Source organism: Microtus pennsylvanicus, chromosome 4 (genome assembly GCF_037038515.1).
Source record: "Microtus pennsylvanicus isolate mMicPen1 chromosome 4, mMicPen1.hap1, whole genome shotgun sequence".
Classification (NCBI taxonomy): domain Eukaryota; kingdom Metazoa; phylum Chordata; class Mammalia; order Rodentia; family Cricetidae; genus Microtus; species Microtus pennsylvanicus.
The window spans coordinates 36,251,609-36,539,966 of record NC_134582.1 but is presented as its reverse complement, the minus strand read 5'-3'; the positions used below and the strand labels follow the sequence as shown (position 1 = coordinate 36,539,966).

Below are 288,358 nucleotides of genomic sequence, written 5' to 3'. Positions count from 1 at the left end.
GTTTGACACTATTTATAGGCAATGCCTCCTACTGGGAAGACCTGCGTTAGTGGGGACTGTGACCTCACGGGGACTTCAAGTTCAGAGTTCACGGAAGGTGGGCCAACAGTACATTTCTCTCCTTTTGTGTCTCTTTCTCCCCTTAGCCATAAAGTGGATAATCCAGCCTTCCTCTGACATGTGAGTTTTAAAAAGCTCGGTGTCTGCATAGGTCTTAAAGTAGGGCATGGCTCTCTGGGCAGATTCTAAAGAGATTCTGTCTACGGCTGCTTGTGTTGTTATATTAAGTCTGCGGGGAAACCTTAAAGGTTTTGGAGCAAAGAGCTCTGGCAAATGCTTCTTGTCTTTTGCAGCACTGCTCTTGGCTCTTTATTGAACTTTGGGAGATTTTGAACATGGGGACATGAGGTGAGCATATGACCCAAACCGCCCACTATGGGTACTTTCTGTCCGTATTTGCGTAGGGGAGCAAGCCAAGAAGCATTAAGAGATAGGAACCTGTAACACCCAGTAGGCCTTATGGAACATTCTCTGTAACTAGCTAGCTACCTACAAGAGTGGAAAATTAAAATTCTCCTTTCAACTAAAGATGATTTTGCATGGTCTATTGGCAGCTACACATGCCGAAGGTAGTGGTCAGTATGGTGGGAATAGCTTGCAAGTACATGGAACTTTGGCTCCTATATAATTCTGTCTGTCTGGTTTCATTTCTGTTACTTTGATAAGTTACCTCGACACAAAGTAACTTGGGGGAGGAGTGGTAATTTTAGCTTTCAGTTCTAGGTTAGAGTCCATCATTGCAGAGGAATCACACAACCGGAGCTTAAGGCAGCTGCTAGTCGTACCATATCCTCAGTCAGGGGCAAAATGAAATGAATGTATGCAAGCTTAGCGTTCAGCCAGCTTTTCCTATTCTTATCCAGTTCAGGGCTGCCAAACCAGGGAGTGCAGCATCCAGCTGGGTCTTCTCATGTAACTCAGGGCAATCAAGACGACCCTCCCCAACACACACACACACACACACACACACACGTGTGTGTGTGTGTGTGTGACGTCAACCTGATCTAGACAATCTTTCATGGAAATTCTCTCCCAGATTATTCTAGGCTTTATAAAGTTGACAATTAAAGCTAATGATCATATGTCCTCTTGTTAGAAATGGAAAACGGCCTCCAGCCAGGACCACAGTCCTCACTGATTCCAGTGGGAATTTGACTTTTGTACAGAGGTGGAAAACCATTAGAATTCTTATCATTTATATGCATGAAGTGTAATCACACAACCACTATCTATCCATATACACAGCCTGAGGGACTCCTAGTAAGGAATTATAGGCTCTACCTGTCACAGCTTTAGCAGTAAAAATATGCTTTTGTAGCGTTGAGGTGAAGCTACTGAATTTTTTTCCAAAAGTAAGTTCAACAAATACTTACTAAACTATCTTTTAGACTTGGCCAGCTTCTATGCTAGGTACTGTAGCTAAGACAACATTAAAACATGGAATCTATCTCAAGACTTGGGGAAATGTGTCTCTCCCATAGTCTTAGAACTAAAATGAAGATAATATTCTCTAGGATCCCACGCTAGGTCTGTGTTGCAAAGTAGCGTGCTGGAAAGTTCAGAAAGCTAGGTTGTCAGAAAACAATGTAGGGTTCGATAAATAACAGGTGAATTAACACATGTCTAAACAAGAGCCCCAAATCTCTCCCCAGATGGCATCAGTTAAAACCAAGAACTTGTCGCAACTGACTCAGGGTAATGGCCCAGCCCCTGTAATCATCCTGGCATCCAACTTGGGCATGGTTTCAAGCCCTTTCTAGTATCAAGAGCTGGAATATGGAGGGTTGTACTCCTTAAACGTTGGATCAAATTGTGTGCTGCCAATTTCAGCCATATTCTCTAAGTTTTGGTTGCTATGTGCTTCCAGTTTCTCCCAAGCCATTCACAGTTGATTTAGCAACCGTAGGCCTGTGCTACATCCATTCATACAGTAGGACTTCTCTGGGCCTGTGTCTTTTAGGGTTCTACTTTTGCACGAAGCCCTGATCCTTTTTCTGTTTCTTCCAGCCAATAAGGTAGGGGGCTTTTCTATGGCGCTTTGGTGGTATGGCACTGTTACCAGTGCCTCATGCTGACCTAAGGATAGAGGAACATAAAAATGGGAAATGGGACATGCACTCTGCCACTCTCTTTTCAAATTTCAACTTCTCCCTATAATCAACCTGCATTTTTCTATCACTAGAACAACTAATTTTTTCTTTTGCTTTGTATTTTTCCTGAATATATATATTTTGATTTTTGGGACAGGGTTTCTCTGTGTAGCCCTGACTGTCGTGGAACTCACTTGTAGATTAGGCTGGCCTCATACTCAGAGATCTGCCTGCCTCTGCCATTTGAGCACTGGGATTAAAGGCATTCACCATCACCACCACTTCTTTTTAAGATTTATTTTATTTTAATTTTTTGAGATAATTTAATTACATAATTTCTCCTTTTCCCCTTCTCTCTCCAAACCCTTCCATGTATCCACCCATTGTTCTCTTTCAAATTCATGGCCTCTTTTTTATTAATTGCTGCTGCATATATATGTATGTGTGTGTGTGTTTCATATATGTATGCACACACAAATACAACCTGCTCACTCTGAATGATGTTACCTGTATGTATATTTTCAGGGCTGACCATTTGGACAACCAATTGGTATGCTCTTCCTTGGGGAAGAGTATTTCTCTTGCTCTTAACATTCCTTAGTTCCCTATAGTTCTTAGGGTTGGGTTGAGGCCTCATGAGCTTTTCCTGGACATGTTAGTGTGTCTGTTGGCATTGCCCTTGTTCAGGTCATGGTTTGGCACTCATGTTAACAAAACTTCATGGGTATAGTTTCTCTAATATTTCTAGAAGCTTCCTGTTCCTCTGGAACTTACAGTCTTTCTGCCTTCCCTTCCAGTCTAACCCCCAAGGCTTAGGTGCAGGAGTTGTGTGGTAGATGTTTCCGTTGGCACAGGGCTGTGCAGTTCTGCCTTTTGATGGGTTGTGCTTTTTTGTAATGGTCTCAATCTGTGGCACAGAGAAGTTTCCTTGATGAGAGGAGAGAACTACATTTACCTACAAACTTCATACACTTAACTTTTATTTATGTGCACATATACGTTACATGTATCATGTACATGCAGGTACCCACAAAAGCCAGAAAAAGTTTCAGATTCACCAGAGCTTGATTTACAGGCCATTGTGAACCACTCAACGTGGGTGCTGGGGAATGAACTCGGGTCCTCTAGAAGAGCAGAAAGTGCCCTTAGCCATAAGCATCTCCAACAATGCGTCATTTATCTATTTGCTTATTATTTTCTTTACCTTGTTTTCACACTAACATTGCCTGCTTTGAAGTCCTTATTTGCAAACTTCAGTGTCTGGCTCATTTCTCAGTCTGCTTCTATTCATGGCTTTATCTCTTGATTATCAGCCACTTGCTGGCTTCCTAGCTCAATTTTTGTTATACCATATGCCACACATTGTGAATTTGAAATTAGTATCTTTACCACTGCAGGTGCTTTGCCCTTGTCTTAACTAGGCATACGGTGAGGGGAGTGACCATTTCATCTGGTCAGGGCTGAGGAAAGAAAATGCTAAGTTTCACTATTTACCAGTCTCTTGACCTCCAGTCAATGCTCACTCCTCTGGTGGGTGTCACTTCTAAGTCTTTCCACTGGGAGCCCTGTGTGGTCTTTCCATAGCCACTTTGGTAAGAGCCCTGTGTGGTCTTTCCATAGCCACTTTGGTAAATACTTAATGGTACCAATTGTTTCCTCAACACTGTGAGACTGCCTTTATTTCTATTCTATTTTTCAAAGACTCGATCACTAACCTTTTTGGGCCCCCAATCAACGCAGCCTCAGAATTTAGAAAATGTTGTAAGAAAACCTGGAGGTATGCTGGACCCCACAAGACTCCAACCTTGTGAGACCAAAGATGTTTGCTGCTTCTGCCTCAGCTCAATCTGAGTCTTGGCCTTTTAGATTTGTGTCCTATTAAGACACTTCCAGAAGAAAAGCAGCAGAGGGTAAGAGGTTCTCCTCGAAGTAACTGTGAGAAATGCCCAACAGAAGCAATTTTAAGGATGAACTACTCATTTTGGCTCATAGTGTCAGTCCGTCGCAGCAGGAAAGAGATGGAGGAGGTCATAGCAGGGATATTATATGGTGGAACATCCACACATCTCAGCAGATCAGGAAGCAGAATATGGTGTGGAAGGGGTTGGGAATAATCAGGACCACTCTCACCGACCCACTTCCTCCAGATAGCTCTCACCCGGGTTAAGAGTTCCACAACATCCCCAAGTTCTTAACCACTTGAGTCTGTGGAGGAAGCTCTTCTATTCAAACCTCAGCCGAGGGCTCTGCTCACTACTCTCATTCCTTCTCCAGGTCTTGACCCCTGTTATCATGGTAGGTGTCTTTATACCAATGATTTCTTTCTTTCTTTCTTTCTTTCTTTCTTTCTTTCTTTCTTTCTTTCTTTCTTTCTTTCTTTCTCTCTCTCTCTCTCTCTTTTTTTTTAAAGAGTAATTCAGAGCCGGTAAGATGGCTCAGCTGGTAAAGGCATCTGCTACTAAGTCTGATGACCTGAGTTTGATCTCAGGGTTCATGTGTAGAAGGAGAGGACCAACCCCCTCAACTTATCTTCTGACTTCTACACATGTATCATCACACACACACACACACACACACACACACACACACACACACACACGTCATTAAAGGAGGTGAAGGTGGCCAGCGACAGGGCTTAGTGGGTTAAGGAACCTGACAGCAAGGCTTCTGATCTGAGTTCAACCCTGCATGTCCACAAGGTGGAAGGGGAGAAGCCAGCTCCCATCACTTGTCCTCTGACGTCCATCCATGTGCTATAGCATGACTGTTCCTTGCACATGTATGTATAAACAAATGAAAAGTGGATGGCTTTTGCTACAGAATCATCTTGGATCAGTGTTGCCATTGACAGTCTTAGCTTGCCATAAGTCCGTCTATGAGAAAAGGTAAGATACATAAATAAAACATAGAAAACCCTCAATCGAGCAATCATGAAAATTTACCATGAAATGAACAAGCATGGTTCACTCTCATGTCTGTATTTACTCTGGACAGGCAAACCAGGGAAGGAAAAAGTAGAGGGAGAAATAGAGATAAAGTGGAGAGGGTGAAAGGTAAGAAATTAATTGCTCACAAACACGCCTGATCAAATGCAACAATAACGCCTCATGTTCTGGTTATGAAGGTAGTTGATAGGGACGGATAATGTCTCTGGAAAGAAGCAGACTGAGCATCCTTTGGTCCATTCTTCCCAACCTCTGCCTCTGCAGGAAAGGGAGAAGCACACCCTTCTCAGAGGGTCTCCCCAGGCTGTGACTACGGATGATGGATGCGTCGAGCACCTGCTGGACAGCACTGTGGTCCAGGCACTGGAGATACTAGAATAAAATGAAGTAAATTTTTGTCCCAGCATTTCATCCCAGCCTTTTTTCTTTTTTTGGAAACTGGGGGCGGTGAGAAGGTAGGGTCTTGCTCTACAGCATAGGCTGACCTTGAACTAAGAATCCTCCCATTCCAGCCTCCGAGTGTCTGAAGGGACAGACATGCCCCACAATGACTGGCTTCTCTGCGTTTTTGAGGGTCCGTCAGTTGGAGAGGGAAGAGTCTTGACAAAACATTCAGTGATGTGTTTTCAAAAATTCTCCCTGCCTGTGCCTTCTGCCAACTCCATATTTCCTCAGGTAGTGCTGACCTAGTGGAAAGTCACAAGCAATAGAATGAGAAAGTTTGGTACTTCTCGTAGTTGGAAAAATGACCTCCCTGGCCGCTGTCCTCTGCTAAGTATATTAATATCATTCTCAGGGCTTTGCCACTGTGATGGAAGTCAGAAAAATATTTTATGGGGATTATTGTATCAACTGGGTCCAATCGGGCCTGGGTTCTTTTTTTATTTTTTTGATAAGATAAATGGGGAGGTGACTGTGTGACAGCTTCCCAACGTTAATAAACCATGTATCTGAATAAAATGTTACCATTGCTGGCATGTAGAGATTATAGCCATGTAAATTTTATCTCTAGAAACAGTCCCAATAGTGTAGCTTATAAAACACTGAGTTCTACTTGCAATTATTGCCGAAGACTTGAAAATTCAGTTTCTTTCCCTGGAGTAGTTTAACTATCAGAATGGTTGCTTCCTTTATCTGCCCATCCCAAATTACACAGTTGCTTTAATCCTTTCAAAATTAGTGGATTTCCACCACGGGATTTAGCCAGAGGATATTTGCCAGTTCTGCTGATACCAACACTTAAAGTGATTATGTATAATCTATTTTCATTCCACTATTTCATCTTAGAAAATGCCGTTTTCCCAATTTCACTCTCTTCAGTAGGAAAAAAGATCAGGACTGGGTGATCTATCAGCAGTTGGCTCCATGCCATTGAATGGGGGTAAAGAACTTTCAGAGTTGTTGCTAAGGTCTTTTCTATTTTTTTCCTTCCAAAATCCTACTACACCCTTGCCAGAGTTTGTCGCAAGTCGGAGAAGGGCAGGGGTTAGGCCGTTATGAGACTCAGGATATTTGGAGCTGCAGTCAGGGGTGTTCGCACTAATCCAGCTCCTCTGAACGTATCTGTTCCTTGTGATAGGCAAGGGAAGAAGTGGGCAGTGACATTTTGTTCTCCCTAAATCGTTTTCAGTGGCTTCAGGTGGTGGAAGCTGGCTCAGTTAGATTGTACAGGTTAAAGGCTAAGCACTATGTGCAAAAGGAGAGATTCTTCCGTGGAATCCACTTAGCCTTAGGAAAGCTGGACCATTTAGTGTGCACAGGTTCCACCTTCCTTCGCCTCGGATTTCTGGCTTTATGTAAAGCAAGGAGCTAGAGAACACATATTTTGGTGGGTATAAAGTAATTTAGATATGATTCTGAATGCTTTTTCCCCTAAGAATAAGTTGTATTTCTGTTATGACAGAATTTCTGAGACTGGGTAATTTATAGTAAGCAAACATTTATTGACTCAAAGTTCTGGAGACAGTGGAGTTCAAAACGAAGGTAGCTGCCTTTGGCAAGAGCCTCTCTGTCTCTCTTTCTCTCTCTCTGTCTCTGTTTTTCTCTGTCTCTATCTGTCTATCTCGCTCTGTGGATGTGTGGATGCTTGTGGGGGGCATCTCTGATGCATGTGCACCTATATGAGGTAGGGGGAGGTGTGTTTTTCTCTGTCTCTATCTGTCTATCTCGCTCTGTGGATGTGTGGATGCTTGTGGGGGGCATCTCTGATGTATGTGCACCTATATGAGGTAGGGGGAGGTGTGTTTTTCTCTGTCTCTATCTGTCTATCTCGCTCTGTGGATGTGTGGATGCTTGTGGGGGGCATCTCTGATGCATGTGCACCTATATGAGGTAGGGGGAGGTGTGTTTTTCTCTGTCTCTATCTGTCTATCTCGCTCTGTGGATGTGTGGATGCTTGTGGGGGGCATCTCTGATGCATGTGCACCTATATGAGGTAGGGGGAGGTGTGTTTTTCTCTATCCCTATCTGTCTCTCTTGCTCTGTGGATGTGTGGATGCTTGTGGGGGGCATCTCTGATGCATGTGCACCTATATGAGGTAGGGGGAGGTGTGCGTTACACAGCTGGAAGCCAGAAGTGGATGTTAACCCTGTCACGCTCAGTCTTTAGTCCCTCGAGCCAGGGCTTCACCTTGAGCTTGGGGTTCATGCTTTGGCCAGACATGTCACCAGCAGAACCCAGCCATCTTCTTGTCTTTGTCCCCACAATGCTAGGGATATACCAATGTGCAACGGTAGCTGGATTTTATATGGCATTGGCGATCAAGTCTAGGTCCTCACCTTCTTGCTGAATCACCCATGGCAGAAGACAGAGGAGCAAGAATACAAGAGAGCAAAATTCTCCTAGGATTATTTTATAATGGATTGAGTTTATCCAAGACATTGGAGCCCTTGTGACATGTATATCCAGGACATTTCACATCCCTGGGGATTACACTTTAACATGAGTTTGGGAGGTGACAAAAGCAGGCAAGCCATAACAGAATGCTCAGTATGCACACATTTTAGGGACTATTTGTCAAAAATAACCTTTAGTCTTTGTGATGTGATGAGTTGAGCCCCACAGGCAGAGCCATGTTCTCCCTGTAAAGGACCGTCTGCTAGGGCAGCATGTGAAAGAGCCCTTGGTTCTTGTTGATCACCGATGCTCACATTCTCTGCTTGTTGAGAAATGAAGGGGAACATAGACACACTGAAAAGAGAAGCAAAATAGTTCCACTCAGTTTGTCAGGAGCAACTTGTAAGGTAAAATAATTGTAGGAACACCCTAAGATAGACGATTCCCTTAGCTTACATAGGCAGGGATTGTTTGCCTACTGTCCATGCCCACAATGAAGAGACGTTAAGATCTGAGAAAGGCAAAGCCTTGGAAATGGGGCAAGGTTGATACATTCTTCTTCTCATTAACATTTGTGTTCTCCTTTTGGGGAGAGGCGTATACGATAATTTTATTGATGTTCAGACATTGCAAACTTAACACCACTGAGTGATTGGTTTGTTGTTTTCCTTTAAGTAGTGTTAGGTCTTTTCTGGCAAGTACTAAAGCTTTCTCTCACTAATTTGATCCTTTTGACAATCATGGTTTTTGATTCTTGCTAAAGGTCTGTTTTAAAAGGTCATCTAGAGATGAGAAAGATGATGGAATTATCAGAAAAGGATGCTAACCAGCTACTACAAACCTTTTGTGTTTGTTGAGGTAAATACAATTATTGCCGTAATGAAGAAGGAAATGAAAGAACGACTGGGTAGGAGGACGAGCCTACCGTAGCTGAGACGAAAGCTGCAGGGAAGCGTGAGAGGGGATGATATACTGAGAGTGGAGGGGCCAGCGAGCTTGAAGTCACAGGCCCACAGACAACCTAGCATGATAGAGAAAACACTGAAGAAATGAGCAGCGCACCCATACGCTGTGGGACAACATCACATAGCCAAGCATATGTGTAACTGGGAGCCCAGGACAGTGAGTTGGAGCAAAAAGTTTATTATGGGAAAGATATGCCAAAAATTTGTCTAATTTGACAAAAGCCTTAATCTGAGAGGCTCGATGAATTCCAAACATAGAGGCATTTAAAACAGTCAAAGCATGTCATAATCTCAGGCTGAGGAGTAGCCATGGCACAGGAAAGTCTCTGACAACGTCGTCCCTCTCTTTTGGGTTCAGGGAGCCTATAGTTTGGTGGCTGTCACTGCCGTCTAACAGCAAACAGAAAGGAAAGACTAAAAGAACCAGAGGTCCAGGGCATCTTATACAAGATAGTGTCTCCTATATATAACTGGGAAACTGCACCCAGAAAGTCTCAACAATACGATTACCTAAACAGAAGCTGAAATGAGGCAATACCAATGGAAAAGCCAGCATGGATGGGAGAAATCTCACAAGGTCTCACTCTCAGATAGAGCTGTACTGACTTCCTAGAGAGAGAGGCTCAGTCTGCTCCAGGGATGAGCTTCTGATAGGCTGTCTAATCCCAAGGGGTCAGTTCTAAAGGCATACACACGAGTGACATCAAATGGACTCAGCAGGCCACACACGCACGCACGCATGCACACACACACACACACACACACACACACACACACACACACACAGAATGAATTTGAAAAGGATGGAGGGGGAATTACATAAATACAGTATTCACATATGAAATTCTAAAAACAAACAAACAAAAAACTCCAACTATTTAAAGAAAAAAAGATGGAAAAGCCAAAACTAAAGTGAAAAAAAATGAAAAACAATGGTCCTTAGATCTGGGGCAGATGTAAGCTCAAAGAGAAAACAAACTAGAGACAAGCAGATGCAGATAGTTGCCATTCCCAGGGCAGAAACCAACCAGCAGACATCTCTGCAGGACCCAGTTCCAGGGAGAGAAGCTGAGGAAGGAAGATCAGGGTCGACGAACCTGAGAGTAGAATGACTTCCGGGACCATCAGTCATAAAACCAACCACTCCCAATGAGTGAGTCATAGATTTAAGTCTGTGAGTTTTATCCTTGGGAAATTTACCTGGTTTTCAGAGTGAACAGTCCAGAAAAATCCCTATGTGCTTCCAGCAAAGAAGACGAATCAGCCAAAGCATTCTGTTCTTACTAAAAATGTCTGCCCTTGGGAAGCAGCGTTTCAGGGGAGCCTAACCAATTGTGCTTTTTTCAGAGACTAAGTCACCAAGGGCAAAGGAAACACAAATCCTGGCCTGTGTTAGCCATGGTCTCCCACCTGAGAGAAAAACACCTCAGGAGACCCTGTGAGAGGTAAACCCAAAGCACGGAGCACTGAGAAGCCAGGAAGAACAGGCCTCTTTCTCTCTCCTCACAGCTTGTCAATGTGACGCAGGCACGCTTGCCTGAGCTTCTTTTGCCTGGCACAGCATATCTGGCTTGCAATAACAACATACAAAGCATAGTGAAAGTGAAAATAAAAGGGCAGTTTGAAGAGAGAGAGGGAGAACCAAAAGTTAGAGGTACAAGGATGCTGGGATTATCATAATAGAGGATCTAAAACAATTGTGCGCTAGGAGTTCCGATGGGAGAAATCGGCAACATGGAAGAACATATGGTTGGCGTAAAGCAGGAAAATGGAAATTCTAAGAAAGAATTAAAAATGCTAGAAATAAAAACGCTGCAACAGAAATGGAAGAATGCACTTGGTGGGCTCATTAGTATTCTGAAAGGGTGTCTGGGCGTTAGCAAATAGCACCAGAAACTTACAGAACATAAGAATCCTAAAAACTTGGGACAGGATAGCCAAGAATCGTGGTGCCGTGCCAAGAACAGTAGCATGTGCATAACAGGAATGAGAGAGGAAGAAAGAGCAAAGGCATGGTTGAGGGAATCATGAAAGCAGTTGTGACTGAGAACGCCCTCAAGGTAATGTCAGATACCAAACTGCAGAAACCTATGAGATGCCAAGCAGAATAAATGCAGATAAATAAAAAAAGAGGGAAAATAAATAGATCATGCTTAGGTATGCCATATGCAAACTACAGACAACAAAAGACGAATCTCTAGAAAGAAACAAGAGGGCAAAAATATCTTACCGATAAAAAGAGCAAAGATCAGAACCACATCTGACTTCCCAGGAAGCAGGCAAGCAAGAACAGAGCAGAGTATTTGGAATAGTAAAGTTTTTGAGAGAAAGAAAACATACAAAATAATCATGAGACTTTTGTTCTCTTGAAATAATCCCAACACTCAGGAGGCGGAGGCAGGCAGATCTCTGTGAGTTCGAGGCCAGCCTGGTCTACAGAGAGAGTTCCAAAACAGGTTCCAAAGCTACAGAGAAAGAATGTCTCAAAAAACAAAACAAAATAAACAAACAAAAAAAAACCAGAAATATCCTTCTAAACTACCCTAGTCAGTTTGATCACTATAACAAATTGCCAGAGATCGGTTAACGCAAACAAGATGGATCTGTTTTTCACGATTCTTGATACAGAAAGAGTACTGTCCCAGTGTTCTTCATTACTGACTTCTAGGGAAGGCTTTTTCCAGCTTGCTACTGACCAGAGCCTTGCATCATAGAAATGAGGCCATTCAGCTCTCTGGACTCTTCCTATAAAGGCAGAAATTCAATGTACGAGGTACCTAATGACCTGCTGATGTCACCTCTTCCAAATGCCATCACATAGGGGTCAGGAGCGCAATACAACTTGGGAGAGGGAAGGACAAGCATTCAGACCAGGACCAACGTGAAGTGAAAATAGAGACTACTTAAGACAAATAAAAGTTGTGTTTGGGGGGGGAGGGGATTTTCCAGAAGACATCCCTTGTAAGAAGCATTAAAAAAAAGAGAGAGAGGAAGGCAAGACAGCTGGAGCTTGGATCTATGTGAAGTAAAGAAGAGCATTCACAAATGAATATACGAAGATTAAGCATGCAGAATGGAAATGCATGTGAAGATGACCATGGGGATAGATTTCCTGAGGACACAGCTAAATGACCTCTCTAGAGTGAGTGTGTGTGTGTGTGTGTGTGTGTGTGCGCAGAAAGCAGAGTGGGAGAGCTGTCTCTGTGATGCTCGGAGCATGATACAAATGTCATTAACATGTGATGACAGAATGGTTGGAATGACCAAGGAAACAGGCGTCAGTGTTGCTGGCTTTGCCCTGGTGGACAGAGCTGAAGTCCTTCACCCCAAGGGAAACGGCCTCTGATGACATCCGAAACCACTTACTGACAAACACGCACATAGACAATAATAAAGTGAGCTGGAAATGGTAACCGTGTGATCACAATAAAATCAATGCTCTTTCAGAGCTTTTGCTTTAAAATATAATTGACTTTAAAACAAAAACAGTAGCAAGTTTGTGCATGATTACTATATAGATAGTTATGAAATATTTAAGACTATTAGCACAAAGGAGGGAAGTAAAATTTACTGTATGCTTTATTGCTTTTGGATTTATAAGGGGGCTGTGTTCATGAGTGCAGTTACACATGGAAGCCAGAAGAGGACATCAGATCTCACTGGAGCTGGAGTTACAAGCAGTTGATAGCTGCTCTGTGTGGATGCTGGAAACCAAACTAGGGTCTTGTGACACAGCAGTAGGGACTCTTAACCACTGGGCCATTTCTGTCCTCTTTGCTTCTTTAATCACGTATGAATGTCTATGATAATAAACCAGAGTAAATTGTGATGAATTGTAGTAATATTTGTAAAGCTTCGAGGCAACACTACAGACAAATTTTAAGAAGAAATCTTATGAATGAATCAGTGATAGAAATAAAATGGAATAGTAAAAATAACCAACCGAATCCCAAAGGCAGGGAAGATGATGAAGAGAGAAAGAAGAGAGGTGACTGTGGATAGAAACCCAACCAACCAGTGTCTGGTTTCAACAATTAAATGATTATAAGATATAAAATAGTAACAGACTGTGTAACAAGAAATACTCTTTCAATGTAAAGATAGATGTAGACTTAAAAGCAAAAGAAAAATGTATACTGTATAAACATTAAGACCAATAAAAAGCATACCAGGTGAACACTAACTACTAGAGTGGCTGTATTAATATAAGACATCCAGGACTGAAAATAAGGACTATTTCTTTGGCTACCTAAGGATCATCATCATCATCATCATCAATCTATCCCCTGGCAATGCTTAAGCATGCATGGGCAGCCCATTTATGGCAGTTCTCAGGTTTCTATCCTGGGCAGTCCTAGAAGCTTGTGTTGTTGTCATACCCAAGGTTCCACAATCTTCCTTTATTTATGCTGTTTATCCAGCATGTTGGGGGCCCTTCTTTTCACCTTATCCCGTGTACTCTTCCAAGCAGTGCTATCTTCAGGTATCCGCCGCCATTCATTCTCATACCATGGTCAAAGTATCTCAAGCACCATTGTCATGTCCTGTAGCTTACTTCCTTCTGTAGATGGAGATGTTTTTTAATGTCATTGTTGCTCAGCCTATCTCTTCATGTGACGCCTAGAATCCTCCTGAGACATGCCATCTCAAACACACTCAGCTGCTGTTCTGGGGAGCATCTATCTCATTGTCCAGGTTTTGAGTTATATAGAAGGCAGCTCAACACAAGTGTCTCTTGTACTTGTAATTTTGTTGTCATTGTTGTTATGTCTCTTGCTGACCAAACCTTTCCTAGTGCCTGGAATGCAGCCCTTGCTATCCCTATCTGCCCGTCTGAAAGTTTCCTTCTTTGAACTGAGATTTCCTTCCAGGTAAACAAAGTTGACTGTTTGCTTGAGGTTCTGTTTCTTTATTACAATGTTAAAATCCTTGTGCATTCTTCCCATGTGTTGTGTCTTAGTCTTTTCTATGTTTACTTTCATACAAAAGTTTTCACTGACTTCCACCACTCTCTTTACCATGGCCTGCAGCTCATTTGAACTTTCAGCAAGTAGTGCTGTAGCATCAGCAAAATACAAGTGATTGATTTGCACACCACCTATCTGCACACTTATCTCCTCATCCTCCAGGGCTGTTGCTATTATTAATTCTAGGAATATATTTAAGAATAGGGGTGAGAGAATGCATCCCTGCAACACTCCTATGATGGTCTTAAACTGATCACTTAGTTCTCCACAGACTTTGGCTGGTGCAAAGGTATCTCTATAGGCATTTTCTAGTATCCTTATGATTTTCTCTGGGTACCTGTAGAACCTCGTTGTTTCCCAAAGCCCTTTTCTCCAAATGCTATCAGATGCCTTCCTGAAGTCGATATAACAGACATATAAGTCTTTTCCAGATCTTCGTATTTTTCTGTCAGTTGCCTCAAAGTGAAGATCTCATCTATTGTGCTCCTGTTAGCTCGGAATGTACACTGGGCCTCTGCTAGGATTTCCTCTGTTCTGCCCTTGATCCTTTACAGGATAATGGAGGAGAAGATCTTGTTGCTATGGCATGACAAACTAATGCCCTGTAATCTGAGCAGTGCAGCTTGTCCTTCTTGTGTATGGGAATTATGACTGAGTGCTTCCGTTCCACGGGGATCACTTCATGTTCCCATCTCTCTGCAGAGTCTGAGAAGCACCCTGGTCCTTGAGCCTATTGTAACCACCTCCAGCTCCTCCACCGTGATGTCATCCACTCCTGGGACCTTCCAGTGTTTCATTCTCTTCATAACTTCCTCTCTCTTGCTCCTGTCAATATTTAACACTTCCTCATCGTCTCTGGTGTTTGAGTGGCGGCCGAAGTGTTCCTAGTTATAGTCTATGTTGACAGCATTAGGATCATTGTATAGGGTATCAAAGTATTGTTTCCATCTTTGCTGTACTTCCCTGGTTCTGTTAGTAAACGACCTTTTTTGCTCATCTTTTTTAAAAAATATTTATTTATTATGTATACAGTGTTCTGCCTGCAAGTCAGAAGAGGATACCAGATCTCATTATAGATGGTTGTGAGCCACCATGTTGTTGCTGGGAATTGAACTCAGGACCTCTGGAAGAGCAGTCAGTGCTCTTAACCTCTGGGCGATCTAGCAGCTCCCCCCCCCCCCCCGCGCCTTTTTTTCTTTTAAATATTTAGACCTTGTCCATCTTCAATCACCTGAATCTGAGGAACATATCCAGCAGTTATCCATCTGATAGCTTCGTAAACAAGACGTGTTTTATTATGGAGTCTAGCCTCTTCGACCTTTTTGCATATCCTTCTTCGCGCCTCTTTTGACCTCCCTGCAGATAGTTGTGGTGTTTTGCTACCTCCAAATTTCCTCTCTGCTTTCTCTTTAGCTTCCTTCTTTCTTCCGCTAGGCTAATCACCTCTGCAGTAAGTCCTTCTACCGGTGCTGCCCTTTCTGCACACCTAAGCAGCTCCTTTGAAGGCTCCTGTGTAGCTCTTTTGATTTTCTCCCAGTCGCTCTCTATATTTGTAAAGGGCTGTTTAATGATTTCCTCATCTTTTTTTTCCAGCGGTTCTCCTGTACTCTCTCTGTACAGCTGAGTTCACCAGTTGTTTACAATCGATCTTCCAGTTTGTCTTGCCTGGCATACGTACCTCTCTCAAGTTTCAGTTGAATGTTGACCATAGCAAGTTGGTGATCTGACCCTAAGTCAGCACTAGTGGATGCTAGTGAGAGTTTCCTGTTGACAATTTGGCTGTATGTGCGTTTGTCAGGGGATTCCCACGTTTAGCATCTTGATGGTTTGGTCTGCTTGAATTTGTGTTGGATGTGTACAAATCATTTGCATAGCAGAGGTCAAGCAGCTGTTCCCCTCTATCATTCCTTTGTCTGAATCCATATGTTCTTATGACACTATGGCCCATTCTTTCTCTGGATCCCATTCCCGCATTGAAGTCACCCGTAACAATTAGTATGTCATTCTTATGTGCCCTGCTGACCTCGTTCTGTAGATCTGTGTAGAAACTGTTGATGACATCCTCTTCCGCTTCCACTGTTGGCCTGTATACCTGTATAGTTACTAGATGTGTCATTGTCTGAAACCTGCTGTTCGGTCATTTGCAGGTCTGTACCCGAGCATGCATTTTTGAGCCAATCGGGATAACACTGGAGCTACACCAGCTGCATGTTTTCCTTCCCCACCTGGATTTATAATCTTGTATCCATTTACTACAAGTTATGATGTTCCTGTCCAATGTGCTTCTGCCAATCCAATGACATCCCACCTGAAGTGACTGAGTTCATAATGAGCAAGCCAGTTCCCCTGACCGTGTTTAGTGTTCTCACGTTCCAGGTCCCTATTGTGGTGACTCTTTTTGGTGTGAGGAAGTACCTTCCCTGTCCATCTTTATCAACTCCCCTCCTTACTTTCAGCTTTAAGAGAGAAGCATCATCTATCCTACACTTAGGACATGGAGGTACTGGGGCACTGTCAGATTCTGGGACTTTAACCCAGATGTTCCTGCTGAACTTGTTCATATTGGGTTTCATGGTCGGAGTTGATGAGGACTATGGACCAGGTCTCTTCCTCATCATGTGGTAGCCTTAGCCTATGAGCTGGGCCTCTTTCCACCCACGTACTAAATCTCCCAGGTTTCCAGAGGACCTAGATGATTGTTTCCAGTCTCACCATTGAGGAGGCAGCTACCAGGAGACCTACCTAAAGATAAATGGTTTGAAATATGAAAAAAGATCTCATCTGGGCATGTGCTTGATTACAGACTCAAAAACAAAAGAAGCAAGTAACAACAACAACAAAACAAAAAATCCCAACAGCCCTACTCTGATTAGCATTCAAATAGACTGAAATCCATCGATTTCAATGTACAAAACCAGTAAACAAAAAGTTCCATGAGTAACCAGTAGACTTGAGAACCACTGGCCACATGGCCACCTTTGTCTCTTTGACTGCTTACTTTCCCCCCAGATCCAGCAGAGGAAGCTAGTTATAAACATTTTGTGGGGTAAAAGGTAAAACCATAAGAGCCCAAGAGGAAATCCTGTGAGCAGAAATCATCCTACCGTAGAGAAGACCCAACTACATCACACACAACTGAAAGGTTGTAATGAAGAGAGTAAGTATCTTCATGTGGCGGCTAAACCCATCGTAAGCTAAGTCAAAATACAAATAAACCAAAATATACATTTACTATCTTACTTGTATAAGAATGTGGTGATTGGAGCACCGGACAGAAATCTCAAGGTCCAAATCAGGAGCAGAAGGAGACGAAGCACGAGCAAGGAACTCAGGACAGCGAGGGGTGCGCCCACACACTGAGACAATGGGGATGTTCTATCGGGAACTCACCAAGGCCAGCTGGCCTGGGTCTGAAAAAGCATGGAATAAATTTGGACTAGCTGAACATAGCGGACAATGAGGAAGAATGGGAACTCAAGAACAATCGCAGTGGGTTTTTGATCCTACTGCACGTACTGGCTTTGGGGGAGCCTAGGCAGTTTGGATGCTCACCTTACGAGACCTGGATAGAGGTGGGTGGTCCTTGGGCTTCCCACAGGTCAGGGAACCCTGATTGCTCTTCGAGCAGATGAATGAGGGTGACTTGATTGGGGGAGGGGGAGGGAAATGGGAGGCGGTGGCGGGGAGGAAGCAGAAATCCTTAATAAATAAATAAAGTAAAAAAAAAGAATGTGGTGATCTCACTTGAAAGTGATTGAATAATAAATGAATAAACCCCTAACAAAAGAGGAAATAGCACTTAAGGAGTAGAAATAGCATCTGGAAATGGGCATGTTCTTGTGTGTATGAAGGGATGCTTAGTCTCATATCCAGTATTCATTTCTGCCTCTCAGGCTTTTGAAGATTCCGGAGTGCTGACACAGTCTGTGGGTGGAGACAGTGTTGGCTATGGTTGTCTTTCCCAATTCTGCACACAGCACCTTTAGATGGCTAACTGAGAGAGCCGTGGCAAAAGATTTAAACTCGGAAGGCAGCAAGGGCTAAAAATACAGTCCCTTTTCATCTCCCTAGAAAACCAGTGATACACCAATACACCATCAGGTGAGAGTGGAGGGACCTTATCCCCCATGAGACTGTTTTGAATATGAAGTAGTGAAATCTCCACATAGTATTGTGTCAATATCTAGCAAAGTTATTGATTGCATACACCTCTTGTACCCACATTTTTAATCTCAGCACTCAGAAGGCAGAGGCAGATGGATTTGAATTCAAGACCAGTGTGGTCTACAGAGTGAGTTCCAGGACAACCAGGGCTACACAGAAAAGCCTTGTCTCAAAACAAAACATAAAAGAAGAGAGAGAGAGATAGAGAGAGAGAAAGAGAGAGAGAGAGAGACAGACAGACAGACAGAGACAGAGAGAGAGAGAGAGAGAGAGAGAGAGAGAGAGAGAGGTAAGGAGGGAGGAAGGAAGGAAAGCAGCGATCCTCCATACATCTTTTTGCAATAATAACTCTACTTTAGGGAATATGGCGTTGATATTTTTGCTTATATGAACTGACAAGCACATGTTTGTGGGCTGGCAAACGGTTTGTAAACTGTGGGACTGCTGTGACTGCCAAACTGGGTTCTAGAGACCTGATTGGAAGCAAGGGGAGATTAAGAAAGACCAGCGCAAGTAAGGAAAAGCTAGGATTGGGTGGGCTGTGCACTTGAATGAAAACACACCAGCAGCCTGTGTCGAGGGAGTACTTAGAGTGTCTATTATATAACCTAGGAGGTAGGCTAGCTAATCTTGGTAAGGGGTCTCGGTAGAATAGTCATCTTAGGATCGAATGTGGTCTCTTAGTCACCCAGTGTGAAGTCTGTACTTTTTGTACATGCTGCTTTCAGCTAAAGGTCAACCAGATGTCAACATTTTTATTTGGACCTTACCATCCCATAAGTCTGAGTCTTTAGCATCCTTGACATGGCCTTGCTCATGTCACGAATGCTCAATAATATAGTGGTGCACTCACTCCCCACAGTGGGGCATTTTACACCGTAGCATGACAGATAGCTGTATAATGTACGAGCATGCTCTTTGTGTGCTGATCTTGGATAAGACCCAGTAATATTGTTAACTGAAATACGCAAGAGTTGGAGGGGGTGACGGGGCTGTGTTTGCATAGGTCTGCTAACACATGTACAAAAAATTTTGAAAGTATTCTCAAGAAGTGCGAGTTACCTCTACATCAGGATATGCTTAGACCAGAGCAATAGGAAGGAAGTTGGGCTTCGCTTTATTATTAAAACATGAACTATGTTTTCTAATTTTCTGAGAAATCACCACACTGACATCCAACTGACATCTTGACAACCTTCCCCAAGACTCGTAATGCCACTTTTGGGTATATAACCAAAGGATGCTCAATTGTGACACAAGAACATGTTGATAGCAGCTTTGTTTGTCATAGCCAGAACCTGGAAACAATCTAAATGCCCCTCGACCAAAGAATGGATAAGGAAAATGTGGTACATTTACATAATGGAGAAAAAAATTTACACAGCAGAAAAAAATAATGACATCTTTAAATTTGCAGGAAAATGGATGGAACTAGAAAACATTATTTTGAGTGAGGTAACCCAGACACAGAAAGACAATTATCACATGTACTCATTCATAGGTGGTTTTTAAACATAAAGCAAAGAAAGCCAGCCTACAAACCACAATCACAGAGAACTTAGACAACAATGAGGACACTAAGAGAAACTTACATAGATCTAATCTACATGGGAAGTAGAAAGTAGAAAAAGACAAGGTTTCCTGAGTAAATTGGGAGCATGAGGACCTTGGAGGAGGGTTGAAGTGGGGAGGGAAGGGGCAGGGAGGGGAGCAGAGAAAAATGTAGAGCTCAATAAATATAAAAAAATTAAATTATGTTGAAATAGGAGCGGTGGGGCTGCGTCCCCAGCACCCGGCCACCCACATGGCTAGCTTAGCTTATGCCCTGAAATAATTACACGGAAACGGTATTCTTTTAAACACTGCTTGGCCCATTATATCTAGCCTTTTCTTGGCTAACTCTCGCACCTGGACTAGCCCATTTCTAATAATCTATGTAGCCCAAGAGCTGGCTTACCAGGAATGATCTTAATCTGTGTCTGCCTGGAGTGGGAGAATCATGGCGACTCACTGACTCAGCTTCTTTCTCCCAGCCTTCTGTTCTGTTTACTCCTCCCACCTATGTTTTAACCTATGAGGGCCAAGCAGTTTCTTTATTGCTTAACCAATGAACTCAACAGATAGAAAGATGACCCTCCTCCATCAAAATTAAAACAAAACAAACAAACATACAAAGAAAAAAATAAAACATGAACTATGCACAGAGTAAAACTCACTTGCTTAACAACCACATTTGAGTTACGGGTCAAAGGAGCCTCCGTAGGGTGTTCCGCCTGGCTGCCCTAGTGGCGTGAATGAGAATGTTTCCCACAGGCTCATATATTTGAAGGCATGGTGCCCAGTTAGTGCAAGTGTATGGGAAGGATTAGGAGGCACGGCTTTGTTGGAGGAAGTTTCAAAAGCCCACACCATTCCCGGTTAGCTCCTTCTCTTTGCCAGCAACTTGCTGATTCTATGGAAGCCCTAAACTGCCCCAGCACCACGTCTGCCGGCCATCATGCCTCCTGCCATGCTGATTATACACCAATCCTCCCCTCTGAAGCTGTAAGCAAGCCCCCAATGAAGTGCTTTTTAGTATAAGTCTCCTTGGTCATGGTGTCTCCTCGTAGCAACCGGACAGTAACTAGGGGCTGTCTTAAGCACTATTGATGATTCTTTGAATGGGGATGATTTTTCTCAAAGGCAAGCCAGCAACAAGTGAGAAGAATCTTAATGGAGCTTTCATTCTTCAATTAAGTTATTGTACACGCGTATTCATTCTGAAAAAAAGAAAAGATGCTAATAAATGTAGATATAAAAGATGTTCATCATGGTGCTGTCACAGAAAATTTGCAGATAGTCCAGATGCTTAAAAAGAAATATTTAAGTAAATTCATTTAAGTCGATTCATATTTTTCTTTATATAGTTTTGGAAAATGTTTAACCCCATGCTGAAAATGCTTTGAATGCAAAAGTAAGGTGCCCAGTTTCCCACAATTTGCTTTTTTTTTCCCCTAAAAAACTGCATCTAAAGGAGTATCTGGTGTGATAAGGTTCCGCACATCCTAACCCCTAGTATGGTCTCTTGGCATGTGAGCATATAAGCAGAAAGGAGGCTTATTCACACTCCTCACTCTCTCCCGAGGCAGGACACTAAATAACCCTCTGACTTTCTCTTAAAGTTACGCAACCATAGTAAAGCTTTTATCCCAAAGTTGTGCTCCCTTCACTCAGAGGAAAACCACACAATTTTCCCCAAGCAGCAGTGACACCAGGAAGGTTCTGAAGTGCAACCCCACCAGCCCCCCCCCCCCCACATTGTCACCATGAGGCTGCACACTCCTTTTCATTTAACAGCACATCTGCTTTCTGGCTCTCTGATCACCAAATCTAAGCACACTCGTACACAGTTTTCCCTCTTTCTTTGGGTCTTTATTTCTGAATGTTCCTGTGTCATGTCAAATTTAAATAAATCTGTATGCTTCTTTTTTCTTGCTAATCTGCCTTTTATTACGGGGATCCCAGCTATGAACACAGGCCCGCAGTTAGTGAGGACAGAGTCTCTCCTGTCTTACATTAGCATGCACATGCAAACACAGGGCAAAAATACACAGAATAATAAGAGGATCCCTGGTGCATGCTAATTTAATATCATTAAAGTCCAATATTATCTTGATAGGATTTTCAATGTTGTCTTGCATCTTGGTACATTAAATGATTTGAACAAACATTATTAAGTCATTTTAAAGGACATTTAAAAGACATTGAACTTTTGATGCTCTCGGACATTTTAAATATAAACACTTCGTATTATACTCTCCAGGCCCTTCCCGATCACTCTGTACATCATTACCAAATAAAATATCCGCAGCTACAAAGCATCTCAACTATAAATAAGGGCAAAAATACAAATATATCTGTGCTTACCAAATTATATTGTATTATGTAAAATATCTAAAATTGAAGTGTTCTGAGGTCAAGAAATGCAAAGAAAGTTTAAACTACATTCATCCTAGAATTGAGTAAACCATACTTCATCCTAGATTTACGTAATTAATATTGTCATATAAAAGTTTCTGAGCGATCCTGCAACCAGGAAAACCATGTAACTTCCTAGAGATTCCCTTCCTCCTCCACTGCCCTCACTAAAGATCTCCCATGGTGGCAAGAACATGGGATACCATGTGATGGGCTGGGGAAACTGTAAACTATTGTCTCGTCTTCCACACTTTCTGGTCCTGGTTCATGGTTCACTTTATAGCAGCCTTCGCCCAAGGGTTACACTGCTGACCTTGCTTCATCCCCAAGGCAAGAACTCTCCGGGTTACTCCACCACCCCTGATTCTTCTCACCTCTCCAGGAAGAAACATCCGCTCATCAGTTTGTCAGAAGCGCTTCTTGACAAACTCTTATAAGAGTGGTTGCGGTGCTGCCATTAACTACAGGACACGGCGCCATTTTGTCCCAATCGCCAGTCAGGGTGTTCTCACTCCTCTGCTTTCCAAGGAAACTCCTGCTGTTCACAGTGCAGATGTGAAGAAAAAAAGAGTTTGTGACAGGCGAGGGGTAAGGGGGGAATTTGACAGAGAAATAACAATGGGGGAGATGAGAGAAAGAGAGAGACGGTGGGATTCGAAGAGTTAGGGTTCTCATGGTATTGAAGAAATGGTGAAGACGGCAGAGCCGGCTCAGAGGTTAAGAGCACTGATCTTGCAGAGCACCTGGGCTCAGGTCCCAGCACTCACCTGGTGGCTCACACGTCTGGAGGCACACACACGATGCACATACATAAATTCAGGCAAAACACCCATACTCATAAAATAAAATAAATATAATTTTAACATTTTTAAAGGAAATAATAATGAATGAAGGGAAGGAAGGAACAGAGAAGGGGTTATATCTTGAAGTTCCTTTACCATTTTACAATTTCTCTGTGGACTGTGACTCATCTGTGTTATGGTTTTGGTCCCTTTAAGAGACAAGCAACATCCATTCCCCTCCCCATCCGCTGAGGCAGGCTGATCTTCAGCTTCCGGCCTGAGCTCTCTCTCTTTTCCATCTTCCTCTCAGAGAGGCAGCTTCGCTTCTGCCTCTCTCCCCACTTCTCTGCTTCCCCCTTTCTCTGTCTCTTTCTCCTCTTCTCTTTCTCTCTCTCCCTCTCTCTCTGTCCCCCCTTCACCCTTCCTCCTCCATAACCCCCTGAATAAACATTCAACCTCACCCTGCATGTCGTGTCTATCCATGTTTCTGTCTTCTCTGCCTGCCCGCCATGTGTCTCCCTGCCTGGAACCAGCCATTGCTCAGGGACCAGCAGCCGTCTCTGCCTGGGGCCCACTGCCTGCTGCCACATGGCCTGCCACCACTGCTCTGGGACCAGCAGCCGTCTCTGCCTGGGACTGGCTGCTCCCAGGGCCCGCTGTCTGCCGCCACATGGCCTGCCGCCACCGCTCAGGCCGCAGCTCTGGGACCGGCAGCCATTTCTGCCTGGAACTGGCTGCTCCCAGAGCCTGCTGCCTGCCACCACAGGGCCCGCCACCACCATTTGGGACCTACAGCATTTCTGCTGCCTACTGCCACCAGGGATCTTGCAGCATTTTTTTTTAAAAAGAATAGCAATCTGGAACTGTGTAACAGGTTTAAAATCTCTCACCCTCTAAGTCCACTCTATAGGCTTAGAAGAGAAAATATCCCAGAATGCTGCCTGCCATGAAACTATTTTGATGGGAGACTTGCTGATCAGAAAGATGAGAGGGAGTGAGCAGATTCAGGTAAGCACACAGGACCCTGGAAAGCTGGCTTAGGAGAGAGACTGCCACTGAGTTCCAAAGTCTGTTTTGCTCTGTGAATGGAAACACAATGTTATTCTTTTTTAAAAAATGCTCCAAGATCCCTGGTGGCAGTAGGCAGCAGAAATGCTGTAGGTCCCAAATGGTGGTGGCGGGCCATGTGGTAGCAGACAGCAGGCCCTGGGAGCAGCCAGTCCCAGGCAGAAATGGCTGCCGGTCCCAGAGCGGCGGCCTGAGCGGTGGCGGCAGGCCATGTGGCGGCAGACAGCGGGCCCTGGGAGCAGCCAGTCCCAGGCAGAGACGGCTGCTGGTCCCAGAGCAGTGGTGGCGGGCCATGTGGCAGCAGGCAGTGGGCCCCAGGCAGAGACGGCTGCTGGTCCCTGAGCAATGGCTGGTCCCAGGCAGGGAGATACATGGTGGGCGGGAAGAAGACAGAAACATGGATAGACACGACATGCAGGGTGAGGTTGAATGTTTATTCAGGGGGTTATGGAGGAGGAAGGGTGAAGGGGGGGACAGAGAGAGAAGAGGAGAAAGAGACAGAGAAAGGGGGAAGCAGAGAAGTGGGGAGAGAGGCAGAAGCGAAGCTGCCTCTCTGAGAGGAAGATGGAAAAGAGAGAGAGCTCAGGCTGGAAGCTGAATATCAGCCTGCCTCAGCGGATGGAGAGGGGAATGGGTGTTGCTTGTCTCTTAAAGGGACCAAAACCATAACACACAACCCCATATCTGACTTAACCTGGAGAAAAACTGACGAGGAAGAAAAAGTGGAGTAGGCTCTGGGGCTGTACACAGGAAACACGGCCAACAGAAATTCAGATAGCTCACTCGACAGTAACAGCGCCATTGGCACAGTCTGAATAGAAATAGAAACAGGGAGAGGATTTTCCAATGTGCAGAGTCACCAGAGAAGAAAATATCAACAAGACTCAATGCTAAAAGGATGTCAAGTCAAGTTGGCATTCTGAATTAGTAAACCTACAGGGGACGTTGACAATATGTACCCAATGTTTCAACTTAAATGTATACATGAATACACATGCATATATACATACAGGTGCCTTCGACAAGGCAGTTTTCCTCACTGGAATATTCTCTAAGGAGATAAATAAGTTCATAAAGATGTACAGCAAGGAATTTTTAAGGTTATTTTTATATAATAGCAAAACTACCCTGTGGATAATGTAATTACGCACCAGTAGGAGGTCTTGGTTTAATAAATTAAATGCATCATACTGTGGCATGCCAAGCTTTGTATGGTTTTTATAAGCACCTGGCCTTGTAGTCAAATCCTCTCAGTTTAAGTCTGAACCCATGACTTACTGCTTTCATGATTCTGGGTCATTCTGAAATGTCTCTTTGTTTCTATTTCTGAGCCTACAAGATATTCACAATTCATAACACCTCTTAGGAAGCGTCAGGATCTATAATGTACATTCTACAGAGTCGTCACGAACACTAAATGGCTGAAAGGTCCATGAACATAGTAAGTACTCAACAGTATCACCTTAGCGTTATCCTGCAAACATTATAAATTAATTTCTCCATTAACATGAAAAGCAGTTGTTTAGTAAAACTTACAGATTAGCCAGTAATAAGCTTCCATTGATACAGATTGACTTATATGTGGCTGTATGCATAGAGATTTCTATAAACACGTCTACTACAATATTATTACTAAATATCCCTACTGGTAATGTTTTGGACACTTTTTTCTTTCTTATCTTCTGGCTTGATGTTTTCTTAACATAAATCCTAAGCTAGAAATTTCATACCAACGTCTCCTGAAGACTACCAAAATTCATATAAACAGAGCCATGAAACATAAGGAGCCAACTAAAATCAGTGTTCTTGTTCTCTGAGGCAGCTGGCTTGACAGTAGTGGAGCAGCCCTTTGAAGACTCAGTGAGAGCAGCAGCGGGTGGCAGCGCTTTGGAACATGGGGGCAGGATTCTTTAGAAGGCTCCATGTGCTCCAAGTCGGTATTCAATATATGGTACTGTTTCTCCCACAGTCAGGAGAGGGGCCCTGGAGCTGGGGGAGTGGGGACTGAAATGGCACCGTTCATCATTTTAGACCCCGTGTTCTACTGACTGACATTTCCCCCTTTCCTGTCTGTTCTCATGACAGTATGGTCTAGCAGGAGACACACCAATGAGACCACGGAACTGGGAGCTAAGGTTTCTGCCCAGCTACCTAAGGTTCTTCATGTCTCTGAAACAACAGGCAAAGAAAGGAATTGCAGCGCTGGCTGGAGCAACTGACCCTATGTACCAAGGACAAAGTAGGCCATGGCTCTACCGCAAAGGCAAGGAAGAACTTGTCTGCAATGCAGGGGATGTCTTAGGACATCTTGGCATTTCCAAGCCCTATGAATAGTGTCACAATTGAAAGCTACAACTCCATCGAAGCGGGACTTCCAATTGCACAGACTGTCTAAGACTAAATGTCTGGTTCATTCCAGTGGGCAAAGGACCAGTTAAGATGCTTGCTGGAGGCGATACAGAGTTAGCAGCCAAAGACAAATGCCAATTATACACACGTGCCCAGTTACAGAGAGGATGACTACAGCCATTATGAGTCCTTCTTATAATTTGTACATGTGTTTTTGTTTTTATTCACTTGTCATATGATATAAGATATAGTGATTTTATATTCTGAAGGATGGATGATTGATATTAATTGTCATCTTAATAAGATGTCAAATGACCAAGAAAGAAAGCCTCTGGGTCCATCTGTGAGGGATTTTCTAGAGTATGTTTATTGGGGAAAGACCCACCCTATCTGTGGGCAGCTTCATGCTATGGGTTTGGATCCTAGACCAGATAAAAGAGAGAAGGCCTATTGAATATCGGCATTAATTACTATTCTGTTCCCTAACTGTGGACACAATGTCACCAGCTAGCTCCCGCTCTTGCTGCTGTGCCATTCCCACCAGAATAGACTATACCCTTGAACTGTGGGCCAAAATAACTATCCTTTTAATACTGGTTTTATTAGTCATCTGTTGTAGCACCAAGAAAAATAGCCGATATAGAAAACTGGTCCTGAGTGTTAGAAATATTTCTTCTTCTTCTTTTTTTTTTGTTTTTTGTTTTTTGTTTTTCGAGACAGGGTTTCTCTGTGGCTTTGGTGCCAGTCCCAGCACTAGCTCTTGTAGTCCAGGCTGGCCTCGAACTCCTAGAGATCTGCCTGCCTCTGCCTCCTGAGTGCTGGATTAAAGGCGTGCGCCACCACTGCTCGGCAGGAATATCTCTTAATATTAGCTCCCTGCTGATGGAAAAATTCCCAATCAAGCCAAATCAAAACAAGCCAAATTAAGAAATATCCAGGTTTAATGGGAGATCTGCGCTCTCTGGTGGCCCCGAGGGGGAACCCGGAAGCTGAAGGAACGCGACCCCTGGGAGGAAGAAAGGGAGACCACGTGTTCCTCTTTTGGGGGATCACTTAAATACCCTGGGGAATGGTTCCAGGGAGGGGTCAGGATCTGGCCTGCTGAGATTTGAAGTCCAGACCAGGCCTGGGGGCTGGGATAGATGTGAGGGACTGGGGCTATGCTCCCAACTTGACACTGAGTAGTGGGGCTGTTGCTGTGATGAACTGAGCAGAAGGCTCCTAGGCCGTTGGAACTCTGTTGCGGGAAGAATGGGTAGGAGTTTCAGTTTTGAGCTGCAAGAGACCTTAGAGCGCTGCAAGAAGAGTTTAATGGGCCCTTCTGATGAGAAGCTCGAACAAAAGAAGGCCAAGAGAAACACCACCAAGCCTAGTTCATGAGCTTGCGTAGGAGAACAAGGCCCCTGAACAGGATGAGTAAGACCCATTTATAGGATGTTTTTGCAAAGAACCTGGCTGAGTTCTTCCCATGTCCTGAGGACGTGAGTGAGGCTGAATGTAAAGGTAACAGACTGATTTGTCTGATGGAGGGCATTTCCAGACAGGATAGCCTTCAGGCTGTGACACCACTGCCTTCCACCGTTTTCATCCCGTTTCCAGTGAAGGGAGGAGAAAGAGTAAAGCACACCGCCGAAGGAAATCGCTCCGTAGCGGAGCCCTCGATCAACACGAGTGAGGTCCTGGATTCAATCCCTGGTATCAGGAAGGGCATAGAGAAGTAGAAAGAGATAGAAAATGTACAGTTTTGTGAGGAAGACTACAGGTGAGTTTAATCTTCGAGGGGAGGTAGGTTTGAAAGCAGCTGCAATTCTTAGAGAGATTAGCACCAAGAAGGGGAAACTTGACACTTTGCGGTGGCTGGAACAGCAGGAAAAGTGTTCTGGGGACAAGACCAAACATCAAAGGCTTCATCTTGTGCAAATGCAAATTTGTTTGGAGAGAGCCTATACCAGTCGTTCTCAACAAGTGGGCCAGGTCCCCTTTGAGGGTCATAGATCAGATACTAGCATTATGATTCATAACAGTAGCAAAATTACATTTATGAAGTAGCAACAAAATAATTTTATGGTTGGGGGTCACCACAGCACAAAAAACTGTATCAAAGGGTAACAACATTAAGAAGGTTGAGATCAACTGGCCTATACTGAGAATGCCACTGCAGGGATTCCCTGCTTCTGAAAGTAGACTGCCAAGGGAAATTTTTCCCCAGGGTCAGTACATAGAAGCTGATGCAACTGTCACTAAAGTGCCAAGCTCCATCCTGAGCTGGCAGCAGAATTTGGCTGCATCATCCACACGGTACTGGTTTTGCAGGCAGGGACGATGTAAGATTGAGGAGCTCATGGAAGCTTGCCCACTGGTTTCAGAGACCTGCAGGAAAAATACAACAGGGCTGGGATCTCTGCAAGGGAGCTCTGAGAAGCCAGTACATGAAGCTGTGCAGGTGAAACTTAAAATGTCGTGGAGATGTCAGGATGCCAGGAACACTGGTCATCCACCGAGGAAAGCTGAGCACAGATCAAAGCCAGCCTAGGAGGGAGGCAGTATGTGTCAGAGGTGGTAGGGATGCGGGGAGAGCAGGCCCACCAAAGTACTTTGAAGCCCACATTGTCCAATGCCAAATCCTGGATGCCAGACACTGAGTGGTAGACATTCAAGTTTTCCATGCTGGGCTTCAGTCTTACTTGGGTCCAGTAATTTCTTGCTGTGCCCACATGCTCCCTTTATAGACTGGAGATGTTTATTCTGTGTCACTGTGTATTGGAAATGTGCACCTTGTTTTTTATTTTATAGGAGCGTCCCTTTGCGTCGTCTCAAGTCTTTTGACTTTTTTTTTTAATTTATTTATTAAAGATTTCTGCCTCCTCCCTGCCACCGCCTCCCATTTCCCTCCCCCTCCCCCAATCAAGTTCCCCTCCCTTGTCAGCCCAAAGAACAATCAGGGTTTCCTGCCCTGTGGGAAGTCCAAGGACCACCCACCTCCATCCAGGTCTAGTAAGGTGAGCATCCAAACTGCCTAGGCTCCCACAAAGCCAGTATGTGCAGTAGGATCAAAAACCCGTTGCCATTGTTCTTGAGTTCTCAGTAGTCCTCATTGTCCGCTATGTTCAGAGAGTCCGGTTTTATCCCATGCTTTTTTAGACCCATTTAAACAATGTTGGAACTGTTAAGGTCTCTAGAGGCATTTGAAGTTAGTCTGAACGTATTTTGCCTTATTAGCTGACTTTGAACCTGTGGCGAGGAAAGGTAAAAGACTGAAGAAAAGAGGGGGAGGCTGGAGAGACAGCTTAGTGGTTAAGAGTACCAGCTGTTCTTCCAGAGGACCTGGGTTCAATTCCAGCACTCACACGGCTGCTGACAGCTATCTATAACTCCAGTTCCAGGGGCTCTGACACCTCACACTGACATACAGGCAGACCCAACACCAATGCACACAAAACACTATTTTTAAGTCTGAAAAGTGGTATTCGGGTGTCAGGTTAGCAGGGTGTATATATGCAATGATATGCTGATTGTGAGTCTGACAGGATTTGGAATCCCTAGGAGATGAACCTTTGAGCCTGTCTGTGACGGATTTCTAGATTAGGTTGATTGAAGACCCTGCTCGCTTTGGTCCGAGCATTGACATTTATCAACTTTGGGTGCAATGTGACCAACTTCCTCAACCCCTGTCCTGATGGACTCAATGCTTGTAATTGGAAGCCAAAATTAACCCTTCCTTTCTTGAGTTGCTTTTGTAAGATATTTTGTCATAGCAATGAGACAGGTAATGAATACATATAATGCATAAATACATATAATATATAAATATTGTTAATTTTATATCATAATGTTTATACAATACCAAGGAGAAGAGTAAATTCCATGCAAGGACTTACCTTTCCTGGTAGGAAGAATTAATACTTTTTAAATTACATGCAGCATCGTTGTATCATATTAAGTGGAATTTTAACCTTGCAATTAGGAAATAAGTATGTTTTGGGGGGCTATATTTTTGGGTGTCATATTATCAAGGGATAGCCTCACGGTGATTAATTTGATTCCTGTGGATATCGAGGAGCTGGCACTCTTTCTACATGGGTATTATATTACTAGAAGAGACTAACATTTGGCTTGGTAGATTGAGTAAAGCGGATGGCCTCCTGCAGTGTGGGTGAGCACCATCTAATCCACTGAAGGCTTGAAGAAGGACAAGCACAGTGAGTGCCTGGCCGGTTTATATTCTCTCATCCTCTCCCTCATTCATATTGCTCTCTCACTTTCTCTCCCCGCTTCTCCTCTTCTCCGCGTATAACATAGAAAGTAATTATACAACTGAAATCTAGTAGAGATAAACTATTCTCCTAAGTCAGCCTGTATCCTTGGGCATTTCTGGAGACAGAACTATAGTTTTGGTCACTTTTGGTAGGAAGCAGCCAAGTCAAGGTCAAGGGCCGTGGCCCAGGTGAGAATCTGACATTCACTCTTCCACATACCTATTAAGCTTATTCAGTTTGGTCTGAAGAAAACAGAAAATTGTGAAAGTCAATGGTGCAGATACTTTTTAATAATCAGCTAGGATGAACAGAGTCAAAGCCTTGTTAACTAGAGCATCAAACCCAGCTGATGAGAGAACGAGTAAACCGGAAAATAGAACAAAGAAAGTGCATAAACACAGCCGGCAAGACTAAAAACTAAAGAACTTAAAGAGGATGATCAACACAGATGACAAAATCAGAAGAGCTGCAATAAGTTTAAGTGACTCTTTTTCCCCCCACAGGAAATATATTTTTATTTATTTATTTATTAAAGATTTCTGTCTCTTCCCCGCCACCGCCTCCCATTTCCCTCCCCCTCCCCCAATCAAGTCCCCCTCCCTCGTCAGCCCAAAGAGCAATCAGGGTTCCCTGACCTGTGGGAAGTCCAAGGACCGCCCACCTCCATCCAGGTCTAGTAAGGTGAGCATCCAAACTGCCTAGGCTCCCACAAAGCCAGTACGTGAAGTAGGATCAAAAACCCACTGCCATTGTTCTTGAGTTCTCGGTAGTCCTCATTGTCCGCTATGTTCAGCGAGTCCGGTTTTATCCCAGGCTTTTTCAGACCCAGGCCAGCTGGCCTTGGTGAGTTCCCGATAGAACATCCCCATTGTCTCAGTGTGTGGGTGCACCCCTCGCGGTCCTGAGTTCCTTGCTCGTGCTCTCTCTCCTTCTGCTCCTGATTTGGACCTTGAGATTTCTGTCCGGTGCTCCAATGTGGATCTCTGTCTCTGTCTCCTTTCATCGCCTGATGAAGGTTAATATTCAGGAGGATGTCTATATGTTTTTCTTTGGGTTCTCCTTCTTATTTAGCTTCTGTAGGATCACTAATTATAGGCTCAATGTCCTTTATTTATGGCTAGAAACCAAATATGAGTGAGTACATCCCAAGTTCCTCTTTTTGGGTCTGGCTTACCTCACTCAGGATAGTGTTTTCTATTTCCATCCATTTGCATGCAAAATTCAAGAAGTCCTTGTTTTTTACTGCTGAGTAGTCCTCTAATAAGAGGGCGGAGAATGGAGTACATGTGAATTTAAGGAGACAATTGATACTTTTCTAGATAAAATTATTCCCACAACTTCAGGTAGCTCTTCAAATGTCAAGTGACAAAAATTCAAATAAGTTCACCCAATCATGATGCCATTTTACTATAAATGAAACGTAAGAGAAAATCATGAAAAACCTGAATGTATGAGTCTATGATGTCTAAACTAAGTTTAGACGCTTAAAACTAACGTGCACACACAGTTTAGCAGTCAGCGAAACCGAAGCAGAGGACTTACGTGATCCCAGGTTGATCAAAGTAATTGAGCGACCGTGAGAGCTGGCTGAAGGCCCGTTTCTGGGTTTTGTTTGCTCGCCACCTGCATTGCACAGGAGTAGGGGAAAAACACTAAGGGAGTATTTGGCTGCTGCCCAGAACTCTTGATGTTGAAGGAACAGGCTATGTAGGGGTAGCTATGGAGAACCAAACTCCCTGAAGTTGAAAACATAAGGCTTTCTGAGATCACGTATGGGAAAACACAAACAAGCTAAGGGTGGTTATAGTAGGAAGGCTCTTGTGGTGCAGAATGACTAGTCTTTGGTGGTCTTAAAATCAGCATTGGTTGGAGCTGTGATGGTTATAAAGGGGTAGGTGTGCTTAGAGACTGTTGGGGTAAAGACTGTTGGAGGAGGCAGAAGAAAAGAATGCAATGACTCTCCCTTAGGTTCCACTCTTCCTCCATTGGCGGCCATGTACTCTACAGGCACTGTGCTCACTCGCACTGGGGATTTGAGGGGTAATAACAGAGTTTTAAATGTCTTAGCTACTTCTGTGCTGCTGTGATAGAATGGCCCGATAAAGGCGCCTTAGGAGAAAGGGGGTTTGTTTTGGCTTATGTGTCTCCAGAGATACAGCCCATCGTGGCAGGGAAGACATGGTAGAAGGAAGGGAGGGCATGGTGGCAGACGCAGGAGGCTGGCTGGTCACATTGAATCTGCACACAGGCACCAGGGAGTGACTAATTAGGAAGTGATCGATCCAAGGCTGTCAAGCCTCAAGGTCTGCCCCAGTAACCCGATCCCTTTGACAAGACTCTATAATCTTCCCAAATAGTATGAGCAGCTGGGAAACACTGGTTCAACCTTGTGAACCCACAGGGGACATTTCACATTGAGATCACAACACCAAGACACTGCTTTGCTGATCTGGCTTTCTCGTCTGAGCTGTTCCCTGCCTCCACTGCCAGGTTAGGGAGCTGTTATTTAGTGACTTTCTAGGACAAAGACATTCCTCCTGCTGCAGTTTCAACGCGAAGCTCTTCTCCTGATACAGGCAATCTTTGTCTTGGTGCATACAGATCAGGAAGAGAGGTAGGAGCTGCAGCCATTTGGAGCTCAGCAGGGAGTTCAAGCCTAGCTCAGAAGACAAAGTGGGGCGCTGACTAAGAAACTGTGTTCCCCGGTATCTTGAAGGGAAGTGCCCATTTCATGTCTCAGGGTTCAGCTTTTTTTGTGGTGCAAGAACTTGGGAAGGAACTGGGATGCTGGGTGGCACCCTTGGGAACTCTGAACTCTGAAGTGTTAGGTTGTACCCTCTCTGCCAGTGTCTGACCTGGAAGGGTTGGAATCAGCTACTTGAGAAGTGATTGGAGAGACAAGTCTCAAGTGGGTGTCACCCATTCTACCCTCTTTCTCTTTCCTTCTTTTTCCCCTTCTCCTTTCCTCTTTTTCTCTTAGCTGGAAAGAACCCTAAGTCCATTGTCTGAAGCCCAACTCCTTTTGTTCCTATGAATTCCCTACACAGGGCTTTCAAGCCGTTCTTCTCATCGAATCCACGGAACACTAATAGTTGACATTTCTCTATCACTTGTTTTCTGTTGACAGCCTCCACCCCATGTCTACATACTTTCTTGCACACACCTTGGTCATCTTGACATGGAAGATCCATAAAACCTCCACCCATTATGTGTCTGGCCTAAGAACTATCTGAATCACAGTAATCCAAGAACAGAACAAAGGTCAAGTCTGGAAACATTTACTGAGCACCTGTTAGATGCCAGGCACCGGGACAGGTGCTGGAGACAATCGCAGACAAGACAGGATCCGTCATGAAGGCCAGAAGAGGCTCTCTCCACCCTACCTCCTGAGCAAGACAGGCCTCCTAGACCCGGACCAGTGCAGAAAGAGAGGGCTCTGCCAGGAACTGGATCCTTTCCCCTGGATTGACAGCTCAGACTTGGTTTTCAAGTTTAAAGGACACAAACTGGAAGTATCCATTCATTGTCAATTACGAAGTCAAACCTCCAAATACAAGCTCATGAACCGGTAGCACTTGATCTTTCCCCCCAGGCTTCAGCCATGTGTCCCCCTTCAGCTCTCCCTGGGGGTGTTGAAGTTTACAGTTCTGGGGAAGGATGCACAACAGATGAGCACTGCCTTCATGGACATGGGGATGCCAGACATATGGGCAGAGTTGGTGACCCGTCACCACCCTTCTGGGATCTCAAGACTAGTTCCGCTATGACTCAAGACTACTAACCGCTTCTGGGAGAAGCCCAGCAGCCCTTTCCAGCTGGAATCCACTTGCTGATCATCACAAGGAATCCTGCTGGGGCCAAAGGTGGGTGGGTGGGAAGGAGGAAGGGCAGACCCTTGTGAGGAGTGCGGGGAGGCAGCCTAGATACTGTGTAGCACTTTGAGCTTGGGGTGGGGCAGCGAGGGTGAGGCTTTTGCCGTGTAGATGAGGAACATTCGATGTCACTTTGTGCTGGTTTGTTTTTTAAAATAGAACATTTCCCCTGCTAATAAGCTAGCAGAGCCTGTTTCTCTTTTTATAAGAGGGTGAGGATGACGTCAGTTTGTTGACACTTTGCTGTTTTTTTCAAGTGTAGCTCTTTTATCTTCTCACACCTTTCTGCTAGAGATTTGTTTTTCATATTCACCCCTCCCCCACCCCGCCTCCCCATTTCTATAAGTGGTTAGGTCCTTTCAATGAGCTCATTTATTAAGGCCTAACTATGTGCAGATGTGTTCAGCATCGCCCATGCACAGCCCACTGGGGTGCTAGCTTCTTAGGTGTGTTTTGCGCACTTCACAGGAAAAACAATCCCAGGAAAGTTTCTAAGTTGCAAGAACTGGAGTTTGAGGTTACAGCTTTTCTGGTCCCCAAAGCAGTGCTTCCTTGCTGCTCCTGGCCCTCCGCTGCTCTGGGAGGGGAGAGACTCCTGTGACAGTCTCCTGTGCCTGCAGCGCCATGGAGGCTTGACAAGCTCGCCACAGCAGCTGCTGCTGGAGAGAGCATCAGGACCACACCCCTCAAGCTTTGAATGTTTGCTTGAGTACCTCTTTGGTGGCTCCAAGAAGCCTTGGGGAGAGCCCCCTGGCCGGGGCTGCAGTTGCTATTTTCAGCCCAGAATCTGAGCAAGCCTCTGAAAGAAAATTATTGTAAACCTGGCCCTTCACACCACCTCCTTTTGGTGACTGCAACTCCCAGCTCACTCCGGCTGGAGGTCTAGATTGCAAGATAAGGAGGGAGCTGGGCCAATTTTCTGGTTGCTTTTTGGCACTGACTTCTTGTGTTTTTACAGCAGCCACGGGCCCTACATCCTTCCTGGAGACTCTAGGGTAAAACACAAATAAATCCCCCTCTTTCTACTTCTCCAGCCCCTGGCACAGCGTCTGTCTCGATTTGCCATGCTCTTGGAGGCGCCCTTTTCTGGGTGGGAGTTTCCATCTGTCCCCCATTATAAGGCTATGGTTTTTGAGGGGCTCCTGGAAATGTGTTGCAGGTGGGCTCCTGGACACTTGGCTCGCTTACTGCTCCTTCCGCTCTGTTTGCTTTGCCTAATTGTGTTTTCTCTGCTGATTTGAGGGGAGCAGCTCTTCCCCCATTTTGTCAGAATTCTACATGGTGCATCTGGTACCTATTTGGCTGGGGAGGGGCAGGAGCAGGGTGGTTAATTGAAGGCTTGGCACAGGGCGGCAAGAAGTGAAGGGAGACGAGGAACAAGCTTGAGAGAACTCAGTTGGTTGAAGCCTTGCACGGCAACAAGACTCCACAACTCTGCTCCTCCGCTTGGTTCCTGTCCAGAAACAGAGCCTTGAAGAGGACCCAAGGGCAAGGCTTTGATGTGTCTGCGCATCTGTTTGCTCTGAGTCCCACGATGGCCCACTTTCCCCCAGGGTCTTTTTGCAGGTGCCCAGGGTGTGGACAGTAGAGAAGAGAGGCCAGAGAAGACCACCTACAGCTAGTCTGCCGTCCACCTAATTTGGTTCTGCAACAAGAACTTTGGCTCCAGACACTGGTCTGAGTCCAAGATACCAAACAGAAGTAAAAGTGAAGTAGAACCTACTTGGAATCCATTTCTGGCAGAGACTCAGGACGGCTCAGCCTGCCCCGGAACTCTCTCTGCCTGTCTACCTACTTCTCTGACTGTCTGTCTGGGCCTCTGACATTGAGAGACCCCCAAGAGCATGTTCTCCCTCCCTCAATCAGGAAGTTTGGATTTCAGATCTTAGCTCCTGAAAAGTGTTGTGTCAATCAGGTAGAGGCCTGTTCACTTTGGAACCTCAGTTTCCCCATCTGTAAAGTGTGTTGATTCACACACAATTCTAAGGAATGAATGATTGAGGGCATGTCGGCCCTGTGCCTCTGCATGCCTGCATACACAGTCATGGAAACATGGGAGGAAGGCGGTACCGAGGCAGCATCTCCATCCCCAGCCTTTTGAGCAAAGGTACAGAGGTCAGTGGTCCATGATCTGCCAGCCAGTACTGGTGGAAGATTCCAGGCAGAGACTTTGACCTGAAGCCTATGCCAGGTGCCCATGCTTTCCTTTTAAGTAAAGTAGGCTTTGGTGACGCTCAGAGTAACCAGAAAAGGCCAACCATAAACCAAGCCTTTCCAGGGACTTAGGGTTGCCAGGTAGATCAGTGCATTGCTCTGGCTGCGGTGTGGAAGGACAATGACACCAGGAGCCAGCAGACAGATGTATACTCTAATAAAGAGGCTGACACCCTGGGTGGAAGCACTTTCAGGAGCACAGCAGGGGAGTGGAAGTCAGGTCTCTGGATACCCTGGACGCCCTTGCTGGCACGGCTTCCTTGCTGTGGCGCTAGGGAGATCCATCCTATTTCGCGGTAACTTGCCCTTGCTGTGGCTGCTGTCTTCTTTAAATAGGTCCAGATTTAGGGCCTCCCCTCTGGATCCCTCTTCGCAGCCCAGGGCTTTCAAGTGGGCCCAGCACACTACGGCACTTGGCTGCTGTCCCTGCCTCCCCTTGATGAGAGCCAGCGTCTCTAATTTGGGTCCTGCCCGCACCCTGCCCACCGTCTTTACTGCGGTGGTCGCGGCTGGGGAGGCAGCAGCCTCTATCGCTGGCCCGGAGCCCAACCCAGGACACTTCTGTAACTCTGCCACCTCGTGGACTTGGTCCAACCCCTGCGGAAAGGTGACCTATTTGGGTGTTGTGTTGCTGACTACTTACATCCGTGGACAAGGAACTCCCAGGAAGACAGGGCAACTTGAAGAAGGCGAGAGTGTTTGCAGGTGAATTTGAAGGAATCTCATGGTATTGGTTTACCCAAGGCAAACCAAGAACCACGTGGAAAGAAGCAGAGAGGCGAGGAAGGAAGAAGGGAGAAAGCGGCTCACAAAGTTGTAGGAAGGCCACTAATTCTGACAGCTGCTCCATGCTGATGAATCCCGTTGAACTGTCTGGGGCCTTACGGGAGCATTCTCCCATGTCACTGTCAACCTGGATGATGGCAGTTGGCAAGGGCACAGAAGAAGACCTCAGGTCTCAGTATTCCTACACAGGCACTTTCCTGCTCTGATGTTGTGTCCCCCTTTAAAAACTCTTCCATAGACTGGAGGCACATAGTAGCTCCTGGAAAAAGCCACCCCCACCCCCTGCCCCAAGTGAATAAAAGGGAATTTGACCCTCTTGCTCCATTCCTATGTAAATCTTTGACCCCTGACCCAGATATGCATCATGCCTCACTATATCATCACTCCAAGGAGTTTGTTGCTAGATACCCAATGAAGGCAGGATAGTCATGTGTCTGTCCAAGGGGATTTAAGGGAGTGGCATTCACTACCTGCTTGACCAACATCTCAGTAGTTATGGCCTGAGAAAGTGTCTGTGTTGTTGCCTAAAGATGGCTTAGCCCAGCTAAGCGCGGCTGGGCCTGGAGGAAGATGGTGAGTTGGTGGTAAAGACAGTGACTATAATATGGTCTTAGATCAGCTTGGCAGGGGACTTGGAGCTTGGGACACTTCTGCTCTTGTTCTAAGTCCCCGCGGAGATTAAAATCTCTTTTGCTTGTTTTGATTTTTGAGAGAGATTATCATTGCGTGGAGCCAGGGTGGCCTTGAACTCCCAATCCTCCTGCCCCTGCTTCCCAACTGCTGGGATTATATGTTTGTAACAGCATTCCTATCATCCAGAAGTTGCAGTCTTGAAAGACTCAAATTGGCATTAGTGGGTTCATAAAAGTCGTGATAGGTATGAGGGACATCTCTTTGCTCCATCTCAAACCCTCTCTGAGCCACTGTCTCCTTCGTGGCTTATCACACTGAATCCTTCCACAAGGGTTCAAAATAGTTTAACGAGTTGAGTGAATCCCAATTTTTAAGAAGCTGAGGGCCAGCCTGGTATATATACATAAAACAACTCTGTCTCAAAATAAATAGATTATAATAAATAAATAATGACAGCTCTGCTGGCTAGCACGGTGACGGTGACTGTTTTAGGGCTTCTGTTGACTGGAATGGCCCTGGGGTTTACCTGGAGGTGAAAGTGAGTTAGTGTAAAGGGTCATCCTTTCCTAACGAAGTGAGTCGAGACACGTGAGCTATCTTTAAGTAAGTCTGTGTCTCAAGTATGGCTTTCAGGGGAACCCAGACTAAACCAGCCATGTATAAAGTGAGGAAGAAAGGGTGATATTTTCATGGAGTAGAAAAGTAGGCACCTAAAGACACATCATAAAACTACCAGGCAGGGCTGGCCATCATGGTAGACACCTTTAATTTCAGCACCCAGGAGGCAGACACACATAGATTTCTGTGAGTTTGAGGTTAGTTTGGGCTATATAGTGAATTTCAGGCCAGTCAGGGGTACATAATGAGGCCATGTTTCAGAATAAAAAACAAAATCAGACCGAACGAAAAATCTGTCTGCTGTAGTGGCTACCCGAAGTGATGTACTAAAGTGAGCCCACTTGCACCTTTGGGGTCTCTTCCACAATTTCAAGCATCCTGACAGAAGGCACCAAAATAGGTATCTGTTTATCTTTGAGTGAGCTGCTTCCAGATGAATCTGATGAAAAGGGAAGAGTGTGGAAAATCAGAGAATGCACAAAACAGTAATTATAATGATAAACCATGAAATTAACAGAAGAAGAAAGGAAGAGAAGCTTTCTTTTTATGCGCGGGGAAGACCACACACATGGCTTTTGTCTATATATGGTATGGTTCTGAGTGTCTTTATACAAACATAAAGGTTATGGGGCCAAAAGTTCAGTGTCAGAGAGCGAGGAAGACTGCAATAAGGGTTTGTGGAGTGGTGTGTGCTAATCGGTGATGATGAGGGGTGGGAACATGCAGTACGGGTGTAGGACCGAAGTGAGGACACCGCCGTGGAACTCAGAGGGCAGGTACAGAGTGACTCGCTGTTCTCCCAGGCTGTGGAGTGACCAGAACGCTGAGAGGAGTAGGGGTGGATCACCAGATGCTAAGGTCTTGAGTGAATGGAAAGGAGCAGGTTGAGATGTAGCAGCAGCAAGCACAGCTGGCGAATGATGAAATTTGATGGCATGGACTTTAAATTTGGGGGGAGTTTCAAAGGCAGAGGGAAGAGAATAAGTTTCACAGTGCAAAGAGACATATCGCCTTATCCTCACCCCCACCTCCAACGTAAGGTGAAAGACTTCTGCTTGAGAAGCCATGAAACATGCCCAACTTCCATTTAGGTAAACTAAGAAGTGACCTTACCAAAAAGGAGGATAAGAAAGACTAGGGAACTGCCTGACCACAGACTTTGGGACTTGAGGAAACTTAGTTTGTGAAGGCTGGGAACACGAACAGAGAGTAAACAGAGAGATGCTTGCTTTACCGGATTTATGGAAAGTGGGATAACTTTATGGAAGGTCGTGGCAGTGGTGACGATGATGATGGTGGTGGTGGAATAGAGATCACCTGAGGAATGGAAGTTTAGGGGACACAGAGGCAATATCAGAGGAAGTAGTAGTCTAGGACCCAAAACATCCTCATCTTCTTCCACTAACTAGCTGTGTAGCCTTAAACCAGTCACCTTCTTCCTCTGGGCCATGGTTTTTCCATTGATGAAACAAAAAGGTCAGATAAGATCAGTGGTTTTGCAGGTATGTGTGCGTACCATACATATATGATGTTTTCCTGAAATACTTTTTCAAAATGTATCTATGAGCCTCCCCAAGGAGTCAAATCTCATTCTCTGGGAGTAAGGACCCAGAAGGTACACTTTGAAATGTTTCCACAGACAATGTAAGAAGCACTTCCTCCTATTCCTCAGCCCTGTTTTCTTTCTTCAGGGGATTGCTTTGCTAAGAACCCAGTCTGCCCTTTCCAAATGGCATTATTCAGAAAGGGATCGTGAGCCAGATGTGGCTTGTCAGTGAGAGCTGGGTCACAACAGTTATCAGAGGAGACCAGACACGGTGAGCTCTGCTCTCGGCGGGCCAATGGCCAGAAAGTAGGCAGCTTTATTTTTACAGCTTTGGTCTTTGGGCATTTTTCCCACATCGTTGCATAAGATGAGAACTGAGTCAGCATAGCTAACTTTTTTGTTTTGGTTTTTTTCTGGACTCAGTGTAGGATCACTATGTTTGCTATTGCCCAGCTTAGGTACTGGGTATCCTTGAGGAATGTGGCCATTGACCAGTAAAGGATGAAAGCACAGGCCAGGGACACAATAAACTCTTGTGTTTCAGACATCCTTCAGTCCCCAGTGTTCAGAAACGTACTGGGTCCTGGTTGAAATTCAAAAGCAGAAGTATGTCAACAAACAAGCAAACAAACAAAAACAACAAAACAGCAATTTAGGGGAATCACTGGTTTTCATATGCAGGAAAAAGAAAAATCCCAGGAAAGGACAGCTGCAAATGAAGCAGCCTGGGATGCTATTTCAAACTCACATAAAACTGGAGGGCAAAATAAAGCCGCCATCATGCAAAGATGGGGAAGATTACCACCCACACACCCTCTCCAGGCAGGAGACTCTAACAAGAAAGAAAATGAACCTAAAATATGGCCAGCAAGAGAGCAGGGAAGCAGCGTTCACTCACCCTGCTTCTGCAAATTCGCGAGCAGTGTAAAAAGGAATAAACAGATTCCCAGAGGATCCTACCATAATGGCTCTGGGATAGGAGAGAATACTCGGCAAGTGAGAAACAAGTGAGCTAATTTGGAGCTGTATCAAATCAATAGATGATTTGTTCAGCGGTATAGTAATGCTAATCAATTCTAGATACTCATTGAAAAGCATATGCTTAGCTAGGCACTCAAAGTTAAGTACAGTCAGGTGCGCTGGTTTGTTTTCTGTTAACTTGACACAGGCTAGAGTCATCAGAGAGAGGAGGGAACTTCAATTAAGTGAACGCCTGCGAAAGATAAGGCTGTAGTCAAACCTGTAGGGCATTTTCTTAATTAGCATTTGTAGGTGGGGCCCCACCTGGGCTGGTGGTCCTGGGTTCTATAAGTAGGCTAAGTAAGCCATGAGCAGCAAGTCAGTAAGCAGCACCTTGCCATGGCTTCTGTGTCAGTTCCTGCCTCCAGGTTCCTGCCCTGCTTGAGTTCCTGTCCTGTCTCCTCTCAGTGGTAGACTATTGTCTGAAAGTATAAGTAGAATAAACCCTTCACTCCCCAAATGCTTTTGGCCATGCTCTTGCATCCCAGTCATAGTAAACCTAACTATGGCAGGTATAAATAATCAGTAAACGGTGAGAAAAAGAACTACAGGATGCATGGGAAATACAAAATTATGGTTGTAGAAGTACTTCCAACCACATTAGTAATCCCAATATCCGTGTGTGCATGCGTGTGTGTGTGTGTGTGTGTGTGTGTGTGTGTGTGTGTGTGGTTTATCTGGCTAAAAGTTTCTTTCATAGAATGAGAATTCTCTGGGCTATCATATCATGTCATATATTCTCTGTAATCATTATATATTTATAAATAAGTACACATATACACATAATATATATACATTTGTTTAAAATATTTACATATATACATATACAAATATATGAGAGACAGAAAGAGGGGGGGAAAGGTGCAGAGAAAGGGGAATGCTCCACTATATTTTTAATTTGTATTTCATATTAATTATCTCCTCCAAGTGAGAGCATAATAACCAAGGCAATTACTGCCAAGTTTAGTTACTATTCGAATATCTTGTAAAATGCCAATTTAAATTTGGGTTTGTTTTTATAATAGCTTGTATTTCTACTTTTTTTATTTTTTTTTATTTTTGAGTCAGGGTTTCTCAGTAGTTCTGGATCCTGTCCCAGAACTCACTTGGTAGCCATGTTGGCCTCAAACTCACAGAGATCCTCCTGCCTCTCGAGTGTTGATATTAAAAGCCTGTGACACCACCACTCGGCTTCTTCTGTTTGTAGATTATTTTTTGCATGTTCTAGATATGGCTACTAGGAAATTTTAATATGGATGATTAATAATTTGGGAGCAAAAGGAGAAAGTCCTTCTGAAATTACAAGAAATATTGGGAATGAATGAAAATATCATCACAGAACTAAGAAAATGGGATGCGTGAAATGTTACTCAGAGGATATTTCATGGCTTCAAACATCCTAATGAGAAAGAGGTTTTTCTTTTTTTAATTAATTATTTATTTATTTTTATTTTTTATTGTTTTTATTGAGCTATATGTTTTTCTCTGTTGCCCTCCCTTCCTCTCCCCTCCCTTCTACCTTCTCCCATGGTCCCCATGCGCTCAATTTACTCAGATCATGTCTTTTTCTATGTCCCATGTAGTTTAGATCCATGTATGTCTCTCTTAGGATCCTCATTGTTGTCTAGGTTCTCTGGGGTTGTGGATTATAGGCTGGTTTTTCTTTGCTTTATGCCTAAAAGCCACTTATGAGTGTACATATTATATTTGTCTTTCTGAGTCTGGGCTACCCCACTCAATACAATGTTTCCTAGATCCATCCATTTGCCTATAGATTTCAAGATGTCATTATTTTTTTCTACTGTGTAGTACTCCATTGTGTAAATGTACCACATTTTCCTTATCCATCCTATGGTTGAGAGGCATTTAGGTTATTTTCAGGTTCTGGCTATAACAAATAATGCTGCTATGAACATAGTTGAACACATGTCCTTATGGTACAATTGAGCATCCTTTGGGTAAAAATCCAAAAGTTGTATTGCTGGCTCTTGAGGTAGGTTGTCTCCTAATTTCCTGAGAAATCATCATACTGATATCCAAAGGAGTTGTACCAGTTTTCACTTCCACCAGCAATGGAGGAGTGCTCCCTTTACCCCACATCCTCTCCAGCATAAGCTGTCATCAGTGTTTTTGATCTTGGCCATTATTACAGGTGTAAGATGGAATATCAGAGTTGTTTTGATTTGCATTTCTCTGATGACTAAGGATGTTGATCCTTAAGTGTCTTTCAACCATTTTAGATTTCTTTGTGGAGAGTTGTCTGTTTAGGTCTGTACTCCATTTTCTTTTTGTAGGATTATTTGTTCTTTTGATGACCCATTTCTTGAGTTCTTTGTATATTTTGGAGATCAGGCCTCTGTCCTATGTGGGGTTGATGAAGATCTTTTCCCATTCTGTAGGCTGCTGTTTTGTCTTGTTGACCATGTGTTTTGCTTTACAGAAGCTTTTCAGTTTAAGGAGGTCCCATTTATTAACTGTTTAACTCAGTGTCTCTGCTACTAGGGTTATATTTAGGAAGTGATCTCCTGGGCTAATGTGTTGAAGTGTGCTTCCCACTTTCTCTTCTATGAGGTTCAGTATGGTTGGATTTATGTTGAGATCTTTGATCCATTTAGACTTGAGTTTTGTGCATGGTGATAGATATGGATCTATTTTCATTCTTCTACATGTTCGTATTCGGTTATGCCAGCACCATTTGTTGAATATGTTTTCTTTTTCCATTTGATATTTTTTTGCTTTTGTGTCAAAAATTAGGTGTTTGTAGGTGTGTGGATTGAGGTCTGGGCCTTTGATTCAGTTTCATTGGTTCTCCTGTCTGTTTTTATATCAATACCAGGCTGTTTTCAGTACTGTAGTTCTGTAGTAGAGGTTGAAGTCAGGGATTGTGATGCATTCAAAAGTTCCTTTAGTGTACAGGATTGTTTTGGCTATTCTGGGTTTTTTACTTTTCCATGTGAAATTAAGTATTGTTCTTTCAAGATCTGTGAAGAATTTTTCTAGGATTTTGATGGGTATTGCGTTGAATCTGTAGATTGCTTTTGTAAGATTGCCATTTTTACTATGTTAATTCTACCTACCTAAGAACATGGGAGATCTTTCCACTTTCTGGTGCCTTCTTCAATTTCTTTCTTTAAACATTTAAAGTTCTTGTCATACAAGTCTTTCACTTGTTTGGTTAGAGTTACTCTGACATATTTTATGCTATTAGTGACTCTCGTGAAGGGTGATGTTTCTCTGATTTCTTTCTCAGCCCATTTATCATCTGTGTAAAGAAGGGCTACTGTTTTGTTTAAAAGTTAATCTTGTATCCTGCTACATTACTGAAAGTATTTATGAGTTGTAGAAGTTCCTTGATAGAATTTTTGAGGTCACTTATGTAAACTATCGTATCATCAGCAAATAGTGAGAGTTTTACTTCTTCTTTTCTGATTTGTATCCCTTTGACCTTTTTCTGTTGTCTTTATTGCTCTAGCTATAACCTCAAGAACTATATTGAATAGAGATGGCGAGAGTGGGCAACCTTGTATTGTTACTGACTTCAGTGGTATCGCTTTGAATTTCTCTCCATTTAGTTTGATGTTGGCTTGTCACGTCCACCCTCGACCAGCAAGGAAAAACGCAACACCTGGAGCTCTTCTTGCAGCAGTTTTCAGGACTTTATTCACAGCAATCTATCTCCTTCTCCTTCTCTTTCTCTTTCTCTCTTTCTCCTCTCTCTCTTCTCTCCTTCCCCCTCTCTCTCTTTTCCTCTCTCTCTGGGCAAAACTCTCCCAGCCCTTAAGTAGGCATGGGCTGCCAATCCCAGCCTGCCAGGTGGGCACTGCCCATAGGTTCACGCATATGCAAGCAGCTGATAATCATTGCGTGACCATAGCATAAGTCAGGCCTTAGCCATCTCAGGAGTTGATTATACATCTCCATCAGGTGTGATTCCATGCAACTCGCTACAGTTCCCCCTTTTGTTTTGTAAAGCCACAGGTAAGAGTAGAGGTCTGATCTCTGTTAAAAATGAAACATGTACTAGTGTTTGTCCAGGTGTCATCCACTCAGAGAACACTAGACCTGTCCGGTGCCTTTTTACAGAGGTGGGAGTTAGACACCAACCCACATGCAATCAGACTTGCTTTTCTTGAGGCTGCTGTATGCTTACCTCAAATGCAGTGCACAAGCCTCACATCCTGTGCTCAAATATAGACAACCAAGCTTGAGGGGACTGTCCTGCTTCAATAGCCGTGAAGGCCTGAATGATCATAACTGCATTGCGATGCTGTGAAACCCTTATGTGACAAATGCACCACAGGCATACCAGGGAGGCAAGCACCATTAAGCCTTGTTAGGGCTCCTACTCCTGCCCACTCCCTCAGATGATCCATGGAGTGATCCAGGAAGATAGTTCTTCTGCCAGGCTGGTATCCATGCATGTGGAATTTGCAGTCACAAGCATCACTCGCAGCTTTTCGAACAACTCACCAGACCAATTACCTAAAAGATATCTAGACAATTCTTTAGACAAATTAGTTGCATGAGTCATATTGAACGCTGGTCACACACAGCCCCAGATGGATAGAAATGTCTGACAGACTAGGGTATAGACTTAACATACCCCAGCTGCCATACCCCCGTGGCACATTCATTCTTGTCAGCTGAGTGCATGGAAGACACCTTCTCCCTCGTGTACCTCTTTGGCTTCCCTAGCAACACAGCTGATCCTGTTTCTGCTCTGAAAGGGCCCCGCTTAAACCAAGTTTTAGGGAATTTGGGCATTGTCAATCTGTCTGGCTACTTCCTGCTGAGCAGGGAGGTTGCATTCTTACTGCCATTTTCTAGCCGAGCTGGGACTCCGGTGGCAGTGACAGGGGAGAGGTGGACTTCCCCACGGGACTGTAAGGTGGAGGCGTGGTGGGGTTGAGTGGCCCAGGTCAAGGCCGGTTGCCCTGGGCTAGGAGAGAGGTTCAGGCCAACCTCGGTAGGTCTTACCTACCGAGTGCTGTGTTTCTATGCCCAGAGGCAGGTCCCGGTGTTTGCAGCTTTGCAGACCCTCAGTGCTGCTTGGCCTTGGAGCAGCCTAGAGCTCCTTGGTCTTGGAGCAGCAGCTGCTCACTCTACTGCAAACTCCGGAGATCTCGGTAATTCAAACCACATGAATATACCTCCCTTCCTTAGCATACCTTGTTCAGTGGCAAAATTCAGATCTCTACCAGGCTTATCCCAGGATGACACATTAAGATTGCCAGAGATGGCAAACCAAGGTGCAATTGTGTCACATTCAGTCAAAAACCTCTCCAATGTGCTCCGTAACAGCTCATTAAAAGCCAGAAAAATCAGGTGTGATGTTGAAGCGTCCATTCTAAAATCCTATTCTTAAACCATCCACTTTGGTTGTGGCCCTCACTTTCAACCATCCACTTTGATTGTGGCTCTGACTTTAAACCGTCTACTTTGGTTGCGGCCCTATTACCCCCATTCTCCTTTATTCTACCGGTGAGAGCGGAAAACTCACTTTTTGTCACGGATCCCCAATCTTTACCTTGAGGATTATTTGGTGCACCCCCTGACTGCAGCAAGTTCTGGGCTCCACGGAGAGAGGTTTGGAGGTTCCCCGTACGAGGCCACCAACTGTCATGGCCACCCTCGTCCCACAAGGATGACGTGTCCACCAGAGCTCTTCTCACTGCAGTTTTATTCCAGGGCCTTTATTCACTCTCTCTCTCTCACTCTCTCTCTCTCTCTCTCTCTCTCTCTCTCTCTCTCTCTCTCTCTCTCTGGGCAAAACTCTCCCAGCCCTTAAGTAGGCATGGGCTGCCAATCCTGGACTGCCAGGTGGGCACTGCCCATAGGTTCACGCATATGCAAGCAGCTGACAATCATTGCGTGATCATAGCATAGGTCAGGCCTTAGCCATCTCAGGAGTTGATTATACATCTCCATCAGGTGTGATTCCATGCAGCTCGCTACATTGGCTGTTGGTTTGCCGTGTATTTCCTTTATTATGTTTAGATATGTTCCTTGTATCCCTGCTCTCTCCAAGACCTTCATCTTGAAGGGATATTATATTTTGTCAAGGGCTTTTTCAGCATCTAATGAGACGATCATGTGGTCTTTTTCCCAGTTATTTATATGGTGGATTATACTGACAGATTTCCATAGGTTGAACCATCTCTGTATCTCTGGGATGAAGCCTACTTGATCATAATAGTTGAATTTTCTGATGGACTCAGTTTGCCAGTATTTTATTGAGTATTTTTGCATTAATGTTCATGAGTGAAACTGGTCTTTACTTCTTTTTCTTAGTAATGTCTTTATGTGGTTTGGGAATCTGGGTAATTGTAGCCTCCTAAAAGAATTTGGCAGTATTCCTTCTGTTTCTATTGTGTGGAACAATTTGAGGAGAATTGGTATTAGTTCTTCTTTGAAAATCTTATAGAATTCTGAGCTGAAATCTGGTCCTGGGCTTTTATTGGTTAGGAGACTTTTGATGACTGTTTCTATTTCTTTAACAGTTATAGGTCTGTTTAATTTGCTTATCTGGTCTTGGTTTAATTTGATATGTTATATTTATCCAGAAAGTTGTCCATTTCCTTTAAGTTTTCCAATTTTGTGGAGTACATGTTTTCAAAGGATGACCTGATGGTTTTCTAGATTTTGTCCGTGTCTGCTGTTATGCCCCCATTTTCATTTCTGATTTTGTTAATTTAGATATTCTCTCACTACTTTTTGGTTAGTTTGGATAAAGGTTTGTCTATTTTGTTGATTTTCTTAAAGAACTAGCTTTTGTCTCACTGATTCTTTGTACTGTTTTGTTTCTATTTTGTTGATTTTAGCTCTCAATTTGATTGTTTCCTGCCATCTAGTCCTCCTGGGTGAGTTTGCTTCTTTTTGTTCTACATTTCTCAAATGTTAACTCACTAGTGTGGGATTTTTTTCAGCTTCTTTATGTAGGCATTTAATGCTATGAAATTTCCTCCTAACTCTGCTTTCATTGTTTCTCATAAGTATGGTCATTTTCATTGAATTTGAGAAGATCTTTAATTTCTCCCTTTATTTCTTCCTTGACCCATTGATGCTACAGGTGAGCATTGTTTAATTTCCATGTGTTTGTGGACTTTCTGAATTAGTGTTGCTGTTGAATTCTAATTTTAAGCTATTGTGATCCGATATTCCAATTTTTTTTTTTTATCTATTGAGGTTTGCTTTGTTACCTAGTATGTGGTCAGTTTTTGAGAAGGTTCCATGAGGTGCTGAAAAGAAGGTATATTCTTTTATGTTTGGATGGCATGTTCTATAAATGTTTGTTAAATCCATTTGAGTTATAACATTTGTTAGGTCCCTCATTTCTCTGTTAATTTTCTGTCTAGCAGACCTGCCCAGTGGTGAGAAGGGAGTGTTGAAGTCTCCCACTATTAGTGTGTAGGATTTAAGGTGTGATTTAAGCTTTAGAAGTATTTCTTTTACGTGATGGTGCCCTTGTATTCGGGGCATAGATGTTTAGTACTGAGATTTCCTCTTGATGGATTTTTCCTGTGACTAATATGAAATCTCCTTCTTTGTCTCTTTTGGTTGATTTTAGTTTGAAGTCTATTTTGTTAGGTATTAGGATAGTCATACCAGCTTGTTTCTTAGGTCCATTTGATTGGAATTTTTCCCCCCAACTCTACTCTGAGATGATGTCTCTCTTTGAGGTTGAGGTGTATTTCTTGTATGCAGCAGAAGGATGAATTCTGTTTTCGTATCCAATCTGTTAGCCTGTGCTGTTTTATAGGTGAGTTGAGTCCATTTATATTAAGGTATATTAATGACTAATGATTGCTAGCTCCTGTTATTTTAGTTTTCATTGTTGGTTAGGTATTGTGCGTGTTTTTTCCTTCTTTGGGATTTGCCACTATGAGATGATCTACTGCCTGTGTTTTTGTGGATGTAGTCAGCTTCCTTGTGTTAGAGGGTTTTTTTCCCTAGTACTTTGTGTAGGGCTGGGTTTGTGGCTAAATATTGTTTAAATCTGGTTCTGTCATGAAATATCATGTTTTGCTCATCTGTGGTGATTGAAAGTTTTGCTGGGTTTAGTAGTCTGGGCTGTCATCTGTGGCTCTTAATGTCTGCATAATGCTTGACCAGGACCTTCTGAATTTCATTGTGTCCATTGAGAAGTCAGTTGTAATTCTTTTTTTTTTTTAATATTTATTTATTTATTATGTACGCAACACTCTGTCTGTGTGTATGCCTGCAGGGCAGCAGAGGGCACCAGACCCCATCACAGATGGCTGTGAGCCACCATGTGGCCGCTGGGAACTGAACCCCGGACCCCCGGAAGAGCAGGTAGTGCTCCCAACCTCTGAGCCATCTCTCCAGCCCCCAGTTGTAATTCTGATAGGTCTGCCTTTATATGTTGCTTAGCCTTTTTCCTTTGCAGCTCTTAATATTTCTTTATTCTATATACTTAGTGTTTTGATTATTATGTGGTAAAGGGGCTATTTTTTTGATTCAGTCTATTTTGTGTTCTGTAAGCTTCTTGTATCTTCATATATAGGTTGGGAAAGTTTTCTTCTATGATTTTGTTGAATATATTTTTGTGTCTTTGAGCTGGAGTTCTTCTTCTATACCTATTATTCTTAGGTTTGGTCTTTTCATGGTGTCCCATATCTCCTGGATATTTTGCATTAAGTTTTTGTTAGATTTAATGTTTTCTTTGACCGATGAGTCTATTTCCTCTATTGTATCTTCAGCACTCAAGATTCTCTCTTCCATTTCTTGTATTCTGCTGTTTATGCTTGCATTTGTGGTTCTTGATTGTTTTCTCATAATTTCTGTTTCTATAATTCCCTTGGTTTGTGTTTTCTTTATTGTCTCTATTTCAGTTTTCAAGTCTTTAATCATTTCTTTCACCTGTTTGATTGCTTTTTCTTGGTTTTCTTTAAAGGATTTGTTGATTTCTTCCAATTTTTTTGCTTTTCTTTTCCTCTGTTTCTTTGAGGGAATTTTTTCATTTCCTCTTTAAGGGCCTCAAACATTCTCCTAAAGTTATCTTTTAGGTCATTTTCTTGTGCTTCATCTATATTTTGTTGTTCAAGTCTTGCTGTTGTAGGGCCACTAGTTTTTATTGGTGTCGTGTTGCTCTTTGTGATATTGAGTGTGTTCTTACCTTGTCTACCCATCTTTTCCTCTGATTGGTATAGTTGGGGCTGTCTGTGTCACTGGTAATCAATCTTCCATGTGCCAGTGGATCCAAGGCTTAGATGATTGTTCCTCTTGGTGCAGTCAGGGCCATGGTTCCAGTCACTCTTGAGGTCACTTGGTGTTCCTGGAGGTTGCTCAGTGCTCTCTGGGGTCTCTGCAATACTGGGGGTCATTCAAGCCCATGGAGGTTGCTTGTTTGGGGCTGCTTCCAGTCAAGAAAGATGTTTTCCAAGTAGACTGTTTATGAATCAAGAAGCTATAGCACCAAAATAAAGACCCCCCCAAGTGGAATAAATGATTAGCATATTTTAATACATTTTAATAAAGTCGACCAGAACACCACCTATGAAAAAGGAAGAAAATCACGAAACAGCATTAGTAATGAAGATATATATACATGGAAAAACATCCTGTCAGGAGGCTCAAAATATAAAAACATACCATGTTCAATTTCATTACCATACATTTGCTGATTGAGATTTTAAAATGGATGATTTTTGTACATAAACACAAATTCTAGCATTGACTGAAAAGAGATAATTATAGAAACGCTTAAAAGTTAGTCACTGTTAGTCATAAACTTGGATCACAGGGAAGAGATAATTTTGGAGTCGGCTGCTTCTCCACTCATCCGCGAGGACTGCATGAGACATGCCACAAGGAGTGCAAACCACTGATCCATCATAGTGAGGGCTACAGTTCTAAAGCCCTAAGTGAGACCTGAGCAAAGCTGATCCATTTGTATATGAGAAGAGTCATGCATCTAACGTGATAGGGTTTATCTTTGAAATGGCAGTACATTTCAACATTAGGAAACTTATCACCACAATTTGTTTGATCAAGAACTAGGGGGGAAACTCAATTCTGATAGATTTAGAAAAAAAAATGACAGCTGTTCAACGAAGACCCATCGATGACTGAAAAGAAACTTAATAAGAAAGAACTCTACAGAAACCCAAGTCCTTGTGAAGAAAGGGGAAAAAAACCCCACAAACTCCAAATTCACTGGCTAAAATCAGAAGAAAAGAAAGACATTGACTACTCAGCATTCCCACAAGGAGATGAAACAAGGAAAAGAGAGAAAGCACAATTCTCAAAAAGAGAAGGTAAGAATTGCTTTCTTTTTAGAAGGAAAGAGATTACAGCTTTCTTTTTAGAAAACCCATGCAAATCAACTGTAAAATTATTTGGACTCTTGAGAATTCAGCAAACTGGACAGATACTATTCTTTATTAGTAAGTAATTGTGAAGATGCCATAAAGGTAAAAGAGAGAGCATTTACCCAACTCTAAGCTACACAGGACTAAACTTAATAAAATCCCCATGCACAGTTGATTCTGTTGTTAATATAGAAGGCCTAACTAGGTGACAGGAGCCCCAATTGCCCTATTTCCTCAATAACTCTACTTCAAGAGCACGAGTCAAAAGTATATGTCTGTCAAATTTTAAAATAATAGTTCCACTCACCTGTCAAAATTAAATTTTTGTTGTTTTAGTCTCTTACCTTGATTGATGTCAAGTTGTTGTATTTTCTGTTTGGTAGATTGGTTGTTTTTTTATTTAATTTGGTGGTTTTATAGAACTGTCATTGTCCCTGAAAGTGACCTCTGGTCATGTATTCAGTGGTGAGTTCAGCATGTCGTAGAGTTAGTTGTCTAGTGTTCAGAAAGAAATCAAGTGGGTTAGAGGTACGATGAGAGTCCATGACTAATCTCTAGGCAACCAGGAAAAGCTGGGCTGACTGCAATATAAATTGGTGGTACCACTGTGGTCCAGAATGGTGGAGTTAGCATTCACAAAGAATAAAGGCATCTGGGAAGAGACCTTGACTGTAGAGAGACCTTGTCTTAACCTCCGGTGGACTGAGTACATTTGTCATTCTCTTTATTACGAACCTAGGATGCTCTTGAGAAGGATGGCTGTCAGGGTTTATCCACCTAGGCTCCATACATTTGAAATGCAACTTACAGGTTAACCTAGGCCTAATCTTCATATCTGAACTAAGAACTCCAAGACATCAGTACAGGAGAACTTGGGGGTCAGTTTTCATAAGGCCTTTGCCATCTTGGAGGAGAAATGGTCAGAGGCTTTGACATTTATGATGCTGGAACACTGCAGAGAATAAGAAAATGACACACAGTTCCCACTTTGAAGAAAATGTTTCATTTAGAGAAGGCTCCCTAGAATATGGTAGCTCGTCTTTGGAGATGCGAGGAAAGGAGGTGAAGCTACTTGCTATTTAGCCTCTCCAAGGAACAGAATTTCACCTCAACCTTTGAATCTTGAGTTCTTTAGAAGGACAGAGATTTAGGTAAGTTCCCTTTGCAGTAGCTTTGAAATAGTTGGTGCCTGAGGAAAGAGAATTCCCTGAACTGCTGGTAGGGCAGATTGGCAGTTTTTGATAGGACAGCCCTGGATTAGAAGGCAGCAACAATGTAAAAAAAGGACAATAATTAGCTCACCAACAGATGGTAGAACCACATGGAAAGAGGGGTCACACCTACAGTGATATTTTATTTATGTTTTAATAAAGCTTGCCTGAATATTAGAAGGGCAAAGCTAAGCCACTAGAGGTCAGGCAGTGGTGGCACACACCTTTAATCCCAGGATTTGGGAGACAGAGGCAGATGGATCTCTGTGAGATCAAAAACACCCTGGGCTACACAAGATTGGTGAAGAAACAGTGGTGGCTCATCCCTTTAATTCCAGTACTAGGGAGTCACATGCCTTTAATCCCAGTACTAGAGGAAATATCAAATGGGAGGAGCAAGAGGTTTAACTTGCTTAGTCTGCAGTCACCCAGCCTTGGTAGAGGTAAGACTTGCCTAGTGGCTTGGCTGCTTTGCTTTTCTGGTTTTCAAGTTGAACCCCCCTCCCCCCCGCTCTCTTTCTCTCTCTCTCTCTCTCTCTCTAGGTTTTTATTATTTGTGCTACATCTTACCACAGGAGAAAGTCACAAAGACATGTACCTTTCCAGGAAGAGGGTGACTTGAAAATATTAGGGTGATGTGAAGCAGACCATCAAGTTACTGCTGATCACCACATATGTGTGTTACGGGAGGTCCTCCCACTCCTCCAGCCTATTGCCGCTGAGATACCAGCCCCTTGGGGCGTGGTCTCTCTCCCTTTAAAAAAGCGGCCACTTCCCTCTCCTCTCTCTCTTCACTTCCTGCTCCGCCGGTGACTTGACTTCCTTCCTGGTTACGCAGAGGGCTGACAGTGATCTGTAAGTTTTTTCCCCTTTAAATAAATACCACCCTATTAATCATAATTCCAAACCGGTGTGGCATTGTTTGTGACTTACGCCTTCATTTGGCGCCCAACGTTTGGTTTTAGAACCTCTCCCGGCTCGCAGCCGCGAGTTCGGCTTGGCGGCCGCAAGTTCGGCTTGGCGGGCGCTTGTTCAGCTTGGCGGGAGCCCTTGCTTCCTCAGCCGCTGCCTGTGGATTTAAACTCCACAGGCCCACGTAGTCTCTGCCCGCCTGGTTTGCTCTTTTCTGAGTCGTTTTTAAATCCCCCTTGCAAGCACAGCTCTTAAGTGGCGCGAACCAGAGCACGCGGTTGCTGAAAGCTGCAACCCCTCAGGGTGACTCTGTCACGTGGAGGCATAAGCGGCTTCCAGGTTGCTCTTCTCTACCCCTGGATTCTGGTTTCTGGTTCCATCTCTGGAATTGATTTAATTACATTTACTTTGTTGAGCAACTTACATTTTCCAGTTTTTAACAAATACTAGGCGGACTCTGAAACAGGACCGTGTTTTCGTCGAGACTTGGCAACAGCGCCACCTGCTGGATAATAGGTAATATGGCAGTTCCCGTTTCCAACGCGAATTTTACTGTTCTGGTTACCAATACAATGGGTTATATCATGCAAGGTTTATATGACTATGGGGATAACTTAATTTACTGGTTACTAGGTTTTAGTATTCTTTTGCATATTCTATCATTTAGGAAGATCATGGCACTCCTAAGAACCATACAATCTTTACTAGAAACTCATGCAGGTCAGGAGATTAAGGATTCAAAAGAGACAATAATAAAAAGACTTGAAATGATTGAAGAAATGATTGGAGCTGGTGAACAGAGTAATAAGGCACAAGGACAGGATACAATGCCAACACCAGCTATTAGAACTGGCTTACCAAAGGTTTTAGCAGCATACCCTATACTTAATTCTGACAAAGCGTCAACTTCTAAAGGCTCAAAGGGAGTCAGAGAAGCTAGATGGACGCCAATAGCAATGAATGATCTAAAAGAAATTAAGCAAGCTATTGTTAATTTTGGCTTGCACTCTGCATACGTAAAGGAAATGATAAGGACTTGGGCTTCTAATGCTAGAGCTACCCCCCATGATTTCCATCAGTTAGTGTCTGCAGTTTTAGATAATGGACCTTCCTTGATGTTTGGAATTTATTTTAGAGAAGAATCCAAACATATGGAACAGCAAGGAAGAGCAAAAGGTATTGAGGTTTCCCAAGACCAAATTCTTGGTGCAGGAGAATATGCTGATCCACAGGTCCAAGCTCTTTATGATGATGAAGTACTGTGTCTATGTCACCAAGCAGCTTTAAATGCTTGGAATAGGATACAAGATCCAGCAAAAAGGGTTGAATCATATACCAGAATTAGGCAGGGACAGAGAGAACCCTTTATTGACTTTTTGCAAAGATTAATTAAGGCTCTGGACATAGGGGTAACAGACCCAGAAGCTAGACGAATACTTCTTGAATCTCTAGCTTTTGAGAATGCAAACATAGAATGCAAAAAGATAATTGGGCCTTTAAAGTCTAGATCAGCACCTATGGATGAATGGATTCAGCATACGATGAATGTTGAGACGTTTAGCTATAACGATGAATCTTGGGTAGGAGAAGCGATTTCCACAGCAATGAGGAGACATCAAACTGCCAGGTGTTTTAATTGTGGTAAATTAGGACATCTGAAAAGGGATTGCAGGCACAGAATTTCTAGGAATATTATCTCCTCTGGGAATGACAAAGATAGGAGACCTAGGCCTTCAGGTATATGTAGGAGATGCGGTAAAGGCCGACATTGGTCCAATGAATGCAGGTCAACAACAGACAAACAAGGCAACCCGATACCGTCGGGAAACTCCTTGAGGGGCCTCTCGCAGGCCCCCAAGCCAACAGTGGCCCAGTCATTCCCAGTCACAGTGGAGAACGTGCCTCACCAAGAAAATTAAAAGCTCCAATTTCTGCTGTAAAAAGTAATACTGGTCTAAATGATGAAATCCATGTGGAGGATGAGTCAAAAAACCCAGTTGGACAGAGTAAACGTATATTTTGGCAGACTTCTATTAATGATCAAAGACCAAAGCTAAGAGTCTGTATAAATGGCACTTTTATTGAAGGCTTATTAGACACAGGTGCGGATGTAAGTATCATTACCCCAGAATCTTGGCATCCGAATTGGCCTCTTCAAGAGGTTGATGTTCAGTTCCTGGGAATTGGAACCCTATCTCGTGTAAAACAAAGCACAAGATGGGTTGAATGCATAGGGCCCGAAGGGCAAATAGGAAGACTAAGGCCATATATAGCCAATATTGCCATAAATTTATGGGGCCGTGACCTGCTACAGCAATGGAATACCCAGATTAACATTCCTGTAGTTCCAGGAACTCATAATTCTGGGAAGTATATGATGAGGTATTATGGAAAAAGGTCACTAGCCATTCAGGCTGTACAAGAACATACAGCAAATACCAAACCTTTAGAGGTACCAACAGCCCTACCTTTAAAATGGCTAACTGAGAAGCCAATATGGATCAAACAGTGGCCTCTAGCTGAAGATAAACTACAGGCATTGGAACAGCTGGTGCAGGAGCAACTAGATGCTCACCACATTGAAGAATCAACCAGCCCTTGGAATTCTCCTGTGTTTGTTGTAAAAAAGAAATCTGGTAAATGGAGAATGGTGACAGATCTAAGAGCTGTCAACAAAGTAATTCAACCTATGGGCTCACTACAATCTGGAATTCCTTTGCCTTCTCTGTTACCAAAAGGATGGCCTCTTATAGTTATTGATTTGAAAGATTGTTTTTTCACTATACCGTTACAAGAAAAGGATAGAGAAAAATTTGCCTTCACAGTGCCTACTTATAATAATTCTCAGCCCAATAGGAGATATCAATGGACTGTCCTCCCACAGGGTATGCTCAATAGTCCTACACTGTGCCAATATTTTGTAAGTAAGCCATTGGAAATAATTCGTAAACAATTCCCCAAGTCCATTATTTATCATTACATGGATGACATCTTGTTATCTGATTCAAATAAAGATACTTTAGAAAGGATGTTTGAAGAAGTAAAGAAAGTCTTGCCTAGGTGGGGATTACAAATTGCCCCTGAAAAGATTCAAAGAGGAAATTCTATTAATTACCTAGGTTACAGAATAGGGTTAGAGAAAATTAAAACGCAAAAGGCACAAATTAGGAGAGACCGCTTAAAGACTCTTAATGACTTCCAAAGATTGTTAGGAGACATTTCCAGTCTACGACCAGCTGTTGGGATAACACCTGATCTAATAGTTCATTTAAACAAAACCTTAGATGGTGATAAAGATTTGAATAGTCCAAGAGAACTGACAGCTGAAGCAGAAAAGGAACTGACAATGATTGAGGAAAAATTACAGGAGGCACATGTGGATAGGGTGAACCCAAATCTTAGCTGCATCCTAGTCGTATTGCCTTCCAGAATTTCTCCTACAGGGATTCTAATGCAGAGGGAAGATATTATTTTGGAGTGGATATTTATACCTAATAAACCAAGTAAAAAATTAAAAACTTATGTGGAAAAAGTCTCTGAATTAATTATAAAAGGTAAGCTGAGACTTCGTCAACTAGCAGGTATAGACCCAGCAGAAATTATAGTGCCTTTTACTACTGAAGAAATAAAAAAGTTATGGGAAGACAATGAACCGTGGCAAAGAGCTTGTGCTAATTTTTTGGGAGAAATTAATAGCAACTATCCCAAAAGTGGTAGACTTAACCTCATAAAAAGAACTTCTTGGATTCTTCCTAGAATTGTACGTGATGCTCCAATAACTGGAGCCCGTACGTTCTATACTGATGCAAATAAATCAGGGAAAGCAGGTTACAAGTCAGATGAATTGAGTAAGGTGGAACAAAGCCCTTATAATTCTGTCCAGAAGGCAGAATTATATGCCATTCTTATGGTGCTAAGGGATTTTAAAGAACCTCTTAATATAGTTACAGATTCACAATATGCAGAAAGAGTTATCTTGCATATTGAAACCGCTGAATTTATACCAGATGACACAGAGTTGACTTCATTGTTTATCCAGGTACAAGACATAATCAGGAACAGGCTTTGTCCGATGTACATAACACACATCCGGTCCCATACAGGTCTGCCTGGTCCTCTAGCCCAAGGCAACGCTGAGATTGATCAATTATTGATTGGAAGTGTGTTGCAGGCCTCAGAATTTCATAAGAAGCATCATGTCAATAGTAAAGGCCTAAAGAAAGAATTTTCCATTACTTGGCAACAAGCTAAGGACATTATAAAGAGATGTCCTACTTGTTCTTTCTATAATCAAACACCGTTGCCTGCAGGGAGTAACCCAAAGGGCACTAAGAGAAATGAAATCTGGCAGATGGATGTGTTCCACTTTATAGAATTTGGTAAATTAAAATATGTACACCACACCATAGACACGTATTCAGGTTTTCAATGGGCTACTGCCCTGAGCTCAGAAAAGGCTGATTCAGTAATCACACATTTATTGGAAGTTATGGCCATCATGGGTATACCTGCGCAAATAAAGACAGATAATGGTCCAGCATATGTATCTAAGAAAATGAAACGCTTTTTTGATTATTATAATATAAAACACATTACAGGTATACCAAATAATCCTACAGGTCAGGCAGTTATAGAAAGATCAAATCGTACTATAAAGGATATGCTGAACAAACAGAAAGGGACCGAAAATACCCCCAGAAATAGATTACATAATGCTTTATTAACCTTGAATTTTCTTAACGCTAATGAGAAAGGAACGACAGCAGCAGAGAGACATTGGATAATGGAAAAGTCTGCTGAACTAAATCAACCGATTTATTTCAAAGATGTGCTGACCTCTCAGTGGAAGCCAGGAGATGTGCTACGTTGGGGAAGGGGTTTTGCTCTTGTTTCCACAGGAGAAGAAAAATTGTGGATACCATCAAAATTAATAAAGTTTCGATTTGAAGAAGAGAAACCTCTTGGAAAGGAGAAATGACAACTCATCCACAATGATTATATTCATACAGGTGGTAAGAAAAACATATAGAATGGGGGCAGGGTTCTGTTCTTATCTCCACAGGAAAACACTCATCTTTGAGAAATTCAAGGGACCCTGGATGTTTGGATACTGACAGATGGAAAAATACCTGCCCGATAGGAAATATCAAGAAAACTGAATGGGCTGTGTAAGTAATATTAAACCATATTTCTAAATTTATAAAGCTGGTTTTGAAGTTGGACTCTGGCTCAGTCCCTCTCCAATTCCAAGCCTGTTAGTAAGAGAAAAACCCAGAGTTTCTGGAGTTTCTGTCTCATGTCAAGAGCCATGATGTGGGACAGAAAGAAATATGAGTTTAGAAAACATCTTTGCTTTTCTTCATACCTATCATACTTTTCATTGAATATATCTATCATGTCTTTCATTGAATATATATATATGTCTATATGATTAATGCTTAAGTTTTTCATAATGAACAATGAGTTTTTCCTGAAGTGACATTTGAAGTTTCCAGGAAGAAGATGGGGCCCCATAACAACAACTCCACCTGGTTGATATGACGTCATGATACTGATAGCGCTACAACAAGACCTGCTTTGGGTACCAGCTGCACAAGACAGTTCCAACTTGGTTAGCTGAAATGGTGCACATCTTATACAACATTTTGGCCAGACCTGCACAAAATACTCAGAGACTATTGGCAATATTAAAAGACTTGATCTTGAAATTTAACCATCATTTTACTTTCACAGGATCCCCCAGAAAGAACGTCGCCCCCATGACAGCTGGAAGTAATTCTAGAGGACGACGTCCCCTCTCCCAGTAAAGTTTGCCCTTGGGTTTAGGGACATCATTTAGGGGTTGATTATAATTAGTATACGATTGAGGGTTGGGGGAGGAATTTTATAAGCTCAGGGATCATTTTGAAAAAAAAAAAAGAGGGATGATGGGATAATAGATTTGTAATTGTGAGTTACTGTTTTTAGACAAATATATTGGTATAGATTCTTGTATATTGATACAAAGTTAAATTATATTGACTATTGGATGCATGCATGTTTCTACCTTGTTTAAAACATTTTTATGTATTGACATATATTGTATTGTATATATTTACCATATTGCTGTGTACATTTCTACCTCTGATTAAGATACTTATATAATGTTTGTGTATTGATATATATTTACCTACTGCAATGTATATTTGTACATTGTTTATATTTGGAGGTCATTGTCCTCATTTGTTTCACAGTTGTTTATTGTCTTAATCTTTAAGTTAGATAGATATTGAGAATTATATAGACTAATAGTCATCTAAGTTTGTCATTTATAATTAGACTAATCAGGTTCTTTAGATATATAGAGATTATACTCAGTATAGATAGATAATCTTCAACTTCTTCAAAGAGCTGTAGAAAATGGCCTTTAATCTAACTCAGAGTTTTGTGGTAGTGAGACACAATTGCTCCTGGCAACACCACTCTATTCCCGAGAGAATGTTGAGCACCAAAGACACTCCACCTGGAGCCTTTCCTTTTGGCAGAACTGGCCTTGGGGCAAAGAAATGCCCATACCTCAACCACTGACAAAGATACAGAGCGTGCATCAATGGATAAAACAGGGCTGTCTTATCCTGCCAAGACAGGGTAAGATAGTTTTGAAAAGTTGCTTGCCTTTGAAAATGGTGTGTCAGTTATGTTAGGCCTTAGCCAAAGTTGGTTGCTTCAACGCTGCTAATGTGACTTTGGGTGATTGCCTAGGTAGCTAGTTGTCTCTGTGATTTGTTGCATGTTTTGGAAGTTGTTTTATTGAACTTCCTAATTAACCAAGTAACATTATTTCCCTTCTCAGATCTTTGATGGGGTTGAAGACTATATAGATGTAGTTACCTTTCTCTCATGACTTGGCCAAGTTATTTATTATACAAGACCTAAGCTAGTTAGAATAGGATATTTGTACTTATTGTATATAATTTCATAGTAGGTTTAGAACTCTCTTATTTAAACAAAAGGGGGAGGTGTTACGGGAGGTCCTCCCACTCCTCCAGCCTATTGCCGCTGAGATACCAGCCCCTTGGGGCGTGGTCTCTCTCCCTTTAAAAAAGCGGCCACTTCCCTCTCCTCTCTCTCTTCACTTCCTGCTCCGCCGGTGACTTGACTTCCTTCCTGGTTACGCAGAGGGCTGACAGTGATCTGTAAGTTTTTTCCCCTTTAAATAAATACCACCCTATTAATCATAATTCCAAACCGGTGTGGCATTGTTTGTGACTTACGCCTTCATATGTGGTCCCCAGATTGCTTCTTTGTTGGCTTCTCCTAGACATATTGATGGCATGTGTACTACAGTCCAGGTTCCTAAAGCACACTCTAGATGATTGGTTCTCAACCTTCCCGATGCCGCACCCCTTTAATACAGTTCCCCATCAATCATAAAGTTATTTTTGTTACGACTTCGTAACTGTAATTCTGCTACTGTTATGAGTTGTAATGTAAATACCTGAAATGCGGGATATTTGATATGCGATCCCCCTGGGTCACTCAACCCCAAAGGGTTCATGCCCCACGGGTTGGAAAACATTGGTCTGTGCTGATGAACTAGAAGAACGCCCCACCAGAAACAACCTCTGCTGCTTTGGTGGTCACCAAATTTTGCTAGACACCCTTCTCTACATGGGTAGAGAGGCTGTAGATACAGTGACTCCCAGCTAGGGACAGGAGTGTGGGACAACACTCTTACTTATTTCCTTTCTCCTACCACACCCAAAGTGAACCTGAGAAAACCTGCCTGATTTAGCCTTGTTTCGACTGGGGGCACGGGATGCAACACTAACTCTAGTCAGGAGTTTTACTGCAGAAAGCAAAACAACAATGAATATCCTATTTGATTACACTTCAGTCAGGCTCCCGACAAGGTAGACTATTGCCTTTCCTCTTATACATCCACTGGATGAGCTTTTGAGCTCTTTCCTGCAGATCCGATATCTCCTGCTTGGCTAGGTAGCGCTGCCAGCTCTATATGACTGCCCAGACAAGGTTTCTCTGGGACACTAGCAAGCCAGGCGCTATTGCTGTTCCGCTTCACATTTTCTGTCTGATCTCAAGTTCGCTGCTTAGCTCTCTTTCAATCAAGTTAGGATAATAACAGGCATTGTCTTTGCTGGAAGGTAAGCTGCATCCTGTCAGGAAAGAGACTGGACAAGTTAGTTTCAAGTTAGCCTGAGCAAGAAAAGGACGGACCCAGTATTCAACTGTTCCTATTTCTTCCTCGTTAAAGCAAAAGCCCTCTTCTCTGAAATGATAACATCTGATTACTTAGACTTTCAAAGCCACAATTTAAAATTCTAATCATATTTTTTTATAAAAAACAGGAAGTTTGGAAGTAATGAGATTTTTTTTCCACCCCAAATCATCATTTTGCATACAGCCCTTCATATTCCCACGTCACCTTCTCTTTGGAATCGGAACATAAATAAAAATGGTCAAACTGTTTATGGGTTTTGACCAAGTTCATTGGTCTCTTAGCCACCTTTGAAAGGGGAAATTAGTTTTGTTTTGTTTCTTTGAGGAAGTTTGACGTGTTCTCTGGAGCATTTAGAAAAGATTATTTGAGTAGAATTCAGTATATTTATAAGACTTTTAAAAAATAAAGACCATGGGAATGAAAAGAAAGGCCACAACAAGCAAGCACTCTTTGCATTAAAATGACGCTCCCAGCGCTGCCAAATTTTGTTCCAGAGGTTAATAACCTTCTGTCTCAAAACAGGAAAAAGGCTGAATCATAGGGAGTAACCTACACATGGGCTTTGCTCGGTAATTGTCCAACTGACAGAACAGGGGGCTCAATAAACCCTCCTCCCCAGACTCTGAACACTGAATTCATTCTGTTTTAAACATTGAAAAAAAAAGTTCACACTCGGATTTTCAGATTTTTTTTTTAATATGTGGTTTACCTGTTTAAGTACTTGGCAAAAAGGTTGTTTAAAAAAATATCTTAACAGTTACATCTTATGCTTTAATTATTCTCATTTTTGATCTAGGTCTAGATCTAGAATTAAAGAGTCTTCTTTTGATGTGGCTATGTGCTTTTAAAAAAACGCTTTTCAACTCATAGACATAAAAATCTATTTGTTCACGAACAGCTTGAGTGAAGAAAGAAAAGAAAGTGTGTACTGGCTCACAGGCTCTGAGAGGCAGCTTGGTAACTGTTTGAGAATGTCTGGAGTATCTCCTGTCTTCCCGGTGAGAAAGGGCCGACAAAGGCTCAAAGTTGCCCCTGGGAATGGACACCCATATGACCACGGCCCAGACACCAGTCTCCATATCCTTCCCCAGAACATCACGTGAGGATGGACTTGGTTGTCCAGAGGCTTCATGGGAGGTGAGGTCTAGGGGATAGAGGCTCAGGGATGGCAGAGGGATCTGTGTGGTTCTTTGGAATATTGTTTCCATAACTTTTACCCAAGTGGTAAATAAGAGTTTAACAGGGAGGTCTCCTATGGGTCTCCCATATTTGAGGAGAGTGAGGGACACAGCGGAATTGTCCCTCCCTTTTTCTCTCTAAATGGCGCTAACCATGGTGGTAGCGGTGGAGAGATATACTTTGGTACTGTGGTTTTATGTATTGGGTGACCGGGTGGATATTCTGAAATGTGAGTAAACAGATAGTTCCAGAGAAGGAGGAAGTGTCCCCAGCACGGGAAGGACAGAACTACTCCGGGCTCACAATAAACAGGCAGAGGGGAATGAGGAGGAGGGAGAGAGGAAGAGAGAGAGAATCTAATAGTTTCTGTTTTCTCCTGAGATGAAACATCTGAAAACCCGGCAAGTCATAAGAAGTCACGGAGGCTAAGGCAGCAATAATATCACAGCAACAGTCACCTGGGGGCTTGCTGCATTCCAGACACTGTTCTGAATGCCTTGTGTACATACGCTCATTTAATCTTCGCAATGACCCTATAAAGACGGAGCAATTCCGACTCCCACTTTATAGACGTGGGGACTCAGATCCAGAGGGTAATGAGCCCCATGGGTCATAAGTAGTGGAAGAGCATCGATGCCGAAACACCCTAAGGCGAGGATCTACGCTCAGAGACTGAACGCTTAATAGTAAGGAAAAATGAAGTGAGCCCTAGGTGGAAATTAAAATGCTGTGCCTCAGGTTTGAATGGCTCAGGGTACAGTGTGGGAGAGGAAGCACACGTGAGAAGAGTTGGAGGAGCCAACAGGCAATGGAAGAGACTTTTGTCTGTTTGATTTTAGAGCCAGAACCACTGACGAGTCATGACTGCCACCAGATTCCTGATGAGTTTGGACCCTCTGGGGACAAGAGATGGACAGTAGGAATTTTGTAAAGGAGTTGCTGCTGAATTGACTCTGGGTCATCCCCAGGACAGCTCCATTGAATGACTGGGAAATGTGCACTCAGCTGTCCGTAGGAGTCTCCCAGAGACCGGAGGCGGGACCCAGAAGATAAGCAGGTGGCCAACACCGGTGAGGGGTACCAGAGGGTAGGAAGACTTGCCAGCCTGATCCCTGATCCGAGAAATTCAAGTGACATCATGGCAAGAAAAGCTGCAGTCCAGAACAGTCTCCATCATGACTTCCAGAAGGAGTTATCTAATTGTTAATATTGGTTATCACCTTGACAGGATTTAGAATTTCCTAGAAAAACAAAACAAAACAAAACAACCCCCTCTTGTCCTGTCAGCTATGACATTGCTGGAAGGACTCAACTGAGAAAGAAAAGTCTGTTCTGAGCACAGCTGGCGCCATCCATGGGCTGGGATCCTGAACTGAATGAGGAGGAAGAAACCAAACTCTGTCATTCATCGCCCACGGATGTGCCTTCCCTGCCGAGACAGACCTTACCTCTTTGAACTGCAAGCCAGGGCAAGTTAGAGCAAGCCAGAGCAAGTCAGTCTTTTCTCCATAAGCTGCTCTGGGTCACATATTAGAAACTAGGAAATAATACAGGCTATCATCTGCATTAACGAGTACAAATTATTACTGGGGTTTTCACCTCTTCCTACTAAACTGGGAAACGGGGCTTGCAGAGGCTCATCAACCGGTTCCCAGCTCTGCAGCTGGCAAGTGATAGCGCCAGGATGAATGATGCATGCCGGTGCCTCCAGTCCCACTGGTTCACCCACAGCTGCCACACCAAGTCCCTGGCTGCTCGCTTTTAGGTCAAATTTTACAACAACTTTTGCAATTATGCTTGGGAGAATTTCACTGTCCACACTTCGGTTAAAAATTATTTTGGGTTTCACTAATGAATCTGGGTGTGATTAAAATTGTAAGGACTTTTAGGAGGGTGGCAAAAGTGACTCATTTCTCACTGTGTACAAGGGTAGAAGTGATACTTTGGGATTTTTGAGTGAAGTCATAGGTGTAAAAACCAGAGTGTCTGGCTAACAGCCAATGAACCTCATCATGCCCACCCTGGACCAGAAAGTCCACAGCCAATGAACCTCATCATGCCCACCCCGGACCAGAAAGTCCACAGCCAATGAACCTCATCATGCCCACCCCGGACCAGAAAGTCCACACAGCCGATGAACCTCATCATGCCCACCCTGGACCAGAAAGTCCACAGCCCACCCCCTACTCCCAGAGGAGACATGGGGGCCTAGGAAACTTAGTTTCACTACAATGACAGTTCTTTTCACATTCTATAGGCTTTTCTTTCTATTTTGTCCTAACAGCCACATGAAATAAGTTGGAAACAATATTTAATATCATAGTTGAAGGGTAAAGAGTATTAGGATCTTTAGGACACAGCGAAAGCAACAGCTACATGCCACTAAATGCTTTCTTCATGCCTAGTACTTGGCACGAGCTGCCCATTGAGCTGGTGTGCCAACCTTCTGAACTTTGTCTAATCCATTCAAAAGACAAGAAGGCTAGTGCTTTGGGATGAGTTCACTCATCCAGTATAAAAGGATGATCACTTAGAAATACTTTTTTTTAAAACTTTGATGACATTGCATTACACACATCTGTCACAATGGGTTGAGTTGGGATCAGACCTGCTGCCGTCTGTGATCTGCCCCGTTTCTCCAGCCTTTGAACCTTGATCTCTGGGGCCGTGGGAGTGGTGGTGACAAGGTGGCTCATGCAACCTCAGTAGGAAGGAAGCGCCCCATCATTTCCCCAAGTTGAGCTTCCCACTTCCTCACCTCCAAACGAAGTCGGAAGAACTCCTGGGTTTGGATTAATACTAAGGGTCCTGGGGTCTGAACTCTAGAGGAGACTTTATGGGCTCTATGATTTGAAAGCTAGTCAGTGGGTTCCCATTGGGAATGAAATACATTTTTAAATCCTGTGATCCAGGTAATTGGGTGGAACTGTCAGGATCTCTCTGCATTGGGAAAAAGCCTTTGTATGCTGGAACTAGACAAGCAGGAACATTAAGCCAGATGGAATTATCCTCCTGGAGCAAAACTGTGGAACAGAAGATGGGATTCATTCAAAAACACGTGCCTCTGCAACTTGCCTAGAGACGGGCAGGCAGTCTCCTCTCCAAATGGTAGGGGAGCGAGTGCTGTAGGAGAGCTGCTCCTCAGAGACAAATCATTTAATACACTGTAATTTTCATGGTATTCATTTCCCAGCTGAGGTCAATGAGACTTGGGACCTGCCCAAAGTCTGTTCTTGAAAGACAACGTGGGATGTGACTCCAAGTTTGTGCACGCCTTCCTCCCAACCTCTAGATGCTTACGCCCAACAGTTCAAGCGTGACTTTGAGTGCTTGAGAATCTCGTCTAGTTCAGGAACAGCTGGGCCAACCTCTCCTGTAATCTTCCTTCTTAGAAGACCTTGCCAGACTGCCACATGGTCCGAAGTCTCTTGGGTGACCTGCTTCCATAAGAACAAAACAAACCTCTCTCATTAGATATTTTTTGAAAAATATCTGTGCCTTGGAGAGCAGAGTTTGATGAGTATGACCAAGATTTTTCACATCACCATTAGGAGACCTCTGCGGGTAGCTTGTGAGACATAACCTACTTTGATGCGAAAACAAATTGTCATTTGAACTCTTCTGCTAACGAAAGTTAAGTGGAAAAACTGGTTAACTGGGGGGTTTGAATTGTTGAGTTCTGGATAGCTGACAGTTCTTTTCACATTCTATAGGCTTTTCTTTCTATTTTGTCCTAACAGCCACATGAAATAAGTTGGAAACAATATTTAATATCATAGAAACTTCTTAATATTTATAAAAACCATTGTGCACTTTCCGGGGCTTAGAGCATGTCCATTGTAAACCAAACAGGAAAAAAGATAAGCAAACAAACCTCTAAAGGATTGATAGTCTCTTGGCCTACAACATGAATTTATCCAGTCCTTTCAGCTCCATCAGGCTCCGAGAGGCAGAACATAGGCCTGACCTCCACCTGAGGTCTATTGCTGTACCCACAGGGTGAGGTGGTTGGTACTTGGCACTCTTTCAGATTCTCAAGTTATCAAATGGCCAGCTGTTGTGGTGGGAAGAATCGGACACCTGTCTTCCCCTCTGAGGCAATTGGGTTACTCAATCAGCGCAAACGGTACTGGCTTGGCTGCCTGGATCATCATTTTCTGATTCCAGTGATTGCTTCATAAGTCAGGGCTTTTGTCTTCCTTCCTTTAATCAAGTAGAAGAGCAACAGTTGCGTGTGTTCCTAATCTAAACACTTTTCTTGTGGGGCCTCGGGAAACAGGGTCGCCTTTTCCAGGCTTGTTTTTAAGGGAGAAACCAAGACCTCTTCCAGCTAAGCTCCATCAAGGGGAAATGATGAGGTGTATGATGGCGCAATGAGGAAGGTCAAAAAGTTCCTGGGAGTCCCAGGACTGACAGCACCACACAGTCAGGTGACTGTCAACTGGAACAGAAGGACAGAAGGGGGTGGCGTTGAGTGGGAACTGTTAGCTACCATTTGTCAGAGATGTTGGACGGCCTGAGGCACACGCACCAGCACTGAGACAAAATGTCTACCTTGTCTGTCACTGTCTCTTTCACTACCAAAGTCAGCAATTTCTCATGCTGGCCAGCTACCCCAGTTAGCTCATAAGTTCGAAGTTTATTTCATGGCCATTCATAAATAATTTTACCTGCCAATAGGAAATTCTTTTATTCACGATTAGGGAGAGAGCTGAACCAATTAAATATTCTCTGTTTTCTCTTTTTCTCCACTGGCAAGATGTTTTAGTGGCTAAAAATGATTGACACCAAGCCTAATGCCAACCTGAGTAGGACCCCTGCCTCCCTCCTACATTGTGGGAGGAGAGAACCAATTGCCCATAAGTTGTTCTTTGATATCCATGTGAATGCATGAACACACACGTACATGTACACACACACCCAAATGCAAAATATCTGTGTGTGTATGTGTGTGTGTGTGTGTGAGAAAGAGAGAGAGAGAGAGAGAGAGAGAGAGAGAGAGAGAGAGAGAGAATGAGAAGTTATCAGTTGGGTTAGGCTTGTAATCGTCAGTCCAATCAACTGTGTGGAAGAAATGTAAAAAAGGTTCAAGTTAGACTATCGACCTCAAGGGCTTTCCTAGGGCAGCTTCCTTTTGAAGGCAGTATGGTCTGTCAGGGCAACAACCAGGTTTGTGCAGGGCAACAACTAACTAGCAACACAGTTAGCACATATGGATACTTATGAGTCTTCTCAGGGGGCTCTTAAACTGCCAGTTCCTCAAAAGACCTGCTTCTCTATGAGACTGGGAAGTTATGGGAGACAATAACAATGTACCTTTCATTCTAACAGTGTGTGTTGATTGCCCCCCTTGCTGCTGTGACCAAGATCCTGACAGGAAGCAACTTTAGAGAGGAAGGTTTCGCCTGGCTCTTGGTTTGAAGGGACACAGTCCACCATGATGAGGAAGGCATGGCAGTGGGCAGCTCCCAACAGCAGGAGAGATGAGCTGTATCTCAGCAGACCCAAAGACAGAGACAGCAAGGAGCAGGCCAGGTGTTAAACCTCAGGACTCCAGCCATGCACTTCCTCTAACTAGACTTGGCCTCCCAAAGGTTCTACAGTCTCTCACACCAATGCCACCAGGTGAGGACCAAGTGCTCTAACGTGAGAACCTATGGGACCCCATTCACACGTATAACAACACAGTCAGGTGTTTAGCTTTCAATTCAAACACAAAACCATGAGTAATGTGGCTACTTCAGAATTAAATAAAAGAGGGAAAACTCACTTCCTCTCTGTCCTGCTCTATAGCAAACCACGCTCTAGGGAACAAAACAATGTACCTCATCACCTGCTGGGTTCCCGCGCATGCACACATGGAGGAGCCCAGAGAAGATGTGGAACTGCCCTGGGCAGGCACTTTTCTGACATTTCTTTTTTATACACTTAAAACCGAGGACCAGGCTCTGCAGTTCGTGCTTCTTCAACAGAAATGCCAACAAAGGCACTATTGTTCCCCTTAGGTAACAAACGCCACAGGCCCTGGCCAGTCACGCTCTCCTGAAACACCGCTGTTTCTGCCGCACCAATGAGAGGGCTGCTTTATTTTAATTGTTACCTTTTGGTTTTGGGGTGTTTTTTGAAGGATGCTCCTTGATGCTGCATTTTTGGGGTGACCCTTTCCAGAACCGTATGCACATGTGCCTGCAGACAGTCATGGGGTCGCTCCGGAGAGGCTATCTGGTCTACACTGCCTTCTTCACAAAAGGAAAAGGAGCAGGCAAGGATCTCAGGGGTGTAGTACAGCTAGGAGCAAGGGCTTCAAATCACATCCTGGCCTGTACCCCACAGGTGCCCTCTTCCATTTGCTTTGATCTCCCCATGTTACCATGGCCCAGAATGACCCCGCTGACTGAAGTGCCACCCTGGCACCTCCCCCATTGTCCACTTCCTCATATGGGGCCCCTTTGGAGCAGAAGCAGCAGCTAGCGCTCTGAGAAAAGCCACGCTGGAGCTCCACTCTTATGAGTAATAGCCAAGGCTATGCTAATGCGGCTATAAGCATCTACTGAAGGGGCAGTGAGGCAACGATTTAACCTCTCAAACAACACCTGTTATTTTCTTAAAGGAAGCAGTGTGGAAACTAGGTCAGAGTTAATGTATCCTTCCTCACCAGGGAGCAGTCTGTTGTCCCTTTATCCCCAGTCTCACCTGGGGAATTCCAGAAGTGGATTTTAAAGGGGCAGTCCCCAGATTCAGGTTACTAAGAGAAAAGCCGCGACTGTGACTGACATGAGGCATCGATTTCTTGCCCCCTCTGGTCACTCCCAGCAAAGTCAGACTGTTTGTTTTCCTTCCTCGAGAAGCACTTGGGGTGTAGCTGTCGAGGTCACTCACGTGGGTGAATGGGGTGCGCAGGAAGCCACAGCATTCCACTGCCGAGGGCTATGTGAGGTGTGAGGGATGGCAGGAGAGGTGTGAAATCGTATTGAGTCATGTCAGCTGTTGACTTGGGATTCACAACAAACAGCTGTATCAACAAGCCACTGAGGGGACTTTGGGGAAGCAGGTGGTAGTGACGTGGGGGATAGCCTGTCCCAACCTGCCTCCATTATCTGTAATTATGTTTACGGCTTCTGCTCCGGGCAGCTGAAGATCCATCAAGGCCCACCACGACTACTAGGGACCCTCAGTTTTAGATGGCGGCCAGTCAGCTGTAAAAATGGGCCACAGTTGGTAGCAACAGAAGGAGCCTGAAGCCTGAAGCAATTTTTCTTTGAAATCAGCTTCTGAATTGCAGGGAGCCCAGGGAAATTGACACATTTACTAGCTTGAACTCCTTTCTTGTTCCTGCTTCACTGCCTCAGCCAGGTCTCACTGAGTGAAAAATCCTCAGTGGGGGAGTGGGAGGGGAGGGGTGGGCTCCCCCTTCTAGGGAGGAGGAACCTCTGCCCTATCTGCCAGCCTACCTAGGCACTCAGGTGACCATTTCTGCCTGCCTTCCCATTTCCACTTCCAACACTTATGAGAGCATTTGAACCACACAGTTGAAATACTTTCCACGAAAGGAAACCAACCCACAAGGGAAACAAACCCCTGTTTAAAAAGTAAAAATTAAGAAACAAAGTAGCACTAAGCACATAGCATAAGATCAATCCGGCAGGCTCTCTTTGCCATCCACACTTCGGGTAGGGAAAGCCATGTTCTTAGCTAGCAGGACTCTCTTATAATTTAGCTGGTTAAAGTCTAAGGGGTTTTCTTCACTAATCAGAAGTTAAGTAACTAGAAGCTGTCATGAGTTTAAGATCTGATTAGCTGCATAGGTTGTACAGCGATGTCTTCCTTGGTCTGGGCCTGGCTAGGCAGTTTTAAACGATTGGGAGGAATGGAAATCGATGAGTTTGGGGATGGAGCTGCAGAAGCATGGATGGAGCTACAGGTACAGCTACGGACTCAGGCAGGTAGAAATGTCAAATCCAGCCCAGCCACTTTGGACAAGGAAACTTGCAGAATATTTTAAGATACATTACATTTGTTTTTGCTGTGGAACATTGGTTTAATGATGCAAAGATGATGCATTCTTTTATGTTGCATTTGTTTAACTCTGTGAAGCTGTGTTACTTTGCCTGGCTTCAAACACCTGATTGGTCTAATGAAGAGCTGAACGGCCAATAGCAAGGCAGGAGAGGGATAGGCAGGGCTGGCAGGCAGAGAGAAATCTGGGGAGAGAGAAAGGAGGAGGAGGAACAAGGAAAGGAGGAGGACTCAGGGGACCAGCCACCTAATCACACAGCAAGCCATAGAAAAAGGAGTAAAGAAAGGTGCATAGGATAAAGATTAAAGCCTAGAGCCAAAAGGAAGGCAGGATAATTTAAGTTAAGAAAAGCCGTCTAGAAATAATCCAAACTAAGGCTGGGCGTTCACAGGTAAGAATAAGACTCCATATGCTTATTTGGGACGTGGATGGTGGGCCCCCAAAGAGCCAAAAGAATAAAACAACCAGCTATAGAAACTCGTCTTTCATGCTTTAGTTTCTTTATTCATAATGGGAATCATAACCATCTAACAGTCAGGCTGAGATGACAGATATAACGGCACTTTGCTGGGAGCATTTAGGTAGGAGCATCAGAGATGCAAGCACTAACATCAGGCTGCGGTCGGTCATCTGCGCTGCCTCAGCCAGTCGGCTTCCAGAAGGCCTGTGGAGCTCTGACTTCAGCTCTTGTGCGGTTGTCTTCCTCCCGCATCCTCACCACCTCTCTTCATCCGCTGTCCTGTCCGCAGTCTCTACCTCTGGGAAGCTTTTAGTGAGGTCCCTCAGAGAAGTCCCCTCTTCTCTGGAATGCCCAGAAGTGCTAGCGTTGTGCACATGGCTGCAACTGGAGAAACAACCTCTTTGAGACGAAACTGCTGTGTCGCATGCTGAAGACACAAAAGCTGCTTCCCGTTGCCATCACCAGGGGAGAAAGAGATGGGAAACAGGCTCCTTTCAGCTCAGTGAGTGAAATTGCCTGGCCATGGAAACCCCTGGATGGGCGGAAGGGAATACCAGGAATTCTGTGTCCCAAACTAGGAAAGGTGTTTACTCGGAAGCGTCAGCAGTGTCCCTGGTCTTTGAAGGAGAAGGTCCAGCCTGAACTCAGAGGCTTCTGTTGTTGGTTTCTTGTCAGGATAAACCAGAGAGATTAGCACAGAGGTTAGCATGAGGACAAGAACGCACAGCCATCACTAAGCAACCAGTCTTGTGTGGATCTGAGGGAAAACATACAGAACTGAAGTAAAATATGTGACAATGTACATATTCATGTGAGGAAAACATGGGGCTATGGGGATAGAACGTTAGAAACAGCGAACCTCCCTAGGCAAGCTTTCACGGAGTGATAAAACACAACTTCAATGTCTGTCACCATTCAAAGTGCCGTCATTTTTATCACCCTTCCAACGCAATACGAAGCTATTCTGAGTTCTGCTGTTTCTTAGCTCTCTCACCTCGGGATGCCCAAGATGTCTGACAAATGAACGTGTAAGAGAAATGCTTTTCTTTTCCCCAGCATGCATGGAGAATTTATTATGGGATGTGCAACTTGGCGCATGCTGCTGTTTTCCTGTCGTCACGCTCTGTGCCGCAATACGTTTTGGCAGAGAGCAGAAGCCCAATTAATTTGCCTGATATGGTCTTGTGCCCAAGAACTGAAGTCTTGTTGCTCTTTGCTGGTTTGATTCCTTTCCTTAGCCACCAATCCAAGCAGAACAGAGAAGATTGCCGGCTGCCCTTCCACAAGGACAGCTCCCTCCCCTCATGCTTACACAGGCTTATACACGGTGCCAGAGATTTCTACGAGTCTCTTTGTCTCGTTTCCTTTGTTAGAGCACAAAAACAAAACAGAACCCTTTGAACTCCCTTGAGGACAAGGAAGGGGAAGCCAGAGGAAGAGGAACCACATGGTCCTACCTTACTACTATCTGTTCCCATTGGAGAGTTCATCAAATGAAGAACTGGAAAGTTGTGTGATCCAGGGCCCAGTCTTGCGTGGCTTGGTCACGGAAAATTGCCTGGTGCAGGTGAGGGAATAAAGAAAGGACAGACACAGAGATATGCGTACAGAAAAGCCAGGATCATGTGGGCCGTGCGTGTTCTGATGGAGATATGACAACTATGAAAACAGCCCATAACCTCAGCAAGTTTACTATGAACAGCACCGTGGGAGGGGTTTGCCAGTCTGGGTGGAAGGTCTTTGTACATCCCGCAGGTTCAGGTGGTAAGCCTTAGGGAGGAGGAAGCTGCAGTTGCTGGTTTTTTGCACACACTAGTCAATCGTTAAAAACCTGTGCTTGCACACACTGTCAAGGTTCTCGCTTGGACCAAGGGAAGCCTTTACCAGTTCTGAGCCTGGTCTGTATGGGGAGGGCTTTGCCAACCCAACACATGTCTGAGGCATTGGGTCCTTGGCATGGCTGTGCCCATGTCAACAACACCCATTCATTCAGGACTTCATCTCCTCTTGACACGTGGACTCAAGGCTGCCTCGGCTCCCACACACCAGGAGGCTGATGGTCATCCCATACATTAGATTATACGCCTTTCCTCATGTTCTTTCTGACCAGGCCTTTCCAGTTTAGCAGCCTCTGAGATCTTCAGCGCTATGTGCATCTTCCGACAGGGCTAGAGCTGCAGGCGAGGCCTAGGCAGACCAATTGTTGCCTTCGGCTTCTGTTGGCATCGTCCAGTCTTGCAAATTACTAGCTCTCCTTTGTGTAAATCATTCTGCTTGAAAACCTGACGCTGGGACAGCCCGAAATAGTCCATTTGGAGGCCACATTCTTTTATAGTTGGTCCTTTTAGAAAGGGGACACGCTGTTAAACTTTAGGAAGTGTCTAGCCATCTCTAGCAGGGCATGACTTCACAGAAACTAGAGGAAGAGGACATAGTCACTGACTGGTCAATGATCAGCTTGAGGAGCTGTCTAAGCCAGGTTATTTCTGTTGGGAACTTGATGACACTTCACCTTAAAAATTGAACTGAAATTCCAGCACTCTAGAGGCTGAAGCAGGAGGATTGCCACAAGTTTAAGAACTGCGTAGTTTCATAGCCAGTAGCTAGACAGCCAGGGCTACATGCAAGTCCTCATCTCAAGAAACAAAGGCAACCAAAAATGGAACAGAGCCAGCTTAGGGCATGAGCTTATTAAAAATTATGTTGTAGGAGAGTTTTGAAAGCCGCGGCAGAGGAGTGACTCCCTCCTTTAACACCCATTGCTAAGTGTTCCCAGCCCTGTCACTTTTCCTAGCACCCCAGCATACGCTCTGACATTCTGCCAATTACACACTCCTGTGTGACTGCAAAGTACCTTAGAATGCTTGGAATATAAAACACACAGTCTCCTCTTTTACAGCACAAGACTCTCCCTGAAGTATCTTGCTGGACAGTTTACTCTTCCTCTACAAGCCCCCTGCTGCTTGTCGCTGCTGGGACTACAGTTGCCACCTGGAAAGATCATCCGACAGTCCCAGCCTTTCAAACCCAACAGTTATTAAGGTTGTTCACAAGTGGCACCTTTTTCATGAGCCATGGTTAAGACTCCAATCCCTCTGCCTCCTGGGTAATCTCCATCTCCTCTCTATTCCCATGGTTACTTATTTGAGATGATTTTAAAGACCCCATTCGTCATTTCTGCAACACACACTGGTTGTTTAACTCCCCAGTATAGTAGTTAAGTATGTAGGTGCTGAAGTCAGGTTTTCTGGGTACAAATGCTGGCTTAGGCACTTGCCTTTAGGTAAGTTACTTAGTCTCTTTCTATATCCGTCCTTTCAACTTTGAGATGAGCACAACAGAAACTACCACACTGGAAGTATTATACAAAGCAAGTGGGCCAGTCCCATGTCGAACTGACTGGCAGTGTTCAACATGGTTATTAATTATCATTGCTACTGATGTACCTTTCCATCTTGCAGATATTTCCACTATAGCATACAGAACCTTACATATTGATATATGTTTGTATAAGAAAGAAGTAGAATAAATAAGACTTCTTTGTGAATTGACCCAATTACATCCCATTAATATGTTTTTTTTGGGGGGGTTGCAGGATGTTTTACAAGGCTGATGGAGAGTTCATGTACACTATTAATGGACTTTCTTCAATATGGTACATAAGGCAATGAGTCTTTCTGTGAATCAGGTTCATTGTGCACTGCCTCCCAACCAAGTCTACTGAGACAGAACACACACACACACACACACACACACACACACACACACTTTCAAGAAGTTTATTTCTGAGAGATAGGCAACAAGAAACAGCAGGCGCCCCGGACTCGGTATGAGTTAAGCCCCCAAGGCTCAGGGACCACCTGCACTGTAGCCTGCACTGCACGCAATTTTGACTTTCCATAAACCACTTGTATTGCAGCAGAGGGACTCGGGAGAGCACTCTGCCCTGGGTTTAATGCCCTGCGGCAGCATGACATGCTAGGATAATACGCTACTATTCATCTGGGCTGCTCCACCTAGCACACACTCATCTCAGGATGCTGTCCTCACAGTACCTTAGGCAGTTGTTTTCTGGAATTACGAGTAAGAAGAAGGAAGAACTGGTCCAGGGGAACCGGGAGAGCTAGCACACACTTTCCTTCTCGGAGAGCTGTCCCATGCTGTCATTGACCAGGGGCAATACTGAGATGTCTGTGTGGCATTGTCTAGAGATGGTATAAAGCCAGCCTCAGACTTCTAAGAGTCTGTAACCCAGAGAAGATCCTTCAGCAACAATAATAACAATAAGTAATAAATGAACCACTGCCACACCTAGGCTCTCTGGTAGGGCTTCACATCTGGCAATATTGTTTGGTCCATTAGATAGAGCTTGCCAGCTAGGCCGGGGGTGGGATATAGAGGTAGAAGTTCAAGATTTAGAATTCCCTAAATGTAGAAAAGACTAAGGGAAGGAAGACAATTGTCAAAGACACATTCTAATCCCAAACATTTGGGAGGAGATCTTCACAGACGTCCCCACACTGTCCCTTGTGTGTGTATAGGTTCCTGGGGTTGGAATCTAGGGCCCGTGTGCTGAGTGAGCACTCCCTCAACGAGACATGGTCCACCTTGATGTTTTAAGATTCTTTTTTGAGATTATAATATAACTGAATCATTTCCCTCTTCCCTTTCTTCCCTCCAAATCCTCCCATAAACTCTGTCATTTTCTTTCAAATTCAAATTCATGGTCTCTTTTTTCTTTGTTGATATATATATATATAAATTTTATATATATATATATTCCTAAGCACATAAAAGACAAATCCAACCCACTCAGACTGTATAGTGCCGCCTTATACTGTAACTGTTTGTATAGTTTTCAGGGATAACCATTGGTGTTAGATAACCAGTCGTGTGCTGTTGCCTGGGAAACACTGTTGTCCTCATTTCAGCATCCCTTCCTTGCCTCAGTTCTTTCCTAGGGTTGAGGCCTCACGGACTCTCCCCCTTCCACTTTAGCCTGTCTTTTGCTGTCAATCATGTTCTGCTCATATTTAGGCATCCATGTGGGTGGGACTTGATGGGTATAGCTTCTGGCCTTTATTTCTAGGAGACACAGTTTCATAGGTCTCCTATGTTACAAGGGCTGGTGTCTAACTTGCAATCCTTCTGCCTCAGCCTCTCAAGATATGTTATAGGTATGTCCCACATCACCTGGACCCCACACAGCTCTTTTTTTTTTTAGAACCTTATCATTTCTTCTAATACTTGGGGCAGGCCTACTGGTTTGTGTCATACCTGTCTTTGAAACTGAAGAACAGATGACAGAAAATGTGTTGATTGGAAACAGCCAGGGCGGGGAAGAATGGGCGAGAGAGTGGGAGACAGAGAACAAGAGTCAGGATGTGAGGACTAAAGAGAAAACAAGCATGAGAGAGATCTGTCGTTGGAGGGTTGAAGAGCAACCACGGGTGGGTGGAGGCGCGGCGGGAAGGGGGAGGGCGCCAAGGAGAGGAAGGAAACACTGAATCTTGACATCTGTTTCCACTGTTTGTACCATGAATGAAATAACAGTGGGCTGTGGGTGCAGAGGAGGTGCCGCGAGCCAGGTCCGCGTGGGTAGGAGAAGTGTTGTGGCAGTTGACATACCAAATCACTCAAGGCTCTTCCTCTATTTCTGTATGAAAACCCTGCCGTTTTAAACACTGTTGGCAGAGCACACGGAACTGTGAGGCACAGCGGAGTCCGACACTTCAAGCACCTTTCTTGAGGGCGCGCAACCATATTTTGCCGCGTGCCCTCAAGAAAGAAGCTGCAGAAGGGAAGGAGAAGGAGCCAGGCCCACTTCATCTCTGGAATCATGTCTATGGCAGATGTTTGCTTATTTATTTAAATTCCTTCGTTCAACCAAAAGCTATTTTGTGAGCTGGGCTGGGTGGGAGTGCGGGGTTGCTTCCAGAATGAAGCCGGGAGCACTGTTCTCTCAGGGAGCTGCCTGGGAAATGAAGGAAAGGAAGTCTTGAATAAATTACAAAGTCAAAATCCTGCCCAGCAATAGCTCATATGTGACCGTAATGCTGCATAAAATCTCTGTGCTTTGTGATTTATTTGACCTTGGTTAACAAGCTCCACGGAGAGGCAGGGGGACTACCCCTCCTAATATGGTGGAGGCCCCCACCAGGGGATACTAGCCGAGCCCCAAGTGGCGGTGAGCCACCTAGAGGCTTTATTAGGCTGCTTTCAAACTCAGGAATACAGCAGATTTCTGTTGAAAGCAAATATGATTACATTGGCTTAAATAATTTAAGGATCAAATAAAATCTTCATCGGGTTGGTTGTGGTGTTAGGCATAAATGTGTCAGGAGCTAGCAATTAACTGCAGACCAGATCACAGGGGGCGCTGGACCACATGGAGAGCAGTGCACCTGCTGTGGTCCTGCCTGTCCCTGCCGTGGGAAGAGGGGGCAGCGCTGTCCCACAGTGTTCAGGGAAAGGTGACTTACCCTTCCTGTGCGGCTGCAGCATGAGATGATGGGGAAGGACTGATTATGTGGCAGCCTGGGTATTCCGTGCAACATGGCCTCACTACTCAAGGCCCTTTGTTCCCAGGCATTAGAAAGTCATGGCTAGTTTGTAATCAGCTTGGCTTGTAAAACTACGCTGGTTCGTTCCGCGCACTACTCACTACGTGCTACGAGAACTAGACTGAAAAATTTAAAACACGCAAACACAGACAGAGACAGACAGACAGATGGGGCCACGGGGACATCCTTGCAACAAGAATGTCAAGAATGCCAGCTTTAATGCACTCAGGGGCAGCTTATATAGTGCTCTGGCTACGCCCCAGCTCATGGGATCTTTCGGTTGCAGGACCCACCAGAAACCACTCCCCTGCCATCAGGGTCTCATGCTCAGAGCAGCTACAGCTGCTCAGAACACAGGAAAACAAGCTGTTTACAAGAAATTCAGGGTCTGGTGGTCCACAGCCCCCGGCATTGCCTGGGAACTTCCAGCTTACAAGTTGGAGGCTCTAGACTGTGGAGAAAGCATGTCAAGTTCTGCAGGATGCCAAGATGCAGAGTCTCCTGCTCCTGCCCGCCTGCCACATGCACACTGGTAAGAGTCACAGACAGTCCTCTCTCTGTTAAGTCGATGGCCCTGTTACCTTCTTCAACACTGCGTAAAGTATAGACCTAGCATATCCCAGAGAAGACCTCAAGAGTTAGAGTCCTTCCTACCTCTGGTTCAGCACCCAGTACACAGACACCTCTGAAGTTATCAGAGATAGGCAATGTGTTTCTTATTGCATGATCTATGGCTGAAGGGTTCGAGTGCAGGTAACAGAAATGTGGCCACGTGTGATCATATTTTAAATAGTTTGCTCTTAGACATACAACCCTGCTGCCCATGCATGTGTTCAGTGTATGTAAAAGGCTTATCCCCTATGACGCTGTAATAGCCAAAGATTAGAATAAACCCCAGTAGCCACCAATAGGGAGAGGGTTAAATAAATGATGGTTCACCTGCACGGTGGAATTTAGGGCACTATAAAAATGATGAGGTAAATTCCTATGAATTGGTATGGAAAGGTCCCTAGGCTGTATCATAAACTGAGAAAGAAAGTGCGGGAGAGGGTGTGCTGTGCGCGGCTTGCTGTAGCGATGATGCTCACCTTCCCACGTTACTACCCTCCTAAGACTCTTAAGATATTTTCCCCCCAATCCCTACCTTGCCATGAAAATTTAATACCACGAACATCTGTTTACATCCTGTATGCATAATGTATAGCTGTGATTTATATACAAAAGACTAAGAATCTTTCACTTTCAGAGACTAGCATTCACCCATCTTGGGAGTGATAGCAAACCCGATGAGAATGCCTGCTCAAGCAGCAAAGGAGAAAGCTTATTCCATAATCAAGCAGAAGCATACAAAAGAAATTAATAAGAACCACTGTCTGTATGGAAGGGAAGAAGTGGGGAAGTAGGGGTACAGATGTGAGATGTCTTTCCATATTCATTTTAATGTCATTTTTGCCTTTAAAATACATTTTAAACATTTCATTATTTTTTGTTATGCACCTGTATTCACGCCTATGTGTTCATGCATGGCCATGTGGGTGCCCACGGAAAACAGAAGAAAGTGTTGAGTTCCTTGTAGCTAGAGCTACAAGAATTGTGAGCTGCCCAACATGAGTGAACTCCAGTTTTCTGCAAGGGCAGCAGGTGACCTTGACAACTTAGCCGTCTCCCCAGCCTCGCCATTTTGCCTCTTGAACTAGAACTATTAGCCAGGGATATATTTCAGTGGCAGAGCACTTGCCTAGAATGTGCAAGGCCCTGGGTTCCGTCGCCAGAACAACAATTTGTTCTAAAAGGTCTAAGTATTTAAGTGAACTTTTTCAAAAATTAAAAAGAAAACCAAGGCAAATAATGTACATCGGAGGAACCGCAAAACAGAACAAATAAGCAAGCAAACCCTCCGGTCCATCAAAGCCCTTCCAGCCGCAGGGCGTGGCCAGTTCCTGGCTCAGAGACAGCGCTGCTGGGAGGTAGCCCTGTCCGTGCTACACAGGAGGCCTCTGCTCCGGGACAACCTTTTGTACTCTGCTCTTGTTTTTCGGCACCAAGGGTGACTGAAGAAGGGCTGCTTCTGGAAGACTTTGGTTTTGAAGCGCAAAGCCTCTGTTTAAAAATCGTTAGGATGTTTCAAAGCACGAGGAAGGGGCTGCAAAGGAGCCTAGAGGAAGCCTGAACAGACCTTTTTGAGCGAATTAAACCAGGGAGGAAATTGCTCATGCCTTGTCTTCCTCCTAAAGCTGCAGGCCCTCCTCAGGAAGGACCAGCGTGGGACAACAGAGCCCGGTCTTAAGAGGTGAAGGGGCAGTCAGAGAAGCTGGGCCCACTCAGATTCTTTGACCTAGAGCCCCCAGTTAGCTTCCTCTAGCAGAGTTTTCTCCTTCCTGAGTGAACACTGCAGGAGAGGAAAAGCCAAGCGTGAGGTTGATTAGTAGACCAGAAACTCCATTGTGGAGCTAACAAAAACAAAACCAAGAATGGGGCTCACTATTCCACGTATCAGGAACCTTAATTTGATTGTGTAATGAGGCAAGATAAGAAATAACATATGCATGATTGCCCTCTTCCCTTTGCTTAGATATCAGGCATTGTAATGCATATTTGGAATAAGTGGTTGCCCTTGAAATGAGTTTTGTTTTTGAAATATTTCAAGGAGTTTTCTGGAAAGGAATCAGTGTTTCTAGGTCAAGTTCAGATTATGCCCCTAAACTTGGAGTTCCCAGGTGGTACCGTGGATAGAATGTTAGCCCACAGAACTATGCGATGACATTGTTGTAAAAGTGAGTTGATTAATTGGTATAAGGAACATTTTAGAACATTGTTATTGCTGATAGTGTTATTTCTAAAACATGGTGGGAAAATTGCTGCATAGGATTCAATAGACAGCAGCCAGCAAATGTTTTGAATGAAATTCTTGTGCTAAAGAATTGTTTTCATTGAGGGAGATTCTAGAATGAACATCTCTCTTCAGTAAGGTGGCTTTTTCCTTCTCCATAAGTCTCAGGGGCAATTGGTTATCCCTGGGTACATATAGATATTAATAAATACCTGGATAACCATAGGATTGGCTTACATAGCCACTGTGTTGAGTGAGTTGTAGTTTGGCTCTTGGATGTTCTGCAGTGCCCCATGTGTTGGTGACTTGACCTTAGTCCATGCTACTACTGAAAGGCAGAAGAATTTGCAGGATATAGGGTTTGCAGGAAGAAAGTTCGGCTGTTAGGTGTGCTTTTGATGGGAGTATTGAAACTGGACTCTTCCTATCTCCCGGTTACCATGAAGTAAAATCCTCTGCATTTTACCTTCTACATGTTGTAGTTAGTATATTGCTACAAGTTCAAAAACAAGTAACTGTAGTGAGCATGGACTGGAACTATCCATGGCAGTGAAAAATGTAGATTGGTCCATTGTGCTGGGTCAGGAAGCAGATGGAAATTACAGGTAGATTTCGCCTTCAAGGCTCACACCCACGACCCAAGGAGGTTCCGTATTCCAAAGTTTTCAGTCTACTAAAGTCGGCCCATCAACTGTGAACCAAGTTTTCAAGCAGGAGGCTGTGGGGGACATTTCACATTAAGTCGTATCAGGATACCAGTATCTTAGCTGGTCCCGAATGCTGAAACTGACTATAATAACCTTTCATATGTGTGTATATGCGTTCAGATGTGTGAAACTTGTAGGGACATAAATATTCAGTTTACATCTGTTGCTAAGCCCATCATTTTGTTTTTGCTTCTTATTGTTATCCTTTTGGCTCCTTTGTGTTTTGTCCCCAGTCCAACTACTACCACCAGAACAGTTCTGCTTAATTAGTGGTTAAGACTATGTGCTTGTCTTGCAGAAGACCCAAGTTTGATTCCCAGCATGCACAGTGGACAGCTTGCAACTATCTGTAACTCCAGCTTCAGGCAATTTGGTGCCCTCTTCTGGACACCACAGGCACCTGTACTCATGTGCATATACTCACATAAATACACAAATTTACATATAGTTTAAAATGAAACAAAATCATTTTAATAGATGATGAATTTAATAGCATCCCAATCTCCCCACTGAATTATCTAAATTTTTTTTCTGTTCCCTTTGGTTTTCTATCTCAGTTTTAGGATTGTTTCTACTACTGAAGATCCAATATGTTGTACCTATTACCCAAATTCTCAATCCAGTATCACCTCCCACAAGAAGTTCTCCTGATTTTTCCTGCCCTCATTTTTCTCCTTTTGCCTTTTCTTAAGCTCAAGAGAAGTTACTATCTCCATCACATAGTTTAACAATGTATGTATTTTTTCTGTCTATATATACACAGACACATAAACATTTTTTGTTGATTGGTAAGGGACCCAGTTAATTTTTTCATTTCATTTTTTTAATTAACAGGTATTGTACATACTTATTGCAGGTAGCATGATACTTAGAAATATAGACTGAGCATATCTTTGAGGAATACCACAATCAAGCTAATGTACATTAATTCACATGCTGGCCATGTTTTTTTTGCTGTGGGAACAAGCCTACTTTTTTACTGGTTTTTAAATATACAATATATAGTTGTTAGTTTTCTGTATTTGTTTGATTTTTTGATATAGTGGGGTTTTTTGTTTTTTTCTTGTTCTTTGGTTTTTTGTTTGTTCTTTGATTTTTGTAGCCTTGGCTAGATTGGGCCTCACTATGTAGACCAGGCTGGCCTCCAGCTAGTGGTAATTCTTTTATCTCTGTTTTCAAGCTCTGTGATTACAAGAGTGAGCTACCATACTCCGCTAAGGGTATCTTTAACATTTCCTTAAAAATGCCTTTTAGAGGAACAGTTATTAGTTGGCTGGCTAATCAAAGAGTTGAGAAAATAAAGTCGCGAAGGGTATTTCTATGCTCAAAAGCAAAGCTGAACTGTGTCATGATATAGATGGTAATTGTTGACCATGAGTCATCCTCCATTTTTTTCTGACAATTTAGAAATATCGTTTTTTAAAAAGAAAATTATTTAGACATTTATTTAGCTATTAGTTTGTTTCAGGGTCTCATATAGCACAGGCTGCCCCCAAACTCACAATATACCTAAGAATGGCTTTGAAATTCTAATCCTCCTTCATCCACTTCCGAGGTTCTGGAATTAGAGTAAGGTCTAGCTTACTCAGTCCAAATTGCACATTCCTCATAGGACCATACAGAGGAGGGGGAATGCTTTGTGTATCTACTTGGATAAATGTAGATACAGGCAAAAAGAAAATCACCAATTGCAAATATCATTGGCCCGAAAGTCAGTGTTGGCCAGGGTATACTGATGAAGGAGGAGTTGGGCTCAGTTAATTCACAACAAATCAACTCGGTAGCAAAACAACCTTTCTGATATTTACATATTGTCAGGGAAAAATTGTAGTGGGTTGTTATGATAATGAGACCTTTAAATATTTTCTCTAGCTTCCCATGAAAGGTATAAATGGAGGAAGAGAAGTGGGAGGGGTCAGGAGTTCTATCTTGCCGTACATTTAAAAGGGTGTAGAATTTGTGGAACCCAGGAGAACTCATGTAGAGATATAGACGAGGCCACTATCTCCAAATCCTGTCTAAGGGTGGGTGTCTAAGTGATCCTCTCTCTTCTTTCTCCTCCTTTTTCTTTTCTTATTTTTTGAGATGGGGCCTCACTATTAGCTCAGACTGCCTTTGACCTCATCCTTCCTGAGCTTTCTGGGTTGACAGGGATGTCAGGCTTCCCTGAGATGACAGGCTCATGCTATCCTGTGAGGCTCTGAGCAGTCTCCACATTTTCATTCCTTAACCGCATCTCAGCTGAGGCAATGAAGTAGGGGAAATAGCGGGTGTTTCTAGAACTTCATAGACATATGACAAGACTATCATGCCATAGACGTCTCAAGGATTCACAACACCAGCACCTATTATTTTAGTAATGCTGTAACTGAGCTACCAGAGGATACTTAAACGCCTAAGGGTTATTACTAGTCCAACATGCCCATATGAGGCCAAGACAGGGGCTATTTCTCCAACAGCAGAAAGGGTATTCATGGAAAGATTCAAGCCATTGCTCAGATCAGGGCGTTTGTGGCTTTGTGGATTTGATGTTATATAAAGAAGGAAATAACTTCTTCAGCTTCAGGACTCCCTAGCACCAGCTGTCCTGGATGACAGCACCGCACCGGCTGTGCCCTGTGTGACTTCATTGCTTTAGCAGTGGGCTTGGAGGCAGGGGCTGGGGATGTGGAGTAGTCAGTTCACCACGGGAGCTTCCTCCTCAGAGGAAGGGGAGCAGACACTAGCCCCGGGCCAAGTTTGTCCTACATAGCTACTCTTTTATAAACAGAACATTTCACCTATAAACACAGATTTCCTGCTCTCTTGAAAGCTCAGCCTTGTGATATTGGCTGCACCTTCTCTGGTACTGGGGGAGGGGGGGGAGGTTGGGCTGCATCACTGGCTTGCTCCAGGCACTGCCAACACCTGTAGGGACTTGCAGATGGAAGGGATGATAGAAGTGAGTGCCAAGGTTCCCACAGAGAGCGCAAGAGACAGCGGCAAACACAGGGCACTGCTAAAGAAAAGTTTCTTTTGCAGTAGGTGAAGATCGTTAGATGAATGCACCTCTGGTCAAAATGCAGTGAACAACTGTCTGGGATGCCCAAGGCTAATCGATACATCTATTGTACAATCCTTATGTCTAAGGCATAGTAAACATCATGGAAGAGGAGGAGAACGGTTATCAAAGGCAGAGGACCAGGGCATCTGCTGCGAGACAGTGTCTTCTATGTATGTCAGGGAAACTATACCTGTGAAATCTCAACAATATGGCTGCCTAAACAAGACCAGCACAATGGCAGTATCAGTTGATATGCCAGTGGAGATGGGGGAAACTCACAAGGTCCAGTCCCTGGGAAATAATAAAATTAATAACTGCTAGAAGATGAAGATTTAGTCCCTTCTAGGGATGGGACTGATGGGTTATCCAATCTCAAGATTAAGCAGGGTATGTGTGTGTGATGACCATAAAAATTAAAGAAAAGGTCTTGATTTTGAGATGGGGAAGGGCATGGGAATAGTTTAGTTGGAGGAGAGATGGAGGGCATGATGTAAATATAGTTCTCATATAAAATTCTCCAAAAAAGAAAGATAAATTGCATTTTAAAGGGGGCTGAGGGGAGGTAGGGAAGGGTGTTTTCTGCATCCTTGCCTTGCTCAGAAGAAGTGAGGACAGCGGTGAAGGTGTCTGCATTCTGAGAAGAGAGGACCCTGGGCCACACAAATTTGTGTGGCCCTGAAGTTTTCTGATTGGCATTGGTTTCTGGTTCTCATCCCAAGTGGAACAGCTGCACAGCCGGGATGCTTGGCCTGGCATCTGAGCTTTCAGCAGAGCGCAGCCTTCAACCCTCATTGCTTCTGCACTGAAGCCTTACCAGCGGCATCCAAGGCCCCTCAGGGCATCTCTTCAGGAGAGGCAAGAGGAGAGGCTCCCTGAGGACTCCTTGGCACTTCCACAGCCTCAGTCCCCAGGTTCTGAAGCTATTTTCTCTCCTTGACTCTGCGTGCACGTGTGCCTGAGTGCGTGTGTGTGTGTGTGTGTGTGTGTGTGTGTGTGTGTGCTGTTGCTAACTAACTTGTGTTATGTTAATGATTCTGCTGTTGTCACACTTTCCCTGGCTTAGAGGCCATTGCAGTTGGAGATGGAGGTCTCACAGATAGCCGGGTTTACCTCTAGGGATCTTCTTTTTGTTAAGACAGGATTATACAGCTCACTCAGCACTGTGGAAATGTTACCTTCTTTTCCTGGGGTGAGGACGCTCCTTCAGTTTAGAAGGACTCTGAATGCTAGGAGGCCCCTGAGTTTCCTTGAGCTCTGTGTCTGAGGAGGCCTTGCGGCAGTCTCATTGGGACCGAGACTAAACTAAGGGGAGTTTCTGTTTCTACCCTTGAAACCGTGAAAGAAGGACCAGAAAGGGTGTGGTGACATGGCCTCGTAAGAGTCAGGGAGGAAGAACTGCCCATTTCTGAAAGGCTGAATACCAGCTTCAGACAGAATTGTGTCATAGTTCTCAGGCTAATGTTTGAGGCAGGGGACAACAGATCATGACAGTGTGGGAGCAAAGGGTTATCTTCTGTGGGGCACAAACTCACAAGTAGTTTCTGGTTGAGGTTCTCTTAAGGTACAAGATAACTATGAATTCTTATAGGGTACCCACGGAGACCCCTAGCAGGAATGCGATGCTCACGATGTTCATGATGCTTGTGGCACCTAAAATGCTCACGATGCTCACTGGGACTTAGACATCGCATGGGCAATTTGCATAGCAATGCACATGGTTTCAGGAGGTCCATACACCCACTGCTACCTGGCCAAGAAGTCCTTCTACTTGTCTGGAGACCCAGAAGAAACTTTGGTGGTGCCTTCAGAGACGGTGGTCCTAAACTTTGACTTCTTACTGTCTCAAAAGTCAAGCCGAATGCAGAGACCCTTATCTGGATAACTTCCAATTCTCTTCTCTTTATTTATTTATGCTGGCAATTCAAATAAAATGTTTGTTGTTTTCTTAGTAAGTCCACTTCTCTGGTGCCCAAGACTCTTGGCTCGGGTTCGAGAGGCCAAGAAAAAAAAACAGTGCCTTAATCTTGGACTTAGTGTGTGGTTCTTATTACAGGGGAGTCAGCAAAGCTGAGTAGACCTGTTCTAGATAACCAGGGCTTGTCAACAAGAAGATAAATCCTGTAACACTGACAGTGTTTGGTCTATGATATAGCGGACCCTTATAGACTTGAAGTTGGTGTCTCTGAACTGACTTACCACGCAGACTGTGAGCAGCCATAGACTCCCATTACTAACAAAGAAGGAAAGTCTTCTTTGCCCCATCTTTAGTACACTTCTTCCTTAGTGGCAGAACGAGCTTTATGGATGCCAACCAAAGCCCTTGGGAGAGTGGCTGGTGGTAGCTTAGCCGAAGGGTTGTCAGCATCAGTTGGCCACTGTGTGACACCACAGGGTAGTTCCAGGCCTAGCCTTCACCTCTGAATTGTCTGTCAGAGACAGCCACAGAAGGAGCATGATTTAGGTCATAATTAGGATCAGAGTTAGAATTGTTAGGCAAAACCAAGAGCCCAGGGTGTCCATCCTTTCCTCTTCTTGCTTCTTCCACTGCCACATCCTTTGACCACGTCTTAAATACCAATGTCCAGCCAGTTGCTCCAAGTCTGGTTCTAGAAGACTCTGTGCTTTGCACAGCTCCTGGATTGCCACCAATCCTTAACCAACACATACAGGTACTCTTGCCCCATGGAATATGCCAACGTTGTGCTGGCCTCTCTCTCCCAGCAAATGCTAGAGTTTTAAAGGTAAAGGAGGGGGCTCAGGGTCAAAAGGATCTGGACTAAAATTGAGGTTCTGCTTCAGTCGTAATTTTGCTTCTTTTATGCCTTATTGACTACTCTGAGTCTAAGTTTAGTAAAGAACATTAGCAGTATAGCACATGGTGTTGATGTGAAAATAAGTGATGTCACATGGTATGTATTTAATTTTAAAGGTGATTATAATTATATTGCTTATCCAAAGAATGGCTGGGCATGGTAGTCAACACCTTTAATCCCAGCACTCGGGAGGCAGGGGTAGGCAGATCTCAAAGGTTAAGGCTAGCCTGGTCTATAGAGTGAGCTCCAGAACCACCAGGACTACACAGAGAAAGCCTGTCTCAGAACAACAACAAAATGTGTTCATAGCCTGTGTACTATGTTGTTTTATTTTTTTATATGTTCATGTACTACTCACACACAACTCCTCTTTGGAGTCAGTCACCACACTGGTGAGGGTGAAGTGATATTGCTAGGACATGTCTCAACATTCTTACAGTGAGATAGCACAACCTCATTCATTTTTTTATGTGCTAAAAAAGAAAAACAGAAAAAAATAATACTAGCCTGAACTCAAAGGATGCTTTCTACTCTCATTTACCCGAAGAAACGCTGTGCATTTACGGCCAGGATTTCCTTGGTGACTCTCAGGTGTGGGTTGATGAAATATATTAATATCAGGGTAGGCCAAGCCGAGCTGATGATGTCCCATTTTCAAAACACATTTTTTTTTTTGCTTTTTGCTTTTTACACCAATAACTTGCATGAAGATCTCTCAATCCCATCTTAATTCTTGGGTTGACAGTTATAACTTTGCTCATACTCATGGTCACAGCCTCCTTTTAACACTTGCAAAAATCATATCCCAAACTTGAGCTTGACTGGGGCTATGCAAACATCATTCTTACTTAAGTGGGCAAACACAATCCACGGAACCTTCATGGGATGCTCTTCCCTCTGGCTCTTCACTCCCTCGGCAGGTCATGCACACAGCAACATTTTCCCTGTTCCCCTCTTTCTGAAGTTATTCCTCAGTCCCCCCTCTGGAGGCAGCACTCTCCCTTGGTAATCCTTGGCATTGTCTCTTTCAAAGCCTACTTACCATTTTCTATTTTGAAGAATATTCATTGACTCTTGTTCCTAGCCTAGTGCCTCTGCTTATAGGAATAGCCTTAAAGGCAAATTTTCCTACCTGATTCATCTTTGTACATCCATGACACTAAGCACGATACCTTTCATATATTTTGAAATGAATTAGTGAATTAAATGGATAGATTAAGATCTTTAAAGTACAGAATAAAATGGTGGGAGTAGCTTGAATTATTGAAAAGCTTGGATGAATGTATTTGAAGCAATTTTGCTCTCAAATATCCATTGCCAACTGGGCTGATCTAGACTCTCCTCAGTCATATCTTTAGGGAACCTATTTCAATGAATAATTAATCTATTATTAATATCATATCAATTATTTAGATGTATTTGGTGTTTCTGAAATAAGTCCCAGGTCTTTGGAAACAGTTCGTTTTTCTCTGAAGTATTTTAATATTTCTTTTAAAAATAGAAACCCAGTTTACACTATGAACTTCCTGCTCATAGACAGTTTATACTGGTCCAGCCCCACTTGTCTCTCATCAGCATGTAGGCATTCTGGGAAGCAACAGTTTTGCATGATGCTCCACGACAAAGAGCACATTTTGAGACCAAATTATTTTAGCAAACACTGTATCCTAGTCTGTCCTCTTAGAGATCCCCATAGAACTTTCCATAGGACTGCTGTGTTATCTTACTCTACAATCAGGAGAGTTTAGTTTTTAATTGGCCTTTCTCTGATCTAATGAGGCTTCCACTTTAATTCAGAGATTATTTATTGGGGCCTCATACACGGAGACCTAAGATTTTGCCCTTGCCCTCAGGATGCATCTGAAAACAAATCTTGACGAGAGTGTCAAGAGGCCCTCTGACATGGAAGCAGCTCACAGGAGTGGTCCCCTGTGTCCCATGCATTGATTACCTGGAGGGAGAGGATTTTGAAGGCCACTCCCCACTCCACTCCAGGGCTTGGGAAAGACAGAGCTCTCCTGCCTCTTGGTTTCACTTACTCTCACCACAGGTGACTTCAGAGATCCTGACACCTTCATTTATAGGCATAATTTATAACCATATGATCCTGCCACCCATCAACCATTTTTACCCGTAAGTGACTATTGTTACCGGGTGCGAGAACAGACCACAAGATATACAACAAAACCTACTTTAATAAAGAGTGAGGAAAGGTAAAAGGGAGTACACAGGCTTGTCTGGAAGAAACGTGGAGAGAGAGAGAGAGAGAGAGAGAGAGAGAGAGAGAGAGAGAGAGAGAGAGAGAGAGAGAGAGAGAGAGAATTATCACCATTGGTAACGAGATTGAGATTGCCATGTGGGTGAATATCTACAGCGAGGGATTTAGTATGTGGGGCTTCTGGGGATAAAGGGAGACAGAGCTGCTCCCCCTGTGAGGGGATGGGTTCTCTAGGAGAGAAATTCCACTGAGCACATCAGGGAATATTTGGGACTTCCAGGACCCGAGGGCTAGAATCTTCCCATAGACATGGGGTCATATTTTACACAAGGAATGCTTTTCTTAAGACTGCATAATTCAAGACAAATTTTCCCATCTCAAGAACTACAAAGTCAGATGTGTTCTGGGGAGCATAAATCTATAATTACTGTGTTTTCTTTTTTTTCTGTAAAGTAGCTTTTTGTTTTCTTAGCATTATCTTTAATATTTTGCAGAATCTCTCCCTCCATTAATAGGGACATGGGGGAGAGTGGGCGGGCTTTGTTTGGCACTGTACCACTTGGACTTCCCTTGCAGAGAAATGCAATTTGGAGTCGATTTTCATTGGCCTTTTTGTGAGCATTTGGGATCTTTTAGAAAGATGATGCCCTAACAGACATTTAAGGCTTAATCAATTGTATTTGCTAGAACTTAACTATTAGTAAAGTAGTCGCCAAGATACTATTTAACACTTTGATATATGCAAACCATAGATGCATTGACCACAGACCCTGAAAAAGAATGGCAGGCATTCATGTGGCCTGGCATGTGAGGAGCATGGGAACTGTTTCCAAGGACCTCTGCCAGTCTTGGAATTATGCGTCTCCGGATGGATTCTTCTCCCCAGAGTTCATATTAATTTTTGTTTTGTGAACAATGTGATACTCCACCGCTATGATTTCCGAACACATGGCTTCAGATTTGCACAGTTGTCATCGTTATGAAAGCAGTGTGCTGAAACAGATCAGCGGAATCCTGTGCACTGGACGGTTATGTGTGCAAGAGGAGAAGAAGACACTGAGGAAGGAGAAGAGGGGGGTTCTGGGGAGGGGTGGTGGGGCTGAGAAGTGACTACCTTGCTGGGTGCTCTGAGAACAAGATATCAAAAACAAATAAACTGTCTCTTATGCTCCTGCTAAACCCTGGGCAGGATTCGCCAGGAGGGTGAATTCGTTAAAGAGGTCCTGGACGGTCGTCCTCACGGTGTGCTCCCTAATCAAGGATATCAGCAGTAGGTGGAGGTCCTGGTGCTCTGTCATCCCGATTCAGGGCTGTTGCAGGGTAGAGCCTAGGATGCCCCAGGCTCTGAGTGCATGCCTGAATCAGCACAGGCAGTGCCTTAAGGAGCACCTGCCTACCTCTAAACCTCTTTGCTTGCCTGCAAGCACTTAAGTCCATCCTTGTGGCTCAGTTAGAGAAGCGATCTGCAGTGTAAGCGGCGGCATCAGAGGTGAGCCTTCTATGGGATGAAATGATTGCTGGACTACAAAGAACTCTCCCTTTGATGACGAAGAGGTATGAGGACACAGGAGGTCCCTGACTTTGACCTGGGGAAGAGGACAGAAATGGAAGGCTGAAGGAGCCAGAATCACCTTTGGAGACAATGCTTCAGTGCCAGGCCAGAGGAACAAGAAGAAACTACTCATAGCTTGCCCAGCGGCTCAGGTTTCAGGCTGCTCTTGCTATTTAACACGGCCACCATCACATAAAGGCTCTTTGTTTAAAGAGGTGTGCTAACGGAGACATCAAGGTGCATGATAGAGACTTTGCCCTCCAGGGATGCACGGGGGCTTTCTAACTGCTTCCAGGGTGAGGCTTAAGCCACCCAGCTGCTCAGCGAGCACTGTTTCTGAGTACATTTTATGCTCTAGAGATGAAGTGGAATGTCATGAAGGGGCTGCTTTCTTCTCCAAAAACCACAGGTCCATCACATGTCAAAGCGTACTGAAGCTCTGAGATGACATCTAATATTACTTGGCATATTTCATCCGGGCATGCACACAGAGACCCAGAGGCATCAGAAGGACAGCGTGGCTGCACATGGGATTGGGGGGATTGAATTTCTTCTTTAAACGTTTCTTTAACTGTGTTTTTAGGGATGCTTCTACAATAAAAAACATTCATTTCAAAGGCCAAGTAGTCTCTCAGCTGTTTCTATTGTGCATTGTATCGGTAGGGTTAGAATCAGCTCATTATCCCTTGGTGTCAGGAGAGCGGAAAGTGATTAAATCTTTTGATAAAAAAAGATAAATGATAGGAAATTCGTTTGAAAGCCCTCACTCAGAGTTTCCACACTGAGCTAGCACAAAGCCTTCCTTCTGTGCAGAGCATCCCCATCCTTCCAGCTGTTGTCCCATGCTGGCTGTGACACCCTTTGAGACTCACACCTGGGGTGGTAGCATTTCCTGAAAGCCCGATCCCAGAGTTGAGATGGGTCCCTTTACTAGGCTCCTCTGTAATGGTCATCCCTCCGAGAGTGACTTCATTCTCTTCTTCTATGGGAGATGAGAGCAACTGGGACAGAGTTGTTGGACAGATGGATAGATGATGGATTGGCGGATGTGTAGAAGTTTATTAACTTTCAAAGAGGCCTTCATTCAATGTTTGGTCCTGGGCCAGAAGTCTATAAGGGCTGGTAAGAGATAAAATTGGATCCAGTCTAGTTCGGTTATTAGACTAGTAACCTTGGGGAAGCCACATACTATCCAAGGCCTCTCATAGGTAAAGTTAGAGGAACCCATCTTTCTTAGGAAGTTTGTGTGATTACAAAGATTTAACTGAAAAAAAAATCTCTTTAAGATTACATCAACGAAACCCTGTGTTCTCAGTGACACAAAGCACCTTCTACTGTGTCTAATCCAGGCCCCCAAAGGCCCAGTGGTTTTACTGCAATTTAGGGAACACAGAGCATGCGCACCAGTTCTGGGAAGTCCCACAAAGCCAATGTTGAGAGTTCTGGGAGCCCCTTTTCTGTAGCAGAGCTCTTGTGCCTCTTACTGATGCATCCGGTGATGGGACCTGTGAGGGTCCACTTCTAGAATGAGCCAACTCTTACACCATAGAAGCTTCAAACTTATGAGCAGCAGGGATCCAGAGTTTTAAAAATGTAGCTATCCTGTCTTTGGGGGAGAAAAAGGTTTCTTTTTTTTTCTTGTACAAGTAAACAAGCAAAAGAAAAACTCCAAACTTCGCATTAATCATTCTGTTTATGCTTTTGATCTCTTGTCAGACAAATTAACAACCGTGTCAATTCCACAAATCATATTAGGCTCTTTGTACTCTTGGAATTAATTTTTGAGAGGTTGACAGGACTCCAGAAAGCACTGAAGGAAACATTTGCATCTATTGGCAGCTTACTCTACATATTGTCTCACTGGGCAGGAAGGGAGCGAGCGACACTTTGTAATCTTGAATCAGGAGTTTATCAAAATAGAGCTTTCTCTAGTGTCAGAACAAATTAGGCCACAAACGATTTTCTTGGCCAATCCTAATGAAACAAAGCTGATAGTTTCATTTGCTGTCAGGTACAGAAAATGATATTGTTTACATGTGTTTATTTTTAGCAAATAATTTACCTAGGAGGGCAGGGCAAATTCATGCTTGAACCCTAAATTCACCATATTAATACTGATTAATGTAATGTTAGAAAGGGGAGCACATCAATGGAATTGTATTGGGTCTATACAAACCTTTGGTGTAGAAATCAAAAAAATGTAAATTGTCTTAGCTTTTCTACTTCCCTGGCTGGATGCCCAGAGTGGACATTTGCTCTTTGCGTCTATCAGCTGCCAAAGTTCCTATCTTTAAGTGACAGCTACTCTTTCCCACTTACACTCTATGTTTTCCCTGGAGTTGACCTCTCTCCTCAGCCCTAGGGACATTGAGAATTAAGGTCATTAGGTCCATACTGGACATTAAGTCCATACTGGACATTGTGGTGGAAATAAGATCAATGATACCCAACCCATGGCTTTTACTGGAATGACAAAGAAGAAGATTTTCAGTTTTGCTAAGGTTGGCCAACTAATAAGTCATAAGGCTAGGCCGTCTTGTGGTCATTCTTGTCACCTTACAAAAAGAAAAATTCATCACCAAGGTACGGAGAAACATATTGAGAATAACATTAATTGAACATGTAGCTGCAGTTATATACACAAAAACCAACGCCTGGTATCTTCAGATGCTCTCCAATCCCTCTGCATCTCTGGCTTCTGACTCAAGGTAAGCTCAGGAGCATCTTCTCGATCCAGCTACCCTGGGCTGGACCCACACGAGGGCTTGAATTCTGAGGTTCTGAGATATTGTGTTCCTCAAACAGTTTGTTTGAACCAATCCAGATGTGTACCTACCTCCTGCGGTGGACACAAAGGAAACCTTTAAGGTAGTGCCAACCAGTTTAAATGTAATGAAAACCACAAAAGTAATTTTTAATTTTATAGTAGCCACATTAAAAGTATAAAAGAAATTAGGGAGATTAACTTTGGTTATTTTTTATTTTTCCAACTTCTGAATACTATTATTTCAATGTGTAATCAGTCTCAATTGCTTAATAAGATATTTATTATTTATTTTGCATTCTGGCTGAAGTTTCTTTTTCTTGCTCTCTTCCTAGTTCCTCCCTCCCTTTTGTCCCCCCTCCCCCCATCCACTCCTTCTCTGTTTCTGTCCTGGAAAGAGCAAGTCTCCCAAGGTTATCAATAAAACCGGGCATATCAAGTTGCAGTAAGGTTAAGCACTTCCCCTGTGTATTAAGGCTGGGTGAGGTGACCCAGTCTGAGGAGTAGGGTCCCAGGGGCCAGTAAAAGAGTCAGAAACAGCTCCTTTTCCCACTGTTAGGAGTCCCATAAGAAGATCAAGTTACACAACATTAACATATACTCAGAGTGCAGGCTCCCTGATTATCGGTTCTGTCTCTTTGATCCTTTATGAGCCCAGGTTAGTTGATTCTTTGGCTTTGTTGTGGTGTCCTTGACACCTCTGGCTCCTGAACATCTATGCCCCAAATGTAAGGGCACCCACATTTGTAAAAGAAACATTACTAAAGCTAAATTCCACACTGAACCCCACACAATAATAGTGACACCAATACGTACTCTCACCAATGGACAGGTTATCCAGACAGAAATTAAACAGAGAAATAACAGAACTAACAGATTTTATGGTTCAAATGAACCTAACATATATCTACAGAGTATTTCATCCAAACACAGAAGAAGATACTGTCTTCTCAGCACCTCTTGGAACCTTCTCCAGAATTGACCATATACATGGCCACAAAAGCAAGTCTCAACACATAAAAAAAACAAACCTGATAAAACTCTTAGTATCTTATCGGATTAAAGCTGTATTTCAACAACAACAGAAACAACAGAAAGTCCCAAACTCATGGAAACAACAGCTGTCTGTGTAGTACCACTGGGTCAAGGAAGAAATAAAGAAATTAAAGAGATCTCTAAAAGGTTTCAATATCTGAGATACATCCCTTAGAGACAGGATTGTTTACATTCAGTTTTGAGCTAAATAGCCTAAAGGCTACTATATTGGATATGCACCTTAAGAGTCCATTCCAGTGAGTGCCTCCAGTCCCACCAAGCACACAGCTAACACAACTGTAGCTCATTTACATCCTAAGAACATGTTTCTTTACTGTATAAGTTTATTGTTTGCATTTTTGTAGAATACTAACATCTTATTATCTTGAAACATAAGGATATATTTACCTGTTAGAGTAACCTTCATAATTTAGGTTGGGAAATAGTAGAAGAACAGAATGATATCCCACCCTGGGGAAAGTACCAAGTGTTCAGCATCAGATGAATTTACCCAGCTAGTACCATGGAGGAAGCACAACCATGAAAGCTCATAATAGTGTGTTGCAATTTATAATAAAATAGTCCTACGCTACCCCGGAATGGATTATAATGAAGGTTTATTTATTTAGGGGTAGACTCACAAAAAAAAGCAATGATCAGCAATCCTCTGCGTGAATGGGGAACTGGAACCGAATCCAGTAGCCAAGAAGCCCATGTATGCTTTTTGTCTGTATTTATAGTACTGCATGAAATCATGCCCAAAGTGGGCCAGTATCTTTAAGGCTATTGGCTGAAGGAGTTCCTACAGCACCTCCTCCTTTTGTCTAAATAAGAGAGTTATAAGCCTAATACAAAACTATATACAATAAGAACAAATATCAAGTATTGTTTAGGGAAGAGACAAAAAACATATATAAAAATTAGAATTACAACCAGCATGAACAATATCAACCAAGAAAACATACGCTAAATGTTAAAATAGTTATCCTATCCTAGGAGTCTAAGTTTTATATTAAAAATGGCTTGGCTAAGTCATGAAAGAAAAGTAACTATGACTATCTAGTCTTTAACACCATCAAAGCCCCGAGAAGGGAAATAATATTGTTTGAGTAAACAGGAAGCACAATCACACAACTTCTAAAAGATGCAAGAAATGACAGAGACAACTGGCTACGTGGGCAGTCATCCAAAGTCTCATTTGAAAGGTTGGGGCCACCAACTTTGGCTAAGGCCTAGAGTAACTGACAAACCATTTTCAGAGACAGGAAAAAAATTTTTAAAACCATCTTACCCTGTCTTGGCAAGGTTTGGCCCAGTCCTATGCCAGGCAAAGTCACATGTGTTACCGAGTCTACTTATTAGGACAGCTGCTGCAGATTAGACATTGGTATCTACCTACTGCTGGGCTTGAGGCCATAAGGTGATACTATTTGTTGGAGGCATTCACTCAGTGGCTGATATGGTTAAGATTTAAATGAGATTGGATTCTATGCCATTCCAAGTTCAATGCTTTGTACGGCATTCCAAGGTTCACAGGACAGGGGTTTAAACATGACTGATCTTAGAAAATAAAGAGGTATCATGGGAAATCATTGTTGCTATCTATCTATCTATCTATCTATCTATCTATCTATCTATCTATCTATCATCTATCTATCATCTATCTATCTATCTATCTATCTATCTATCTATCTATCTATCTATCTATCTATCTATCTATTTGCAGATTTTCAGGTTCAGCCTCAAGTGAGGGGCATGGGGAAGCTCTCTGCTGAGCAAATGTGACCCCATCCCTGGGAGAAGCTTGGTTCCTTTGTCTTTCTGGTCTTTCTTTGTCTTTTTCAAAAGCTAGAGTGTAGGAAAAAGTCAGTTCAGAGTTTGCTGCCAGAAGAGCCAAACAGGAAACCTGACAGTGCTGTAAGATGAACGAGATGATCTCAAGCATGTAGAACGTCTTAGAAGGCTAGGGCCCTGTCAAGCTCTATTTATAAATGCAAGTCTGCCCTGAGTTTACCCTGCTGCCTGCAGGATGATCATGTGCTCCCTCCAGACTCAGGGAATGCCCCCCCCAGACTGAGCCCAGCCTTCTGATCCCTAGGATGTGCTGAGCAGTCCTCACCTGTGTGGGTCGGAGTTTAATTACACTCATCAAGTGAGGGATTTGGGGAGCTTTAATTTAAAGCTGGTGTCAAAGGCTTTTAAACTATTTTAAATTTTCCGAGGCAACCAGGCGCAACACACACTTTTTATAAATTACAGAGGAAATGCTATAGAGGTTGGGCGTGCAGAAGGCCCGAGGATCAGAACGGATCCCCAAAGATAGGATAGATTCCAGGTACCGAGAAAGAGCTCAGAGCACACCTATCATTATTGTTAATGGGGCTGGGGTGTTCGGAGGCGCACAGCACAATGCAAATTCAGCTCTTGGAATTCAGTTCCTCCTTGCTCCCTGCCCACTCAGGAGCTCTGAGCCCTGGTGAAAATACGTGTCAAGTTCTTCAAAAACAATTATTGCTGCTGGAGGAAAATGATCAGTGAAATATTCCAAATTTAACACCTCCTTAGAGCTGGAAATGAATTCTAGAAATGTTTTTATTCTGCCTAATATGAATGCGCAGACATCTCAGCTGCCGTGTGAGAAACGGAAGAAAGATTTTAACAGATGATAATGAGTTTAGAAGGAAGCTTGCAAGGTCTACAGGCCAGTGACACTCTGAGCTCCATGTTGGGAGCCCCAGTTGGACTCTGACTTCAAAGATGTTTGTGCCAGCAGTTTGTGTTACAATTTAACTAATAATACAAGTTACCTGTAAAAGTGATTAGACATCCTAACAGGTGCCTTTAAGGTTTTCTTCTGCAGGAACTTCTGCAGAAAGGCAAGAGATTTCAACTCCAGGACCACCGTGGACTGACTATGTTGCTTCCTAGACAGAGAGAGGAGCTAGAGAAAGACCCCCAGATGGGACTGAAAAGATCCCACAAAGAACTTTCCACTGACCATGAGAGACAGAACCAGAAAATTCGGAGAGGCATAGGATAAAATGTCAACAGGGAATCTGTTCGAGTTTATCTGTTGCTGTGATAAACACATGAGCAATAGCAACTAGTGGAGGACAGGGTTTATTTCATGTTCTAGATTACTATCCTTCATTGAAAGAAGCCGAAGCAGGAGCTTGAAACAGAACCCAATGGGAAATATTTACTCCCATTCTCAAGTTCAGCGACCTTATACAGCCCAGACCCACCTGCCTAGGGACGGTACCTCTCACAGTGGGCTGGGTCCTTCTCCATCAATCAGCAATCAAGAAAATTGCCCTTGCAGACATGTCCATAGGTCAGCATGATGGGGACAATTTTTCAAGAGGGGCTCCCTCTTGCCGGGTTGATAAATAGATTGGCCACCCCCAGGGTCCATTATATCTTAGTTTCAGCTGAGGCCTCAGACACTGAGAGGTATCAGAATTAGAAGTCTCCAAGGTCCTGAGTTAAAAACATAAAATTTAGTAGCCGACTTCCCTCTTTCCAATCGTTCAAAGGAAGAAGAGCTTTTTTTTTTTTTTTTTTTTTTTTTTTTTTGGTTTTTCGAAACAGGGTTTCTCTGTAGCTTTGGTGCCTGTCCTGGAACTAGCTCTTGTAGACCAGGCTGGCCTCAAACTCCCAGAGATCCGCCTGCCTCTGCCTCCCGAGTGCTGGGATTAAAGGCGTGCGCCACCACTGCCCGGCCGGAAGAAGAGCTTTGAATGAATTATTTGAAGTCATTGACCTTTGTTGCTTAGAATATGTAGGTTATGTCCCACCTGAAAAAGTCCATCTACTGCATCAGCCTGGGGAGAGTGGAGACAACATCATGAGAGCTGATGACAAAGGTGGCCGTCGAGGGTGGGCAGAGGCGGAACTAAATAATGAACTGTTAGAACCACCTTGTGGTGGCTAAACTTGGGGTCAGCTTGCCACGCCAGGGAAGAAAGACCTTCCGTGAAAGAACCGCCTCCATCATATTGACCTGCGAGCATGTCCGTGAGGGAATTTTCTTGATTGCTAACTGGTGGAGGAGGGTCTAGCCCACTATGGGTGGCACCACCCCTAGGCTAGTAGACCCGGGTTGTATGAGAACGCAGGGTGAGTAACCCACAGAGCGCAAGCCAGGAAAGAGAGCTCCTCCATGGCTTCTACTTTGGTTCCTTCCTTCAGTTCCTGGCCTGACGGCCCTCTGTGATAGATTTTGATCTTGAAAGTATAAGATGAAACAAACCCTGGCCTCAACAAGCTGCTTTTGTCATGGTGTCCATCAAAGCAAAAGAAAGCAAACTTGGACACACCCATATGGATCACTGGAGAGGAGATGAGATCCAGCAGAGCCGAAGGAGTACTAAAGGCAGGGAACAGAGGAGAGGAGAAGATGCCCGTTTCAGCTCAGTTGTTCCAGGGAAATAAAGTACTACAGAGAAACGAATTGAGCTTCTGGAATCCTGTCCATCCTGGTGGGCTATGCCACACAGATATACTGTTACCCCCACTTCTCCCTTCACCATCTCCAGGCCCTGCAGGGTCTCACAGCAGCTGATGATCAACATGAATAGGTAGAGGACAAGTAGCGGGGCGGGGAGGGGACAACAGCCTTCTTCTCTTCTGTAGAATTCACACCCAGGTGGAGAGGAGAAAGAGCAATTTATTTTTAATTGAATTTCAAGTTGGAATTCTTGCAGCAGACTAGACACTTTACTTACTTAAAAATATACTTTTTCTATCTTGCTATCTCCATGGGGTTTGCTTGGGCTTTTTTCCAGCAGGTGGGGAAAACGGTCCACTGTGAGAAAGAACAATATTGTAGGGCACTCCACTGTCTCAGGCCTATGCCAGCCACAGACACTTCCTGGCTGCAGTGTCCTAGCAATGATGACGTTGCTACCTTCTAGTATAGGTGTGATGCGGCCCCTTCCCCAGCCCAGCCACGTCACTGAAGTGCCTGTCCCTGGTTGTAAAGGCGAGAAATTTCTGGAGCTGTGTTGTTTCTCTCTCATCTTTGAAACTTTAGCTGTTCATTGAAGCCAGGCATGATCTTCAATGAAAGGAACTTGTTTCGCTTCACTTCTCAGGTAAGAAGCCTAGAGAAGTTGAGACATTTAGCAATAAAATTGTTCTTTTATTGCAAATGAGAAAAACAAAGGCAGAGCTGTTGAGATGGCTCGGCCAGTAAGGGTACCTGCAGCCAAACCAACTTAAAAACCCGAGTTTCATCCCTAGAACCTACATGATAAGAAGAGAGAGCTGACTCTCCCAAAGTTATCCTATGAGTCCCCCCACACCATTAAGTAAATAAATAAACGTGATTTTAAAAAGTTAAAGGCAGAAACAAAAGAAAGGGAAAGAGAGAGAAGGGGGAAGAAAATGCAGAGGAGAGAGAAGATTTATTAATCACACCACACACACACACACAGAAGTGGGGGAGGGAGGGAGGGAGGGAGAGAGAGAGAGAGAGAGAGAGAGAGAGAGAGAGAGAGAGAGAGAGAGAATAAACTTATGAGATATCTGGTAAATTAAACTTAAGAAGTGAGACCCTTTTCTAGACTGATACTAAAGATGATCATGGGATACAAAAACAGCCAACTCTCTCCATGAGCAAGTAGCTGGACTGGACCTTCTCTCTGTCTTCTTTTCCATCTAACTGCTGTTGATATTCTGCATGATACACAGACAGATGCCCAGGTGAGACATTCATGGGATGAGCTGGTGTCATGTGCTGTGTAGAGAGTCCTCGGAGCCTAACCCACGCATGGAGGATCACGTGTAACATGCCCGTGGCGAAGAGTCCTAATCCCAGATTCTGTAATGACATTTAGAGACTTTTAAAAAAGTACCTCCTTTAAACTGAGTTCGTGAGGCTAGGTCTCAATCTAATGTGCCTTGTGTCCTTATAGAAGAGATCAAGACGAAGGTACACACATAGGAAAAGCCGTATGAGGACGCAGGGAGAAGATGGCAATTTACAAGTCAGGACAAGAAGCCTTGGGAGAACCCAACCCGGAGCATACTTTGATCCTGCTCTTCCAGCCTTCAGAATTGCCAGAGAATATATTTATATTTTTAATCCACCTAGACTGTGGTCCTTCATAAGGCAGGATTTATGGATGAGTATAGCGCCCGCGAGCACACACACACACACACACACACACACATTGAAATTGCCAGATTTTTTTTTTTTGCCTGTTCAGCTGCCTTGCTACAAACACATGAGTGGCGTGGGCCATCAGTGAGCTCATGATAGGAACCAGGTGAGCAGAACTCCCAGGTGTTCAGTCCCGCCTGGAGCTATGGCTGGAGGCCCAGGTTGTGGCAGAGAACTTGCCCTTCACCCTTGCTGCTGTGGTTCCTCAGCCAGCAGCTCCTTTCTGCTCTACTAACTCTTGGAGGGCAGGCTCCAGTTCCCACACCTGCTGTTTACTCTGTCTTTCCCTTCCGAGTTGGCAATGAAAGGCAAGGACTTTCCCAGACTCCCCGAAAATGAGAGGCAACAACTTTTGCTTTGAAAGCCTGAGAGTTGTCAGGACTGACACATTCTTGGTGGAACGGGCTTCAGGACAGCGGATGGCAAGGTTGCCAAGTGCCAAAGAAGCTCCGTTGTCTTCTGAGGCCTTTTGCAGTGACTCAGGGAAGTTGTGTACACAAGACTCAATCAATTATGCACCATAAACAAGTCATTTAAACGCACACTTCACTAATTGGCTAGTGCTTTAGTTCATAATGATACCATGCCGCAATAACAAACTCCACCCCCGTCCCCTTTCAAGGTGCGCAGGTGAGCAGAATGGACTGCCCTTGTGAGGCCTTGCAACTGGGACAGATGCCCAAAGCAGACAGGCGGGAAAGGAGGCCGCCTGTGTTCTCTACTGTGTCTGTGCCTATCTTTGGCCTATGGATACAGAAATGGCAAGCTGCCATTTCCCCTTTCTGCTAAGTTTTGAGTTTAAGGACGAGCCACTTGTTTTGGCTACAGTTTGTGACTTCCCTGACCCCCTGGGCTATGATTGATGTGCCACTTCAAAGATGGTCTTCTCTCCTGTGATGACCTGGGGCACATTCAGAACCCATAGAAACCACTAGCTAGGGGTCTTGTATTGGAAGGCAGCTGTGTAATAAGAAATGTAACAGATGGTCTGGGAGATGGCTCCATGGCACTTGTCAGTCTTTCAGAAGATCCAGGTTCGTTCCCAGCATTCACACTGTGGCTGACAATCACCTATAACCCTGTCCCACAGTTCCATAGGATCTGCCTCTTCTTGCCTGCACAGGAACCAGGTGCACACAGGATACATGTACATACATGCAGGCAAAACATACACATTAAGAATCGATCAAAAATTTTTAAAAAAGAAAGAAGGCAGATGCATTCAGATTTTGGCAAGGAAGAGTTGTGGCTCACAGGTAAGTCTTACCTGTCATGATGCTCCCAGGAAGACGAGCTTTCTGGAAATGGTTCATCATTCTCCCTCTTTCTTGGCACCGTAATAAGTTCATTCTATAATAAGTGATTTATAAAAAACCCATAAATGTTGCCTGTCTTCCCTCAAATCTACTTCTCTGGACTGTGACTGTGTTTACTGTTTAACCTGCACAGGTCCAGAATGACCTCCAAGCGTGTGACCTGATGCCTAACCAGTCACCTGCAAGCTGCGCTGCGTGAGAGACAGGCCTGTGAGCTGGAGAATACACCCATGGGAAGGAAGTTGAAAGTGTATCCCGTAGCAAGAAAGAGGTCTCTGGGGAAAGCCTGGCAGAGAAGGCTGTACAAGACGTTTTCTTTTGGGGCCACCAACCAGCTCCCAAATCATGACACAGAGACGTCTTTTTAGTTATGAATGTTCAGCCTAGTTTAGGCTCATTTCTGGCTCACGCTTTTAACTTGAATTAGCCTGTTTCTCTTTATCTATCTTTAGCCTTGGGGCTTTTTACTACTCTTTCCTTCTGCATATTTTACTTCCACTGCTTCTCATGTCTGGCTGGCTGGCAGCTGCTTGGCTTCTTGCCCCAGACCTGTCCTTCTCTTATTCCTCATTCTCTTTTCTTTTTCTTCTTCTCTTATTCCTTGATTTCTGCTCCTATGTTTCTCTCTTTCCTTCGACCCCACCTATCCCTTTCCTGCCTGGCTACTGGCCATTCAGCTTTATTAGACCAATCAGGTGCCTTAGGCAGCCAAGGTGAAACAGCAACACATTTTTTTATAATTAAAAAAATGCAACATAAACAAATGTAACTCGCATAAACAAATGTTACACGTTTACATCGTTAACTGTTTCACAATAGATGGCTGGCAATCCAAGCCTTGACCACCTGTGGAAGTCCAATTTTCCCTGCCCTCGCCTTACCTATGGCACTCTATGCACTCAGAGGGTGAGCTAGCTTCCCTGAGAGTGTAGCCAAGGGCTCCTGCCTTGTACCATACTGCCTCTCTACTACACGACAGTTTGCGAGTTGACAAGGGGCTGGAGATTGAAACACACACACACACACACACACACACACACACACACACAGAGAGAGAGAGAGAGAGAGAGAGAGAGAGAGAGAGAGAGAGAGAGAGATCATCCTTGAAACAAGAATGCCCCTTTTATTGTGGTCCAGGGCAGCTTATATAGGGCTCTCCATGACTAATGGCTACGCCCTAGCTCTCAAGACTTTTCAGCTGTAAACCCACCAGAAACCACTCTCCTGCCATCAGGAACTCATGAGGGTCTTGTGATCAGAGCAGCTGCAAACATAGGAAAACAAGCTGTTTCCCCTGGCAGGCAATGGGATCACAGAAAATTCAGGGTCTGAGGATCTGTAGTCCCCAACACCACCTGTATGATCTGGAGGGGCTGGTGGAAAGACTGTAGCCCAAGATGTTTGCCCAGCAACCCCTGCTTAGCCTCCAGCAGCCTTTCTCCTCTCATTCTTTGCACATTCAAAGCAGGGAAGAAGAGAGAAGAGGAAAATGACCAGTCAGTGTGTGTCTATTGTGTGTGTCTGCTAAGAACTACTGGTGTGTTGAGTACTGCTAACACCAGAAATTAGGCTGAAGATAGGAAGGGACAGTTCACCTAAAGCCCTGTAGCCAAGGAATGAGAGTTTCTGACTTTAAACTGTGGCCCCCTGACTTTCCTCGGGATACAGCTGCCTTTGTTGTTATAACTCATTCTGAGACTCCAAGCTTGTGGTTTTGATGACACTGACTTGTATGGCTGAGAGACTTTTTGCCTGGTTCTGAGATAGTGTTGATAAAGACAGGACGTGGAATGTACTGCTCTACAAGGCATCTAAAATGTTTCTAGACAGAACTGTGGATTAGGGGGGCATGGAAGTTTGGTGTTTCAGACCAATAGGTGGAACACCCTAAACATGAAAAGAATGTTACGTTACCTTTCTGCCACGGGACCCCCATCCTTTTCCTATCCCATGGTGGTACTTATGTATGCTATCCCTTTAACAGAAATCCTTTTAACAGGAAATTGTGGTCAAAAAGTTAATAAAGCTACAAACATGCTAACCTCATATCCTATGCCCTACCATGAAGCCTACATATACAACATGTATTAGAACCACACAAGACATATCACCAATGTGGTTCTTATAATAGTGACAAATTGATCTTTGAACGTAGTTAGGGAAGATATTATAAGCCCACCTGTGTGAACGCTATTTTTTACAAAACCAGACTGTAGTGTTTCTGTATTTAGCCAATGACCTGTGGGGTGGGGGAGGAAGGCAAAGCTGTGGAACTGGACATGCTGAAGAAATGCGGTCCAGGGAAGCAGGCATTTCTTCACAATGCCCTTAAGTCAGGACATGACAGTAGAAACGCAAAATATTTAGGCAGCACTTTGAAGCCACAGGGAGCAGCACACTCGGTTGATCATTGTTCACGGGAATCGAGAGCTGTTCCTACTCTTCAACACTCTCAGGACTCAGGGACTCTAACACTGCATGGTCCCCCTCCTTGGCACTGGATGAGGACAGTGCACAGGTTGTCCTCTTGGAAATAGGCAGTTTTCTCTCTGGGATGGGTGCTGTGCTCCCTGAGACAACAAGCAAGCTTGGTTATGAGTAGCAGCTGTATTTTCAAAACTCTATATCAGGATATATGGCTGATCATAGTTTATGTAAAATAAAGCAGTCCCCACTAGTACCATCTGTAATGGCTGATCACAGCTTAACTATATAAACTAAGACCACACTAGCACCAACTGTAGTTGTTTTTCACAAACTGATGTTGACGACTGTCTCTCCCAATGCCCTTCCTTGGGCCCTGTCTTCGGAGACCAAGTAGCTTCCTCTGAGAGCCAACTTTGCCACTTGCTACTTGCTGAGCTTTAAGGAACCAATAGCTACTCACTTGCATTCTTTATTGACCTTGACCTTCTGAGATCTTTCCTAAGTTTGTGTCCCTGTCTTCATGATTGGAGGGATGAGGAATGAGTACAAAAAGCATTAGCAGAGAGTATGTTTGGTCAGGACTAGTCCATTTAGTGACCTTCTCTGTCCCAAAGAAGTCTGATGGCTAGGTGCTGGGAAACAAGAGAGCTTCTGCTGTGGTGAGGCTCTTCCTGGCATTTGGGAAGGCAGTGGGACTATTTAGCATGTCCTTTCCTTGCTTTGGTCATCTCAGGGCATTTTCTTCCTACACATTGGCCACTTAACAGCTTGGGTTGCATGCAATAGCTTCAATCCCAGAATACCCGATGGTGTGCAGGCTGCTCTCAGAAGGGTAGGATTGCATCCAGGCATGGCTGGATGGGCGGACTAACCCAGTGTCCCCAGAATACAGTACACCTCCTTTCTATTCTAATGAGTTGACTAGTGTTTTGATGTTATGTGCTACTAATACGGTGGCCACGGCACCAACGGCATCATTGTCTTGGTTTCTACCATATATTCAGCCCTGCCCATCTCTCCTTGGCTTCTTAGTGGCTTCTGGGTAGTAGAAGAGGAAAGAGCAGTTCCCTGTCATTACAGAACTGGTACCGTGTGACAAAAGAGAAAGTGTCTGCCTCTGAGCTTGGCTCAGAAATATTGCTTTGCTGGTATCTGCACCTGGACGAGCCAAGTAATTTATGGATCTCTACCACCCAATTGAAACTGGGAAAATCATGTGCCTACTGTTTATAAAATAGGAAAAGCACTTCTTAAAAATGGCCCCTTGCAAGGATGGCAACACCCTGGGCTATGTGTACTGCGGCTAAGGATGAATGGCATACACAGTAGCTTGGTCCCTTTTTCTACCCCCACCTCTGGTGCCTGCCTGTCCCTCTGGCTCCCTCTTTGCCTGGATTCTCTTTCCTAGCCAACTCCACTAAATTGCTTTCCCTTTAGACATTCTAATTTGTCCCCTAATTTATCTGCCAACATAACCCAAAAATATAGGCCAAAGAGGAAACCAGAGGGACTTGGTTTATAATTTCCTGACAGAGAATGCAGAATAATTCACGCTCACTGCTAAACACTGACATTTGTTATGTGTTTCCTCGTAGAACTTTAAAATAAAAATCAATATTCTTCATGTATATGTCTGGAGGAAGGGTCTCAGACAGTCTCCCAGGGTCACCTTTAGCCCCGAGTCTTGATAAACTGCAGCCTTCTGTTGGCCCCTTCTCCGGGCTCCCTTCCTCCACCTGTCTCCTCCGGTCTGTGTCTGTCGCAGCTACCTCCTCTCCTCTGAACATGGGCCAGCTGCTGACTTGGCACGAGGGACTTTGCTGCTTGTGCTCCTCGGAATAATACAAAGTGAAGCTGATTTGACTCCTCCTGGGTTGCTGAGACTGTTCACTGTCCATGACTACTCCCATCTGATTGCCTGGGTACTGTGACTACAACATCACGGCTTCCCCTCACAGATACCCACTCTAATTACCTCGTGGGTTTGCAATATGGGAAGTGTGCCATGGGGAAGGCTCATCTCTGAAGCAATTAGTTTGGGGGCTGGAGAAAGAACTTCCAATATGGCTCCCTTGTCTGGCTATCTGTTTGGTACTGACTGTCTCATTGGAACCTCTCCAGCGGCTACTTGGGTTACATCACAGCATAGTATCAGAGTCCCAAGAGTGAACATCCCAAGAGGCAGGTACAAAACTGTTTTGGATTTTTAAATTTAGCATCTGTTCCGTGGTTACAAGCCACGCTGACATGAAGCCCAGATTCAAAGGGGAAGGCCAATGATGCTTCCCAATGGGCAGACTCAGAAAATACTGGAACTGTGTTCTAGAGCTGGCAAAGTGAGTGGTGTGAGCTGAAATGGCAAGAAATCCAGTGACATTCCCGAGGTCATTTCAGTGGACACTTCATGATGTGCTTTCCCTGTTTGCTACCAGTTACCGGTTGCTATTTTCCCTTGGAGTTGCCCCTGGAGCCTTGCTCACACTCTGGAGCTGAGCACCGTGCAGCTTCCACATTCTCTGAGTGTGTCACCTGCAGTTTTGTAATACTGTCTCCCTGACAGCACCGAGGGATTTGGAATTCGGGTGCTAACACACAATGGGAACTGGCGAGGGTACATTTCTCCAACGCCGTCTTGGGGACAGGAGACTGGAGGGTCCAGAGCAGGGAGCATTGCGTGCCCAAAGGATGCCTTCCTCCCCTGTAAGATGCTAATAGCGTGCATTCTTGTAATTCAACACAGGTTAGGAATGCATGAATTCAGAAAGCCTTTTTGACATCTTGTCTCCTGGTGTTTTGATTCTTGCCACGACATGACCAGAGAACTGGGGAATCAGCTAAGGAGTATACGTTTTGTGAATGAACCATTAACATGAAGCCACAGGCTCTGTGCTTCAGAATTGCAATGCTGGGGCTGATCTCCCAAGGACTGATGCCCAGGAAGCTCTAACAGGGCCTCTCTTACCTCACAGAGTTGTTTTGTACTCAGAGGGGGATCATGCTGGGAAGGAACACACAAAGCAAGAGACCCTCATGACATTGTATTTGGTATCATGAATTCCAGAAGGCGTAAAGGGCCTGGTGGAGTCAACCTCAGAGGCGATGCTTTTCTCTGAGTGGAGGAGTGTTTGTGGTTTTAGAGAACCCTAACAGCATCCTCCAAGGTTCAAGCCTTTGTGCACCTGGTGCATACAACTGCTCAACCCAGGTAGAAAATCCTACTTGATGAATTCATTCTTCTGACAAATATTTACTCAGCACCATGGATCCGCAATCAGATCCACACACTTGTGCTCTGTTTTGTTTTTCAGAAGAACTTTCTTGTTAATCTGAAATTTGATGCTCAGGGTTCACACCTTGTCTCCAGTATCGCCTTATACCGTATTTGCCTTCTGTGTGAGCACATGCTAAGAAATACGAGAAAGCACTTCAAACATATAGAACCCAAGCCCTTTCTTTATATTGCTCTTGAAAGTGGCTCCTGGCTTTATTATAGCATGGTCTCGAGCTTGGCATAGTATGAATTACAGAGCCTACTGCTAGTTTAAATGCCTAAGAGAACTTGGGAGATACACAGATATCAAAACTACAGCCTAATAATGAAGATCACTGACCACTGGATTGCAATTATCACCTCAAGCGTAATGTCCCTACTGGTGGCCCTTCGAAGAAGCCTGAACTTGAAGAGATTACAGGGCAGTCACCCCCTTTCCTTCCTCAGTAGCCACAGGTGACTAGGAAAGACAGGGCATGGCACCAGCTGTTGCTGTCTCAGGCCCTAGATCAGGTGGCACCATTTTGGAGTTCATTAAAGCCAGGGACAAATCCTGCATCGGTGGCAGGCCAGCTTCCCCACGTGGATATCAGCTTTCCATCTACAAGATATGAGAATAAGTCCGAAGAAAATGAGGAAGTGTGTGATATAAAACAAGTACCTCAAAACACTACTTCCTATGCCACTATCTCCTTGCCCTCTCCTTCTCCCTGGGGCTGAGGGCAGCTGATTTTCAGACCTTCAATCCTCTCTGGGAAGAGTCTACCAGGGAACTTTCAACTTGCTCCCACTAGAAGCAGAATATATTTTTCTACCCCAACGGTATTGGGTTTGGCAACTTGATTCACTTTGAGCTTGGCTAGCTTCGGGGCCTACTCAAGCCTATGAAGTGTTAACAGCGTTGTGAGTGGGGTCTTAAACTGTGTTTTATGGCTGAGCCTTTTTCTCTTTCTTTCTTACTCCTTCTCGTGGGGAGGACAAGACTCAAGAAGCTTCTGGTGCCAGAGGATGAGAGACAAGTGGAGGGGATCAGGACCCAGCCTGCTGCCCAGACTCTGATCCAGCAGAGCCCAGCTGATGTCCAGCCGATGTCCAGCTGATCTGCAGATACACGAGTGAGAAAGGAATGCTTTAGTTGTAGCCTCTGAGTTAATAGAGCATGGTTGTAGAAATCGCTGGTAGCTAGCTTCTAGCTTTCACACGCCATAATAAATCTCAAATGGATTAAACAGCAGAGGAAGTAGCAGCCCAGAGCTCCTCTCTGACCACTCAGTTACCTTTTATCTTTTTCTTTTTTTCATTCCCCCTTTCCTCCAGTAGCTCTCAGAGTTACCAGAAGGAACTAGAACTTTGTTCTTTGGCTAAGCCCTGAAAACATTCTGTGGTGTCATACACTGAAGTCTCTCCATCTTTATTTGGACAATAAAGGATTTCATACCAGAGGGAAGCTGCTTGGAGTCAGCACAGCTTCCCATTTCCTTGAGAGACTAGCGTCAGAATCATTGTTTCTCTGAGTCCAGTCAAACTATTGTCAACAGAAAAAACAAGCACTCTGTGCAGACTCAGATTGTCTTCACTTCAAAAGAAAGTGGGTTGTTACTGGATGTGTGTGCTTGCTCTTGAGAAGTCATAAGGTGGCTTGAAATATCGTCAGAAGTGGAGACACTGAGGTGGACCCTAGCCAAGCATGAGACCAGACCCACGCTCTCTGCTTCACAGCCAGTGAAGGAAAGCAGAGGACAGGGTTACCATCTTGTAGCACCCCAGACTTCTCTCCACTGGGCCCGTGGGCTAGGCCTCCTTGGGAAGGTACATGTCCAGAGAGATAGGAATATGAAACTGGAAGAGGGAGCAGGGACTGTGTCTGCTCTTGGGATGCTTTTCTTCCTACTGAATTGCCTTGTCCAGCCTTAATACGAGGAGAGGTGCCTAGTCTCATCGCAACTTGATACGCCATGTTTGGTTGATGGCCCTGGGAGGCCTGCCCTTTTCTGAAGGAAAATGGAGGAAAAGTGGGTGGGGATGAGATTAAGGAGGAACTGGGAGATGAGGAGGGAGGGAAAACTGTGGTCAGGATGTAATATATGAGACAATAAAATAATAACAAAGAAAGGAAAGAAAGGAAGGAAGGAAGGAAGGAAGGAAGGAAGGAAGAAAAAAAGGAAGAAAGAAAGAAAGAAAGGAAAGAAAGGAAAGAAGAAAGAAAGGAAAGGAAAGGAAGGAAGGAAGGAAGGAAGGAAGGAAGGAAGGAAGGAAGGAAGGAAGGGAAACTAGAAGATAGGGCTGGAGAGTTGAGAGAGCCCGGAGGGCCCAGGGCAGGTTGGCGGGTTCAGCAGTCACCACACTGTGCTAAGGGAAGGGCTGAGGTGCTCTGTGCGAACTATCCTGCCCCAGCTCTGCTCTCAAGCCGAGGAGTCAGGTACAAAGCAGTGTCCACTTACAGCAAGGTTTCTTCACCTGACAATACCTTTTCACCCCCAAGAAATTTATATTTATATTAGCCCTGGTGTTTAGGTGGGGTATTTTCCTATTTTGGTCTACAAATTAAACATTTACAGATAAGAAATCAGAAAGAAATTTATTTTAAAACAATTTTTTGTTACACATAATTTACTAAAGAGAAAATCGAATTTGCATACAGATGAGGCAGGCGTGCTTGTTTATTGTCACATAAAGAACTAAACCTGACTGACTAGTTGATGCTGCAGAATACACAGGGTCATCAATGTGGTTTTTTTAGGGTTGATGGGTAGTTTGATTTTATAATTTTCAATGCTGAGAACTTGCTTTATATAAATATGGTTTCCAAAACGAAAGAAGGATGTTTAGGGCTATTTCAAAAATGCTTCCAATTCTATCCTGATCCTAAGACAAAACTCATTGAAGATTCTTAAATAAAACCCGTGTCAGCACCCCAAGGAGCTTTTTGAAAACAGACGTTCTGCAGGGTGGTGGCGCACGCCTTTCATCCCAGCACTCAGGAGGCAGAGGCAGGTGGATCTCTGTGAGTTTGAGATCAGCCTGGTCTACTGAGTGAGTTTCAGGACAGCCAGAGAGAAACTCTGTCTCAAAAAACAAACAAAAACCCCCAGACATTATAACACAGTACAATCAAAGGTAGCCTAATTCGATACTTGGGTGATACAGGACAAGGGTAGGAAAAAAATGAAAAGCTTTAGTTTTACCTGACTGAATGATTGTGTTGATAAGAACAGAAAACTTCATATGTACATGAAGAACCCGCAAGGTATAACGCCCAGACTGAAACGTGAGCTTAATGATTACAGGGGCTGTTTGGTTGCACCGTGTGACTGTCAGCACACAGTGCGGAGTGCCTACTTCATGATTTCAGAACCAACACTGCAGTGGGTTCACCCCATGCGACATGGGCAAGCTCTCCCAGAAACCTTCCAACCTTGCTGGGTTTGGTTTTGAATTCTTTTGAGTTTTTGTTGTTATTGTTGCTGTCACTACATCTAAATACTTCGGATTGTTGCTAAAATTCTTGTAAGCCCCCAATTCAGTGATGTCTTCCCACCTGATATCATAACTAATCAGTTTAGAGAGCTTTCTGTATTCTTTTATTTCCTCTGGTCACAGCACGAAGTAGAGCCTGCTCTGGTCAAGAACAAAGCACTGCATATGTTGGATGAGCCCTGAGGGCCTCAGCTCCAAGACTTTGTTCTCCTACCTCAACCCTTGCATGGGGCAAGGAGTGATGTTAGTTAAATAAATCCCTTGCATCCGGCTTGTCTACTGTGTCAGCCTTTGGATGCCTTCTTGTCTGTCCAGCGGAGCATCCTGCTGAGTTCAGAGTGGCTCCTTGTGGGGAAGATCTGGAAGAGGGCCTTCCAGAGAGGAAGCACCTGCTTCCTGATCCATTGGCGGCAGCGCCCAGCCCTTCCCACTGGGCTGTTGCGAGCAATCTACAGCACTTTCCCAAGCCCGAGGGGTACTGAGGCAATGTAGGCATATTCTTGCTTTGTGTCGGGCCCCCATTAGGTAGTAAGACATCCTCCTGTGGGATTTAAAAAAAAAAAAAGGTCCAGAAGCAATGTCTGGATTGCAAACCTCCTCTTCTGCAAATGTCGAAATCATGCTTTTCATTTTGTTCAGAGAATTCACGTCTTCGCATTCCCTTGTTTTACGTTTCTTTCCTCTGTTTGTAATGCACTTGGGGAGAGAGCCAAGTTTTGTGGGGGCCTTTGCTGAAGCAGTTTGGAAGGCCTGCTTTATGACAAACATCTAAAATAACAACATGGAACTTTGTGTAGATACAAATGCTCATAGAAAGACAGGAAACCTAGGGTATCAAAATGGGGTTTTACTGAGTTCTGGTGCTTCCACGTGTCACATTTAGTTTGGTCCTTCCTTTCTGTACAGGAGATGAACACCCAAGAGTCAGAGCCATCTGATAGGGAAAAGGGGAGACACTTTCCCTCCAGGGCCCTCCAATGTTTTCTCCACTGTACACGGACAGGACAGAGAGACTTGGCAACACTGTGGTCAGCTCTGCTGTGTGGTGACTGAGTAGGGGTGAGGGCAGAGAGCACTGTGTGGTGTCTGAGTAGGGGTGAGGGCAGAGAGAGTAGTGGTGAGGGCAGAGAGAGCACAATGTGGTGTCATAGTAGGGGTGAGGTCAGAGCACTGTGTGGTGTCTGAGTAGGGGTGGCGTCAGAGAGAGCACAGTGTGATGTCATAGTAGGGGTGAGGGCAGAGAGAGTAGGGATGAGGACAGAGAGAGCACTGTGTGGTGTCATCGTAGGGGTGAGGTCAGAGAAAGCACAATGAGGTGTCATAGTAGGGGTGAGGGCAGAGAGAGTAGGGGTGAGGTCAGAGAGAGCACAGTGTGAAGTCAAAGTGAGTGGGCTGCTCATGCAGAGACCTTCTTACCTGTCATGTCTCCTCTTTATTCCCTCACCCACTCCCTCCTTGTCTCTTTCTCCCTTTCTCAACCTTTTTTCTTTCTGAGACAGCAACCCACAACACAGCTGACTTTGAATTCACAATCCTCCTGCCTCAGTTTCCAAAGGGCTAGGTTACAGGTATGTAGCACACCTACTAGATCTGGATTTTTTGAGTTGAGTTTAAAATTCCGAGAGCACATCTTTTAAGGATTCTGGGAAATCTGAGGAGTGAGTGACCATAGGAAACCCTGGCCTGAGAGCCATCTGTAGGGGAGAAAACTGTGGAAGACTGTGAAAGATTAGTTCACAGAGGAAGAACAAATCATTCTGGCCTTGAAAAGACCAACAAGCATGGCCACAGAGCCCTATGAGTGGCTTCCTATATCAAACAGCAGGTCACAACCGATGATCAGCACCTGCATTTTGAGGCCACAGTCATTTAAAAACAGATTTATTTATTTATTATTTAGGCTGGATTGTAGCCCGAACTTTCCTCAGGCTTTCTGATTTAATAAATTATGCCTGTGATCTATGTTCAAGCTTATAAAAGTATTTCCTTTTCTACTGGATTTACTCAGCTTTGGACATTGAGCAAGCTTTTATGGAAGAAGACCAGTGAGGGATGTCAGATCCATGGACCAGTGAGGGATGTCAGATCCATGGACCTGTGAAGGATGTCAGATCCATGGACTAGAGAGGGATGTCAGATCCATGGACCAGTGAGGGATGTCAGATCCATGGACTAGAGAGGGATGTCAGATCCATGGACCAGTGAGGCATGTCAGATCCCATGGACCAGTGAAGGATGTCAGATCCATGGACTAGAGAGGGATGTCAGATCCATGGACCAGTGAGGGATGTTGAATCCTGTGAACTAATGAGAGATGTAGGATCCTTGGAGAGCCTGCAGAGGCTGATACTGGAAAAGAAGAGTGATTGTCAAAGAATAACCAGAACAGAACTGCAGCTTTGACCCTTCTCTGTCACCCCAGGCATTTAGAATAGGTATATTTCTTATGCACACCTTTTCCCTAAACTCTTGGGCTTTGCCTGAACTCACTGCCATTGGTCCCCATCCTATTCTGAGCTGCTGCCCCTCATTCAGCTGTGTTGCCCTGGGCTTTGAGCTCTACTGAACCCTGCATTCATCACTGCATTAATAGGGGCAGGGTACATTTTATTCTCTGACTACACAGAGGCAGAAAATACCTGTACGTCCCTTTACCACCGAATGTATTTTTAGATGACTCACAGATGTGGTTTTTATTTCTTCTTTTTCCTTCTTCAAACTCCCAGATTTATTCTTGGAAGCAGCCCCCCTGCTGCTGACTTTACTTCTCTTCGTGGCTGTGTTTAAGGAGAGCTGCTGTGCTGAGTCTCTCATTCTCTGCTTAAGGATGAGGAAGGACATGCAGTTCGACTGGGAAAGAACATGGAGTTCACATGGAAAGCCCTTGGTGCAGCCTGAGTTTGTTCCCAGTGGGTTTTTTTTTGTTCTTGATGAATTTGAGCCCCCACCTCGGCCTTCTGGGTGTGGATTTAAGGATTTTTTTTTCCCCGTGGTTTGTTGTGTTGTTTGAGACTCGGTCTCATGTATCCCAGGCTGGCCTTGAACTATGAACTGCAAGTCCAGGATGACCTCCTGCCTCCATCTCCTGAATGCCGGGATTACATGCATAGGACACCATGTCTGTTTTATGTGGTGATGGAGATTGATGCCAGCCAGAGCTTTGTGCATGCTAGTCGATCACTGTACCAACTGAGCCCCTCGATTTAGGATATTAAGATCCCCATCCAAGATCTGAGTTCATTATTCCCTGCATAAAAAATCTTGTGGTTCCTGTATCAAAGACCAAGTAGCTAATTCTGAATAATAAGGTCTTCATTCACTATTCAACTGTAACCAGGTGCCAGGCCTCGGTGGACATATCCTCCACGCTCCACATACCGCCTGCTCTACCTCCCCCTGAAACTGGCCACACAGATCCGTGTTTTCTTTGAATGATTGGGATCCTCTTGCTCCATTTCAGCCACTTGTGCATCAGCATCGCCCAGCTAGAGCTCCTTGACAGCCTTCTGCACGCCAGTCTTCTGTAGGGAGGGAGTGAAGTCCAAGCCCTTGAATCCCGTGGGGGTGGAAAGCATTCCCTAGGTGAGGCTCCGAGGGATGGCAAAGCCTTCTTTTGGTTGGAGCATGAATGTTGACAGTGTAGAAAATATCCACGGCTGCTCTAGTCCCGTAGGATATTTATAACCTGGAGACTGGTCCCTCATAGAGACTGCTCCTAACAGGGCTAGATAAACCTGCCTTCTTGTTCAGCTGTGTACCATAAACCCATCCTCTCCATTCAGATGGATGTAATAACCCCACCACCCTCTTCAACTAGATACAGCAAACACATTGAGCCTCTGGGTACTGTGATTTCTCTAGAGAGCCTAGATCACTTGACTTCTCACTTCTACGGGTCAGTGTGTTTGTAACTTCTTCAGGGGCTGTCATTTCTTCATTTCTTCATCATCATCCCTAGTCAGGGTTTCTGGTTCTAAGCCATGCACTGACACCTCCTTCCACCTTCTTCTAGAACATCATCAAAATTAATTTTAATTATTTGCTCATTTTTGCATTCTCCAATTGCCTTTGAGTTTAATGAAAGATGGTGCTGGGCTCTTCTTCTTCTCCTTCTCCTCCTCCTCCTCCTCTTCCTCCTCCTCTTCTTCCTCCTCCTCCTCCTTCTTCTTCGAGATAGTGTTTCTTTGTGTAGCCCTGGCTGTCCTGGAACTCATCCTATAGGCTAGACTGGCTGGAACTCACAGAGATCCACCTGCTCCTGTGTCCCAAGTGCTAGGTTTAAAGATGTGTGCCACCACCACCCAGCCCTAGTGTTGGGTTCTTATTCTCACTGGTAAACTCTCAGCACCAAGTGTGGCAAGCAGATAGCTGATAGATAAAATGAACAGTTCTGGAAGGATACGTTTCCTTGGACATCAGAAAATGGGTAGTTTAAAAACAAACAAACAGCAAAAAACAAACAGACCTCAAAAAGCTCAAACAAAAGCAAACCCAGCTCTCTCCTGGCTGAAGGAGTCAGTTCCTGGGAGGCTGTTCATGCTGTCCCTGATGGCCTGCAAGCTAAAGACAGCTGAATACCAGGGTGCTCTCTGTCTCTCTGTCTCTGTATCTGTCTTTATCTGCTTCTGTCTTTCCATCTCTCTGTCTCTGTGTCTGTCTCTCTGTGTCTCTCTTTCTGCGTGTATATGTGTGTGAAAAAGAAAGATGGAAATTTTACAGATAAACTGGAAACCCTCCTTCCCCGCATCACCTCATCTCCTTCTTGCCTCCTGCCTTCTGACAGGAATTTTAGAGCTGCTTGGGTCTTTCATATCCGTGCTTTCCCCTGGAAGCTGTGTGACATCCTTTTGGAAGCAGGTGGGGAATAAATAATCCATGAGATGAACATGTGATGTAGCCCGCTAATGATGCCTCCCTGCCTGCTCCAGCAGGCAGCTTCTCCCTGCCGCTGCTGTGTGCTCCCGCTCCCCACACTCGCCCACCTCTGCAGATGTACACCCTGAATTCTGGGTCACATTTAGGAGTTGACAAGGTCTGTTTCTCTTTGATCAGTCCAGATGAGACCCAGGAAGAGAATCTTCGCTTATGCCCTGCTTCCGGATCTCTTGCAAATGTCAGGATGTGGTACTGTACACACATTACTTTTACCTATGCTGTGGACAATAATGCCCCAATGCCTGCCAGGTACTTTAAGACTCTCAGAGAGGATGCTGAAAAAGCAGGATAAATTGAAAAAAAAAATGTTAAAGATTCAGAATGACCACCAACATACCATCTCTGGCCACACAGTTTCAAGTGCATCCTGAACTTGGGTTTAAAAACTTACTCTTTATTGACTGGCTTAAGGGAGATGCTGTTATGCAATTAAGCAAATCTGTGGTAAATCTAAGATGATCAAAAGAAAGAGCAGGGAAGCGTGCTTTTACTTGCTTAGAAACTACTACAGTTTTAAAAAGCATAGTATTGACATAAATGCACCTATTGATCAGTCGATAGAATAAGAAGGGGGGAAAGAATCTAAGAAAATCTTTTTTTAAAAAAACATATAATATACCTGATGATCCCCCGGGGAACCACAGAAGCAAAACCCATGCTCAGTAAGATGGAGCAGTTTCCAATGGGGTGGTTTTCTCCGCAGGGGTCATTTGGATGTTTGTCCTGTTTCTGTAGTCACAACTAGGATGCAGGTGGAACTAACATCATGGCAGAGACAGCAGGATGATGCTAACATCTTGTGATGCACAGGGCAGCCCCCCCCACCACCAAGAGTCCACTAATGCCCATAGCAGTGAGGTCAGAAAACCACAGTATAAAGGATTAAGCGTGGGACTTAGGCCTTGCTCAGCAGGGAGATCTTAAGGAAACCAAGCGAGGGTTTGTTTGACAGTAGAGGTCAGTCTGGCCCACAGTCAGTAATGCGGACCTGGAGCCGGCAGAAAGAGGACAGTGGGAGAAGCAAGGGAACCAAATCTGTTCTCTCTCCCTCCACCCTTGAGGCTGTGGGGGAACTCTGTGGATGCTGTGTGACACAGAGGCCGGCATGCAACAGGCCTGCTCCTCAGACGGAAGCCACGGGAGTTGGCACAGCACCTCGCACCCCACAGCAACCTTCAAAGCTCAGCTGTGTCGTTGACCAACTTCCAGACCTTTCCTGAACCGTGTCTTCCCAGAATCACACAGGGAAGAGGATGTCACAAAAGGGGGGTTGTAGCTCAGCTGAGGTGACAGAGGTCAAAGTCACCACACTGGTGTGGTGGGCCAGCGGGAAATAGACTCAGATAATACAGAGGGTTACAACAACTTGGGTGTGCATCGAAGACAGGACAAGGACAACCTCATCTTGTATAAAATTGAGATTAAAAAAAAATGGAGAAAGCCAATGAAGAAACAAGAGGAAAAATTCCTCTTCTGTTCTCCTAAGCAAATGTAAACTTGCTTTTCTCGATTAATACTAAAAAAGGTGAAAATTAAAATGATAAGCCTTTTTACCCACAAGACTGGCCAAACTTAAAGAGATGGAGGTCCTGCATGGGATATCAGGACACAACAAGAGAAATTTTACCTGTTATTGATTTTATTGTAAATTATAGGAACATATGCAAGAAATAACTATTACTGCTGAAATACACACGCCCTTTGGCATTTTAACCCAAATTTTAGAAACCAAAGAAATAAGTATAATGTCATTTAAAGTATACATTACAGTTTATATAGTATAGCCTGGTTGACTAAATATATGATGCTCTATATTCATGATATTACAGCATTATGAAGTATAATATTATTATTATCTTGGGTAATGAATAATACAAATAATATATTTTACAATATATGGTTGGAATGGTGATAGAGCTTATACTTAAATCACATGAAAGTCAAAGAAGATAAGAGTGACTTACATCACACTATCAGCAGTGATTTCTCTCTCTCTCTCTCTCTCTCTCTCTCTCTCTCTCTCTCTCTCTCTCTGTGTGTGTGTGTGTGTGTGTGTGTTTTCCTGTACAAGAGGAAAACCATTACGTATACACAGAGACTGGATAATGTGAGCTGACTCTGGGGACCTTAGCATCTAAAGAAACATGTCTACCTTAGAACTATTCTCACAGGAGACACATTCATGGAGCCTGGACTTTCCCTCACACGGATTTGCTCTTTCTAGTGGGACACCTCTAAGTCACCTACGGAGGCTAATCTTGGCTGCCAGCTTGATACATCTGGGAAAGGGGAACCTCAGTTGAGGAACTGCCTCTGTTATGTGGGTCCATATGGTATTTTCTTGATTGCTAACTGATATAGAAGGGTCCATCCCACTGTGGGAGGTTTCCCCCTTAGGCATACCCGTGAAGAACTACTTAGGTCAGCTGAGGTGGGCAGACTCGCCCTATGGTTAGACTATGCTATTTGCCGACTTAATTACTTTTCTTTTGCTGTGACAAAACCCTGAACAAGGCACTTTCTAAAAGAAATCATTTCATTTCGGGCTCATGGTTCTATAGGGTTAGAGTCCATGGTCATCACAGTGAGGAGTGGCAGGCAGGCAGGCATGGTGCTAGAGCAGCAGCTGAGCGCTCACCTCTGATCCACAAGTGTAAGGCAGAGAGGGAAGGGGAGGCGAAGAGCTCTGACTGGGAATGGGATGGGATTTCGAAACCTCCAAGCCCACCCTGGTGACACACCTCCCCCAACATGCTTAGCCCTCCTGAGCAGGAGCGTCTGCCAGTCTCTTTGTGACTATAGCGACAATGTGATCAGGTCCTCACTGCGATGCACTACTGCCACTTGAACAGGGAACCCAAGCAAAGCTTTTGTCCCTTGAGCTGCATTTATCAAGATATTTTGTTACAACCACAGAAAAATTCAGTATGATATCCACCAACCAGATACTATTTCCACAGCTAATCATTACTCATCTTTTAAGTTGGGAACACCTCTACGTTACCTTGCATGCGTGTGGTGTATACACATGTCTTTATGTGTGCACATGTGTGATGGTGTCTGTCCATGGAGGCCAGAGGTTGATGCTAGGTAGCGAGGTATTTTCATCAAGGACTCTCCACCTCAGTTTTTAATTAGTTTCATTTACTGTTGTCATGGAGGGCTGTGTATGAGGCAGGTATGTGTGTGTGTGTGTGTGTGTGTGTGTGTGTGTGTGTGTGTGTGACTGCAGGCACGCGTGTGCCATGGTGTGGGTGTGGTCGTGAGAGGATAACTTTGGGGAGTTAATTCTCTCCTTCCACTGTAAATTCTGGGGGTGGAACTCAGGCCATTAGTCTGTATAACCAGCACTTCATTTTCAGTTTTTGAGACAGGGTCTCTATATGAGCCTGGAGTTCTCTAATTTGATCAGACTGGTTGGCCAGCAAGTCCTGAGGTCCTACCAACTCTGTCTCCTCCTGGATGGGATTGCATGTGCATGCTACCATGCCTGACTTAGAGCCAGGGATTGAAACCCAGATACTCATGATTGTTTGGCAATAATGTTGCTGACTAAGGGATCTTCCCAACCCTGAAGATGTTTTCTCAAGCTCCTCAAGTCCTGCAGTCTGTGCTGGAAAACCCTCCTCTCTCTCCGATGTGAGCCACGCATGAATGTGAGGCCTACTGTGGCAGGCTCATCTTTGGACTTGCTCATTTTCTCTATCCCCTTGAAGAGCACATGAAGCATGATCTGCAGAGTGTTTGCTGACTGAATGAATCAATTTTGAATTTTTCTAGCCGACATTTTCAGGAAAGCACACTTGTTTGTTTTGACCGCTAGAATTCTGCTAACAATCCTTGTGATCCTAACATCAAAACAGTGAGAGAGAGGATTAGCCAAGGGGAACTCTGTGTTATTAAAACTCCGTTTCCTACCCGCTGCACCCAGGCATCCCGCATTCCCTCATCTACGAATACAATTTGTGTGTTGAGAGTTTTTTCCTCCCCACTTGACAGCTGGTACTCTGATATTCTGGGAAAATATATTTAAATTTTACCATTAAAGCATAAAAATACACGGAACACCTATGGAGTCACATTAGCCACGTAGAATGTCGCGTTTGTTTAAACACATTCAGGTCCTAGAGACCGCTTACCGCACTGTCAGTCAGGCTAATGGTCTTCTACACGCAGTCCAGATGTTAGAGCAAGCTCAGGGAGTTTGTACACATAGCCAGAACCTTCAGGAGAACTGATGAACACCTAGTGCTCCCTGAAGGTGCAGGATGGGATCCCTGGGTCCTGTGACTACTTCAGGGGCTTAGCCTCTGATCACTCGACAAGGCAAGGTAGAGGAATGGCCGACTGAGGTGAAGAAATAGAAACAGAAAATTTTAGTGACTTTACTCAGCTGCTCAGGTGAAGTGAACGCCGGCATCCAGCTATACTCCCTCTTGTGCCCTTGGATGGCACCTGGGAGCAGGAAGAGCCTCTCCACGTGCAGGCTGCATGTAAGCTGTGATCTGTTCAGCCTCGAAGGCTGCTATATCTCCAGGGCACAGCAGCTACAGACCCGGGGCTCCAGTCCTCAGTAACACGTCTGAAAGGCATTCCTGGGCTGTGCTTTGAACCCATATCTTGCCTCTGTGAGGTGGTCACTTTAGACCTGCATGGAGACTTATTTGACAGCAATCTGTCAGGATAATCTAGCTGAATAAGGTTCACTGTAGCCCTGCCTTTTTAGGCAGAGGGTTCATGCAGAAACCGCCACTGCCAGCTTTATCACCTTGCATACCAGCATGCACTTTTCTCCTCCAACCACACTTAACCCCAGTCCTTCCCTAGAATATAGGAATCATACCATCTCCAGATGCACAGCAGCCTCCGGCTGCACGCCTTGGACCTGGGCTTCCAAGGACTCATATGTTGGACATGATGTATTCTGCCTAAGTGAATATATCCAGGATCCTGAAAATGCTGGGCAAGTGTTCTACCTCTGAGCTCTACCCCTTGTTTAGACCCTGGCGATCAGGAAGGACACCCTCATTGATTCTCCATTTTTTCCATAGGCTGTTTCTGAAATGGAATCCTCCATCTGTAGATGAAATCTCCTATGTCCATTTAAATCTAATACATCTCACAGTAAAACCATGTGGGATGGGAACTGGGGTCTCTCCATGTCCTGCTATGTCCTACAGCAGAAGCCTGGGTTTCATGAACTCTTAGGGCCCATTGCTTATGGGCTTCGGTTGCTTTGGCATTTTCTTAATTCCTATCTTGGTGAAAGGCTTCTTTCTTGTCCTGCACAATTCCTCATACAGTGTCTCATTCATAAAGGTGGTTGTTAAATGTGTCTTGATGACTATAATGACTGTCATACCAACTCTCTCCCACGGAGGTCCTGAATGCAAAGAAACTGGTATTGTGTTCAACTGGAAGAGGTTTCTTCCCGGTATTTCACTTGTGTAGACTCCCTGCACAGACAGGAAGAAAGAAGGAGGAGCTAGGAAGATGTCTCAGTGGATAAAGGGCTTGCACAGATTCCCAGGGTCAACGAAAGAGCCAAGTGTGGCATTGCACCTGTAACCCCAGTGTCAGAGTAGAAACGGGAATTCCCAGAGCCGGAGGGCCAACCATGGCAGCCAGTCTGTGGGCAAAGTGACTGATACCGTCTAAAAAAAAAAAAAAAGAGGAGGGTGACAGGATAGGCTTCTGCCCTCCACTTTACACATGCACACACACTCACACACACACACTCACACACATACACACATTCACACACAACGTACTCACATACATTCACATGCAACACACACATACACACACTCACATACACACGCAACACACACTCACATTCAACACACACATGCACACACACTCAAATACACATGCAACACACATACACACACTCATTCACACCAACATACACACATACACACACATACACACACTGGCAGACACCCACACTGACACACACACATACAGAGGTGGGCACTCACTATTCCTATCCAGCCCCTTCATCTGGTGTCTTCTCTGAGTCTCAGGCTGGAGGAAGTGGGTGCACACAGAACAAGGGGTGCTGTGAGGCCCCATCCTTCACTCACTGCTCCCAAAGTTCCAAAACTTCTTGAAAACACCATTTTGCTTTTCGTCCCAAATTTTTGAGTAAGTGAAGCTTGAAGATTGGATTCCCTATTTATTTTAAAATGTAATTTAACTCCTTCCCACACAGCCCAGATGTTCCCCCAGGCTTCTTACGTGATATCCTTTCAACACCAGTTAGAATGGAGGAAATCGCGGCCACCAGAGACACCATCTTTAACATCTTGCTCCTTAAAAAGTTCTTAGGGGACAGCTTCTCCCACTCCTCATCCCGAACTTCTCTGCTCCCTCTCCTCACTGGAGGCCTTGCACACGAACGGGGAAAATTCTAAGCCTGCTAATTCAGCGCCTCTCTGTCAGTCTGCATATGTCGGCACATCACAGGGGTGGAAGAAGAGCCGAAGCAAAAATAAAATTAAAATAAATGGCATTTAGAGACTTGGAGGCAGACTAATTTAGATGCGATTTTTTAAAAGAGTGGGTTGACTTTTTCCCCCGTTAATTTCTTAGTTGAGGTTTGGGAATTTTTTTTTTAATGGTAAAGCAAAATGGTATAAATTTTTCTTAATTTCTTACTTCCAATTGCTTCAGAGAGTAATGGTAGCTCATGTTTATTTCCTTTGTGTAGAACAGACAAATCAATTAATGAAAGGACACTGGGGCTGCTGGTTGATTTTACTCAGTCCATCTACCTTCCCACTGCTGAGAGAGGAAAAGGCAGATGTTAAACACCGCTGGGAAAAAAAAAATTAAGAGGTGTCCTGGTCCTTGAACCACCTCTAGGAGATAGGGCATTACATTTCTCTGGGTTTCCTAGGAAACCAGTTTGGTGTAAAATGTATTCTTTGTCTTCTGCTCTTTGCAAAATTGTTTGAGCCATCATATCTCATAAAAGGTTGCTTCACAGGCAATTTGAACAGCATTAAGAAAAGCTTAATCTGCAGTTTGCTACAGTGAAGGCGATATACCTTTACAGCGGTTGGATGTTACAGATTGTATTTGCTGGAAATGGATAAGATTATACTATTATTGCTGAAGCGGCTGTGAAATCAAATCTTGTTGTCTTTTCCCCTTCTAAATTACGAGTCTACTCCCCCCCCATTCCCCATCCCCCCCACCCCCAACCCAACCCCCGCCGTCAATACATCCAGGTTGCTTTTAAAATAATCTCCTAAAGTAGCTTTAGGAGATTCTTAGCATTGCTCCGCAGAGCATTAACAAGCTCTCCATCTCGGGCCTCACTCCTCTCTGTTCCTGGCTAAGATCTGTAAGCGCGTATTTAGTCCCCACAAACGATGTGTCTGAGTGGCTCTGCCGCTGCTCTGGTCGGAATGCCCCAGACACCGGCTATGCGGTCGTGTGTCAACTCTGAATCATTCCCCATTCCCCATGCACATCCTCTTGTCATTGGGAGGGACTTTGGACCCAAATGGGCCCTGGAGAGGGGATGTGGTGAGGGTCATGTGTGAGGGCTCTTATTATTTTGTTTGAAGCCCTTGGAATTTCAACTACTAACTTTGTCTCCGACGCTAAAGCCCTTTGAAAAACAGGATGCACGTCTCAGCGGGACTGGCGTGGGCGTGCACATATGGACGAGCTGCAGGATCGGCTGCGGGTTGCCACCATGTATTGTTGGAAGAGAGCTGCTGAGGGATTCGTCTGACTCCCATTCGTCGCTAATCACTGGTTCCTACAGTGCAGGCGGCCGCTTGGTTTCTGCTAGTCACCCTTGATCATGTTTAAAAGGGTCCTCATCCCACCTAAGGAGACATGGTGACTGAAAGCCTTGGCTACGGGTCACCTAAGTGCACACTCCAGATCTACTAATTACTGGCTTGGTGTGTATGAGGAAATCCTTTAAGTTTCCATACTAGACCTGCTTTATGTTTTAAATAGAAATAGCAAAGACTGCCTACCTGATACGATTCTTGGAAGGATCAAATGGCCTGCTACAAGAAAACACCTAGGCCAGTGCAATGAGTGTGCAATTTATGCTTCAATGATCACTGTGTCTACAGCAGCCACTAGCAGTCACTTTGCCTCTATGGAGCATGGAGACTCAGCTCCTATGTCTGCTAATGAGTTCTCCGTTTAGCACATGGTTACTCTACACCTACAGTTTGCTAGGCTCGGTGTAGACTGTGGGCTTGTAAAACTGAGAAATATAAAATTATCACTCTTAATACGCTTGTAGCACAAGGGTGAACAACGCTTTGTGATAGGCCTTAGAAGGTTCTAGACTCTCAGGTGGTGCTCTGAGAGTCAGGAGTACAGCCACAGCCAGGGAATTCAGGGGAGGCTTACTGGGGAGAGGGGCCTGCCTGTGCAGTCTCTGTCCTTGTTGGCTACTGTATCTTCACAGTTCACAATAAGAATGATATGATCTTATATATACAAAAGGTGACAGGTGACTTCTAACAGTACCCATTCTCCCTCTTTTAATTCAAAATGTTCTTTAAAATATTTAATTGATTGATATTGAACTTAAATCCAGTGTATGATTATTTGATACATGACTACTTGATATATCTGCATATGTGTAGTAGTGATTACCATGATCAAATTAATTATATCTGTCATGCTTGGGGTGTCCATTAGATCCCCACAACTTGTTCATTTTAGAACTAAAAGTTTATACCCTTTGACCAACATCTGTCCTAACAACTATCATTCTGAGCCCCACTTCTGTGAGTTCAGCTTTGTGTATATTCCTCACACTAGTAAGATATGTAGTCACTCTTTGCTGATTTACTTAGCACAATGTACTTTGAATTTATCCATGTTGTTACAAAATAGTAGTCCTCGGTAAGGATATACACTGCACTTTCTTTTCTTTCTTTCTTTTAAAAGATTTATTTATGTATTATGTACACAGTATTCTGCCTACATATATACCTGCAGGCCAGAAAGAGGGTTCTGGATCTCATTATGGATGGTTGTGAGCCACCATGTGGTTGCTGGGAATTGAACGCAGGACCTGTCTGCACTTTCTTTTATCTTTTCATTCTTTGATAAATGATGAAGCTATTTGCATAGATTGGCCTTTGTGAAAAACAGAATGATAAACAAGGTGTGATGTGACTTCTCACTGTGGTTTTGAGTTTCACTTCTTGGTGCTATGGAAGCTTTTGTACATCTACTGGACACTTGTATGTCTTGTATGTCTTCTTTGGGAGGTCTAGTCAAGTCCTTTGCCTGTTCTTAACCAGCTTGTTTGCTTTTCTCCACTAAGCTTTGTGGGTTCCTTGTGTATTTTGTATTTTAATGCCCCCACTAGCTATATGATTTGCAAATACAATTTTATCCTCTAGCCATAAGTAGACTTTGCCTTGTGTTGTTTGGTTCCCTTGCTGTATAGAATCTTCTTAGTTTGATGCTGTTTCATTCATATATTTGCTTTTGTTGCCCAGCTTTCATGAAAAAGAAATCCTTGCTAACACTAATGTCAAAGAGTTGCTTTCCTTGTTTTCTTCTAGCTTTGCAGTTTCTGAACCTAGATCAAAATGTTTCATTGCCAATGTTTAAAAAAAATGACATAGCCCATTGGATTTAGCACATCTGTGCTATTTAGTTTTACCTGTCAACTTGATATAAACTAGACTCATTGGAAGGAGAGTCTTCAAGAGGAATTATCTATCCAAAGCCACTTGACTTTTGTGTGTGCGTCTATGAGGGATTGTCTAGATTACTAATTGAGGTGGGAAAACCCACCCCCATAAATGGCTGGCACCATTTCGTACATAGCAAGAAAGGCTGTGTACATTATCGCTTTGCACTTGACTATGGAGTTGATGTCCCTAGCTGTTTGAATCACTGAAATCATGGATGTTAAACTGGAATGGTAAGCTAAATAAGCCCCTTTCTCTCTTAAGATGCTTTTTGTCTTTTATCACAGTAATAGAAGTGAGATGAGAGCAACCTGACATCCACAGTTCTGTGTCTCCTTGATGCTCAGTGTAGCCCTGGGATACACCCTGTAATGGTTTGAATAAGGATGCCACCCTTCCTCATACACTCATATATTTGAATATTTAGTTACCAGGGAGTGGCACTACTTAGAACTGGGAGGTGCGGCCTTGTTGGGTAAGTTTGGTCTTGTTTGAGGATGAAGGTCACTGGGCTTTGAGGTTTCAAGAGTGTAAGCCAGGCCTAGTGGCTCTCTTCCTGCTGCCTGCAGAGATGGATGCAGAACTCTCAGGCTACTTCTCCACCACCACGTCTGCTTACATGACTCCACGCTCTTCGACATGATGAAAATGAACTAAATCTTTGAAACAGCAAACGAGCCACAATGATAAGCTTTCTTTTTATAAGGGTGTCTCGTCATGGTGTCTCTTCATTGTGATAGGACACTGACTAAGACAAACGTTGGTACCAGTAGTTGCAGCAGGCCTGACCATGTTGCTTGTTGACAGAATGTAGGTTTGAGACTTTGGATTAGGAAAGCAGTTGAGGGCTTTGCTCAACTTCATAGGGCTTAACAGGCCATAGCAGTAGGTGAATGGAAGACCGGGGTGATGAGAGCAATGCCGACTGGGGCAGGCTGTTCAAGGGGGTTCAGAGGAGAAGAACATCAGTAAGTGGCCTAGAGACCATTCTTAGGGTATTTTGGCAAAGAATGTGGCTGCTTTCTACCCTGGTCCAAAATATCTGTCTGTGGCTAAATTGAAGAGGTCTGCCTTTAGCAGAGGAGATTTTAAGACTCTGTCATATGGTTATTAGTGGCTACTTTCACACTGATCTGTTTGAAAAGGAGCAAGCCGAGCAAGGAAAATTACACAACATACAGTTTGAGGAGAAAAGGAGCACCAGGAAGTGAAAGACAGCTAAGTGTTCAAGGAGAAGAAAAGTCAGGGGGTCAGGGGGTGGGATGTAGTGGATTGAATAAGAATGGCCCCATAGATTCATGTGTTTGAGTGCTTAGTCACCATGGAGTGGCGCTACTTATGAGAATTAGGGGGTGTGGCCTTGTTGGAGAAAGTGTGTCACTGGGGGTGGGCTTTGAGGTTTCAAAAACCCAAGGTAGACCTTAGCTGATACACACCCCTTGTGTGGGATGTGAACAAAAGCTCTCCAGGCCATCCATGCGATCAGTCTTTGCAATGGCTGAGAGGTGACTAGTTGGATCTTTTCCCATTCACACTGGCTGAGAATTTGTCCAAACTTTATTGAAATTGTCAGCCATTTTATGAAATTGTCAGAACATAGAAGAACTTAAGTCTGGATATGGGGGCCACACGTTGACTGAGAGGCTGTCCCACTGACCTTGGACCATATGCTGTAGAGCTATTATAGGAGAGTGAAATACATTTCTATCTAGTTTTTCCCCTAACCTCTGTGTTCTGGAATTACTTTCATCAGAAGTTGGCATTCTTTAGTATAACATGTTCTCATTCAATGGGATCATAATTTGGGTCACCTGCCTCTCCCCACATCCACTACAAAGAAACAGGGCATAATTGAGCAAACACTCCTGTCTGCATTTATTCTTCTCTAAAGTGCAAGGATTGAATTAGGCCTTTCAATATTATGACATAATAATGACTAGCGGTTTGGTTTAATGCTTTAAAGTTTTTCTCATGCAAGTCATGAACTCTTGGGCTATGAGAGAGAGGCAGATTTGGGATGCAATGGGTAGTTCTTCTTCCAGGCCATTTTGCAGTAGAAAATGAAGCTCTTTAGGCCTGAGGCAGAGCAACATTGAAGATGCCTTTTGGATACACAGCTGTGAACAAAGTCAGTTTAAAGTGCTAGCCACCAAAAAATGGATCAGCCCGCCAAGGTTACCAGGCATCCTGACCTGGGGCACAGAGTGTAAGAGTCCTGGCCCAAAGGCAGTGAGTTAATTTACAGATGGTTTCCTGGAGGGACTTCAGGCCCCATTCTCAAGACCTGAGCATCCCACTCAGAGGCTGCAGTTTATCTAACCCAGGACAGTAGAGCTCTGGGCAGCAGAGGAGGCAGGTGTGTTTAGACTTCCCGTTTGGGAATGGACTAGGGGAGCTGCATGACATGATTTCCTGCCCCCAGACCACCGTGTAGACATCGCATGGCCAGACTGCCACAACAGTGAAGTAGAAACAGACCTTTTGAGCTGTCTAGGCAGGGTAGCATGGCTTGATTAGCCAGGCAGCACTAGTTACTTTTGTTTTTAGATAAGAAATAGCAGGAATGAGGAGACAGAGAGAGATTTTCTTTATCAGCAAGATGAGAACTCAAAGTCATTTAATTTGATGTTGTAGAGGTGTTGAGGGCTGGGATTCTCCTTTTGTCAGCCACACAGGGGAAGGGAGATAGAGTAGGGTTTTGAGTTTCAAGTACTCTTTCAGCCCTTGCCTGCTTTTACTTCCACACTCCTAGAGGGTGGACAGGGATGCATCACCAAATCCATTTTTCAGGGTCGGAAAAGAACAGGCCAGAATGTTGAACTACGGTTCCCAAAGGTGACCCGCAGAGAACAGGGCCAGCTCTCCTCTTGGCCGTCTTGCCCTGTGAAAGGAAAGTGCCAAGCTACTAAATTAAGAATGATTGCTCTTAAGAGCTTCTGAGGGTGGGGCTCTGAGCATTTCTTTCCCACAGTATCCCCTACCCTTTCCCCCACAGCACACGCGTGAGCACACACACACACACACACACACACACACACACACACACACACGCTGAGCTGTGTCCCTGGGCCTAAATCTATCTGTTGCCTTGGCCAAGTAACGAGAGAGGGAATTGTTTTGGGGTAACACTTTCCCGAGGACAAAATGATCCCTTTGGCATCTTGATTAGAAAGCCCAACAGATTGAGTGACAAGAAAAAGTTTTTGATCTTGCTATTATAGTCACTTAATTAAAATGAGATGCAGATGCTCCAGCACCTAGTAATTTTCACCTCACTTACTTTGGCTGCAATTACAGCCCTTCCCTACTGACTTACACTGTTTAAATTACACAGTCAGAGGAAATATGACTATATACCTGTTTCTATTCATACATATACGTCTAACACATTATCTTTTTTTCCCGAAGCAAGAAATGTGATCACAGGCTTTCTCTTCACCCTGGATACAGAGGAGAATAAATCTTTGGTTCTTAAGTAAAATTAAACACCAATAAGAATTCAAATCAGCTGACACCTACACCAACCTCCAATAGACCATTTTGTCACACACACAGACACACACACACACACACACACACACACACACACACACGGCAATCCACACGCTGAAATATATAGCCTCCTTTTCAATGTTAACTGGCTATTGACTCTGACCCTTTGGATCCGGGAAAGTTAATTGCTTCCAGAGTTGTTACCCTTAATGAGAGCATAATTAAGTAAGCAGCGCTGCTGTGCAGGTGGGATTCCCAACATGGTTTACGCCCAAGTTACCGTAGTTGATCACAATCATGGCTCCTTATTTACCGCAAAGCACTTTCTGTGTATAGGGAAAAGCCTACGAAGACTGGAAACAGGCCTTTAATTGTCCAACAAGCAAGCAAACAAAAGACTGAGCAATCAGAATAAAGGAGACAGCGGGATCCGAGAATGTTCACTTTTGTCCCCTGTCAGTAGGATCTTAGGTCATCTGCCCACGGCTGGAGGAGTTGAGCTGCTTTAGAGTGCTGTGGCGGTCCAGCCTGGTGACTGTGCAGCCACACCGCCTGGCGACAATGGCGAGGAAGGTCCATTCTGTCCCATGCAGCATGTCACTTCAGCCTCTTTCCTGGAGAAGGTCTAGTCTGTGGCTGTTACAGAACAGGACCTTGGGCATAGATGATGATGATGGGAATGTCAGGCAGAGGACAGGTGCTGTCTTCTGGGTCTTGAAATGTTGTTCTAGGCATGTAAGCAAATTAACCGTTCCCATCAGCCTGTGGGGCCAGAGAGTCAACAGCAGACATTCCTTCCACACTTTCCTCTTCCTAACCACCTCTGTCCTTTGTAGGAAGAAATCTGCACAAACTCTCTAAGCTGCCAGGTGGTAGGATGGTTCTTTTTTGTTTGTTTGTTTTTGTTTCCTCCTCATGAAGCCTGGGCTTTTGTAAGTTGCTGAACCTTCTTTTGTGACCTGTTTGGCAGGGATAGGAGGGAGCAGCTACCAAGGTGAATCTTTTATTATTTTTTTTTTTGTTTGTTTGGAGGCAGGCCGTCACCATGTGCTAGGGACCACCCTTAAAAGGACAGCCACCAGGCTTGGCGCTGGCTCCTTCTTTCCCTCCTTTGTTGAGAGTTCTTAGTAACACGACTGGCCCCAAGACTCTGCAGACGCGGGAAGGAAGAGTTGTGCTTTTTAATTATGGAAAAAAATATTAGAGCACAATGGCCCTAAAATAGAACATATGCGCTGAGCCCTTATTTGGGGGACTTGATTGTTGCGATCATCCCTCTTGGGAAACGCCGCAGGAGTCTCTTCCCTTTCAGTGAAGCTGGGTAATTGTGTAACCCGAGGTGTCCCCAAGAGAGCTGCAGGGATAATGTCAACACACAGGTTTGTGAAGCACAACAAGACTTCCATGCGAAGTGCTGCCCTAAGAGGTCCCTTCTTGAATTCCGACTTCTCTATATGGGGATGACCATGGGCCTTCTCTCCATCACACTAGGCTAGGATGAAGATCAAGGGATACAGCGGACACGATGATGCTTGCAAATTGTGATATTCAAAAAATGCATAATATTATACTTTTTGGTAATTGGAAAGGAAGACCTTCTCCAGGTGATTGGGACTATTCCACATTTTATCTTTTTTAAAAAAAGGTAGTTCTATTATTAAAATTCTTACTTTTCCCCTGACACGACACTAGCTATGCAAACATCCAGGGTCCACCTCACAGAGTAGGCACATTTTGTTGAGAGCAGCCCACTTTCTCGCCTTTCTTACACGTGCTCGGGAGGTCGTCACCCAAGAAGTGATCCGCTGCTGGCTGAGAGTCATCATTGTCCTTGTGAGAAGAAACCTAGGTGCTCTGGCCCAGTGCCCTTGCAGTTGCTTTCCTGGCATCTCATCTTGTGCTCAAGGTCACCGTCATCTGTTTTTATTGTTGTTGTCGGAAACCACCAATGAAAACTGCTTCTGAGTTCATGGTTACCTACTTTTCCCTTTCATTGTCTCCCCGTACTTGGACCATTATTACATCGTGGGCTGGGCTAGCAGGATGGAGGACTGGCCTTGGGGACGACGCTAATGAATCTCTGGAGAGTCCTTCTGAAGGTCATTAGGAAGAAGGAAGACGCTGTTAGCCACCCCAGCCAGTGTCACTGGCTGTGAGAGCATACAGCTCCCCGGCAACCTCCTCGGTTAACATTTCTGACTTTGTCATTCATCCCAGCTCTGCCCAAAAGTGCTTAGTTGACCCCAGGTTTACCAAAAAAAGAGGAGACAGTACCCTGAAAGGATTGCTTTCTGAAGACATCGGTTCCGCAGTTCAGACCTCTGTGACTGTGTGGGTTCACGAAAAAAGTCACAGCACAGAATGTGTGTGTGTGTGTGTGTGCGCACACGCGCACAAGCATGAATGTTTTCTGAGGGGTTGGGAAACCCCGTGCAAATCAGCTGCCTCCCTTGATTTGCTCAAATTTCATTTCCATTACTACCAGGACATCTGCACACTTTTCTGCCCAGCCACATTTAATGCACATCAATTCAGCCCTAACCCTCCACTGAGGTCAAGCTCCCCCATCTCAGGGGATACGCAATACTCTAAATGGAATATTGAAGATCCCCATCTGTCTGGTAGTCCCGATCGATACACGTGAGCCCTTCCATCCCACTTTGGTGGGAGCGCCACGTCACCACCTGGTTTTAAGACAAGCGTGAGATGAGGTTTCTCAGGGTTACTGGTCCAAATGCCCAGCTGTCACAGGGCTGAGCCAGGGAGAGGATTATGCTCTTAATCACATTACCTCATTTCTATGGGCTTCTTTTAAAGTCCTCCTGTCCCCTTCCCTCCAGCCAAATGGACTAGTGTCTGAAACCAGAGCTGCCTCTCTGACACTTTCGCTTGCGGAATGTCTTTGCTTTGAAAGAACCTTTGTTCAGACAGCAAAACCCAGGCTCGGAGGTCCTGGGGCATCATGGTTGGCTTCTGCAAAATTGCAAGGCTGAGTTCACCTGACACAGAACTTAAGAAGTAAGGTCCAAGGTGTCCGCTTTGGACCTATGAAACACACAGCCTGGCATCTATATGAGGACAGTCGTTCCTTAGGCACAACCGTTTAAAGACACCCTGCAGAAACCTCCAGGCTCGTTAACAAGCACCCAAGCAAGCAAACACAGTAATTAAAAATCTGAGTTGTCTGAGATATTCCTTTCCCATCTAAGTGGGGGCATCCCTGGGGCTCCAGCTAAAATACTTGCTACACCTGTTCAGCCTCTGTTCCTCCTCACAAGACCAGTGAGGCTGACTGCGGCAGACGGCACCAGATAAATATAAGGTTGCCCTGGTAGGATGGCTTGCCTCTCACCCAGAGCTCCTGCCCACCCCTTGCCTTGGCAGAGATTTTCCCAGTAGGCTTAGCTGGGGGAAGTGTGGAGCCTGTGAAGATGGACTGAGGTTGCCATACCACGGAGGGAGGGCATCAGGCCTTTCCATCAAATGTTGCCCCAAGGATCTGGGTGAGCGGCGGGAAGAGGCCATGGACATGTGTTCTGCTCAGCTGTTTTCCGTCAGCTTTGGGATCACAAGCAAATCCTCCCTTCAGTTCCATCTTCCCCTATCATTATTTTCTAAATGGACCAGCTGTGGGCCATCCTTTCAGTCCCATGAGAGGACACTTGGGGATAACTGGGCAGGACAAACTTGCCAATCATGTAAGAAGGAAGCTTCTGTCTGGCCTTGGAGAAACATTCTGAGAGTGGCTCTCTGCTTCGGAGACATGGACCTGGAAGTGGGCTTTCCCCTCAAGTTGCCCCTATCAATGGGGCCTATCACTTGGCACGGTTCCAGCTGCCCGTGCCCGTGCCCTGAGACCAGTATTTTCCGTATTACTGCCAGGTGGCTTCTTAAGAGCATGGCTACACATGGTGCTGCACGGTCTCCGAGCAGGGGAGGGCTCTGGTGCTCAGCAGTTAAAATCCTAGCACATAAGGAGTCAGGTCTTCCAGTCCATCCTCAGCCTTGTCCTCACAGGTTCTTACAGGCCCTGTTCAAGGCAAACCAAACTTTTCCTTTTCCCACACAACTCAAGCTGCCCTTGTATAAGCTAGCCCCTTTCTGGGCTAGATGGCCAGAGAAGGCGTCTCTTAAGGACCAGTTCAAAGTTGGCCATGTGACCTAGGTTCTGGGGACCTTGCTCAGTACTTGGTCCTTACCTTTGAAGGGTGATTAAAGGAGCTATGTTAATCTCTCTGTGCAAATGTGTAGATAAAAGCAGTCAACTCTGCCCAGCATGCTGGCAGTATGGATGGACGTCAAGAAACAGCGCTCGTGAATATGGCCATGATATGCTTACTCTGATACTCATTCACTAGACACAATGACTATAAACCAGCACAAATGTGCATTGTAAAAACCAGTTAGAAGTGATTTACGGAAAGAAGACTGGGCCAGACAAAGGCATCACTCTAGATGTGAACTGAGGTTTACAGCAGCTTCTCACACTCCAACTGGCTTAGGACATATTTTTACTACTGAAGGTCTCAAGTAAAATATCATAGCCAAGGACTTATTTAAGTAATCGTTTTTAAAAAGTCCCCAGAGGAGAAAACCTGACATAGGCATTTCATAACACCATGCTGAGGGGTGGGGGAGCAAGTCACCTCCCAATGTGACTTCCGCCATCTTCCCAGTTACAAGAAAGAAATGCTAACAGGGAGCGAACTCCAGCACCCTCCACCTTATCCATATCTAAGCAGGCTGAATCACATCTGTGCAAGGATCTATTTTTAGTGGACCCTCCATGCTAAAAATCCTAGCCTTGATCTCTAACTAGGAAGTCTACCGTAAATGTTTGATGATGAACCAACCCATAAAAAGAAAGAACACGAAATGAGCAGAGGGAGTCAGTGCGTGTTTTGCCTTTTAATTACAGAGGCTTCTGCTAACATCCTGCTCCAGGCTGGGTGCAGGCAGAGGAAACACATCAATAAGTTGGGTGGAGGGAGCAGGGGGAGGATACTGCAAAACAAATATGTTTAACTACTTTTGCACTGCAGACACCAGGTAGAGCTGGAAGAAAGAGAATCGTATCTTAAAAGGGCTTAAAAAAAAAAAAAGAAAATTGAAGACATAAACAGAAGCATTCAGGACACAAAAGATAACGTAGAACAGTCTGGTTTTATTACTCATGAGTGATAAAGAGCCCCTTCCTTGCTTTTTCTTTCTTCTCCCCTTTCTTTTTCATTTTCTTCTTTTTTTCCACAGCATACATTAAACTGTCAGATGTTAGGGTGTGTAGAGACGGAAGGGAAAGTGGTGACATCACAATAATTTGTACAACTGTACAACCGATGTAAGTCTGAGTTCGTTGCGTCTACGGTGTCTAGCAGGGCGGAAAGCAAAGGCACGCTAAGGTTTGTGGATAAACCCCCAGCAGAGGGTGAGGGCAGAAAAGGAGAGGGACACTTAAATGCTAAAGACCAGCTCGATACATGTGGTACTGTGGGATGAACACCGAAAAGAATGGGTTGTGGGATGCAGGGATGTGGGTTTTGACGCAGGTCTCCTTAACACAGTTGAGGCAATGATGCCCATTACGGGGGGGGGGGGAGGGGAGAGCAATACTCTTGGGAATCAAACGTGACTGGGCACCCATCACCTTTCTGATGTTTGTATTTGCAGAGAAAAGGCAAGGGAGAGGACAGAATCTGTTTCTAGAAAGTCTTCGTGCTCTCAGGGCACAATAGTTATAGGTCAGGAACAATGACTCCACTAAAGGACAAAAATAAAGCCCAATGACGTCTTCTGTACCCCGAACAACAGCCTCACTGATCTGCCAAGGGACTCTTGGGACAAAGGGCTGTGCACCTGTCCTCAGCTGTAAGCTCCGGGCTCCGGGCGACTGCTCTGATTGTAGACACAACACAGTAACTAACCAATTCAAATTGGTCTTTGTCAATCTTTTTTTTTTCTGAAAGTTTATTATTTTATTTTTAAGACACACTAAGTCCAGACCAAATTGGAAAAAGAAAGAGACGAAGAGACCACCGAATGAACTGTTTATATGAAAACAATGCTCATGGATTACAGTGTGCGGACAATTCTTTTGTTTGTAATGGAGTAAACAAAGGTTCCTTCTGTGTGCTTTAGCAAAAGAAAAACAAGGGGGGGAAATAAACAAACCACACACACACACTACCCACTCCCAACCCTCTACAAACAACAAACAGGTAAAGGAATTCAAAACAAAACAGAACGAAACAAAAGAACCTTTGCCCCAGAGAAGGATGCTGCAGCATCCATTGTGGTTTGCCTTGTATTTGGGGGTACCCATTAATCGCAGCAGGGACCAGCCTGCCCCGTCTATTTCCTTGTTTTCTCTGTGCATTGCACGGGTGTGCTGAAGGCACAGCTTGGAGACTCCTCCCATTTGCCTCCCTAACCACCGCAGCACGTTCTTCTTCCGTCAGTGGACACGGCAGAAATGATGGCCGGGAGGGACTTCAGTCCCTTCTCTGCTGGCTCAGGAGGATGTCACCATTTTGAAATGATCTGGGAATATAAGGGGAGCAGAGCGCTCTGGGAAAGGGGTTTGCCACCCACAACACTGGGGGTCCATGCTTGCAGCACAGCCAAGGGGGGTTGGAGTTGGCACAACTGAAGGCATCGTGAACTGGAAGGTGTCACCCAGCCTTTGGCCTTACGGCCGTCACTACTGCATTCTTTTTCCATCCGCTTGATCCAGTCTTCCAGAGGGCTGAGTGAAGGGTGGGGCTTAAATAAATATCTGCATTTATTTCAAGTAGGAAGAAAAAAAAAAGGTTGATCATAACGACAGTTTACAAGTGTGTACAACCCAGGGTGTAAGGCACAAATTTACATGTGGAAAACAGGCTATTCACAGATGTAACCCACGAAACACCCGTGTGACCAAATCATTAATTTATGCAAGGTAGCAGCCAGCATATTAATTAGTTCACACAGTTTGTGGAGTTTTGTTTGCTGTCTCATATGCAAGGTGAAATGAGATGGGGCGGGGGCTTCACAAGCTGGTGCCATCCTGACAGTGGGAGCCTCAGACAAAGCCATGTTTTCTGCAATGGGGCATAGGTGCCATTCGAAACATTTCTGTCCCAGTAAGTAGTTAGGATCTGGAAGGATTTTTAAACTTTTTTTTTTCTTGGCCAGAGATCCAACTGACAAATTAACTAGGAAATTTAAATAAATATTCCCTCTTAACACTGCCCTTTAGCTACTGACCCGATCGTCTAAACACAAAGCTCAGAATTCCAGCTCCAACTTATTTACTGAGTGAATTTATTGTAAAAATAAAGAAACTCAATTATTCCAGTTAATGGATTTCACGTTAAATAGTTTAACTTTCCACGGGTTTCTGCAGAGCTGTTCATACGGTGGCATTGGGAAGAGTCTTTTCCTTAAGGAAAAAGAAACGGGCGAACAATAAATAAGAGTTACTTGCGTTAACGGTCACGTTATTCATTAAAAGCGAAGAGGAGCAGAAATCTATGACATCGTTGCCCAACATGGCATTTATCAGCTATCACAAAGTTGTAACACTGGTGGGCATTTCACAGTATCTGCGCATAGTAAACTTCTGCCATTGTTAAAGTCTGAGTTAGAATTATCAATGAATTCTTTAATTTTTTTTGTTTTTGTTTTTTTTTTAAGTTTTCTTGGTTTTTTTTTTATTTTTTATTTTTTGAAAAACTGTGTTTGTGTTTTAAAGTTTCGAATGCTTAACCCAGTTTGGTAACGTCCCGTGAGGTCAGGGACAAAAATGTTGTTCACCCCTGCGTGTGTGTGGATGTGTGTTTCTGTGTGTGTGGTGCGCGCATGTGAGTGTGGGGTGTGCATGTGTGTTCATGTGGCGATGGGGTGCGGATGTGCTTTTGGCTCATGTTCTTGACGATACTGAAGTCTCTTGTGAGTCCGACCTGCTGTACGATGTGGGCGAGTGTGAAGAGATAATGGAGGTGGCTGTTGCTAACCCTTCACCAAACCACATGGCCTGATTTTCAAGAGGGTCCCTGCGTCCCAGGGAGGAGGACCCAGCGTCCTCAACTCCTCCAGGGCCATCTTGGTCGGGTGGATACTCGAGGCAGTGGAGACCTTGCTGAGCTGGATGGCTGCCTCCGCCTCGTCTGATGCTTCGACGCCTGGCCCCCAACCCCAGGGATTATGTACACGCATCATTGGGCTTCATGGATGTGGAAAGGGGAGCAAAGGAGGGTTTGGGGGGTACGTCTGGCTTTAGCGAGGGGGTGCGCTTCAGCCCCGACCTCGTCAGTGAGTTGTAGGCATTGAGGCTGGGCTGCCTCGAAACAGTCATGGCCTGGCCAGGGGGCTGGGAGCTGTGCACCTGGATGGAGTCTACCCGCTGCGGGGCAGGAGGCGGGTTGTCTCCCCGGCCAAAGCTCTGGTTCCTGGAGAGGTGGGAGGAATTGGAGGAGTTAGTATTGTTTCTTTTGAGAGTGGTGGACTGGTGGCTTCTTGTGAGCGAGTTCGTGGGGTAGCTCCTCTTATACTCAAGCCCATAGGAGGAGGAGTGATGCATTTCCAGCCGCTTGCTGAGGCCTGTCTGCGACAGTGAGGCTCCCGGGGGGCCCAAGGAGGCCTCGCGCTGTGGAACTTTGGGGGGCAGGTTGTCCAGGTTCTCCACAAGGTTCACCCCGTGGTTGGGACTCTTGCTGCTCAGATGCTCTTTGATGGTCTTATACTCCAGAGTGGCAGCCTGGTCCTCCAGAGCCATCTGAGCCACCACCTCGCTCATTTTGGGCTGATCCACATACTCATGCTGGTAGCCCTGTTGCGTGATGGGCAGGACCACCACGCTGGGGATGTGGCTTGGGGAGGCCCGAAGGGGCAGGTCCGTGGGAATCACAGGGGAGCCCATAGGGGGCATGTCCTTGGTGCAGGCATTGATGAGGTTCTGGTTCCTCTCCCACTCGCGGCTGCCGCGGTTGGGCTTCCGCTTCTGCTGCAGCGTCGGGGTGGATTCTGGGGTGGGCAGGGCGGTGAGGTCTAGGTGGTGCTGATCAGCCTTGATCAGCATCTTGGCCGTGTTGCTAGGCGTGGCCAGCTTGCCGTTGTGCATGAGTGGCGTGAGGATGGCCTCGGGCTTTGGGTCTTTGGACTGGGTGTCCCCAAAGAGGCCACTGAGCTTGGTGACACTGCTCATCGATCCCCGACGCGAGTGGGTGAGCTCTTTCTCCTTGCGCTGCGCTACTGCCACATCTTTGCGCCGGTGATCACACACACAATACACGATGATGCCCGAGAAGACGGCCCCCATGACAAAAGCCAGAATGACTGCAATGGCCAAGAGGGTGACAGGAACGAGCTGGTCGTTGCTTTTGAGGTAACTTTCCCGAATCACTCCTGTAATAGACACCGCACACGGCATTAAGAAACAAACAAACGAACAAAATCGTACTGTGAGGCGTACTGGTGTTCGGCAATCACACTGTTAATTCATAACAAAAATAAGTGTCAGCAGCACCTCTGCATAGCTTGTCTTCAGGGTACAGCTTGCCAAACATTAACTAATTAATCCTCCCTGCCCCCATACCACCCTAGCCAGCCCTGGGCCGTATGTAAATTAATTTTATTTGCTGTCCTCTTGGTGGCTTTCGTTCTCTCTGGCACGCGATTTTTCAACTTCTTTCTAAGGAGGATGGCAGGTTCAAAATTTATTTATCTGTCTTTTCCTTTTGATCTTTTGCACCTTCTATAGAATTAGAATAAATGAGCTACTCTGAGTCAGGAAGAAGCGGTGACGATTTTATGCATGTTAAATGAACAAATCACATAACAATTCCCGCTTCCCATTCAGGCTTTTCTGAGGACTGCCTGTGACAACAGGGGCTGTCTGGAGGAAGGCATGCTTGCTTCTGAAGCAACAAGAGGAGAGAGGGTTTATGTCACCACAGTGAAAAATAGCTCAGGCTCGCAGGTTACAATATTTACATTTATTTTGCATCAAAAAGGAAAACCCCCGCACTCAATTTCAGGTAAATATGCAGCAGAACGGAAAGAATATTTAAATCAGGGGCCCGCTGCCGGCTTGTAGAGTGTCAGGTCCCATTATTACTCTTAGGGTTTTGCTGTCACCACGAGATTCTTCAGCAGAGCTGATCTTGTCGATTTCATAAAAATTCAGTGGCTACCCCCGTCTATTATCTTCTACTACATTAACCAAGAAGCCTCATTTCTGGGGGGGGGGGCGACTTGCTTTTTCTATCCTGCTTAATCAGCCACCAAGCTGAGCGGCTCTAATCAAATGCAAAAACACTGAAGCTTTTATTTTTTAATACCAAGTGTGAACAGACACCACAACCCTCAGATCCTAAGTGCTTGATGCCGGTAGCTAAAATAAAAAATAAAATCCCCAAGACTTCCGTCCCTGCCTCTGGAGAGCGAAAGAACACGAATACATTAGAGGTACCGCGTGAGGAAATGTAAACACTGTTCCTATTATGGAAAGATGGCAAGACAGAAAAGGTACCTTGTCTGGTCTCTGGAGACACATTTTTCACCTGCTAAACCAACTCTTTCTGGAATATGTTTAATGTATTTTGCTGGCAAGTGTAAGTGGCATTGAATTAAAGTGAAATGAAATAAAAATCTATCCATCCCCAAACTCATACCACTCATCCCTTAAACTTCTGCTGATTGTCGCTGTTAATGTTTGAAATGTCACAGCCCAGACCTAGAAGAGACACAGCTCTGTCAGGAGGGGGTTTCTACTGAAATATTTTGATTCCTAAAGTGATGATTTAGAAACCCAGAGGATCTAGCTGAAAGATCACGCTTCTCTCCCTAGCATCCTCTTCAATTCTGACATCACTGGGGCTTGCTGGGGGGTGGGACGAGGCTGACTGTGCTGTGACAAAGGATTGGGACTTCCAGTGGGAGTAAACAGAAGTAGCAAACACCTTTTAAGAGGCAAAATTTTATGATTAAACATATACCCATGGTGATGAGGGGTTGAGGTACCCCATGGAAAACAAGTGGAAGATGGAAAGCTATTGAATAATTTCCTAAGGTGGCACTTTTCAAATATTTCCAGACTTATCTTCAGAAGCTTTTTTTAAGGGGTAAGAGCCAAAAAAGGGAAGGAGGGGAAACACACACACACACACACACACACCAAAAAAAAAAAACCAGCAAGGAAATGTGGTTCTAACTCACACATTATATGTGTGGTGTTCCCCAGACAATGGGGTGTCTTGAATTCAAATGTTTTAATACCTACACCTGAAAGAAAATGTGAACATTTCTTTCTAAAATTTGCATTTTCTTGTTGTTGTGTTAAACAACTGATTTTCCCTCAATTTTGGCTGTATATGGAATTCCATTGCACACATTCTTGACTCCCTACCCATAAATGCACAAACGAATGTGCACATCTGTGAAGAAAATGGCTTCCTTCTTTCTCATTGATGTGGTGAGCTCCACAGTTCTAGCCATGGCGAGACTCCCATCTATACAAGGTGGACGTTCTCACCACAGCGGGCGTTTCCCAGAATCCCTTTAGGTGCTCACGTTTAGTGGGGATTATCTTCCCAAGAAATGTCTAATTATTAGAGGAAGCTGCCTACAATGGAATTCGGTGTTCTAGAACTTAAATAAATGGCTATTTGTCTAGATTCTTAACCTTCCTCCCGCTGCGACCCTTTAATACAGTTCTTCACTTCATGTCGTGGTGACCCCCAACCATTGTTATTTCAGAACTGTAATTTTGCTACTGTTATGGGTTGTAATGTAAATACGCCCAAGAATGGTCTTGAGGGACCCTTGTCATGAGCTCAAAGGGGTCATAACCCACAGGTTGAGAACCTCTGGTTTAGAAGGTACAAGAACTAAAGCTGAGTGTTGAGACCAGATATCAAAAGAACTCCCCATTTAACATCTTCTCCCAAATGACACAATCACCAAGTGCAGTGTGTTTTCTTCCATGACAGCAAGCTTGGTGAGGAGTGCGAGGCACACAAGGAAGCTGCTCCCTTCACCACGTAAGTCTAGATAGGCAAACTAGTGAGTTAGAAGGCTAGTCCCAGGAAATAATGATCTTTGTTCTGAAGACTTGCGAACCAGAAAGCCATCTTCTAACCAGAGCATCCTAACTAGCCGTGGGCCATTAGTCACACACCTCTGCAACCACACATCCCGTATACAAAGTACCACCGCACCCGCCCCTCCGTCTGCAGGTGGCCCTTTTATAAGAGGGTGGACTCTCATCTCAAAATGAGTTCAACCCCTACCAGCCAGCCCCTTGCCTGTTGACATGATCTCCCCACCATGCAGGGAGTGTGACTTCAGTACAATAAGGCTAGAATAACTCATTTACTTCATTGGGAGTTCTGTGCAATTACCACATTTATCCATTGCTTCTTATCCATAATTTCAGCTCCTAATACTCTTCTGGGTCGAAAGGTCTTCAGTTGTCTGACACTCATAGAAACCACTCTTTCACCAGCAAAGACATTTTTAGCTGATGACATTTGAGTTCAGATTTCTGGTTGTTAACAAGTCAGGTAGGATATGACGTCTCCGGAAAATGGTGTGACGATTTTCTCATTTTGCTGTGTAAACAGTACCCAAACCAAAACCAAACAAAAACATTTCTGTATCTCTTCATCTTTTAGGTGACTAAAGCCAGGAGTTGGAGTGGGACTCTTTGCTCATCTGTTTAGACAAATTCAAAAACCCTAAGCTCCATGTTCAAAACAGATCAGATATTAAATGGAACGGGAAGCTGGGAAAGGGGATTTTATTTTTGGAAATAGCTTCCAAACTTAAAGATTTCGGTGTGCATCATGAAAATCAATAAAGGAGTATTCACGGCAATGATCAAATTAACTTTGCAATCTAGCCATGTTGAAGGACCGGTCTGGGGGTGGGGCTGATTCAAGCAGCACTATATAAGACCTCAAAGTGTCTGGATCATGGGTCCTCACCCATAACATGACTGATGACATTTTGGAGAGTGGCTTAATATCTTAGTTTTCCATCTCTAATGTGGAGTCAACACTAAATGTCAGAAGAATCCACAAAAGGTAAGTAAGCGGTGGGTTGGTGGCTCTCTGAGGACGGAAAGTCACATCAACTGAGCCTGCCAGTTATCCCTCTCCCCAGGGAGGTAGGCAGATACATCCTTCCTCCTCTGTATGCTGTCCAAATGTGGCCAAAGAGATGTGAGGAGACTCAAGGCAATACAAGAGAATGTTTTTATTTCGGGATAGCTTGTAGAACCCTGACTTTGAAATAATTAAAACAGAGCTGAAAAATGTTGTGCAAACCCCAGCAAGGACAGTGAGGTGCCCTGTGGACAAACAATTCCATTCTCAGCTCCCTGAAGCAGGACTGTGCTATTTGCACTTGTCACCCTGGCCTTCCCTAGGACTCAGAGTTATGTAGTTTAATAAGTGACCATGGAACATACAGGTTTTCAGTACATTAGAGACATTTTAAAACACATTTCTAAACCTTGAGATCCATCTTCGGAGTGACTATCTAACCTTGATTTGGAAGACTGAGAAAGAAACGATCTTCAATTTTGAGCATTTTGATAATAACAACCATCAGACAAATAGAGAGAAAGAGATCTATCTATAAAGGTACCCAGGCATTTTCTCAAAACAAGAAGAAGAGAAACTATAATAAATGGAAAAAAATTGGCTCTGGGATAATTCCAAAGGAGCCTATGAGGGTGACAGGGTGATTTGTGTCAACTGATGCTCCAGGGAGATTGTTTAATTTGAAACAAATGAATCTCTGCAAAGGGTGAAGGACCACAGGCTGGAGCTGGAATGAGCATCCATTGCTTCGGCTACTGCATGGAAACCTGGAGGTATGACAGTCTCACCTGCCCAAGTGCCCCCACATGCCAGGAGGAAAAGAATAGACTTCTCCACTCTGGGCCAGTGACATGCTTTCTATCCATCCCTGGGACCTCTGTTCTCATCAGTTGAAAGTAGGGCATTAGGAATGAAAACAGCATGAAAAATGCTTTGCATTGATTCCTTAACCACCAGCTATTTCTCACCAGTCACAAGGTGCTAAGTGGGTCTTCATTTCCACCTTCCTACTGCAGGAAGCAAGGAGCACAAAGGCATACGGAGCTCTCTGAAACCACGCCTTAAATTGGCAGAACTAAGGAAGGTAGATTCTCTGTCCTTTTTTCTTTTTTGAAGGGAGAGTTTTCGGGTTGCCTGGAGGCCTTGGTAAGGGAATTGGAGGCCAAAGCAATGAAGGAAAGATTATGCATGATACCGCCCCGAGGCTCTGTAACACACGATTCAAAATCAGAGCAATTATAGATTGTAAAATCAAAAGGAGCCCGATACAGTTCTGAATTGTCCCATAATGACCTTGCACATGAATTCTGAAATGTCAGCAGCCCAGTCCTCTGCTTAGGAGAGTGCCTTTGGTAAGTAGCTCCGCTTATGTGCCTGCCTCTCCTGTGCACCGGGCTCTGGGACAACACAGTCCAGACAGGGTGCTCTCTCCTAACTCGGGTTAGGCTGAGATTCTCTTGAGGTCTTTCTTTCCATCCTCCTGATATTAGCATTTTTTTTGGCTGTCTTTATCAGACATTTCCTGCACAGTGCTGAGAGGCGTGACTGAGGCACAAGCCAGGAAGAAGACAGATCTTGCACTTGACTCCACCCGAAGTATAGAAATAAAACAGCCTACTCCAAGGCTGACCAAAAGCTTTAACAAGGAGATGAAATTGAGCTGAGCCTTAAAGACATGTAGGGCTGTAGAAATGCAGGGAAAAAATGGGGCAAGTGAAAGGTGACAGCTGTATTCAGCAATAGGGAAGATGCTAACTCCCTTCTGGTCTCTTGCACTTCAGTGTGGCCCATCCTGCCGCACTGTCCTTTGGTACTGGAGTTTCATAAACCTTTTCCCCCTGTCTGGGAACTTCTCCCACCTTCTCACACATATGGCTCCATTATTAAGAGTCTGAGCTCGGATGGAGAAGTCCTCACACTGGGCACGTCCGACCCAGTAATCTGGGGCTATGCTCCTCTCTCCTGTAATCATCACCGACAAGATGCACCCTTGATGCTCATCTTCTTAAGAAGGCTGGCCTAAGAGAAATGAATTCATCCCTCAGTCCCAGGAAGAACAACGTCCAGCAGGGATCTGTTGAACCGACTGTAAACAAATGCTTGGGTGAAGGAATACACAGCTGGAGGAGAACAAGGCAAACAGAAGCAACAAGCGTTTGGGAGAAGGATTTGAACAGCCTTGAATGACTACAGAAAGGTGTTTAGAAAATCTGGCAGTCTTAGAAGGAAACTTCTTTCCTCTTGTCAAGGAAAGCTGACTCTAAGCTTGCTTTGTTTTATATTGAATTCATTACTGAAAAACTACTGGCTTACGAAGAAAACAGAGCCAAAAGCATCAAAAGCACAGCTATCATATTATCATCATCATCATTCCTTTTAAAAAATGAAAACGCTCTGTCTTCAAGTCTACCTATTACCTGCCCCTTACGCAGAGACCTGGGAGATACTACAGGACCGATCAGAACAGACAGAGAGATAAACGCGGTTCTGCTTATTAAGCTAAAAACCTGAGCCCGCTCCAACCCCTCCAGTGACCTCTCTCCCGATCTAAGATGCAGGCAGCCGGGAAACTCGAAATGGTTAAGTGAGTACTTTAGCCTCTCACCCTGGTTCAGTGGGCTGCCTGTTTGGGAGCTGCGGTGGGATGATGGATGTGTCTGTCTCCATAGCGAAGTGATTAATAGGCATCTGTGTCGAGCGGACCCGGGGACCACAAAGACAACAAAGCTTTTCTCTGTCCTTTAGAGAAATATGCAAAGGCGAAAAAGAGGATGGACATTTCCTCCATCGTTGAGCCAGAGGGGGTTTGTGTTGGGTATAAGAACTAAGAACGATGGCAACCCCCCAAAAAAAGCCCCAGAGTCGAATCCCCTAAAAATAGACTCTCGGCTCTGCTTTATAGTAAGACAAGCCTGCAATTTCCTTGAAATCCTCATAACAACTTGAGTGAATAGAATCTAACAACCCAATTTTTCTTGTTTGAAAATCTTATTGCAACAAACTGCCAGGCTCAGAGCCCTCTAAGGCAATCTGAATGAATGGACCAAGTGAGAGCCAGCAGCACCAGGGCTAACCACACAGAGCCCACTGTAATCCCCGCGAAGAGGGAGAAACAAGCAGCAGGAAAGCCTCAACTGCAGACAATCTCTCCTCGGGGCCACACCCCACCCCGTAGGGATGACCACACTGAAAACGAAATGAGAGCTTTCTGTGGTTATCTTGGCAGGAAACCCTGTTCTTCTTGTCCTGGGGCCTAACGTTAACCAGATGGTTTGGGATAGACTGAAAATGCCAGCAGCCCTGGAATTGGGCTCAGAATTTATAACTCAAACTTTCCTTTTATTTCATCCTCTCCCCCCCTCCCGCCCAACATGATACAGATTAGGCATCGGGAGGAGCCACAGTCTTGGCCTGAGTATGGGCAGCCTGCTGTCCTGACTAGATAGTAGTTAGGACTCACACATTGAAACGGTGCTTGCTGTGGTTGACTGCGGATGAACCCGCTGCCAGTTCTACCACGTCTGAAATGGATACAATTTTGGCTGGGATGCCTTCATGGGAAGAGAAAGGAGAGCAAGCGTAAAACTCATTCAGCTTCATTTTCCCCGAGAATGCCGCCCTCATTTTCCCCTGTGCTTGGTTCACGCATCCTCTGAGGCTCTGCTGTTTTAGATGTGACCTTGCCAGTGGGACTGCACATTTAGACAGTAGACTAGTGTCTTTGTCAAATAGACAGTCACAGTAGAATAATTTTTAAAGCCACACCTTGGAATGTTGGTTTGTGCGTTCATGCCTTAGAAGTTATTGTCCCTATAAGTTTAGTGATTATTTTAGATTTAAAAAGTTTTTTTGCACAAAATTGATTTTATTATTCTTAATCGTGTGTGTGTGTGTGTGTGTGTGTGTGTGTGTGTGTGTGTGTGTAGGGGTATGTATGTACACATTCATCCTGGGGTCAGTGGAAGGTAAAGGCATTAGATTCCCACTTCGGGCTAAAGTTTTGAGCAGTGTGAAGCTGCCTGGTGTGGGTGTTGGGAACTGAACTCTGGTCCTCTGAAGAGCTATATCTACTCTTAACAGCTGAGCCATCTCTTCAGCTCCATTTGCACAATTTTCAAGGTTTATTTTCCTGCTCTATGGTTTTCTTTCTAAGGGAGATTGTGATCTTTAACATGTACACGATCCCTGAAATCAGACCAACCGTCTCATCTTGTCTTCTTCCTCTGCCTTATAATGAAGCATCAGAATGTGAAAGGGGGGGGCTGGGTCTCCTTATAACACTGGGAAATTCAGGCAATTCTTCGTTTGGATTACGTGTAGGGCTTTGAGTTTTCTCAACAAAGTAAACATAAATCAGAGGGGAGAAGTCTGCCATAATATATTCCAGCCTCCGAGAGGAAACCGAGAGGAGGCACCTAAGAACATTAACTATGAGACCTTAAAGACCTGGGTTCGAGATGCGGTTCTATGAGTTACTGCTCTGTGGCCTGTGGACATATCTCTCCACACCCAGCAACATGGGCTGGAAGATGAGGGTTAGTGAAAGGATGAAACTGGCTAAGCAGATGAACACATGGAGAGCACTGGACTGTTGAGGAAACACACACAGCAGTATTTCTAGAATTCCGGATGAGTTGCCTGCTTTGAGTAGGGTCCGAGATGGAGTACCGTAGAGCACACTTTGATGCAACCCAACTGTATTAGTCAAGGGTGGAGAGATACAAGATGAAAATATATGGCCCCGAGTCTTGGCAAATGAGTGTTCAAGAGACCCCCTCAGCACCTTGAACAGTGTCATGAGTGAGTAACACCCAGCATCAGCATCACCTTGAACTTGTTAAAGACACAACTTTTCAGGTCTAGCCTAGACCTCCTCTGAATCAGATCTCAGCTGGGTCTGACACTGGTCATTCTTGAATTCACTAACATTTCTGAACCCCGCCTTCGATGTCATCCGCAATGTTTTAGAAAACACATCTTCATGATGTAGCTCTGAAGCCCTACCGCAGACACATCCAAGGCAATGGATTTCCAAACATGGTTTACGAAAAATGTAAGTAAAGGAACCAAGTATGCCTTGGTGTTCAAAGTGCCAATCTTTAGGTAACATGTGCCATTTATTTACTCTGATTAACACTAATGTTCTGACCAAGAATAAAAAAGTGGTGCTATTTCATTGGAAAATAACCAAATCTATCATATCTTTTCCATGCACAAATTTCTCTCATCTTTTCAACGGCTTACTTTTATTATTTTTATTCATGTGTGTGTGTGTCTGGGGGGGCACAAGCATGTAAACACCTGACAAAAATATTACATGTGCCTTAAATTATGCCATTACAGTCATAACACCACATAAAACCACCCAATTGTTAGTCCCATCGCTCCTGGGAAGATGCCCGTGGCCTCTAGTGGCCCTAACATGAAGACATGATGTGCCCATCTCTATAGTAGGGGCCGTTGGTTATTGATCAGAATTACATAACTCAAATGTGTCCCAGATTGGATCAGCCCAGTTCTCAGGGGCAGAAGAGAATGCTTCTGAGTGCCCAGATTCGAGTAAAGTCACCTCCTTTAATGGACCACATCTAGCAGCACCCCAAATTAGCTCCTTAAACTCTACCCATGACCACGGAAAATTGCTTGGGTCATATAAAAAGTCTTTCCCTCTACCTCTACATGACTAGACACAAGAAAAAGAATCCAGGAAGGCTCTCTGTCTTTATATTTTTTCAATTGAAAAGAAGGAGCTTGAGTTCATGTTTCATTCCAATGCTAAGGTACAGCTTTATGATACCAAAAATGCCCAGCATGGCAGTGCGCTCAATGGCCCTTGGCATCTCGGGTCTGTTAAGAAGAACCGAATCTGAAAACCCATAGAAACGTATGACATTTTAAGTTACATTAAACTTCTGCTGTGTGCTTTTAAATCACAGAGTGCGAGGCCAATCAGCACTTGGGGTGTATTTATTACCCTAACAAATGTCAGATGATTGTGTCCAGCGTTATCCATTATTTATGGATAACAAGAGGCTAAAGGAGACTGCAAATGACATACTCTAATATGTCTAAAAGGTTAGGCATAATACAGTTTACAGCTCTATAAATTTCTTGACACCATTTTCCCCTCTGAATAAAGCACTGTCGGTGGCTGTCCACGTGGAACTCCTATTATTTCCATACCATTCATAATAATCGCCTCTGACTCCAGTGAGGCAATGGTAGGCGCATGCTTGATAAGGAACACATCCTTGTAAAAAATGTGAACTTTAAAAATTCCAATTACTCCCTTAAAAACAAACCGCTTCACGCAGATAGCTCCCAAGCTATAGACGTATCAACCTTCACATTGTCTGTAATGGGCTGTCTGGCACTGATGAAGATCCCATCTAACGTGTGCCCAGCGTGTGTGAGTTGACCAACCTAGGTTTCAGAAATTGCTTCAGGGCCTTGCCGAGGTTTAAAGAGCTAAAGACATTTATGTCTGATGAAGTTCGCGGGGCTGCTGGCCGTGCTCTTTGCAGATCTTTGCTATGACTCTGAACAGCCTGGATCTCCCCGGCTTTCGTGTCCTTTCTCTCTGGGACAGTGGTGTGTGCTATACATTTGGGGACGAGCCCTACAGAGCTTGAGGTCATTCTCATGTGTACCTAGGCAAAGAGAAGCCCTCCTTAGGAAATCACCCATTTGACTCGGCCCTCTGCAGACCAGTCTGCCTTCAGAACAATGAGGGCTGCAAAGCGAGCTGTCTTAAAAGCCTTAAAACTAACAAAGTACACAAAACTAGGCTCTGAGTAGGTGCTGAAAGCCAGCGAGCATTGTTTTTCCATCCTTATAGGGGACCCAAACTCTTAAATTGACTCTTCACAATTTCATTAGGAAGACACAACGGAATCTAAGGGAACAGAGTGCCGTTGAATCAATTAAAGAGCAAGTGCGTAGCTGCTCCAGATGTTCTGTTAATAAGATCATGCCTAGCCTGGTCCCTGGAGTCCTTGAAAGTTCCATTAAGCTGTCAGAAAACTTTGTCATTGTGTGTGTGTGTTTGCACAAAAGATGGGAAGAGAGTGGGGGAAAAAAACAAAAGGAGAGCGTGCGGGGAAGGGTGGGGTAAAGTGTCGTGTCGGGAACCGTAGGGCCTGAGAACACAGATACAGAGGAAAGGCAAGAAGAACAATTGGACGGTGAATTTTGTTTCTTTAAAATATCGCGGCTCAAGCTGCTGTTTTGAGTAAAAGCTTAAGCTTCCCTAATCATAATTTAAGGCCTTCATTTTGGAAGAAAAATGAATGGTAAGTGGAAAGGGGGGTTTAGTGGGTGTCTCTAGAAAATTCCAATATTGGCGTACTGATTCAAGCAGGCAGGGAGATGAAATAGCTTTTGCATGGCTGACATTTAACTTTTTTCCCCCTCTCTACCCTTTCTACAATAATCTCATCAAGACCTTAGATGAATTCAGCTGGTTGTCAAGAGGATAGAGAATTAATTAGATCAGATCTACATCCTTGCCTGCACAGTCGAAGGAACAATTGCACGGTCTGCATAGGATTCTCAGCCCGAGCGTCCTCCCTGACAAATGTGCCCAGGAAACCCCACATCTCCCATCCCAAGGCCCAGGCGTTAATTGTCCACAGCACCACTTTCCTAGGTCCTTTGACACCCCAAGTAGATTCTCTTTCTGGTAGTAGTAGAATAGTATTTATTACTATTCCAAAGCTAAAGGATAGCACATTGGATTACATTTTCACTTTTTTCTTAGCCTTTTATGACTTTAAGTTCTGTCATGGGTGAAACGTTACACACCACATATTCCGGTGCCTCACTAAAGGGACAGAGAACCTAGTTTGGAGTTCCGCTTGCCAGGGCTTTACCTGGAGTCAAGCGCTTACCGTGGCAAGGAGCATCTACCAGGAAAATGTCAGGAATAAGCAGTAACAGACACGTTAGGACCAAACTTGATACAGAAATCCCTCCCACAAATTCATAGAATAATTGTAATCCAGAATTGCACGTGATCAAACAAGCAGGCTGGTATAGGTATCATTGGCTAATCTACCTTTGTCTTCCTTTGCTTTCCTCCGGTCTCCACCTCCTGCCATCCTTCATCCTGCCCCCGCTGCCTGCCAGAAAAGCTGAGACAACTTAGCATGGCACTTAGGGCACCGTGCTCTTATTTGATCCCAGCTCACATTCCAGGCCTTTATATTCTTGCTCACTTTCGTCACCCCACGTGACATGCCTCTCAGTGACTCACTCAGTGCGTGAACAACTTTGTGACTTGACCCTTCAATTTGTTCTCCTGGCAAAAAAATTCTTTCCCTTCTTCTGTTACTGACATCCAACAATTCCTTCAATGCTTTTCAAGGCCTTTCCCTAGTCTACCCTACTGGGAGGCAGCCATGGCCTGTCTTTACCCGACCAGGGCTCTGTCTTCCCTTTCATCCTTAACTTCTCTTGCACGACTTCCCCTCTGTCCCACCAGAAGCTAGCTGTGACTCTCACCACTAATTGTGAACTGCTTCCGTGCAGATTCCTGTCAAAGTCTGTATCTTCAATGGACAGTGGGGGCGCACGCCTTTAATCCCAGCACTCAGGAGGAAGAGGCAGGTGGATCTCTGAGTTCGAGGACAGCCTGGTCTACAAGAGCTAGTTCCAAGACAGCAGGGGCAACACAAAGAAATCCTATCCTGAAAAAAAAAACAAAAACAAAACAAAATCTGTATCTTTAATATCCAGTACAAGACTTGCATCCACACATGGATATTTGTTGAATGAATAAAGAGGAACGCTCCTATGTTTTTTCCTTCGTTTGTTTGTTTTTTTGGGGGTGTGTGTGTGTGTGTGTGTGTGCATATGTGCTTGGGAAGGCCAGAGGACAGCCTTAGGTGTCATTCCTCAGGATGCCAGGGATCTATCGTGTGTGTACAAACACGTGTCCAGTGCTAGGGTGCAGGTACAAGCCACTATGTCTAGCTGTCTACGTGGTTTCTAAGGACTGGAATTCATGTTCTCAGGCTTTTCCGCCCACGACTGAGCCTTCTCCACAGCCCTAAGAAAGTTGTCCTTTGGTCTTTCTTTGTGACTAAGGCTCTTGTCACCACTACAGAACCATGATTTTCTAGCGCTTTCTCAGTCTCAGTCCCCCACAAACAAATACAAAAGTGAGACCAAACACCTGTGTGGATCATATGACAGCTGACGAAAACTTTCATGCTAGATAAACTTCAAAACAAGGTTATTAACTGTCCTGCTTGGCAGCAATTCTATTTAAGAACCTTCCTCAGATAACAGTGCTAATTGGAGCGACTTTCAGTGGGTGTCTATTACCAATATCATGTTTCTGATGGATATGAAAATTTTAGTGATTATTTTCTGAAATCAAATGTGATAAAACTATCAGAAGAATTTTTTCTTTACCTTTTCCTTTTTTTTTTTATTGGTGTGTGTTTCTCTGTGTAGCCCTGGCTGTCCTGGAACTTGCTTTATAGACCAGGCTAGCCTCAAACTCTGAGATCTGCCTGATTCTGCCTCCAGAGTACTGGAATCAAAGGCTTGGGCTACCATGCCTGGCTACAGAAGGAACTTTTAAACTGAGTTTCTCTTATATAGTTTATTCTAAATTTCCAAGTGTGGTCCAGAGACCAGTTCTGAGACCAGCTCTCAGATCTCGTTGAATAAGTCACCAGCAGTGCTTCCTGAAGGGAAACATGGTATATTTATACTTCTTAGCTTTTTTTGACAACTTGACATAAGTTAGAGTCACCTGGGAAGAGAGAAGCTCAATTGAAGAACCACTCCCATTCGATTGGTCAGTGAGTAGGGCCACCCTTGGGCAGGTGGTCCTGGCTTATATAGAAACGGCAGCCATGAGGAGAAAGCCAGTAAGCACCATTCCTCATGGTTCCTGCCTCTGCTCCTGCTGTGTTCCTGCCTTGACTTCCCTCAACATGGACTGTTATTGGGATGTGTAAGCCAAGCGAGGGCTTCTCTCCCCAGGCTGCCTGTGGTCATGGGGGCTATCACAGCAGCAGAAAGCAAACCAGGACTCTGCAGCTGTTACCTTCAGACACAGAGTGATGCTTTGGAGAAAGTACATTGCATGAGTTGTCCAGGATAAGCCAATCGGGTTCAGGTAGAAAAAGTAGACAAGATACTTGGCTAAATATAAACCTAGATAAACAGTAGTGTTTTGAGAGAAAAGTATGTCTCTTGCGATATTTGTTCTATGCTTACACTAGAAGCATCGATTTTATCTATTTGAAAGATAGTATTGAAGTATATCTGAAATTCAAATTTATCTGAGCATGTTGTATTTTACCAAGCGACCCTCCTTTTCTACTTTCTAACAATGTATTTCCAAGGCTCTAAGACTTGAATTTCTAAAATGGTTGTTGTTGTTGTGTGTGTGTGTGTACACATGCTGGTGCCACAGCATGCACACACAGGTCAGGGGACAATTTGTGATTGCCAGTTCTCTCTTTCCATCCTGTGGGGTCCCCGAGATCATACTCGGGTCCTCAGGGATTGACCAACTGAGCTATTTCACGATCCCACAAACACTCCTGATACAGACTTGAAAGGTTTGGAGGTTAGAACAGCTTGACGGAGTTATATAAAATGGTATTAAATCTTTATGGGGCAGACACAGCACAACTTACACTCAGAAATGCTAGTCTTTTAAGAGTTTCCTTTTCCTCACCACCAGCAGCGGCTAGTGTAGCATTTTCCCATGAACAGGGCAGGATGCCTTCCTTCTAACGCCCCAGAGAGGAAGAAATGAACGCTGCTCAAAGGCCAGCCTGCCTTCTCAATCGCCTTGCTCTGAGCATCATGTTTTTCTTATTTTGAACTTCAGATTGCCAAGCGGAGGGAAGGGCCTCTTGGCCTCCCACCACCGGACCCACAAGACAGCAGCCTTTTCTCAGAAGTTTCCTGGAGACCAGTCATGCTCCACAATGACATCTGAAGATGACTGTGATGCTATAGGAAAACTGTAAAGCTTGGTTTTAAACATTTCAGAGGACGCTCCCGCTAGTCAAGAAGTCAGTGTTTACAACATTTTAGATAGAAATCCTGTAGCTGACGTTCCCATTTCCTCCTCCCCTGCTTTGGTGATCTGTTACTGCTACGATATTGGCATGGAAGGAAAACGGGCTGGGCCACAGCATCCCTGGGAGCGCCACGCCCTTGCTGTTTGCAGTCAGGGCCCGTAGCTGTTGCCAGAGTTGACTGCGTATGTCTTGATCTGGCTCCTAGAGGCCATGCTGACCACGTAGGCCTTCCGTCACTTTGTTCCTACTTGCGCTTCGTATGTCTGGCAGCTGGGTCTGCCTTCGACAGCAAGTGAGTGTGTCTGCTTCGCTCAGCCCAGAGGACACCTCGATGGCACCCAAAACTACACTACAGAATCAGTGATTAATTTTTCCGAAGGCACCCCAGAAAACATTTTTTTTTCCTTTTGGTTTTTCCAGACAGGGTTTCTCTGTGGCTTTGGAGCCTGTACTAGAACTCACTCTGTAGACCAGGCTGGCCTTGAACTGACAGAGATCCGTCTGCCTCTGCTCCCGAGTGCTGGGGTTAAAGGCGTGCGCCACCACTGCCCCAGAAAACATTTTTGTTAAGGGTGTTACTGAAGAAAGAGCACAAAACATCTGGCTTTACAAGAAGAGGTCTCTGTTTTCTCACATATTACTATCACAAGGAACAAATGTATATAATTTGATAACAGCCAAGAAATTATTTTTTCTTCTTGGGAAAACAGGCATGCTTCAGAATACCAAATCGGGTAAGTTTTAAGCACTGACGAGTAATACAATTATAACTGTCCCTGTGCTCAGTGGTTCAGTGTACGACTCCAGGTACATGGATTCCTCAGTCTGTTGGTACCGCGGGGCCTGGTTCTAAAGGTCTGGGACTCACAGCGTGAGTGGAAGGAAAGGGAAGAAGGGTCAGTGTATGTATTTTCAGGACGGGGATACATGTGACAGCCCTGAAGAAGCAGAAGTGGCTGGAGGTAAACTTTCTCTCAGGCCACAGTGTGGATAAAAACTGCTGCCTTCTAGTCTAGGGAACACACTGCTGATGGAGAAAAAAAAAATCATGACAGACTACAGAGGCAAATTTCCTTATAGCCAAAATCCATCTGTCTTTAAATACGTTCTCTTCCCCAACTTCAAAGCTTGGTTTTGGGACAGAAATGAGAGGACAATAAGATTGTTGATTTTAACACTGACTCTCGTTCACTTGGCTTTAAAGTACCCTGACAACTCAGGGCTTGGAAGCCTCCTTCCAAGTACCAAGGGCGGTGTTCTTGGTAGTAGTTTCTTCCTTACTGGACTCTTCCAGTCCCTCTTGGCCAGCATTACCCAAACTTTAGTAGGTCAGGGACCATGTCTACAGCTCCAGCCACACCGACAAGTCTCACCATATGACTGACTTAGTAGTATATCTATGACGTCTGCTATTTCTCCTTCCTTAACATTTGCTTTAAATTAGCTTTAAGAACATATTTCACATGGAGAATTTACATAACTGTTATGTATTTATAAGATGACTATCACTTTTCATGGACAGAAAGTCAACTTAAAATTATTAACCAAAATATTCATTCTAGTTAAGTTCAGCTGCAAGATAAGCTCCATTCTAAAGCCTGTTGTACACTCTTGGCTATTCAGGGATGTCCACAGGTTTAGGATACTATTGATGACAAAGCACCAAGTGGAGACTATTCTCTGACATAAGAAAGAGAGGGCACAAATTCCCCCCATACCACCATTCCTGAAGGCCACAATGTCCCCGCGTCACCTAAAGCATCCACATTCCATGTAAGGTGCCACATATCCCACTTGGAGGCAATGCTGTCAAAGGTTATTATGATTATGGTGCATTAATAAAATAAGAAATTGGCAATAAAGAGAATTATTGACAAATTCTAATCATAAAGCTGCATTCAGGATGGGCATAAAAACAAGGGCAATCCACTCACCATCCCAATAGACTTCACAAGTCTTACTAGACACTTAGTTCCCAAACTAATTACACACTGACTAAAATACTGTCTACGGCTACTATTCATTTTATCTTAATTTAAATGCTGCTTGTACTCCTTCCCCGGTCTACAGTCACCAGTGACCATCTCTTTTGGACTAAGTGTGACCAGGTGGTAGCATCACACTCTCTCAGCTTCCTGAAAGGGAGAAGCACGCAACGATGCTGAGACTTCTCACCATACGAGAACATCTACTTTCCTGGTTACCATCTCATCTGTTTTCCGAGGACTCATAAGAAAAGCACAGTGAAGTCTGAAGAGGGGGCGTTCTCTCCTGCTCATGAGTTCTCTCGTATCGCCCAAGAGCAGGCTTGGGGCTGACATTCCTATCTGTGGCCCTCCGCAGCCCTGGCAGCTTTGCACCTGCCCAGCTGCCTGCTGTATCTTTTAGCTCTCTTGGGGATCCAGTTTTATAGCACTCCTAATTTCAGTAGGAGAAAGGGGATGCAACAGTGGCCATTCTCCTCCCCCAAGTTTATCTAATTTAAAAAAAGAAAGTTCTTACTTCTTTTGTGGTGGGGAGGCGTGGTGGAGAGTAAACAGACCTAAAAATAAGTTGGGTTCCTTCTTTTATTTCTATGTAATCAGAGCCCCTTTGAAACTACCCATTACCACTTCAATGGTTATTGGGTGAATACATAATATATATTTTTAGATGTGGTAAAACCAAGAAAGAAACCGTCAGGCTGCATCTAATTTATCAAATTGGTGATTGAGAGGCCGGCCTGAGAGACTCCAGATATCTAAGGACCCAGAGATAAAACAACGGTTGGTTGTGAATCCAGGGCTTGGAAAATAGCAGGCATTTTTAAAGAAAAGAACCAAGTCAAGAGACATTAGACGAGGCCAGTAGGGTAATGAAAAGCAAGGCCAGTTACCGAGAGAGAAAATGACTTCATTTTCTATGCTAATGGATCATTGTGCTTTGCAGGTTTTCTGCTCACGCTTTGTTAGTGGGATGGTATATCCACACAGCTCCTGGATGTCACTCACAGTATAGAAGGAAAGAACCTTGGAACATTCCACAGGGGGGCCGGGGGGCGGGCAGAGGGCTTGGGTCTGCTATTCCGAAAGGGGAGGCTAAGAGCAATGGTAGCAGAAGGGGGTTAGACCGCAAGGTGAGGACAGGGTTGTGACAGAGGAGCGGGATGCACAGGGTTAAACCAAGACCAAAGACGTGACAAGGAAAGGAAAGAAAAAGCAGCAAGCATACTCTGGAAATGTGTTTGGGAGGGTGGGGTGAGCAAAGAATGGGCTTGGCCCGGGGTCAGTCAGTGGCTGTGCGGAGCTAAGCCAGTGGGCTCACCCTGCTCACTGACGCTTTCTCGCTGGCTCCAATAAAAGGGCCCTGGGCACTTGACTCCTCCTCAGATGCTGGTCAGTGGACACGGTTTCTGCCCCGTGGAGAAATGTGAAGCATGGTGGAAACAATTCCAGAGTATCTGACTGCGAAAGCTGGAGCACACATGGGCCACATTCCCATGAGACAGTCAGCCCAGTGAAGAGCACCCGCAGAGGCCCTCAGGAAACCCAGACGAGTACAGCATCCCAGCGGATGCCGAACACAAGGATGCGACGTCATTGAAGCGCTCACATCAGGAGATGAAAGGAAGGCAGGAAGACCACAGGTTGGGTCAGGCTGAGGGCCATCGTAGTGATTCAGAGAAGGGACAGGACTTTTCCAACAGAGAAACATCGTCACCAAGTCACGCCACACAGTGCTTGGCCAAACAGAACGGAAGTTGGAAACAAATCATGAACAGCAAACAGAATGGTCATTCAGAGAAAAAGGGGAGAATCGAAACAAAAAAAAAAAGAAACAGAAAAATCATAAAAATCATGGTACAGGGAACATTAAGCTCTGTCATTTCAGTTTCTGCATAACAACTCATTGGCATTGCCCCGTCAATCATAGACCGCAGCTGTCCAAGATCAAACTCAGGTTTGATGGGGCAAGGCAAGGAGGTTGGTCATAGCACAAGAACAGCAACTGTGTTAAACACCCATGCAATCGCCTCTGCCACCATTGTCTGACACTCTGCAGGCTGCTTCCAGCTTCGTTGGCATTTAGAATAAAGACTCGGGAGAGTGAACAATGTCGAGTTTTAAAACAATCTGTCAAAGTGCTAATTGGACTCCTTCAGAGCCTCCATTCCTTAGGGGAGTTGACGAATAAAGAAAGCCCATGCTGACCCTCTAAGGGAAGAGCAGAGAAAATGACCGCAACCCAGGCCTGACCAGAAAGACTTCTTTCTAGTATAGCAGGTAAAAACTGGGCAAGTAAGTTGTCCCCTACTTGAGACTACAGTCAGGGATGACGTCGTATTTGAGGTCTGAAGCCACACACAAATAATAGCACATGCTGGGGCCTGTGGCGTGTTGGGCCGCTTTCCCTTCACTGAATACTTTCTTAGGCTGGTAAGGACAGATCCCTCTAACTTAAAGAGGCCGAAGAGACAAAGCCAGCTTTGTTCTTTAAATAGATTTGAGGCGGGACAGATGAAGAAACGGAAGTCTATAGAATAATAAAAGCAGCAAGGAAGAACAGGATAAAAGGGCCATCTTTACCATTTGGGCTCAGGAACTAGGGCAAGAGAGTGCACGGTGCTTACAGGATAAAAGCAGATTAAATATATATAAAGAATTAGCATGGGAGTCTGTCCAGAAAGGAATACACCCAAAGTGGGGAAATCTGAATGCCAAAAACTGCAGGAGAAGGCATGACCCAGATGGTCCTCCAAGGGTCCCCGTAAACTCCTTGACCCTCAAAACTCTAACCCCAACTTGGATGGAACTCTTGAAAACACATAGAAGCAAACAGTTCTGAATGGGGGTGGGGAGATGGCTCAGCAACGTAACTGGGCTTTTGAGCTTTGATTTACAAGACTGTTCTGGGGATAAGCAAAGGTCTCTCTGATTGCAGCTGCAGCTGAGGTAGGATGCGTTAGCAGAAGCAGCAAACAGCTAGGGAAGCCATGCTATTTCCTGTCTGGAAGCCAGCACAGAGAGCAAAGGAGAATTCAGGACAGTTCACAGGTGGAGTCCCCTCCGTATAGCGAGGCTGCCTTTCCGCTGCAAAAGCAGGGCCATTCTGCTTGATTCAATAACAAATATTTGTTGCAGTTCTTGTCCTCCAAGGGTGGTTATAGTAGTCTGAGCACCACAGGCCTGTTCAGCGTCGGCTCCGTGAGAGAGGGGACAGAGCTAGAGAAGGGAAAAGACCCCGCCCTTATTCCTCAAATCACTGGCTTTTATTTCCATGGCTTCCACTTGCCAAAGCCTGAACAGCCATTAGAGTGGGGAAAGAGGGTCAAAAAATGCATAGCTAGTAGGAGTTCAGGAGTGGCAAGGGATCTGAGGAGCAAGCATTCGCTCCGGGTCAGCCTATGCCTCTTCTGGAGAGGAAGACCTGAGGATGTGCTATCTGTGTGGCTTCTCCCTACGTCAGGGGACAACTGGGGACTGAGCCTGGCTCAAGGGTTGCAGTCTTTTCTGAGATGCTTTCAATGGAGGGACACAGGATTTGGCTGGAAGCAGGTGCACAGTCCTCCCCTTTCCCCCACCCCTCTCCCCCCCAGAGGAAGAGGTACTTCCAAGGCCTTACCCTTCTTGTCCTGGTGGTTATGTGAGGACACAGCCCCCAAAGGGTCTGTGCTGCCGGGTGCCTCGAGCAGGTCGTTCCAGTCCAGCATGCCTCCCCTAGACTCATACCCCTCTCGGGATGCCGAATCTGACGTGGTGGTGCTGGGCAAGAGGGAACTGGAGTGCCCTGTTTTCATCACAAATACAGTTAGGGAGACATCACTGCACACTACATTCCGTTTGCTCAGAGGCCAAGAGACAGGACACCCTTGATGACCTTGAGGCCAAGGGCACGCCGTAGCAATGACAAGGCTTGCTGGTAGGGGTGGACTGCTCTGTGCTAGGCAGAAGATCCTCTGAACCTGCAGTTAAAGCACGAAAGGCCAAAGACTGTCTCCGCCACAAGCTTACCCTGTCCTTTACTACCAATAGGGACAGTGACCCCTCCCAGCCTTGGGAAGATAAAATAGCACAATAGTGAAAGTGTCACAGTGCCTGATCCACAAATGCTCAAGACATACTAGTGTCCTTCCCTAGAAGGCTTCCTACGGCAGCATGAAAGACACTCCAGGAACACGGTTTGTGACTGATACGGCACCGGCGATAGTGGACGGCCTTTCCCATTACAAGTAACTTAGGCGATCTCAAGCCCTTCCCAGCAAGGCTCCACAGTGCATCTAGTGTTCAGTTTCAGCTCAACCTCATGGGCATTCCCCATTCTGGGAGATGCTCTCTCCCCTAAGGGATCCACTCCGATGCCTTTGGCATGGAAGCCGCCTCCTCTGCTCCTCTGCTTGTTGTTACGGACGCACCTTCTGCATCTAAAACTGGTTTCTGAGTTTCATAACTCAGTTTTATAACTCAGACTGTTTTTGTGGCCTCACTGATGAGAAGGTTAAACTAGAAAAAGGTAGATTTCGATCTCGGATGTGGCCCAGCATCGGAGAGTGCCAGAAGACAGGAGTGACTGGGAGTCATGGCAGACACCCTAGATATTTCCTGTGAGCGCATTTAGAAGTTCACTCTCCAACTTGCCACAAGATAAAAGTGCAGATTGTATCGGATCCTTTCAGCTGTCAAAATGATTTAAAGGAGTCTGATTAGCCATCCTCTCTGGTAGAAATAAAATACAGCCTCTTTGAGACTTCTGAGTGCATTATAAAGCCATCTTGAGCACTTTTTAGAGAGATTACTGAGCGCCATCTTCATATCTGTAATCTCAACACTTGGGAGGCTGAGGCAGGAGACTTGCTCTGAGCTTGGGACCAGTCAAGGCTATATAGAATAAGTTTCAGGTAAGCCTGAGAAAGAAGTTAAAAGAGCTACTGCATGTGTGTTATTGGTGTCTTTGGCACAAAGCAGAATAGACTCAGGATAATTCTAATAATTCTAACCTCAGGATATAATCACCTTACATATGATAAGTAAAATAACTGGCCACCAGAAAGACAGATCCTACTGATAAACGCATCCCATTTCTGTCTATTCTTTTAATCTGCAGTTACTATTAGAAGTTGGAGTCCCAGGCCGGAGATGTTAAGATTACGAATTTAAAACAATGTATTTTAAAAATAGCATTAATCTTGAACCTCTGCTGCTGGGGAAAAGCTAAGCCAGGGGAAGAGGTTCGTGTAAGCAACAATTTCTTTGGACGCACTGCACCTGAATGCTGCTATAAAGCTTTGGTAACATTTAAAAAGCCTCTCTCAGAGCAGAACCTGGGTGGTTCCCACATAGCTCGCCACATCTGTTTTGTTGAAAATAGTCTGCTTCGCAGCCCACCGCTAAAAATATGCTCACTTAAGACTAAGGGAATGTTTGATTTTTCTAGACGTTGTGTTTCTGAGTTCTGCATCGTATCTGATGCTGAGAAGAGGACAGGATCGAGAAAATCAGCCTGAGAAATGGGGAAAAAAAAGAATTTCCTTCCTGCTTACCTTGGGGTCTAAAACATGTTTACTTCCACACCCGAATTCATGACTACATAAAGACAAAAGAATATGGGCCAGCCGAAATTACAACTCGGCACCCAATATTAGAAAATAAATTGAAATGGCTTTGTAGGTGGGTAGGGAAGCGGAGGTGGAGGTGATGGTGGTGATGTGTGTGGTGGTGGTGGTGGGGGAGGGGAGGTTGTGCTCCCCTTCAAGTAGCAAGAATTTCTTCTACCTGAATTGATAGGCGTTTTGAACACTTTCGATTTAGCTGTGTTCAAGGGGCACTTTTATGGTAATGCCATAAGTATGGTTTAGTGAGAACATTTCTTAATATGGTAATCTAGGGGAAAGAGATGCCTAAGGGACACATTTGCTGTAGAAAAATTTCCTGGACCATATGCTACAGATACATGGAAAACTCATTGGTGATGGAAAGCTAGGGCTACGAGAGGAAATTAATGTGGACCAGATGGTAGTTAGGTAGGAAAATGCTTTACACACATGTGAGAAATCGGCCTCTTCGTATCTCTGAAGTGTTAGTCTAATACGCAGCACATCTCGAGTCTCTGTATGTAAATCTAGAGAAACTATGCATCTGATTTAAAAAAAAAAGCTCTGCAATCTTTTAAACTTGTGCTTAAGAACAGAAAGCACGGGCTGGTGATGAATCGAACAAAGAGCAAATACCTGGGCCTCGAGAAGTTGAGAGCCGCCAGGTGAGAATGTGGAGAACAGCAGGCCCTATGAGCGAGCGAGGTGAATATTCTTAGGATTCTCCATGCTTAAATGCAGCGGCTGGGAAGCCATGGATGGTCTTTCTCACAGCTTGAATTGACAGGCTATATGATATGCACTGTCTATGAGACGTCATGACCAGAATGACTTGTGGATATGGTATTGCATGTCAATAGATTTGCTGTAATCATGCAGCCCAATAGGAGAGGTCACATTTAATCAATGGGACAGAACATATGCTCTGATAGTCTTCAAAGACACAAAAAAAACTACAGCTAATATTCAAAAAGTTAATTTTCATGCATCATGTCGTTTCTCTACATCTACAAATCTCTGTGATTCTAGAGGTTAGAGGCTCTTCCCACTCCTCTGTTAACAATGATTGTAGCCGATTAGACATAAAAGAGACACTAATTCAATACAGAGAGGTAGAGAGAGAGAAAACAGGACCCAATTCACTAAAGGGGTTCTTGCATATGTGAGCGGTGTTGCCTACAGCATTAGCCAACAGAAAACTTGCACAGTGTGCTAAAATGACCCTTTACCTGAGAAAGAAAATCTCCTCTTTGTGGTTTGTTCTGTGGGTCTAAATCAGTCAGGAAGTGCATGGCGCACAGAGGCTACAACAACTAACTGTGCAGGTGCATTCTGGACTGGCTTCCTTGTCTGTATTCATGCCCAGAAAGGTAGCCATTTGGTTTTTCCTCTGAGGTTACAAATCCGGCACCTGATCCATTGGCTGGCATATAGCTGTCGCTCAACGAAGAGTTGTTGGGTGAATTAATTAAATATTTTCTTAGTTAATGCCGAGATAGTCATCAGTTATGAGAATCTGCAAGTACTGTCTAGAGTACCACTCTTGCTTTTTTCTTTTAAAAAATGTGATTTCCCTCCTTTGAAAGCCTCTCTTTAGGCCCTCTTGGTAATTTCCTGACCTCTGTGGTGGATCATCACTCATCTTGATGGTCAATTAGCCACGTCTCCACTGCATACTGAGTAGCTACCTGCAAGGGGCAGGGTCATAAGCTACAGGGAAAGCGCCACTCTTCTTTGCTTCCTTACAGAAGTTCAAAAGTTCACAACGACCGGGCGTTACCCTTGAAAGTCTTAATTTTTCCATTAATATAGGGAAAAATTAATAAATGCCTGTTCTTTGAGGGGGAAATGAAAAATCCACTTGCTTGAAGAATGATTATTTTGCCCATAAAGAGCATCCCAGAGCTCAATTATATGTTTGAAGAATTCCCCGGGAGTTAAAATTGGTCTTGAACAACGGATGAATGCCAGGAAGGTTGCTGGCTCAATTGGTTTCAAGGTTTGGATTTCTCGACATCTGATAAAATTTCTTCAGCTGTAGGCAACGATGGTGAAGTCTGACATTGCAAAGGAACAGGTACTAAGTGGTTTGCTTCCTGAAGGTTAAGGTTAAGCTAGATGACATTTGCCTTTTGAGCAATTTTTTCCTGGTCTGTGTTGTTCAATATTCTGGTTTGAATCATAGATGAGAGAATGTCAAAAGTGGAGAAATCCGGTGGCCTTGTCTGTTCCCTCCTGTCTCACCTCACGAGGGGGATGGCCAGGGGGAGGATATTGCACAACTCTGGCTTTTAAGACAGCCTTGAAGACTTCACTAAGCCTTCTGATTTATGCTACTCGGTCTCATGGATTAAAAATTTACACAGCGATTGAGCACATCTGTAGACACCTGGAACTCTTCTTTGCATCCTAAATCTTGTGTTTTTCTTCTTTTCATCTTTCCCTCCATTTTAACCTACTCTTATACTTAAAGACTGACCCTTAATTATTCCTACATTGTATATCTCAAACACACATAAAAGCTACAAACTGTTGAACTCATGGTCCAAAGTCAAATGCAAAAGCTTAAATTTGATACCATAGAGATGTTTTCAGCTTATGTTTTGAAAATCACATTCAATCATTTATTTTGAAAAACAAAGAGGGAACAGCTGCATTTCGGCTTGCCTGTGCAGAAGTGCGGACACTTCCTGACCTCCCACCAGCGCCTGAATGTTTCAGGCAGAGGACAATGGGAGAAATCCTGTTTGGACATCACGCCTACGGCCTCACACTTCCTCGCATACGTTCTGGAAACAAAATCTCACTGAAAATTGTGGTCAAGCAAATATCCAAACTCATTCTGAGTTTAAGTTTAGTTGGTCGATTTCATGCTATACTGCACAGGTTCACTTTCAAAGACCCTGGTATCTGTGCCCTATTTGGGAATTCCCCTATGGGGGAAGGTTATCCTGACAGCCAAGATTGGGGAGATGGTATTGAGGGGCTACCGTTTATGAGTTGGAGTCCCTGTTATATATCTTGAATCTCCTTATACACAAGCATATTTAAGAAGAAGAAATCTCTTTTCACTTGAGAATCCATTAGATGTATTTACCAAATTCTTGAATGTTTCATATTCTGCGGATTCAATATATAAGATTTGTTCTCCCTCATCAATCGTCCCATATAGGCAGAGTGATTTTTTTTTTTAAGCTTAGTGAAATCTAGAAATAAGTTTAGTGAATTGGAGCCCTGAAGTAACAAAGAATCTGGTCTATGATTAGGAATGAAAACTACAAACTACCAAAGGATGAGTAACTTTAAGTATTAATATTGATATGTATAGATAGATATATCAATAAACTGACCATACACTGTGTTGAAAGACATTTCATAATCTGGTAGAGGAGTTGAAATGTCTATAAAAAATGAGGATAAAAATTAATTAAAAATCTATGGCTTAAAATACTCAGGTGAATTAGTGCAAAGTTTTCCATGGACATAAAATTATGACAGTAGCATCTTCCTTACCATTCAGGGCCACGAAGGAATCTGAAAGACAAAAGAAGGGAGGTGGTTACTTAACCACACACTCTTAGTGACTTACACAGTGAGGGGGATGAGCTAATGGGAGCTAGGCCAATGGGGAAGCCCTAACACTGGAAACTATTCCGCTTCCTGCTTGTAACCTAATCTGCTTCCTGCTCAGTTCAATGTTCTATCTCCACATCTCTTCCACTGGCGTGTGTCCCCAAAGTCATTGCTAACAGGTAGAGAAAACTCAAGGCTTAGGAGAAGAAATGGTCACTGCAATGATTATATGAGAGTCAGGAAGCCATGCTCAACTTGGTACAAAGATGCATGGCTGTGGATAAAGTAACCAGGCCACATCTGTAAGAAAGAACTTTTCTTCGTGCTCTGTGTGGTTTCACCCCCATGAATGGACTGAGAGAACTGTTCAGTATCATAATCCATAATGTTCTTAACTCATTGGCAGTTTTAGTGAGGAAAGTAAAAATCCAAACACACACATGTGGGAGGCCACATAAGTAGGTTTGTGTGCTGATGTCTAGGTCAGATTACTGGTTCAACAGGGATCCTCTGTGGCTTTTCTCAAAGTCCTGTCAAAGTCAGTGCAGCAATTATGCCAACACCCTCTGAATACACACACACAAACACACACACACACACACACACACACACGTATTTGTGATAGAAGTAGTTCCTGTTCTGGTGGGAGCAGGCAGAGGGGAGAAGGCCTCAGGACAGCGGGCAGATAGAGGCATAGTCTCGCCTTCTGTCCTGAGTGGGGTAAAGGATGGAACATGAAGGAAATAGGCTTTACAGCTGGCCTTGGGCATTAAACTACATCACTAAATCGGAACTTTCTACTTTACATATGCTTGTTCTCTTAGGTTACTCTGCCTGAGAACATAGATTTGTGTTAAGCACACACTAGTAATCCATCAGCATCTCCTTTGTATATTTCCTGATTCAAGCCAAATCTATCTTCCTATTTTTCTACAGAGACTTATACTACCAGATAACAAAAATGTGACAAAAATATCTTCTAAAGCTAACTTAAGTATCTGTAATATCCCCTACCCTTCCCCCAAACACCCTCTCTTTCCAAAACTTTAACTACAAGGCACATGATAATTAAGATAGAATGATTGCACTTCAAACCCTTTTACTGATGCAGGTGAATAATCGCACACATGGCACAGATGTTTGGGTGATAATAGATCTCCTACAACAATTTTGATGCATAAGTATTTCATGAGAAGGTATGAAAAATGAAAATGTTGGCCACATATTGTACTAATAATTCAAATTACGTAGGGTCAAGAACTTGTAGACAAGGCTGATTATTGTCCTCTTTATTTGATTATTCTATATGTCTTACAAAAGCATATGATAGAAAGTTGAATGATAACCTAGTCTGAAATTTTGGTTCTTATGACTTAAAAACTTAGAATTATATCCATGGGCTTTGTTATAGAGTCAAATGCTATTAGTCACTCAGTTTGGCTCCCTTAAGAGCTGTTTTTCAGTGCCCTTTTGATTTCAGATTCCATAAAATTCTGCACAGGGGACGTCTTCAAAAAATTCACCAACCAGGTGATTCTCCTTTAAGATGCCCACACCTACATTTTCAGATCTGTCTTAGCTTCTTCCTGAATGCCTTGCTTTCTCTTAACCCCAGTGCTTAGATGCTGTGTTAAAGACTCTTAATAAACTCTAACTCTGCCTTTTAAAAAAAGGTAACAAGCCAAACATACTTTTGCTAAGAGCATAGCATTATTACTTAAGTTCACAACACTAAACCATTTTCAGGAAAATCTTGATATTGCTTAGATCATAAAACAACTAGACAGCATTCTGGGATCTCTTCTAGAAGGTTCTAAGTAGAATGTTGCCACTTAATAGTATGTGACATGAACTCTGAGAATGATGTAGATTAATTTCTACAAAGAGGACATTTAGAATTGCTTTATGCTCATGGGTTAATTTATGTTTGTTCCTATTTCAAATGGTTTCATATATATATATAAAGTATATACATAAATCAAATTTTGAAAATTAATTACTTTCATTGGCGAATATGTTAAAGAACACAAAGACAGTTGCACTCAGGAAGCTAGAGTACCATGATTAGGCTTTTGATTATTTGGCTAACATGCGGCATAACAGCATATTATGAAACACAACAAAACTGTCATTTTTGTAATGGGAACACTGCCATAACTTACTGCTTTGCTATGATTAATATCCTCTAGGATGATATGTTCGACACATTAGAGTTATGGGAGAGTTGTCCACATTTACAGCAATCACCCTGGCAGTGCTGACTTCCACACACACCATTTCCTTCGTTATGTCCAGAGTCATTTGCACTGAGTTCTACATGCGGTGTGGTGCTTCTAGACCATCTGATAGCAACTTTAGGTGAGTTTATAAGAATCTTGTTACCTCTGGCCAGGACAACTAACTGATAAGCCCTTTCCCAGCCCCTTCTCACTGACTCTTTCTGTTCCACCCCAAGAATTTATATGAAAATATGCCAAACTCCAGCTCTGTCAAAAGTCACAGGGTGGCCTTCATAGCCAAGCTAATAATGCAGAGTGGGTCATAGGGCGTCTTTATCCATAAGCAGACAGAGATTTAAAAATGTTACTTACTGTGACAGTCTCCTAGGCCATCCGTATTGCCACGCTCTATGTCCTGTTCGAAAGTCAGCCTTTTTAAAAAAAAAAAATGGGAGAACAAGGAAAAAGAAAAAAATAAACAATGCCATGAGCCGTCACTCAGATATGAGTCTTCAGTTTCATTTTTTAAAAAAAGTGACCTGTTTGCTAAGTTGAGTGGCCGGTGTGAAAGAAAAAGAAGCCCTCTGCAGCTTATTAAATGAGTTTGATGTGAAACTTTAACAAGACGCTACGGTAGCAGAGAGTTCAACCCTTGTGCGGGAAGTCAATTAGTTGTGGGTTCTTATCCTCCTTCACTCATGTTCCTTAATCACTACTTAAACATCCGATAAGTTTCCACTCTAAAGTTCACGCATATAAACAATATGTGAAGTATAGATGGAAGGGTCTGGTCCTTTCCGTGACCTGTTTTACTCTTCTCCGTGCTTTCTTTCCCAAGTCCCTTTTCCTATTCCTTTGCCCACAGAACACATATAACCAGTGTTTACAGGCACGCCTGGCCAGTGAGCACGTGAGAGGGCGGGCCCTGGCCGAGAGCTTGCATTCTCCCTGTTCTTTCCGATCCTCGGAGCTCCTTTCTTTCCCCTCCATTCCTGGTCTTCACCATTCAGTTTGAAATTTAAGACAAGCACACTAGATTTGTCCACAGAAAGTGTGTCTTTCGGGAGAACTTTGCGCTTCTGTTTCTAAAATGTAATTGAAAATTCTGATCTGTGGCTGCCTCGCAGTGTATCATGAACCCCGTAAGGAAACTGCTTTGAATGTCGCACCTTGATCTAATAATCCGGATTTAGCTTCTAATGTCTTTGGTTATAATGGAAATTAAATTCATCCTCTACGGATAGGGATTTCGTCTCATAATGAAAGCCAGTATCCACCCAGTCCCCAAACCCCCTCTCCCAGCAGAGCCCCACATGTGTTGAGCAGGGCCTGTGGCACCGGAAACTGAAACATGGATGCAGACTTGAAAGGAAGTCTCTGGGAGTTCTGATAGTCGCTTTAAAAACAGTTCATAGAAATCATGTTACCTCTGGTCAGTTCCTGAATACAGGACAACTAACTGATGAGCCCCTTCCCAGGCCCCCTCACTGATTCTTTCTGCTCTACCCCAGAAATTTCATGAAAAGATGCCAAACTCCAACTCTGTCAAAAGTCACAGAGCGGCCTTCACAGCCACGCTAATAATGCATAAGGGGGGGGGATCATCTGCGGCCCCCGGGTTTCCAGGTCGTCTTTTACGGTGATCATTAGCTTTGTTCAAGAGAATATTTCTTAAATTATGTGCACAGTAGTCACCAAATTGGCTCTTCTACTTGTTCAGCTATTTTAAAAGCAGAAAGAATGCTTCCAGCTTAGGGAGCTGGGTCTGGGGAGACTCTTTGGCTGCAGGGGAGCGCTGGACTGCCCTGGATAGATACCTCACTCGCATTGTCCACAACTTTTCTGAGACATGCTTTGAATAGTTTTTCCAAATGTTGTTTTAGATTTCACATCCAATAAAGTTAAAAAAAAAATCACAGGCAGAGCAGAGGAGTTTGATCTAGGGGACCAGTTGGGGAATTGCCAAACATGGACTGTGTGTGTAATGAGCAATGAGGTCAAGGTTTGTTCGGCCTAGGAGATAGCTTTATTGGATAAGAGCACCATGCTTGAAGCATGATCACGTGGGTTAACATATGCTCTGCTGTTTCTTCTCAGCCTCGTCTGGTCAATTAGCAGACTCAGTTTGCCGTGGCTGGACAAACCATCCACTAACCTCATGGTAACCGGCGGCTCCTTTCTCTGCTGTCCTCAAACCAGGATGCTCAAGGTGTGCATTTTCATGTACTACTCTTAGGGAATACTTTTGAAGCCCACTGTGTTCCCTTTTTGTGTTCTTAACCAGTATAGTCTGGGGGGGATTATCCCATGGGCACTGTGCCATGTGCGACCCCGAGTCTCTGAACTGAGTTGGGGATGGAGAAGGCGCCTGTCAGTTCTGTGGCTGAAATTCTCATACACAGAAGTTCCTGACAGTTTGAGGGAACACAGCCAAGCCGACATCTAGCATGAAGAGGGATCAACGCACTTTGCCTCCCATACCTCAGGCTCCTTACCTGCTGAGGGGTGACAGATGGGCACAGGAACCGCTTTCCTTCACCCACCCACAATATGGGTCTCTGGAGGCGATACAGGTTCTGCGGGGGTGGGGAAAAGATGACTGTCAGCTACCCAAGATTGCTAACTACTGTGGACTGTCTAGTTGTCAATGAGGTGAAACACGTACTTTTTACACTTGCCATGGCGCTCGCAGCGGCCGAGAGGCACCTTTATCACGCAGGTAGAGAATGCCACATACAGGGAGCCGCTTGCTCTGTCGAGCTGCATACCCATAATCCTTTTGTCCTCCACGCCATCATAGCTGCACCTGTTTTGTGAGGCAGGCGGAGACCATTAGTAGACTCTCAGGAACGATTTCCTTCCTCCTGAACCACCCCTGTATGCCATTTCGGGGCTGACATGCTGACCTCATAATTTAAGATACCTTCTGTAGACGCCCTACATGGGCGGCTATAGGATCATAACGTTATTGGCAAGGGAAAACTAATGCTCAGTATTTTCTGAGGTTGGTGTGAAAAGTAACTGGAAACTGCATAAACCAACTTGTCTGCCTCGGTTTTCCACGGACAGAAAGGGCTACAGTAGCATGACCAATAACCACCAAGCAAGGACCCAAAGTTTGACTCACTTTTCCGGGTTGTAAACATTCATCTCCTCTAGGAAAACACTGCCATTTAAGAAACCACTGCTTCCTATCCTGGCCAAGAACTTCAAGATGATTCCCTTTTCTGATCCCAGGAAAACCACAGTGTGATTCTGATACGGCCCAGCGGCGTTGTCTACTGCAATTTTGGTCAGGCGGTACCTAAAATAACAGAATCACATTTGGGGGAGGGGGGAAAAAAGACTTTTTGTTAGTCTGTCATTAAAGGTCCCCTTTCCACTTCAAACAACTGCGACCCAGCTTTCTAGTAACAACAATGTCATGAAAAATATATGCAAGTAAGTAATGCTCTCCAGCCGTCCTGGCCCTTTGTTTTCATATGCAGCACATTCGGATAGCTCCAACAGGGAGAAGGAAGTTATGTGTGTGCAGAGGCCAAATTCCATAGTAAATAAATAGCCATAACCATATGCAAGCACTCAGCACCGATCCCTTCCATAGGCAATAAGAAAAGACTGATGGCGCCAATGGAGGGGACAGGCATAAGAAGTGACTGTGCTTAGCATTCTTTGCTACATCGAGAAGGAAAGCTGTGGATCCCATTCTCCGTGCTTTTCCGAGGAGGCGCAAAGTGTTTGTTAACGAGAGGCAAGATTAGAGAATGTTCTGATTGTACACAGAGGAGGGAAGAGGGCCCTGAAGGTGAAGGACTCAGAACAGCATGAACATCAGGAGCTGCAAGCCAAACCACGGTTGGTAAGGGAACGGAGAAGACAAGTGCAGAATGAAGTTCTAGCGGGTATCTATCCTCTTTCTAGAAAATTCTTTGGTCATTTCACCTTTCACAGATACTTATTTGTCCTAAGTACCAAGACAGGAACAAGAAAACACCAGTCTTCCTATGAGAAATAGGCCATGGCTGCTAGGTTACGCTCAAGTAATTTTATAATTCAGTAAAAGTCAGGGGATTCGAAACAGGGTGAACTCACTATTTTGTGACACCGACTGCCACAATTTAGAAAAGCCTGCTGTAGTATTTGAAAATAAGCTTCCATCACAAAGGATACTGGATGCCATCGGAGCTCTCCAATCAGCTACTACTACTATGTTGGCATGCCTTCAGATAACGAATACTAAGGTATAACTCCTTCATGCTGCTATGCCATTACCTACGCGGTGTCCCTTCATGCCACAACCCAATCATGTGGAACCAAGCAGGTAATCGCTTCTTCTCCCGGGTCCTCCCTCACCACGCCTCTGTACCGCACAGATTGGATTAACAAGCTAATCTGGAAGGAAGTATTTTTCTTTCTTCTAATTGCTGGCACACGGAGAACCGGCCTGAAAATACTGGCACTCTTCTCACTGGGAATGCAGCGATGGGGATTTGGTGGCATCTACCCAGCCCGTCAACATTTCCTAGCTGAATCAGTGCCCAGGATAGCAGAAGATGTTTGTGGCATTTCAAAGCATAATCCACTGACAGAATCCACGAACTGTCCAAGATGAAGTCAAGGAAATCCATTGAGGACGCGGTTGGCTTGACACCCACCTGACCATCGTTCTCAGGAACCACGGCCGGTTGATGATGGACGGTACTGCCTCATCCATGAGTGGGTGTGTCTTAATGAAGTTCAGGGTGTCGTCAGGAAGCTCATTGGAGGTTGCATATCTTTCTAAAGACGAGGAGCCGGCACAACACCCTGGCCTAAAATGAGACAAAGATTGAGGTTGGGGGGTGGGGGAAGAGTTATTTCATGCCTTCTGGCAAATTCTTTGAATGAATGGCTTCTCGAAGCATCTGGCATGGAGGAGACTGTGCCACAGGCGGCGAAGAGGAAGATGAAGAATGCAGAAGGGCACCAAGAACAATATGCTGAGATTTCCACTGGACTGCCTACTCATTCTGTGAAGAAGCCTTAGCTGGGACAGCTCAGTTTCATCTCCAGGCAGCTTGGCTTCCTTCCAGATGTGCAAACAAACCCCAGTGAACAGAGATGGAGCTGGAACTGAGTGAGTGTGTGTGTGGGGGGGGCATACATCCCAGGGTTGCTTTATGCTATCTGTCAACTTGATACAAACCTAGACACACCCGGGAAGAAAGACCCTCATCACCTGAGAGACTGTCTCTAATCACTCTGACCTGTGGGCTTCTCTGTGAGGCGTTTTCTTAACTGGTAATTCATGTAGGAGGATCCTGCTCACTGGGGATGGTACCACCTCTAGGCAAGTGAGCCCAGGCTGTGTCAGAAAGGTGGTAGAGCAAACTAGAGGAGGCAAGCCAGTAAGTCATGTGCCTTATGGTTTCTGTGTCAACTTCCGGCCTTGGCTTCCGGCCTTGGCTTCCTGCCTTGGCTTCCCTTGATGATAGACCAGAATAAACTCTCCCTACGTTGTTTTTGGTCATGGTGTCTATCATAGCAACAGAAAGCCAACTAGGAAACCTTGCTAGAGGTTCTAGATGCAGTGGCTCTCAACCTTCCTAATGCTGGGATCCTTTAATACAACTCCTTAGGCATGGTGTGGTGACCCCAACCATAAAATTATTCATTTTATTTATTTATGTGTTGGTTTGTTTGTTTTCAAGATAGGGTATCTCTACAAGCTTTGGAGTCTGTTCTGAAACTAGCTCTTGTAGACCAGGCTGACCTTAAACTCACAGAGATCCACCTGCCTCTGCCTCTTGAGTGCTGGGCATGCGCCACCACTGCCTGGCTCCATAAAATTATTTCATGGCTACCTCATAACTGTAATTTTGCTACCCTTATGAATCATAAATGTCTTATATGCAACCCCCAAACTGGTCACAACCCATAGGTTGAGAGCCACTGTTCCAGAGACATGTATTCTACAAAGGAGGGGACTAGGCTAATGCTTTCACAAGCATAAAAAAAGAGAGATTTCCACAGAGGTACACACCAGCAACACTCAGTGTTACAACCTCTCGGAGTCTATTAGTTCACGTGTCGTTCTTGTCTTCATTTGTTCTGAGATTTGGGCAGGTCTGAAAAGCCAGTTACACAGAAGATCTTTCCTGAAAGACCAGTTCCTTGCAACTGAGCAGATCACACAGGTGAACTTTTGAAAGACATTCTATCATTTGTTGAGGTACATGGAAATCTCAGCAAATCAGATCAGAGCATACTAAGACTGGTGCAGGAGAGGAAACCATGCCCCCCACGATACAACCTTTCCCCATACCGTGGGGTTACAGCCAGCCGGCCCTCCACAGTCAGCCTGCTCTTCACAAAAGGGATGAGACAAGATAGGGAAGCATGTGGGAACACACAGTGACATGGGAGAAAAATCCCTTAACCCATGTCCTGGTGATGCCTGCATGACACCATATTCACACACCAAGACACCTCTCTCTCTCTCTCTCTCTCTCTCTCTCTCTCTCTCTCTTTCTCTCTCTCTCCCTAGAAACCAATCCCTCCACTTTAACTCCCTTTCTTGATCATTTAGATGGTACTGATGCGGGCAATCTATCTAGTCCCTAATGTGTACTTTCACAACGAGTCTTCCTTGACCAAAGAAGGAACATGGCAGGCAACTCAGCTGACAGAAAGGGATGGCCCCTTGGGCTTCTTTGCTTCCTGATATCTAAATTGATTCAATTAAATGCACTTGTAGGTATCTTGGTAGGATAGTAGACCAAGGGAGAGCATTAGAACAACAACAACAAAAAGCCAGGAAGACACTGGGCTTGCTTCCAGAGCCACATAAACTCAGTATAGAGATTTCCCCATAACTTAGACCACAAGGGGAAAGGTGTGGAGTAGAAGTCACACGGAGTTGGAAAACATAGGGTCAGGATGGGAAAACGTTCTTCTCGAGTTAACTATTTAATGGAAGCATATAAAGAGATTTTATAGAACTATGACCTTTTTGCAGTGTCTCTGGGTGTTTCTATGTGAGCGAGTCTAGGGCACAGCTTGGAAAAGGCTAGCACTATATTGTATGTGGACGCAGAAAAGCAACGCACCATACCAACTAAACAATTCTTACATTTGTCTTGGCACAATACAATTTACTCTCTGGTCCTTAAATTTTCCACCTATAGACCAACGGGACCAGCTCTAGCAGATGGTTCTTATCACCTATTATATTGGGCAAACCACATTTACAAAGGTTAAGCAGAAGACTAAAGACATGGTTTGTGGGTACTAAAGATTACTCTGGGTTCTGGTAAGGATTGTGAACGCAAATATCACATCATGAAAGTCTTCCTGTTGTTTTTGGGTCTCTATCTGCCTGGCTTGGGATGCAAGGCTCCAGTGTGTAGTCTTTAGGATGCTCACTATCAGAGAAGCCAGTTTCACCATTTCAGGGTTTAAAGATAGCTGACTAAATAAATATTTGCACATACCTGGGTTTAGGGACGCGCTCGTCTGGAACCGGCGTCCAAGTAGAATCAGGAGACTTCTGTTCCTTGAACCTCCCAGTAAAAACATTGGCAATGTCGAGCATGTCATAGGCACAGACTGCAGATCCGGGGATGCTACAAATGACATTTCACACCAGGTGTTACTCACATAACTGCTATTCATCCCCTTAGAAAACATACTCTGAAGAAACTCTTATTGCAGGCAGGTAGGATTTAAAGTCCATATCCTGAGCATTATAAATGAAGCGATCATAAGTGTAAAGAGACCAATCAAATTTGCATCAACAGTCTTAAAGAACAGACTCGCTAGTGCAGTAAACTCAAGGGGAAAAGCCCATCATTTCTTCATTGCCTCTTGAGCCCCTTTGTTTGTGGGGTGGAGGAGAATTACGAGCTTATTATAGAAATTCTGTGAACCCCACAGAGAACAGGGTCCAGCCTTTAGTAGCTAGGCCACAGTTTAAGATGGAGATAAAAAAAAAAAAACAATCAATTCAGAGCAAGCCAGTCAGGACAAGGTTTCATAGCATAAGATGCCTCCACGGGGTTTTGATGGGTGGTCACTGGTCAGGCTGGAGGACTTTACAGAGAAAGAAAGGCACATTCCAGAACCAGACCTCAGGTCTGGCAAGCCTGTGGTATAGACTGTGTGACAAAAAAATGGGAGGAAACAGGCTGAGGAGGGAAGGGAGCCAGACCACGCTGGGGCTGGTGTACTAGACCAAGGTGCTTGCTTGCTCTTTTTCCCCAGCGTAGAGAGGGACCCCTCAAGGATTGGCAGCAATCTGTCATAACCAAGGCTTCCTATGTGGAGGAGGAAGTGGAAAGGGATGGAACGAGAGTGAATAAAGGCCACATGTAATTTAGGATGACAACGGTAAACACATTTGTAGACTGGCAAGTTAGGCTGTCTGATCTGACTGAACAAATAATATTTATGACACCGCATAATCATTATAAGATATTTTTAGGACCACTTAAGAAAATAAATGAGTTTATAATATATGAGAACTCACTATGGTATTATAATCACAAAGTAACCCAAACTTTTAATAAAACTAAACCCCAAACTAGAAATGTATTTTTAAATCCCACTAACCCCTACATTTCCATGTACCAAGGCAGCATGTTTTCCAAAAACCCTAGATAGATGGGATCTTACATGTGAATATTCAAACCCTGAAATATTTTATATCTTCCCTGTTCTCAAGTCTAAAAATCCCTATAGATGATTAAAGCTTGCCTAAATCTAATCGAATACTTCTTGCTGCGATATAAGCTCCCACTTTCATTTATCTTCAGTGAGAAATCCTTGGCACTTGCCCTCCCTGTAACTGAGGAGTATGAGTTCATCTTTCAGCTCGCTCTCTTCTGGGCTCTACCCAATACATAGGCATGTCTTTCTAGATGCTATCTTCCAGCTTATCATTTTTCATGCCTGTCATCTAGGCACTCCTGAAGTTCATGAAAGTCCTTGTAAAAAGTCTAATCCTACGTGTATGCTTAGAAGAAGATATTCCGTAAGGAAGCTCTAAAATCATACACAGACAAAAGAGCATGGTGCATGCATTTAGAGCTCATGGTCAAGGGTTACACCCAGAGTTATGCTCATTTCCCCCAATAGTGTTGGGACTCTGAAACCTTATTGGCTTTATGGAGAGCTGGATGCCAGCGAAAGATGGTCATTCTGCTAGTCTATCATTTCCATGCATATTCACTGTGTTGGGATCAATTATTAATGTGCCATTTAATTAATTAATATTTCTGATGAACTAAACATAAAATAGAGATGAAGCGACAGTATTTTTAGGGATAGTGTTTAATGGCTTATGAGTCCTCACTAAAACCTTCCCAGCTGCACTCGTGCTGGGGTTGGGATCTGGGCCATGAACTAACTGCTTAAACCATTGGAGGTTTGCATCCTCTAGTGGGATACTAACTAGAATCTTGGGTGGAGCCCTTGGCAGGTTCCCTTGCTCCTAAATTTCTCACTGAAGCAGCTTCTCAATGTAGCATTTTAATAATGCCCACTCTACACACACACACACACACACACACACACACTCCCAGTTCAGTCAGGGAAACACTACAAATGAAACAGGAATACCAGATAACCTGTAAGAGATCAGAGGAAGATACTGAATTCCAAACCTTTCCCTTCTATCACTGACTATGTGATCCAGGCAATGGAATGTTTTAAGCTTTTTCTTCATGTGTGAAAAGAGAACAATAAAATTTGGTTTACCGAAAAAAATCACATACAAAGTATTTAATGTCAGTCATATAAATAGACGATATTGCCATAACTTACTTCCCTAAAAATCTTAATTTAATAATGCTCACAAATTCTAATTAGTTCATTGATGAAAACTCAAAGTAATGCATGTTATGTACAAATAGTGACGGCTGCCTTTCCATCAGCTGCAAATCTTTTCCCCAGGGAAAAGGGAGCTGGGAAGAATATATTAGGTCAACACAGCCAGGGCATGGTTACCTGTTATAAGGTGTGGAAAAGGTTGCCAAGACAACGTCACGGCCATTAATGCGAATCACATCTGTAACCGCCTGGAGTATATTGAAATAAAAATGAGAGTCTCCAGGCACTGAGCAGTTCAGGCGAGCCTTCAGGAAAGACGTCCACTGCTTCTCCAGGACTCTCTGAGACCCTCCCATGTCATTCTTACAAACCTGAGCCACCCTAGGGAAGACAACCTGCAGAGAAAGGCACACAGAGGGGATGAAATGCAGATCTTAGAAGACTTTGCCTTCGCCAAACAGAAATGGAACAACAAGCTACTTAATTTAATAATGCATTTCTAAAATCAAAACAAAAAAAAGAAAGAAAAAAGGAAAAATGTCAGCATAGAAACAGAATGTTTTAAAAGATAAGGCGATGGCATTTAATACGGAGCCATAAATCCTTCAGGGGATGAGCTCCCAGCCACATAAACTCATTTCCATACAGACTGCTTAGCTTTTATTTCCTCAGACAAAAGCACACTTTGTATGCACCATCTCTGCCATCCCTACTGCCTGCCTCTGGGGTCTGAAATCTCATACTTGGAGTATGAGTCCTTCTAACCATGCAAGCCACCCTGGTATTTTATTTGTGCCCTCTAACTCAGTGACCTTGATCTGCTGTCTGGTAAAAAAAAAAAAATAGCTGAAATAAACATCCTCTAACTGTAATCTTGCTTTCTACAATAAAATGAAGACTCAGTTTGCCTAAAGATACTGGGTATGGATTCTCTCTATGGAGTCACTCAATTAAAAGGGGAAATTGTACCTGGGAGCTACATCTCAAAACACTTCAAATGAAACAACCAAACATCTGTTAGTTAGATCTTCAGTGGAGATATTCAAGAGGTTCCCTGTAATTTGTTACTGTTCTGAAAAAGTGGCTTGGGCTTCCAGACAGCTTAGTCTGTCGCTTCTGCCCATCCTTAGTTGTGTTGTTACTGGGTTCACAATTTGCATCTCAAGGTCATTTAAAACAACACTGGCTGCAAAGACAAGTCTCTGAAAATGTCACAAACAGAGCCAGGGATGCCCTCCCCTCTTACCTTCCCCATGGTGTTGTACTCTACCGCAATTTCTCTGAAGAAGAAGTAGATATAGTCTCCATAATCCAGTGCTTGGACAAAGTAGGGCTCTGCGGACAAACGGGCACATTAATTGGAGATATGTCACATAGTGTTAAGAGAATTTTAATCAAGTGTAGCCAAAGACGTGTTATTAATTGAAAGTGTAGGGCTATTAGACATGTGGTTAACACTACCCAACTCTAATGGCTTCACAAGTGCCGGCGCTAGTGATTTCAGAAAGCACTTGAGCCTACAAATTACATCTTTCCCAAGCTTTGCCACCGAGGGTGAAGAATAAGTACGCTTCGCAAATCTCTGGAGTTTTATTTTCCACGGTGGAACGTCCATATTGCCTAGAGTAGTTGGTGCACACTGCTCCGTCACCCTGACTCACACAGGCCTGGGAATGGCTGATTTCCTGTTCCCCACCACTTCATCCCCCGTTCCCTTTCATGAATGCTCTGTTCAGCTCTTTTCATGAGGGACTCTGGAATGAGAGTTTGGGGCAGGGAAAGATGAATGTTATGCATTCTATTGTCACAGTGCTGGTGGTTTTGCTAATACTCCAGAAGCTCACAGGAAGGGGAACAGGGAGGCAAATAAATGAGTGGAGGCAAAGGATGCAATTTACATGGTTTCGGCTGTCAGAAACCATTACCAAAATGAATCTACAGTCTGGTCCATCCAGACTCTAAATCTCTTACGAGGTCTGCGTCGCTCCTCCCTCTCTTCATTTAATTGCTCACCTTTCAACCACTTGGAATCATGTTTGACGGTCCTGAGGGTAGGGCTGTCTCCAAGGCTTCTGTAAATGACCGCATCAATGGCCAGGAAGTCAGTTACTGTGGCAGAGTAGAGTTTTCCCTCTGAGGAGAAAAGGGAAAGAGTCGAACAAGGTACCAAACAAGGCAGGGACGGATGACAGTGAAGATGTCCCCTAGACTGCTCTCCTACATCAGCCAAATGAGATAGGACAACTGGGAAAAATCCAAGAAAAATATGCTTGGCCCACGCTCACCATTTGAAATGGGGATCATGAGAAAGGAAACATTTTTCATTTTTAAAATTGCATGGCAATTTTTCCAAGCAACAGTGGCAGTGGCAGCCGCTCAGGGAACAGAGTAAATGAAATATGCTATTTGCTTCACTTGATTAGACGGACCTTGACTGAAATCTCAAGGCCAAGGACCCTTGGACGCTACTACTGCCGTCAAAGCCATGGCCAACTGGATTAGGAGGGAGCCGTGAGACATAATAAGAGAGCGATTTTATCAACAAAGGCTTTAAATCCATTCAGAAATATGGATGACCTGAGTCCGAGCTGAGTTTGACTGAGTAAGGGGAAGAGGGAGATTCATAGGCTCCGGTGGCTGACCAGATGCCTACTTCTGTCCTGAGAGTCACAGTCCCTCTTTTCCTTAGTCATAAAAGTACAGGCTCATACCGTTGGGCCCAGCTTTTATTTTGAGTTCTGGGGATTCAAACTCAGGTCTTCATGCTAGGATGGCAAGCACTTTACCCATAGAGCTACCTCCTTAAGTGTCTTCGATCCATTTTTAATGAATTTTATGGTTCCATTAATTATATTCAAAGAAACTTATGTATGACATAGTACACTTTAAGTTTTTCCATATGTAAAGTCTGTGGCTGATAGTTAAGTAAAAAACCTTGAATAAACATCTTTTTAGAAAAATTTTTTAGATGCATTTATTTTATGTGCATGAGTATTTTGTTAGCATGTAGGTATGTGCACCATGTGTGTGCCTGGTGACCAGGGATGTCAAAGGAAAGAATGCATAGGCTCTCAGGGAACTGGAGTTAAAGATGGTTGTAGACACCACAGGGGTGCTGGGAAGCAAACCCAGGTCCTCCAGAAAAACAGCGAGTGCTCTTAACCTCTGAGCCATTTCCTGCTTGCACCATATCCTGCCTCTGTTGGCAATAATGGCATTTACTTCTAACAAGGCTCATCCATTAGCAAATACTTAGTTTTTATAAGATGTCAAACGTTCCAGTGCAAAATGATCCAATATCCCTCCTGCTTGGATAAGGAAACATGTCTTTTTCCTTGTAGCTGTTGGAAGCGAGGCAGCCATCACAAACAGTCAGTCCCCTTTCTAGTTCAGAAGTCTTCTCTTTAGATTCCATTTAACACTGAGTCTTCCCCTGGCCTTGTTGCTGACAGTACAGGGATGCTTCTGCCTGTGCTGTGCTGGGGCCTTCCTGTTTCTGCACTCTGATCCCATGGACCAACCCCAAAAGGGAGACACTGAGAAGGAGCTGGGAATTAACTGCTTCATAACCAAAGCCCAAGAGTTCCCACAGCAGTTAGGCTCTGCCAGGTTTTTGCTGTCATGATGGTAAGGACAGCTGACGGTCTGACTACATGCTAGAACAACGAATCCCTTTTACACCCAACACGTCTCTCTGCACCCTCTTCCACATATACAGCTGACAATGAATTCCTAAACAAACTTCCCAACTAAAACATGCTCATATACAAAAATCCCACGAAACTGGAAAATGCTGGCCTACTAGCTACTTCTCTACAGCCTGTTCAACAGGAACAGGGGCTCCCATAGGCGATCAGTAACTCAGCACTATGGCCGTTTGGTCAGAGGTATGCACATAGTCGAATCAGATCGATGGCATTTGAGAAGGCTGCTGCTCTAGCGCTGTGAAGAAGCTTCCAGAAACGTCCTTTTACTTCTCCCTTTTTGTTCTATCTGTAAACAAGATCTGCAGCCTTTGAGACTGGGAGAACAGCCATCCCACGAAGAAGGAAATGAAGAGCAGGGAAATGGCCATGAGAGACATGCCATAAATACTGTCAACCTGACCTCCAGCATTAGATCCTCATTGGTGGTTCCACATAAGGTTTTCTAGTACCTAAGCCCAAACTTCCCATTCACCCATGCGGTATTTGTGCCATCATCCTTTCACGAAGGCACAAAAAGCCTGTGGGAGTGGGGCAGAGACCTCTTTTGAGAACCAAAACTACAGTTCCCAACCTAATTTCAAATGGAAGAGGCATTCTTAATTACAGTATTCACCAGAGAATCCGTACAACTGTGACTCCGCAGAGCCTTCCAAACAGATTCTCCGCCACAGGCTTAAGGATGCAAAGCCAAACCGAATGAGGAGAAATCAGGTCACCTACCTGCGAACAGGGCAATGTTGGCATGTTTGGCATCATAAGGGCATCTGGCCATTCCGCTAAATTCATCCCCGAAAGTTTCCAAAGTGTCGATCTAAATAAAATAACGAAATTACCACCAGTCACCGACAACAGTAACAGAAACCGATATTTAAAAGTAATTTATAGGCACCTTGCAAATGCATCCTTGTAAATACCCACTAAAGTAAATCTATTAGTTTCAGATAAGAAAAGGAGGCTTTGAGAGACGATTTACTTGATTAAGACTCTGTAATTAAGGTAGTGTGAAATTTGACTGTGTCTGATTGGCTCTTAACCCATTACAATAGACAGATTTCCATACCCTCATGGAATGGTCAATAAATAAGCATTTTAGACTAAGGCATTTCTAAGGTAATTGCCGGGAAAATCTACCTGCCCCAATTATCTCATGAGTCGTGAACTCTAGAGAGAATGAACTGCATTTCTGGATTTGTTTTGCCTGATGAGTCCTTCCTTTGTGGATTAAATCCCAGTAGGAGACACTGGAATTTTTTTCTCCAGTTGGTTAGCGGAACAGTGTGGCATCAGCCAAGATGAAAAACACGCTAGCTAGCAAAACTCAGATGGCCTCAGCAGCTACGTCAGTCCAGTTTCAGAATGAGCTGCAGAGAAGCAGAGGGCCCAAAGGTGAGGGGCCTTATGTAGGTCAAAGGCAGTGAGAGGAGGGGCTGCTACCTGCTGATGCCTGAGCCCAGCCTGGCTCTAGCTCCTTTACACTAAAGAATAGGATGTTAAAGCCGAGGTGCTTGTAAGTTACATTTGGCTCTATTAGTATGGAGAGATAAAGGCAGAGACAGAGGCAAAGGGAAAATGAGGAGAAAGAGAAGAAACTGAACACCGATTTTAAGTCTTATACAAAATCCTGGATTTCTTCTTTATCTTGAACAGTAGAAGTCAATGCATGTCTTTCTTACTCATGTGGCTATTACTCAAGTGTTACAGGTAACACACACACACCAGGCCCACAGGCATTTGTGGATTGGCAAAGGCTCCCCAGTTGTCCGCCAAATGCCATTGCTCTTTCCTCTAGAGCACACTACAGCACATTGCCCCACCTCCACGCACTCTGATGCAGCTGTGTGACCATGTTCTGGCCAAGGACATGTGAGGATCAGCCACCTTGGTCCTTTCTGCTTCCCCTTGGCATATTACGGAGGATGGCAGCAGGACCCTCAGAGATGGAAAAGGTAGCCTAGGGAAAGACTCAGATCTTCTCAACCCCTCCGTAGAATAGACACATCTCTCTGACCACACTTGGCTGTGAGGAAGGCACGGAGTACACATGTCACATGACTCAGAGGTGAGCGCCGATGTTAATCTGGCGCCTGCTGTCTGCTCCCTCATTTCTTAGTAGGTAAGAGCTCAACCCCAAGTTCAAAAAATTGATCTCATTAACATTGTTATTGTCACAGCCATTTCTAGCCTCCTCTTAGCTTAAACATAGTTTGACCGCCTATCTGAGGACGAAGAGAAGATAAACCTAGAACAGAAAAGGTCGCCTTTAGTGCACCAAGCTGCCCAAATCAAGGCACTTGAAGTCACTGGCCAAGAGTAGAAGCTGAGGATGTGGCAGGCATTGTGCTATCCTGTCATTTGTACCTTCTGCTCTCATGTCTCCACTGGACATGACAGAACTTTCTTCTTTGAGGTGGCCCCTGTGTTAAGTTATCCTGTATTTGTGCACTGCATTTGTAAATCCCACAAAACAGCAGTGTATAAAATGTAACCATTTGGTGTGTGTGTGTGTGTGTGTGTGTGTGTGTGTGTGTGTGTGTGTGTAAGAAAGTCAAGTCAGGGGCATCCTTTAAAGCTATGTATTCTCCCTTGCCAGAACATTCCTCACAAGGCTCTTTTTCAGATACTTTATCCCAACAAGAGCTTTCCGTTGAACTGCATAGACTGTGTGGTCTGTGGGTCTGGCAGGTACTCAGCAATGAACACATCACACAACGGAAATGACTTATTTAAGCAGGGCCCGCTCTAACCCTAACATCAAGAGGGATGCGGGACCTTCTCCTAAATGAGTGGCTGTAGCTACAATGGAGTCAAAGCGGGAAGCTTATGAGTACCGTGCCGATTTGTGTCTTTGGGAAGGCCTAGAGGCTAAACAAATAAATAAATACCATAGTGAAATACCTCTGTCCATGACGTAAGAACTAATCCTTGCAGTCACAGAAATCTCCAAATGAAACTATAGCTCCTGGGAAATCAAATCCCCATAGAAGACAAGTAGTGATATAAAGACCCCGCTTAACTTTTATGGACAGTTCAGGTGGTTTACGGCAACAGAGGAGGAAGGAGTAGAGCTTTGGAAAAAGTGCAAAGCCCCCAAGTTCTTCCCCACCTAATTTTGTTGGGGTCTAAAATCTTTCTAACACATTCAACTTTATTTTAAAACAACAGCAGAAAATTTATAACTTAAGATGTGGTGAGGAGGTAAAAACCAAGTGGCTGCCGAGTTACTCTATTAACATCGCCACTTGCTTCTCTGCTAGGAAGAAACCAGAGCCTCATGGTGGAAAGGCAGTCAGTCAATGGTTTGCTTTGAGTCTTTGGTCTTGATCTGTTCATAAAAGGCATGGAAGAGAGCGGCTGTTGCCTCCCTCTAACACAGGGGTTCTCAACCTTCCTAATGCTATGAGTCTTGAATACAGTTTCTCATGTTGTGGTGACTCCCCCTCAACTATAAAATTATTTTCATTGCTACCTCATAACTGTAATCTTACTACTGTTATGAACTACAATATAAATATTTGTATTTTCTGAGGGTCTCAGGTCACCTCCATGAAAGGGTTATTTGACCCCAAAGGGGTCGCAACCCACAGATTGAGAACCACTGTTGTAGCACAACACGTCACACTGTGCCCCAAGTCTAACAGAACAATGCAGTGCTGGGCACTGAGGCAGGATGAGAGTGAACACCATCCTGTGTGTAGCTTCAGAGAGCATCAGACTTCTGGTCATGTCACCACGGGTGTGGCTGCAAGTGAGAGGCGGACAGCATTGCTACAGGTGAGGGACGGTGGGAAAAAAAATACACACGTGTGGAATGAGCTAGAACACTCTTAGCCTGTGTGTCACAGTGCCAGGAAAACCTGTAACTTCTCACCAAAGGCAGCTTTCAATTCCTTTGAATGTGTTAGAAGCCTTAGTCTTAATGAGTCCTAAACAATGACAAATGGGGATGGAATGCCAAGTAGTAAAATTAAAGCTGAAATAGCAGCTGGAAGCTCTTACTAGTGTAAATACGGGCTAGATGGGCTATAGTCATTAAAAACAGATAGGTCCTATCTACTTTAATCCCGGCTCTTTCCTTTCAAAATAGACTTTCTGTACGACTCTTCCTTTTATCTTAGTGGTTGTATCTTGGGCAGTACCTCTTCTTGTTTCACCCTAATCTTGTTCACCCTGCTGAAACCAGTTTCCAAGCACAAGGTGGAAGATGAAACAAAGACCTTCTTTTCAACCTTTCTTGCCAAGAAGAGGCCTGAGTTGGGAGGTCTTTTCCGGGTAAGCCTGAGGGTTGACGCCAGCCCGCCAGCCCACCATGGCTTCTCACATCCTCCGTTCCATTGAGGTATCACTTTGTGAGGACAAAACCCAATCTATTTCTCTCCACACAGCTCCTGAAAGAAATCTTCCATCCGTCGTCTTGCTAGATATACTCGTGCTATATGGGTATTTCCTGCTGTCCTGGTTGGGTTTTCTGTCAACTTGACAGAAACTAGAGCCATCTGAGGAGAGGGAACCGCCACTGAGAAAATGCCTCTGTAAGATTAAAGACTATGGAGGCATTTTCTTGATTAATAATTAATATGGGACGGGAGGGAGCTCATTGTGGGTGGTGCTACCCCTGGGCAGGGGATGCTGGATTGAAAATGAAATCAGGCTGAGCAAGCCATGGGGAGCAAGTCAATAAGCAGCTTTCCTCCATGGCCTCTGCTTCAGGTCCCACCACGAGGTTCCTGCCTTAAGTTTCTGCCCCCCCCCCTTGATGGACTATTACCTGGAATTGTAAGCCTAAATAAAACCTTTCCTCCCCAAGTTGCTTTTGGTCATGGTGTTCTATCACTTAATAGAAGCACTAAATCACCTGCATGGTACCACCCAGACACCGTATTGTAGAACTCCCACCTCCCAGTGCCCTGTGAATTCTCTATTCCGTCCAGCAGACTGGAGGCAGCCCCATCACCCGCTCTTCAAGAGACAGTCCAGGAGGCCTTATTGATACCTAACTCTCTTTCCCTCCTTGTTGTGCGCCTCACCAATTACTAAGCCTCCCAGGGTTATTGTTTTTCTTGAATCTATTCTCTTTCCTTCTTTCCTGGGACAACCTGCCTTTTCAGTTTCTTGTCATTGTCCCTTGTCACTTCAGGGTTCCAACACTTCCTAGCTAGATGAAGCTGCCCAAGCTCCATAGGCTGTTTCTCATGCTGAGTCTCTGCTTGCACTGTTCTCAGTACCCAGAATGCCCTCAGCATTCAATTGGCTGACTTCCTACCACCCTTAAGACAAAGGGTAGAGACTACGTCCTTCGTGATTTATCCCACCAGGTGCGGGCTTGGGAGGCACTATTCAGATTCTGAGTCATCATAAATGTGTTTCATGCCCTTGGCAGAGTCTCCATGTGGTATTAACGCTCCAGCTAGGAGCCCAGAAGGTGGGGACTTTTTAGAAGAGTCTCACCTGCCTGCTTCTTACACTTCTACCCCCTTTATCTCAGGTGACGGTAAAGACGACTGTGCTGTGCTTCCTCAACTAATCACGCCATTTGACCGAAGCGCCAACTCCGTGGACACACAGCATTTCTCCTGGGGCTTGGCCTTCCTAGCGGCCAACACTTCTCTGCCTTTACAGTCTCAGTGCTTGGCTACTATAGAAGACATCAACATGTATTTCCTGAGGAAAAACTGTGGCACAAAGAAAAGCTAACAGCGGCAGAGCCAAAGATGCGAGAGCTCTGGCTCTTCTGCTCCAGCAACTCAGGGGCTCCCAGTTTCCTCAACTGTAAACTACCCCCCGCCCAACTTGATTTCCTGAGTCTTTGAGGCCAATCCTTTCTTTCTTTTTTTTCTTTCCTTTTCCTCTTGTATACAGGCCAAAGCAAGTAAGGCCATGGCCAAGTGAGCTGGTACAAATTGGAATTACATTCCTCTCTTGAAAAATCTTACAATGCAGGAGTCTATGGTTTCAAGCAGCATGCTTTGGCAATATCTTTTACAATAGGAATTCCTTACCAATTAAGTGAGCTTTGGTCCTTACAGAGGTAATACAGGAGTGGGAGGGACAAAGAGCAGAAGAAAGGAAATGCACATGCCACTATATGTGGTAAGCAGGCAGTCTCCCGAACAATAAAGAATAGAGACTTCTAGAAATCATCTTCACCTGAGAGCTCTTTAAAGGTGTGTCAGTCAATGCTGAACAAACAGGAAGCTTCGGAGCCTGCTCAAGAACACCCTCTTGTAGCGATACACCACGCTGGGTAAGCGAAGCGAACCCGTAAGGTGTTGAGTTACCTCTGCGGTGGCTGCAGGTATGGTGACAGTACATTACGAAATCACCTCCTGGCAGTGTGCTTACCGTCAGACAGACAGATGACATTTACCTTGTAGTTTCTGCAGGAAGGGTTGAAGGCATTGGTTCCACAGACGAACAGGGTATCGTCATTCTTCTTGAGGAGAACTTTAATGAAATTGTGACATTCATCCTGAAACAAGAATCGAACCGGTCTGAACAGAATCCATGCATCACAAAAGCCCATTCATCCCCACGGACCGTGATCCAACAACAGAAAAATCGCTCACGCATGGAGAGGAGCGTGTGTAAGGATACAGAGCCAGACCGCCCCCCAGTCACATGGTCAAGTTGTTGCTGATGTCAACCAAGAGAGGACGTCCATGAGTGTTTCAACAGTAAATACAAACGTGGCAGAGAATGGTAACGTATGCTTCTTTCATTTCACAGAAGAAAGGGGGATTAAATGCAGCGACCCCTTATCGTAGTAATTTCAATGCCAGATGTTTTAGGGTTTCTTAAAGACACCTCTATGTTATCCTTTGACCAAAGGCCCAGAAGCCTGTGAGTCCGTTGTGTTTCACAGGAGTGCTTCCACAGGCCGGAGGTGTGCCCTGGCCTGCAAGGTGGGTTCCTGGGACAGATCACTCAGGAGGCTCAGGAGACCAGCTCTGAGTCAGTAATCCCTACCGGGCCCGAGGAGGAGCCCTCGCTGCAGCCCCGGCAGCTGTTGTAATATTTCATCACATTAAGAGCAAACTATTTTTGCAAATTAAAGCTTTCAATAAGTTGATGGAAAAAGCAATTACGGGGGAAAAGGGAATACCAAGATGCATTCAAATCATAGTCTACGGCTGGAGATAACCGTCAAACATGTAACCCGAAGTGGCAGCCGCAGGAGAAATGGAAATTGCCTACCTTATGTTTCCCCTTCATCCTGCACGTGTCTACATCAGCCTGTCTAGATTTCCATGTCAGTTTCTGCAGGGATCAAGAAAGAAATCAATTAGAGCCCAGAGGTTGTTGCATTTGATTTTAGAAGTAAAAGTTCCCTCGGGGCGACTAGAGACTAAACATATATTTATGGAAAGCTTTCTGCACCCTTTCCACACATGATTCATTCACCAGACAACAAATATTAGAGACGAAAACTTTTTTTTGCTTGATTTTGACTTCTTATCTGTTCATTAAATGACAGGAGGGACCGCTTTGGGAGATGTGGAGACAGGAGAAGAGCGGGGATTTCATAGAAAATATCCAAAGGAAACGTGCAAAGTTGTGCTCATTTGGGTGAAATATGTGTCACTGACATTTTTGTTCAGTTCATCAATCAGTGTTTGCAAAAAAAATGACCTTTCCCTGAAAATATGGAAATCATTTTCTCAAACATAAAGTGGACATTCACTGCGGGCAGACAGCAATTTAATTCAGGTTGTGCTCCTTCGTATAAATTCATGGGCTGAGTCTCCAACTTGTACTGCAGAGTTTTATTAACTAGAATATCCCCATGCGGAGACATGAGAAAAGCTTGCGTTCGGCTTTCAGTACGTCTAGATGATGATTCAAGTCCAGAACCAGCCAAGTAACATCCAAGCTGCATGGCGTAGATGCACTAACATTGGGACAGTTTTTTAATATGCTTGGGGGACAGAGTTTTACTTATGAAAATTGATATTTTCTAGGATAGACGTGGCAATATTTTATTAAAGGATTTTACAAATTACACAAAATCCCCAAATGTCTACCCACACACTGATGAACTACTTGTTATGAAATGTGGAATAAACTCTAAATCTGGCTTTACGAAAGGTGTGCTGACATCGGCCCTACCAACCCAACCACTGCATTTAAGGTACGTATTCCCTAAGGACTCCCGTTTTAGAAAGATGGGTTTAAAAACAACTTACTTTGCTACAATAAATTTCTTCTGTGTGGGATGTGTCTATATCAACAGTATAAATATGGTCCCTGTAAAAGAGAAGTTAATACAAAGTCAAACACAAGAGTTAAACCAACACATTTTCTACGGAATAAATTTATTATGTTTGGAGCAGTAAGCCCATGTCTATATTAGTTAAAACAAAACCAAATAACAACAACAAAAAAGCTATCAACCAGGTTGTGGTGGTGTATGCCTTTAATCCTAGCACTCAGGAGGCAGAGGCAGGCAGATCTCTGCGTTCAGGGTCAGCCTGGTCTACAGAGTGAGCTCCAAGACAGCCAGAGCTACACAGAGAAAGCCTGTCACAAAAGCAAGATATCCACATGCTAGAAAAAAAGAAAGAATTTAGCGTAAGAGATTATCTTGAACCACATTTGGTCCTTAAGATTTTATCATATCGAGTTGATACACAAAAGCTTTCGGCAGCTATTCTCCTAATCTCAGAACTATAGAACTATATACACACAGAGCTCTGCCGGGAGGGCCTGGAGATTAACCTGGTCCAGAGGCTGGAGCGTAGCTGGGTTCATGTTGGCTCTCAGTATCTTCAAACCCATGCACAAGTTGCTTGGTATTCAATGTGCTACATTTGATAATTTGAAAGACAAGATGGAAGGAAGGTAAAATTATTTCCAGAACTGTCCTTCCTTTCACAAGACCAAATGTACTCAAACTGAGTTTGACACTTCATGCTTCTGCTCAGTTGTTTTTGTTCGGGGTTTGGTTGTCTTTACAGTTTTTTGCTGCCAATCTCCCCTTGGAAGGGGAGCCACAGAATCGGCAGCTCAGGTGTGGGGCTATATTTAAACCTCCCTCTGTGTGAGCAGGGTACAAGGGTCTTTTTGTCTGGAATTCCGAAGAAAGAGAAGAAAAGAACCACACTCAATGGAGGAGGTGGGGGGCTGGTGGGGGTAAATCCAAACAGCTCATTTTCCCTTGAAATAACATTGACTTTTTCTAAAACGCAGGAAGTCCTGGGGCTGGAAAATTATCCACAGCTTTAAGCCAGGACCTCAGGGCTCCTGTGCAGACTTTTAAACCTCCTCATTAGTTAGAAAGAAACAGGCTGGCTGGGGGAGAGGAAAAGAAAGCAATTATTTGTAAGACTCATATATGATACGTGTGTATATGTATACATTCAAATATGCACCTATACATATAGACTCCATTTCTGACGAGTCTATTTACTTTGCTTTCGGAGAAAACACAACAGAGAAAAATCAAAACAGTTCCTCACATGGAAATCAATGGCGAAAGCAGGGGTGTTGGCTTACAGATTCCCTTGCCTGCTTCTGAGCCAGGCATGAGCTTGTGTGTGAGAAAAGGCGTGTGTTTGTGTCGGGGTAGTGAAGGGGGGAGTGAGGAGCCCGCTTTACCAACAGCTGGCCTGGGCAGCTTCTCCAGCTTTAGTAGGGTGCCAGCATCACTCTGCCCTTTAATTTCGAGGCCGTTTATTGCACTCGTTTATTACTTGCTTGACTTTATGAAGGCGCTGCGGCCTGGCCACATTATGAGTCTGGAATTGCCTGTGACATTGGTATTGGGCTTGAGATGACTGGGAGAAGCCTTTCCTTATCCCCTTTCCCTTCAAAACTTAAGCAGAAGCTGAATATATGAATTGTAAATTAACCACTGATTAATATGCACTGGCAGCTCCTCAGAAAGCTCTCAGATTGCCCCCTTTTGGCATGGCCTGTTTATGTTAATTAGCAGTTTAGAGATTAAAAAGAAAGAAGAATTTACAAAGTGGATAATAATAAGAAAGAATTGGAAGGCGTTCTCGCCACCAAACCCCATCAGTCCCCAGGGTTCTGGATGGGACTTGGCTTTCGATCGCTGACACCAATTATCTGGGAGAACTGGGAAGCCTTTTAAAAACAATTCCATGAGTGAAATCTCCTTCTGGACAGAGGCAATCTTTTTCAATATCCCAAAGACCACATGGCCCCAGCGGATAGAAATGGTGCTTTATGGTCTACTATAATCCAGGGCAAAGGAGCATTTCCAGATGCCCGTGCGCATCCCAGTACTCCTAAAGACATTCTTGCACCTGAATGTAGTGATTTGAACGCAAACTCACTTAATCCTAGGACTTCCTCTTTCCCAGCCCATTGAACACCACTGAGTTGTATGGCCACGGCTTGAGCCTCAGGGAAGGACTCAACTTTAAATCCTGCTAATGTGCTACCCAGGAACCTGGATGTCTCAGGGTAGTGTTGGGGAATGTGATGTTAAAAGGAGAGGCCCTAAAGGCAGCGACAACAATCCTTTTGGAATTTTTCAGAGCGCGAACAGAAGGGAAGTGGCTGGGTGTGGAGTTATGCAAGACGCCAATGTAAGGGTGCTGTACACTTGAACCTGTACACTTGCCAAAGAATGGCAAGTCCATTCCGTGGTTTTGGGAAGGGGCACACTCTTTTCTCCTTTCTGTTTCCTCTTTTTCCCTTTCCTTGAGACGGAGAGTTAAGATGAAACTGCCTTGGTTTTAATGTTCTGGAATAATAAATGCTTCTTCTGCGATGCAACACCTGGCTTGTAACGCAACAGCTGCCCCAGGCCCGCAGCCCACACCTAGGCTAAATCACTGGCTACAAGGGCTGCCTGCTACAATCATTTCTGTTCCCAGTGACTCCATTGTGAAGAAAACATGACAGAGGCTACCCAAGCCGACCTAGTCCTCACAGGTTCGATGTTTGACTGTCTGGGTCAGCATTTGATACATTGTCATATAAACCTAACTTTGCTTTACAATATGGAGGAAATTAATAAGGATACCAAAGTAGGAGCTGCCATGCTTCCAAAGAGGAGGGGGCTGAGCCCTCACTGGAATGTTCTGAAATGAATACCCACAAAGGCCGCTCTCGGGCAACAGTTATAAGTTATTAATTCATGACAAAGACTTTCATTTCCCAGTGGGCAGCATAGGGCAGGGAGAGAGTGGCTATGTGGCCATTCAAACACTGTAGCCTTCACTGGGGCCACTTAATCCCCATCTTGGTCTCCTTCTACAGGAAGTGGGGAAGGCAGTTACTCTCTCTTAAACCTGTTTCTGGGATCCAGCAAATTAACATTAATGAAGTTACGACGATGCCTTTTACTTATACAGACATACCAGCATGAATAGCATCTGTGAAGGCTTCTCTTGGTTGTTGTTGCTGTTTAAGTGTTCAGTGTTGCTTCCTGTGGCCAAGTGTGTGCTGGGCTTGGGACATTTCCATCACACTCAAGGCTTTTCACTTTACATTACGGAGATTGCCACCCATATCTAAACTTCCAAGGAATCTGATACTGTTGTTATTTTAGCCACTCTGGTCCTGGGTTCACAGCCATATACAAACATCATCTGTCTTCTTCCCATCGTGAAATAATTCACCTATTTAGAGTCAGGTAAGTGCCCAGAGGAACATTTGGGGTGGTCCTCCTTGAATGAGTTCCATACCCCAAACCTGGTTGGAATGGTGAGAATTGGTGGCCTTGGGCATCTCTTATGAATTGTTTCGTCTCATAGTTCCACGCCTTGTTGGAATCACTATGTGCTTCCTAAAGACACATCTCATCTGGCAGAGGGCACATAAAACCAGAGAAGCTGTGGAGCAGCTGAACCATGGGCAGGATTCGAACAAAAGCCCAAATCCATGAGGCCCTCGTCCGAGGGGCATTCTTATGCCTTAGGATATCAGCATGTCCAGATATTATTTTCCAAAGGACAAGTAATGCTTATTATTTTTATTCTTACTGTTAAATACAAACCACTTATGAATCATACACAGTATTGCATTTTCTCTGGTCACCACTACCAGTCTGTCAAAATAATGGCAAATATTCAGTGCAAATATACAAATAGGCATAATATAGACACACACCTCTGTACACTGCTTAATACATGTTGCTACATCCAAATTGATTTGACAAACAACTACCAAGTGGTAGAGTTCTCGGCTATGTACTTGGGTAAATATTTGCATATATGTTCAAGAAACACGGTGGATTATTTGAGCTGTAAGCTCTAAAATATGCAATTATTTCTCCAAAAACCCACAGAAGGTTAAGCAGACATAAAAAAAAATCCCCAAAAGGTTAAACAGACAGGAGAAACACTTGAAAGAATGATTACTTGACAAACACAAGCAGCTTTTAGTTTAAATAGTACAGTTAGGAACCTCAGGGTCTTCAAAAGACACATGGCCGGTGAGTAGGGACTGGAACCTTTGGTTCCTGCAAAGATGCCCGTGAGGATGGTCTCTTACCGAGCAGCGACGTAGAGAGTTCTGTTCATGACCATGATCATCTGGATGTCCAGCCTGTGCCTCTGTGTGGTGTTCCGTCCTGGCTTGTGGCCCACAAACACCGGATACTGTTTTGTATCTGTGAAAAAAAGATGGGGTAAGAGAGGGGAACTCAGATCAAGCCAAGAATCAACGGGGTGGTGTGAGGAGGGGGGTGGGCCCCAGAACGAAACCGTGTTTAATTCAGACCATGCCACCGTTTCCCGTCTCCAGCAAAGCTGTTATCTCAGGAAACGCTGTGAAAGTGTTCCTTAAGGACGATCGGGTTACACTTCAATTCCAGATGATAATAAACCCAGTCTTAGCATTTCTGAGTGTCACCGTTTCTGAGGGTTAAACTTGCTGGTCCACCCTTTGCACGGAGGTGCTCTTTCTTCCCCCAGCTTCCTTTTCATCTTCTGTGGAGTGCTAAGCCTGAGGAAGGCAGGCTGCCAAAGATCTTGTCTCCGGACAAAAGTATTTCAAAGCTGCCTTCCCCATCAATCACCGCAAAGGCAATGTGGTCTGGAGGCGAGAGCCTTCATCCAGGAGCCAGAAGAAAAATACAGTCTCCACAGGCGCCCGGGTGGAATAATCTACCATTGAGGGCGGCCCTGCTAAGTCGGTTGGCATTCTAGGAACTGTGGGAAGTGCACTCTGGAGCTCAGCCATTGGCTAAGCTCACAGAAAAGTGGGCTTTGACAGGAGAGGCTCAAAGTGAGCGTAGCCAGTCGGGTGACCTGGCAGGGTCCATGAGCACATTTCTTTCCTCCCGTGCTCTTTGGCTGAGCCTGTGATGTGTAATAATATCTGACCTTTAGAAATACCTGGATCTCAACATCTCTCTGTTTCTAAACCTATAGTCTCCAGAGCATTGGCAATCCTCCAAGAAGAGGAAAGAAAGATGAGTCACATCCAAAAGGCCATGTTTTCTGGTGAGTTCCAGGGATGTAAGTCTGAGTGGGAACCACTCACAGGTTCGTGCCTGGACAACTGACTACATTTTAACCTTGTGGGATCTGGGCTTTCTCACGTAAGTGTTACTAGAAAGCATCCATATATTTTCCTCCCAAACAAGTCAGGGGTACAATTACCTTAAGCTTTTCCTTCCATGGTTCTTTAATTTCATGTACCTGGCCATCATGGGGATTGCTATGGTAACTCCTACATCTGTTATCATGGTATTGTGTGACCATTAATGATTGTCAACAGCTTATTAGGACTGGGGTCCCTATTGTAGAGGGACAGCAAAAATGGAAATCTTATCTGGAATGAAGATAAATACATGGTTATTTGGTTCCTAATCCGAAGTGTGGGGAGCTTGGCTATTAAGGGGGGATAGCATTGACCTTTGACCTTTTGTCCTTTCCCTGTTAACATATTCCGGTCTTGGCTCCTCATCTTTGCACATAAAATTACCTCCTTTCTCAGAAATTCCAGCTGGAAGCTGAGCACTGGGTAGCTACTTAATAGCCTGCACATCTTTCGGTAGGTTTCACTCAGTGTTTGTTTTGGGATAATACACGGAAAATGATACTTGGGGAAACTGCTCTTTGACTGGGATACATTGGTCATTTGGAGGGCAGACAATAAAATAGGAAATCGGATGTTCTTTCTAAAACAGAAGTGAAGACGTTCATCTTTGGAGGGAGCCACCAAAGCTTTAATTATGTCAGCATCTACCGCTGACCAAAACAGGTACTGAAAGGAAATTAAGCCAGTCCTTCCCTGAGACTAGCAAGCTTGTAAGCTTTTTTTTTCTCTTAAGTATTTCAAAACACCTGTTGTTATTTTCTATCATGCTTTATAATAATACAGGTTACAGATGGAAACACATGACACTCTCGGTCCTCAGATGACAACAGTGTTATTCCCTGTAGCTGGTGTGAAGGCAGGAGCATGGCTCCGTGTGTAGGGAGAGACTTCATCTGGAGACTCAATGGACAATTCAAACACTTGATGACGCTCATAACAGTCAAATCATCCATCTAACTCCATCCATCTGACCAGGTATGAAATGACCTACCTTTGCTTTTTTGGTTTGTTTTGTTTTGGTTTTTTTAAAGACAGGATTTCTCTGTGTAACAGCCCTAGCTGTCCAGGAACTAGCTCTGTAGACCAGGCTGGCCTTGAACTCAGAGATCCTCCTGCCTCTGCCTCCCAAGTGCTGGGCTTAAAGGCCTGCGCCACTGCTGCCCTGTGACCTACCTTTATCAGGAGCACACTTTACAGTTCCTAAGCCTCCTCCCGGTTTCCATTTTATTATGGGTTTGTTAGGCGGCCGCAAGCTAAAATAGCCTCAAAAGCCAATGCAAGCAAGCGAGGGAGCATGTGATACTTACAGTTGCCATGCGAAATACTGATTGGCTCAGAATCTTCTGGGAAAGCAGCCCCAGTGCTGTGTAGCAGTGTGAGACATAGCAGCAAGGCTTCTGGCCTCATAGTAGTTCAGCGGGGAGACTTATTTCTCTACTTCACCCTGCCAAAGAGGAAAGGACGCTTCTTAGTTTTCGTTGTTGTTTTTTTTTTTCTTTTGCAAGTCAGCTTCCTTCAACTCCATGAAATGCAATGGTCTTGAAGATAATTCAAGACAAGAGCCTTCTGTGTTCCGCCTTGTCCACAGTGAATTCACTGGTTACAGTATTTTACACAAAGGCAGTGCCCAGTACCCACTGCGCCCCATGTCATCCTGGCACCACACGCTTTTGCAAAGCTTTTGTGAAAAGCCTCACTCACTTCCTTTGGCGAGGCCATTACAGGCCACTGTGGCTATCATCTCACAATTATGAAACTATGGATTCCAAAGAGTATAAACAACTGAAAGCAACTTTTTTCCTTTTCCTTTAGAGAGGTCAAAAACTGCCATCTTCCATGTGGGTTTTTTTTTTTGCTGTTGTTGTTTTAGTCAGTCAAGAAATGTGACGGCATTGTCGGTAGTGAAGGACACTGATATTCAATGAAGATCTAGAATTCCAGCTCCATTGTAAAAGTCAGAATATATGTCATACTGTGACCTCAGGACAGTGCGATGATACCATTACCTCTGCCTCCAGCATGCCACACACATATGCACATACCACACACAGCTGACCCCATTTTCTTATTGCCTGTGGAACCCCTTAGTTAGCTGGGATTTTTCCACTCTTGTCTATGCCATTTTACAGCGACCTTAGAACTAAATAAAAATTACACATTCTATCTTTTAATTTTAATTAAAATATAATATTATTTTCCTTCTTGCCTTTTCTCCCTCAAACCCTCCCATATCCCCCTTACTGTCTATCAAATTCTCTTTTCTTTGCTAAGCGTGCATATTTATGTGAATGCATAAACTGACAAACACCACCTGCTGAATCTGATTGGTGTCACTTTACTATATGATTTTAGGACTGACCACTCCATATTAGGGGCTCATCCCTGGAAACGTCTAATTCTCATTCTCTCTCTCATCATTGCTAGCTGCCTGTAGTTCGTTGTCGGGGGAGGGGTGCACAGATCTATTTTTAAAAAGAAGCACACCATCTCCAATTCTGTGAAGAGAATCTGAACTGGCATCTTGGAATAGCATTGCTACCGTGTAAAGAGAATCACAACTCTGTACATTTGCTCTGCAATGATACTGTCTTGCTCGGCCGTATTCTGCTAGAGCAGATTTTATGTGTCGAAAGGTTCTTCTACAGCTTAGAAGTAAAAGTCCCAGGGAGCTGCTGGATACAGCGAACACAGCCTCGTGCTTCAGTAAATACCACATCCCTCTCAGGGGTATTCCAAATAAGCATTGACGTGCTGGGGAAATTAACGTAAAATGGGGTATCATTTCATCTTTTTTAGAGTAGCATTCTTTGAAGCAGCCTGCCAAAGATTATCTTTTCTGAACAAAGCTATTCCACAGTAGTCCATCAATCATGTAAGATTTGCGTTTAGAAATGTCAAACCTAGTAACCTAAATGTCTTTGAAAATTAATTTGGCAAACAAACTGCTAACTTACGCTTTGTGGAACACCACTTAATATTAGATACCTATGTCTCTTTTTTTCATGCCAAAAAAAGCATTAACAAGTCCCGGGTGCATTGTAGGTTATAATTTCACAGACACAGCTGGGTCTTAATCATTTCTTCAACTGAAAAGTGCTCATTAATTAATTTGCTTTATCTCGCAAAAAAATCAAAGAGGGGAAGAAGTTGAGAGAAGAGCCTAAACAGTTCCATATCTCTATCTCTGATGCAAAGATTAAAATTGAACTTGGAATGATTTCTTGTTCGCAAAGGCGATCCATTACCAAGAGACATAGCGTGTATTTACAGGGCAGTTAACAACAGGTCCATTCATTCCCTTCCTTGCCACTGCTCCCTAATCCAGGGCATCTGAACACAAAGGAAAGACACTCCAGGGTCCCCCCTTTGCTTCTCAGGAGCCCTGTTCAGTATAACATTAAGGGGGCACAATCAGTAACAAAGAGTAACTAAAACACAAACACAACACACATCGGCGGTTACACTTGGGTGAGGAAATGTAAGGCAAGAAGCAGCAGCGGCAGCGTTACCAAGGGCAGAATTTCAGCATGAGTTCCCAGCATGGCGCAAGAATAAAGGAGACTTAGAAGGCAGAGCCGCCTTCCCTTCGAATGTTGGGAAGTATACAATATATGCTATTAAAGACTTTTTTTCTTGACATGACTAATGAGCCTCTACCCTTCCACAACCGCATCCACCCCTGCACAAATGTCCTACAAGCTCAAGACAAAACCCCGCTTTTTATTCTGTCTTAATTCTTTCTACCTTAAGATTACATGGGGAAAATTCTCAAGCCCTGGAGCTGGCAGGAAGAGCAGTGCAGAGAAAGCTGTTATGCAATCCCGCAGCTTCTTTTAAGGCTTACGTGTAGTCAGCATCACAACTCAGATATGTCACTGACAGATAGATCTCCAGGTTTACAGTTGGGCTCTCCGCCAGGAAAGAATAGCTGTTTTATGTGCCCCTCCATCTTCCCATCATCAGGTGCTTAAGCGCGTCACAGGGATGAACGTGGTTAACGTTAGCCAGCCTTACCAAGTTGGCCTTGTGGGACCAGCATCTCCACACATAGATGAGAGGACGCTGCCTAACTTAAGACCACGTGTGGTTGCCCTGCTCACTGTCTCCACGTCCAGCTGTAGGAAATATGTAAATACTATTGGACCTGACCGTACAGATACAACTTTTGTCTGTTTTGGGACACACAAGGGAATCTTCCAGAAAGTTCACGTCCAAAGAAGGGTTTAACGATAAGTGGTAAGGATGTGAAAAATATGTCTTGGAAATCCTAGCAGTGGCTTGGGATAGAGGGAGGAAATAATGGTCGTAGTGATGGAGCTTTTTCTGGCTCTGAATAGAGATAGGAAATAATGGTTGTAGTGGTAGGGGCTTTTTCCTCACGAACAAGTTAATTGCCATGAGGTTCCAGCAATCCCTTTAAAAACACATTTTCTACTGACATCATAGGAAGTTCTAACAATAATCAATAATTCACATTATTAGAAGGAAGGACATGCTAAGATAAGAATGTGACTCTAGGCAACCCAGTCCGGTGGGCTAGCTTTCAGTTTTGTCACCTGCAAAGTGAAAGGACAGGAAATTGTATGGCTTCTAAAAGCCCTCAAGATTGAGACTGTATTCCCAGAAGAAGGGAAGAAGAGAGGAGAGGGGAGAAAGGAGATGAATGGGGAGGCACAGCACAGGTGTGTCTGTGAGACACTGAGCCAGGCCACCTCCCTGCCTTTTCCAGGCTAGGGCAACCACCCAGTGGCGGGGAGAAAGAAGAGTCAAAGGAGCAATCAAGAGCCCAAAGCGAAGAGAGACGGGGACAAGAGTCGGGCTCTGAGATCATGACAAGCCAGGTAGAAAAAAGTGCCAAGGACTTTAGAAGTCCACTTTTCAAGAGGTCTCCTCTCTTCCTCTAGCTCCTCCTGACTGTCCCTCACAGTGAAGAGAGAGAGCTGTGTAGACAGTCTGCATGCCCACGGGCAGTACTATGTGTGATGAACAGAAGGGGGTGGGAAGAAAACCTTCTAGCCTTACTCTAGTGCGACAGTTCTCAATCTGTGGGTGGCAACCCATTTGGGGTATAGAGACCCTTTCACGGGGGTCACCTAAGATCATCGGAAAACACAGATACTTACATTATGATTCAGAACAGTAGCAAGATTACAGTTATGAAGTAGCAACAAGAATAATGTCATGGTTGGGGGTCACCACAACCTGAGGAACTGCACTGAAGGGTGGCAGCATTCGGAGGGTGGAGAACCGGTAGTGTAGAAGGCTGTTCACACATTTCGTAGGCAGGGGCCAATAGCTACCAGCATGCCAAGTTGCCTCATCTCAACATCAGGGTCTAGTACAAGTCTGACAAACACCCCTAATGTCCCAGAGAGAGCGCTACTGTCAGCATCTAATCATAGTAAGAGTTTAGTTGGTATTTACACTGGGAATAATCACATAATTATGGCAATTCTGATAGACAGGCCTTATCATGTCCAAATAAGGAAACTGAGGCCCCGGGCAGGAGGCTAAGTTACATTTCTAGGTAGCACCCAGCAGACATTTACAGCACATTAGGGAAAAGGTAAGAGCACAATAATCAAAGGGGAGTACTGGCTCTCAACCCCAGATCTCTGTGACTGCAACATTTACGTCCTCCCTAAGCCATGAAGGAGTGGGGACAGGGGAAGGGAAAGGGAAGGCCTAAGTAGAAACTTCACTTACGATAATAACTGAATACCGGTTGATGTATCTTTGCTTACAGGGATAGATTAGCTGAAAGTCCCTAATGGCTTCAGTCATAAAAGTCCATAAACTGAGTACACAGTCACTCTCAAAACATGTCGGCTCTCAGGCTCACTCCACCTTATGGGCCTGTGATCGCAGGCCCACGGTGATGGGAAGATGGCGAGGTTTCTCCACCACCGACTCAGAAGGAGTTGATGATGTCAGGACACCGCTGTGGTAAGTGGGACAACCCGGGATTCCTCCTTCCTGCCTCCCTTGAGGGTGATGTTTTAAAGTCAGATGTTTCACGGAAAGTTGTGTCATTTGCTAAGGGCAAGAACGAGGCTGCTGGGCTGGAGAGATGGCTCAGAGGTTAGGAGCCCTGCCTGTTCTTCCGAAGGTCCTGAGTTCAATTCCCAGCAACCACATGGTGGCTCACAACCATCTGTAATGAGATCTGGTGCAGAATACAGTATATATAATAAATAAATAAATTTAAAAAAAAGAAAAGAATGGGGCTGCCTGCACAGATCGGCTCCCTCTCAAGCCGGAGAGGAACCTTCACCTCCAGAGCGGTAGGGAAAACAGGTGTTTGTGCAGAGAGCCCGGCTCACTGAATGCTGGAGACCCATCAGAGATCAGAAGTGCTGATTCCTCTCCCACTAGAAGAAAATGTGAAGAATGAATGAGTGTTTAAGTGGTAGGTGTCCTTCACTGACCTGGACAGCCCTTGCTTTGAGGACTGGAGGAAGCATGAGAGGGATGCTGCTGTCCACAGGATGTGGCGTTGGGTGAAAGAACATTTCCAGAACGGAATGAGAATCAACTCAAGCCCATTGATTGTGGTAGAGATGGTCACAGTGTGCAGGCTTTGGGGGACCGTGAGCTAGAGCCACCTGCTCAGTGATGTTTGCATTAAGAGATGAGGAGAAAAATAGCTCAAGACTTTCAATAAAGCATCGGCCTCTTAAAACAGCATCATTTCTCTTCTTCTCAGCCATTAGCAGAGGCATAAAAGCACCCAGTTGAGAGGAAAGGGAAATACCACAGACCTAACTTCTACACATTTTGGAGAACGATGATGGCCTTCAATGGAAGCTGGTGATAAATAGAGTGTGTATAATAGATGGTCCATTTCGGTCTGCAACCACGGAGCACAAAGGCACAGAAAAGCAGCTGTGAATTCAGAAGTCCTAGAAATTGTTTATTTGCGTAAAGGCTGATATATATCTACGATCTTCCAGAGAGAACAGGGCATGTGGTGGCTTCTCTCTTATGTCCTTGCTTTCTCCTGTCTTCCGCAAACACACACCTGAGCCTTCAATGGACTTTGCTGAGATGCTTCAGATAGAATCTAAGGGCTCATTTGGTCTTCGTCACTTCAGTCATGATCTCCCCAGGCCTGAAAACACCGAGGCAAGAGATCTTGATCTCCAGAAATCAGCAAGGCCCAACCCAGCATGCCCATGGCATACCCAGCTTTTTGTCACCCCCATCTCTTTTAAACTTAAAAAAAAAAATATTGCTGAACTCAAATATCTGCTCCAGCTGCAGAAACAAACATTCCTTTCATCTTACTGTTAAGAAAACTGAGACCGAAAGAAGTGGGGTTGGTTATCAAATGTGGAACTTAGGGAAAAGTGGCAAAGCCAGACAGCAGTTAAGGGCTCCTGCTCCTCCGTGGAACCCTCCCAACGTGATGCTGCCTTCTGAAAAGGAGCCAAAATTCATTCATTTCTCCTTGGCTTGTTGCCTGATGTTCATTTGATTTTCATCTCACTGGCTCTGTTTTCTACCAGGAGCCAGGCACTGTGCAGAGATGCTGACGCGGGGATGGGAACCCCGCGAACATGCTCTGGTCCTCTCTCGCGTCCCGTGGGTCTGAAAGCTCTTGGCGTCGCACCAAAATAGCACAGGACGGCAGCCATAACTGTTTAGAAGTAGTTAAGATTTCACCTTGGGTTTCAGGGTTGCAAAGGTTAAGTGGAAACTTGGGGAGAGCCCAGGAAGGCTTCGCGATCCTTACTGCTGCTGTATGAGTTACACAGTCCACTGTGGTCCCCATGCCAAGCCCAGCAAGCAGACAGCTCCATGCTGATTGGACTTTGGGACACTTACTTTAGTCTAATTCTTGTACTGGAAGAATATTTGCTTAAGGAAAGTCAAACATTTGTCCAGTGTAATGGATGAAGTTTTTTTTTTCTTTACACCAAATTCTTAAAGTATTGTAACTCAAAATGAAGACCGTGCCTGATGACTTTCCGGACGACGGCTGCTCTAAGGTACAAACTCAAAATGTCACGATGAGTGGCCAGACGTGGGTCAATTTACATCAGTCTCCCTGATTTTCTATACTTTTTTTTTTCAGTAACAGTGAAGCACATTAGATCTCAGGCACTCTCCCCAGCTGCTTAGAAGGGTATATGCAGAATGACTTGAGAGGAGAAAACTGCACAAACTCAGTGCCTAGAGCTTCCCATGGTTTGTGTCAGCATGCAGGGAGGACGTAAACTCAAATAAAGCAATCACTATGTCCTACTAATTTATCCCATTTTTCTCTCAGTACAGTTAATAGAGAACAGAAAGCCACAATGCTAACCTCTGACCCTTCTTCTCCCTGGCCTGTGGAGTTCCCACCCTGTGGGGAGGTGTTCTTTCCCCACTCTGGAATGGGCATCAATTTCAAATATGGCTCAGAAGAAATCCAAACAACCTGAGAAACAACCCCCCCATCCACCCACGGACCCAGTGCCACAAAGGACGCTACCAATCATGATTGACTGCAGCTTTGAAATTCTACAAACCCCCATTGTTTCCTGCTTAGAAAGGTTTGTCTTTGTTAAAACAGTGCATTTCTCTGCTGCACAGTCCTCGGGGGCGGGCAGCCTATGCCACCCGGCCTTCCCTTCCTTGCCATTTCTCTTGCGGTCAGGTCCTCGGGTGTTGGCTGCCTAAGCTACCCTGCCTTCCCTTCCCTGCCTCTTCAGTGACGCTCTGATGCTTTCCCTGCACTCTGAAAGCCAAAAATAGAACTTATAATTGACTAATGGCTTCTGATTGTACAAGAAGAGACATAATATCATTACAGGGACTGTTCCTTAATAGAGCATCCTCCTCGGGAATGTCTCGACGCTCACAAGAGTCTTTCAATGTCTGGGTACGTCTACACACACCCACAAACAGATGAGACAGGAGCACCGTTTCCCAAATTTCTTTACATTCCTTTGGCTACTTTATTAACTTTTTCTAAAAAGTGGGTTTTGTGTGCTAATGATTTGGATGAAATCGCAAGTCCTCACAGTTAAACCTATTATTGAATGGGGTCGATTCTGCCAAGTCTGCCCAAGTTCATACCATTTCGTTGGCTGTGTTCACGTCCTTTCCACGTAAAACAATGACTCATGAGGTTGACTTTACTTACTGAGAGCAAAGTAACCAAGGACTTTCCCAAAGGCAGTTATCAGTTTGCTTTGGGATGGAGAGAAAGCCTTTGTTACTTACCCAAATTGGAGTCAACTCCGGTCATGCCATTCCTTCAAAATGCTCACTTAATTATTTTTTTTTAAATAAGAAGTCTTACCTTCAAAATCAATAATTATTCCCAAACATCCTGAATAAATGTTTCCTTAAGGCCAATGAAAGAGAGTTCCAGGAAGCCGGGGCTTTGTTTAAATGGCTCCATGACCTAACAATGTGCTTTTCTTCATAGGTGACTTAGGGGTCAGAACACAGATCCAGAGTTATAGCCCTGTTTATTGGAAAGTGACAGAGTGCATCGAGGTGGTCAGCATCTGGACAAACCATTTTGGTGTCGCCAGCTGTTTTTAAACCTGTCTCAACTCTCCCTAAGTTTAAAGGAAAACAAAATTTGCTGCTCGCTCCGCTTTCCTATGTGGCAAGCTTGCTGTGGAAACACAGGCCCTTGGCCTCTTGCAGGCGACTACAGACAAAACCAAACAAGCCTCCTGAGAGCCAAGAAGTTTTCCTTACTCATTTGGCATCCCAATTTGACTTGAACTAGCATGAGGCCATTTGTTTACCGCCTTCAGAGTAAATGTTTACACTTTACACCGTAAAACTATTACCAGGCTTAATTTTTTATTGCTACAGACCTGATTTGAGTATCTATCCCTTTGCCGCTTTCCCATCACCTGCTAAATTTTAATTCTGAAACATACGTTTTTCCCAAGGCTTAAAACACAGAAGGCTTTGGAAGAGCGTGCAAACAGAATGCAGAGGGAAAGCTCTTAGGACAGGGTTGCCAAGGTGGTGTTGCCGAGGCAGGAGATGCTCTGATCATCACACAACATCTTGGGAAGTTCAGAAAATTAAAAGGAACCTTTTAACTGATTTACTTTCCTAATGTCACGTTGTCCTTCCGGAGTCATTCAGAGATTGCCCAGTGAGTTGCCTCTTCCTAATTTCCGCTACTCTGCGTTTTTAACAGCAGGTTTCCAGGCTCCCCTCCCCGCAAGACACCAACAGGAAAAGGCTTCCACAGAAGGGGAGGGGCTCATGAAGCTGGTATTGGCTTGGCAGGGTGGATTTTAAAGTGTTCTATGGGGACGTCATGACTAACAGAAGCAGAAGGGGCTGCTTCTCTAGGCTTGACACCCCTCTGTTTGGGCAAGCTTCATTTTCTCTCACACCTGACCTCAAGTTCGGGGTGCTCAACCCATCTTTTGAACGTGTCACAGGCTTCTCTGAATTGTTGGAGAGAGCTGCTCCCAAGCAATGTCCATAATGTCATTAGAAATCTCTTTCCCCTACAGAACAATGGAGCAAAGGACTTTCCCAGGGCCAGCCAGCACCTGGATGCCAGTAGTTGGCCAGCACTAGCTTCTTTACTTGTTTGGGCATTAGATTCTCAAACACCTGCAAATTTCATGTCTCTTCTCCTCTCCTCCCCCACCCCATTTTTGGAGGGTGGGGTGGGGTAAAACCATAAGTTATTGAGCTAGGAAATAAATTTGGAATTTTGGGTCCTCAGAATCTTTCCAGTGGACAACATGGACTTGAAAGACACACATGCTCTCTCCCTGTCTTGGTTACTTTTCTATTATGCCATGTCGAAATAGCCCCTGCTGAGAAAATTAGCCATTATTTTTCAATTAAGCTTCAGGCAAATTCTTAGGATAAGGGCAAAAAGCAGCCATATTCTCTGCCAAACTATCACAAAAGTGGGCTCTATCCCAGTTGCTATTAAAAATCCTGCTTTTCTCTGAGTCTCTTGAGCCGGGCTTCTACAGTCCGCCTGGCTCTCAGCACTGTCTTCCAGGCTCCTAGGATGGCCTGTTATTAAGCCCTGCTTAGTGCATTCAACTGCTTTTCTAGTCCAAAGTCCCAAAGTTTTCCATATCCCCCCAAACAAAAAACAAACAAAAAACACAGTTACATCTGCAACACTAATAATCCACCTTCTGGTACCAACGTCTGTCCTAGTCCTGCTTGTTGGCTTTTCTAGTGCTGTGATAAGCTACCGTGACCGAGGCAACTTACAAAATAAAGTGTTTAATTTGAGGCTTACACTTTCAGAGGGTTAGAATCCAGGATGGTGAATCAAAGTCATGGCACCAGGAACAGCTGAGAGCTTACTTTTTTTTTTTTTTTTTTTTGATTTTCGAGACAGGGTTTCTCCGCAGCTTTTTGGTTTCTGTCCTGGAACTAGCTCTTGTATACTAGGCTGGCCCGAAATCACAGAGATCGCCTGCCTCTGCCTCCCGAGTGCTGGGATTAAAGGCGTGCGCCACCACTGCCCAGCTCTGAGAGCTTACATCTTGACCCATAAGTCGGACTCAGAGAGACAGAGACTAAGAATGACCCACAGTCTTTTGAAACCTCAAAACCTGCCCCCAGGGGCACACTTCCTCCAACAAGGCCACACCTCCTAATTCTTCCTAAACAGCTCCACCAACTGGGGACCAAGTATTCAAATATATGATGAACCTATGAGGGTCACTGTCATTCAGGCCCCATACTCCTTTCTCTCTTCACTCACCCTCTCTTTCCTTTCTTTCAAAGTGGACACTGAGTATCAGGCACAATGGTAATCAATTTTAACTATGAAGTAAACAAATGGTTAATATCCCATAACCTGGGCGTGAGGTTAATTACTCTAGTTCAAATTACCTGGAGAGAAGATAACACATGGTTATCACCATTTAACCCTTCAATCAAAAGGGCAGTCGCGATTCTTATAACTAATAGCACAACAGACAATCACTGTAATTAGAATCTCCGCTAGAGAGCTCTAAGAGGAAAAGTGGAATTGTTCAATAAGCTTGACTATGATGGGCACAAATTAATGTGCAGGGGGTCAAACAAGACAGAAATGGCATTTTTAGAGAGGAAGGAAGTGGGGGACACCTGGCAGCAGGAGCCTAGGCTCGCCCGTCTCTGGCAGCAGGAAGAACCAAGCGAGCACTGGCTTGCTTTTCATTGAGAGGAGATAGAGAGGCATGGAAAAGGAGATGTGGAAGCCTCCGGTGCCCTGGCTACTGGGAAGCAGATGTCCACTTGGGTTGTCTGTGTTTGCCCTGGTAAGGACTGGAAGGTCGGGACAGACAGATGCAATGCCACAGCTGGGGAGCTTAGAGGTGAATCATGCATGAATATTATTTCAGAAAGGAGTTGGTCTGGGTTCACTTTGGATAACTAAAACACTAAGAATAACAACGGTCTTCCTGTTTAGTTAACAGTCTTCATCCCGCCAAAGAGAGGGGAGAAAAGTCATCCTCAAGTGTGCTGCAAGAATAGGCAGATAGGCCCCTCACACATCTATTTAATCAGCTCTTCCCAGAGGCACCAAGGCATGAGATAAAGGCTAAGCATTCTCCAGCATCTTCAATGCCGAGAGAGCAGGTGCCACCCAAAGCCTGGGCGAGATTTCCATCTCGCTGCAAGTGAGGGGTAGAGGGATGTCTTTCCTTCCAAGGTAATGAGAATCGTTATCAGTGACAGTTCCACTCTTTGAAAGTAATTTTATTCCCAAGGAACATTACTCTTGTACCTCGCGGATTATTCTCCCAGTGTTTGGGGGGAATTACCAGCAAAAATATGAGGCACGGGAAAGCACCGAGCAAGCGTGTAAACCCTGAGCGGAGATGTCATTCTCAATATTTGATAAAGTGCAGAGACGGCCCGTGGTAGCGGCTCACTGCATTTGCTCCCTCACTCTTCCGGACACGCTGCTGGAAGGGAAGCAGGGAAGCCCAGCCATGGGCTCTGGAGCATTCTGCTCTCTGAAAGCCTCTTGAAAACCAAGGCAGATAGCATATATACAGCTACAACTACACTGCAAGAGTGAAAAGGGCTAAGAGGCCGTCCAGGTATTGGCTGTAAGTCTCAAATGCGTGCCCTAGGGTCCACTTCCCTATCTGCAGCTACAATCTCCTTCCTCTAACCCAACCCCCTCTCCATCTGGGTTTCTGCAGGAGCTATCTAATTCATCTTCCTTCAATTTAATTTCTGTATGGCAACTAGTGGTCTTTTTGGGGAAAAAAAAGAAAGAAAGAAACAACAACAGCATAGATGACATCATGGCCCGCCTTGCACAGAGCTCTCTGGTGGCTTCATCCTCCATTCACAACAAATTAAAAGCCCCATCCTGAGCACGGGAGGTATCACCACCACGCTGCCTTTTAACATTCCATTCCGCAAGGTTCCACTGGCTCCAACCCCCTCTGACTTGCCTTCCACAAAGGCCGCTCTATGCGGAATTGCTGTCCCGTTCTTTTGAAGGACCACGCACCAGGGTTTATGGAAGTAGCTCACTGTCATTCACTTAAAACATCACTTCTTTAGATAGGCCCTCCTTGACCTCCAAAATAGCTTCACACCTTTTGACTTTCTATCATTTTCTTCCTAATTTCTGCACTAGATCTGAACCTAGACAGCCTTTTCATATTTATATCCTGGTTCGCCACTGTCTGCCCGTCTCTTACAGAATCTAAGGTCCACATGGGCACATTTGCTCGAGTTATCTCTGCCATCCCCTCGTTCTAGGAAAAAAAAAGCCTAATGTATAATAAACTCTTAAAGATACTCACTGAATAATGGAGTTTTTGAAAGACTTGTTTGAAAGTTTTCAAACAGAGCAAAGATGTGGTCAAAGGCAAGGATAGGTATTTTCTGCTATCGGAAGAGGAACCCTGAGGACAGTTGTGAGACAGAAACCAAGAGTGACGGGCAGCGACTGGGAGGAAATGGCTTTGTGGGGAACAGAGAGGGATTTCCCACAGTCCCAGGAACACCAGCAGGAGTTGGCCCACACTGGGGTCCAGTGGATCCAGGTGAGTGGAAGGACAGAAGAAATCGTATCCAGGGAACTCAGACAGAGGACTTGGAGCCAAATTACACAACATTTATGGTCTCTGTGGAGAGTTTGCTTGCCTATGGTTCTCACATCCTCTGACAAGCCCTCCTCCCACATCCTGGGAAAATACTGCTTAGAGCAGGAAGCCACAGAGGGTCCGGCAAAGACTCTTCTGGGCAATTGCTTTCTTCTCCTCTGCTCAAGAAATAACGTATCCAGAAGCAAAAGACCCAAAGCCCTGAGGCTTTGGCCAAGTGTCACTCATTCAGCTTCTCAGTCTGGCCATGTATGGTCATGGGTCAAGAGCCAAAGCATACTTGCAAAGAGAAAGAGAGGTCAATAATGTAATTAGTAACACGGGCTAGGGCAGAGGTCTCCGAAGGTGGGGACCTACAGCATCCGTACAATCCCGCTTCATTTCACTCTAGGTAGCCGAGTCCTGGAGGGTGGCGGGTGTGTGGCCTTCCAGGAATGTCAGCCACTGGCTTGATGCTGAGACTCAATTGTCAATGACAAACAGACCCCATGAGCTGATTTAACTTCGCTCTTGTCTCAAATCCCTTCCCAGTGACTCATAACTTTCTCCTGACATCAGAACAGCTGGGCCAGCCAGCTGGAGAGAAGACATCCAGATGTGGATGAGGAGCTGCAGGGGCTCTGAACCCTCATTCAGACTGTCCCAGTGGACCACGGGGTTAGGTGTTTCCCTCTCCCCATGTGGGTGGGAAGAGCAGCTCTGTCTGACCGCTTTCATTCTTTAGCACACAAGTGTGTGAAACAGTGCACAGCGGCTCTTCTTTGTCTACAGTTTCAGGATGTTTTATTGGGGGGAAGGGGGGTGTGGGGGAGGAGCGGACAGACCTCTGCCCAGTCCTTCTGCAGAAGGTATAGAGATAACCTGACCAGAATGTACCACCCACCCTGAGGCATGGGCCTCACACACAGACCTCAGCTAGAGTATACAGGAAAGGCTGAGAAATTGGGGGGCAGGGAAAAGAAAAGGATCTGGTTGGAAAAAAATTCAGAACAAAGACTTCTTTGTCATGCTAATATAAATTTAGGCTAGTTGATTGTTTTAAAAGTATGAACTATGTGTGTAAAATTCCCCCTTCAAAATAGGCTTGCTTGGACAAAAATCATACACATTGTTGACTGTTGATTTGAGTATCTTTGAATATTTTAAAATTTCAGTGTTTGAAGTCCTACAATGACTGTAAAAGGGGCTGTTTTTGTTAATGAAAATTGAGATGCAAGCCAAGATTGACTGATTTTTTTAAAAAAAAAAAGTCTTGTGCATATTTGTTCCAATATGTAAGCATCTAGTCACAGTGTCTCCGAGGGAGGACGATAAAAGGTCACAGGGGGAATGAAATACGCTTTTTATATTGCACTCTTTTATGAGTTTTATTGGGGGGTGGATTCTCATACTTCTTTTGGGGGGGTGAATGGGCAGACAAATCTAACTGTAACTGTATTTAAAACAAAACAAAACTCCCCACAACTTCATCTCCAGAAGCAAACCTGAACTTTTAGCCCAATATCTGCCAATTCTCCGCCCCCAGAATCCTTTCCCAGTGTGTTCAGCCTCTTGTATTCTACATGAATGGCTGTCTTCCTCTATAAATGTGGCCAACTCAGAAAGGCAGAGCACAGGAAAATCCAAAAGGCAAAGAATCGGTAAGTTCAAGGCCAATGCTCTTTCTGTTTTCCTCAACATAATGCATTCCTACTTTATGTGGGGTCTCCTCTCTCCTCTTCCTGAACAACTGTTTCTGCGCGCATGCCACAATCTCTAACTTCACTACCTTTGTTCTCACTCACCTCCTGTGCCAAAAGAGAAAAAAAGAAAAGAAAAGAAAAGAAGAAGATCCAATCCATCTTTGGAAATATACGCAAAGGACACTTGCTGCTTAGAAGCTGAATGGATGACCTTTCTCTGAGATAGTCTTTGTAGAGTGGTCCAGGGCTACGGCGCTAACCATGGCAGTGTGGAGAGGTACCCATGGTGTGAAGATAGGATCGTGACGGGTATCCTCTATCCTCTCCTGTCTGAAGGTGGGGCGCAAGAAGACACCTTGGCTGTTTCTTTCACTTGTCCCAGTCACAAACATTGAACTGGACACTAGGAAGCATGAAGGCTTACTTTCTGTTCTTGTGGTATCCCTGATCTTCATGGCCACGTACACTGCATCACCTCTGAAGTTGCTTCTCTCATGCAGTACGTCATGGAGTTCAAGGTCTCTCGGTGGGGTAGGAAAACGGCTTCTTATTCCAGTCTTAGCTCCAACTTGGAACTTGGAGACAAGTGATGTCCCTGAGATGTGGCCTTTCTCTTTCTCTTTTGACTCTAGATAAACTACCATGTCCATCACCAAACACGGACATCTGTAATACCGCTGGTTTAAACCCCTGCGCCTTTCAAACTGGCCTTTCAAACTGGCCTGAACTGTTTGAAGGAGAGCTTCAAACAGTAAAGGTGTCAGCACCCAGAGATGGCACCACACCTAGAGATTGGCCTGGTAGTGTGACCAGGGTTTTAGGATTTTTAGTAGATCCTTGGGGGCTTCTACTAGGAAACAGATCCATTTTGGGAACTTCTAACACACACACACACACACACACACACACACACACACACACACACACACACACACACACACACACAAAGGGTTTCCAAACTCTAATCCTAGTCCCTTCCATTGCCAAGCTTTCAGACACAGGCAGGGATAATTCTTAGGCCAGCTTCACGGACAGGCTTGAAAAACATCTAAGTTTGTTTGGCGCCCACCTACCCTCACACCAATCCATTTACAAATATAATTTAACCCATTAAAAATTACAAGGAGCCGCGCAGAAACTTCTTTTCCAGAGTGGGGCCTGCCAAGCACTCTTAATGTCAACACAGACAATAGGTGTGCTCTCTCCTGTGACAGGGCTGAAAGAAAGCAGGCCTAATTAAGCCACCAGATGCAAGGTCCCGAGCATACCGCCTTAGGAAGCCCAGCTCCCAACCTTATCAAAACTGCCTTTCTCTTCAACCATGCTCCCGTAACCTGGGAAATATAAATTTTGATTGCTGATTGCTGCGTTGTTAGTAACTAACTATATATCATCAGGCGCTGGTCACCAGTGTCTGCCCAGGCTTAATTATCTCAGCTGAAGGGAAAGTAACCCCATGAAAGAGCTGTTTTCCAATTAAAGCAGCTAGAATATGTGATTTGTCTCTCTGGTGATATCCGACTCAGGGTCCATTTCATGTTCTTTGTATTATGTTCTTTTCCTCATTACAAGCCTGGAGTTGTGAATCTTGAGCTCCTAGCAAGAAACACATAAATATCAGGAGGGCAGCTGTCAAATCCTGAAATCATCAGTTGTCACCACCAAAGTCCTACCAGTAATTACAGACCTTCCCCTAGCAAACGCTGCAGTCAGGGTTAAAGGCTTTCTGCAGAACAAATGGTGGTCGTGGGTTTCCCTCCTATAGAATCTGGGTGAGGCCATATGACGTCACGTGGTACCTACACACACACACACACACACACACACACACACACACACACACACACACCTTTCAGAAGTTATGCACCAGAGGTCTCATGTTCTACATGCTGCCTTAGCAATTGTTTTACTGCCAAGTAAAAGCATTTTTCTGCTCCTATAAAAAATAAGTTGCTGGGGGGAGGGGTAAAGACATGGCAACACCGTCTCCAACTCTGCATCTTCCCGACCCCATTTGTCTGCACTGCTCTTTGTTAATTCCACGCGAATGGCCGCCCCGCATGCCTGTCTTGACAATTCTTTATCCTGAAAGCTGGTCCAAGAGTTTATCATCTCTGCGACTAACAGGCCCCTAAGCACTTCGTGGGCGTGGACTTTGAATTCTGGGTTAAGAAAAGTATTTGGGGCACCTACTGCGTGAGCAAGCTGGGATTTACCGGGGAAGAAGTCTCTGCATTCAGATAGAAATAGTCTAGTGACTGGCAGATTTCCTCTGATGACCGGTGTGGTCCTGACTGAACTGCTTAATCTCTACACTTCAGGTTTCTTAGATTTGAAATGGGTTAATGGCACTTTCCTTACCTTCGGTCATCATTAGGATGAAACGCCCCCAACCCATATTTTTTGAAATGTGTATTGTACGCTTGTATCTTCTCTCAGTGTCCTTGGAGTTGGCGGTTGGAAAACTCAAGTGTCATTCATCATTGGAACTGTGTGTATGTGCCTCTCACACCTACACATCATCATGTATGTGCCTCTCACACCTACACGTCATCATGTATGTGCCTCTCACATGGACACGTCATCATGTATGTGCCTCTCACACCTACACGTCATCATGTATGTGCCTCTCACATGGACACGTCATCATGTATGTGCCTCTTACACCTAAACATCGTCATGTATGTGCCTCTCATATCTACACGTCATCATGTATGTGCCTCTCACACCTACACATCATCATGTATGTGCCTCTCACACCTACACGTCATCATGTATGTGCCTCTCACATCTACACGTCATCATGTATGTGCCTCTCACATCTACAGGTCATCATGTATGTGCCTCTCACATCTACACGTCGTCATGTATGTGCCTCTCACATGGACACATCGTCATGTATGTGCCTCTCACACCTACACGTCATCATGTATGTGCCTCTCACACCTACACATCATCATGTATGTGCCTCTCACATGGACACGTCATCATGTATGTGCCTCTCACACCCACACGTCATCATGTATGTGCCTCTCACACCCACACGTCATCATGTATGTGCCTCTCACATGGACACGTCGTCATGTATGTGCCTCTCACATCTACACGTCATCATGTATGTGCCTCTCACACCTACACGTCGTCATGTATGTGCCTCTCACACCTACACGTCATCATGTATGTGCCTCTCACACCTACACGTCATCATGTATGTGCCTCTCACATGGATACGTCATCATGTATGTGCCTCTCACACCTACACATCATCATGTATGTGCCTCTCACATGGACACGTCATCATGTATGTGCCTCTCACACCTACACGTCATCATGTATGTGCCTCTCACACCTACACATCATCATGTATGTGCCTCTCACATGGATACGTCATCATGTATGTGCCTCTCACACCTACACATCATCATGTATGTGCCTCTCACATGGATACGTCATCATGTATGTGCCTCTCACATCTACACGTCGTCATGTATGTGCCTCTCACACCTACACGTCGTCATGTATGTGCCTCTCACACCTACACATCATCATGTATGTGCCTCTCACATCTACACGTCATCATGTATGTGCCTCTCACACCTACACGTCATCATGTATGTGCCTCTCACACCTACACGTCATCATGTATGTGCCTCTCACATGGACACGTCATCATGTATGTGCCTCTCACACCTACACGTCATCATGTATGTGCCTCTCACATCTACACATCATCATGTATGTGCCTCTCACACCTACACGTCATCATGTATGTGCCTCTCACATCTACACGTCATCATGTATGTGCCTCTCACACCTACACGTCATCATGTATGTGCCTCTCACATCTACACATCATCATGTATGTGCCTCTCACACCTACACATCATCATGTATGTGCCTCTCACACCTACACATCATCATGTATGTGCCTCTCACATGGACACGTCATCATGTATGTGCCTCTCACACCTACACGTCGTCATGTATGTGCCTCTCACACCTACACATCGTTATGTATGTGCCTCTCACACCTACACATCGTCATGTATGTGCCTCTCACACCTACACGTCATCATGTATGTGCCTCTCACATCTACACGTCATCATGTATGTGCCTCTCACATCTACACGTCATCATGTATGTGCCTCTCACACCCACACGTCATCATGTATGTGCCTCTCACACCCACACGTCATCATGTATGTGCCTCTCACACCTACACGTCATCATGTATGTGCCTCTCACATGGACACGTCATCATGTATGTGCCTCTCACACCTACACGTCATCATGTATGTGCCTCTCACACCTACACATCATCATGTATGTGCCTCTCACACCTACACATCATCATGTATGTGCCTCTCACATGGACACGTCATCATGTATGTGCCTCTCACATCTACACGTCATCATGTATGTGCCTCTCACACCTACACGTCGTCATGTATGTGCCTCTCACACCTCCACATCATCATGTATGTGCCTCTCACATCTACACGTCATCATGTATGTGCCTCTCACACCTACACGTCATCATGTATGTGCCTCTCACACCTACACGTCATCATGTATGTGCCTCTCACACCTACACGTCATCATGTATGTGCCTCTCACACCTACACGTCATCATGTATGTGCCTCTCACATGGACACGTCATCATGTATGTGCCTCTCACACCTACACGTCATCATGTATGTGCCTCTCACATGGATACGTCATCATGTATGTGCCTCTCACACCTACACGTCATCATGTATGTGCCTCTCACATGGACACATCGTCATGTATGTGCCTCTCACACCTACACGTCATCATGTATGTGCCTCTCACATGGACACGTCATCATGTATGTGCCTCTCACATCTACACATCATCATGTATGTGCCTCTCACATCTACACATCGTCATGTATGTGCCTCTCACACCTACACGTCATCATGTATGTGCCTCTCACATCTACACGTCATTGGTTCTTCCCTCTGAAACCATTCCATCACTACAGTTTTCATTTTTTCCTGCATCCCAAACTTTGTAACCACAGCCCCTTTGTTCCTTGAGCTGGAGTTGGTACAATCTTGTTGCTATTCAGAGTCCAGTGTTGCTATTCCGAGTCCAGTGTTGCTATTCTGAGTCCAGTGTTTTAAGTCTGTTGACTGTAAAACTTGATGGAAATTAAAAAAAAAAAAATTCCTCCGGGACAAGGAAGGTGGCATTTTGTTGTGTTCATTTTCAGTGTCACGTCGATGTGAAAAGACAGGAGCCATCTGCAGCCACTGGTGTTGGTCCTGATTTACTTGGCCCAAGGCTCTCTTGCCAGCCACACTACAAATACCTAGGAGCAAAGTCTTTCTATTTCCAGTTCTTTCCAACAATTTAAACCAAGCACAGACTGTCTTTTGATGAGCATGGCGCTATTAAGGTGCTATGACCCTCACAAAGAGGAGGGTGGGTGAGCTGAGAAACAGGACGGAAGCAGAATTTCGGACTCTGTGCAATCTTCTCACAGAGCAGTGGGGTGAGCTGTTCTGCCTCCACACCATGCTAGGGCTCTCCTGTCTATTACCTGGGGTTAACAGTATGTCCCAGACTCCAATTCACTTGCATTGGACAGTTGAGCAAAGGATTTGGAAGGACGGCTCTTCTGGGATTCCAATTGCTTTCTTTCTTTCCCTTCGAACCTTGTACTTCTCTTCCCTCAGCTTGCGTCTGGGTTTATTTTAATACCAATGACTTTTACCATTCACAATGCCCTCCACAGCCCAGTCCTCTATCCCATTTTGGTTTCTGCCTAAATTTGGGATTCCTATCACTCTGCTAAGACGTCCCCCAAACTTCATCTCTTCTATGAAGTCTTCCGCTCCCCACTGACGGCAGATCATTTGCTTCTTTCTTCATCATTCCACAGCACCTGAGCATGCTCTATGACGCCATCAAACAGACTGTTTACTAATCTGTCCACACCACTAGATGGTGAGCCTGGCAGAGGGCTCGCAAATGCTTGATAAACAGATCAATGAATAGTGCTACAGACCATTCCTGTCCTGGGCAGATTTGTGATTCATGGAGGAGACAGGTGTGGTAAAAACAAACTGCATAATAAAGTATGCACACATATGTAACACAGAAAAAAAGCACCATATGCACACATATGTAACACACAAGAAAAGTGCCATATACTCTAAATTCTTCTATAATGGCTTAGGTCAACTTGCTTTGCTTCGGCTAGGTCAGTGTCCTTGAAGTAAATGGTTCTTATAGTCTGCACTAGAGTTTCCATTTTAAAGGCCTACGGCATATTCGCACCCTGGTACCTCAGCACGCTGATGTGTGGTATTTGTCTTTGTCCTCAAAAACACAAGCTTATGATATGTGAGATGAGAGGATTCTTAAAGTGACCCAGCACCTCAGCATTCCCTGGAACCTCTGACCTCATCACTTTGCTGAGAGTACAGCTGAGTGGATGCAAGGCCCAGCCACAGGAAACACTGTTATTTTGAGAAAAGTAAATTTCCATTCCCAAGTTCTGTATTATTAAATCTGTGACCTTATTATTGCATTAGGGGAGATATTTATTCAATCTTATGGACAATAAAATAAGAACAGAGAGAGATGTAGCTAGTCCAGAATCCCTTGAGTATGAAAAGATGATATTTCATTTTATCTACTCCTGACAATGAAGCTAACACTGTTACCAAAGCTACTACCCCAAAATAGAAAATTAAGAAGGTAATTGTCAGTCATGCCTAACACTAAACATCTTTTTATCTGGACTTAAAAAGAAAGGCAATTGAGTGGTGTGGCGGCAAACCCCTTGAATCCCAGCACTAGGGAGGCAGAGACAAGTGGATCTTTATGAGATTGAGGCCAGCCTGGTCTATATTGCAAGTTCTAGGCTAGCGAAGGCTACATAGCAATAGCGGTGGTGTTGGATAAGGAAAACTGAATATGGCCAAAAGATAAGGAAGTATTGTCAAACTAAACAAGTGGACTTAGGCTTGCTTTAAAATGATGATCATGGTGGTGATGATGATGATGATGTCATATGATAAAACAAACAATCTCTAATGCTTCCATGCTAGAAAATGCATGGGCTTCTTTCTACACATAGGGAAGCATTTCTCACATAAACACTCACAGAAAAATGAGCCGGCAAGGTGGCTCAGTGGGTAAAGGCACTAGACAAGCCTAACAAGCTGAGTTTGATCCCTAGTCCCACAGAAGAGGCATCCCCTGAGCTTCTGCATACACCCACTGTGACACCCTTGAACACACACATATGAATGAATGAATGAAAAATTCAATTAAAATGCTTTCCGAAAGTGGTCTTATCTGAGTAAGCCATGAAATAAGAAAGTATAGGTGAAGTGATGGGGGAAATTCTACCCATCTGCCACCCAAAAGCACCTCATACTTTTAGCTTCGGATTTACATAAATGCTTTTCCTAATGTGTGTGTGTGTGTGTGTGTGTGTGTGTGTGTGTGTGTGTGTGTGTGTGTGATATTTGACAAGTGTTTCATTTTTATTGTCAAATAAGTCACTTCTAGCCAGGGCTTATTACTAGTCTTGGGCTGTCAGAGCCAAGAGCATGGTGTGAAGGTAGCACGAGTTTTTTGTGGGGAGTCAGTCAGTTCTGCACAAGGCTACAGATGTGCTTAAGTTACGATTACACAGCTCGGATTTGAGCACCCAAACCCGTCTAACGAATGGCAAGTCCAACTCAGGTGCCGCTAGCTAATAACATGTGAGTCTAAAGGGCACAAGGCAGACAGGTATTAAAGAAGGACAAATACATACAGAGGAAAGGGGTCCAGACTGTGGGTGGGAAAACACAGGCCTGCAGTGCAGCCACTATGAAGACAGTGTGGAAGTTTCTCCAAAAGCTAAAAACAGAACTCCCGGATGATCCAGGTACATCGCTCCTGGGCATGTTTCCAAAGTACTCTAAGTGAGCATATGATGGAGATGCCTGAAAAAAAAAATCACAAAAGCCAAGACATGGAACCAGCCTAGATGTCGATCAACAGACGAACGTTAGATACCCAATGTTTTATTCAGTCGTAAAGAAGAATGGAATTTTCCCATCTGCAGGAAAATAGGTGGGAAAATTATTATGCTCAACAAAATTCAGACTCAGAAAAGTCCATTTTCTTTCACATGCAGAATACACATATACATATGTGTATGGAAGTATGTATATGTGTGTGCATCGTGAAAGGAAAGAGAGGAAGGGGTCTAAAGGGAAGGGAGCGGTAAGGAGAGAACAAGAGTACCGTAACAGTGGGCAGAAAGGTGAAAGTCATGTTTTCTCTCACATGCTGAGTCTATTTCCCCCCTCTGTGTGTTGGGGTGCGCAGAAAAGACTATTTGGGAGGGGGAAGGGTACTGAAAGAAGGGAAGGGAGAAAGGGAAGCAATGAAGGGAGGAATGTGCTGTGTGTACCTATGAAAATGTCCCAATGAGGGGCTGGAGACATGGCTCAGCAGTTGGCAGCATTGACTGTCCTTGCTGAGCGGGTGGGCTGAGGTCCCAGCATTGGTGCCGTACAACCTCTTGCAGCCCCAGTGCCAGGAGACCTGAGGCACTCTTCTGGCCTCTGCGGGCTGCTGCACCCAGCTGCTGCACATAAACCCATGCAGGGTCCCAAACATACACATACATTCTTTAAAGAAAAAATATAAAGAGTGTCATAATGAAATCCATTATTCTTCACTAATTTTATAAATGAATAAAACCAAAGAGAACTAACATGCAAGTTCAAAAGCAAGAGAGAAGTGGGGAGAGAACAATACAGCTTTCTCTCCCATTGGCAGGTTCTCCTCGGGGATTAAGCAAGCAGTAGATAAGGTTTCCTTTAGGCCCTATCAGTTAAGTGGGTCTAGTTGCAGCTCACTAGCCACACTAGAGTTAACACCCAATCAACAAACAGTTTCTTCTGCTGCCTTTTCCTCCTCCTCTCCTTAATGGCTGCATAATATTCTCAGGTGATTGACAGGAAGCAGGGCTCCTCCACTTTCAATACAATCCTGTGGAATCAAAAGTGGTTAGCAAGGCTTAGCAAACTCCCCACTATCTCTGCACGCCTCCAAATACTATGTGCATTTGGGGGACCACACTCTTGAAATGGGAGCAAGCATACCGACCTGAGTTCCTCTTGCCAGCCCCACTCTGGTCTGCATTTAATACCTAGCTGATACTGCAGAAGCAGCTGAACTTCAGGGAACGCCAGCGGAGGTGAATCATCGGAATATTGAAACAGACTGGGCTCAAATGTCCACTCAGCTAATGAGCCTGGGAGAGGAGCCTGGCAGAAGTGTCACATGCTACCAGTCTTTCTCCAGCCCTTTCTTCCCTCTCCTCCCACCTGAAACTTGGGCAGAGGCTTAACAGACAGAGACCCCTGGCTTGGCATTTCCAGTTTCCCACACGCAAACAGCAGTTTCCTAAGTCCTGATTGACGGGCTTCATGACAGAGATAAACTCGGCAAACTATGGGGGCCGCTGTGGTTCTATAATTATATCCGGCCCCACACACATCCACTCATCCTCTCACAGGCTCTGAATCGCTGTGGGGGGAGGATTCAATTTTACTGCCCCCCCCATCAGACAGCACTGCCCAGGTGTCTGTCACTTTGACTTTGAAACTCTGAAGGAGACAAATGAGTTTGTCTCCGACTATGCTAAATTAACTAATGGATTCTAGTTGTGAAATCGGCAAAACAATAAGCCAAGGGGGATTGGAGAGATGGCTCAATGGTTAAGAGCATTGATTGCTCTTCCAGAGGTCCTGAGTTCAATTTCCAGCAACCATATGGTGGTTCACAACCACCTGTAATAAGATCTGTTGCCAACTTCTGTCTGCAGGGACACATGCAGGCAGAACATTGTATACATAATAAATAAATCTTAAAAAAAAAGAAAACAATAAGCCAAGTCGCTGACCATAGTGGGTGGAAGTTTCTAGTCTCTGAGAGTGCCTTTAACCTTAGGCTGGAGCAAAACCAACAGCATCTAGGCAGGGTGAATAAAGAATTTGTGATGTGAATAAGGAATTTTTCCTATTTCAATGAGATGTGTTAGTATCTTAAAACATATAGCTTTTTATAAGAGGGTTGGTATATAGAAGAAAATTGCACATTAAGGAAACAATTTTTTAATTCTTTCTCCTCTCTCTTTTTTTCCCAAGGGCAGTGTGTTATTCGCCAGGTCTGAAGGTGGCTGAGATTCACATGTGAGCCAATAGGTTGTAACTTCGTTTACATTAAATTACATTTACTCACATATATTGATATGAATTACTAATGTTCCTGATCATTGGTAAAGGACAATCAACTCCAAATATAGGTCATCTCATGGAGTCCAGTGCTATAGCTATGTGGACACGCCCTGCCACACATGGCCTTAATTTTTAAGTACGAATTTTTCTCTCAGTTCTCTAAACTACTGTGGCTCCACTTTTATTGAACTGAAAAGATAAATGCTCTCTCCCACGTTCCCATCAGAAGTCTGTGTGTTCTGGGAGGTCAGCAAACCATAACTCAGCTGGTCTGCGCTGTAATAAGATTGAAATTTGGCATCCCTGATGTGAATTTATTTCCAAAAAGGAAACAGCCTCTAGTAATCACTTCTTTCCCTCCAAAAGGGGAAAAAATATTTTAGAAAAATTAGTTTGCTGTTAAAGATTTATACTGGACTTTTAAAATATATTTTAAAAATAAGGTTATGCACAATTTCATTTGGATTCTGAAGGGTCAAAGCCCATGGTTACAAAAAGTTTATATGCCTTAAGAACAGGCTATTGGAAATGCAGAGGCTGCGTGTATGTTATTAACCAGTGACCAAAAGTACCTGCCTGACTTTATGTAGTAACTTTTCATAAGTGAGCTCTCTGCCCAAAGGGGGATATTTTTTGCAAAATACTATTTTGTAGGTTTACTGGGTGTCGGGCTCCAATCCAGCTGTTGCTATGCAATGAGTCGGTCATTTCAGCCTCTGCAACACCTACAGGTGCAAGCTGTTATTACCCCCATTTTTACAGGTGAGGAGACTCCCCAAGGCCACACACTAACTAGTACGTGGGGGAGCAGGGGTCTGGACCTGGCCGAGCTAGTTCCACCGTCTGCATTCCTAACTCTGTGTATTGTCCGTCTAAGCATAGCCATTTTCTGCTCGTTAGTCCACTACCCAGCTATTAGGTGCCACTCTTCTGTGCAGGGCATTGCGCAAGAAGTGGGGGAAGGAATGGGAGAGGGGAAACCAATTGGATGCTGGGAGCCAGCTCAGTATGGTGCCTGCTATACACGCGTGAGGACCTGAGTTCAGGTCCCCGGAACCCACATTTAAAATAAGCTGGCTGTGGTGGTGTGCCTGTAGTGCTGGTGTGTGTGTGTGTGTGTGTGTGTGTGTGTGTGTGTGTGTGTGTAACAGATGAGCTTCCAGTTCAGTGAGAGACCCTGTCTCAAAAAACTGAGAGTGTAATCAAGTAAGGCATACCTCATCTACCTCTAGCTTCCGCATGTGTGTGTACATTCATATGCATGCACACCTCAGCACACACATACCCCGCCATGCTCACACTGTTTCGTGAGCCAGCAGGACATGGTCCAATGACTAAACATTGCTCTTTTCTGGTGGTTCCTTTCAGGACCTTTAGTTCCCTCTGATGGTTTAACCTGTGCCCGGTTCGAAGGACCTTGTGTGAGGACCTCTCACCTCCCCATTGGCCTAGGCATCTTCAAGAACCAACGTTCTAAAGCCACCCAAACCTGGTGACCAAATCCTCACCCACATCACAGAGCTTAAAAGCTTTGTTCCTCTGCGGTTTGTCACACACAGCCAGTTGTTAAGGTATCATTAGCAGGGCCCCAGACAGAGATGACAGGTGTAAACAGCTCATAATTGACGACGCGCAGGATCGGGTTTCTCCACACCCTCTGCCAAGGGCTCACACACACACTAGATCTTGGCGCGTTCTCTCTGTATGGACTGCACTCGCGCTTACCGAGCTGTTTTTAAATAAATCCTGTAGGGCATCCATTTGGTAACGCTTTGTCCATTTGAGACTCTTTAATTGTTCACTTTAAAACTATTCAGAGTTGGTTAAAAGAAAAAAAAAGTTCAGCAGGTAAAAGCACTTGACCTGCTGACCTGAGTTCAATCCCCGGAACCCACATCAAGGTGGAAGGAGAGAATTAATTGCGGTGTTGTTCTCTGACCTTCCCTCCCCTTCCCCTCTTCACCACATCATGTACACACACACACACACACACACACACACACACACACACACGCGCGCGCGCGCACGCACACACACACACGCTCACATACACACGCATGCACGCATGTGCACACACACGCACACTAATAAGTAAGTAAATGAATAAACTGTTACAGCTATTCGATGCTAATGGGTAATTTCCAAGTCTGGAATGTTCTGTAGGTGAGCACATGTTCCCTGGACCCCTGAGAAGAGGTCCTCTTTCTGCTTGGAGCTGTAGCTCTCCAATGTGTTCCTTGTGTCGAGCCAGTGGGCTCCTCTGCATCCCTGATGGCATGCTTGACATGGCTGGCAGCTGAAGAGCCAGCCACTGCTGCTCTTGCGCAGACGTGAAACTTCTTACGCGTTTGATTGGGCATGCTGAGCTGCCTTCTGCATTTTTCAGTGCTGACATGTTTCAGTAAAACTTTGACTAACTGGAATTCTTGGGGGGAAGGGCATTCTGAATGAACGACTTCCTGGTGAAACTGAAAGTTATTTAGAAAGCCCTTGTTATTGAAAATCTTTCCAAAGTGTATCAGCCCACTTTTCTCTGGAGTGAGGGAGGGCTGTGGCAGAGAAACATACAGAGCTGTTTTGAGAGGTAGAAAAACAATTCTAGAAAAGCTGCTAACCGCTGGCCAGTCCTTCCTCTTACTAGAAAGCAATTCCCAGAGGCAGCTAGGATTCCAAGTTTTGTCGTCCGTACCCCGCCCCCCAAAGACTCTTGCCCCTGGTAGCACTGAGTTTCTTCCTCATCCCAGGGACCAAACAACAGGCAGGAGGAACCAGCCCTCCCCTTGACTGTCTCCTACTAACAGTCTGCACTTGAATCCCAGTCTGCCCTGCAGCAGCTAAGCCTGCTCTGGTCCCCAGCCTCTCCAGCAGGGTCCCCCATTCTTCTGCCCTTCCTCTGGTGATGCCATTTTCTTGGAGTTCACAGACATTCCTATACACGTGCCAATCTCTTTTCCTTCTACCTTTTTGCTTGAGTACAACGCTAAGCCATTGTGAAATGCCTGGGCCATGAGGGGCATTTATTGGGTATTCTCAGAAGGGAGTCTCTCCCCACCGGTAACCTCCCAGAGCCACTGGCCTGGGCTACCAAAGCCTAGTCAACTGGACCCAAAGGCTTGTTGTTCCTTCATAAATTTTACTAGCGGTCCTTCCCTCTGTTCATATTGCTACCACCATTTTGTTTTGCTTAACTTCCCTTGTACCCAGTGTAAATCTGGTCTTATCAGCGCTTCCCAAAGCGCAGAGAACAATGGGCAGACTTCCGGTGCAGCTCACAGCCCAGCAAAGCTTGGTGCTTTGTCCGTGACTTCCAGGCAAACTGCCTTTTGAGCTAAGCCCCCGCCCGCACTTGCTCCTACTGCCCTGGAGGTGATCTCAGCACACTTTCCTCACCACAACACTCTCTTTAATGCGGCCTTCCCTCCCCTCAAGAGCGAGCCTCAGCTGTAAAGGTAAAGGCCCTTATGTGCATACTCATTGAATTACTGTGAGAGGGTCCTCTGGGCTGAGAAACTAACGCCCCGCCTCGCGGACCGAAGTCTGTGACAGCACCATCGTTATTGAATTCACGAGTGAAAAGATGAAGACTATTCATTTACTCGACAAGGCTTTTCTGGAACTGCAGAAATCCTACTCAATGAAGCGCAATCGAAGAAGTTCACATTTTAAGCTTTCTGGCAATTGAAATACCAGAAAGGGCACTTAGTGACCCTTATATGTATGTATGTGTATATATATGTATATATATATATATGTATGTATGTATGTATATATGTGTGTGTGTGTGTTTGTGTGTGTGTAAATCAAGCCGCTCAGCCCAGGCAAAGTAAAGCATTAGCATAAGACAAACACTGGGAGACTCTGACACCAGAAGGTATGTGGAAAAGTAGCCCGGAGCTCAAAGATAGGAGGAGCCAGCAGCACCGAAACTGGCAGAGGAAGGAGTGGGGCCCTAGAAAGTGGGAAAACTTAAGGCCAGGTAATAAGGTCACAGGTCTGGTAAGGAAACAGGGAAACAGAAAACATAGAAACCAAACTGTAGAGCCAATTGGCATCACTGCTGGTTGGGGGGGATGAGAACAGAAAGGACTTGGGTGGTAGCGAACAGAAACAGAAACTGCACCCTGGCTTAGCAGGCCGTCGAGGCCACCTGAGCAGGTAGGGTAGAAGCAGCTGGGGAAGGTGCGTGATCTTTGGATCTTGACCCCATGATAAAAGTAATATTGTTCTACGTTGGTATTCGACAAGAAACACAAGCTATGCTGTTTTCTAATGAGAGACAGAAAGCAAGTAGACCCAGATGAAAGAGGAGGTGGGGAGCTACTGGGAGAAGTAGCCATAATTTAGGGTATATTAGGTGAGAAAAGAGTCTCTTTTCAAAAAAAATAAATAGAAAATAAATACAGGCAAAAAGGTTGATATATTAAATATCGCATAGGAACGTATGATGATTTGATGAGGGCTAAGTTCAAGTTGAAGGGGTCCCAGCCTACAGCTCAGATTCACAGAAAGTCTCAAATCGGCATCTTTTATGTTATTCATCCCATTGGGGTGCACCCCATAAAACATGGTTGGAAATACAAAGCTCCTTTCAACAAATATCTAACATTAATTAATTAATTAGTCTTTGTGGTTCTGAGAATCGAACCCGGGGCCTCACACACGCCAGACAAGCATCTACCCAACTGAGTTGAGCCTTTAAACACACCAATCTATAGCCATAAGCACAGAGCCTCTGATCAATTCTCAGCACTAGATTTCCACTTCCAGAGACTACTTATAGACCCAAGGGCACTGCTGAGGAAGAGTATATGCTAGCCATTTCGCATGACCCTTTAATGAGCCTAAAATAAAAAACCCACAAATGTTTAAATGCCAATCTCCACATAGCTCCATCAATCTAATCCTATTTTCCAAGAACAGAGTGATTTCAAGTAACGATGCCCACTTGACTTTTGATTTGCCCAATTCTGCCAACAAGGAACCTGATTGTCTCGGCACAGGGGTCATCAGTCATGAAAACAGGTATTAGGCATAGGTGTGAAACAGTAGCCCGCAGCAGTGAATTTGCTGCGGGTGTATCCCCGTCCCTCCCTGCTGTTGAAATTGGATTAGTCCTTTGGTATTACCTTAAGAGTGATTGGAATTTAATTTCAGTTAGGAAGAGCTGAGGCCGCTGTTTACTTACAAACAAATCAAAGAATCCTCTTCCCAGCATTGGGATTCCTGCTTGGCTGGTTTTAAATAGACGAGGCTGACCAGATATTTACCATCAGCTTGGTGAAGAAAGAGACATTGTCCCGAGCAGCCAGAGTCATGGGAATTCAGTCCACACAGTGATGTATTGCTCTACTGCGAGTGGACTATGACCCAAGCCTCGCTGTGCATTCACAGAGGTGGGACCAAAACAGGAACAAAACTTGCCCTGAGAGCCAGCCTGTTGGGAAGACGGCACTGCACGAAGATTGGGAAACCCTCACAGGCAGGCACACAACAGCAACAACAAACCGCAATATGCTTATCAGGGCCTGACCAAGAAAAGAGCCCCAATCCTCCCCCAGAGCATACTGGCACCAGTCCCAGTCCCGAAACTCCTGAATAAGTCCTCTGAGCAGAGCCTCGGTCAGGTACCCCATTGTCAGCCTCGAGATGTTCTCAGCAGTCCAGGGGCAGCTGCACAATGCAAGTAGCCTCTGAATGGTCGAAAAGCTTTTTATTCGGGCCTTGTGTGATAAAGGGAGAAGGAAAAAAAAACCAAACTGGTGTTCTTTTGTGATATACAAAGGCAGTACTTTGCTGGCTCCAAGTTCAAGACTCACGGGCTATTAAGAGAGCCACGATGGGCAATGTATTAGCATGTGGGGACAAAAAGAACAGGCGTTCCTGAGAATGAAGCCCATAGCTAGAGCAGGCCAGTGTTAGGACACCTACCTAGCCAGCAGTTAGAAGGTGAATGTCCGCTGGCAGCAATCGCATAAGCATACACACACACACACACACACACACACACACACACACACACCTATCCACGTGAAACGACAGCCCGTCTTCACTACAAACAGATGACACCGAGACAGTAATAGAAAATGTAACCACAGGAAGGTTAGAGCGAGGAAGAACAATATGCTGGAAGCCTGTTCTTCCAGAGAGGTTAAAGGACTCACCCAAAGGTACCCGCATATTTCATCAGCAACAATATCTTAACACCCTTTTTACTGCAGGCGCCATGGCCTTCCACCAACTGTGCACCTGAAGCAGTGCAGAAGCCTCCATGGAGACCTCATCACGGGCTGAGGCATCAGCCCAGTGACTCGAGGCTCTAGCGTTGCTATTTTCCAGTTGTGACTTACGGGAAAATTCCCTTCTTCTTCCAATCTCAATGGACTTGACTCAAAAAAGGAGACAAGAATAACATATGTCTTTAGGGTTGCTACCATGATAAGCCGTGGGTACCATATTAAGTATTGGCTGTTGAGTTTATTTCTATTAAAAGTAGAAGAACCATTTTCATCTCAGGCATTGGAAGGTTATAGAAGATGTGAGAGGGAGGGAAAGCGGGACGGACACGGTAATGGGAAAAGCATAGCGCAGAAGGTATATGAGAGTCAGCATACAAGGAATAGATAGACGTAGGCAGGACACACAAGCTAGAGGTTTAATGGCTTTATCTGGTCTTGAAAACGTGGGCAAAATGCTTAGTGTGAGTAATTATCAGTGCCTTTAGACTGAATAACATGCTCCTTGTACAGATAAATAGGCTCAGTGGTTGGACTTCATTTTTTCCAATATTAGTAATAGGAGTTCATTGATCTTTTAAAAGCACCACTGTCCTTCTCAAAATAATTTGCTGCTGAACATTTTAGATTTCTTTTCTCCTGATGATCAGCAGGTATCCTGAAGTACTAATGTGGATGGCCAAGAGGCAATGCACTGCACTGTCCTGGCTTCAAAATTGCACACACAAGGAGCCTTCTGGGAGGTTTACACTGTGCTCGTCATGTAGCCCCAGGTCTTAGGAACAGTAGGCAGGCATTCTACAAACTAAGCTGCATATCCAGGCCCAAGGTGTGGTTTTTATTTCAACAATAATTGATAATGTTACATGTGCTACCTCATTCGTTTACTTATTATTTTTAGATAGCTGTTTTTCACATATAAACTGCACACCTAATGCATGCTGATACTCTCATAAATAAGTGAACATAATAAACAGTGATCAAATTCAACATGATCATCACTCTAATCTTTATTTTTTTTCCTCAAGGCAAGGCTTCTCTGTGTAGCTCCTGGCTGTCCTGGAACTTGCTCTGTAATCCAGGCTGGCCTCAAACTCAGAAATCCACCTGCCTCTCTCTGCTTATGCCGGGATTAAAGGCAAGTGCCACCACCATAAACTGCTTCACCTTGCAACACTGCCAGGCTACCCAACCCCAGTGACATCCATTAGCATGCCAATCCTTACATACTTCCAGAGCTTTCCTTTCTCTCTTTGTATGTTGGTTCAACAATACATTTTGTGGTCCGTACACTCTTGGAGTTCTTTGGCCATACTTTGCAATGGAAGTCACTAATAACAGCTAACAAAATAGTCTCTGTCCTGCAAACTCTTCATTATATATCAGTAACAGTATTAAGTATCTCCACCCTCATCCTTACATACCATAGCACCAGGCTTCCATCTTGGGAAATGCCAAGAAACGGCCTTTCTTCCTTTGGAAGAAGCTAAATCTTTGCAAGGTCTTCAATGTGAAGCTTACATTGTGCTTCTGCCCCCGAAAGCTGGAAGCAACAGTAGCTTGCTCCGGTAGTTCTTATTTTGTTTTTAGAGTGTTTCTCCTGAAATATGTCACATATTCCTAACTCTAAGGTAATTAAAGCTCTCTAGACTGTTGTGTACGCACATAACCTGACATGCTTTGAAAGCGGTTGCCCTGTTTTGCAATCCGAGAACAAAACAAATCATTGAGAGTCACGACAGGAGAGTTCTGCTGCTGCTGCTGCTGCAGCTGTGTGGGGTGGTGTGCAGAGCTGATCCCATGTGCCAGGCTTATTCTCCAGAGAAAAGGCTCCTGGGATGCCTGCCTGGTGACCCAGGCACCTCGCTGCAATGATTTCAACAATTGTTCTCCCATTGACATGTGCACACTTTCTTTAATTTTGACCCAAGTAAGCCTCCTCAAACCACACACACACATATGCACACACACAATGTCAAAAGATAGATGGGGTTCCCTCTTGATATTCACCCATACACATACACACATGCAGGCACTCGCATGTGCACGTATGCATGCACACACAGTGTCAGAAGATAGATGGGTGACCCTCTTGATACTCATCCATACACACATACATGCATACAAACACACACACAATGACAGAAGATACGTGGGTTTCCTTCTTGATACTCACCTGTAGACAGACATGCAGCATCACATACACACACACACACGTCAGAAGATAGATGGGTTTCCCTCTTGATATTCACCTATACACATACACACATACACTCACACACATGCACACAATGTCAGAAAATAGATGGGTTTACCTCTTGATACTCATCCATACACACACACACACACACACACACAATGTCAGAAGATAGATGGGTTTCCCACCCGATACTCACCCACAAAAGGGTTAACACCAGTGGCAGATGCTCAGGTGAATTATTACCCAGAATTCTCAAAATCCGGGCACTCACACTCACTTATTATTTTACTTCTGATCTGAACAAGAGTCTCTTGATTTTTACACAAAATTTTAATCATTTAGGTTTTCAGATGTCCCAGTTGTTCTTAATATATTTTAAACTAACCGAATGTAATATATGGCTTTGTGTGGTTCAATTTGAGTTTTGTGGATTGAAACTTGAGAATTTACTGGCCCCATTCTTTTGCTGCTGGTTTCTTAGTGTTTCTTTCCATTACACGTTCATTTTGTCTAATTCACTGCATAACTTCAACTAAATTTCTTTTTTGCACTGTACCATCTTAGATCAGTAAAAGAGTTCTGTATATGCTTAGTGTGTGTTTTTTTTTCTTTTTTACTTAGATGACATAGGATTCATGTGCCCATTGTGTTCCAAGTGTGTAGTTGTTATAACACTAAAACAGTCATATTTTCATTGGAAAAACTGCATCATCATGCTCTTGATTGAAAATCATTTCAAATACTTCCTCTAAAGGAAGGGAGTAAGAACGAGCATGGTGGCGTAAGGTCACAGTCAACCTGGCCGTCATTACAAGCATGGTCTTAAGTGGGTGGCGAGGGAGCTGCTTTCTGCTCAAGTCTGAGTGTCATCTCCACCACGTTGGAAGTCTGTCACCTGGATGACCTCCTGCTTCGGGTGTTCACAAAAGAGCCCGTGGGTCTCACTGCACCACTCTTCCTGGCGGGCCTGGCCCTTGTCGCACTCTGAAATACCAAAGAAATCAACTCCCTCACTGCCCATATGGCAATTCATGTGAGCCCAGAGATGCAAGCTTGGGCATAGAGCTGGAAGATCAGAGGCAGGTTTTAGAGCTTTTCCTCAAAACTCCCTGTTTGCCTAGAAATCAGCCACGCTACATAATTCCAGTGGATTGCCATTGTTTATAATGTCACCCAGGAGAAGGGTGGGGAGGAGCGAGGGTAAGAGAGATGGGGAGAAAGAGAGAATATGAGTATGAATGGCCTAAGTTATCATTTTCACTTGCATCTTCCTTGGCAGTTTATTCTCATCTGACTGGCACCAATACCTGCCAACAATTTCTACTTTAGATCCGCATCTTTTGGCACAGAGATGATAGTGTACTTTTACACACAGTTGAAAGCGGACAGGGCAAAGCCTTGTGTAAATAATGCTGTCTATTACCAGCACTGAATGCATGTCAAAGCTCTCAATCCATCCCAAGACAATCAAATTCCCTATCACGATAATATGAAGACAACAACATAAATTACTTACAGGGCAGACTGCTCTGCCTTGTTTGATATTATTTGGGGCGAAATGCAGGAGTCAGATCTGGACATGTCTTTCGCGGGCTGCAAAGGCTTGATAATATTCATGAGGAACAGCCGTGAAGGGGTGGAGAGGCAACAGAGGGGGAAGGCAACAAGCTGAACCATATGCTGTCCCTGCTCCATAGATTACAAGCTGGTGAGCATCAAACGTCCGGTGTGCGGTAAATACTCAAAATCTGACAGCTTCCAGTTAATACGTGAAAGGTTTTGGTCTGCGCCTAACCTGGTGTGTCAGTTTTCAGAAGTCCTATGCTGTGGATTGGGGGTGCAATCATGAAAATGATGATTACTATTTTAATGAGTACTAGGACTCGATGACATTTGAAACCAATGTTCTCAAAGGGAGCCATGCTACACAAATGTCACAAGGTAGAGGGTTAATTATTGGGCATGTCCCAATGCCAAGAGGCCACCCATACAAGTTTGTTCTGGGGGCACTAAGCCTGCCTGATTGTTGTTACCAATTCAAACACTAATTAACAGTTGAGGTAACTTAAAAACACCTTACATATGAATGGATACCAGGGTAAAACAACAACAACAAAACAAACAAAAAAACCCTAAAGTTCCTGAAGGCAACCTTCTTTAGCCAGTTACAAAATCTTAGCGCAGAAACACACACCATGGCATGGCAAAGGTACTGCTAACCCCATTCATTTTCTTCTTCATGCTTTCTGATGATTCTGTACCTGACTCTTGGGGAACCATTAGATTAAGTCTCTCTATTTTCTCTTCAGTGGAAATATCAGAACCAAAGCAGAAGTTTTTTACATTAACTTTTATTTTATATTTATGACTTTTTTGCCTGCATGTATGTCTGAGAACCATGTGCATGCCTGGTGCCCACAGAGGACAGAGGAGGTTCACGGGATCCTCTGGAATTAGAGGTGCAGACAGCTGTGAGTCACTATGGGGATGCTGAGAATGGGGAGCCCTGGTCCTCTGGAAGAATAGCCAGTAATTTTCACCACTTAGCCTCTCCAGCCCCAAATAGTTTGGGGGGGGCTGAGATAATTATTCTATTATTTTCCAGATGCTATCTACTTATCGTGCATGTTATCCACTCAAGTATGCTGCCAGAGCAGATCAAGGTTTGACTGTTCTTAAAAATAAAATATCCCATCACTTTGAAAAGTCAATTTCCATCTAAAGGGTCTCCGGACCATTTTTCCCCTTCTTTATTGTTCTATTGTGTTTCTTCCCATGAAAACCATCTCCAACCTCTCTCCATACATGCATAGACATGTAATTTTCATACCCCCTTTACAGCAACACTTCCTGTCCTTTCATCTTTCATTGACAACATCCAGAAAACATCTATTTCCTCCTCCCCAGCTTCCGGCTACACAGAATTTAAGAGCACCATGAGTGCCTGCATCTGTCACATCAAATAAACTAACAAAATAAAAGTCAAATACTATGTTCTACTGGGATTCCAAGAGTTTGGATCTCTTTGAAGATGAAGTTTTTGGAAAGGCATCAGTCGGGGCTCCAAGTGCGGTGCCATCATCACTTTACCCACTGAATAAAGCTGTCCTTGCATCAAGCTTGGGAAGCAGGAAGTGTCTGTGGTGACGTGGGTGAGAAAGAAAGCAAAGGCAGGGTCCCTCTTCTGCTCAGTGAAGACATGCGCATGACAGTGCCTCTACTTACCCATAGGCTGTCACCACTTTCTAGACTGTCAGAGACCATTGCTTCAGCCTGTACTCGAACCCTTGGACCTCCCCCGCCAACGTTTATCCATTTTGGAGACACTATTATTTTCAGGTTATAATGCTGAGATTCAGTAGTACATGGACTATCGTGGGCCTGTTGAAAGCTTTTACCCCAATCTCAGTAGCTTTTCTCTTTCAGGGCGATGTCAAAGTCATTTCGAGTACTATGGAGAGGTGACAGGGTTTTTCTGTTATGACAATAAGCGGATTCTTTTAAGTCATAAAAGGGTTACGTTGCACTTCATAACTAATTCCACTGTACTTAATGCTTCTGGAAGACTCTCACAAGTGATCCCTTAGTCCAGGAAAGTGCCCTTCTCCGACCCTCCCATAGAATATGTGACAAAATGACCAGTTCAGAAGTGGCTCTCTCTCACTTGAAAGCCCTCTGCTCTCATCTTTTCTGAAGTGCTCTGCAAAACCGCAGCTGTATTCCACTCTATATGCACTTTTCTCTTTCTGTGGGTTCGGCTGAGAACATCATGTCCCCCTCCCCGCCAGATAATCCGCATCACACTTGACGCATAACTGGCTGCATAGAAATCCCCATTCACGCCAAGCAAAGTTTAATATCTAAACTTGCTATTTATTAAAACAAAACAAGACCAAGAATTCCACTTTCGAACCCAAAGCATGTCAGGAGTGATTAACACACTATTTTATCGTCTTCTCCAAAGGTTTAGACTCTAGCTGGCTTCCTGACCCTCCAGGACTGTTTAACACAGATTAGGTAAGAGAAATAATACACCCGCACGCTGCCCCGAGTTGTTGCTGGCAGAAGAAAAAGTAAAGAGGGGTGATAGGCTAAAAAGCAAGCAGATGTGGGTTGATAGTGTGGCCAAGCCTCAGTGCTCCTGATCAACAGCCCAGTGTGGTTAAATTCGGGACCAAGCCTCCCCTTATCACTTCTGCCTTTGTCTCTTTGCCTTTGCATCTCTGTTTTCTTTACTTCGCCATTAAGGTCTGTGATCTTTGGGGCAGCTCTTTAAAATACACATGGAGGGTCTTTGATTATATAGGCTTATTGGTACACTTACAAACCCAAACATGGGGTTGAAGACTTTTTACCCCACACCCCCATCTCAGGAAACTGTGTTTGCTGACAAAGTTGTTCTGTGGGTCTTCTTCACCTTGGTAAAGATAAGACAATGAATGTTCTTTGCCCCTTAATGTTTCTGCTAATAACTCAGGTACAGAAAAGATGAGGCTAGCCTCTTTGTTCCTAGCAATATATTTACAGCTGCGTTTCCTTGTTGTTTCTCGGAAGTTCGAAGGCAACCCCCTTTCAATCATCACAACTATGAGTCACCCTTCCTTGTCTAAGTGAGGTTCTACGGTCACGAGGACTTTTTTCCCCAATCTTTCTCAGGACCAACCCTGAGGCATGGATGTGGGGTAACACAGACACTGGATCTATGACAGCTATTGACTTTAGAGCTTCCTTTTATACGTCTGAAGAGAAGTCTCCCATCACCCTGAGAATGGAGTCGGTCTATCAAACAGACCGAGACCATTATACAAAAAAAAAGAAAAAAATTTCCAGGAACAAAGAGAGACTTGGAATTGCCATGATGTCACCATCTCTGGTCAATGTTTCTCTAGCTTGGTATTTATTGCTTTTAAACTTTGACTTAAAAGATGAATTGGCAGATGACTTATCAGCCTCGCCTTCCACTGTTAGAGGCGACTGTGGAAGGGGTGAGTTGCTGGCTCAGTACCTCCCAATGGGCTTATTTGCTCTGGGAAATGGCAGCACTGAATGAGGAGAAGGAGCGCATCCAGGCTTTGATGTGGGTTCAGAGGGATCATTCAGATGTGCTGACAACCTGTTCCAAGGAGGAATCTTCTCATCCCACCCTCCTCACGGCGTAGTGTTCTTACGTTCTGCAAGCTGTCATCCCTGGGCAGGCCCTGTGGCAGGAATCACTCACCTTTTAGGATTAAGAGAACACAGCTCTAAGCTGTTAGTTGTTCGTGAGGCTGTTATGATGGCTGAGATTTTTTTTTAAGGGCTATAAATCATTTTGGAAGCAAGAAGCTTTAATAAAACGATAAATCATTTCGATAATAAGTGTATGCAGGAGATCCAGGCAGAGTCATGTTTTGCTGGTGGGAAAGGGCTAGAACCTGGTGATAGTTATAATCTTACATGCCATTGAAGGTGAGCCTCCTTATCACCCACTCTCTGACCTGGGGTGCATCGGTCCACGTGGCCCCAGGGTTAGTAGGTAAATACTAGTCTCTGCACTGCACTAGGTGGACAAGTCAGGGTTCAGGTATTCACTCCCCAGAGACACCGTGATTCCTAACAAACACCCTTGTGTGTCTACGATGTAGTTATCACACCAGTTAAAAAGAGCCTGCCCCTCCTTTTCCTAAGAGAACCCCTATTTTTACAACCCATACCTCAAGTCCTCGTGTCCTTTGGACTAGTGCCCTCACGGGTTAACCTGCATGCGGATCATGTGACAGGGTGATGCGTCCGTCCGCTCTGGGTGGGCTGGCATGGGTGGGCCCGGCAGTATTTCTAATCAGCTCTGGGGTCACAGGGCTGAGGCTGGCTCAGAATGAGGCTGTAGACGCCTCTCAACCCAGCCATGGGGATGTAACTAAGTAATTACTGAGAGCTCTTCCCTGGGGCTGGGAGATTGCCTGGGAAGCCCCCACACTCATTACGGTTCCTTATAGTAACCCCCCTCCAATTAACATAAGAGCACGGCAGGGAATTCCAGAGCTTTCAATGCTGAGCTCTCACAGCCCATACAAAACCCACCCATTTCCCCCATCCCATCTCTGCCTGTTTCAGCCATTCCTGTCTCTTTTTATAGTTCATTATCACTATTCAGAGCAAACACAAGCTTTGGCCTGATAAGTCATCAACTGACTCTTCCATAAATACAGATCCTCACAAAATAAACAACAACAAAAGAAGGGAGCAAAATGGAAAAGGTGTTATATATTCGATTTATTTTAGGTTCCAAACCCAGTTTCTTTTTCCCCTTGCGTTTGTTGCCTGGTTTCCATTAAATCATTCTGCTTGCGCTCTGCCTTTGAATCAGTTTTTCCTGCTGTTCTAAAAAGGTTTAAAAGGATTTCTAAAAAATCTATTAGCCAAAAAAAAAAGCACCTTTTTATCTTGTGGCATTAAAGAAAAACGACAGGTAACACCATGATTACTAAGTGTCCTGAAAAGGTGCCCATTGATGTGGCTGAAAAGTCCCATATTCGGTGTTATGGAAAATACCTGCTTTGATCCTTTTCTTCCAGGTCATACTAATTGGATTGCTACCAAGGCATCCACACACCAAGCCTCTGACTGTATCCACATTGCTGCAATTTATGTTTATGCTTCACTACTCAAACATATGAAAGGGGGGGTACTGTCAAAATGATCCATTTTATATATTCTTAAAAAGAGGGAGCTTGAGCTTTGATCACTTCCCTTCATTGCGTCACTAGTGGATTCTCTCTAGTAAAACACTGATTAAGAAAAGGCTTTTGTCTCATCTATTAAGGAAGTCCCTACAACTGAAGCTTTATTTGCTGACCTCGTGACAAACAAGCAAGCAGGAAGACTGGCCAGTAGTACCTCTGGGTCCCAACCAGAGGAGAAAACGCAAGGATGTAAATTGCTATACACCTGATACTTTCATTACGACGCTGAAGGACCTCCAGTCAATACCAATGACTGTAAAGCAGACTGCAAATAAGGGGGTGACTTATCCAGCATGGTTAATTAAGTGTTTTCCACTTAGAATCTTACAACATGTGAGCTCCTCTTTCAGAGAGCCACAGGGCTCTTAAGTGTTACAAACTAATACCATTCCCAGCCAGGAAGCGAAGTCTCTCCCTGGATGCATCTTTTATGCTGGGGGGTTTCAAGCTTCATGGTTGTCCTGGATTCCGTGTAAGACCATCTACCTACCCTGTCTCTCCATTCACACCTCCCAATAGAGATGTTTGGGCTGATCGATCTCCAACTGACTCCAAAGCTCCAGCAATTAGCATAGTTGGGCTCTATGGAATAGCTAGGGCCACTTTCTAGAGACTTCACTCTTCTTGACAGCTCTTTCCTGGATGTTGTACCTGATTTATGGACCTTAATTCTTGCTTCCAGGGAAGACCCACAGACTCTGGATTCTATACGTGGTACTCTCATGTCAAGCAATGGTTCTCAAAGCTCATGCTGTATCTTGGTGAGCATCACAGTCTTGTGACGCTGGAGCAAAGAATGGGTTTGGGGATGGTGAATGGAGGCAAGTTTGAAGCTTCTGCTTGGGGGCTAACGGGTTGCTAGAGGTGGGCTGCTCACACATTTCACATTTTTAATGGGAATGATAAAATATCCTCTCCCCTCCTCGGCATGTGTTAAATTCAAAGTTCTTCACTTTGTATGGTATATAAAGATAATGTTGCATACCGTGAGGGAAGTTACTGGTCTCACACAGTACATTTTTCACTGATAGAGCATCTTCAGCTGAAGAGTTTGAGATACCCCTTACTCGCACCCCAGAAAAAAAAACATGCTTTTCAGTGGGATGATCACTGAGGTCACGGGAGCAGTTGGCTGCAGATTATTCGGAGCCGGTAGAAGAGATAAGAAGAAAGTTCACTCTCACCATCTGGGTGACTTCAGTTCATCTCAAAACAGCTGCACAGACTCCTTTGGTAAGCCGCAATGAATACCAAAGTGCTTGAAACTCTATGCTTAAGAGAATGCTACCTTAGAAAGTAAAGGAGGAACAGAATATCAGCCTTCTCTACCTGCACTTCCTACTTCTACAAAAGGAAGCGAAACCTGGTCTTATACAATTCTGTAAACTGCTCTAAAGGGACTTTTGTCCTAGCTGATGTAAAGGCCAAACAAGTGTTCGAATAACCAAACAATAAAGTGGGCCTGATGCATTTTTCTTCTTGATGTCTAAAAACTGGGGAGAAAGATCCCATACCGAAAGCATGAATATAGCTAAGCATCTACTAAGAGATTATTTTGTAAGCCTCACAAATTTCTAGTTTCTGAGATCCCAGTAAAGAGATAAAATTCTCGTGGACCTTTGAGAGGTCCTTTTAGAAATTGGATATATGCCCCTGCTTTTAAACATTCTATGGTATAGGGAAACCTTGGACATTAAGAAAGAAACAGTAGGGCTTGGAGAGACCAGAAGCAGATTCCTGATTGTGTCATTGTCTTTCAGATGACAATACTGTAATAGCTTTGTGATGTCAGGAAGAGGAGGGAATAGAAGCCACCATGGAGACGGCACCAATTGAGAGACCCAGTGCCACCCCCCAAGTTGTCCATCCTCTGATAGACAATATGGAGGCCACTTTTCATCTTACCTTTGTCAACAATGCCTAGACATATAAGCAAAGATGTAAATCGGGGGGCACAAAACAACAATGTGGTTATTTATAATAAATAGGAAATTACCCTCTTCTAATGAGGCATAAATATCCAATTACTGTTAACAGAATCTACCCAGTGAATGCTTTCCTGGCAACCACAGGACTGAAACACACCATTTATCCAAAATTCATGAGTTTTTCCTTCTCCTTTATGCCACATGCAAGCTACAATACTTTCCAGAACAGCTAAGAGTGTATAGGCAATAATTAGAATGCTCAACCAATATTTTTGCAAGATCACATACATCTCTCTGAAAATGGCATTATCTATCTATCTATCTATCTATCTATCTATCTATCTATCTATCTATCTATCCCATCAGGACACACATTCAACTCGACTATCTATGACCTCCAAAATATGAGTTACACCCTTTCTGATCCTGCTGAATGGCTATCTTAACATTATACTTAAGTTACTGATGGAGCCTAACCTAGAAAATAAAAAGCCATGTGTCTCCCTTGATAGTTTGGTTGGAAAGGGGTTGATAGTTTAAAGGGTTGTTTTGTTTGTATTCATTCATTCATTCGTTCGTTCATTCATTTTGGTCCTTACCAAACTTAAAGTAATAATTGTCATTTTTAAAAAAAAAAAACAAATTTTACACATTCCTGCTAATTATTTTCAGTAGTTAATTTCCCTAACATTTTCTTCTAAGCCTATTAGGTCTTTATTTTAAGAGCAAAAATATACATGCTTACTGAAGGATCATCACAAATTTTACAGCCTCAGCAATGTCTGGATTATTTTAAGGAAGGGGAGATTGTCAAGAATGGGTTACCTGACACCATTATTCTGCCTTTTATTCTTCAACTTGAAATCAGATCTGTGAAATAATGTCGCTAAAGTGCCAATGCCAATAAAATCGTGTGATATGAAGAGCCCCAGGGGCCTCCTGAACTTGAAACATTGCTTCTGCCTGGCTTTCCTAAACCTCGGTGAAAACAAGGTGTTTTCCCCAGGCGAGTTGACGTAATCTTCCCTGGTGACCGGCTCTAGAAGGATTTGTCGTGTGTGCCCAATGGACATCTCCGTGATCTGTAGTCTCAGGGACTTCAACAACCTGGTGTTCTGCAGTTAGTAATGCTAGAGACACCCTAGGTTTGTCAGGAGTTCTGTGGTGCATTTAAACATCATGTGGTCAGGGCCAAAATCATCTCACGGCCAAGGAACAGTAAGTAGTCTCGGAATGGTTTCCACTAGCCAGAAGCTTCTAGACTGGATTATCACAGGCAGGAAATGAGGGGCACTTACTTCCACCGACTTCCTTGATCTCAAACGTGAGGATTTTGATTCGGTGGGTGTCTGGGCTAGGGATATAGTTCCGTTTTTAGAGTGTTTGCCTAGCATACAGAAGACTCCAGCTTTGATCACCTCAGCGCAACAAAATAAAATCAGGTGTGGTGGCACACACATATAACCTTATCAGAAGGGAGGTAGAGGCAGGAGAATTAGAAATTCAAGGTCCTCCTAAAGTAACCAAATATGTTGAGAGTAATGGCCAACGTCAGATACGTGAGACTCTGTCTCAAAACAAAACAAAATGACAAAACAAAACAACAACAAAAAAGCAGCATTCCACCACAGAAGAAATTGGCTCCTTTTCCATCGCTTGCCGCCCATGAGCACATTCAACTGTCGCGCTGCACACAAATGACTCTGCTGACTTAGTTTGATGAGTGACTTGATGGCATTCATGGGGTGTCACCTGGAAGAGACACCCACTACTACTGAAAGAAACATGGGAGGAGTAGGCTAATGTGGAGGAAAGGAGGGGGAGACAGTGGCTTTTAGAGCAGCGAAGGCATCCAAATGGGTAAGGAAGGCTACAAAAGTTAAGCCAAGAGTACGAGATCTTGGCTGTGTGAGATTTTCTAGCACATGTGCATGTGCGGTCCAAATTCTCCAAGCTCATCTCTCCCGCACTTAAATGAAGTCACAGAGGATGGGGGCGGTGAGTTCTTCCCTAGTACTAACAGTGTACCAGGTTCTTAAAACAATCCCCACATATTGAATCACTGAATCCTTATGGCTACCTACCAGACAGGCCCAACTACTACACTGGACAAGAAAATAAAGATATAATGAGGCGACCTGAAGTCGCACCGCCAAGGATCTGAGTATAGGCACTGGCTGCTCTGTAGTCGGCCACAGAGGTGCCGTCTGCCCCGTTTATACTTCTGTTTACTAGAGTCATTTCCCCTGAGCCACCTCTAAGTTTTGTTCTGATTGCTGGACTCAAACACACTGGGTGTTATATAGGTTGTAATCAAAAGCTTTCTCTAACAGCTTTGGGTTTGCAATTAAATGCAGACGTGCTACAAGGGCAACATCAATAATCTCAGGATGTGTGTGTGTCTGGGCTGACAACCGAAAACATCAGGAACCATCAACTCTCTGACAGACAGCCAGAGCAGGGCATTGGAACATCTGCCTGACGTTTATCACACGTGGTTACAGGCATTCCCTTGCAAGACATGGCGCCCAGTCTACAGAGCTTCCCTGTAGTGATCTACATCTAGATCTAGACTAACCCAAAGGAATAATAAGAGAAAAGCTTGCCAGTCACTCTGACCCAGAAAGTCACTGACACTTGTCAAAGAACTATAGATTAACCAAAAGCACTGTAAGCAGAGCCACTGGCTAGTCCTCCCTCTTTAACACCTCCCAAAATGTGTGAGAAGACAGTGTGGGGCCAAGCTCATCCAATGTTCGAGGTTCAATGTTCACATCCTTCAGAAAGGAAGGCTTTTGCAAGCGGTCTTCCTTTCAACCTGTTTTAGTTTCTCAAGTTGGAGAGTGTACAGTAGAGTATCTGGGGGACAACGATTTCTTTAAAAAAAAATCTCATAACTTTGCACAGACTCTGTTTGTGTTGAGAAGACTGCTCTTTCCCTTTCTCGAGCTGACACAGAGGCAGGAGCATGCGGTTCTGTCAGAAGGAAATGAGACGATGAACATAAAGGAGTTTTGAAATACTCCTGATTACTTGGTCACCTTCCAGGTCAATTAATGATCTGGTATTCGATGAAATCCTCCAGGGTCGGCTTCAGTAGAGGATGCGCTGCTCCGTGCACAGCACAGGGCACCGGCCGTGGAAGAATCTAGTTGAGGAGACCTGAGGAGTGGGAAGGTGAGACAGCCTGCCCTAAAGGTGGCATTGGGCTGTGTGCTCTCTACAGGATGGCCACAACCTATTTAAAGGGGCGGGCGACTACTAGGTGAAGACCCATTCACACCTACAATTCTCCACATTTGACCTCGGGGGGAATATTACCAACGGGGCAGCCTTAGAAATCCAATAGGAAATTCTTTCATGAGTGGTCCCAAGCATTGCCAGATGTGACCAAAATGAATAACTTGTCATTCAGTCATTGCCAAAATACACTAGAAATTCTTTTTAAAGTGTCTGGGTTGTGGACGGGGCAAGTAGGTAATGATCGAGATCCCACATCCCGGAGAAAAACAGCGGGGGACCAGCAAGAAGAGGACAGGCTCCAAGATGCCTGGGAAGTCTCCAAAGGACACTTCCTAATTTGGAAAATTGAACAGTATTACTAGTTTGGGATCTTCTTCGAAAACTATAGAGAAAAAGAACAAAGTGAATATAGACAGCACACTGATTAGCACACGATGTAATTTTGTATCGGACCTACTTTTTGGGACCCTATTGGGAAACTTTTAATAGTGTATTTACTTTAAACACACTCACCTCATTTACTCTGAAGTATTTGAAAAATCCATCAAGCATCATCTTCGTCCAGTTTCTCCTAAACCTCCGTGTGTTAGCATGGGAGTGGGAGCATGTCTGAACTCCAGGCTCAGCCTCTCACCGGAATTGAATCTTAAACACATCGTCTCCACCACTGCTCTGGCTGATCGCGGCTTGCTGTCATTAATGTCTATTTAATACGGCAGCTGATGCCTTGTGGTCCCCTTGCAAATGGGGAAGAGCAGAACCTTGGGGAGGAGTGAATTCTAATTGCCTGCTGCAGGACTGTGTGGCGCTGCCTGTGACAGCAGCAAATGGGGAAAATAGGAAGGCATTAGAGAAAGTCTGTTGTCCTGATGGAGTGGAATTCCTAGAATACGCTGTGCTATAAAATGAGATTTGGCTCCACAGTGCTGGGAGAAAACAATGGGCTCAATAGTACCCGGCGCTGGTGGCTGGGCATATTCTAATTCCTTTAGTGAGAGCTGCCTTTCATTCATAGGAGCAGGAGACACAGAAGAAAATGGAGGGGAGAGGGGTGGCTCGCTGGTGTAGAAATGCTGAGAGTAAAATGTCAGGAAAAAAAAAAACCCAACATACTTGCAAGTAGGATGAGCGCCAGGATCTGGACAGACATAGCTTTTCACACCCAATTGGACGCAGCTTCGACAAAGACTATAATCTCTTTTAAACAAACAGCTATGATTAGTAAAAAGTATCCAGCGTCCTAGCTGGATTACATGGATCATATTTTGGAAAGATCTAGAGGGCAGGATGGAAAGAGGGGAAAGAGGAAATGGATGAGCTGCTGGGAGTGGAGTATGGAGCGCCTACAGTTAGGGAGAGCCTCTCTCTGTCTATGTGACCTGACTCTGGAAAGAGAAGCAATGTAACATAGATGAAAAGGTTTTACATCACATTTGTAAAACTGCACTCTGACTTAGAAGGAATAATCTGCCAATCCTGGAAGGCTGACAGATTCTGTCAGTACACACCAGGAGTGACTTAGAATTTGTTTCCAACTTGCAAAATTGAAAGGAAAAAAAAGAGTAACTAACTCAAAAAGTGCTTCACACACTCCAATGACTGAATTGGAAAAGAAAAAAAAAACAGCTAATTGAAGGCTGCACAAGTAGGTACAAGCCCATATAATTATTGATGAGCCATTGTCAAACCAGTTTGCCCCTAAAGAACTCACTTTAATGTCAGTTTTTTTTAAAGTCCATTTTAACTGAAGTGTATACTCAAAACTCCAGTGCAGTGCTCACCAGTCTAGATTATTGTGGTTCAGTTGGAGATACTCATGTGGAAGCAATACATAATAACTTTTATAAAACATTTGTTCACAAATATTGCACAGAATCAAAAAATGTGGAGAAAATTCTGCATTTGGGTTTGACTTAATGAGTAAGGGGTTGGTGATGTCCAAATGGCCTCTGATTGGATGATCATTTTGAAAGAGTTTGTCCAATACACACACACGGGTATACATAAAGCAAGCAATAAACACCCTTTTGGAAGCTTCGTGCAAGGAGCCCTGTGATCCAAAGTCCCTGGCTGTGGAGAAGGCTCCGTGTCCCAGCAGAGCCTCCACCCTCAGCCTAGGGCCAGGCCTGGGTGGTGATGGTCACTGGTGACCTGCCCATTTCTGCCTTACTTGTGAAGATGCCAGGACAATGTCAATTAGTGCCTATTTTGATGAAGCTTTTTGTGTTGTGAACATCTGTCCACTAGCATCTGGTCAGGGCCCAAACCCATTTCATAAGAAACACCAAACAGCTGTCAGATGGTCCTGACTTTGGGCGACTACCAAATGAACACACGTTTTGCTACCGCGGGGGGGGGGGGGGAGGTGCCAGTTCTTACTGCCTGTCTCCAGAGACACCCCATCTCCAAGCTCCTGCTTATTAGCACATTGCCCAAACCCTGACCAACAGCTTCCTTACTTTTGTAAATTAGGCTGTGTTTCCCATTGGAGTAAACACTTGGAATAGATAAGGCCAGAATTAACTCTTGCTTATTTGAAGATTAGTGATCAGTTTGGCCCTTACTTCTCTCCATCTTTCTCTTTTATTTTGTTTTCAAGAGTGGCTTTGCCTTCAGACTTGCTCCATAGACCAGTACGACCTTGGATTTCTAATCCTTCTACCTCCTGAGTGCTGAGATTATGGGATGGCAGCCCTGTGCCACTAAACGTGTTTAGGCTGGGGATGGAAACCAATGCTCTGTGTATGGGGGGCAAGCACCATGCCAACAAGCTCCATCCACTTACTTTCTTCTTATATAGAGGTATGTTAAATATTTATCTTACTTTTGATTATATGTGTATTATTTTACTTTTGATTAAATGTATAGGAATGTGTCTGTGCGTGGGTTTGTGTAAATGAGTGTAGGTGCCAGAGGGGACCAGAAGAGGGTGTTGGAGTTCCTGGAGCTGGAGGTATAGGCAGTCGAACCTAACAACTGAGTTCAAGTCCATTGGAAGACTGGCAAACGCTCTTAACCACCGGGCATGCATTCTCTCCAGATGATTCTTTAACCTACCAATTTTTCCAACTCCACATGATACCTTCCCAGAGCAGGGGGAAGGACCTGGTCAAAATAGGGAGTCGCTTTCCTATAGGCTCATTTCGTTGTTCAGAAATAAGGTTTGCCCTGCCCCCCAGGCCTGCAAAGCTAATGCCTCAATTCTGACAGGCCAGAGTGCTGGAAGAAGCAGCTAATGGCAGGGTTTTGTTGTAGAAAATAAACTTCTTTGCATTTATATGTTGGTTCTGAGTCTACCATTGAATTATAAGAGACCTCTCTACTGTCCTTCCTGTGACAGGCCTGAGCATGATGACTTCAAACATAGCATCACTTACAACCTAAACATTGCTTTCAGAAAATCCATTCAGTGAGGAATCCCTATGTGAGTCTCAAGCGCACAGAACTTTATAAACCTCCTCCGCGATACAGAAAAGCTGTGACCTGGCCAGGCACCAGGAGCCTCACAAACACGCTCTTCACTGAGCACTGGACCCAGGGAAGGCATCATTTAGCTTCCTCACCTTTCAAGCCTGACTCAACATTTCAGAACAGGGTGTGATGGCTCATGCCTGTAAATCTTAGCATTTTAAATGGCTGAAGCGGCTTGGCTTCTAGAGTGAGACCCTGCCTCAAACAAAATGGTTTGTAAACGTAAGGTCTAACTTAGCTCTTTGCAATAGGAGGGAATTAATCATGGCTATTAAGTCAGCTCTCCTACATCATGTGCTAACACACAATGGGGCACAGAGGCAAGAGGAGGGCAAGCAAACGTCTCACTAAGAACAATCACACTCTCATAATTTCCCCCTTTAACTTCCATTCCAATAATCCACACCAGAAAACACCATCTGACTTTGCTTGAGCATTTGCATGGCCCTGACACCGTTCAGGTATAGGTTATCTCAATTACCCTATGAGATAGGCACAATTAGCACTCCCTTATTACGGATGAGGAAAACAAGGCACAGAGGTATAAAGTACCTTCCCCCAAAAGCCATAGTCAAATGAAAATCTAACTCCAGATACGCTTTGAACTCTCTCAGGACATCCTATACAAGGTTAAGTCCCAAGTGGACTTTCTGCACTGGATTGTGTGTTTGGCATCAGTATGCTCTGCCTTGTCCCTTCTGATCTCTGTTTTAAAATATTTAAAACGCCGGGACAAACAGCAGCACCAGCGGCGACAGACAGCGGTACACTGCCACTGTTATGAAACGGGACAGCCATTCTGCGGCTGTGCGCTGGATGCACTTGGATGGTTGTCACGCTACCTCCGTACCTCAGGCACAATGCTAACGTCGCACATGCAAAAAAAAAAAATAACTGCTGAGCCTGGCATTTCTTCTGCACTTCTTGCAGACTCTGGAGGATGCTCACTCCCCAGCCAAGGAAAAGCCGAGCTGGCACCACTGCCAGCACGGAACTCACGCCCAGTGTGGCTGCGGCCAGGTTTCCTCATGCGGTCGGAGAACAAAGCGCCAAACTTCCTTTCAGAGGTTTTGCACAAGGGAAATGTACAAGTCTGAGAATCCAAAGCCAATTCTCTTGATGCTTGCTCCTTTCACCTAATCTTATTTAAAATTCCTTCTAAGCTTGTTTACATGGATCTGATTTTAGCACTTATGGGTCCTTTGTCGAAAGCACAAAGTCGAAAAAGATGAAGTGCCACAGCTTGATAGTCCTGAAACTTGTTAGGTGTTCAGTTTAGTTTGCTTTGATTTATAGCCACCGATATGTTTTCCCATATAATAGTGTCCTCTGTGCCATCAAGCACATTTGCGATGGGCAAGCATTAACTCATCACAACCATTTAGACCTTTTTATTGTAAGTTTCTTAACTTTAGGCGCCCTGTGTATCTGGGCTGGCAAGGGCTGGCAGCGGCTGATGATTGAATGGTTAACACGGGGATGTGTTCACCTTCCTGGGAATGCAAAGTGGGTGTGCTGAGACCAAGGAACACTAGAGGGCAGCCTACCAGTGAAGTAAGAAACAAGGTGGCCCACGTCTGTGCACCAATGTGACAAGTGATCAATAGTGATCTAAATCCAGCTCTCAGCATTAAGACACCAACTCAAACATGGGGTCACTTTGTTTCAAAGAATCTTAAGTATTAATTTTCAATTTGAATGCGCTCTTAAAATACAGGGTTTTCCCTTCCAGAAACCGAGTCTGTGAAAGTCCTGGAAAGTACTTGAAGTTTCTCATCTTCACTCTTCCTACTGCTCACTTTTATTGTGTTATTATTCTCCTCATATTCTTCTACCTCCTTTTGTAAACATTAGGATAAAAATAAGACTTTTATGCTACAAGTTTTATTTAGAAAATCCTGTAAGAAAAATGCAGCATGAAAGTAAACAGAGAATACTCACCCTTTTGGAGGCTCTACAAAATGATAAATATTTTTTAATATTTATACTACATTGAAAGATTCTTCTGGGCAACTATACAATGTCAATATTTATTTAAAGACTAGGACCACAAAATAAAATATGTGAGACCTCAATCGCCTATACAGTGAAGCTGTTTTTAATAAAACATTAAACAAGACATTCTCCCTTCTACTGTATGTTCAATTTTAGTACAATGTAACCCACACAAAAGCACTCACACTCACACACACACACACACACATGCACGCATGCGCACACACACTAGTCGCCTGATTAATGCTGTCTTATTAAATAAACAGCATAGTTAATGTATTATTTGTGTTTTGTGAGTGATGTCATCTGTGCCATTTCAGCTGCCTAAGAGATCACTCATTAAGAAATGTCCCATAAGAAGGGAAGGGAAGGGACAAGCATATGAATACTTAATTTTAAAACTCAAAAACTTCCAAAAAGTGCAATAATTCATAATGAAAGAAATAGGAAGCTGGTGGCTCATATATGGCCTGGTTTCTACGTGAGCAACAGATGCACAAGATAGTGCCCAGTCTTGCTCATGCTCTCCACCATGGAGCGTACTGAGAACCCTCAACACTAGAGGAAGTGTTGGCGCTGCCAGGTGAAACATGAAACCCTTTATCCTTCATGCTTTAACACAGTACAGAAGCAGCATGTGCAAGGTAGGCCTGCATGCAGGCCATACTCTGTCTATTGCATACAACTTACACAGAGTACGGGGTGGGGGTGGGGGGCTTCTAGTTAAATACTTTGTTTGTAAACCTAGCCTCCTGTCTTGGCCACTCTCCGCTCAGTTACCCAGATGGGACGTCTCAGAGCTAGTCTCAGAGCTATTTTAAACTCATTCTGCTCTGTACCTCTCATATCCAGTGAGTTCCCAAGTGCTGCTGGCTGAATCTTGCCTATACAGCCCGAGCGTCCTGGTGTGCATATCTACCTCGGAAAATCCTATTTGGTGATGCCACCTTCTTGTTGAAAACACAGAACACGGCCCCATGGCCCAGCCCTTCACCAGTTCGTGACAAATCAGTACATCCCGAACCCATTCATTGTTCAGCAGAGAGGCTGCTTCTGTGCCTAAAGAGGGTGCTAAACAGCTAAGTGCTGAATTCAGCCCAGCTGTTCTTTTCACTAAACTGGCAGTCTGAGTCACATTTAAGATGGCTGCCAAAGGGAAGAGCCACTTCATTTGTGCTGTGAGGTCCTCGTTCCCGCTAAATATGTGTTCCTGTCCCCTAAGGTGCAAACTGCAATATCCTAGAAGGGTATTTCCACCAAAACATCTGGTTCAACCTTTTGCCCCTCCTCTTCCGCCCAGGGTCACAGAGTTGCCGCCTGATGCCACTGTCTTTACTCTAGCTATAAAGCAGAATCCCAAATAAAAATGGCCTCCATGGCCAATCGGACTACTTCGCAAAACTTTTGTCTTAATACATCAGGGGTCTCCAGGAACAGTGCCCACTTTGGGACTCCCCTCCACTGAGAAGGAAGAATTCAGGACCCAGTTGCTCTGCAGCCTCTAACGGTGGTCACAGACAGTTTCTTCTAAATGTGTCCGGTATATGGGTTCAAACTGTGGATGGGCAGAGGTGAGAATATCTGTGGCTGGAAACTGTATTCCTTTTACAAATTATTTAAATACCGAGTAACCAGTACAGTGACATTTTAGTGGGGAATAAAAACAAAACAAAACATGTTCTAAAAGTTGAGAACCTGTCCCATACTTTTTATCAGAGATACTCTCTTGGGCAAATTACCTGACCTCTCTACCCTCAGTTATCTCATCTTTAAATTGGGCGTAACACCTGCCCCACCTTAAGCCATTATCAGACCTGCCCTACCACCCACAGTTGGAATGAGCTCCACTGAGGCCATGTTTGTTGACGCACTAGAAAAATACGAGCACTATATAAACAAGTCTTTACTATCAACACTCTTGACAGTGGTCAATATATCCACTTGGTTCTGAAGCTTCTGAAGCAGGGCCTGGCAAGATGGATTGAAAGGAAGACCTTCCCTTACCGAAGGGACCTGTAGGAGCAGCTCATGGCTGGCAGCCCATCTTTTCCTTCGAGGGTAAGGGAAAACACTTTCTGGGGAGGGATGCTGTGCACAGTGAACACGGGCTGTGAGCAGTGGGTACACGTCGGAGATACAGTGAACACGGGCCATGAACGGTGGGTGCACGCCATGGATACAGTGAACACGGGTCATGAACGGTGGGTGCACGTCGTTGATACAGTGAACACGGGCCGTGAACAGTGGGTGCACGTCGTTGATACAGTGAACACGGGCCATGAATGATGGGTGCACATCGGGGATACAGTGAACGCGGGCTATGAATGATGGGTGCACATCGGGGATACAGTGAACACGGGCCATGAACAGTGGGTGCACATCGGGGATACAGTGAACACGGGCCATGAACAGTGGGTGCACATCGGGGATACAGTGAACACGGGCCATGAACAGTGGGTGCACATCCGGGATACAGTGAACACGGGCCATGAACAGTGGGTGCACATCCGGGATACAGTGAACACGGGCCATGAACAGTGGGTGCACATCCGGGATACAGTGAACACGGGCCATGAACAGTGGGTGCACATCCGGGATACAGTGAACACGGGCCATGAACAGTGGGTGCACGCCATGGATACAGTGAACGCGGGCCATGAATGGTGGGTACACGTCGTGGATACAGTGAACACGGGCCGTGAACAGTGGGTACACGTTGTAGATACTCTTCATAGAACAAGTCCTCCAGCTAATGCTAGGAAGGCAAGGACGGTTGATAACCTACATGAAAATGGATCACATTGTCCTCGCCCCTTCATTTCTGCTGGGGAGAATTTGCATTTCAATAATAACGTGAAAATGCCAAGCTATTCACGACGGTTCAAAGCCTTCTCTTCCAGACCGGGTGTGTTGGGAAATCTGCTGAAGAACTGGCTGTGGCTCTTTCCTAACAGCAAGGGCGATGATGTTGTTCTCTTTATTCTCGGGAACGGATGTGGTTGATAGTAACAGGGCTTGCGTTCTAGGCACAGCAAAATGGGACATGAAAGCTCCACCCTCTGCGATATCCCTGGAGAATTAATTAATCAGCATAATCCAAGATGTTCGACTTCCCCTCATCACAAATAAGAGGAAACACCTTGCATATAAAAGTTGATTTCTAATAGAAAATGTCCCTGGACTCTGAACATCACTTTTTTTTAAAAAAGAAAAAGAAAAAAAAGTATTCCAGGGCCAAGGAGATGACTTGGCCAGTAAAACACTCTTGATGTGCAAGCCTGACCACATGTATTTAATCCAAGTCTATGTGAAAAGCCAGATGTGGTGGCAAGCATTGGCAACTAGCTTAGAGTACACATCAGAGAGGCAGAAACAACCTCCTCAGCTGGAAAACAAGGTGAAAGAGGAAACCACACCCCTAAACTTTGTCTTCTGACCTCCGCATGGCCACACAGCACACATGTGAGAGACAGTACGTGTGCTCCCATGCACACAAAAAATAATAATGTTTAAAACAATTGTAAAGTCCAAAAGATAGACCCTGTTTTCCTCCAGTTCGCAAAGTCCTTTGCTCTTGGCTACGTATGAAATGCCTCTGCTTTTCTCAAACTTCTGAGGTCTCTCCTCTGGACAAACGTGGCTCACACCCCAGAACTTTTCTAGTAGATGCAAGACTATGCGGCCTGCATGCTGTGGGCGACGTCTCTGAAAATTACCTTGGGCAATCACTATTCTAGAACACAGCATAGTGGATATTACAAATCAATTCAATTTTGGTAATTTCTCATTAAGATGCCCACAGATGGGTAGGTCTAATTGTAAAAGCTCAGCATTTATAATTCATAAGCACAAATTATGCTAAACTAGATGGGGCTATATGTCATTAAGGTTTCGTATAAGCCACAGGATAATTGTTCAGACCAAGATTTAATTCATAAGTTGGCATTTATATATTATATCTAACTTTTATTAGGCTCTCTAGTTAAAAGTTGAATGTAAATAGCGCATTAACATTTATAATGCAGTTTCTTGATATCTGTTCTAAAACTCATGACACAGAAAAACACTTTTAACCAAAAGTTAGACCCTGTTTCCTCCAGATCTCAAAGTTCCCTGATATGTTTAGCATTCACCAAAGGTGCTCTGGAGTAAAAGCAAGGCCACTTGGCCCACAGCATCCAGTATATAGTGTGCTGTTATTTGAAAGGCTGGGGCATCACTCTAGATCCCGTTTTAGTCTTTGGAAGAAATAATCTTTTTTCAAAGAATATGTTTATGATTCATCTAACTTTATTTTATGTGCATTGGTGTGAAGGGGTCAGATCCCCTGGAACCGGATTTACAAACAGTTGTGAGCTGCCATGTGGGTGCTGGGAGTTGAATTCAGGTTCTCTGGAAGAGCAGTCCGTGCTCTCAACTGCCGAGCCATCTCTTCAACCGCGGAAGAAACAATCGTGGACCCAGAATGGAGCCAGTAAGTATCAGAAGATAGGATAGATAAAATATTAAAATAAAAGGTGGTTGCTCTACAGATCCAAGGGCTCCATCATTTATGACATCCCAGCCGTTCCTATCTTTACTCAACCACTCTGGTAAGGAGATGAGCGCATTCTCTTCAGCACACTAAGAACTGAGTGCGATTGTTTTACTTATCAGGTGAGTGGGCACATGCTTAAGGCCAGGCTTTGAGAAATGTTCTACCTAGATACAGTCCCCCGCTCCCACCCCACCACCACCACTGGTGACCATTTGATTTGCTTCAAGTTCACTTTCTGTTTGACTGGCACCCACATGGAAACCATTGAATATTTTTTCTAAAATGTGAATTGCAATATTATGTTTAACTGGATCCCCAATGGTAGCCACAGTCTTGTTACCGTTGAGAGGGCAATGAACTAAATTCACTAAAATACTTCTTTTAGAAACAACATTTTTAAAATCTTTTCCTACTGCTTTCTTCCCCTCCATTCCTACACACATGTGTACATGTGTGTTTCCATGTGAATGCATGTGTGCATCTGTACCTGTGCTTATGTGTGTGTATCCCTACGTGCAGAATACTGCAAAATGGGCAGGAACATTTTCTTGCCCTGCCCCACCTCCCCTCAAAATGAAGGGTCTGTAGTACTGAATTTCCGAAAGCATGCTTTCCTTGCTTCTGGGGGATGCATGAGGGAGAGGTAAAGCCAGGCTGGTGGGTAACGCAGCCTATGGGTGAGGCAGGCAGACCACATGATCAAAACCTCATGTGACACTTCAAAGTGTTGCTCCACAAGGAATTCCGGTGCCCAGGAGCCTTGTGAAGCCAGTAGCAATTACGGCCACGTTATCCTTTTCATTTACTTCATATCCTTGGTCTCGAAAATCAATCATTCAGTGTGGTTGGAGTAAGGGAGGCATCTTTATAATAGGCACATGCACTCAAAACGCTTGTTGATCCTATACAGACATTTTGGCAAGCTAGATCTGGAGAAATTTAAAACTGCTGCTTTGAAGCTCACTTTGAAATAAAAACTAGTCATTTTCCAGGGTTTTTTTTTTAAGTGACTAATTTTCTAGATTAGCCCTATTTGTAATGAAGTCAAAGTTTACTTTTCCTGAATCTCCTGGATTCTCACATGCTGCCTGCCTTGCATGTCCAGAATTCAGCCCAATTTGCTTCTTTGGGTATAAGGTTTTGTTTTTTTTTAATGTTTTAGTCTGCAAAGGAATTGAATTGCTTGGCTTGGACATGCAGGAGTGGTAGAAAGCCTACTTAAGAAAAGGGAACTAAGACTTTAAGAAGCATACTAGCAAGCTTTACACAGGGCCAGAGCAGGCTCAGGACGGCCAGCTGTGGCCTCCCTCACATGGGAGGCTTAGCCAGCCTTGCAGCCTTTGTCTCCCTATTACAGCAGTTGCTTCCTCAAACCTTGTCTTGATGGAGCCACACAATATACACACAACTAGAGAACTTTTTCTGATCAGCAACCCCCCCCCAAAAAACCGTTAAAACAACAAAGACATGAAAAATGTCCATCTGCAGGAGAGCTGACGTGGGTAGGAGGCCGCTGGTCCAAGGTCATCCTTGTGTTGTAAATGAGAACAATGGCCTCCAACACCTCAGTAATGAGCGTCAAACTTAAACACAGTTGACGCTTAAACCTGAAGTGAAGTTCAAACCTCCACAGTGCAAAGTCAAACACAAGGCAAGACCCTCAGGAGGTCACTGCACTTATTTCAAAATCTACAGGGCACAAACCAAACTGGGGGAGGTGAAATTTTCAGCAGCGTAATGAATACCTTTATTTACCTCATCTGTGAGTAGCCCATAATAAAGAGGGTGCACCCCCTCTGCATCCTACATCGGGAAGATAAAAGTGACATCGGCCTTTGGACTGTAATTTTTTTCACTGAGGAATTTTTTTTTCAAGGCTGAGGAAGAGGCAAATCCTGGAGTAAATATCAGCTGGATGGGCACATAACAAGGTCCAGAGAGATGCTCTCAGAAGTTGCCTCTTTTAATCTAGCACTGAATTACACCAGAAGCGGCTTTCAGCTCTTCCAGAGCACCACTGCCGAAATAACTGCAAGGCTTGCAAGCCCTAGTATCTCTCAAATCTTTCCCAAGACACCCCAATACTAGCCGAGGCACCGAAACTATGGCAACCGAATAAGAAAGCAGCCTCCATGATTAATAGATGAAGATCCCCGTGACAGTGTCTAGCTGGGACCATCATTCATGATGTGAGCAGAATTAGCGCGGAATCCATCTCGAAAGCCATTAACAAGGATTCTTTCAACAACCAACACACCGCCATTCTGTTACACACACTGGAGTTTTGAAGGCTCTCGACGATTTGGTTTCTATTTCTCATTCACTGTGCAGGGCTGAGACTCTGCTTGGTGACTCAGATACTCGTTTGTTTTGAGAGAACTGAAAGGAATGCTGACGAGAAGGGTTTCCCACCTGGGTGTCTGAGGCCTAAGAACAAATGCATTCAAACTCCCAAATATGTGAATGAAGTCACATGGGCTCTCTGAGGTAGAAAGGAGGGAAGACAGTGACTGGGTCATCTGAGGATGTCTGCAGAATGTGCCAGTTCATAAAGCATTCCATTTGGGGAACAGGAGCATGGCCACGGACTGGGTCTATCAGTGTTCTGTCTGTCAGTATCTCACTCGAGAGCATTAGGAGTCTGGGGAAGCAGTAATGGAGATGCTGTAGTACCAATGAGAAGAAGACTACTTTTCTTAGGGCAAAAACATCCAACAACAAAAGGAAAGGAGGGCTTATCACAGACTGCACCTCTATAGGACCCCCAAATAGCATCACACAGTAATTAAGATAGCCCCTTTCTCTGCCCTGGTTCATACAATAATTTTTATTTGAAGAGTATATTTTCATAGTATAAAATGACAGATCCTGCCTTGCATTTTATTAAATCAAGTAATGGCAGAAGATTAGTCACTGAGAAGCACCTGGCCATGTTAAAAGGAAGTTCTGAGTCTAAAAGTGTTACCTATTGCTTTCAAAGTACTAGCCATCTCAGGGCTGCTTGGAAGGACCCAGCCCTTCAGTCTTTGGGGCATGTTTATTAGTGACTAGGCTCACTCTCCCCATCACCTCTCTCTACTTACAGAAGCCTCCTTAATCCCGGAGCTGAAAGTAACTTATTCTCAGGGATGGATGGAGTCCTGGAGGACACAAGGTAGGTAGCACCTCAGGGAACTGTGGTGATAATACCAATTTATTTCTCCTTCTGTTGGATATTTTAGAAATCAGATTTTTCTCACTGATAAGTCTTGACCCTCGAAGCAAAGTTCACAATTGGTGGGAGGGGATTGGCCAGTAGAACGGCAAGTACTACAAGTGTGGGGTTCTTCTCCTGGCAGCCACTTGTAATGGAGACCCCACTCTTCCTAACTTAATTTAAATATGGCCAGAGAAGAGTGGCCTGGCCGCAGTGGTGACCCTGAAGGTGGTCGTGTAGATCCTGCAGGTGGAACCACCAGAAATGCAATAGGCAGCCAAGCTTTTCTTCTGCACATTTTCGCTTTGGGAATTTGGCTCATCCCTGAAGACATGACCCTCAGATTCTAAATATGGTCAGTAAGTGGTAAGTGGCAGTTACCCATTTAAAATAACAACAACAACCACCCTTTGGTCTCTGATCAATCAATCCCTGAGTGTTGCTATCGTTTCAGTTAAACTGTGTTTGCTTGGGCTCCCCTTTGTCTGTTTTGGGTGTGATATTTAACTTTCTAAGTTAGGAGAGGATCGTAGCTCCTCCTCCCCTGGAGTGAATGGTTCACAGCTCCAAACCTGTGACCCTGTGGCTGGCTGGTGGCGTGGTTGTTCCTGTGGAGTCCAAGGGCTGTTTCCTTTGTATCCTCTCTCTGTGTTACAGATCCGCCACCATTTCCTCCTGTACTCTGCCCCCACAAAGCAGTATCAGCGGTTCTCAAATCAGTTCCCAGGCTGTTTCCCATGACTGCAGTTACCCAAATAAAAGTAAGCCTTTGCATTATACAAGTGCTTGTGTGTGCCAGGCATTGTGAGAGCTGCAGGTGTTACCTCCGCTGTAGTTCCTCCAGCAGCTACAACATCAACATCATTCTCAGAATTTACAAATGGAAACTGAGCCAGGGGGAACAAAGTCATTCTATCTGTAAAATGACAAACATGTATGTACACCACACACATACACGCACACACACAAAGTGTATTGTGTTGCCAAACCGAACCTCAGAACTGCTTCTGAACCTGCCAATTGCATCCCATGCAACGACTTAAACTTTCCCAAGCACAGTGAATGTGCCCTTGTTACCGCAACATGGAAGCTTACTCCAGCACTCCTAGTTCACCTTGACACGTCTGGGCTACATTAATGGCTGCATTGACATTGATGCATATGATTGCAGAATAATTCTGTCCCCGTTTTTCCTTTTAGAATGTCTGGAAGAGTGCCACTCTCGTGACCTTGCTCCTGTCATGGTCATTTTGAAAGAAATCTTTACTCGCTGCGGTTGACATTCTAACTGATACAGCTGTGATCCGTAAGACAGATGAACCGTGTGTTTTCGGTGATTTTCAGGACACTGTTCATTTTCATAATGTGGTTTACATTCAAACTAGATCCAAAGTGTACAACACTCATTTGATGATAAAAAAGAAAGTGTAAGGTCTACATTATGCCATTCTGAGGCAAAAAGAAAAACTGACATCAAATTTTCCAAGTTAGGCAGAGGCAGGTGCATCTCTGCAAGTTCGAGGCCAGCCTGGTCTACAAAGCGAGTTCCAGCACAGTTGGGGCTGTTACACAGAGAAACCCTGTCTCACCAAAAACCAAAAAACTTGCCCAAGTTTCCATAGTTATTTTATAAAATATATTCACATTTCATATTATTCTGTCTGCGGTCCTATAAGGTGGAAAGAGTGGGCTTACAATTCATAGAAATTACTTAAAATAATGTAGCCTCGGGGAAGTAAAGTATCTCATCCAAGAAAATAGAAGTCTGGAGTTCGGGTCTTCTGGGTCTAGGCTCTTCATCTGTTATTCTGGCCCAGGGCAGAGGTTAACAAACATATTACATCCCCCCCCCCCAAAAAAATGGCAAAAATTTCAAATTATTGGGGAAAAAAGGTTCAAAAGCCAGTAGTTAGAAAGCAGAGCAAGTGAGACCAGAGTGAAAGGCTCAGTCCCCATATGTGCTAGCTACTTCTCAGCTCCATGTCTTGGCAAGTTGATCTTCCCTTGCTCAGTCTCCCTGTAGCTATAACCAGGTGTCTCACAGATGTGTGCTCTTGGCCCTAGCAAGGGACTGGAGGAGTCTGTGGGAATGAACAGACTCCAATCCATTATCAAGACTGGGAAAACAACACACTGTGAATATCCTACTAACAGTATAGGAGAAATCACGCCTATGAACAGGGAAGATAGCAGACACCCATGTAGGAAGGAAGCATCTCACTTGAGACAGAAGAAAAAAAAAGACAAGACACTTAGACTATTTATCGACAAGAAGATGCCCTCTTTATTCACTCAACCAACACTTGGGCCTGTGAAGGACCAGGTAGTTTTTTTTGGGGGGGGGGCAGAGATAATATAGTGAGAACATAGAGATACTCATCATTTTGGTGCTATGTTCTAGAGGGCGACAGAAAATAAACAGGAATAATATATAGCTTGTTGGACTGTGAAGGGAATAAGGCCTACAAGAGGATGAGGAGTACTTCCGGCCCAGAGGTAAAGTAAATCAGGTGTATGGAGGGCTTTGCTGAGAAAGTGCAAATGTCTGCAGGGTGTGAGGAGCAAATCATACAGACATCTAGGCAAAGAGCTGCCCCAACCTTCCCTCCACCCCAAGCCTATACAAAAGACCACAAGGAGGACCTCCAGGACTGCACGCCTGCACATGCAGGTAAGCTTAAGGAGCAATGGAAGCCAAGGAGAAGGCAGAGGGTAGGTCATGTGCCAGAGAAAGGACTTAAGCTTTTAGAGAGAAAAAGATGGGATAGCAGAGCTAACTTAGGAATGCATTCACTAAGTTGAGAAAAGTTGATGGGAGCCAAAAGCAGAAGCGGGGCAACTAAATGGGATACTGGCACAATCCCCAGCAGAGGAGGACTAGGTGAGGACCAGGGAGGTGGTAGACCGGGATGGAGCGCCTGTGCATCCTGAAGATGGCATATGACATGGAAGAAGCAGGAGTTGAGGATAATGTTTAAGCTCTGGGGCTTGGGCAATTCATGGAATTACCATGGCGAAGATGATGACGAAAACGGATGTGGGTAGAATGAGCCAGAACAGGGCTTTTTGAACATGTTAGGTGGGAGATATCTTCTAGGTTCTGAGAAGATCCAGTGGGCCCCGGCTACTTACTATCCTGTCCTAAGAGAAGTCTGCGTGAAGAGACCAAGTGAGTAGCAGTGTACTGGGAATGGAATGGACTCTCCACGAGTGCAATTACAATTATTCTAATAAAAATGTTTTGCAAGAGCTCGTCTGTTTCACGAAGCAAGATGCCCTTGTGTATATACCTCACTGTAACAGCCCCATGCTGAGTAGTCCTGAACTCTTCTCCCTTGAGGTTTGTGGGTATGACATCTTATTTGCCCATTTCAAAGGGATTAAATGCCTCCCTCCCTTCCCTACCTTACCATATCCCCAAGAGGCAGTCATGTGGTTGCCGGAGAGAATAGCTCAGTCGCTCTCATGTTTTAAGGCAAATGGGAAAAGTCTTCACTCTGAAATAGAAATATCTCGGAGCTGTTTGGCTCCAGGATACCCTAAGAAAAGAGGGATGGATGTGGGTGGGGGGCGGTGCACAGCGGGATGCTCCATACTTCACCTTCTGCTGGCACGGAAGGAGGTGCTCTTAGATAAATATATCAAAGACCTTCAGCTCTGGGAGGAGTACCAGAAACTGTCTGAACCTGAGGGAGGGTGTGGCAGGGAGGGGCAGTGAGGAGACAGGCTTTACTTGGAGGGAAACGGCAGGTGCCTAATTAAGGCATTTCAATTAGTCCGGTTTGTTCTGTGATTCCCTTTGTGTAAACAAATTAGATGGGCGAATATACTAGCTCTCCAAAACTAGTTCTAAAAAGCCTTTTCATCCCATCAACACCCCTTTATTCTACTCTGAAGAGAACTAAATGACAAAATATGCATCATACACAAACTTCCTGAAGCAAAATAATATTTCCCCCCCCATTTCATAGGAAAGTGCAATTACCCATTCACTCTCAAAGCATAGGTGCTTACTGTAAATTTAGTACAAGTGCTTAAAACCTGGATGCTTTATTTTTACTCAATGGTAACAGCCTGTGTAACTCTTGCCATCCTTATTTAACACACCCAGGCTCACTGGTGCAATGGTACACGCCTCCTCAAAATGCAAATGCTCTCTTTTTTTAAATGATAGCAAAGGCATTACTAGATGTAGAAAGAACGAGAGGGGTGTGTGTTTGTGTACAAAGGGTAACCCCTGTTACCACCGTCATAACCACACATTGAAAGCTTCGTCTGTTTTCACTGCAGGAAAGATAAACCTGCTGCTGTGTAAGAAAATAGTGATGTGTGTGTGACCAAGTTCATTCATCCATTTATTCATTCATCAATTACCTGAATGTTCTACACAAGGTCATATGTTATTTTTATCCTATTAAAACTTTGGTATTTTGTCCAACACATACTCTCCGGGTGACCCCAAAGGTAAGGACTTAGGGTCATAGATGCAGATTGCAAGTATTTTTGAGAATGTGGCCATTTCTAAGTGGTTATAGTTGTACAATATAACACACGAGGGAGCCCATCACTCCCAATCACAGCAAATAAGAAATAAAAACCTAATACTTCTTTACATCAAGATGAATTGAAAAACTCCTAACAAAATCAAGGTTTCAGATCTGTTACTCATTCTTTTCGCTTATATTGGTTTGCCAAGTCCTTCATTCACCAATGTATAAAACCCAAATAAAAACAAGAGAGTATGGGTTACCTAAGACCCAACCAGACGCTACTCTCTAAACAGAAATGGGTAAACCAAACTCAAACGGCTGGTGCAATTATGTTTTACCAGACAATTTAGGTTAATAGGGGGAGACACGGATCTGCCACTGTATTTAAGGTGAGGTTACTAATTAACTTTGGTGCCTGGAGTAGTTTAATAAAAGTTTATTGTCGAAGACTAAACGTGGAGTTTATAAATCTTACAAAATGCTTGCTATCTTGACTTCTGGTAGCTGTTGTGGGTAAGGAGGAAAAAAAATGTGTGGTGTTTTCATTCAAACACTGAGCCCAGGCATCTTTACCTTGGGGGTACTGAGCTAAATAAAGGATTAATGTATCCAAAACCACTAACCCCCTGCCATCATAGTAGCAGATGGTGAATTTTACGCCAAAATATAAGTCCGCCAGGGGAAGGAAAGCCTAAATCACCAGGATTAAGAAAAAACAAGGCAAAGATACTCGACCTCCCTACCGGAGAAAAGCTTGAAAATCAGAGCAGATGGGCGTTAAACGATAGCTTTTTCTACAATCCACTAATAGAAGCCCAAACTGAATTAAATGGCAGAGTTATGAATGCTGTGTGTGTGTGTGTGTGTGTGTGTGTGTGTGTGTGTGTGTGTGTAGGTTCGCCTGTATTTTAAATCTTTCAAGGATTCAGTAGTAACTCGATTTTCCTCTAGAGTAAATAGGACGAGATCCCTCTGAGGCTGGGCTTGGTCACCACACTCTCAAGGCAGCCACAATCGCTCGGAACAGACTGAGGCGGAACTGCCGGCAGGACTGCCTACTTCCCCACAGGCTAGAGGCAGCCGCTGGAAACGCTTGCCCAGGCTAGGAGGACAGCGCCTCCAATCGTTCCACTCTCCTCCTCTCCACCAACACCTGGCCCTGCTCCTCGCCTCCCAGGACATGTGCGAACTGCAATGCCTTGCGACTGGCGCAGGAGGTTCGGGATGTTGTGCTTAGAGCTAGAGACTCCTGAGCCCGCGAGCCAGGGTCCGTGTCCACAAGCGACCTCACAGCAGCTTCTGTCCGCCACTTGTGATCACATTAGCATCCTAAATTCAACACGTCCCAATCCCGGCCCCCCAGACCTACTCCAGCTGCTGGAGACCCTGGTCCAGGAAGTGCTGCCGGCCAGAGGAGGTGCCATTCTCCAGTGGACAGGCAATCTAGCCCCTAGTCACATCCCAGTTGTCCGCGCAATTCTCTCGGGGTCAGATTGAACACGCTGAGCCCTCGTCTGGTGTTTCCAGCAGTCTTTAGCTATCACAGAAACTTTCCAGAAGCGCCGGGTACGGGGGCCCTGCACAGTAAAGGGGAGGAGGCGCTAGGAAGGGGGCGGCGAGCGAGCGGGAAAAATGTCGGGGTCCGGTTTCTGTCCCTGACACACGCAGGATCGGGACAGCAGCCTGGCTCTGTACCGCCCGTGAGAGACCTCAGGATCCTGCTTTATACCGTTTCCCTTCTTGGGGAGCTGAAAAAAAACACGGAGATCGGGCAAACTGACACTGCCCACCTAGTAGGATCACGAACAGGGAACTGCCCAGCTTGCTTTGGGCGCCCCACGGCTCCAGAGGCTGAGCTCCAAGACACAACAAGCAGTCAGGACATCCAACAATCTGCAGCCCGGCAGAGCTTTCATCAGAGTGGCAAGCCCAGAGCTATTTCTTGCCAGGTCTCCCCACCCTTCCCTCTCCCGGGGTACATCTTTTCTCGAGAGGGACAGCACAGGTCTTGGAGGAAGACGCAGCAGGGGCCAGCCCTAGCGTTTAGAGCTCAGTGCTTGAGAGAGACGCAGCTGCGACAAATGGTGCCCTGTTCGCTCGGGTGGGAACTGAGGCAGGGGACAAGACCTAGGGCGGGGGCGCCGTGCTATACCAAGACACCGCTCCTAGGCACTTACTCCAGCAAACAAAGCCAGGAACCTTTGGTGCCAGCAGCGACTGAAGAGTGGATCCCACCAAGAGAGAGGGCGCGCAGATGCTCAGGGCCATTACAAGTTTCACGCACTCCACGGAGCCCAGCCCAGAGCCCGCACTGATAACAAAAGATCCTCATCTCTTCTCCACCTCCCCGCACAACCATTTCTCCCACAACAGAGCCTAAACCTGTGGCTGGACACAAATAGCTTTGTACTCCCCAATCCTCTCTGGCCCTCGAGGACAGAACCCTTCCCCCTTCCCCAGCACTCGACACCAGGACCCGGCGCTTTCGAGAATCCCACCCTCCAGGGCCGCTTTCCTCCCTACTGGCTCAAGAGTGAGCTCTTAGCCTCGGGTCCAGCACACACACACACACACACACACACACACACACACACACACACACACACACACACACACACACCCCGCTGGGCAGGACAGCCATCCTCTCGGTCTAGGTCCGGGGCGGCGCCGGTCGTGTGCGCGACTCGGGTGGGGAAGCTTCTGACATGGAGCCCAGAGTCTCTGGGGCTCAGGACTGAAAAGAGCTGCAGGCAGGGCTCGGGGCTACTCCCCCAGGAAGGGACAACGCTCCGGAGACAGAGACATAAGACCAAACACAACACAGGCACTACAAAGCCCACAACGCGCACCTGGGGTAACCCCTGGACCCTCACCCAAGCCTGGATCCAGGAGGTGGGGCGCTCAGGGACGTTAAAGCCATACCTTTTCGGTGCATCGACGGGCAGGCGGCCGCGGCTCGGAGCGGACTGGCACGGCGTGTATCCCATTTAGTAATCCATTATCGAGAAGATCTCTCTGGGCCTTGAGCTGCGCTCTTTCCTTCGCAAGCCTTTGTCATTCCTACATGTGTGCTTGTCTCTTTGGGGGGCAACAGTCACGGCGATTACTTTCTGGGATGCAAGCGAGCTGTGTTCATCTCCAATGACAGAAGAGGACCGGAGGAGAAGGCAAAAAAAAAAATTGAAAAAGGAAAAAAGAAAAGAAAAAGAAAAAAACGGAGAAAGAAAAACCAGCGAGGACCCGGGTAAATGTTCAAGAAACTCTTTTCCAAATCCAAATTCCACTTGGATTCACTTCTGAGTCCCCTCAGCGGTGCCAGCGCCCATTAACTAGTCATTTCAGGGCGGGGGGCGGGGTGGGGGTTGAGGCAGAGGTGCAGGACTCTGGCCGGCTCTGCAACCCCGAGCTCAGTGTCCCGGGTGTGGCGACGCTGGCCGCGGCCGCACGCTCCTAGGCGGGCATCTCGGGCAGTCGGCACCGCGGAGAAGCGCCTGTGCTGCGTCCCGAGCGCCTAGGCAGCCGAGTGCGTGGGGAGCAGAGTTGGCTGCAGCCTCACCCCGTGCGGCTCACTACTCCAGTGTCACCGGAGAGGCCGACGCTCCGGGCGGAGCCAAGTCCCGGACTGGATTGCGCAGAGCGGACTCTCCTCCAGCAACCCCGCCTCCCAGGGCTGCTGTCTCCGACCCGAAGGAGAGCTGTGGTGTGTGCGCGAGGGAGAGAGGGAGGGAGGGAAACAGCGCGAGTAAACCAAAGGAAGGAAAGACTTGACGCCGTGTGGCTGCAGGTAGAGCTTTGGACTGAGTCGACAGCCCCGCTTCTTACCACCTCAATTCCCCGCCCCGGGGCGCGCACTCGGGAGGTCCCAGCGGGGGCGACTCCAGGAAAAGCCCAGCCCTCGTCTACCCACCCCCACATGGGCTCTAGCAAAAGAAAAGAAAAAGGAAGAAAAAGAAAAGAAATCCCAGACAACATTGATGAGCTCTGCCAAATCGAAAAAGAAATAAAAATAGAAAGAGAGGAACAAGTTACAAGAAAGAGTTTGTCCATCGATTTTCTTAAATGGAAAAGTTTTAAAGGGACGGCAAACCTTTCTATTTCTGATTACTGTATCAGGAGGTAGATTCTGGAAGTGATGGACCCTTTTCCTGCCCAGATGAATTGTGGTTAAAAATAGTTTCTCACACACACCCGTTCATAGCACACGTTAAATAAACATATAAACTACGGTGCTGAGAACGTGGTCAACGACCGTGATCTGTTTGAAAACGTCTAAGTCCGCGGTGAGGATCGTTCTTAGAAATGAGTAAACTTTAGACATAAGACTCAAACAGTACCAAAGGGAATCCAGCAGCTTCTTGGAAAAGGGAAATCGCAACTATTTCCAAGGCTCTATTGTTATGAGCGCATGAAGAATGGCAGGCACGGCCTCTCTCCGCTGCCTGGACTTACAATAGCAAAGAACTCTTGCAGTTTACAGGCTTGTGCCAACTGGTCAGGCCACACCACAGTCCCCTCCCCCAGCCGGCGCGCCCTCGCTGCCGCGCCGGCTGCTCCCCTCAAGCAACTGCGCGCCGGGGCTGCTGCTCCCAGAGTAGGTTTCGCAGATGGTGCCCACTGAGGCCGCAGCCTTCAGAGAAAGTAACGCTGGGTGGCCAAGCAATTCCCGGAGCAATCTCTACTGCACGTTAAGTCAGCGGAGAAAAGCAAGTGGGAAGGAGGATCGTAGTCTCAGACCCAGGTTGGCTGAGAAGCTTCATGTTAGAAATTGTACCTGTTCCCCAATTTGGGGTTAGTGCTACTAAGTCCACGTTCCCTGTATTCCATTCCAGCATGTGCAAAAATCTGCTCGTAAGTGCTCTGGAAAGAAAAAAAAAAAACGGCGAATACGTGACAATGTCCTCCACATCTCCTCCGCCCTCGGGCTTTTTTTTCCCCTAACAAAACCACCTGGGGAAAGGGTGGGAAGAATGATTAAAGGAGAAAAGCAGTTCTGCTGTTCTCCAAAACTACCAGCAGGGGCCGCTATCCCCACCCTTCCTAGGCCAGCAAAAGTAGATACAGATCCCGGGTGGTTGGGGGCGCGGCCCTAGGTGCGCGCGCAGCACCCACGGTTCTGGGCGCGACTCTGGAAGAAGACTGGGCACGAGAGGGAGAGGTGGTGGTCGACTTGCTCCGGTTCTAAAGGCTTGGGTGGGGACTGCCTCCCAGTGTCATCCTCCTAGCCCTGGGACTTGGTGGGACAGGCTTCCACTCGGAGACCTCTCTAGCACCCAGATTTAGGCTGGCGTTGGGCTGGTTCAGTGACAGTCAGTCCTTCGTCCGGTATCTCCACCCGGCGCTGGTGGCCAGGGCTTCCTCTTCGCTCCCCACCGCTGATTTACATGCTAATTATGTCTGGGAAAAGTTCTTTAATTGGCAGAATTAGGCAGAGCAAACGAATTGTTTCACAGACTGAACCAAATTAATTCCGCTTTAGCTCCTTGCTTTGGAGAAACAAACAATTAAGCTGTCTTGTTTGCTTTATGGATATATTGCAAGTGCCCCACATCGCGTTTTTAAGATATTGTTTAAAGGGTAATTATTTTCAGTATTAATACTTGTATGTTTAACTTGTAGTATCCCCGAGCCACGAGGAGGGAGATTAAATTTACCTAATTTAAAATTGTGGGATACAAGAGGGAAAGAATTTGAATTTACTTTTGAAGGTAAAGCAATACCACCCAGAATCTTCCTGGCAATTATTAGATCCTAAAATCTCAGTATCCAATTAGGCGGCTGGTGTGCTGAACACGTGGTACTACTTTTATACTTGCCAGAGGAAAAAAGATGCTGCAAGAATCAGGAAGAAAAGTCAGTCACAAGAAACCTCGTGATGCCATTATCCCTTCGCAACCTCAGACTCTCCCCAAAACCTTATTTAACTTTTCAGCAAAGTCACTGCCCCTCCAAAGTTTTTGGAGTCTGCAATGTACCCTTCTACTCACAAAAAACCGCCAATGAGAGTAAAGAATCACCGAATGTTAGAATTTGAAAACTTGTCAGGTTTTGTACTTTAGCGGCATGGTTGTAGACTATTTCAGGAGGCTTCCTCGGGTTAGGCAACAGATTAGCTGGTCATCTTGGACGAATCCCTTATCTTTCTAGAGCCACAGTTGGCCTACCTGCCCCTGGGGTTCGTAACTGATTCACTACCCAGGAATGTTATGGATTAACCAGAGTGCAAGGGGAATCCAGGACACCCACTTCCTGGTAAGCATTAGCAAGCAACTCAATCATCCTCCACATCAGTCCTAAGGTCACATTTTACAAGGGTCAGATGGAGGCCCAGAAAATGAGGTGGCTTCCCTTGTGTGGAGAATTAGGTTAGGCCTGGAAGCTACCCTTAATGACTCTCAATAGCAGATACCTACGTGACAGGATCCACTTCCTCAAATCACCTGACAAGGTGTGTATGGGGGGGAGGGGTAAAATAAGACTAAAAACAAACAAACAAACAAAAAACCCCAGTAAGCTCGCCCTTTAAAGAGCTCATCCAGGCATTTGATGAGAATCTCTGCTTTAAAATAGCTTAATTTTCTGACAGAAGAGATGGTTCAGTGTTTAATGGTCTTCCAGAGGACCAGGTTTGGTTCCCAGCACCCATATGGAAAATTGTGTGTGTGTGCACGCGTGTGTTCTAAAAAGCTGAACTCCTCCTTTCTATGTAAGGCCTCACTGCATCCTTCGCCTTGTAATTTTCCCTTTGTCTTGTGACTAAAAACCTCTACTCATCCTTCAGGTGTCTGCATCAAATCTTCTACTTCAAGAGAGTCTTCCCTGACACTGCCCATGTGTGTGTCAGACGCATGTACACACACACACAGACACAGACACACAGACACACACACACACACACCTCGGTCTTCATTCATTCTCAAAAGGCTCAGGAAGTTTCCTCATAGAACATACCCTGCATCATAGCCAGAGTCAAGATCCTGTGCAGGGGTGTGCCGAGAGCTTCTCTTTCTCACTTGATTAGAAGCCCCGAGCCCTAGGACAATCTCTGATTTTTGCTTTTCTCTCCAGCACCTAGCAGACAGCAAGGACTCCATTCATAAAGAAAGGGATAAACTAGTAAAATCAGTCGAGCTCCTTTTCAAGGATTCCGTACTATAAGGAATCGATCATTGGGTAAAAGAGCAGCGCTTAAAAATGAAAAAGAGAAACACTAGAAAGCAGCCACACCCTTCTTATTTGTGATTTCAGATCTAAAGGTGAATAAAGGCCACCCTGACATCTAACTGCCGCCTTACAGGGTCTGGCATCTTTCAGTGAAGAAAAAGAGCCTTGAGACATAAGTGGTGAGTATATACGACGAGATGGGAACAGGGAGCAAGGAAACTTAACTCTAAGAGACCCACAGCAGGAGGTGAGGCTGTGGTTGGAATCCTCTGGGTGTGATGCAAGTGGGATTTGCTAACAGTGATTTACTGTCTATCCCTCTGTGAATAGCTGTACCCTGCTGCCTCCCCCTGTGCGTAACAATCGCTCCACTGTACCACAGTAGAACCTTCCTCCATTCCCTGCACATATCAAGTTATTGTTTGCAAGATTAAGAGAATGGTAGATGAGAAATAAGATAATGAACAATGTGTCTTAAGTAAACCAGAACTCACAACTCCATTTTTCTCTCTCACAAAAGCCCTTTAGATGCAGTTGAATTCATTTGTTACACGATACAGAGCGAGGGCTGTCTTTGGCTTTTTCTCTTTTCCAGCCAAACCTTGTAATCGCCCGTCTTCCTAATACTTAAGACTTAATGGTATCTACTTGGATATGAGTTTGTTTAAACATGTAATTACCTAAATGCAATTTATCCGACTCAGAATTAGATAAATTGACTGATTGAATACCACTTTGTAATTTGCTGTTTGGCCAGAGGAATGATGAAAAATAAAATAGATTTGTTTATGAGACCCACTTCCAGGCCTTCGCTTCATAGGAGGCCCAGCTAGAAGGGGGGATTATGCAGGCACATACGTGCTCAGAGAAAAAAAAAACGTATGCTTCAAGTTGTGCCAATTTTAGTTTAGATTACACTGGCAAACCGTATTGATATCAACTGAGAGATGTATCCAGGCTATTTTTGATGGATGTATGTTTAGGAATCATTTCATCATCAGAGAGATGGCGACAGGTTGGTATTACCCTTGCTTTAGCATGAAATCTGTAACGCAGGAAAAAAAACTGCTTCAAACATCTAAACTTACGGTGAATAATTGTGGACAACAACGAAGAATATATTTAAAAAATTATGTGTTTGAGGCCAGTAAGGTGGCTCAGCAAGTAAGGGAGTCCACAGCCAAGCTTAATGACCAGAGTTCAGTCCCCTGGACCCACAATCGTGGAAAGAAAGAACTGACTCCCAAATGTGTCTTTTGGCATCCATACGTGTGACCACAGACACTTATTCTCACATATAGACAAATAAATGTAATTTTTGCCAGGTAAGTGGTGGCCCACGCCTTTAATCCCAGTCCTTGGGAGGCAGAGAAGGGTAGTTGTCTGTGAGTTCAAGGCCAGCCTGGTCTACAAAATGAGTTCCAGGGCAGCCAGGGCTGTTACACAGAGAAATCCTGTCTTGAAAAACCATAAGTAAATAAATAAATAAATACACACTTTTTTTTTTTTTTTGGTTTTTGGTTTTTTGAGACAAGCTTTCTCTGTAGCTTTGTAGTCTGTCCTGGAAGTCCTGGAACTAACTCTTGTAGACCAGGCTAGCTTCAAACTCACAGAGATCCACCTGCTTCTGCCTCCCCAGTGCTGGGATTAAAGGCACACGCCACCACTGCCTAGCTAATAAACACAATTTATAAAAAATGATAGGTTTGGATTTTAACTAAGTTATAAAATAGTACCATACTATTGAATACATAATTAGACTAAGAAAAATATCCTATATATGGATGACTATAAAGTAGAATGTTTTCGTTAACTTTACTTGAGATTTTGTACTTGGGACAAGTCTCTAGTCAATTGTCCTACAAAGCACTGCTAACATTTAACTAGCTAGACTGAAGAGTTTCCAGGTGTCACCTGTTCCCTGAAGTGAATGGAACCACCGCGAAGTAACTCTACACCCCAGAGAGTCAAAGGATCTCCTTCCTCTCTGATTCACACCCCTCCCTGTCATTAATTGAAATGAGAATATAACTTAACATCGGAACTGAAAATCTGCAAGCCTGTTTTCGTAAAAGTTATTGTGTCAAGAGCTCTGTTAGCGACACGTGAAAGCCCAGCAAGGGCCTGCCTCTCTCTCACCCTTTCTTTCCCTTCCTCTAAGCAACTGAGTCATTTCCTTTTCTAAACAACTCCTTAAAGGCTTTTCTTCTGGGGGAGCCAACTTTTGAAAGTCCCTAGCCCTTGCCTCTTCCTCACTATTGTTCCCTCTATTCAAATGTTTGCATGATTATAGCCGTGCCTTGACTTTTCCTTTTTTGTTATATTCACTTGCTTTAGGGAATTCCCCTCCTTGTTCCTTAATTTCCTTTTTTAAATGTTTTTTATTGATTTTATTGAGCTATACATTTTCCTCTGCTCCCCTCCCTTCCTCTCCTCTCACCTTCAACCCACTCCCATGATTCCTTAATTTCTTACTTTATTTGGGTTAATTGCTATCTTTCTTCCAAATGCAAGGTACTAAGAACGGTGCCTTCCAGTACTAGTACACTCACGGTGGGCTCAATGGAGTCCCCACCCTATCACTGAATGATGCTGTCCTTTGGCTACCCAGTCAAGGAAATTTGAGTCTTTGCCCCAACCCCTGTCTTTCTCATTTGTTACATATTCTTCACCAGCAAATTCTGTGGCCTGTCTTAAACTTGATCCAGACTTTTAGCATGCTTCCTTTCCATCATAGCTGCGTGGGTCTAAGCCACCACCATCTTCATCTGAGAGCCCAGCAGCATTTTAACCTATGACCCTCTTGCTGATGTCACTTGCCCACAAGCTAATTCCCAATAGCAGTCATCAACATGACTCTTCAAGTCATTCATTAAAATCATGCCCCCTTCTGCTAAAACCATCCAGAGTTTCTCTCTTGCTTCCTTCAGGGTAAAATCAACAGTCCACACTACCTGGCCTTTCTGCCAAATGTCTGGCCTCATTACTTCCTCCTTTCCCCATCTCCTCACTCCTTCCTGCCTCCTGAGTGTGCGCGCGCACACACACACACACACACACACACACGTGCGGCACACACATGCTTAAGGCTTTTCCTGCTTCTTCCCCAAGTACCGTTTCCTTTGGAGGACTCCTTATCTCCAGCGTGACCTTACTAAAGGCTTGGTTTCTCTGCAAGTGCTTCTGACTTACTTCAAAATAACAATTCCACAATCTAGTCGACTTCTTCCACCATCCACGCCCTTGTAGCATCCCTTGGCTTTATACTTATTTGCTTATTTGTTTAGTATTTGTTTCCTGCCAGTCTGTCATGAGCTTCATAAGGTCAAAAAAAAATGATACTTGCGTTTGAGGGCAGCCTAGTCTATATACAGTTTCAGGATAGCCAGAGCTACATACCCTGTCTTTCCCAAGAAACAAAGAAAACAAAAGAACAAACAAAACCAAACAAGCAAAAATAACAACAACAACAACAAAAACTGACTCTTTTTACTTGTTGTAAAGTCCCTGACAATTACAGCAGTGACTAACACATACAGTATTTGTGTTAAACTTTGGTTGAGCAAGTGAGCGTATAAACGTAACTTATCACGTTTAATGCCAGTCGTAGCAATGCAGCAGGTAATGTTTGAAAGTGCATCGCTTCAAGTCAAGAAATACCTTCAAGTATAGCGCTTTCTTGATAGCAACGTCTTGGTCTAATGAGTAGACAACTTCAGTCTACTTTCAAAATCATACAGCTGCTCAAGAAGGTGGCCACTGTTTAACCATTAGCGTAGGGATGGATGTTGTAAAAAAAATCAGACGGAGAAGTAGCATGGTGAGTATGCTGGACTATTAGACAAGGCTGCTTGTTGGGAGTGAGTTTTCCCTGGCTTTCTTGTGCTTCCTTCCAGTCAGGTCAGGCCATGGAAAGGAAAGTTCCTCTTCCCGAATAGGTGAGAACAGAACCCCTCTTTCCCAAAGCCAGTCATATAACCTAGAAAAAAAGTACTCTGGCTTCCTCTCCTTTTTGTGTGAAGTGGCCATAAAGTCATTCTCTTACCCACCCTGCCTGCTGTCACTCTAACACCCTCATTAGCTCAGGAGGTAGGAATGTCACAGAGAGATCCAAAGAGGAATCGGAATAAATGAGCCCGGCTGGGTTTTCCATTGGTCCATTATCCTTAGGTTAGACCTTTCTGTGCCCTCTCGTTCTTCATCCCATACATCTCTCTGGATAAAACACAAAAAAATAAAGCTTTCTCTGGGTCTTTGGGTCTTTATTTCTGCTGCATAAACCTAGTTAATGTCTTTGTTTTGCTCACCTGTCTTTGTCATAGGTGTGGTAGGTGATGGGAAAAAAAGTCTCAAAAGCTCAACTTTCTGTCCCCATGGGTACCTAAGGAAGGACGTTAAAACAAAACCAAAAGGAGGATGTTAGTCCTAGAGCAGTAGGTCTTTTTTTTTTTCTTGTTTGTTTTTTGTTTGTTTGTTTTTGTTTTTTTCAAGACACGGTTTCTCTGTTGCTTTGGAGCCTGTCCTGGAACTAGCTCTCGTAGACCAGGCTGGCCTCGAACTCACAGGGATCCACCTGCCTCTGCCTCCCAAGTGCTGGGATTAAAGGCGTGCACACTAGCGCCCAGCAAGCAGGTAGGTCTTTACTCTCTAGTTCAGCTGTTCGCAACCTATGGGTCACAATCCCTTTGAGGTTGAAGGACCCATTCACGTATGAGATAGCCTGCATATTAGATATTTGCATTATGATTCACAACAGTAGCAGAATTACAGTTATGAAGTAGCAGTGAAAGTAATTTTGTATTTGGGGGTCAACACAGCACAAGGAACTGTATTAAAAGGTCACAGCATTAGGAAGGTTGCAAACCTCTGCACTAGTTGATGATGGTGTCAGCCCTTTACACCCACAGATCAGAGTAGGTTAGTGTGTTATAACTGGTCAAAAGCATCACCCTAGCTCCCTAACACCCCTTTATAACAAAGAGTCTGGAATATTATATTTGGGGGCCTCACCCCAGTCCCTGGCACCCATCTTTGGAATGGCGCAGGAAGCTCCATTTCAAGCCCCGTCCCCTGGGAGTTGCCTTGGTCCAGACTTCACCTCTGGGAAAGCCTGCCAAGCGGTGACCCCTCCCCAGGGAGGGTCAGGACCATTCCCACAGACTATTTAGACTGCCCCCCAGAGAATGAACATGGTCTCTTGGTTTTGCGTGGTCTCCCCTTTTCTCTCTTTCCCTCGCCATGCCCAGGTGTCACCCAGAAGTATGGCATTAAACATGGGCATCTTTTATTTGGTCTGATTTGGCCTGATTAGAATTATTTGCATTGGTGGAGAGGCTCGTTCTAAGAAATATTCCTAATAATAACTCCACCCAGACATCTGTGTCAGTCAGTTGAGCCGAGCATAGCAGAAGAGGACAGACTTCATGAGTTGAATAGAAACTTATTTTCCCAGAGTTCTTGAGACAGTAAGTCAGGATAAAACATCTAGCCAGTGATAACGGGTCAGTTGAAGACTCAATCCTTGACCTACAGATGGCTTTCTTTCTCTTAGGCCTCAAGTGTCTTTCCTTTGCTCTCTTTGGGGAAGGCGAGGACAAAGAAGAAGGGGAGGAAAGAAAGAAACAAAAAAGAAAGAGGAGGAAGGCAAGAAGAGAAGGGAAGGAAGACAGCCGATTGGTAAGTTGCAGTCTGATTAACGGGAAAGGGAGAAATGTGATAACAGGATCAAGACCCAGAAGAAAGCCCAGACGTCCTAGACAAACGTGAACCCTAGTGTTTCTGAAATGGTCCATCTGAAATCTCCAGTGTTGCTCATAAAGAGTGCTTCCATCTAGAACCCAGGAAGCCTGCTGTGGAAGCCTCATGGAGTGTCCCAGACTCTCCCAGATCTCTTGCATAACTCAGGCTTGAGCCCACCTGGCCTGGGTGTGAGGCTTACCTTTCTTTGGAGTTATTCTAGGTGTTGGGATCAGGGTGCTGGTCACGGAAACATTGCTCAACTTCCTTTGACAAGGAATTTGGCACAGAGATTGTGTCTTGAGCACACACACACTGATAATTGAAAGATAACTTGCAAATGTGCAGAGATTTTAATGGACAGAAGTGAGAAACCATCATGGCACCACCCCGCAGAGTTGAAGTTCTCCCCAGCATTGGAAAACTGTCCTGTGGATGCTTTTCTAGAACCTTTGGGAGGCATTGGGCCACTTAGACATTAGAATGACTCTAATGTGCAAGTGTTTTCATTACCCCTCTTCAACGAAGCAAATGAGGCAACTGGGGATTAAGGCAGCTTGGCCGAAGCTAACTGTCTGCTTTGTCTCAGCCGTCAGTGACTGCCAACCCCAACTGCACTGTGTTAGTGTAGATGCAGCAAGATGCTCATATGGTCCCTTATTTCTGCTTTTTTAAAAATTACACAGAAGTCAAAAAATATTTTTGTGGTACGTGGTATTTAATGCTGCTGGCAATTTAACAGAACAGGAGTTGGTTTCCAATACATCTAATATTACAGCAAATCTTCCCCTTAACACAATGTCAGCAAATTGTCTACATTCGAATACAGGCTCATTCAACCAAAAACTAAATTATAGGAAATTTTTAATTATAAAAGTGATAAAAACAGAGGTTGCTAATTAGATTTGTAGAGAAAATGATTGGCTTTTGGAGAGAGATTGGTGTTAAACTTTGATTCAAGTTTAGTGTTTGATTTTGCTAAAATTTATGCTAGCAAGCTGTATTTATTTTATGGAGAATGAGGATACCCTAGGCCAGTGGTTCTCAATCTGTGGGTCACGATCCCCTTTGAGGGATGGGAAGACCCTTTCATAGAAGTCGCCTAAGACCATCAGAAAACACAAATATTACATTACGATTATAGAACAGTAGCAAAATATAGTTATGAAGTAGCAACAAAACAACTTTATGAAAGGGTTGAGCCACTGCCCTCGGCTGTGTCCTTAAGGTTGTGTCCAGGAGAGGCTGATGTGGCAGTGTGCAGTGCAGCTTGGTGCAAGGGGCTCTCGCCAATTTTCGAACGAGGTTCTAACAGGTTGGTTTTCCCCACTGGACAACTAGCAGTCTGTTAAGAAAAAGATGCGGTGAGTTCTTGTCTTGTAGCACTCTCCAAACAATCCCAGCTCAGTGGCATATCTAAAACAGAAACAGAATGTGATGCCTAAGTGTGTTAAGGGAGACAGTTTCAACCTTGGGACAGAAGCGACCTTCTTAAGACATGGAAGGCAAAAATTATAGGAGGAAAAAATATCAGAAAATTTGGTTATTTCCACAATTAATACTGTCTATGTCAAAATATGCTGTAATTGTAATACGAAGGCTGGTAGCAGATTGGGAGGGTGTATTTAGCACCCAATTAACAAAGGTTTAAAATGTAGCAAGTCGTAGAGACTGGATACTTATTTTTTCTTTTAATGCTAGGAATAAAATGAGCAGATGACATAAAAAGGCAATGCTTAGGAATGCTGTTGGCCAATGCCTAGCCCAGACCATGCTGGACTGCAACATCACTCAGAAAAATACAGGTTAAAGCAGTAAGATAACTTTTGTTTTTGTATTCATCAGATAGGCAAAGAATGCTCAGGTTTGATAATATCAGTGTTAGCAAGGATGATCAAGGAGCGCCCTAGCAAGGCTCTGAGTAGGTACAGCCATTTTGGGCAACAATGGAGCAATAGTTATTAAAATTGTTAATGCATATGTTTTATGATCTCACTTTGAGAAACAATCAGATTTTACACCAAGAGGCATAAATGAAGCCTTTCGTTGTCTAGTTGTTTGAAACTGAAAGAGTTTACAGCTGGATGCTCAGTAATATGATGTCAATTATTTAAAATAGTTAATTCATCCGGGCAGTGGTGGCGCACGCCTTTAATCCCAGCACTCAGGAGGAAGAGACAAGTGGATCTCTGTGAATTTAAGGCCAGCCTGATCTACAAGAGCTAGTTCTAGGACAGGCCTCAAAGCTACAGAAAAACCCTGTCTTCAAAAACCTAATAATAAACAAACAAACAAACAAGTAAGTAAGTAAGTAATAAATAAAAATACTTAATTCAGTGTGGCAATCATCTTTTAGACTAGTATGCAAAGTTAAAATTTAAAGAGGTATTTCAAAGAGTATAAACATAATCTTAAAAATTTTTAAAGTCAGTATCTATGTGCTGCTGTGAAAACTCACCAAGGCATTATGTGCGTGTGTGTGCGCGTACACACGCATGTGTGTGCATATATATGTGTGGGTATACAAATATATATGTGTGTACACACACATATATATGTGTATGAATATATGTGTGTGTTGTGTGTAGGTATGTGTATACATGTATATGTGTATTTATATATGTGTGTACACATATGTGTGTATGTATATATGTGTATTTATATATGTGTATACACACATATGTGTGTGTATGAATATATGTGTGTATATGTAGGCGTGTGTATACATGTATATATGTATTTGTGTGTCTGTGTATGTGTGTTAAAGTCTATGCACTGGAAGATTTTTGAAAACTCAGAGCAAAAATAATTTCATAAAATCTATGAATATATTTTTTTCATTTTGGGGGAAAATCTGCACTTAATGGTAATAGAAGTCATAATTGGAAAGGGTGTTCTCATGAACTAAATATTTGGGACCTCCCAAATACATCTGTGCAGATTTATTGTATAGCAGTTTCTTCCTGGGTATAATGATCTACATTCTGCAGGGAAATTTGGTATTATCCATGATGTTCTAAGGTCAGGCTTGTTAATGCTGAGGAAGCAAACAACCCAGAGCTTCACAAGTCCATGCAGCTGACCAGAAATACCAGGACCCCCTCCCCTCAAGCATACATAAGCAGTGAGGACAATGACAGACACCCCCACACAGCCTGGGCTGCCTAGAAGAGGCTTCAACCAACTCAGCTACCTGCAGGCTGGGTCATGTGCTCCATCCAGGTTTCCAGTTTTTGTGAGCTGTCACCATGCTGGAGTGAGATTTTGAGGATACAGTTGTTTTTGAGTCATTTCTATTCCTGTGACTAGCCTCTCACTATTGCATGCTTCTGCGAGTGACCCTGCTAAACTCATTGGCTCTCTAAGCTGGACTTTGATGGTATTCTGTGGTCTGCCCATGGCTCCCTTTTTGGGGTAAATAGACATTTGTTCTCATCTTTCCAGAATAAAGTCACATCACAAGCCTTAATGCAAAAATGCCTGCATTCAGAGTAAGGAGATATTCGGGTTAGTGAGGCCAGAGGGGTACAGGTGGAGACAGATTTGATGGCATTATTCTCTCTATATATATATATTCTCTCTCTCTCTCTCTCTCTCTCTCTCTCTCTCTCTCTCTCTCTCTCTCTCTCTCTCTCTCTCTCGATTCCTTGTTCCACAATGTGTACCAAGGGGCAGACTCCTGAGGACAAAATAAGAAGGCATCTGGTTGGCTGTGAACCCAAACAGGAGCCTTCACTAGAAACCAAACCCCATGAGAACCCCAACCTTACACTTTCCAATCTACAGAAGTGTGAGAAAATACGTTTCTGTTGATTTAGGCACTTGGTCTGTGGAATTTTGTTATGGTGGCTTGAACAGGCTAATATAGGTGTCACCGAGGATTTTAGGCTGAGCTGAAATGATAGCTGTCTTTTTCTCAGATTGTAGAAAGAGGATGTATTCATGTATTATTGATATGTATGACTTTTAAAAGTCTATTTTCTCTTCCCGCTTCCTCTAAAACCACCCTTCCCCACGCCACCCACTCCAGACTGGGCAATATGAATCAAGGCACTGACAAACATCTGCCGTGTTTTCTGGTCCTCCCAGTAAAATTTCCAAGAAGACTGCCCTTCGGGTCCAAGGCCAGACAGTAAATCTTGCCATAAACTCCCTAGAAATACCACACATCTAGCAGGAATCCCTGGAGGTCACACCAGTAGAGTAAGGGAGTGAGACTTGATAGGGAGGTTTATGGCAAGGAGCGCTCACTTTCTCTTTCTACTAGAAAAGGCCCCAGTGAAAAAGTCATTCTCTATGTGATACGTGCTGTGTGTGTCTCAGTATCGACAGCCAGAATGTACTGCTTCTTCAGTGCATAGTGGGCACTTCCTAAACATTTTAGACATTCGAAACACTCCCTATGAAGAAGCTGAGATAATCTTTCTTTAACCAGAGACATTTCTCGTTAACAAACATTTGTTAGAATCCACTATTATGCCAATATTGTAAGAAATCGAACATGAAAGCACTTCCCCGTTATAGTCTCCCTCCAACCTTACGACTGTTATTCTTAGGTATTGCTTTTAGAGGTTTAGCTATATTCTTACATATGGGGATCAAAGGAGGTCCTGAAGCAGCTTTATTCCTGAGTGAACGTGTGTTGTCGACGCCGACATGACCATGTCAAAGATCCTAGCCCCAGCCCCAGAGAAAATTGGTAATGCCTTCCCTTCCATGTGTGGATGTTAGCAGTGTGTGCAGAAAATGTCCACAATAGCTTTGGACCCTGGGATGCTTACAGTCTCCAGACTGCTCCCCCACAGAGGTTGCTTCTACCAAGATGAGCTGAATCTCTCTCCTTGACCCAACTGTATATCATAAACCGTGTCTCCATGTTTAACTGGATGTAACAACCCTACCTGCTTGTTCAGCTATATGGAATGACCCCACCTCCCTGTTTAATTGTATATATCACCGTGGTGAGCTCCTGGGTGCTGTGGTTTCTCCATCAGATATCTCAGACAACTGGATCCCAGCATTTCCGTGCATCCTCTGTCATTTCTCCTTTCCTTTGGCACTTCCACTCAGATCTGTCCCTGGAGCCTGCTGGGTCTGGCACTTACACATTCTGTGTTAGCAAAGGGCGTATATGCTTTTGTAGACAGCAGTTCCCACTTAGCATGCTTGTTATATACTCTTCATAATTGCCCTTTAACGAGTGTTCAATATTTCATTCAATTGTTGTGCTATAATTTACTTATTTATTCCCTTGTTGGCGGCTAGACCATGTCCAACTTGTTAGCATAGATAATGTTGAATAAACATTTTTACAGACATCAGTTTTTAAATTTGAGTTATTCCCCTGCAGTAACTTCTTGTGGGGGATAACTAAGTTATCAAATATAAGCATATTTTATGGCTACTGATCAAAGTTTATTATTGAGGTATATTATTTGTGCTTTAATAAATAAAGCTTGCCTGAAGATCAGTGCAAAGCAGCAGCACTAGTCAACCATATAGGCCAGGGAATGGTGGCACACACCTTTAATCCCAGGACTCAGGTGACAGAGGCAGATGGATCTCTATGAGTTCAAGGCTACCCTGAGACACACAAGATCCAGAAACAGATACAGATGGTGGTTTACACCTTTAATCCCAGTGTTTGGGAGTCACACACCTTTCATCCCAGCTCTAGGGAGGTGGAGACAGGAGCAATATGGCTGGGCAGAGAGAGGAATGTAAATGGGGAAAGACAGAAACTCAGTGGAGCGTGGAGTCTGAGAATTCATGGAGACAGCATCTCGCCCCTTTGGTCTGAAGATTTGGTAGAGGTCAAAGGTCTCTCTAGTGGTTGACTGCTTTGCTTCTCTGATCCTCAACTTGAACCCAAGTATCTATCTCTGGGTTTTTATTATTCACGCTGCAGTTGACCAATAGCTTTCCACAGCCTTGTGCCCAGCAGTGATGCCACCAGGCACCCATAAATAGACCAGTTTCATCACTGCATTGTCAGTTTTGGCTAGCATCGTTGCAAGACTTTGGTTGATGTAAAGATTTCAGAAGAATGTTCCTCAGAACTTCTGAGTCTTCCTGGTAAGGAAACCATGACAGCACAGGAAAGGGCTCAGCTTCCATTCCTTTTCTACAGGAACAGCATGTGAGCACTTCTGCTTTGACATATAAACTGACCCTTGTCACATAATCACCGGCAAATTGATCTCTCTACCTGTTCCTCTCTACATCTCTTATTCTCTCTGCATGTACACACACACACACACACACACACACACACACACACACACACCCGCAGCCTTCTCTCTCTTACTCATTTCTGCCTACTCTCCCATCCCCACATTCCCAACCCCCACACATGCAGCATGGATCTTACAACAGAAAAGCAAAGCTGGTGGACACAATAAGTCCCATGACAGTGCTAGGGGCTGTAGATTCAGCTGGATTTGATTCCTGTCTATCTAGGACTCAGAATCACTAGGAGGAGTTGAATAACTTGGGATTAATAATAATTAATAATATTAATTAATTAATAGCCAGTCAAAAAGCTAAGTAGAGTCTATTTATTCTGTTTAATTTGAGATCTAATCTGAGAGCAAAGCTCCCTTAATCCAGAAGGTTTGATTCTTTTTTGGTTTCAAGATCTTGGTTTTGGTTTTTGTTTTTCCAAATAAAGGTTAACCAAGATGTCTGCTCACTTGGAAGCCCCTTTTTCTGTTTTTCAGAAGATGCTGTCGAGTAGGTTGTTGATAGTTTTCAGCTGTTAAACCAGTAAGTCTACCCTCTTGCTTAAGTTAGTTTGAGATATGTTAATATTATTTGGTATCCAACTAATCAGATCAAGGGTTTGTAGAAGTAGGCCAGATTCTTGACGATGTAGCAGGACTTTACAGATGAGAAACAAGTTTAGTAACTCCTTCCAAGCTTCCTCGCTATGCTATCAGCAGGCTGGCACTCAGTGTGTAGTCTCTGGATTACTTATCTGTCCTGTTACCTGTGACTGCAGCAAAACACCTTGAGGAGAGCAACCTACGGGAGAAAGTTTAATTAGGTTTATAGCTCATGGGTACAGTCTGTCATGGAGGAGACCTCAAGGTAGGTAGCAGCAGCTGAGGCAGTGGTCATAGCGTCTATAGTTGGGAAGCAGAGAGGTGAATGTTAGCACCCAGTTCACCTTTTCCTTTATGCTCAGTTCACAATCCCTAGTCACTGAAAGGTGCTGCCCGCAATCCCGGTGGTTTTTTTCCCCCCACGTCCATTAATCTAATCTAGATAATCCCTCACAGGTGGAGGCTTATCTCCTAGGTGATTGTCAACCCTGTTAAGTAGACAGTCACTGTTAACCCTTGCAGTTCCCAAGCCAGTATTGCTTGCAACTAGTATACCATCTCCTCCATACAGGTTAATAATATCACTTAAGTGTTTTTATTTTATTATTTCATATGTGTGGGTGTCTTGCCTACTTGTATGCCTGTGCCCCTGTGCTTGAGAGGCCAGAAGATGCTGGATTCCCTGGATCTGTAGTTACAGCCGGTTGTGAGATGCCATGTGCGTACTGGAAACTGAACCCAGGTCCTCTGTAAGAGCAACCGGACCAGTGATCAAAACCACTGGACTATCTCTACAACCTCAATCCTCCATTATGTATGCTTCAGGTTCAAAGTCTAACCCTATTGGGAGAGATTATCTCTTCCAAGCTACTCTGCCTACATTGTTGGTACCCCAAGTCAGTGTTGGGGTTGTGAACCACCGCCTTCAGGACATATGGATCTGAAAATTAAAAGAGTATGCAATCAGGAAATGTGTCACATGTAGGACATCATTCAGAAAGTGCCGAGACATTGATATTACCATGTCAACACTATAATAAGTAACTAAACATGTGCACACGTTAGTCAAGGTTTTGAAAGTAGATACAGTAGATTTACATGCATTTCCACTCATCTCTTATCTATGAGAATGTATTGCTTCATTTGCACGTTCCTTCTTGCCAAACCAAAACAAAAGCATCAACACAGGACTTGAATCCAGAAAGAAGTTCCCTGTAACTTATTGAATTCTTTTTTTCCCTTTTTTTAAACTTCTTTTTTATTATTGATGTTATTGAGCTCTACATTTTTCTCTGCTCGCCTTCCTTTCTCCCTCCCCTTCAACCCTCTCCCATGGTCCCCATGCTCCCAGTTTACTCAGGAGATCTTGTCTTTTTCTACTTCCCTTGTAGATTAGATCCATGTATGTCTCTCTTAGGATCCTCTTTGTTATCTAGGTTCTTTGGGATTGTGATTTGTAGAATGATTTTCTTTGCTTTATGTCTAAAAGCCACTAATGAGTAAGTACATATTATATTTGTTTCTCTGGGTCTGGGCAACATCATTCAATATGATGTTTTCTAGCTCCATCCATTTGCCTGAAATTTCAACATGTCATTATTTTTCTCTGCTGTATAGTACCCCATTGTGTAAATGTACCTCATTTTCTTTATCCATTCTCCAGTCAAGGAACACTTAGGTTGTTTCCAGGTTCTGGCTATGACAAACAATGCTGCTATGAACATAGTTGAGCACATGTCCTTGTGGTATGATTGAGCATCCTTTGGGTATATACCCAAAAATGGTATTGCTGGGTCTTGGGGAAGGTTGTTTCCTAATATTCTGACAAATCGCCATATTGATATCCAAAGGGCTGTACCAGCTTGCACTTCCATCAGCAATGCAGGAGTCTTCCTTTTACCCCACAACATCTCCAGCATAAGCTGTCATCAGTGTTTTTAATCTTGGCCATTCTTACAGGTGTAAGATGGGATCTCAGAGTTGTTTTGATTTGCATTTCTCTAATGACTAAGGATGTTGAGTATTTCCTTAAATATCTTTCATTTAATCTGCCATTTTAGATATCTCTGTTGAGAGTTCTCTGTTTAGGTCTGTACTCCATTTTTTCAAATTGGATTAGTTGTTCTTTTGATGACCAATTTCTTGAGTTCTTTGTATATTTTGGAGATCAGTCCTCTGTCCTTTGTGGGGTTGGTGAAGGTCTTTTCCCATTCTGTAGGCTGTCATTTTGTCTTATTGACTGTGTCCTTTGCTTTACAGAAGTTTTTCAGTATCAGGAGGCCCCATTTATTAATTGTTTCTCTCAGTGTCTGTGCTGCTGAGGTTATATTTAGGAAGTGGTCTCCTGTGCCAATGCATTCAAGTGTACTTTCAATTTTCTCTCCTATGAGGTTTAGTGTGGCTGGCTTTATGTTGAGGTCTTTGATCCATTGGACTTGAGTTTTGTGCATAGTGATAGATATGGATATATTTTCATTCTTCTACATGTTGATATCCAGTTATGCCAGCAACATTTTTTAAATATGCTTTCTTTTATCTATTTTATAATTTTTGCTTCTTTGTCAAAATCCGGGTCTGTGATTCGGTTCCATTGTTCCTCCTGTCTGTTTTTATGCCAATACCAGGCTGTTTTCAGTACTGTAGCTCTGTTGTAGAGTTTAAAGTAAGGGGTTGTGATGCCTCCAGAAGGTCCTTTATTGTACAGGATTGTTTTGGCTATCCTGGGATGTTTGCTTTTTCATATAAAGTTGAATAACATTCTTTTGAGGTCTGTGAAGAATTTTGCTGGGATTTTAATGGGCATTGCATTGAATCTGTAGATTGCTTTTGGTAAGATTGCCATTTTTGCTAAGTTAATTCTACCTACCCAAGAGCATGGGAGATCTTTCCACTTTCTGGTGTCTTCTTCAATTTCTTTCTTCAGAGATTTAAAGATCTTATTATGCAAGTCTTCCAAGTGTTTGATTAGAGTTACTCTGAGATATTTTATGTTATTTGTGGTTATTGTGAAGGGTGATGTTTCTCTGATTTCTTTCTCAGCCAATTTATCATCTGTGTAAAGGAGGACTACTGATTTTTTTGAGTTAATCTTGTATCCTGCTACATTGCTGAAAATGTTTATGAGTTGTAAAAGTTCCTTGGTAGAATTTTTGGGGTCATTCATGCAAACTATCATATCATTAGCAAATAGTGAGAGTTTGACTTCTTCTTTTCCAACTTGTATCCCCTTGATTTGCTTTTGTTGTCTTATTGCTCTAGTCAGGACCTCAAGAACTATATTGAATAGATATGGAGAGAGTGGACAACCTTGTCTTGTTCCTGATTTCAGTGGGATTGCTGTGAGTTTCTCTCTGTTTGATGTTGGCTGTTGGCTTGCTGTATATTGCCTTTATTAGGTTTAGGTATGTTCCTTGTATCCCTGCTCTCTCCAAGATCTTTATCATGAAGGGATGTTGTACTTTGCTGAAAGCTTTATCAGCATTTAATGAGATGATCATGTGGTTTTTATTTTTCAATTTGTTTATATGGTAGATTACGTTGACAGATTTTTGTATGTTGAACCATCCCTGCATCTCTGGGATGAAGCAGACTTGATCAGGGTAGATGATGGTTCTAATATATTCTTGGATTCGGTTTGCCAGTATTTTATTGAGTATTTTTGCATCAATGTTCTTGAGGACTTACTAAATTCTAAATCGTTTTCTTTCTTTGATTATGTTCCCTCCATCTTTTAATATTTCTGAATTGTATTTATCATGGAGAATCTGTTTGCTGTTCTATATACCTTCTTACAATGAACAAGGAGGTGAAGTTTCAGCTTTTCATTAAACCCAGTGAAAAACAGCACTGTTTGTTGACTTCCTGCCAAAGCCTGTCATGGTCTTATTCCAGACAAAAATAGGTGATTTCCATCGACCAGACAGCCTTCTTTCCACCCAAATTTGCCCTAGGACAATGTACAATCTGAGTCCTTTCTAAGTTATATAAAGGTTTTGTTCTCAGGCATCATTTCTTTAACACCGACTTTCAGACAAATTGCTTTTCAAGGAGTTGGGTTCCTTTCCTCCTGACATGGAGGAAGCCTTCTGAACAGAGTGATTTTGAAGTCCATCGTGTGTGATGATTCCTGAATGTGACTTCCGTTCCTCAGCACTTCCCTGAGAATTAGAACCCGAGGCTTAGTTCCTACCTGACGCTACCTGTTTAGGCAACATGACTCAAACACAGCTCATATCCAGTCTTCTTTCTGTGTTAAGGACCATGAAATTCTTCTCAATGCCTTCTCCCCCTCACAAGGAAACTATTAGCAAAGCCGCCATGTTCGGTCTTCAAAATCTGTCTCATTATTCTCTCTTGTGTTTGACTGCCACCACCCCTGCTTTCATTGTTCTGCTGCAACAGCCTCCTAGCTGGTTTCTTGCAATCTGCTCCTGCTCCCTTCTAACTCACCGTTCAAACTGTGTCCAGAATAAAGACACAGATTGCAACATACCACCTCGTTGCATTAAACCATCCAGGAATTTGCTGACCTTCAATCTGTAAACCTTAAATCTTGTTTTATCTAAAAGCCTTAGATAAGCAGTATAGGCCTACTTCTTCTATCATCTTACCTATTTTCTTCTCAGTGCTTAGCATTTGAAACATAGGGGAATCATTCAATAAATGCCTGTTGACCCCCTCAGATGAGTGACGAGAACTCAGTGTACTCTGTGTTCTTATTTATTATATATCCACCCTTCAACTAAAACAGAACTGTAGATTTCTGGGGAGTGGTAGCCCATGCCTTTAATCACAGCACTTGGGAGGCAGAAGTAGGTAGATCTCTGAGTTTGAGGTTAGCCTGGCCTACAAAGCAAGTTTCAGGACAGCATGGGCTAGGCAGAGAAATGCTGTCTCAAGAAACCAAAACCCAAACAAACAAAAAGAACTCAATAGAAACAATGATAACTTTTTTGTCTGTTTTTTTAATTCTGTTTTTGTTTTTATAGTGGAGGTTAGCTGTTCTCGCTTGTTTGTAGCTTTGGCAATCAAACCCCGGGCCTGGTATGTGCTAGTCTCATGCTGTTTGACCACACTATAGCTGAAGGTCCTCACCCTTTATTGTTAATGGAATAAGGGGCATTAGAAATTACACAAGAGTTAGCAAAGCCTGCCAGGTTTGGTGGCACATTCTTTAATACAGCACTGGGGAAGCAGAGGCAGGAGGAGCTCTGTGAGTTCAAGGTTATCTTGGTCTACATATCACATTTCAGGATGTCAAGAGCTGCACAGTGAGATCTTGGTCTCAAAAAAAAAAAAAACAAAGAAACAAAGGGATTGATAGTGAACATAATAATAAGTTTATATCAAAAGATATAGTGTTAAATGTAAGCTACACGAAAGAAAATTAGATATATAGCACACTATCACGAACATAAAAATATATGCAATCAGAACCGCAATATGCATTTTGTAAGAACATAAACAAAAGCATACACATGAAATGCATTGGGATGGCTGCTCCAGCACGGAGTGGGTAGACACAGGAAATAAAGTAGAAAAATCGCTAAAACAAGAGGTAAAATGGTTGTTAAATGATGAATGGATTCTGCAAATATAACGAGACTCTACAGTGGGTGCACATAAAATTTTAAGGAACGGCTGTATAAAAAATGAAATGAGTTTATAAACATTCATTCATTAGTGTAGGTCTGGGTTGGTTTTGTTGTCAACCTGACATACCTAGGAAGAGGGACTGTAAGTTGAATAATTGTCCCCATTAGATGGCCTGTGGGCGTGTCTGGGGCCTTTATTGTTTTTGAATGTTGATCAATGGATGAGGGCCTAGCCTACTACGGGTGGTACCATCCCTGGGCAGGTAACTGAACGTGAGCCTGGAAGCAAGCCAGGAAATAGATTTCCCCAGTAGTCCCTGCTGCAGTTCCCGCTCTGAAGTCCTGCCTTATTTCCCTAAATAACCGACTGGAACCAGTAAGCCAGGAAAGCCCTTCCCTGCTCCAAGTTGCTTCAAGCATTTTATCACAGCAATAGGGAGCAAAACTGGGTCAGCTGGGGTTTCCCCCGCCAAAGTCTTTGAGAAGAAATATGGGTGGGACCAGGTTAGTAATGCAAAAGACTCATAGCAGAGACCAGAAAAAAAACAAAACCAAACTCGATTCTTGGTCTCACCTAACATTCAAGGTTGTCCCTACTGAGTTATAATATTCTTAGAAAACTAGTTCGCAGATCCAGTTTTGCTGATCTCCAAGAAAGCGCTAGGCATGCCCCCAAATTCTTAAAACAATGCTTATTTTTAGCTCCCTTTAATTAGGACAAGTAAATATATGTCATGCAGCAATTTTAAGAGAAAAAAATGGATGATCACATTTTATTAATGAGCCCAGAGTGGGAGTATTAACTTACCACGCAACTCTGTATAAAACAATTAACATTTTTAGGCCATTAAAAAAATTCTGGGAGCATGGAGATGGCTCAATGGATAAAGTCCTTGCCAAGCAAATGTGAGGAGTTGAGTCGAGTCTCCAGAACCCATAAAGATCTGGGCATGATAAGTGTAGGACTTTAATCCCAGTGTTCATACAGCAAGAAGGGAGGTGGAGATAGGGGAATCCCCCCAGAAGATCACAAGTCAGCTGCCCTTCACAGTGGTGAACAAGACACCAACAAGAAGAGACCACGACTCTGTCAAGGTTGGAAGGACGGACACCTTAACATCACATGAGTCCCTTGGCACAAATTTACTCAAATGTGTTTGTGCACACATGCAAGTACACACACACACACACACACACACACACACACACACACATAATTGGAGCACCTGAACAGAATTCAATGAACAAAGAAGAGAAAAGCAACCAAGCTGAAATGAATCAATTAGGGTTACATTTCTGTATTGTGTCAAAGAAGGCCACTCTCTCTGTCTTGGTCACAAACACATACACACAGCCTGGGTTCAGTTAGGCAAACAGAATTCTGAAAACAAACGAGGGCAACTTTCCTTCCAAGCTCTACCGTTTGGAAGCTGCAGCTGTGGCTGCACAGTTGATCATGAAATATTTATAAACTTCGGTGACATGATTTCCAAACTTCACCAATGAAGCTCACATATCAATTTAATTGCAACCATAAACCTGACTTTAGCATCTGGATTGTCACAGCCTGGGTTTCTTGATCAGGTTCAGTCCTGGCAGCTTCGTTTCCCGACAGCCAAGGTACTAAGTGGGGATCAGGTGCCATTCATGAAATAGGACCAACACGTTTTTATCACGAGGATTTTCACAGGGGTCTGTTTCCTCAGATGCAGCAAGTGGCTTGATCGAGTAATAAAAACTGTCAGTTCTCCTCCTTTGTTATGTGACTCATAACATATGTGCAGCTTCTCAAACATGAGTATACATGAGCACCACCTGACAGCGACACGTTAAAAAACAAAACAGTGCAGCTCCGGTTCCCCAGTTATGGGATTTCCCAGTTCAGAAGTAGCGGCTGGAGCTGAAGGACTCTGATTTCTCACCAGTCTTTTCATGATACCAAAACTGCACTTCGGTATCCACGCAGTAGAAAAACCACAAGAGACTGCCTCTTGCTTTCATGAAATCCCATGTGGGCAGGCTGTTCTGCCCATAGAGCCCAAGTTTCCTTCACACAAGAAAAGAACAGAAGAAGCTACGGACTTCCTTTGGGTCCCCTGGCTCCCTATTCACTTAGAAGCACTCGCTCCGGAACCCTGGGATATTCCAGGTACACTCTGTCCATTTCTTAGAATGCTGTCCCACAGTATTTCTCACATGTGTGGGTAAGGAAGAGGAGCAAAACTGTTTACCACTCATGGTGATGATAAGCAGCAGTGTTGCCATAGCAAACCGAAACAAGAATGGAAAGAATTTAAATATCTATCAATGATGAAAAGAAGAAACAAAATAGAAGCAACTAAGAGACTTAAACATCAGCCGCACAGAGGCGAACTGTCCCCATATGCATCAACATAGTTCATCCAAGAATACAATACAGTCCTCCACAATGTAAATGCAATGAAGAGTAGATGTGGAAGGTAGTTTTCAGGGTTCTCCTTCTTGCTATTTCTCCTGCTTCCCAGCCTTCCCTGCCTCCTTCCAGCAATTTCCAGGACCCTCCTCCCATTGACTGTAGACAGATTTTCTTTTGTCTGCCAGCTCACAAAGAAACGACATGGAGACTTAATATTAATTATGAAAGTTTGGCCTATAGCTTAGGCTTGTTCCATTAGCTCTTACAACTTAAATATACCCATTTATATTCATTTATGTTTTATATCATGACTTTTAACTCTCTTCCATCTTGCACCTCCCAATTCTTCTCCTTCTCCTTTGGTGTCTCCTGCATGCCTAGATTCGTTTCCAACTTCCTGTCTGTCCTGAAGTCCAGCCTGTATCTCCTGCCTAGCCATTGGCTGGCTGTTCAGCTTTTTATTACACCAATCACAGCAATACATTATTACAGAGTACAAATATCCCACAATAATTGGCTTAGATTTCTTATACTTCTTCCGAGATGCTTTGATCTCAGACTAACCTTCCCACTCCCACCACCCCAAACCCAGGCAACGCCTGTGTTTGTTCTGGTATCTCACCATACCGTTCTCACAGAGGCTGCTTCTTACAACAGAAACCCTACCTCTGATTACGCTGCAAGCACATGGAACAGTGGGCAAAAGGATGCCCACAGGTTTAAGGGGTTGGCACTAGGATTTATTTGTGGTTAGCCAAATAGTGAGATGGTCCCACCAGCAGCTGAAGAAAGGTAGAGATTGTCCTTTTATTTCTTTGAAGGGTCATTAGTAATTTAAAGAAAATTACTGTTTTTTAAGTGCAAAGATCTCTGAAGGTGGTTAAATAAAATACCTCATTATACTAGAAACAGAACTGCCAACCAAGACCCAATTTGCTAATTGGGTCTGTAAATCCTTTAAGGTCTATTTTTGGTACCAATTAGTCTCTTCAATTTTCCTCTATTCTATCATATAGAGATTGTCTTCTGCTTTCACACCATAAATTTAAATATTTCTGGGTATTTATTTGTTTCTTTACAGCACTGATAGCACTAGGCTGACTTCTTCAGTCACATAAATTTGGAACTTTGTCAGAAGTATGTTATCGGTGAATGGCCCTTGAGCTTTGGTAATTGCTCTGTGGCTAGGACTTCTTTGAAGACTTTGGCTGAATGGTAGAGGCAACTACTTTAGAATGATTCCAAGTTTACAGATAGAGAACATTTGCATGTGGGGCACATTAGTAGCCTTTATGAAATATTTGATAAATTTTGGCTCTTATCAATCAGGGTCACTGATCTATCACATACAACATCAAATTTCAGCATTACTGCCATTTTATGGCTAATGCTGCTATTAATACCTACTTATCCCGTGTATTCCACTATCATACACACCACACACATACGCAGACATATACACAGACATACACACTGTGAATTTCCTTTTCTTTTTGTAAAGACAGCTGAGGTTTTATCCTACTATTAGGTCAAAAGTTCACCAAGGGTCTCCTTGAACAAAATTGAAATGCTGTGGGGTAGGGCCATTCCCTTTGTGGAAGCTCTTACAGTGGGAGTTTCCTTTGCATCCTTTGGCTTGTTATCCTTCCTTCAGTCAATATCTTGGCATCTTCAAGTCATTACCCCCAAATCTAGGATAACTCTTGCATCTCATGACAATCCCAGGTTCAAGGCTTCTTGAGAGACTAGGGCGATGACTTCCAATAGAGTCACTCTGTTGCCCCCTTTGGGAGGTCAGGGAAGGGTTGGACCTAACTGACCTGAGTGAACTGTGTAGACCTGGTGGAAGGCTTTCTCCAGATAGCCCTGTGGCAAGGCGAGCTGAGGTCTGTGTGATTACCGAGCAAAGGCGAGTGAGAATGGCGTAGAAAGACATGGTTGGCACAGGCCAGAGACTGAGGCCTTATGGAGAAGTGGACTGGGTAATACGACTTTGTCGGTCTTCCAGGGAAACTTTTGGGCTTCTCTGAGGGGAGTAGGAAGCTTAATGGAGTCTTCTGAGATGTGTAGGGCTTTGCATGTTGCTGGAGGGGGGAAATGAACTTGTAAGTAATTCTGTTATGGTGGACGTTTGAGAAAGGAAGAGAATTGCTTCTGAGGCCTCCTGGTGAGGCAACTGAGGAAGGGAGGGTCTGTTGCACAGCAGAAAGGAAAGGAGTGTGATCTTGTCAGTCCACTTCCCTCCTGAGAGCCTGCGATGAAAGAACAGACACTCTGGCGTTAAGAACTTCAACGATCTTGGCTCCACTTCTTTATCCTCATTTTTTC

The 288,358-nt window shown here is 44.4% G+C and overlaps 1 protein-coding gene across 5 annotated transcripts; it reads right to left on the bottom strand.

Annotated features, from left to right (window-relative positions):
- Positions 1 to 137,045: 137,045 nt before the first annotated feature.
- Positions 137,046 to 261,922, bottom strand: Sema6a (semaphorin 6A). 5 transcript variants are annotated; one of them, XM_075968691.1, is made up of 20 exons: positions 261,243 to 261,922; positions 195,592 to 195,728; positions 193,232 to 193,349; positions 188,950 to 189,010; positions 187,961 to 188,023; positions 187,134 to 187,235; positions 181,490 to 181,580; positions 179,076 to 179,195; positions 178,309 to 178,397; positions 177,240 to 177,457; positions 174,728 to 174,859; positions 171,911 to 172,066; positions 170,383 to 170,559; positions 169,921 to 170,061; positions 169,751 to 169,831; positions 167,628 to 167,686; positions 164,977 to 164,997; positions 164,814 to 164,864; positions 159,498 to 159,662; positions 137,468 to 139,144 (listed from the first exon to the last, which is right to left on the bottom strand). In XM_075968691.1, the coding sequence occupies exons 2-20, from the start codon at positions 195,689 to 195,691 to the stop codon at positions 137,943 to 137,945; spliced, it is 3,147 nt and encodes a 1,048-aa protein (XP_075824806.1). In that variant the 5' UTR covers positions 195,692 to 195,728; positions 261,243 to 261,922; the 3' UTR covers positions 137,468 to 137,942. The 5 variants fall into 5 exon arrangements, with proteins under 5 accessions (XP_075824811.1, XP_075824806.1, XP_075824807.1 ...); XM_075968692.1 differs by lacking the exon at positions 261,243 to 261,922 and adding an exon at positions 225,491 to 225,572; XM_075968694.1 differs by lacking the exon at positions 159,498 to 159,662.
- Positions 261,923 to 288,358: the final 26,436 nt, after the last annotated feature.

Excerpts from the sequence above, each read along its gene's own strand:
- Sema6a (XM_075968691.1), bottom strand. The coding sequence starts at position 195,691 with ATGAGGCCAGAAGCCTTGCTGCTATGTCTCACACTGCTACACAGCACT. Across the intron at positions 189,011-193,231 it reads ACTCTCTACGTCGCTGCTCG|GGACCATATTTATACTGTTG; the intron begins GTAAGAGACCAT and ends TCTCTTTTACAG. Across the intron at positions 164,998-167,627 it reads TGGCCTAGGAGACTGTCACA|ATTCCTTCGTGGCCCTGAAT; the intron begins GTAAGTAACATT and ends TTTGTCTTTCAG.